We start from the raw sequence: 243793 nt of genomic DNA on the forward strand, positions 1-243793 counted from the left end.
GCACCTCATGAATAATTGGATAATAGGGTAAAATTGGGTTTTTATTACATTAAAAGTTACCAAAACAATCAACTTGGACAGTTTACATCTTCTCACAGCATGTTTAACGTAATTCTGTCGTGGTTGCAAAGAGCCACAGGCACACTTTTACAAGCTCTGCAATATAAATACTTCCCATGTCCAACAATAAAAGTATGACAAATGTAAAACATAAACATCACATTACAATAGATATGTCTGCAATATTGTATTGCATTTTATTATTAAAGGTAACCACCAGTATTCCATTTTATCCAATCAGTTTAGCCCAGATTTGACGAGATGAGACCCACTAAGCATATTTCCAAGGGACTTGTGACCAAGTAGGCAGCAGTAAAAGCTGCAGACAGTATAATATAAAATCACAAAAGATACAAAAGCAGATAATGCTAAAACAAACATGAGGGTAGGTTAGATTACAGATGTAATATATTTTTTATATGTTCAGGTTTTGTACATAAAAATACACGCTGAAACATAAAAGCATCCCACGGCTGCTTGTAATCCTATTTTACGTCCGATGGAGACTGCAGGAAATTGAAGATTTAAGCCAAAACAGCAAGATTACAATTACATCCAGATGATACGCGGTCACGAGCCGAAATGCGAAGATCTAAATTGTCACATGTCAACATCAAACTGTAAAAAAGCGAAATAAATACGAGAGCTTTAGTGTTTCTCTGATGCCCTTATTTGGCCCGGAGAATCAGTTGTTGTAGTGCAGCTGCCAAACACTTCTAAGCAGAACCCCTTAATGTACTGTGACTGCAGTTATAATGAAGGATTATCGGCGCAATTTCTGCGAATGATTCTGCATATTAACTGTGACCTGATGAAAACCTGCAGTCTGGGTGTCAGCCTGCTTCTTTTCTCGGGGCTTATTGAGCGGGATCATCGAGGGTTTGCTTATATCACCAGTTCTCAAAGTGGGGTCTGGGGACCACGACGAAAAAGATAATTTTGTAGGAATGGTAACAGAAAGGGACCATGTACCAAAAAAACGTCGCTTACCTCTGAAGTGTTTAAGGTTGAAAGTTTTTAGAATGCAAAAAGGTTAAATGGCATGTAGGAATACAAAAGCAGCACGCATTTAGAAAACAGATGTCAGGATTATGAGGGGATTTGTACATTTTACCCTCCTTGTAAGAGTCCCCATGTCCCTTTAAGTGCAATCACTGATCAATTTCTTAAAGACAAAGATGTTTTACTGACGGTCCCCAACATTATATGCTAGAAACAAAATACTTTTTATATGTCATCACATTTGGTTTCTCTGTTTATATTTCTAACTTGACCTACATTCCATAGACTCGCCCATAGGGATTATAATCCTCTAGGTCCAGTCCTTGTACAGACTATGAATATAGAAAATGAGTACAGACTATGAAAATTGAGAAAACTGAAAAAAGCAGCAGAACACCTTCACAAAAGGAGCCTGGAAAATGCTGGAATGCTGCTTTATATTTTCAAGGACTTTAACATTGCACTAACTGATAGTCTTGTTTGTAAAATGTATTGTAGGAATAAAGCCAATGCTGAAATTAATTCTTACTGATCCTGGTCATAAACCAGGCTCCTCTGTCAAATCCCACAGCATCTCCTGGGATTGTGTATCGCAGTGTGTTTTCCTGCCAAGCTGTCCTCACCTGCCCCTACCTTACTCACAGATGGCTCGGAGCCAAGCCTGACAGACTGCTGGAAGGGAAACTCGCCACCATCTGGAATATCACAGCCTGCCAGAAACAACCGCAGCCAGCTCACAGACAAAAGTTACATTTACTTACTATTGTGTGTGGACCGGTATGCATCTTTTTAAAGTAAAGCTATTTCTTTATTATTTTATCCACACGGAAGAAGTGATATTAAAATCCATTTGATGTAACATAAAGTGTTAAGTAAATGCCACATATATGTAGCATTTACTACATATATGTGGCATTTACACATAGGGAAAAAATGCAAAGCTTAAAGGGAATACCGTACATTTAAACAAGCACATATTTCTAATACCTTATGAGAGGAAATATACTTTAGGGGATCCGAAGTGCTGGTTATGATTTCTTTCTCAAGCCACAAGTTGCCGTGCGCATATTTTGTGCCTCGTTAGTATGTATAATTTTCTTTTTCAGTCCCTTTCTTGTTTGCCAGGAACTCCGGGCTTACAGTTTAAGCTATTATGCATGCTTTTATGGTGTAAACAACACTTTTTTTCTAATATAGAATATCTACTGTATAGGAGCCACCCACAGAGTGTCATATCCACGGATCTTCTTCTGCTTGTCTCTTGGGGATGAGACACTTTTTTCTTTTTACTTAAATTAGCATATTCAAGCTATTACAATTCATGTGCACTCTTTTATGTTTGCTTTTGTTTCAAAGGTGAAAGGAAGACATAAAAGCTATTATGCAGATGACATGTGAGGCTGGCTCTTGTTGCGTATCGGGATTCGTCCTAAAATCTCCAAATATCAGTGACGCTGAAATGTTTTACAGGGGCGAAAAAAGGTTCAAAAACAAAGTACAGTGCTGTGGGGGTGAATAAACAAATATTAAAATAATGCCATCCGTCCATCCATTTATTCTCTTCTGCTTATCCTTATCAGGGTTGCAGGGAGAGCTGGAGCCTATCCCAGCTACCATAGAGTAAGAAACAGGGTACACCCTGTACAGGTTGCCAGGCTGTCGCTGGGGCTTACAGTAATGCACTGTACCATAATCTGGTGCTCTACATTTCTCTGAATATGTGTAATGCAAAGCAATACAATACTGTACACACACAGACACACATGATACAAGTTTTTTTTAAATTCTTTTTCGATTTTTCTTGCTTTGAGCTGATGTAACCAGTAGATTTCCCCAGCGTGGGATCAATAACGTCTCATCTACATGTCATTATGTTTTGAGCTGACATAGATCTTTCACATTTGATGACCCACATAAGTATCAGACAGCTTGCATAAATAAAAACAAACAAACAAAAACAAAGAAAAAATAAAACGTATGAATGAAGCAGAGATAGGAATAATTATGCTCATGTCGAATTTTGACTTGATTAGAAATGCAGGATTTCAAGTGGATAGGAAAACCTTGAAAATATTTAAATGTCATGTCACAAATAAGCTGTAATATTGGAATGTTTACTCATGAATAACCCTTAAAATGCCATCATGATGACTTAATTCGTGACAAATGAAAGAAAATTGAACACTAATCCACTCAAAACATGCACGGCAGCATTTTACTTACCCCAAAAGCCTCAGTGAAGCCTCGATGAACTGCAGCCAGTAATCGCAGATAGCTCAAAGATTTTCCTGGCTTAATCCTACAGGGGGAGTTGTTACTCTGCAGGTGCTGGAGCACCTGGATGAAGGGAGGAAGAGAAAGACGAGAGAGGGAGGAGAGTGCAGCTGAGGTGAATGGCGGGATAGAAGCCACAGCCCGAAGCCTCAACACAGTCTGGAAGGGTAATCTAATCAGGTGTTTCCGAGACTCTCTTATCCCCATCTCTCACACACTTTCTGGGAAATAAGATGAGCTTATTCTTCATTTTTTAAGTGATCTTTTCCGTTTCATTATCTTCAAATACTTATGTAAAGGTATGAAAACATGCCTGGGTATCCCCTGCAGGAAGTCTAGAAATCTAGACAGGTTTCACGATATTTACTGGCATGAAAATTACAGAATTAAGGTAATTTAATTTAATGCTGATACCGAATCAGGACAATATTGTGTGTTTTAGTGTACACGTAATGATTTGGAGTTGGAGAATGGCTCATATACAAGCTTCTACCAAATAATATATCAGAGTATCTAAAAAAGTCTTTAAGAGACAGCATTTACCACAAAGGATTCAACACTTTCTCCACACTGTGTAGACAGAAAAATCCCAGTGGGAAAGACTGACCCACAGGATAAAGACATTATCTACTATTTTACACCAGAAATGCCATATGGGCTACTGAAGAGTGCGGCTGTTAAAGCTGTCATAGTTACTTCCCAGCAACATACCACTTTACTGGTCATCTAAAAGCAGTTAAAGAGCATAACACCAAAGCAGACCTCTTCATACATTTCTAAGACCCACATTTCAGTTCTCGTTGCAGAATTTGGCATCTCTCAAAGAGCTGCCAAACTGCTGCTGAGATGTGCACTGAATTTATGTGACTGACATCTTCTTACATCCTTTTTTTTCTGAAGCTGTTAAAAGGTGGAAAGGTTTTATTATAAGTTGTGTAAAAACACAAGATTATCCAGATAATTAAGATGAAGAAAAGTAGTTATAATTGTTAATAGTTAGAATTTTCTGCTATTATTTTAGCATTGCAAACAATATTACAGAAGTATAATAGTGTGTTTATTACGTGTTCTTGACAAAACATAGACTGGATCCTTGTTAACTTATACATTTGGAGTTTTTTATGCATACAACCTTGTCCTTGTTTAATGCTTTTTCTTATATAAAAACCAAACATTAAAACATTAAAAGAAATTTTAAAAAACAGTGATTAGTGTTTAATTGTGATATATCACCAGAGCTGAATTATCATCAGATTTTCTTGAGAACTGAATAGAAAATTCTTCAGAAGCCAATTTATATAATTGCTTTGTTTTCAGACCTAACTGAATAAGCACGTTCTACTTTCCTCATTTTATAGCAAAGCACGTAAAAAGAAAACATTTCAGTTAACAGTTATGCAAACAAACAGTCACCGATTAAAAGAATCCGCATTTAAAATTTATACAATCTTGTATATTGTTGTGCACTGACAAACAATTTTCTCTGATAAACACATCTCAAAGCCGTATTGGGTTGATGGATTGTTGTTTACAACATTTTGGGGGGAGAAACTGCAGGGGTAAAATCCCAGGAGAGCCACAACACTCATACTACATTCACAGTGGTGTAGATTAAGCAGTGTTTGGCCAACGCTAACTAGATTTTATTTAGCTTACACGTCTCCTGTTTTTATTTATGAGCTATATGATATTTGATTTGTTGCACTGGAGAATCTACTGTCAAGGCAGGTAGATCCACAAGTGTGCATTTTAAATGGCTCAACAGTTACATTAGTGTTTGTCCTTAAACTTGTTCAACTGCACATAGTTAAAAGTTAGCTAAGTTTATGTTCAAAGACTTTGAACACAGCAGATTTGATTCTATAATTCTAAATAGATTCTATATAAATAAACTATTGTCATTTTTAAGATATGCAGAACAACATCTCTAAATGCAGAGGATGTCAAAAACATTAAAGCAGGTGGGTTTGAGCAACAGAAGACCACACCCTGCTGGTAAGTGGGGACAAAATCACACAAAATTCAACAAAGCAAAAATGTAACATTACAAATTTTACTTGGTCTAATTTATGCTGTGGCACTCGGGTGATAGGGTCAGAATTTGGTGCAAACAACATGAAACCTTGGCTTAACCGGCAGCTGCTGGTGTTGTAAGTGCAAAGCTTTTGTGACACACTGTGAGATCCTTAGTGGCACTTGTATATTATCCAAATACCAGAGCGTGAGCATAGTAGTTAACAATGGCCATTCCTTTATGGTTTTAGTATAACAGGTGCTTTCAACAGGATAATGTGTCATGTTACCAAACTATTATGTTTCACTGATTTTTTGACCTTGAGTTAACTCAATCCAAATAAGTCAGTTATGATGGAAAACTGAGATTCGCTATTATAGTGTGTTTAACAAAGTGATTACGTCCAACAGTGGCTTTACTGTATAATCTGTTATAATAGTGACAATGTATTATGTCCTTGTATGAACGTATTCCTGAGCTCATGTAGCATAATATAAGCTGAACAAACAGGCCATTGACTTTAAGTGAATTGGAATGAGCCAGAAAAAGAAATGAATTTTTGGTATGTTTTTTTTTTCTTAATCATGAAACGTCTCATAGCGGACAGCCTAACAAATATTGTCTCTTTTTTTTACAACTTCAGCAACAGATTCAGTAATCCAGAATCCAGTACAGGCATGTTAAAGCCAAAGTATTGATCTTATCTATTTTCTATTTTTTTGACTCATTTAAGGAGACAGAACATAAAATATCCAAGTCCCAAAGTCTCAAGCAGCCACAGAACAACTTGTTAAAATGAATAACAACTATAGCCTAACAACATAACCCAAAGAAACAAACGAAAATACGACAGCTTAGCTCTCTATCTAACACGAACAGGTGAAAAACAACTCAAAATAAATGGCAGCTCGCCCCGCCACACTCCTTCAGACTGTCAAGCAAAGAACCACAGGTGTGGCCTGCTGATATGAGAGAAAGATGAATGAATCCTTCCGCAGCAACCATCTTAGCTCGTTATACAGCAGATATTCACATTCATTCACACCTAAGGCGCATCATGGAGAAATTTTCATAAAGACAAAAAAAAAAGTACAAAATACATAATGATGGCAGTTGAAACACTGTTAAAATCAAATTATTTCCATTATAAGTTACAGTCATTTTAAAATCACAGGTTGCTGAATCCCTGGGAAATTTAGCTCTACTGTAGCCTCATGTTACCTTCAAATGCCTTCCATATTGTCACATTTATCTATATTGTATATTTGTCACAACTTTTTTTTTCTTTCAAATATAAATATAAATGTATATCTGTAGCTGAATGCAGCAGTGATGGAGGGAAAAAAATACTGTCCATCTATAACTGCCTTTCTGAAATTTTTTTCTTCTTCTGCATCTACGTCTCCCACTGATTCGTCCATATGGTTAACATGTTGGACTTGCTGCACATGTTGTGTTCTCATCCCATGTCTCACACATCTCCTCCATCACTTTCCAGTCAGAGATGAAACAGAATGGTAATGGACAACATATTTGAAAGCTACTGATCAAGCCTGCTTCAATCTGTAATCATGTGAAAGCTTGCAAATTTTACAAGGCATCTGTGGCGAACATCTGAAGACATACAATGTAAATGCATACTGCTTCATGTATATGTCTTGATTACGGGAGGTTAATGGGCTGAGCTATAATTATCACGTTGATGAAAAGGTAAGCAGTTCATACTGACACTTCAGTAATGACCATGTTTGTGGAATTATATACATCCACATCCTACATGACGTGACATACGGATAATTTAGGTTTGGCTGGGGAAGCTGAAGTGAACGTCGGAGTCATTCAGTTATTTAGATGCCCTTCCATAACCTGAGGATGTGGGTTCATTTGTCTCTTTTATTAGGTGAGAAAGGGTACCATTTTCTTTTATGAGAGAAATATCCTGGAGATTTGAGTCAGATTCAAGGCACCTGATGATGGGAAGGATGAAAACTTTATTCATCTTTAACTATCTTTTTTAGTCGTGTGTATAGTTATTAGATGTCTATATTCCTCTTTGAAGAGGCGGGGGTTTAAAGGGAAAACAGCACAGATCATTCGTTTCTGTAATTGCTAGAAAGTTGGCAATAATCTCCCATATCCATAATGACAGAGAACGTATATTTCCAGTGTTTTAAAAGTTGAAATCTTGCAGCAACGCAAACATCAATGTACAGAAACCTATTATGACCACTTAACTATCACTGGAAGTTCTTTAGAAAAGAAAAAAAAGCAACATTTAACAGACAAACAAGCCTCTTGGGTGGTATACAGACTCTGAGAACACATGACAGAAAACCTGCTAAAACATAACATGTAGTCATTGGTGTTTCATATGTTTATGTCAAATTAATGAGCACAACTGCCAGTAAAGTCCCAATAAAATTCGGCTTTCTCTTCTTAGACAGATGTTGAAGATGACGGTGCAAGCCAATACCTGCATACTTATAAAGTGTCTCCTGGTGTGCTCATTTAATATCCATGCCATCATCTGGTGCAAACATTGATACCTTATGTATAAACTGCATGAAGCTGATAACAACATCAGGATTGGTTCATTATCTTAGCAGTCTTGCTGTCTATGCAGCAGCTTAGAAGAAGAAAATGTGAAGAAATTGTAGGTTTTTATGTGTTATACATTAACTCGGGTGATCACACACGCCACATACCAGCATAATCAGACCAGACATTAGCCAGTAACTTAACCTGCTACTCACAAAGTCTCTGTGATGGTGGATTGTGCTGTGTAAGAACAGATCATCTGATTTTCTGTGCACTGACCGTTAACTCGCAGGCTTCCTGTTTGCTGCCTCCTGCACGCTCCAGGCAGCTCCCACACCTAACCCACACAAAGTATTCCCAGTAGTGTGAACATGTCTAAAACAGACTACTTCCTGCTGTGTGTGCTACATGTGAGAAAGGACAACTGTGCAAAAACAACATCCTTGTTAGCTGAATCTTTATGATGGTGTGTCCGGTGGCTTTTTCCATTGTAGCGTCTCTCATTATTAAACAGAGGTGGCACACTGAGTCAGAAGTTCACATTGAGTTTGAATTTTGTGGCCAGATCATGTATTTCCGTGTTCATCTTCATGTGTGAGGGTGGCTGGGTTCAATGGCTCCCTTCAACTTAATGCTAAACACTTGCTGGTTAACTCTATTGATAAGTCGTCATCAATATGATTGAATTCTGAATTCACTTAAAGATCTATTGATTCAACATTAGACAAGAAGAATGTGTGAGTGATTCTAATGACTATTTTCTAGACATTTTGTTCTGACTATATAAACAAATTAAGGTTTTAAATTTTGACACTATTCATAGATAAGAGTTGCCTCACAAACTTTGTTTTTAACTGTCCTACTTTTAAGTATTTTGAGTAACTTGCACATCTTTTCAACAATCACTTAAATACTTTTCCAATTATTTTCATTATACCCAACCATATGGTGTCCTTATACTGTATCCTTATCATTTCTAAAACTCTGACTTATTTGAGCTTTTGTAGCACCAATCTGAGGTTATATCTTAGTGTCTGTTTTTTTGATCCCATGACTGTCATAACCGAGATAGGACACCCAAAAGTCAAAGCCTTAGACATGCAAGACTGTCCGTAAATGCTGGGTGATGTTTGGTGCTTCAGAATTTAAATCAAGTTCACAGGAGCCAAGCTGCCTCTCTACGCAGTCGAGCCATCACCCAAACAGCAGGGGTATCGAGCCGACATTCACTCTAATTATAAATCAACCTCCTGCTTAGTCTCCTCAGATTGCTCACACTGTTCTCGCTCTCTTCCTCTCTGACACTCACTCTTTTTTTTCCTCTCAGTCTCTCTCCTACACTCTGTCTCTCTTTCTCTCTCTCCCTCTCGCCCACGTCTATCTGCAGCCAAATGCTGGTTCATCCGAGGTAAATCTGCACCGGATGAACAATCACCACCACAGTGGATGCAGTTTAGACCAGGATTCTGAAAACTTCTTTTGAACCAACAGGTGTTCAGTCTGCAGATGGACCCCTCAAACATGTTTCTAACATTTAATTACAGCTGGTTGTATGAATGTCACTGACAAGTAAAGGTCGACATCTTTACATGGCATCTTAGAGGTAGCTTCCAAACCTGTAATTCTCATGTCTTCATTACCCCATCTCACAGTAACACGCAGAACTGGAGATGTACCCTGTCATTATTAGTAAATTGATGACACACTGAACCTTCCATTAGTGGGGTAACACATTGTAAAGTGTGACCTTAGGATGGCGCCAGATGAGAGGACATTTCAGATTTGACTCATTCCACGCATACCTGTCTAACTGCCTTGAGTTTATGAGTCCTTAGCCTCACAAACATCGTGATATTGTGGTTAACATATCATCACAAAACTTCACAGCAATCCCTTTCGTGGTAATTCTCTCTGAACAAAGCTGTTTGATCAAAAAGCACAACTGACTGATAATCACATCGTTGCGCAATCCCAGATGATTTCAACATTAATGTAACGTTCCAGTTACAGGGGTTATTTATCAACCTCACCACTGAATGTTTCTATTTCATCTCCTGCTGTTGTGAAGGTAATAATGGGGCACTATGTCATGTTGTTAAGGGATTCCCTGGATGCCTAGTCCACTGACCTGATCTGTAACCAGGTCACAATCCTCCTGACCCTGGTGATTTGGAAGGTAATGCCTGGTGTCGCAGTCTAATAAAATCTGCATCTCACGTTAATCTGTCCTTAATTACGGCAAACGTGAGCTTTGCAATGTGGCACAAGGTGTCAATTTTTAAGGGCAGACCCAACAAACGTCTGATGATTCAGTGTTGATACTTGTATGAGGGTTGTTCATTTGAATGCGTGCATACTTCTTATTATGATAATAAAGAACATGCAAATTTCAACCTTTTTAAGGGAAAAGAAGATCCAGAAGGGTGGTGATGAGAGTCCTACCAGTTATCAGTGACAACCAGTGCATAGATAAGTCACATGAGCCAATGATACTATGCAGCATTTAAGCCCCAGGAGTGTGTGTATAACCCAACATGACCCTTCCAAACTGGAGCTCTAGTAAACAAGCTTGACTAAACAATTAAGTCAAAACCAGTGCACCAAAACCAAACCAACCATACTTACTGGTTTTGGGACATGTGGGAAATGTCTGTCTACAAATCCGGGAGGAAATAACTGACTTGCATATCTGTTTTTCCATAACTGTCCCCTTTGCCTCTCCAGTTGTCTAAACCACACCCTGAGGTGAAACGAGTCCAGAGGAGTGTGGGGGGCCTGCATTGTGGTGGCTGAGCTTAGGAAGGATTTAAACACTACTACTTAGCGCCTCTTAACCCCACTGACCCTTTTCGAACTAATACAAATCCTGTTGTGCTAGAGAATTACATTAAGCCCTTGCTTTGAACCCAGGCTTCAGTAAGCACATGGACAGGAACATTTATGCTAGATTGTTAGCTCTTAGCATAACTTGGTAGGTTAACTATGAGTTTTCTATTTTGATGTGTGCCGCTGATGTTGCTGTGCTAGACTGCAATGAGTTGGTGGAGAGATGGACCACACAGAGTTTTGTTTCTTTGAGGTTTTGATGATGGTAATTTTTTATGTTTACTGCCGGCCCCTGATCACTGAAAAAGTGATATTAAAATGCAAGCGTGCATCAGTGGCTTACTCAAGTTGTCTGATGGTCTGTCATTTTGTTTATAACCGTATTTCTCCCTTTTACACACAATCTAAACAGAGAAGCTCAGCATTATGAAGTCATCCCATAAATTTCCTGATCTCACCTCCTTCAGCTGGGGCTGAAACAAAGTGGAGCCTGTGCAACAGGTGCTGGAAGTGATTCTTTTTTCGCTTTTTCTCACTTCTGAAATGATCCAGAGCTCGTTTTGTGAACAGAATGCAGTTTTCATACACAGACAACTGGCAGATGTAGTGGTGGGGCCTTTAACAAGTTACATGACAGCAAATGAATTGCAAAATATAATAACAGTCCTGTAGACACACACATCTTTTTGTTCCATTTTAGTTACACACTGTGGGCCTTTGCAATAAATGCACAAAACCCCTGTGACATCATCCTGCTTTGAAGCCTAGAGTTCTATTATGTTAACATCTTTTGGGGGTTTTTTTGTTTTGTTTTGCTTTTTGGGATGTTGAGAAGATCACATTTAGATTATGATTAGTTAGAAAAAGGCATCAGAAACACATATAGGTGCATTGCACAAATTAGTGCTAAGAACATACAAATAACGCACTGTTTCACTCACCAAAGCCTTCTTCAATCCTGGAGGTTGATGTGCATTTTATACATTATTTAGAATTGTCATTAAGGTGGATGCTTTCATTAATTTCATTAAGCAGGCCTAGCTGACTTGTCAACCCATATGGCATGCCCCAGGTGATTATCAATACATGTTCAGGAAGTCTAATTTTTGTCTATGGTGCACTTCTGCATATGATATAACCACGACCCTTGACTTTCATTAACATTCACATAAAGCGTGATCAAACAATTCTGGGGTGCGCCTCTTACAATGAAAAAACCTGGTCAGATTTAAATTTGGCTGATCTCCTACAATCCCATATACAGTGTGACTGCATTGTATTCAGTGCCTGCTATTTTTAGTAGTCCTGTTATGTCCCTTCATACTTGTCAGCACAGACAATTTTAGGCTTGATTTTTGTTTTCGACAGGCAATCCGGGGAAAATAGAGCAGGTGTCAACCAAAGATCGCAAACTAAAGATGGCATATGCAGTACTCTCTGTGCCTGCACACGTTAGCAATATACACGTTAGCATTCTGCTAAATATTGTCCCTCAGTTGGATCAGGACATTACAGGAAAAGTCCACATTGACAGTTTTACTGTTGTGTTTAATGTTTATGTGTTTATGTTCCTGGTCAGTCTGTCCTGATGTGATGCATAGCCTTCAGGCAATGCTGAAAATTGACAGGTTGCAGCAGTAAATCGACTCAAAAATGATTTGGTTTAAAGAGAAGCCAATGTTTGACGTTTAAGCCCTCTAGAAGTTAGCGCTCCATGTAGCCGAACTGGAAGCTGTCTGGACATAACAGAGAAGATGGCCTTGAAGGGGAGATTCAAATAAGATTTAAATAAGAGTTTTCTTGTTGTTCTTGTAAATGTTTTATTCACACCTTGTATATGACATGTGTGGGCTGAGTCTCATAGTCAGGTAAACACTTGATTGTTCTGATCTTTCTTTCTTTCTTACAAAAAGCAGTTGCAAAATCAACAAATCCACAACCTCTTTTTTTCACTAACAGCTGCCAAAATAACTTAAATCAATTTTGGAAGAATTTATGCAAATTCAGGAGTCAAAGAAAACTAATACCAGGTTGACTCTTAAGCAACCACAGCGTTATACCGGAACCAGTGTTGTTATAGCTGAACTGAGTCACTACATAACCACTTGCCGATTCTTCCAGTAACAGTATCTTTGTCTCACGTCTCTACTGGAAATGCATGACTTCTTCCACAGTGTAAGTTGAGACAACTCTGATGCAACAGCACATCACAAAAGCATGCCTGTTTTCACGAAAACCTTATCCCAGACATTGAGAACAATTAGTCACGAGCCAGACATTTAAAAGAAATTTTCCCGTAAATCCTGATGAAAGAGCCTTATGTTGCACAAGTAAACACTAAAAATGAAAGAAAAAAGTCCATCCAGGTTTTTGCACTGAAAATGATCCCTGTGACTAAGTATCTAGAGGTATTTACTTGCTCTTCCTGTCTTTTACAGCAATTAAGTTGTACAAGAAAGCCTTGAATTTGTGCAAGTAACTGTAGCTTTGCACACTGGCCATCTTGTTGTTTTTTAAACTCACCTCACAAACGCAAACCTGAACATTTTGGCTAATGTGAAAATCAACCATGGTCTCTCATTCACTCCGGCTCTTCAAGGGCAAGCTGTTGGGCTGACATTCAAAAGTTCTTTTTTTCTGGCAAGGGAAAGCTGTTTTAGGTTAACAGCCCCCCAGATTCTTGGAAAGCTTCATATTGTAGGCTATAGAAAGAGGGCCTCACTGCATAGTTTATGGAAACCTCAGGGAATAGTTCACAGTAAATGCAAGAAAAACAACAGAGTGCATAGGCCAGGACACAGAATGTGCAATTTTCTATGTCAATTTGCATCAAACTCCAACATTTAAGACAACATTAATGAGAAAATTTAGTGCTCTTTGAGCATCATCTGATAAACACAAAGAAAACTGAGAGGCTAATCTGTGGGGAGAGAGCAAGGTCTAACATAAGCAAGTTAACAAATATGCTGGCTCTCACACATGCCGAGCACGTACCCTCCACATACGCTCTGCTTCTCATTAAGCTCACTTACATGCTTCTCATTATGTTTGGGCCATCCTTTCCCTAGGCCTATAGCCTTATAGCCATTTATGTGTCAACTGAATTACCACGGAGAAGCATCTCTGTCTCAGATGAATGTCTACTTCTTCTTCAGCCCGGTCTGATGTGTAACTCAACATGTGATCCTCCCCTGATCCTCGATTAGCCTTAAATGTCCCCCTATGCTGCCTATATATTCACCGTAAACTGTTAATACATTGAGGGCTGAGACGGTCAAAAAAACATGACCCAGATTAAACAGTTGGCTTGTGCATCGTCACATAAATAGGGCAAAAAACGCCTATTTTTAGAGATAGGATTCATTTTATATGGTTGAAGTTCAGTCCTTTCTCATGTCTGCTGCCTCCAAAAAAAAAAACTGGCTAATCTCAAGGCAGCGAGTGTACGAGTCTGTCCTCATCTGAACTTTGGGGTGGATAAAACGGCGAACACACAGCTGAGTCCTGCTGCTGCGTAGCCTCTCTCTCACTCTCTCTTCCTTTCTTTCTCTCTTTCTGCTCAGCATTAGCTTTGCTTTGCTCCATTGCCACCCGCCTGCTCTCAGCATGTCAACAAGTTAGATCTGAGATGTGACTGTGTCAAGTTGGACTCATGTCAGGTCTAAATATATATAAGAAGAATGCTATTTGGAATTCAAAGGAAGAGATACTAAAAGCGCTAATCAGGAGATAAGCACACGTATGCAGATGCAGATGCACACACAGACAAACAAACACTGATGCATGCCCATGCATAAATGACATTCAAAGCTATCCAGTTATCTAATTCCTAATGAAAAGTGCAGCAATGACAAGGGTGTAGAAAAGAAAGGAGCTTTATTTCTGTGGCAACCAGGGAAACTGAAAGACGGAAAAACAAAAAATACTGCATTGCGTCGCAGTGTAAAATCTGAGTGACTGGTTCTTGCATAGCTCCAGCTTTATTATATCTTCACACTCGCTGAATAAAGTCGACCACAAGAATAACACTACAATAACAGGGTTTTTTGTTTTTTTTTACCCCATGGCTTTTTAATCTACCAGCAAAATCAAAATAATCCTTTGCACCTATAGTTACACAGAGGAAGTGTATATTTCTCATCGGTGGTTTGTAGCCTGGCTGTGTAAATATTTAGGAGTGACCTGACTGTGGTCCAGATGTTCTTTATGAACAGCATGGGATGGCAAGAAGACTGTTTCTCCACCATCTGTCCATAAACTTAAAGACTTTGATCAGAGAAGTTCTTGGATCTATCAACAAAAGGCTCGGCTGTACTGTGTAAGAATCTAAATGGTAATGTTATATCGACTGCTTTTGGCCTATGAATAAATATGTCTATATCTCAGTACCAGTAATAATTACCATCGTCCTTTAGTGACTTTATGATATTAAGTGATCTGTTACCCCAGCTGTCTCATTGCTCCTTTTTTTGTTTTGTTTTTTGCATACTCCAGTTTAGTGCATTGTTCCATTTGTCACTATGTCTGTTTATATATGCTGGAATTTGTATTGTGTTCATTTTATGGTCTGGTCTGACCACTCTTACTGATGTTAGTGCGATTGTGCCCTAAGAAGGAAATCATGTGTTTTGTTGAAATAAAATTGCAAATGGTCTGCCCTTACTGCCTGTAGCTCCTTTTACAATTAGCTAGTTCACTTTACAGCTCACCAGACACATCCTCACCAGTGGGTGCTCTCACCTGCCATAAGTTACATATTGGAGTCTGCAACCCATGCAACTTGGTGGACAGCTGTCTTCATCACCACAGCCATCAGACCCACAAAAAGCAATGACCCAGCTTTTGCTATTGTTATTTAATGAAGGCTTAACTGTTGATGTATCATAGCAAGATTAGCATGGTGTGCTACATTGTTCACTTAAGAAAAATTTGACAATTAAAGCAAATATTTAAAGCCATTTTCCAGACAATACCAACAGAGGGCCTAAAGTTACACAATGGGAGGCAGCCTGCTTTCAAAGTATTCACACTATTGCAGTTGGTCTGGATGACTGCAAAAAATCTGCAGTCTAAATATAAGAAGAAAAGTTTTCGAAGATCCAGACTATAATCAAGTGAAATAACATGAAGTGTATCCTGCGCTGTTTTCACACTGGTGTAATCGGACATCACACCAACTTTGCTCTAGGAAAGCTAGCGGATTAAAGCTCAATCAATGGCCGACTGCATCGGCCATGTGCCAGGCTTGCCAGGCCTGTCTAGGAAAGGTCAGGGTTCCAGTGCGTGTGGGAAAACACACAGAGTTACTTAGCCAAGTCTCAGAGTGATAAACTTCACACCCAGGACAGTGCTCGAAATCACGTCGAGGTTGACAGCTTTGCTAATTGAGCTATCATTTTACTGCGACACATCTTTATCAAGCTACGACAAGTGCTACATTCGCCAGTGACAAAAACACAGATGAGTATCTTATGAAAAACAGCTTTTTGAGTACTCATCGGTTATCTTGTAAGCCAAGAGTTGCTTACAAGATGTCAAACACATTAGTGGATAGTGGAATAAACAGCAATTAATAGCGCTCTCATTACGCGTCTTGGCTTTCACAACAAAGTGCGGCATGAGTGTTTCACATCCAGCAATTCAAGAAAATGGTGCTGAGATAGCATACTAAACCAAACGAAGACCGAATTAAGAGGCAAGTGGGTTTTTTTACATTTGCAATTTGTTTATAAAGACCTTAAAACACAGCTGCTGCTTTTCATTTGTTTGTGGTTTGTTACAAGCAAACTGCTTCTCAAAGAATCGTCTCATTTGTGTCAGCGTTCAGTTTGAAGTGCCAGAAATGTCTTTAACCTGCCATTTACTGTTCACCGCGCAAGTTGTCACAGAAATTCCTACATATTCCAAAAAACAATCTCCTAATGAATAGATGCCACAAAAATCCCCAAACCTTAAAATGTGTCAGTGACAATGCCCAGAGCAGAGGGGGTAAATGTAGGCCGCGCCAGTCACTACAGTTGACATTGTATAGCCTGTATTTTGTTTCAGTTTGAGGCATTAAATCTCAGGTTTTATGACTCTTTTGCAGAAGAAAAAAACAGAAACAATGAAAAGTAATTTGTTGCCACAGCTGTGTCACCATCACTGTGGGGAAAAAAAATTATGGTATATGGGGATTTTTTTTTAAAGAACACAAGCACACATGAGAATGAGTTATGACCGATCTACTTACTTACTCGGTTAAAAATGTAAGAAACACACTGAATTGCATTGCATTAAATTACACCTGGCAGACAGATCTGATCACACTGTGAGCCAAACCACCTCTGGAGGTCTGGCTGGCCTAACCACTTACCGATCACTCTTAGATGTAGACTCAAATAGTTCTTTAATACCAGGCGTGAATGTGGTCAAATCTGGTTTTTCTATTATCTTGTTCTCATCAGAAGTTTGCCAGGGCACATTTTGGGTTAATGACCTTATATTACCCACTCTGTTATTCTTTAAAACCCCATTTGAAAAGTATAGCTGTTTTGTTTTACACATATAGTCGGTGTGCTTGGGGCAAAATACTTGTAGAGCAGATGTGCTGAAATGGGATAGTGAGATCGAGACACCAGACCACAACAGCAACTCACGGTCTACTGTAGAAATATACCACGAGTGGGAATGTCTCAGACACGGATGTGCAATCAATTTTCCCAAGGGGCCACATGTTGTCGAGGGCCAGACCTGATTTAAGCTTACACATTATTTTTAAATAACTGAGCAATAAGTTCACACTGCAGGTCAGTGTAAGTAAATGTGACGCTCGTCTTACCGTTGAGCCAAAGCAGCTTCTTTTTGCCGAATCTAAGCTAAGCGGTTTAAATGCTAAAACCTCTGTTTGATTGTCAATAGAGATGAATTTGCAGAGTCTAAATTGTTCAGTAGTCTCGTTTGTTTAAAACGTCTGAGTTTGCATGTTTCCTTATGGCCTTTTCCCGTCTTCCAGACGGCTCTAACACATTGGGTGCTACGTAGGTAGGTGTTTACTCCTTGAAAAACCTCTCACTTCCCCCACAAACACATTAAATATGGAACCACAAATTGAAAGTGGACTTGGTGCGGGCTTCTTATGTAATGCCACCGTATGATGGGTATGGTGATTTGAACAAAAAGTTTCTCAGCCCCGTGTAGGAGGAAAAGGACATTAACAACAGCTTTTTCCAGATAGAAACTCATGTTTGCAAAAGTATTTTTTTTCTCTTGTGAAGTCTTGCTAAAGAGATAATTGTTATATACTTACATACAGTTGATAAAATACTGAATTTTCTATCATTTCCCTTTGGGTGTATCTTTAAAAACACGGGCTGGACGAGGATTAGGGAGAATCTACCTACTGTATACACTGTATAGTATATTGTAGCGGCGTTAGATATATTGGGAACGTAAGGCTGCATGCTTACATGAAATCAAATCCTTCTGCTTAAAAGATTAAATTCACTGTTTGAGAGAGTGGCAATCATGGCAAGGAGAAAACACACAGATTTATGTTACTGAAAAGGAGAAGACAACTTAGCCTTACTTCACCTTGCGCATCTTCACTGTAAACAGTCTCTACCAGCACTGAAAACTTGGAAAAAGCACAAGAATGCCAAGCTCTGTGTGTGTGTGTGTGTGTGTGTGTGTGTGTGTGTGTGTGTGTGTGAGAGAGAGTAACCCAGACTTATGCACTGTAGCTTACTAATGTACCGATGTGCCGTAGCTGATTGATGGACACCTGGTGCACATCAGCTACGGGCATGTGAAATTTCTTAGAAATCCTTTTCAGAATGACCTATGGCTACATTTTTTGTGAGAGCTGGTTATTTCAACAATGACAGTTCGTGCTCAGGAGAAAAACAATCTCAAAGAATCAGACTGTGGCAAGTTTTTATTTATTCTATCATGGTTACTTTTAATGGTAAAGGTTTTTCAGAGCCTCTCTAATCTGATGAAGGATGGTATTTAAAATGCACCTAAGCAGCGTGTCTATCTTTGACTCTTCATTGTATGCGACTGAACAGCATACAGGCACAGTCTTAATTAACTGTGTATAATGACACTTTCTTCGCCATGCTAATTTTCTCCGGGCTTTTTAAGCACTGTTGGCTACTTTCCCTTCAGCCTATACAGGCATCTTTTTGTGCACTCTTTGCTTGTTTCTTTCCCAGTTATCTCTACTTTCAAATCTCTTTAACCTCCACTTTATTGCTCCAAAGCCCTCAACCAAAACACCTCGCCCTTTGCATGATTAAAATCCATAATGCAAAACAAAATGATCTCCCATGTTGCCCAGAGTCTTAAACTGCATTGCTTTATTTATTTTGCATTTTGCATTTTGGCTGATACAGGCTCTGGTTATTATTCATTCTGCCCTTTTAAATATTTAGGGAGCTACCTAAGATTAGCCGAGGGCACCCTTATTCGTAAATATCCACTCTTTCACTGAGTTAAGGAAAAGTTTATTGTTTTGGTGTATTACAAAAAAAAGTATGCAGTGACGTAATCAGCATTTACCTACAAGTACAATCTTTTCCTGAGCTTAAGTAAAAGTGCATCATTCCCTAAAACCAGCCGCAGGCAGAGCTCGGGATAGAAATCCTAGAAAACTGTGTCAAACAGGCCTGAACTTTCCACTCCCTCTGTGTTACTTTTCCTGTATGTTATGCATGAATGCTCGGATGTCCCTTGCCTCTTCTTTTCTCAAGTGGTGAGTCACATACACCTGATTATGGCACAGAGTGTCCTGAGAAAACAAGGCCACTAAAGCAACACATGCACTGCAAACACAGTGCCCTCAAAAAAAAAACTGGCGTCACTTGCAGTTTATCGGTCACTACCTTGTCTCTCATACTCGCTCTAACTTAATCGCTCGGTCTCTTTCTGCGGTCTGAAATGGGACCTGAAATGACCAGCACACGTTCCCACTGGGGGGCTCAGACTGATTCATGTGGGAGCTGCTGCAGAGCTTCGCACTTCTTGTCTTAATATGTCCAGGCAGATGAAAGGGGGAGCAGAGCAAACCGATGGCACAGACCAGTGCTGCATTTTCATTCCTTTGAAATGGGAGTGTGATGCCAGGATCCACCAGGGGGTCTTACAAAGCCAAGGCAATAATAAAGAGGAGAGGAGGGTTACGGGGAAGGGAGGAGGTGTAGTTGCAGATTGGTGAGAGAGAAGGGGAAAATAAGGAAAACGAGACAGATGGAAGGGAGATGGTGTGAAAAAAGAGGAAGGGGAAAAAAAGCAGTTCAGAGCTGCGGATGACGGCAAATGAAGTAATGTGCAACAACAGTCTGTAATGTGAAAATCCTTTAAAAGACTGGCTTTATTTTATAGCCTTTAAAAAGAGCATGAAATCTTTTGAAATAAGTGGGGGAAACAGTTTCTCTCGGTCCACACCGCGCATAAATACATATGAATGAAACACCTGCGATCTGACAATTCAAACACAGCTGGACTCGGTAAATTATCCCATTTTGTTGTTGGGTTGTTGAACACACTTATTTTGATCAACTTCAGAAGAAAAACAGAGAACAGAGTCTGACAGAGAATTCCAAATATTTGTAAGACTTTAATCGCCTGTCAAACATTTGAAGCACACCTCCCCCCGATGACACACAGTCATGTTATAGCACTCTGCATTTCTGATGAAATATTATTTTTGGAACGGCCGCCAACAATTCACACAGGGCACAAAAACAATCAGGGGCATATTTCACTAAAAAATGTTTTGCCTCAGTGTGCGGAGAAGATGTTCAGAAAGTAAACTCGCATGCTTTATTTATTTATTCAATTGTATTTTGCTTACGCTTGAACTAAGATGTGCTTTTGACATTGTATTAGTCATACAGACGCGTGCTTTAGCCTCTGTTTAAATTTTTTAGCAGTGTATTTTCACACCGTGAAAAAAAATCAGCTGTGAAAATCACAGATTTTTTATGACTCGCTTTCTTTTCTTAGTACATTTGGAGAATGTAAAGCAGCAGAACATATTATTCTACTGTGAATGAAAGAAATTCATCTAAATAATGACAGTAATCTTTTAACTCACTTATGTTCTCAGATAACTCACATTTATTGTTCTTAAATTATGTTTAATTTAAACAATTTGTATTGTACAACTGGATCAATTCAGTTGTTTAATTTCTACATATACAGCCACACATCTTCCCCAATGTTGCAACAGATCTTTTTGACAAAAAGCCTACGTAGTTAAAAGAGTTTCACAAATTTAGTTTTTCTGCTTAATTTACAGCATATAATATTCACAGCCAGCCAAGAATGGCCAGCCTACAAGCTGAGACAGCAGTAAATGTGAAGTTATAAAGCATTTTATCATTAACTGAAGTCTGCTGACTTGTGTCGTGTCCACAAACTAACAAAGTGAAGTCAAAGTCTAATAAGAAAGATTCAGTTCCACTGAATGCAAGGACAACATCAAGTTAGGAAAAAAAGTTTAGCTTAGTGCTGAAAGCACTGTTTTTGGTTTGAAAGAGGCCCATTAGGAGCAAAAGAATACATGACAACGAAGTGCTTACTTAATAAAGTCAGAAACATTTGAAAAAAATAACTAAAAAACTCAAAATCTTCCATAAAGTCCCCACAGCAGGTCCTCCAGAGTGCAAAAACGCCACCCCTCTGGGACATAAAATAGCGGTATGTGTCTGGACGTGCACAAAAGAGGCAAACAGAGCCCTTTGTGGTTTAATGTAGCTTTCCTAGTTACATTTAAGTGACTAAAATTAACTTGTTTCACACTGGGGGAGAATACTTTGGAAGGAAAAAATGTCAATCTGTGAAATAATAGTTATAATAGTGATTTAAAGATGACTACCTTTAAAAGAGGGAGAAGCTGTTGTTTCATTGATTTTATGCATACGAGGAGATTCGTAAGTTTGTGGCTTGAGTTATAAAATCAAAAGGTGAATGTCTCCTAAAGTCTACAGAAAACTGATCCTGATTTGATGGAGATGAGTGAGAAAATGAACAGTTTCTTTAAAGACTTATATTTCAGATTTAACTTGATCATTAAATGACACAATTTTAACTACTAAAAATCATTTAAGAAAAGAAATTTGACTGTTTTTCATAAAACAAAATAATGTTGAGTGAAAGATTTTAAACTGTTTAAATTACCTGGGGAAAAAATAATTAAGTAAATAGGTGAAACCTCCATGCACAATCACGTTTCACAGGCCATCCCAGTTAATGTCTGCGCCTCAGTTCGTTAACCTACTCTGCCCTCAGCTTGCCTGAAAATCTCAGCCATCAGTGTTTTGCTTCACCTTCCTGTCCAGCATCTCAAATGCTGCCAGTTGATGTTTGTCCCACTGCTTTAGCGGTATCCCGCAGAGACAACTCAGGGCAGAAAACACATCCTATTAAACACTGTTGAGTGCACAATGACCTTATGAGGACAGCAGTGCTTTGATTCTCCAGGGATTTGGTTTTTGGTAAACACATAAACCTCGCATTAACCTTTTCCACTCTTCAAACGCAGCTAATTCTGGCTTATTTAAAACTGAAAGGACACCTCATTTGTGGATGGATCACTGGAAACCAGGATTCACCGTTCCCAAACTGTGAAAACTGAGTCACACTAAATGCTTTGTATTCCACCAAAATGCCGTACAAGGCTGATTGTCAAAAAATGAAACATCTGATCCCATTTCATCAAAAATAACAATTCATAAATGGACCGACATCACACAAGAGAACATAAAGAAAACTGTTTACAGCAGCTGTGAGTGCGCCTCAGGGGGTGAGAGACATCGAGAAAGAGAAAGAGAAACAGAGAGAGAGAGCGGGAGTGTATGTCAGAGGTTTTCTCACTCACCCTGTCTTGCCACCATCTGTCCTGAGGACTGGCATCAGTGTTATAGTGCACAGACGGGAACTCACTAATAAGCTCAAACAGCAGTGAAAGAAGCCACATGAGGACATCGTGCGACATGCACACCATCATCATTACTCGGAGAGTGCAAATAAGGCCAGAGAACACTAAAGACTCTAGCCTGTGTGGAGACCTGCCAGAAACCCCTCAGACTACAGATAAAATATCTGTGAGAAACAAGCAAAGTTGTTTCAAGGTTTTTTGTAAATAGTTTTAAAACTATATTAACACACAGTAAAAGGATTTTGCTCCAAATGAAAAGTAAACTGTAATAAAACCTTTGTTAAGTAGGTCAATCAGAAGCACTTTTTTCACCCTTCCCCCCAAGAAATATTGCAGGAGATAAACATGCATTTAGGCTTACTTTTTAAATGTTGTGCTGAAAGCGGACTGTTATGAGCACATGAAAATAAGTGTAGACTTGTGATGCTGCAACACAGACGCGCAGAGGTAGTGACGTAAACTGGCCAAATCTAGGCCAAGTATAGACTCATTCAACTGCAGCCGCAACTGCAGAACTACTCGAGCTGCACATGAAAAGAAAATGAAATTGGCTTTAAAATTGCAGGACTGCACCATTCAGACGTGCACCATCTATTGGTGCAGAAAGCGAAAGTTCCTGCACTACTGGCATTTGTGCCACCTGCAGGCTGTGCGCGTTACGGTGTGTTCAGACAAGCACGGAGCACGTTTTCACCTTGTTTCAGTCGAGAAGATTTGCATGCTGAACGCGCCATGCAGTCTGGCCATATTTGCCCTGAGCAGTAAATGTACGAAATGTAAATGACTGTATGTCTAGAGTGTGTTCAGCACAGGCTCCGACACTGCTGTTCTTTCTGCTATTTTGCTTCTTTATTCTTTCATCTCTGGAGCTTTAACCGCCCCCCTAGTGAGCAAAAAGCAGAAAAATAGTTCCAAATCTTGTCTTAGCCTCAGCTCGCACCACTCTGAGCAAATATGCATCAGTAAGTTCTCACCTTTTCATTGACTTTCCACTGCATTTAAATTTACGACGTCAACACAGCACCTCTAACGGCTCCTTCTTTTGTCCCGCTTCTTATATATTTTTGTCTTTTTTTTTCCTCCTCGCAGTTTAAACCCACAAGTGCAATTTCATTTGCTCAAACTAGCTGCTTTCTAATGGAGTTATCAAATTGTTTACCTGATGAAATGTTGTCCTCTATCCACAGACAATGCCCACAGCAGCTCAGGTGTCAGCACTTCTCTTGAGATCTGGCGTGGAAATGCACTGTTTTGTTTAACGCCAGACAAAGACAGACAGAAACTAATATCAGCTAAACCATCTAAACTTCAACAGGTTGTATTTTTGAAACACTAGCACAGACCCTAAAGGTATACTGCAAAGACATCACAATGCCATCAAAGTTAAAGACTGTATAGAATGACAGTATCGGTGACACCTTGACAGTCTCACAGAAGACGAGGATTTCAAAAACATCAAGCATTTCTTATTCTTTCAGAAAAGGTAAAAGTAGGTTTAGAAAAAAGAAAGAAAGAAAGAAGGTAAATTGTTAAAACGCTGTTTCTTCAAAGACTTCTTTTCTGGTGTGCTTAAACTGAAGGACTACTTGAATCGTCTCGTGAGCGATGTGACCAGCAAGATGAAACGGATTATTATAACACGTTGGTTCACTCCTCATTGGCTCGCCAGTTGCTGAGATACAAACAGCCCATGGGACAAGCAACAGCAGTTCATTCAAGTTGAGCGTGAACACTAGTTCTCTTTGATTTAGACGGGGTCAGGGAAGGTGAAGCAGAGGATGGGGAAGAGGTAGATTTTTTTAACCTCTATTCAATTCGCTGCAATGAGAGAGAGATATCAGTGACTTGAAAGAGAAGGAGCCAGCATTGAAACTTATCATAAATCTGTTTTGTGGGTTAGTCTTTATGATATTCCATCAGTTGTGGTTTCTGGAGTTTCGCCATCTCAACAAGTAAGCAGCAGAAAAAGGGCTGTTTTCCCAGATCTGCATTGTCCTCAGATGAACCTGGAACCACTGCCAAGAATCCAGCAAAGTTTATAGGAGGTAAAAGTAGGTTAGAATACATCTCTGGTTTTCAGCAGCAAGAACAAAAGAGTAATTCCTCAAAGCAAATTTAGGCACAGTAGGTGAGCCTTTTTTCCACCAGCACACTTCTGTTTTCGCGCTGTGAGAAAGTAAAGAAGGTTTAGATAATAGAGTGTTAATACAGTTTCAGCGTGGGGAGGAAGCAAAGGGGGAAGGAGTAGGAAGGTTGGCGGAGGGAAAAAACGGCTCCGAAGTGAAAGAGCTGGAGGATTAAACGACGGCAGATCTGTTAAAATGTCTCCCAAAAAAGAGAACGGCAGATTGAGGAATGGTGAGTCAGCTGCTGAATTCATTACAGTCATGTTTCTGCTTCCCAGTCTAAATGAGACGCCCAATAAAGAAACAGCCTGTCATCACATGCATCTCTTGTAACAGTGAAACATACCAGGCACATTATAAGCAAACGTCCCATTTATTCTCTTTAAGTCAAACATCAGGTCCGTGCAATATGAAGTCTGATCAGATGCCGCTCTCCACGCATAGTTGAACACTTTTAAACACATCTAACAGGATTTAATTTGTAGATGCAACACGCTATCGATAATATTACGATTACATTAACAACGCTGATGTTTGCTGTTATTCATTTTTTGAAATGTCTGCCTTTGTTCAGGTCGTTGAATTGGTTGTTTTTGCTCAGCCTATAATCAAACAAATTAAGATGCCAAAATTAAGCTGGTTATACTTAAGCTTAAAAACAATCAGTTTTAGGTGTTAGATCAAGTGGTGTTTAATATTTAAGGGAAAAGCATGATGCAGAAAATATGCAGATACAGTATTTAGTGAGTTTAAAATTTCTAAAGAAACAAAGAAAAAGGAAAAAGGAGGCCAAAACAAGACAACAAACCAAATGATATAAAATTAGTCTACAGCCTGACAGTAAATCCTGTATTCATAAAGGTTAAAATGCTTGATGTTAAAATATATTAAGATGGTATTTATTGTATTGTCAACATTAAAACAGCCTGTCTAAAATTGTGTGGGTCCCACACGTGTCTCAGAAACAACTCGGACCATTTACGCATCAAAATGAATCCTGTGCAGGGACTCTTGTGGCGTTTGGCACTGAGATATTGGCAGTGAAGCTTCTGGATCCTGCAGACTGTCGAAAGGCTTCTCTGTGGTTTAGGCTGTTCTAGTGCATCCTGCAGGTGCTCAATCGAGAACAATAACAATAATAATAAAATTTTGTGACCTGATGTGGGGTCAGGTCATGCTTCTTGTTTTTTTGTTGAGTACCTCAAACCACTGTTGGGAAGTTTTAGTATTGCGGTGGGACATGTTGCTCTGCTGCTGGTGGTCCCTGCTGTCAGGGGCTGCCATTGCCTTGGGGGTGCACATTTGATTCCCAACAATATTTAGGTGGGTGGTACCAGTAAATAACGTCCACACGGATCCCAGGATCCAAATATTCCCAGCTGAGTATTGCATTTACGAGATGCAACGTGATGATCAATGTTATTTACTTCTGCTGTCGGTGGTTTTAATTTTGTGGCTGATTGGTGTAAATAGCATCATGAAACCTCACCATCAACACCTGCCTGAAACAGTTTGAACAAAGCTAAACATTGTAATTGTCATGATAAAGTGATGACTGACTGTGGAGTCAAAACACAGATACACAATCTTAGCAAAATGGTTTGAGGATTTCTGAAAAACGCGTATGTGTCTCTGTCGGATTACATAATAACTGATATATGATCTTGAGAAAAATCCTTTTGTTAAGCTGATGAACCGCACACACACACACACACACGCAAAAATTGGACAGCGATATCAACTTACAGTTTCTCTTCCCTCCATCTGCTGTCTGACTCATCAGAATGACTGTGACCCACAGACAAATGACATCTTTACTTGTGCGGTTTACAGACGTCTTGCAGTCATATATGACACGGATTTACCGTAACAGGAGATTAGGGCTTAACCGATATACCATGTGATCTCTAGACCAGGAATGCTTTTGTTGAATAAGCACACCAGACCGGTAAATGGCATTTTAGTCTATAATGGCTAATATGTATGACCAGATGTTAAATCCCTGTGGAGCACAGAAAGATTTTAAACAGAGCACCCTTCGAAAAGCACGGTCGGTTACTGAGTCATTAACATTGATCCCACGGATTAATGGACATGGATCTGATGAGGATATATGTGCTTCCTATGTCTAATCATCTCATGTGTAATAATATCTGCTTTGTATCAGAGGGGGTGAGAATTCAGTTGCTTTTATTAAGGTGTAAGTTGGGTTCAAATCATTTTTCTTTGGCTGTCATTCCATAAAAATTCCCATGTCATTAGCAGCATACATACTAGAAGAAATGAAAGTTACTGCTTTCTTTCCGGAGTTGCTTAATTTGCACAATTGCTGTAGCGTTGATGCAACAAATGAAGCATTACTTCCCGTGAGAAGATATTTTTATTTTATTCCCAGTTGTCACATAACACATGCAAAATATAGCTACACCTTCACCTGGGATGCTTCAAATTACAGAGGAAATAAAACATATGAAGTGTGCACGACTTCTCGGTGGTTGTGATTCTGTTCCTACTCATACCTGAAGAAATTTTAAATAAGAATATGAAAACACATTCAACACATAAATGGTACAAAACAGATGGTAACTACTGTAAAAAAAAGATTATGTTTTTTATTGCCAGAAAATGAAAGAAGTTTGTACAAATTTATGAACTGATTATATTATTTGACCATGTTATGCTGCAGTTTCCTGATAATCAGACTAGACAGGATCTAAAGGAAAATACGACCCTTCTAAAACAATCTAACCAACATCTAGTGTCTTAAGTGCACTGCCTGATGTGTCAGCTCTGCTTTAGCTTAATCCACAGGCTGTGGATCCATACCATGCAACATTACTCCAAGAACCTGCCTTTAGTCGTAGTATCATCCTTCCCTCTGGAAACGAGTTGGTGTCTTTTTTTATATACATGTTGCTCCTGTGGCTGTTTATTTCGATGGGTGAAATCTCACTGGTGTTTTATTGTCCTTCCCCCGATGAGAACGGCACTTTATTAAAAGTCTTTTAAAAGTTTCCGATACCTTCTTTAAATTGTATTCTTTATAATTTGTCTCTCAATTTCTAAAGCTTCTTCTAAAGGTTTATTTTTGTGAAAGTCTCTAACAGCTGTGGTGAGAAGGTTTGGAAGGATTTTGGATGTATTGTTGAAGAAATCACCCAAAGTCTTGTTCCAGTGTTTGCTGTAATGGGGTGTTTATTGATATTCCGGTATACAGCTTAGAGACACAGACAGTGGGTCTGTGCAACACGTTGTAAGGTTGATGAGATCGCGATATCTGGCAGACAGATGACAGCAACAACAGGGTGATGAAATCAAGGAGTCAAAACACTCGAGGGTAGGAAACTGTCTCCACTGCAGTGTTAGAAACAGGATAGGTTGCAGGTTAGTAGCTGATGTAGAGAAGTAGTCACATTACATTTTTCTGTGCTGAAATTCAGTAATCACATTACAGTTACTGATCAAACAGTCACGCAGTTATTTAATTTCCATTAGTCTTTCAACTACCTGCATGATGTGTGGATAACAAAAAGAGGTGCACTTTCCCTGCAGCGTTGTGCTACTGGCAGTGAACTTAATTCCTGTGGCGGGAGAGCATCTGCAGCATTTCACTAGTAAAATTTTGAATATGACTTTTAGTTAGAAAAGGACAAAAACGTGAAGGCGATGTGCAAATTACACAAAGGCCAGAGACAAGTCTGCATTGCTGCTAACATGACATCAACGTTTTCCAAGCATCTGCAAAGACAATGTGCTAACACTAAGCTAGCAGCGAAGAACCCAAAGCTGAGTGCATGCTGAGTTCATCCAAGCAGCCAAAGGTTGATTTTCAGCAGGTAACAACCCAGTGATCAGCAGGTGAGCTTGTAGCTTTGTAGCCTCAGTTTCTACCTGTAGCTGTTTTTTAAATTTGTTTCGTGCAGGTGTGGCAGACTTAAGCTGTTTAGTGCGATGATTTGATAATCAGACAAGAGGAGATGCGAATTCCAACACCATAACTATTCATTATTTGACCCTATTGTCATATGAATTGAGTCTGTATAGACAAAATAGCTAACTGGCGCCTAACTAAGCTCTAGGCGGGACAGAAACCCTAAACCAAAGTCTGATGAGCACCTCTTCAGTAATACAACATCTGTGATTGTTCTTCTCGGGAACAGGCATTGCAAAATCAGTACACTGATTAGAATAAAACCTCTGAAACAAAATATAAGACGTAATAGGCTGTAATTGTATCTTGCCTGTTCACAAGGCTACACGAATGACAAGTGTAGACCTACGGCATTTTATCTTTCAGTAGATAACTCCAGCATGGTCCCCCTATCTTAACATGCTATTGTTGGAAGCACATGAAACTAAACACAGCCTAGCCCTAAAACGACATCAGCTGGTTGTAGAGGCCACAATCTGAGCTGTGTAAAGATTCAATAGAGTACAAATGAAGCTTAAACCATCCTATCCTCTCTGTTGCGCTCAGTGGTTTTTCCCTCTTGATGGTTGCCTACCAGCTTTGCTCACCCATGTGGTCTGACAATACAACAGGATAAATGGAATATCAATGAAATTTAGAGGTGATTGGTATAAAGGATATATGGTGTGATGTAAGAGGGCGTTGCAGGCAAAGCAGTGAATCAGTGAGTTTAATTTTCTGTAACGATGGCATTTCATTTTTTGAGTTCAGTCAGCCATGGCCATCTGATATGCAGGCTCAAAAAAAGTGTATTTTCTTTTTCAGAAATGATGTCAGTGTATGTTATCTATTTAACTAAATGACTTTTTTTTTCTAAAATGTTGTTATTTGATTATGAGTATTAAAAATTGTGATGTAGTTTAGACAGTCCGAAGTCTACATTGAACTAGGCCATTATTGGCTGTCTGCGTTTAACAGACAGTGTGCACATGGCCTGCCTAATCTTGTTTTGTGTTCTGTACAGTCCCGACAATGCCGCACAGTCTTTTTACATGTGGTAGATATTTTTGTTTTTTGTATCAGACAACTGCCACAAAAACAGTGGAGACCTCAGTCCTTACACCAGGAAAGAAAAAAATCAAAACAAACCAAAGGTGTTCCACGTTCAGATTTTTGGAGACGTCTGAGTGAGGTGAGGAGCACTGGGACCCTTTTACTTTTACTCAACAAACAGATGTGTCCACTTGTGTTGTGATGGAGGACAGAAGAAAAGGATTTGGGACGCATGAAAAATGTTTTTATGCTGAGAGTGATTTGAAATGTAAGACCTCACAATTCACAGCAGGAATGTGTTACTAGTTTGACTTTGTTTTTCTTCTGACTTTAAGTTAAGAATGATGGGAAATAGAAGCTTTTTTTAAAATTGTGTTTTTATTTTTAAAGCATTTGGATTTTTTTTTCCAGAAGTCAGACTTTTAAGCTCAGATTTTTTTATGATAAAAATTTCCTCAAATGTACCTGCTTTTTTTCCCCACGTCACATTAATGATGTTCCATATCCTTATATTTCTCCCTCAGTTTTAAATAACTTTATGCAGCCAGACTTGCTTTTAACATCTCTTTTGACATTCTGACGGTTAAAAACAAAAACAAATTATATATGAGAGACTGCCCATAACGCAGCGCTTTGGTGCACCCTATCCAGCACCGTTGGCTTTTGGCTGTGACTACAAGCTGCGGAATTGACAGAAGGTAATCCCCGCCATGTGAGGCCTCGACCCCAGTTTGGAGGCGGGGTGTGATTCATTCAAATCTGCCAGTGCTATAAAAAGAGGGGAAGTTGCAAGTAACCCAACTTCAACCCACAAGATCGTGGCATAACGCTAGACAAATCGGGTTGATAATGAATACTTTTAAAACTATTAAAAATGCAATAGTTTGTTTCGTCCTGTTGCCTCGTTTTTTGGTGGCAGCTGTCATGTTTTGGCTGCTTGACTTTTTATGCATAAGAAAAAGAGTGTTCTTCAGGATGAAGGAGCAGGAGGGCGATGCCATTGATCCTCCTCTGTGCATATCGGACTCCAATCGGCTCTTCAGCCTTGAGTCCCTTAAGGCAGTCTGGCACGGACACAAGCTGGACTTCCTGAAAGCAGCTCATCTTGGACAGGTAGCGCCCAACACCGAAGTTGTCCAGCTGGAGGATCAGCGGCGCAGCCGAATCCTCGACTACGCACAGGACAAGAGACCGCTTATCCTCAACTTTGGCAGCTGCACCTGACCACCGTTCATGGCACGTCTGAAGGCTTTCCAGGAGGTTGTGAGGGAGAATGCAGACATAGCAGACTCTTTAGTTGTATACATCGAGGAAGCACACCCCTCCGACGGCTGGATGAGCACCGACGCGCCATATCAGATCCCCAAACACCGGTGTCTGGAGGACAGGCTGAACGCTGCGCAGCTGATGCACCTGGAGGTGCCCGGTTGCCTGGTCGTGGTTGACAGCATGGAAAACTCCTCCAACGCTGCATACGGAGCTTATTTTGACAGACTTTATATCCTGCAGGAGGGAAAGATAGTTTACCAGGGTGGCAGAGGACCTGAGGGGTATCGGATCTCAGAGCTCAGAGACTGGCTGAATCGATATAGAGACGGGCTGGAAAGATCCAATAACCAAGTTATACACGTGTAGATTAATTTTCACACTTTTAGAGCTGCTACTTAAAAATAAAACAACATATGCTGCATTTTTCAGTATTGTAACTACCCTTAGATAGATTTTCATTAATGATTTAAGTGTATTTATTTTTTTCATAAGGGACTGAATTAAAGAAATGTGCAGTATAGGGTGTCCTCCTTCCTTTAATACTGGACATCTATACATCCTCTTAGGACCCACCTGCAAAAGGTTAGTTTGGACTTTGGTGCCGAACACATGCACTTTGTATATGTCTGTATACGTTCTCTTTTCTCCTCGTGGAAATGCGCCTCTATGATTTTTTTTTTCCCCCACTCGGGACTTAGAGATGTGCGCATCACTTTGCTCACCAGTATTGTTATGAAGTTCGGTTTTTAAATGGGATAAATCCAGAGAACCGATATTGATGTTTTCCATACTAGTGAGCAGAGTGAAGATGGTTCTCTCTGCCTTGCGTGGCGCAAAAAGACTTTGTAAATGTTCCGTTTTATGGATGGTATTTTATTGTATTCAATAAATTCTTTGGTTTACTCCTTCTTTCGGGCCTTTTTATTTATTTATTTGTTGTAAGCACAATACTTAAAGTGGACAAGTTACATTATTGGTGCCTGCATGCAAGCTAGGGTTATGGTATGCGCGCGCGCGTGTGTATGGCTTTTAATGTTGTTTTTACAATGAAGCATGCTGTGTATACTTTTAACTGTCATTCGGTCTCGTAGAAGAGGAAGACAAGTGCTCTTGAGAAAGATGTTTTAGATTAAATCTTTCTCAAAAGCAATAACAGAAATTTTGTTTAAATTGAATCCATTTAAATCTTTTTTTCCCCCTCTAAAATCAGCCATCTGCTGCAAGCAAGTTTAGTCTCTGCAAAAGGGGTGAAATATTGCATCTGTAATTAGTGGTCAACCACTTAAACTATATAGCGGTTATGGTGGGATGGCTCTAGGAAAAGAGAGAGAGAGAAAAACATCCATTGTTCTCCACACACCCCTTCCTAAACCTTTGACCTCTTACAATTAAATGAGGATCATCAGAGTTTATCCTATTATGCTAAGTGATACTTCCACCTGCAAGGGTCTAAATACACTAATGTTTTCAGGGCTTAGCAAACCGATCCCACAGCAGAACACAGCGAATGCAGAGTCCTTCAAAACGTCAAACGTCTGCAGCTAATGCTGAATATCAATGCCATCACCCGGTCTAAAAACATGCATAAAAGGATTTTTTGTAATGATCTAATGTGATTTAATTCAGCTGCGCAGCGTAAAAAGTATGAAATTGAAGAAAGAGCTCTTCCGATGCTTCAGACACAAGTCACGACGCAATGAAGACACAACAGCGGGCAATGGCTTGGACACAGATGACTCAGGGAACCAGATAATGACTCTGACACAACCCTTATATGGAGCAACATCTTGTCAGATGATTTGGTTCCCTGTGCGGCCATTATTCATAGTCAGCTGTGGGATATAGAGTCCTTACCTCCAGCAAGGAGGCAAAGTCACAACCAGGGCATAAATCACTGTAGACACAACACAACAAGCTTTTAGAAATTTGGATGTAGTGACGACACAAGGATGCTCTTTGTTGTCAAAGTGGGAATTTTTTTTCCTTTGTCAGAAAACGGTTCTTATGAATCACGGCTTTGAAATGAATCAGAGTTTGCTCTAAATATCACTTGCTCTTTGAGATAAGTGGATGGAGCTGATGGAAATGAAAGGAGGCTTTTGTTATGGTTCAGGAAAACTACATCACTCTGATTTCTCTTATATCCAACACACGGCAGTAAAACAGATAATGCCCTTGCAATTTAAAGTATCTGGCCACCAGGCCTTTTCAGTGTCTGTGGTCCCGGGATTAGACACCCAGCTTCTGTAGCCAATCGACGCGCTCACCCCACATTAGTCCCCCATAATAATGAAATGCACTAAAAGAATGTTGTTGAACATCAGAAGAGCATAAATATTACACAGATCAAACGTAAAGTGGAACCCACCTTGGTTGACCTGACAATAGTTTATAGCAGACATCATTTTGTTTTAGGAACTCACAAGCCCAAAACATTTGGCGCCAGAGTAACAAAGAGGAGAATTAAGTCCAGCGCCGTTAAAGAACATGTTGCTGGTTTGACTACAGGGGCTTACCAGTGACCCGACTTTACGGCTCATCTGGAACACATTTAACACACAAACACACAGTATTTATGCAGAGCTGACAGCTGACAGAGGGGTACCTGCCTGAGTGAAATATAACTTTCAGTGTATCCAGTGTGCACCCCTGAAAAGAGACCCCAACTGGAATGCTTTAGATTTGGATTCTTTCCATGTGTGATTTTCCATGGATGTTGAGTCTCATCTCTCTGCAGAGAGGCAGACGGGAACAAAGGGTTAAGGGTCTCAGGCTGAGGGGTGAGATTTAACTTTTGCTGCTCTGTTTTGTTTTATGACTTGAAGGGAGCAGAATGGGTCTGCTGAGGTGTTTTTTTCTGCTTCCCTGGTCAGCTTTGAAGGTGAGGGCCCCTCTCTCCCCAGGGTCATAACTCCACAAATGAATGTCTGGTGGTGGGGAGCCAGGGGGGCCTCAGCACACACAAAAAGGTTTCAGGGAAACTAGCGTGTTACTACTTAACCATCTTTTAAACCATCTAGTTGAAAGAAATCCAAATTCTGAAGTGAAACACACAAATAGAGGCACTATTTGGAAATAAGAAGTGTTGCATTATTAACATGAACTCGTTTTGTGTTTTATTTTTGCAGTACAGATGCTAAAAGATATTTCAATTTTCTGTTTAAGGATAGGTTTAGTGTGTGTGTGTTTGTGTGAGTGTGTGTGTCAGATGAGGGATATGCAGGAACACAGCAGGAGTCCCCGAAACATTTTCCAATGAAGCTCAGTCGGCAGTAAAAAATGGCTGGATGTAACTTGGGAAAAACACTGATTGTCACCCCAATGGTGAACTGAAATGGCCTGGCAACAAAGTGGAAAATCATCTGTTATGTGGGACAGGCAGCACTCATCCCTGAGTCTTGTGATGGCTTGCATTATTGTGCAGAAGAAGAGCAGCAGAATGGAAGCTGGAAAACATCACCTCTATATTTTTACAATCTTACCATGTATGCAATTTCCATACATTACAAATATATATTATATATAGGAAATATTTAAATGCTAATCAAGCAAAACATTTTAAAAAATAACTGTTTTGTGTAGATTTATGTGATATAGTGGCAGCTATCTTGTTTGAGATATATATAAAAACTGTGTATAACTTATAATTAACCGATGAAATCAAAATGCAGCATTCTTGGTGCATTGAAATGCTGCACTCGGTGTCCAGCTTGTGGCTATAGCCTTTCCTCTTTCTTCTTTAGATGGATGACACCCTGTGGCCATACTTGGTGACTGCATAGCTTTTTTTTAGAGCTGCATCAGACTGAAACACATTGAGTGGAACACAGCTGAACTGTTATTTCGATGTTGGAGAGCCTTAATGGAAAACACACACTTTCATTTCAAGAAAACAGAAAGTCTCCGACTATATTGTTGAACACACGTCAGTCCTACTTGAAGAACTGACGATGTGTTTATCATTCTTATATTGCAATGAACAACGCTTTAATTGAATGTTTAGTGCTGGATTCTTTAGATCTTATAATAAAGTTCTATGTGATGAGCTTTTAATGTGCAAAGGAAATTTGACATGTCTCTGGCCCACGATGGCAGGTAGAGGAAACTGTTTTAAATATTTAGATGTTAAAGCGTGTGCACAATTATTCTCCACTTACACAAGTGTTTTCACTTATGCACCTATTTTGGCCTTTTCTGGGGATAATTTAGGAATGTAGAAAAGTGTCTGATAAATATCTGCACACTCTCACCCACTCTTGGTTTTGTTGCATCTGTCAAATTCACAATTGATTCAAACTCCTTCTCCTCACCTACATAATCACGAGGAGTCGGGCCTCGTCGGGTTTCTTGTGTTAAAAATGAGTTTTTCCTTCCCACTGTCACAAAGTAGGGAGAAGTCTGATTGTTGAGTATTCTAATATTATAGGGTCTTTATCTTATAATATAAATCTCCTTGATGAGTCTTGTTGTAAATTGATGTTATATGAATAAAACAGAATTGAATTGCAGACATTAGATTAGGAAAACTTCATCCGGTTATACACTGTTTATAGTTTTATACACTGTTTATAGTTTAGAGTGTGAAATGTACACACAGTGGATCAAGTTTGAGAGGTTTTAACTTGGAAAGGGTTGTGAACATAACGAGCTTCTAGTCACTACATTCACTTCAGCCTAGCACCTTCCTGCCACTGTTCTGCTTCTATTCTTTAAAACGGTAATAAATGCAAATTGAGAGTCACACTATTATATTAAAATTAAGTCAAAATGAACTTGACATGAAACAAGAGAGGCAGGATCTACTACTCTACTACTAACTATTGAGAATAATAGTGTTTTATCATTCTCATTAGCACATAGTTTGAAGAAACTGTAATTTCACCTCAACCTAACCGGGCACCTAAACACACAAATTGACCGAAACAATTTGAAACTTTCTTCTGTTTACTGCCCTTCGCTACAGTCTCCAACATACACTGCACTTGCCATCTTTTCCAGCCATGGTCGATATTACAAAAAATAGCAAACACATGATCGAATCCAAAGATCTAACAGAGAAACAATGTATCATAAAAAAGAAATAATAAAAACATCTTTATTACTATTTGTAGACTATTTTAGGCTTTTACGAGTGGTTGAGCTGCCAGATTTGACATGGCTGTCTGGAATGGTGCCGTAGAGGAGTAATGTATAACTGTACCAGAAGATGGAGACACAGACTGTTATCTGAAACCTTTAGAGCCATTGGAGGAGTGCAGTCAGAGCCTGTATTATCATTCCACTGATAACCATCAAGACGGCCTTGGGGAGAAATTTATGAAGCATATCAGAGCAGCAGAGCAGATGTTTGCAGGATTTTTAGAACAGGTGGTGGTGGTGGTGCACTCGCAGCATGTGTATCAGTTGGACTTTGCACTGTTAAACAGCTGATGCACTGTATGAGCCTTGGGGAGGATCTGATCTTGTCTCCACCTGTCTGTTGTGTGAAGAAAACAGCAGCTAAAAGCAATAAAATCAGGACCAATGACCGACTAAGGTGGAGATCAAATCAAATACAAGACTAAAGTCACCTTTGTGTACAAGCACGTGACACTGCAAGCATTTTTGTTAGGAGGACACATTGTGACATATTTTATTAAAAGTGATAGACAACCAAACGTTTTCAAAGTACAACAGCGAATTATCTCAGAATAATACAAGTCCTAAATGACTGTAATTGCAACCTCCTGCTAGATAAACCACTTGTACATCATTATGTTTTACTTATGCATGTCAGAAAATGACTCGTAGATAACCAGCCAATTAGAGAGTTACGATAAACAATAAGGAGGAGAAAGAGACAGAATCTCCAACCTTGAAGTCCCAGTAATCCTCATATCAGGAGTTAATGGATTTAATGCTTTACACACAATACTATTCACATCTGTCTGCATATTTCCTGTGTAACAGACATGTACTTTCCATATTTTGACATATATTAGGTTTTCATGGCAATCACGTTTCCTCCATTCAGAGTGGGCGGCCATCTCATGTGTGAAGCAAACTAATAACACTTAAACAGGTGTTGCAGTATCAATTTCAGGGCTCACTGATGCATAATAACACCGACAGTAAGAAGCACTAGTGGAAAATCTTATAAAAGCTCAACGGAACACGAGTTTTAGAACGATCAGGGATTAATCATTGATATAAAGAGGTGAAAATGAGTTAGCCAAACAAATAATGTCATTATATCATACTCGACTCTATACTTACCTTTCAAATCAACATCTGATATGATACAGTGGGTAGCAGCTGTGTGGTATATGAAAAAGTAAATTACCTTTTTGGACATCAGGAATACATTTATTACATTAAAAACAACCTTTTCTGTAGAGTTCATCCCTGCAGGATTTGCACAGCTGTTTGGGTAGCATGTAACACAATCTATATGTATTTTTGCATTTATAAAGAAACTGGAAATTCAGAACATGCTGTATGAAGAAGGTTTGGGCTACAATAAACAATGATGTCTTATTTGCTTATCTTTGAAATGAGAGATTGCAGCTCTGATGATGCTCATTAGAGTACAAATTAAAAGTCAGTAGCTCAGTCACTTTGTACTAATTTTTGTGAATTCAAATATATTTTTCATTTTCTTAATTAACCCCACTTCCTAATCAGATCGACTCATGAGAAATAAGTAAATAAAAAGAGGCCACGCAATGACATATTTTTAACAACATGCTATGTGAGAGAACATGTTTCACATAATTATACATTTTAATGGCAATTTTGGATTAAAAATACATTTACAAACCAGCGTCATGTATATCCATTTGGTCCAGCGGACTTTACATTCAAACATGTACCGGGATAGCCCACCAGCTCTCGGTTATAACACTTTAAACACAACTGCACGACAGTCATAGCTTTTCATTCGCTGCTATCTTTACACATTCACATTCGACTTCTTCCAGGGGGAGTGTGGGTGAGGACGAGATGATTTTATCAGATGGAGGTGTAGTGCCTCCCAAAGCTGGTGAGTCTAATCTTCTCCGGCAGGATGATGTTTACCGAGTGTTCCGCCTCTTCCTGGCTCGTGCTGCCAGCTTCTCTCAGCAGGTGCTCCCTTTGCTGCCGGACAAGCTGGCTGTACTTGGCATTCGCCAGCCACGTCTCACAGCGGCCAAAAAACACAATGCCCGTAGTGCCTAAGATGACCAGGCAGGTGAGCAGTGCTAGCAAGCTGAAGCAGACAAGCTGACCATGCGTAACAAGGACACCGGACGAGTGAACCGTCTCCTTCAGGGTGATCTTGAGCAGATCTCTCTCAGGTGGTCTAAGCAATTTGTGGAAGGCATGAGCGGGGAGGGAGTAGTGCTGTGGAGTCAGAGCAAACACTCTGTCCACAGGCTTGGCAGCAACCGGCTTGGATCTGTTTCTTGGTCTGTGCTGCAGGGAGCATGTGGGACCTGTAAACCATTTCTGGCAAATGCACCGGAAGGTTCCATCAGGTTGACCGACACAGGTGCCCTCGTTGGCACAGGGCTGCCCGGCGCAGGGAGAGAGGCTGGTGGTGTCATTACAAGTGAAACCAGTGAAGCCGTGTGGACAGACACATGTGAAAGTAAGGCCATGGTTTGTACAGTTGCCACCGTTGAGGCAAGGGTTAGGCTGGCAGCTGTCAATGCCGATCTCACAGAAGTCTCCGGAAAATCCAGGGGGACATAAGCAGGAAGAAAAGGCTGCTGAGCCCTCAGCATCCATACATGTGCCTCCGTTCTGGCAAGGAGAGCTGGAGGACAGGACATAAGGGACATAAAGGAAAACAGAGTGTCCTGTGATTTACATACATTTAGAGCAGTACAGTGCATGCTTTAGCCTGCGGTTATAAAACAGCAATAAGCAGGGGGAAATTGGTTTAATCATGCGTATCGATTTCAAGGCAGAGATGTTAATGGCAAATTTACAGGAATAATAAAGGAATCAATATTCCTCAATGGGGAGAAAATTCCTCTAATCTTAAAGCTACAAAAAAATCTCACTGAATTACCAGAAATATGAGTTTTCACAAAGCTGGAATAAACATTTATTGTAGACACATAGTTTTCCTTTCATTTAAGGAAAAAATAGGAACCTTTAGTTGATTATTAGTGTTACTTTACTGGGCATCCGGCTGTAAGACAATAATATGAAGGTAGTTTTTGTACTAGTCTGTTAACACAGCAAAGCTGGGCATTTGAGTTTAGGGAGATCGACACGCTCGATTCAGCAATCGATGCAAAAATTACACCAGGACAATGCATTTGATGTTACATAAAATATAAAAGTTCAAGTAAAGTGTAATTAACAATGAACAAAATTAGTGTTATTGTTAAATGCAACAGCTCCTTTCGACAAACATGAAATTCAAAGTAAGGAAAATGCTGTTGTGTGCTGTGTTGCCCTTTATGTGTTAACTACATTTCTAAATAACAATACAGTTCCTTATCAAACATTTCCTTGCTTCCGTCCTGCTCTGTCGTGCACAACTGCACAACAATTGCCTGACGGATGAAAATGATAGAGTTGATCACAGCATTTCTACATATGGACATTTCTGTGGATTTAAGTGGATTTAAGACAAATATGGCAGATAAATACAGAGGTAATGTAACTAGTAGTCAAGCTAATTACTTTCTAGAGAGTAGGAAAGTCTTTCATAACTTGTTTTTGAAGTAATGAGAAATGTATAATACATTACTTTTTTGAGTAATGACTCTAACACTGTGATGAATATGAACTGCTACTAGCAATTATTTATTTATTAATCTGGGGATTATACTCCTGATTATTTTGTTGTTCTTCTGGAAAATAAAAGGGCAAAGATAAGGCTGTACTGATAAATACCCAATACACCTTTTGAAACTGCTTATTTTGACCAAGCTCCTGTCTTTTTACAAAAACAGTTTATTAGACAATTTAAACAAAAAAGCACCAGACCTTCACAAACGAAAGGCAGAAACTGAGAAACAACTGCAAAATTACTGAATCAATCGAAGTCAAAACTTGTAATTGCTACTGCACGTAATGCTTATTAATACCGTGATATTGATTTCAGTCGTTTCTCTCAGCACTAATGGCTTATTCTGTGCAAATTAAAAATCTGTCCGAGTAGCACGATGACGCCTCAGCGCTGCATCTGCTAATCTTCTCGCAGCCGTATAAGCAGCAGATCTGATCGATGTAACCATGCTTCACAAAGTGCATGATGAGAACCTGGGATAAAAAGTAATCAATATCTGTGGGAGTATTTCATGTAATTACACAAGTCTCTAACACTGTGCCTCAGTGAGTCAAAAGAATAATAGCGCCATACTTTTTTAGAAGCCTCTGGTGCCTCGCAGAGGAGCTGATTAATGAAACCTCGTGCAGGGTTTCTAATTGAGATTAATTCCCCCAGAATACAAGTCAAGGTTCAGTTCTATCACTGTTGGAACTGGGATTAAATGATTATTTTTGAACCAGAAACAAAGCCCCAAAAAAATCCTGGATATGAGGGTGACAGGAGATGAATGAGTGTTAGGGACCAAACATCACGTCTCTTGCAGTAAAAAGGGAGTTCTTCCTTCCCTCTGTCACCAAGTGCTTGCTCATAGGAAACTGCCTTACTCTGGGTGTTTCTAATACTGCAGGGTATTAGAACCTAACAACACAAAATGCCTGTAGTCAATTTTATTGTGAAATGGTGTTATATACTGGATTGGATTTATGTGTTTTAATGTGCAGACAGATATAAATAGCATCAATTAACACAGCATTATTAACCACTGAGAGAAGTCCAAGCAATGCATTTAGCTGTATGACATAAGCTGTGGAGATGGATTTGCTGCTGAGGGCAGCACAGTGATGCCTCCCAACCTGCGAGGAGCTAATCCATGTCTGGATTGGATAAGCGATTAAGAAAATGAATGGATGGGTAATTATTTTTGAAGATAAGAGGAGAGCTGACAATTCTCTATCGATGATATGTAGGCTATTGAATTTTAGGTGTATTTCAAGTCAACAACAAGGCTGCCTGACAGAGGAAAATACATGCTGCGGTTCAGAGTGTGGAGGGCTGTGTCAGACAGCTGAATCCCCAGAGAGTCTTTTATATTCATTTGACAGGCAGGAGGAAGATTCCTTCAGGGACCAATTCTGTCTGTAATCCATCTGTGTGCAGGCACAAGATGCAAGGCTGTTTTTTGTTTTAGACATTATCTCAAATGTCCAGGCAGGGTTTGGGTTTAAAAGCATCACCTACCATTGAACGAATGACCAAGTTAATATTCAAATGTTGCTCATAAGCCAGGAAAAGTGGGACATTTTAAGGAATGTGACTCTAACGGCTTAAGTAGTGGAAAATGCAAATAGATGTGATTAACCTGAGAAACTTATCTCTAAGTTCAAATTTAAGTTCTGTGTTAACATGGCAGGGCTCTGTGCAGCCCATTTTCCAATCAGAAGCTGCTGCGTAGACTATTATGAATCTTATATAGCGATAATATTGGATATTACATTAAAGATGACAAAACTCAGATTGATTTTGAGTCGGTTTAGAACAATTATTTAATAAACTATCTTTTGCAGGTAATGAGGCCCCCGACAGACATGAGTAGATGCTCTAAAATTTTCCTGGCGATGCTTTCCCAGGGCTTCAGTACAGCCAGCTGTCATGAAAGCAGTCACGGATTTCATCATTATGCAAATGATTTCCATCCTGTGCATTTTCGTGCACACCTGTTGTTATCCAACTGATTTTGGAGAACCACTGATATCTCTATGATAGATGCCTGCTTTGTTGCTGTTATCTTTTTGACCCCCGCCTCTTCGCTTTGTATATTGACATTCAACTCCACCTAAATCTAAAAGTCAACTCGCAATCAGCTGGGAGCCACGCGTGAGCTCTGTTGTGCCTGGACTAACACTGAGACAACACACACTCACAGACAGTGAAATAAAATCATAGAAATGAAAGCTCAGACTTAAGAGATTAATGAATCAGATCAGTTGTTTTATTTAAAATTTATGGTGCTGAAAAGCGCACAACAAAGGATCAAAACGTAACTATCCAAATATTTAGGCTTTTGGACCAATCATATCGATGAGTGATGACCCTTGTGCTATGGTAATATGATATTTATGAACGATCTGCCAAAGGCCTTGAAATTCATCTTTGATACAGACGGATGTTAAGTGCACACCAGTTGTGTTCTCCAGCTGCCAAAGGACGAGCGGATTACTGGTCACATTCTGAGTGATGGAGTATCTGAAATGTGACAAGCGATTATGGTGTATTTGATCTTGAAAGTTTGACTTTAAAGGATGAAGCCTCTGAAGTGGGATGCAGCTTATGATGCTGCCCCGGTACACACAGTCAGCTACTATAGGGAGGAGCACAATAAACATAGCTGCAGGGCTACAAACTTACTGAAATTCTTTCTTTATACATCCGAGCTGTCTTGGATTTGACATGAAGGGAAATTGTTTGCCCAAAGCCATATTTTGTGTTTGTTTTGGCTAAGTGAGCCTCATCATATTACACATTGCAGTGTTTTACAATTGCTGGTTGAAAGTAAAGCGTGATTCCATCATGCAAAAAAACAACAAAGATCAAATGAGTACAAAGCATGGTATGAATGTGACACTGGGGTCTTTGGCTGCATTTTACTCCATGGCTGACCGTGTTAGCAACCAACACAGTTTAAAGTTAGTTACATTTGATACAAAAGATGGGCATAGCGTCTAGACCTTGAACAAAATGCGTTATCTCTAATCTTCAAGAGGGGGCAGTTCCCCTGATTGGAAGAAGTGCTCTGATTGCATATAAGTCAAGGACTGACTTTATTCATGGCCTGAGTAAATACTTTTCTTATGGGTTCATAGTTTTAATCAATATTTTCAAGTGTTATTTCGTCCAGCACAAACTTTAAGTTGTACATTATGTTCCCATTTAAAGTGGAACTGATGATAAATCAGTGCATGTATGAGTGTGCAGTTTGTTCCACCTCTTTCTCATCACATCTGGTTTCAAAAAACAAGATGGCAATAGCCAAAAGCTCAAGGCAAGGCTTCAAAAAGGTTATGATGATCTATTATATACAGCCAGTGTTTGCAAATAAGCCACTTTTTGTCACGGTTCCTGGGTTTTGGACCTGGGCTTTTAAGTTTGGGGATTTTTAGGTTTCTCTATTTTTCTTTTCTGTTTTCCCAGTCATGTCCCCGTGTCTCTCTGGTCCCTCAGTGTTTTGTCTCTGCTGTTGTCTGGTTTCCCTGTTTGTTCTGTCAAGTTAGTCCTGGTCTTTCTGTTTATCACTTCCTGTTTTATTTCGACAGTCCTTCATCTCATGCGTGTCATGTTTTGCATCCCCTCTCTCGTCAGTCAGATTCTATTCAGCTGTGTTCCCCCAGATGTTTCCACTCTGCCTTAATTCCTTATTCTGCATATATTGTCTGCATCTCCCTCTGTTCGTTGTCACTGCCTCCCTCGTTGTCTGCCTGTCTAGCCTCAAGTCAGTTTATTCCTGCTTAGCTCAGTTTGTGTTTTTTGTTTCTTTTGCCCTTTTGTCAGCGTTAAAACAAAGCTGTGATTTTGAGTTACGACAGTCTGCTGAGTCCTGCATCTACAGCCACACTCTGTTCACCACACACCCGTTCCCATGACACTTCTGACAGATATAAAAATACTGGCGGCCGCCGGTGCTACCCCTCAGGCTCCTACTAGATGCACTTGTGGTACGAATTTGAAAATCCTACGTCGCCTCGTTCTAGAGTTGACATGTTCACGTACCCAGCCAGTGTTGTGATAATAATATCCCATCACCCTTTTACAGCTGAGGAGGTAAAAGGTGTGACTGTTATGTTATGTTTACGATTTGTTGCTCGATTGTATAGTATTGTACACTGTAGAGTAGGCCTGATATACCTACCTGCACACATGCTTAATAGCAATAGAGCAATTAGGAAAAAATAACCATAAAATATTTGAGGGATAATAGGGGATAAGACTGAAAATAAGTATTCCCCTGCTTATGAACTCAAATAAAAGATATTTGTACCCATTTGTAAGACAAAGTCCTCTCCTCAGGTGGCAGTTTTCTCCAGAGAAGCCAGGGGGGCAGACACACAGGTATCGTCCCTCTCCGGTCTCTATACAAGTGGCATTAATAGCACAAGGCCTGGATGAGCACAAGCGAATATCTGTGGTAAAAAGAGAAAGGAAAAAAAATACTAATAAGCATGCTGTTTTTAGATCTTGTGGGTCCTCTCTCTCTCTCTCTCCCCCTGTGTCTCTGTGGCTGATTTTTCCTCTCGTCTTTGTTTCCACTCTCACACTACACTCCCCACCACAGCATCTTGTCACCAAGAACAAAACTGAGAACATAACCAACTGCGTTACACAGGCAAGTGGCTCATATGCTCCAACGGAATAAAAGATGCACTATGCGTGCTGATAAAGAGGTCACACTGAGCTAGAAGCCAGAAAAAAATCTTTCTTCTTCTTCTTCTTCTTCCTTTGTTTCTTCCTTTGCTCCAGGGTCTCCAAGTCCCTTTGTGTAATAATGGCCACTATAGATACTATGATTATAATCAAAATCCTTAAACTGAAATAGGGCATCTAATTAAATGTTAATGTGACTTTAACAATAACATTTTCATGGGGGTATTTTGATGAATTAATAATGCATGCGTTATTCAATGGCACAAGTGGAGGGGATGGTAGTTTATAATGAGGACGTTGGCAGTTTTATTAAGTGATTTCAGCTTTCCTTGTTGGCAGATTTCCATAGTCAGATTATTTATGCTCTGACTATGCTCTTGGAAAAATACAGTTAACTATATTATAGAGACCAGCCTGATCTCTGTGGACCCATGTATCCCTAGAGCTCTGTGACTCACCCTGACCTCTGGTATATCAGTATTGGGGGCAGATTGAGATAGGAGTGCCTGGGGAGCCTAATGACACTTACCTTGGTCACACAGGCTGCCCACCCAGCCCTCCTCGCAGATACACTGCCATGCCTTCTCACATGTGCCGTGCAGACAGCCAGGGAAGGGCACACAGTGGTCACAGTTGTCTCCTTGCCACCCTGGTTTGCACCTGAATGAGGTTAAATAAAGGCATAAATCTGAACTATTAATACACCACCCAACGAGCTTCGCAGTCCTGCTCTTGTTCTGATAATATCTGCATGTTTTTACAATTAAAGTGACATCAAATGCTGTGATTTACGATTGCTGTAATTGGTTAATCTTTCTAAATACCCACAGCAACAGGGTACAGTCATTTTGGCTAAAGAGTAGATTCAGAAGGTTTTGCCAGAAACAAAAACATGAGGAAACCTTTTAAATTATCTGTCAGGATAACAATGCTTTTTACTGTTTAAACAAAGAACAGACTTGGCAGCTGACTTCACATAATACAAGCGCCAAAAAACAGAGATTCACTTGGCTGGATTGTTATTGTATTTCTCCAAAAGCCATTCGCTTCTCCTGAGGTAAAATAGAATCTACACAGAAATCTGAGGTCGTTCAGTACCTGCACTTCCCTGGCTTCTCACAAAACCCATTTTCTGTGCTGCACCCTGCGCTGCATTCCCAACCTTTGAGAAAGGAAGAAAGGGACATCAGCATGTTGGCATCACAAAATAAAAAATAAAAAACACACACGAAAGATTCACAACAATCAAATATTAAACCCTGGTACTTTGTGTCCACGCAGGGAGAAAAAGAGTTGAGGTTGTTTTTTTTTTTCCTTTTTCATGAACTGACTCAAATCTCTTTGTGTCGCTGTCAGCTGTCTCGGCCGACTGATCGAAATCTAAGATTACCTTTGACGATGCTTGTCACGGAGAGAATTAAGACCACCGCTGTGAGATGCATCGTAATTTCGAGGAAGACCCCTTTTGTCCTGCAAAATACAAAGCAGCTGATATAAAGAGCTCTCGCTTCGTCGAGAAGCGATATCTTCCATCTAGAAAAAGGGACACTAGTTAAAAGTTGATTTTTGAAAAAAGAAAACCACATTAAGATTCGTTCACAATTAACACACAAAAACACAAAAAGACCTACATAGCGCTTTTAGATTTTTAGTTTTAAAAATATATCTGTACGAGATTTTTTTTTAAAAAAAATACACCGAGCTTGACTTTAAATATAAATATAAATGCATATGCATATATATATATTTGGGGGTGATTTACTGTTTTCCTGTTTATTTTTGGAAACTGACGCACCTGAACCGTATGCGTCGTCTCCCAAAGGTATCCATTACGCACGAGCACGCAGAAAATGAGAAAAGACATTCATTTAAACACAATCTTCATATTTTTTTTAAATTAAAAAAAAAACCTCCGACTTAAATGAACTGTCTTACCTATGTCGCCCAGTCGTTCTGCTCCCAAGTGACTTCGACCATATTTCACTGGTTTGCTTTTTCCGCTTTCTTTCTTTCCTTTAATCCAAGCAACGTGCTAATGGAAGTGATACCACAGGTGTACTCGTGGTCTGGCTGCTGAAGGTGGACCTGAAGGTTTTGACGGGACTGCTGCATCGTGCAGCGTCCCAGTGCTGCACGCTCCTCCCACCTTCTGAGGGAGAATGCGTGCACCAATCTGACCCCGTGGGAGAGAAGTGCAATAGTTGTACAGTAGTCAAATTAGCTGGCTGACTTTAGTTTGCAAATGCATAACTTTATGTCAAGCGATGAGGTCTCTGCAAGTCATTTAAAACAAAGGAAGAAAACAAGAAAGAAAACAAACGAACCGATGTCTACGGATTTCTCGTTTTTTTTCACGCAATAATAAATTATTCAAGGGTGATGGAGACACATGATTCTTGTACACATGATTCTTCATCTTTATTTTTGGAAATTGGACACACCTGAACTATATACGTCTGCTCTCAAAGGTATCCATTACGCACGAACACACAGACAAGGAAAAAATGATAACAGTTAAGGCTTAGGTGCATAACTAGACGGTGTATTTGAAATATTAAAAGTAAGGGCATATCTGAAATGTCCAATTTTAGTGTTAATTATTATTTTTATTATAGTAGACTGGTTTAATATTAATACTCGTGTTAACCACAGATGTATTTTGCTAAATATAATAAAGCATTTATTGCAAGAGCTTTTATACAAACTCCTTATGACTTTTGGGCTGAACATTACTTTTAGCCAAATAATATGAAGGAACAATGCAATGTGAAATTTCTACTGCACAGAAGAAGAAAAAATTGTAAGAACAAGAATAAATGTTGTTATTTTCATTTCACCAGGTCTGAATATCAGCCTCACATACAAAGAAAAACACACAATGCAAACAAGATAAAAAGCAAACAATCACTCACTACGTATTTTGAAAGCAAGCCAGAGGACACTGATGGAAGAATATTGCACTCTGCTTTATCCAAATGTCAGAAAAATTGCACTGTAGAAAGAACAGAAGTTCAATGTCATAAATTTTCACATATCTTAAAGAAATATGGAAATAATATGGATAGATAGATAGATAGATAGATAGATAGATAGATAGATAGATAGATAGATAGATAGATAGATAGATAGATAGATAGAGGTGTGTGTGTGTGTGTGTGTGTATCAATCATTATCCCTATGAGAACTTGGGATATGCAGTAAAAGAGAAATATTCACCAAAGTACTTCAAATTTGTAGTTAAGTGCTGTATTGAGAAAATGTGCTTCGTTATTCCCCTCCTTTTATGCTGCATAAGGGAGGAACCCTTTCCCCATTTTCAAATTATATTGATTGACTTTCCATACACAGCGCCTACCTGTCATACATAATAATGTGCCGTTCTATTCTTAGTCCACTTATTGCTGTCCATAATCTTCCCTTATCCTTCCCAAGGGCAGGGAATGGTATTTTCCTTCCCGTGCAGTATATGACTTAGTCTGAGGGCCTAATTATGAGTTTCACCTCTCTCAGAGATTATTACATAAGCAATAAAAGTCTTGAAAATGGTGACCAAGGAAGCATCAGGGGTATTCTACAGCTCTGTCTTTCTAATTATCTTCAGTGTTTATCTCTTTACATGCACAAGTAGGCTATGAGATGCAACCAGTATCCTGTTCAGTATAAAATGAAGAAAAAGAAACCAAAAATGACTAACAACAAGGGGAAAGCCACCTTCTTTTTTTTATCTTGAGCAGATGTTTCTGGTTTCAAATAGGTGTGTGGGTTTGTGTCTAGACGATGAAAGCACAAGAGATACATGCATGCATGCAAATAAGCAAGAAGTCTATGTTTCATAATTGGATGATGTTAATCTGCCTTTTCTTCTTACACCCAATCAATCCTGAAACAAGGACATAATCATACTGCAAACAGCACTCTGACATGGGTAAGTGTGATGAAGAAATTGATAACTCTCCTCACATCTGATAGAATCTGTGAGAGGTCTCCAGCCTCATATGCAGCGCTTCAGTTCAGATGCTGTGTTTATTTTCAAACCTCCAACGAAGCCAGGTTAACATTACAGCGGAGGTGCGATTTCCTTCAAAACATCTACCAACCAGATTCACATCAGTTACTGCTTCTAATGAAATGTCTCGGGCTTGTACGTGCTTTATTAAAGTGAAGGAGTTTTCCATTGATTTTGAGGGTTTTTTCCCCCCAACCCTGATCTCATCTGGTATCTGATCTGCTCCTGGGTGCTCTTAGACATTATGGATGTGAGGATGCGAATGTGTGCTCCGTGATTTAGACGTTTGCAGGATGGTGTTTTCTGTTTTATGCTAACATTAGCATGCTAACATCCTCATACAAAAATATGTCAAAGGTATTTTTAAAAAGTTAATATTTTCCAGTTTTTATAGCTCCTGTCTTTAATAATTCATCCTGATATCCGAAGTGTAGTGCTAGTCTGTGTTTGGACAGGGAAAGTTTGAATTTCACTGCAGTCAAGTCTTAATTCTAATAATTATGCATCTACAGGGAAAAGAGTATTTTTCATGAGCCACGTAATATGAGGGTCTTATTTCTAATCTCCGTGAAGTTTAGTCCCACACTGAGAGCTTTCCCCTCTCCACACCACATAGATGAGGAATTATTACATGTCACAGCAGCACAGTTTAGAGCCGCGTATTACGAGTGTAGATCATTTAATTTAAAATCCACTCAAGGCCGAAATGATTTAATCTGAATTCTCAGCACGCAGACACAAAATGAAGAAAAGTCCATCAACAGAGTCTAAAATCTGATTAAAGAAGTCCTCGTCCAGGTTTTGATACAGATCTTTTCATTCAAACTCTCAGATGGCACACTTTGAAAGAAATGAATGTTGAATTATAAACTCTAAACACGGTTGCCTGGGTAATAACACACGTTGTGGATGCCCACTTCTTTCTTGTCTGATGTCTTTCAGGTGGCTCTTTTGACATAATGGATCATTAGGCTGGAGATCCAACCAGGTGGGAGTCAAGTGAGCTCAATTACAAACCTGTTGCACTGCAATATACCTGCCATCCTACATAGTATATATTGATATTATACATATAGCATATAGTGCATACACATACATAGTTGTTCTTAACATGTAAATTATATAATATTACTTCTTAATATAACATCTGGTCCCCTGATGGATTACAGCCTGTAAGCGATGGTGTAAACATACAACAAGTACCAATGAAAACTGAGTGGAGGAAATGCGAGGATGTACATTTTTACTTAGAAACTACAAATAAATGACACCATAATGGTGCTATATGCTTGGTAATAGTGAGATAAAAATAATGGGGGAATAACTATGTAATAACAATTAATTACTATATTATTAACAAACCAATAACCAAGTAATAGCCAACTGTGGTTTCTGGTTTTGTGATATTAGACTGAAAATTTACAAACCAGTTAGGAGTATATGGTAACCCTTGTGCAATTAAATGGTCATTTCTGTGTATTATTTGGAAATAAACATTTCTAACCTAGTCACACTGATGTGTTAGTAACATCGCAATAATAAGGTAATGTAAGTTTAGTTGTTTTTGCATATTAACACACTATTACCATAGTATAATGCTGAAATTAATCACAGCTTATATGCTAAAACATATCCTTTGTTTGAGTATAAAAATGCAGTATTCTGTGTTAGGAGCAGGAGCTTTAGCTTATCGGAAATATCTGTGCTGTTTTATATGTAATATTTATGAATCAGAGGTCAAAAATGCAAAATTAAATGTTTCCATGTAGTTTCTTTGTATTGATTAGACCAAACACCTAAAGGTATAATGAACAAGTGCTATTCTTGTTCCGATATTACTGCAAAATGACAATTTTACTAATATTACAGATGCTCTAATTAAATTTTCCATAATATCATACCGTCTATATTGCCGCTAAAGTAACTCTGTGTACACGATGAACCGATTGAACTGCAGATTATGCAGCACCTTGTCACATCAGGAAATTAGAGTGCAAGTATTTGATACATGATGTGTTTTCATTTCAAGTCAGATTCTGGTTTTCACTGTTATGTTTTTTGTGTTTTTTTTAATGCTCCATGTTTGCTGGACTCTGTCATTATGACAGCTTCAGCCAACTTGTCACTGTATGGCAGGCTGGCGGGGGAGTGATTAGATATGTGTGTGATAACTTGGCTAATTCTCTTCTCTGCCTTCCCAACTTCCCCATATACCACAGTAATGACTCACAAAGGAGCGACCTGCATCTGTCTCTAGGGATGAGTGGCTTATTTAATTGGATTGGCAAGGCAAAAGGTGAAAGATAAAAATCAGACGCTCACCTCAGTGGCTTGGCTCCTCATTCCTTTTCTTCTCTTTTCTGCATGGGTGCAGCTAGATAAACTTGGGAATCTTGTATCTCCCTCAATGAAGCCCTTAGGTAGCTCAGCAAGTGCTGGGGTACTCATGGGTTCAAAACACTGCAGCTCCATAAAACTGCTTATACCACCAATTGACATTCAGTGTGTCCTTTTGCATTTGCATGGTTTTAGACGCCATATATCATTTTCAGTAACCCAAATAAGACTCCAAGTTACTGTTGCTTTTGTGCACTTTAAAGAAGTTAAATGCTGCCAACTACCTGTGCAGGTGTGGCTTCAGCTGAATGAGATCCGATGTTTATTTTGTCAGATAAGTATCAAATTAATTTAAGGTGTCTTGTAGTTTTAGGAACAACAGTTGTATCTGAAAATGTCCCGGCAACCTGTGCAATTAGTGTGGAGAAAATAAAAAGCTTTGATATATACAATGCATAGATTTCCCCTTCGTACCTATGTATTATATTGTCAAAACTTGCACAAGCCTCACAACTCGCAACACTGTACATTTTAACACACCATGGTTCAGTTGTACTTCCTTGCTTTATTTTTCTCAGCGAACCAAGGAGGAAAAAATATACTTTCTGCAGAGTGCCCCTGCAGGAATCTGAGGTAGCTGGTGGAAATGGAGAGTGCATTTCTCTTTTTCAAATATACCAATTACATGAAAGGTGGTGTAGAGACGATCTGTCTCCCGCTGACTGGCAGCACACCGTGCATTTTCCTGGCACTACACGGGCTAACTGCTCTATAGCCTCGCCCTTGGGAGTGTTGGCAGAACTTCAAACACTTTCAGTTTTTGCTTTTAAGCATGTGCAAAACCTACCCCAGAATTTCAAATAGGAAAAAGGTTACAGAAACCATCTAGCTTTAATAGGAGTTTCATAAATCAGATATTAAAGAGTCAAGCGATAGCAAACTGATAGAGTTGATGATATTGAAAACCATCCAAAAACTGTTCTCTGGTAAATCAATGGTTGTTTAAAGGCAGGGGGTCATTTACCTGTTATATATTAGTTGCAAGGATCCTACAGGATGGCTTAAAAGATATTCCTTCCTTCTTCCTAACTCCCCTTTAAGCTAGACTCATTAATCGTCATCTTAATGGTTAAGCCGTCTCCATCTTACTCAATCGTCCACTATTCCTGAGGGACATAATGTGCATTCTTCATAAAACTGTCTTGCACCAGTGTTACATCAACTTTCCTCTCTGCAGAAAGAGTGTGATTAGACTTTTTTTTGTACATGTATATAAAGTGAAAGCTTTTCTCATTTCTCTTTCAGCCTCTCTTATCACACTGTTCATTCAACCCCAACTGGAAAGCCAACTATCTTGAATTTTTTGCAATATTTCCCTTAGTTTCCAGTCTTTTTCTTAAAGAACCCTCATACATTTCAGATATACCATGTACACTTAACTCAGTCCATCAAGAGATTCCAATGCATGAGATGCAACAAAGTAGCAAGCTGCATTATTTAACTTCCAGCCACATAAGCCAGAACGAGAACCTTTAGCACTGGTAGTCTACGTATTTCTTGCATGCTAGAATTACGTAACAGCATCCCTGTATTGATGCATCGATGCAACAAATTGTTGTGGCTACATAAACAGCAGTTATCTGACATATAAACCCATAAAAACCAACTGTGGTCTGCAGGAGGCCGAAACTTAGCGAGGATATTTTTGGAATTTGCCATCTGCTCAGAAGTGAGCCAGTGTGTAGAGATGTTAACTAAATTAATTAGTGATACCATTATCTCCATAGCAACAGAAGCCTCTCATTATCAAACATTAAGGCTGTGGAAGATCCTGATGGACCAGAAGGATGAGTTTACAAGAAGAGGGAGCAGCAGAGGATGAAGATTGAGGCACCAGAGAGGAGCAAGAGAATGAGGGGAAAACAGCAATTGGAGAGGAATGACTTGTTGCCACCTGCTCCTGGTACTAGTTATTGCCGTCTTGTTACCATGGTAACGGGAGAATGATGCTATCTTTCGAGGCGTGTCGCACCTTGCCGTGGCCTTGCATCATCAAGATATAACAAGTATAACACCTTTCTAGCCTGAAAGAAAACTAATGTGCGACAACCAAATATGGCCCAGTCACAGAGGGGTTATTAAAGTGCAAATCTTTAATGAAGAAAGCTGCTGATGTACTGCTCCGCTTGAGCTCTGAAGTAAAAAGTGAACGCACTGAGCCACAACACAAACCGATGTTCTGTTAGCGGTGATTTAATGCTTCACTGGCTCCAAGTTAACAAACTGATTCCCTGAGCATGCTCGAGCACAGAGAGTCAGTTCTTTCATCACTTTCAGCTTCGCTGCTAATTGGTCCGTCTGGTTTAAATCCTCAGTAACTCTGCAATGAGTTTGCTACATGATGTGTTTAAAAAGCTACTCTGACATTTTTTTTTAGACAGGTGAAAGCTCACATTCGCTCATTTATTTCTTAAGCCTGTGTTTCTAAAAGCCTAAAACTCTCTCCATATCGAGGTGCTCGTCACAAGGTGATTGAAGGTTAAACATTCCCTGTATGAATGTATTGGAAGACCAATCTGTGACACGAGGCAGGAAGCAAAATTGTGCAGGTGCTGATGAGAGTTGATAGCCGCAGGCACCGGGGTAAACAAATACCAGAACTGACAGACAGAATAGTTAAATAGCCCACAATGCTCACTGACTGAAACCATCATTTCTATTTGCCACAGATGCAGGTGACACCCAACTCTTCACTGCAAATATTCACTCATCCTCCATTTTACTATTCATGCATGGCGGCTGGTCAACATCGCTTTCTTTATTGGTGAATATATTAAAGCTTTTTATGCCTCTTGATGCAATAACTCAGCTCCTTCTAGCTGGAAAGCCCCTAGTTGTGCTTTTGGTTTAGAAAAGTGAAGTCTATTCACGTGCCACATATAGAGATTAATGTGGTTGTTATAGCACACACACACACACACACACACACACACACACACACACACACACACACACACACACCTCATCTTCTGCTTCTATCCATTAGCAACCAGCATCCTTTTCTTCAGCACACATAAAGAGTGGAGTGGGAGGAAAGCAGGCAGACAGAGGAAAAGATCTGAGCTAACACAACAATAGTCTCCTATGATACCTAAAGAGCAGCACCTATTGAATCTCTTCAGCCTTTCCCCTGTGTGACTCATCTCAAATAATCTGACACATTTTCTAACACAGACTATTAAATAAAGATTTTCTTCCTGACAAAATCCATAATGCTGGCAGAAGAAGCCTCGGGCATATGAAGCTGTGTATATTTAAAGGCACAATGATTTATAGTGGTTCTTATTTTGCCTTGCAAAAAGAAATGTACAGCAATGTGTTTGCTGCACTGCTCACTGTTACCTGATCAAGTTCAAGGCCAAGCAGCTGCCACTCATCCTGATCCCTCCTGGGTAACAGCCTCGATAAAGTCACCAGGAGGGATGCTGAAGAAAAAACATAAAATAAAATGAAGGCAATCTGGAATAAGATGTTCATTCAGAGCTTTTCATGACTCTAAAATCACGAGCAGTGGCAAAAAACTGAGTTCAACCACTGAGGCAAATTTCAACCCTTCTTATGGGTCTCATTAGGCCTGAAACAACTGAAACAAAGAAAATCTGAAAGACTGGCATCTAATCTGAGCAAATAGGACCCAAACCTTTCTATTGAAACCACAATACATACACAACAGAGGACACAAAACAACCCAGTCTTTATGTCCCTTCAGTCTGAAGTCTAATTATGGGTGCCTAAAAGTGCAATCAGTAATCAGTAAGGTACCACGTTTTACTTGCTCTTGGCACAAATTGATCGTAATTGATCAGCAGGAGTCCAAAAGGGTTTCTCATCAATGCCTGTCACTTCTCTGTTACCCAAGTCTCTCCTGAGATCTAAGCTTTCCTCAGACTAAGTCTCACACTGTGGTTTTACTGGGGGAAAACTTCTAATTACTTTTCAGTCTGTAGTTTTATATTTTAACCTTTAATTCTTAAGGTGAACGGGGTATATTACTTTTAGTAAGATGGCATATAACCACATCTCCCAAAATTATAAGAACAAATTAAAGAATATGAACAAGAACTGAATAAAGGAGATGAAAAATGCCCCGAGGTTGTCAAAATCCTTAATATTTATCGGACTGTTAAATTCATTCTGCCTTTTGAAACATTACATTTTTTAAAGTGCTGTGCAAAAGTCTTAAGCCAGGTAATTGATAACATACATTAAAAAACATTATATAAGAAAAAGACTGTTTCTTCAATTTGAATGAGCTTGAAAGTCAATATTTAGTTCGACCACCGTTAGTCTTCTAAGCTCCTGTATCAGGTCTTTCTGGGTTCTTTCCTATTTCTCTAGAACATGACTTTCAGACTGTCACTGTTCATCTGTATAGATAGTTTGTGTAAACCGGCCACTTCATCTTTCGTTCTCCATTTGTCAAGTTTCCTAAGATTTCTTAATGGCACACTGCACATTATGTTGTCATATCCCCAGGTGTTGGCTAATAGCTCTTTGGGAATCACCTTGTTGGTGCAAATGTTGGGGTTGTTTCCCTAGATAAACTGGAGAAATGGGAAATTATGTGTTTTTGCAACAGTGCCTGAAGATAATTTAAAATTGGTTCTTTGCTAAGTTGTCTGTTATGTGTAGACACATCACTGGTTCATCCCTTGAATTTGGTGCATTTTTATGCTTGAATGATTTATAAATTCAAAATAAATGAATTCCTCTGAAAATAGTCAGGTAAGCAGACTGGACTGAAAATGAGTGGAAAAGCAACCAATCTCCAAAGAAAAACTTTGAAAGACCTTCAGAAAGCAAAAAAAAAAAAAAAAAGTATTGCTCAAGACCACTTTTTAAAAATTACAAGAAGTTTTAAATCCTAAATTTGACCAAAATGTAATTTTGAAATAGTAATAATTTTTGCCTGAGGCTAAGAAGCACATTTTTTTTCTTTCATTTTTCTTCTGCGCTAATCATTGTATGGAAGAATTCACATATTTCACTCTAGTCAGAATGATAATTAACACTATTTTTAATAATATAGCAAAGCCTGCGGTTAAATCAATCATACTGTAAATTATCTACACTAGTCCACATTTACATGTCGCTTTTAATAATGTAATGATTTTCTAAACTTCCTCATTATATATTATCAAGCATTTGCCAGTTCTATGAACCACTTTAGCTTTCTGTGCTCCAGCGAGCTGCAGTGAGGAGGAAATAAAGTGAAGGATAAGACACTACTCTCCTCGTCTAATTGAATCTCACCTGAACAGAAACCTGTGGCTGGCAGCCCAAGGTTAAGACAGTGTTGATATTGCCTCTCTGCGCGCTCTCACTCACTAGAGTCCCTCACTATGAATTATTCACAGGCACAGTCACTGCTGAAAAGAGGCCAGGGCAAGGGGAGAAACTCAACCTCCCAGATCAAGCCACCATATATAAAACATTTTTTTTCAGAAAAGGACTTTTGCCTGAAGCATTTTGGCTTTTATTGGTTGTAGTTCATGCTTTAGGAGCTTACGCTACCAAAGCCACAGCAGACATGTGAATGAGATAATTTCCTGTTCAGGCAGTTTTACACCAAAAAGGCTCCGGTTCACTGACATCTAAAGATCGCTGTCGTGACCTTCCTGAAATTATCCCATCATTTTCTTCCGTACACAGGCTGGACCAAGACAATGCACATGTCAGTGCTCCTCCAGCTGTGACCGACATGATGAGCCTAAATTTACTGGTTGATCTCCTGTGATGCAGCAGGAAATTATCTGTGTGAGACAAAGGAGGTGTTATCTTTTAAAGGAAAAGGAAGGAAAAGGATTGCATGCAGCTTCAACGCCATTCATCACTGTACAGAAAATACCACATAACACACAGGAGCTAGAACGCTGTAATTAAGAAGGGTTTGTGCAGGTTTACACAAGAGGGGTAAAAAGCAGAGTGAATCTCAGGCTCATACATACATTTCAAACCCAGTGTTACTCAGTTTCAAACTCAATGTAAAAACAAGACTGAATTGAAAAGAACAGATAAAGAGGAAGAGATTCTTAACAGCAACGGTACAGTCTGACCTTGCTCAGCTTGTTCTGTTTTTGTTACTGGCTGTCTCTCTCTCCGGTTTTCTTTCACTCAACATTTTTTTCCACTTCTGCTCAAAATAAAAGGAGCGATAGAAGGCCAAAAATGGACCTGATGAAAAGACGGAAACTGAAAGGGAGGTGAGAATTAGCTAGACGAGGACGCGGATGTTCCAAAAACACTGCAAAGGGAAGTGATGTTGATGGAGAGATGAGGGTGATGAAAAGAAAGGCATGAATTGGGACAGGCAGCGGCGAGGAAACAGAGCGGTTGCTGTTAAAGCATAAAGCTTGTTTAGTGCTGTTTGGTCAGACCCTATGAACTGATGTGACAAATCCCCTGGCTAAAACTCCACAATCGGGGGCAACAGTGCAGAGAAGGAAAACTAACTTTCAGTGTGGCAATACTGTGTGACAGGGAAAACAAGGTGTGAACAGAATAAACAAGTACACCTCTCCCTGTAAATGTGTTCTTTAAATTTTCCTGAACATTGAATGTAAAATTATAAATATATATTGTATTTATTATTTATTCTTATAATGCTGCTCCTCTTATGACAATACATGACATTTCTAAATCCACAGTAGGGCTGCAGCATGAGTCATTTTTCATTCATGCATTCTGACAGTTATTTTATTAATAAAAAGAAGCCAAAGCCTCAAAAATCTTGAAGTTCTTATGAGACATGGATTGCACACCTTATGGTTGGATCAGTCGAGCCTCAGTTTACCTCTGCGGCTGTCTAGACTTGTATAACAGATGTTATGATGACTTTAAAGTCTTCTTTTTGCTCCTCTCATTAGGGGTCGCCACACCAAATCATCTGCCTCCATCCCACCCTATTCTTTGCATCCTCTTCCGTAGTATCAACCCCTTGATGTCCTCCTTCACTACATTATCTGTGGTTTTCCTTTTTTCTTTTTGACAGCAGCTTCAACATCCTTCATCAAATATATCCACCATGTCTCCAAAGTCATGTAATAAAAAAGTATTGTGTATTTATGTTTCACGAGTAACACTGTATCTTACTTGGCTGATTCATGTTTGCTGTAAGCAGGCAGAGATCTATAAAATCATTGCAGATTCAAGGTGAACACCTGAGGTCAGAGCCAGGAATTTAGTATCCAACTAAATGGGGAAAAGGGCCACAATCTCTCCTTCTGTTCCTGAGGTAGGGTGCTGAATAATCACCAGAAAGATATTTTTTGTTGACCATTTTGATGCCACATGGAAGATGACCTTTGGCCTTTTCCATCTGAAATATAATCACTTTAGCTTTTATTCCTATCAGGCTTTCTTTTTTACATAATTACCACATGAATAAGTAATGTCCTCTTTGCTGTCCCTACTGAATGCTGATCTCCAGGCTTCAAGGCAGGACTCAGAAACCCATGCATGATGTCGCAATAGCTACATCCGTTTTTTATACTGTGTAAGGCTCCAACGTTTGCTATGAAGGTGAACATTCTCAGTTTCCAGTTTGTGACACACTTGTCATTGTTTCTCTACTGCTTGACAAGTGTGCAATTGTCTGCAGAAAAGTTCATGTCTTCCATGCAAACTAGAGGTGACCACGGCAATCTGTTGGCAAACAGTGCAATTCAGAGAAGGTTTTCAGGGCTGCATACCTCTTTGCAACCAGTTTGATGTTAGCGCCTTCAACCGCCAGCAACCTTCAGCAACCACTCCCCAACCAGTTTCAGAATAAACACTTTCCCCTAGTGAGTGCTGGTTACCAAGGGGTCACTGACCAGTATCTAGGCCTTGTGTAAGTGGGGCTCTAGCCATCGACTTCACAGCGACTGCCAGCAATCAGGCAGGTTTTTTTGGGACACCTACATATGTCACTGATCACACTTTTTATCATCATGTTTAAAAAAAGACTTTGCAGTTGTTCATTCCTATATTTTTTGTTGCCCATTATGTCATATGTCCACTTCAGTTTTCATGGCCTTTGTGCTCTACAGGCAAAAAACTAAGATTGATTGATTTATAATGTTGGCAGTTGCTTCAGCTAGGTTTTATGTTCATGTCAGCAGTGATCTTGGAATGAAGAAGCCCTCTTTTCCAAATGTCTTATTTTGGAAAGCAAAAAAGGCACTTTTATAAACCCAAATGTTCTCTTCATTTTCTCATCATTGTAGCATCCACTCCAGCACGGTCTCATCGGTACTGAAGGAGCGGATTTGTGATTCACACAAATGCACAAAAAGGAAAAAAAAATGCATCAGGTGAACAATGAGCTTGCCGATCTTTGTTTTTTACTCTGAAATCGTGTTTTCCTCACAGCAAGCAGTGCATATCTATGGCAGTACATCCCGCTGAGCGGCCTTTGAATGTTTCCTCAGTACTGGTATTATAAAGCAAGAGAATCACACACACACTGTCGTATTTTTAATATATCTGTATCATATCAAACGTGGGATGAAAAGCACATTACGTTGTTTGCAGTTTGCCTTGTTTGCAACTTAAGGGAACAAAACTCTTGTAACAGTGATAGCTAGTTTTTATTTTAAAGCATTTCTTAATCCTTTACAGCAGGAGTTCTCAAGATTTTCATGTGCAAAGTTAAGAACTGGAACATTTTTAACTAGTGTTAGTTATGTTTCCACTCATAGGTTGGGGGGTTATATTTATAATGATTCTTCTTGAACTAGTTTACAAGTTTTTTAATCATTAGTGAAGTTGTTGTTGCATTCTTTGAGACCAGATGTACTTGCCAGTAATGAGAAGTCTGCTTTGATGGATAGAACAAAACATCTGAGAACAAATCATTGTGCAATTTTGTGCTGCTATTAAATAGTATGACCTGAACAGTTTGACAACCAAGGCAACCAAGGCCGATTACTTTAATCAATCTTATTCTACTGTGGAAAAGTCTTTATTCGATTTCTTCATATTTTGCAAGAAAAAAGGGATATACATAGAAAGACAGTATATAAGGCAACAAAAGTTTATACGGCTCTAATGAGACTGAAAGTCAATATTTAATATGACTACCTTTATTCTTCTTATAATTTCTTTAATCGGTCTTCAGGAACAGTTTTCCAGGTATGTTTCAGAGCTCTTCTTTGGATGTTGGCTCCCTTATATTCGGCTCTCTGCCAAGATGATCCCACACTGCTTCAATAATGTTGAGGTCTGGGCTTTTGGGAAACCAATCCATGATGTGTTTTTCTGTCCAGGTATACGTTTAGTTCACGGTCAGTGTGTTTGGGATCCCGCCATGCTAAAAAATAAAGGCGTTGCCAATCAGATGCTTTGAATGGTGGATCAAAATCTGACTTTTTTTTCTTTCATTTTTCTCTCCGTTCATAATTTCATTAATTTTGAGAAGATCCTCAACACCACTGGCCGAAATAAAGCCCCAAATCAGAATAGAGAGTTGTAGACACTTTACTGTTGTACCATAGATTAAACTGTGTGTTTTTCCACAAGATGCCTGGATGTCATTTTATTCTATTTTTTATTACGTTGCCTTATGTGTGGACACAACACTGGTTAATCTCTTGGGTCAGGTGCCTTTTTATGCTTGATTCAGTGTTAAATGGATTTCTGTTTAGACTCTGCAGTGCTAAGTGGCTTTACAAACAACTGAAAACGAGAGACAAAGCAGCCAACATCCAAAGAAAAACTTAGACTTAGAATGCCTTGAGTACTATTGCTCGAGACTCATTTAAAAATTACAAGAAAATCTGTATCCTTGGAAGGAAAAATATAAAGGAATAAGAGATGGTTTAAGACTTGTGTTTATTACTATAGAATAAAAGCAGGAAAAACAGTAGTAACACAGGTAACTTCCTGCCTGAAGCCCCGTGCTACTTTAAACTGGAATCCTACAATTATGGCATAATTATATACTATACTACATGTGATGCGATTGTCTTTTTATGCATCACAATCAGAGATGAAAGACGGAGAGTTTAGTGCCAAAGTAGAAAATGATAATGATCTCCACTGAGCATGTCATTTCCTTTGTCATCTTGACTGGTTGTGTTGTGACTAGACTGAAAAGATGGTTTGATTGACAGGGTATCTAATTATAATCCCTGTAAAGTTTAAACCGTTTCACTCTGTTGCTTAGAAACAGCCATCTTTATGTGCCAAGAACTTCTTGTCAGCCCCAACAACTGTATACAGAACCAAAGATAATCAAGCCTGTGTGAAGGGAAAAGGTGTTAAAACTTTAGGGACCAAAATTACAACTCTTAGGTTTAAATATACATTGCTGTGTGATATCTTTCTAACTAAATAGTGACAGTCAAAACCAGATCATAGATTAGTGAAATCATAAATATTCTTGGAGGTTAACCTACAAAATGTTTACTAAGCAGTTACACATCTGTCCAGTGTGAAACAGTGTGATGACAAGGGATGTGATGCTCATTATAACTTGCCCACACACAAGCCCTATCTCCTCAGGGCAAAAATGCCATTCTGTATGCCCTTGCTTCATTTGCTCCATCCCTTAAAATCCTCTGTGTTTGTACAATAAGCTGGTGATTGTGTGGAAACTACTAGAAAAAGCAATAAAGCAGAAGTAGGGATGGTTTGGTTCCCAATAGGTCAATTTCTTGCACTACAATCAGCTCATGTCAGTTCATGTGTTGCAGGAGGAAGTGGCGCAGTCTAAATCATGGATATCGACATTACTTTTTAAATTGCACAAAAGAATGGAAGAGCAAACTAAATCCAGACAGAAACAACCACATAATGCTGCTAACACAACTTCAGCTCTTTGCAAGCATCTGCACAGATAGCATGCTAACGCTAAGCTAGCCAAGAACACAGAATGCTGACCCCAGCCCAGCAGCCAGACCCTGAACTTTAACAGGCAACAAACTGATGAGCAGTCAGGTTGCACCCCTGGTTTATACTTGATAATGTCTCTAAAGTAGGATCACTGTGGTGGTTGCTTTGAAGTGTCTTTGTGCCGGTTTTCACATTTGCTTTGTGTTGTCAGCTGTTTTTATACCTAAATACTAAGAGAAAGCTCATACATGTGTTCTCATTAGGATGGGGATTTGTGTTGGTATGTGGGACTGTAGCCCATAGGTTTGTAATGTTAAATGGTAATTATCATTTTAGGTCATTGTACAGAGAAACTTAAATGTAATTAAGTACTGTACTGCATTACTTTTAAGAAGTGTCCTGTGTAATATATGTAATACATTACTTTTTTGGAGTAATTACCCCAAGACTGATCACAATAAAAAGAATGAAATACCTAAAAATACCTAAAAACATTTGACCACACAGCATACAATTAATTTACATGGATTTAATGTCTTTGAAATTTGCTAAAGTTTTATGAATTCACATCCCTGTAGGTAGAAGCCTTGTGAATCATCTCATGCTCAGACTTTGATCATCCAAAAAAGAGTGATTTGTTAGAGCAGTCACATGTGATGTAGTTCTGAGTGTTAACTTGACCTGGAAAGTCAAGAAATTGTTAAAATTACTTATTTTAGCCATCAGTGAATACCTCTCTTAGATACCATATTCAAGGACTTGAAAGCACTCCTGAAAGCAATGCATTGCAAATATCTACAGTCGCAGTCTAAATGTATTCATAGGTAACTTTTGCTAAAGCTGCATTTTCAGCCAACGTGTTCAGAACTGTTAGTCCCGAGAGCTTACCTCAAGGAACATAAAGCTTCCCTCCATCCACTGTGTGTCTGCATTTTCTCTGTAGTAAAGACCTGTGAAGATGAGACAAATTAGTCCACTAACCTGTGGAAAAGCCAGGGCTGTCCTTACATAGCACGATCAACTGACTACATCTTTCTTCTCTTCTGAGATGAAGGACTGTGTCTCTGTTCGACAAGCTGGGCTGAGCTACAGTACAGACACACAAACACACACAGAGCAGAGACGCCACAGTGAAAAGGATGAAGCATGCAATTCTGTTCTGTTCACAGAAGATCCAACAATGCATTAGCTTTCTGCAATGTTGTATCTTTGGAAAAACAGTCATGAAAAAAAGCTTTTGGCTTTCAAGTAGCAAAAAACTACTTGTCTCACTGACTTTCTTCTCTCGCTCTCTTCTTTGCTCGCTTGCTGAATCGGGCCAGGTTTGCAGACGTGAAATAGAAAGAAAGAACAAACAATATAGTGGAGAATCATCTCATCCTGAGATGACCTGACAGAAATGCTGTGAGTACCGATCCAACCACAAAAATTTCCCACTACTTTCCCACCTCCTTCCCCTTTTTGAACTACCCCCCATCCACAAACACAGGTACGTTGCAGGGGATAAAAAGGGTTCTCTGGAATTCAGTTTTGACTCTGCAGTGGAAATATACCGACTCCTTCCAAAGATTCCTACTCCCTGAGGAAACTTGCTGCAGCTGAAACACGGCTTCCAATTATTTCCACACGCAGCACCTCACTGCTGGTGTTTTATTTTGTGTGATTGTCACTGAGACGATGTGATTGCTTTGCAGCTGTAGCACCTCATGCGAACTTTAATCCACAGGGAGTGCGGAGAAATATATGTCTTCAATCTTCACTGATGTTCCTCCCTTTTCGGTGCTTTGATCTAGAATATGGCTATAAGATAGCTCATGAAAGCTCTTCTCCAAAGAGTTCAAGCTTTAGTGGAGCAGCTTAGCTTTATCCATGCAGAAGGGAGGGTTGCATACTTAAAAAGGCTGTGCTTAACACACCACACCATTAATTAAGGCGATCTTAGATTGTAGCAGATATTTCTACAAAGGGATGGGAGAAAAATTGGTAGAAAACTTCTTGGTCACTGTACACTTGACATTTTACCACCTGTCCACAGAGGTGACAGCCTTTTTGTTGTTGTAGCAGAATGGCTGCTGCTATTCATCCTTTCTTTTTTGAGGTAGTATCATTGTTACCAGTTTCTGTGGCTATTGGCAAATGGCTCCCACTTCCTGCCTCTCTGTGCAGGATTTCCTACCTGTAAAAGGGGCCTTACAAATGTTCTTCCTTTCTTTACTCTTTAAAGCCTCAGTTTGTGTGATGGTAGGGTGTCTTAGTACCTTTTCAAACAAAGGTTAGAGTTCTCCATTTCATCAAAGTTAAGGGAAAGACCTTCAAATGCAGTAAATTCCTGGTTCCACAAACTAGTCTTTGAGCAAGAAACACTCCCATCTGATGGTCAGGTTCAAGAAGAGCCTACCGGCAAGCACCATACAGTGTTTTACAGAACATTAACTCTGTTCTCTGTGTTTCTGTTAATATCAAATGCAGGGGAGAATCTGCAGGGGGTTAACCCAACTGCCATGAGCTGTGTCAGGGCTATGGTGCTTGTATTTATCTGGCTCATCTAGCCCTCAACATTCCCTTTAATATAACAGTAAGAAAGGGTTTCCTGGGTGTTCCATTGACTCCTAACAGACTCTCATCCCTCCCATTGCTGCTGTCAAAAAGAAGGCAGGGAACGGTGGGGGCTGTAGAGGGAAATCATGGCAGCTTCTTCCCCTGGCTTTCAGAAAGGCTTGACAGCAGCTCAGCCAAGTGAGCCTGCACCCTCTCTATCAACGCATCCTTAAGCTCAACCATCAAAGCTCAGCTGGGGGCCGCGGTCTGATGAGCTCATATGCAGTGTTTCCCACCTTTTAATCCTCTGATGTTGACCTGTTCCACATCATACATCTAGGCTGTCAGTTTCACAGCAGGAGATGCAGTTCTCAGCCGTTACAAACCAAGCCTGAACACACAAATGTGGAAAGTGTGGAAACATTGAAGATTTGCCATGAAATGAAATTGCTTCACCTTCCATTTAAAATGTAAATGCCAAAAGCAAGACAGACTAAACATAATGGGACGAAGTGAAATTAAATCATTTAGATGTTGGTTAACATTTAGATGCTGTTTAGCTTTTATTTTAGTGTATTTCATGGCTGTTATATGATCCAGTTTGAAATCTTTTACACATATTCATTTATTCTCCTGAGGTAGACTTTTACTTTGAACTTCTGTGATCTCCTGAGTCCTTTTTTTTTACAACCACCATGACTTTGACATTTTTATCTTTTTCTAAAGTGTCTCAATAACTATAGAAACAGTTGTTTGATATGCGTTCATGTCTCCTTCAGGTCACAGATTTCATTTATTCTGCACTCTGGCTTATACAAGCACATAAACTGAGGAAATCGCCATCAGCCTGGGTGCTCAGATCAACAAAGGTCAAAGTGCTGGTCAACAGGCTGTTTTTGCGCTGTTGCATCAAAACAAATTATCATAACTATTATTAGCTTAATACTAATACTGCCAAAAATCATCCTGCCTTCTTCATGTTAACATTTCTGAATATAACTGACACATGCAATGCAGACGTGCGTGGGTGTGAGGGCGCACACAGGATGAAGCTCACACGTTTTCACTCTTTAAATTTAATGTGTGCGGCTGATCCATCACCCTCAAAATGTGAGAAAGCAGAAGGATCGAGTTTTTGTCTGCGGGTCTGATTTTAAAATGAAGCTTAAAATAAATGTATCCCCTTTCCTTTATGCTCACTGTGATTTTTGGTTTAATGTTTTTTGGTGTAGAATGAGGAGACAGGTGAGACACTTTCACACATATACAGTGCAGAAATCTTTCTTTATATTTTTGTTCCGAAGAGCCAGACTTTCCTGTGATTTTATAAAAGTGGTCTTGGGCAATAGTTTTTTAGACTTTTCAATGTCCAAAGAAGACAGTTCTTCTTTTCACATCGGCTGCTTTTTCACTTATCTTTAGTCTAGTTCTTGTACTCATTTTAGAGGACAGTTTAAACAATAACTATCTACCACATATGTACAGCAGTATCTGAAAGTCATGTCCTTAAGAAACAGGGAAAATCTAGCAAAGACCTGACATAGGACCTGAGAGATGCATCTGGCCCTTCGGTTAATCCATCTACTGTCTGCCAAAGCTTCTTGAACAAATGGTCTTAATCGAAGAAGTCATTTTTATGGGAAACAGGGCGAAAGGGCTGGACTGGAACTGGACTGAAAATCTGTGGCAACACGTCTTATGTAGTCATGAATCTAAAGTTGAAATATTTGTTTCAAGACACAGTGAGTGTCTACAGCCGTCTGTAAAATTCAGTGGAGGCTCTCTCATGGTTTGGAGCATTTCCACCAGTGGTGTTAAAGTTGATGGAAATACGAACACAGAAAAGTATCATCAGATTTTGATCTACGAAAGCTTTGATTGGGACACAGCTTCATCGTTCAGCATGACGATGATGCCCAGCACACCGCCAATGCAGTAAAAGCCTATCAAGATAGAAAAACACACAGTGGCACACAAATACTCGTGGACTGGCCTCCCCAGAGCTCAAAAATCAACATTATGAAAGCAATGTGGGATCATCTTGACAGATAAGGCAATAAAAAGCAGCCAAGAGCCAAAGAAAAGCTTTGAATGTCCTTCAAGATACAACCTTCAAGAAATAGTGATGGATTTAACACCCTGGGAAGGTTTTCCACGTCTGATTTTTTTCTGTTTTTGTTCATATATGAGAATAATTTTTTTTTATTTATTTATTCATGCAAATTCACATGAATAAACTTAACTGTAGGCCGAAAAAAAGATTTAGAAAGCAGCTAGAGATAGGCGATGACTTTCCGCGACGATTTGCTGTTCAGCTGATATCCATCGATTTCATTATTACTAACTATAATAGACTGAATCATTTTTTCTCCTCATGCTGGGTGTGGGAAATACATTCCGTTGTGTGTTTTGGTTTTTGTGCCTTGGCCACACAGCATGAATGAGTGCACGCTAACCCTTAAGACGATAATATCAGTTATTAGTGATTTTATAGAAGAACGATTGGACTACTTTACTCCAAATGGGATCGTAATTTATAAAATGAACATCATGTCGTTTCAAAGAAGACTTGGAAAAGCAATTCAAGAGAAAAAATGTTTACCGAGGCAATAAATCAAGTAAGAAACAGGGTAATTTTCTTCCCCTAGCACAGACGTCTGTACAGTACAATATAGTTTCTTTTTGGAGCCAGTCAAGCTGGCACTACTACCCATAATAAAGGATGCCAGTTTGAGGCAATTTTACATTAGATTCTATTTTCAGACCTTCACCTTCACTTCTCTTATGCAGTCTTTGCATGTTACATTAGCATTCAGCTCAAAGTACAGCTGTCCTCTGAGGATGATCCTTGCAATGCATATTTACTGCTCAGACTGAAAACTGCAAAGATTTCTGGCTTTGCCAATGCATTAATATGCAGTCAATTAAAAAAAACTACGCATGCAGTTATACAGTCACAATTCTCTTGGAGCTCATTTTAATTGAATTTGAATAAAGATTTGCTTTTATTATTTCTACAGCAGTTTAATTGTTAATAAAGGAACCAAGTTTCTCAGCATCATACACTGAGCAACAGAAAAGAAGAGTTTAAATTGGGCAACTAAACTAAAGCTGCATGCTTTTTTCATTTTCAGATATTCTAGCACTTCTTTTCTTGTCCTAAGGGGTACAAACATGCAGGCAAATGTCCACGATCTGTGGAAATTTTCCTGAAAGAGACACTGAAACCGCTCTTCTAAATTAGCCTCATGGTTCCAGCTGCTTTTTATAGCCCAGCTGCCTCAACAAGACATGTAATTTCAATAAAATGCCCATCGAGATAATTACACAGACATCCCTATGACTCCTTCAGTTTGTTCTGCATTATGTTGCACCACGCAGTGTTTAAAAAGCATTGATGAAGGTTGATTTTCTCAATAGGAACTTTGTTCTGTGGGGGTTTTTTGGGTGGGGGGGATCTCTTTAATGTGTTTTTGACCTACCTTACAAAATGATTGCAGTACTGGTATGGTATAGTCCAGTACATAACACTTAGCATAATATGTGTGGTTTAGCATAAATTGAAACATCGATGATGAAATGAGTACATGACTTTAACCCTTTAATACCATTTTGTGTCAAATTTGACCTATTTTGACATTCAATGGCAGTAAAAAAAAAAAAAATACGTTAAATTCTTTTTGGCTTTTATTTGATAACTTGACAAAAGGTGACACAAAATACAAAACAAAAAAAACGAAAAAGAAATCTGAGTTTTTAAAAAATACTATATTGTTGTACAGGTGCTACAATTTTTGGAGTTCAAGGGTGATCTAGACAATGTAACACGAACTGTCTGTGGTCCGACCACGTTTACCCAGGTTAGTCTAGAGAGACAGACACCTGCTGGTCTTTAAAGGACCATGGGGGGAATCTCCAAAGAGTGACGTAATGATAAGGCATGGATGCATGCTTAAAATGTGACTTGTAGTTAAAAGTACTCACAGTAGTCAGTAAGATAAGAAAAGCTTTACATAAATGCAAGTACATGACACTTGCAACATTTCCAATCATTGCTATGAGTGCACATATTAGATTGATTGGTAGTTATGATCATTTTTATGATGAAGCAGTGTTGTCCTAATTTAAACTATTATTAAACTATGGTTTAATAATCCATTTATTCATGTCAGCTTTGCTAATTATAAATTCTAAGTAGTTCTGTATTTCATAGTTTGGCTTTCTTGGCCTGGACCATATTGTGAGGGCATGAAATGTCAACAGTATGTATTTGGTTAAGATATATTTCATGTTATAAACAATTTTCCAAGAAGTTATGTAAATGAAAATCCAGAACAACTTGACCGATAATGAGTTCCTCACATATTTAACCTCATCAGACAAACTTTAATAATAACCGGAACAATTAACATACTATTCAAGCTGTAATGAGGGAGAGTGACTCAAACCTTCTTTCTCAAATTATTATCCATGTATTATTCCTGGCATTATCATTCCAGAAATGTTCTCCTAATCTGGACAATTACAACTTAGGAACTTCAATTTAGGTGTATCCCCCCGCATAGGAGAGCGTTCAGGGTTCGCTAATTCAGACAGAGATAATTGGTCCCTCCGTGGCCGCACATCAGTCGTCATTCTTTATATGAACAGAGAGGCTCTGCTGTAGTCATGGTAACTGAGAGATGCATTGATACCCCAATTGTAGTTGCGAAAACATACACTTCATCAGAAAAACCATAAAGCCACCAGATTCCTCCATCTCCCTCTGTCTGCCTGCCCCCCACCCCCCAACACCCACCCACCTGCTCCCTTCAAAGCGTGCCTGCTCATTAAGTCCATCTGCTTTCTTCTCTTCCATCTGTGAAACTTACTCCTGTACATAGTAACAGATTCACGCGTGAACAAAGATGGCTTCCAAGCTTCCAGACACAATTTCAACATGTAGGCTTAAGGCTAATAATTGGTTATTAGTTATTTGAATGGAACTGCTCAGACTGAGCTGAAGGTCACTGCTGAGGAAAATTCTCTGCTGAAGTCCGTTTGACCTCAGTACGATGTGTTTGAAGGTACTGCACGCCATATTTTTAAGAAAATATGGAGTCAGAATACCAATGTACTTCTTAATGGTGATAAAGATGTGCAAATAATAACAATGAAAATAAAACAATATTTTAGTTTATGTTTCACATCAGTCTAACATACTGTTTCTGTTTGTAATCAAAGCTGCTAAATCTATTACAATACATATTTTAAACCCTTATTTTGAGATCAACTACATAAATGTAGTTCAACTACATAAATGTAGTTGACCTAACATACATTTCCTTCTAAAATGTATTGATATACCTATACAAGGTAGTCCAAAGCACAACATCATTGACCAGTTGTTACCAAACCATCCCATACTATAATATTGTATATATTTTTAGGCCCCTTTATGTGTAGTCAGGATTGCATCCTTAAATTATTCACTTATATCTCATAATCTTTCACTTCAGAAAATTGCTTTTCATCACCATGTACCACAGGGTAACTTCAACCAGATCAAAAGACCATTAAAAACCACAAAAAAGCAGCAAAGAGCAAAATAACAACTAACAAACAAACAAAAGAGAAGCTGCACCCTGAGGAACTTTTAATGTCAACATTTCATCAGATATAATGCAAGAAGATTCTTGTATCTTTGCCAAAGAAAAGGCTTTGACATATTCTGAACTTCCACTTTTACACTGTTATTCTTTTAATAAATAAATCTCTGTGAAGCCAGGGCCCAAAAAGTGTAAGATTTGTGGTAATATTTATTTATTCGTTTATCTAAGGAGTATTTCATTACATTGATTAGGTTTAAGTAGAAATGTTAGTTCTTTGTTATATTTTTAGATTTGTAGGAACTCTCAGGTTCATTACAGCACCAGAACTAACTTTACAGCATTTCCCCATTTTGATTTTTCTTATTAAGAAGCAGCAGATCATTTGTAGCAGCAGCTATCTTACAACTAGCTGCTTCTTATACACATATTGAAAGGGTTTTTTTGTTTTGGCTACATCCTAAAAAAAATCTGCTGTAAATATCCAAAAAGGTAAAAAGTGAATTGCAGCCAGTTTCGGTTCACTAGAAATAATTATCAGTGAGCAGGCTATCGTAGCTCAGAATTGGCAGTCACTTTCAATAAATATTTGGCAAGATGGACCATTTTATGTGTCATTGCAAATGAAAATAGACTCTGTGTTGGATCTTCATTGGCCAGGAGCTCATCATAGAATCAGGACTGGTTCAAAACAGTGGTTTGACTATATACATGTATAGCTTGAGTGCTAGTCATTATGCTAACATGTTTGCTTATTGTCCTCATTTTATCAAATTTAAGCTCCTAAAGATGAAAAATGCAAGAGGTATGCGAGACACATAATCAGAAGATAACTATTGGTTCCATAATGCGAGTTATTAATTACTTTAATTACTTGGCAAAGGCATTTCTAAATTTAGCATCACCCATGTTCTTCCAGAAACCTTCTGCCTTCTTGTTTTCTTGAGGTGCAAATAACGGATTGGAAGATACTCCAGGATGGCAGATGGGTAATGATTTCCAGGTGCTGGGAATAGAGAGGTAGGGAAAATCGTAGAGGTTACCATAATGAAAACCACCCCTTAAAACCTGAATCCTTTTTCCTGATCTGCACATCTCGAGAGAAGGAAATTGTATTATTGCAAACGTATTCATGCTGAACATTACATAAAGGTAGTCATGTTTAAAATATTTAGTAGATTTTTAAAAGTTTAAAGGTTATATCTTTTTATTATTTGTTTTAATTATACATTTCTAATTAGTTCAAATCAAATAATTTCTAATCTGATTTGTATCTATTTATATTTTTATATATAGGAAAATGGTCTTATCTGTAGGGTGACCCAGGAAACTAAATGTGGGGCAAACACTGTGTTTGTGTGGGACTAAGTGGGACACATCAACAATGCTGAGAGGTAGTTTGAAATTTTCATACCAAACTTAAAAATACAATAAATAGTTCATATTACTGGATTGTCATTTAGCATGTACATACCAAATGCATTATGTGTCCAATTCTGTTACAAAGTAAATACAATAAGGATAAAAAGAAGCTTAAGACTGTTTTCATGGCCTCATCAATAGGCTTTGATTTCATCTGCTCTCCTATTTTAATTTGGATGCATCTCTAAATTGCCAAATCTTTTTTTTAATTATAGCTTTTATCACATCTCACAATTTTAATCATTTTATCCAGTGATGACAGACACATACTGTGTCACTTCACACCACATTTTGCCCCTGTGCAAAACTGAAAAACAACTAGCAAAAAAGACAAAAACTGTGAATATACGTTTCTTTCTGGTACTTCTATAAATCATATTCAGTAAAATTTGTAAAACATTCTTTTACAAATTTTTGTTGGATTTCTCTGATGAGCATGGCATTAGACAGGCTTTCTTTCTTCAGACTAATAAAAAAGCATCTCTTTGTACACATTGGGTAAAATTCAGACTTTAGAAAGTGCTTGTCCTATAAAACGAGACAAAATGTGAGGCCTGGGGAATGGAAATGCTGTAGTCCCACATAAAGAGGGACATCTGTTCACCTGTGTCAAACAAGCTAAATTTATGTTGGCTGTGATGAACCATTCTTCACTGGTGGAAGACTTCCAATACGCCACACTGAAAACAGTAAAAGTCACAGCTGCTTTACTATTATTTATCCATTTTTTTCTCTCTATTTCATATAAAATAAAACAGTCCCTTGGAGGTGGCCGTTGCATTTTAATAGTTACTTGGAGATAAACACTGTCTAGCGTTTGTTTTCCTCTGTGTGTATTTCCCTCTTTGTAGTTGTGCCAGATGATTCCAGATGCCTTGGGGCCAGTTTTACAAAATGGGCTTTGCGTTGCATTTAAATCCACCGAACTGTCATCTCAAACTGTGAGATTTACTGATAAAATGTTTAATCTATCTTTGGAGTATTAGAGTTAATCTTCTGATCTTCAAACACTGAAAAATATTGCCTTTGGACACCTGTTTTGAGTATGGTTTGATTTACCTGATATGTACAGTACCTTTACTACACAGTATGTTCATGAGAAACATACTGAATGTGCTTCTGTCAGTTTTATTTTTGTTTATATACATTGTTTAAGGGAAAAACCAAAACTTTTCCTGGTATTGTGTATGCATGCACGGGTTTGTGCACTCAAAGTTTTGTTTTGTTTTTCTTTTTTTTTATAAACGAGGTCTCTGTGCATTTGATAGTTTGTGCAGACTAATGCAAACATCCTTAATGTCAGCGCTTCCATATGGATTCGTGCTGAACGCTGTTGCTGTGGAAAAAGAAACAATCTGTCTTATTTATATTCTCACCACAGCATTTTCATTTCCATCACTGTCACTCTTATTTCCCTCGTGTGAATATGCTGCATGTGATTTCCTTCCTGATAATCATAAATCCTGCACAGACTTATAAATTGACCATTACCAGCTGCACAAGGCAGTACTAGAAACTGATGGCAGCCCTATTCCCCCATTTATACATTCATCTCACAGGTTGCATTAGTTAGTAGATCATTTTAGTGTTTTTCATGGTTTGACACTTGGCATAAAATTACCATGGATCTGCTTAATTTCAGATGAATGTATTTTATTATTATCATGCATGCTGCAAACCACTAATTAACACGGAAGGGATAAAGGACTCTGAGACCATAAATGAAGTGAGAGACACAGGTGTCTGTGCACTCACGCACGTGTGCTTTCACTGTATAAGAATAAATGTTGTATATTTACATAATCTAAGCCTGTACTGTGCTGCTTTCTACAATAGCTGCAATACACAGATCATGTGTGTGTCATTGTTCCTGGCAACCAAATACAGAATAAAGTCAAATGAATAACCATCATTTTAAAGAAACTTGGTAATCCTGTTGTTATCACTGGAAATACTGCACAATGTCATAAAATATGCCAGAAAACTTTTTTAAAATTCCCACAAACTCAAAAACAACAACACCGACTGTGTCTTGAAAAGAGATCGAGGGAGAGACAGCAGTAACATTTCACAACTGAGGTCAGTACAACATCATTATCAACACCCAGTTTCATTTTGTAACCCTCTCGAGCTCACACATGAGTATATGATCAAACAGCAGTTGTCTGTGTCAACAATCGGTTTTATATGGGTGAACAAGCAGACGCTTCAATCTGGAAAAGATGTGAAAAAAATATATATAACTAAAATTTAGCTTTTACTAGAAGTGACCACTGGAGAGCGCTGTTGCATACATAAACAATAGAAGTAATGCAAATCGGCGAGGGTACAGTGCACGTGCACACAGAGTGCGAGTGCGGGCACGTGAGTGTGCATGTGTCTGGGCACATGTCACTGAGCGTGCGCATTTATACAAATGTGTGCAAGAGCTGGTGAGTTTCAATTATGTTAATCTGACCTGTAGCCTCAAATCCAAAGCTTTCATTTACAGCAGTACCATTCATTTCAATTTGCTGCTCTTTAATGGAGTTTTTTCTCCTCTCAAAAGAAAAGGATGCACCATAGCTGTGCTCCCCTTGACAGGAAAATGAGAAATATTGCTTGTCTTGGCTGTCAGATTTCATTGGTCAGGCTGTGCGGCTGACATTTCCTATAGGTGTCTTTTTTTATTGCCTTGGCATTTAGAGTGAAAGCTATAGCGGATTGCTGTAGCACAAAGCTGGGGAAAGAGAGAGAGAGGGAGAGAGATTGATTCAGATCACTGTTTCCATGACAACGTTGATGTTGACAACAGGGAAATGGGGGGTCTGGCATTTGTTTGAGTGCTCATTAATAAAAAGGGAAAAGATAACATCATGTGGCTACTGAATGGAAGTGGCTGAAATTATGTTAAAGTTGAATGACTGAGCGCTGGTTTACTCGCTGCTGGCTTTGGTTTTCTTCAGTAGCAAATGGGAAATTGGCTCACGCTGAGTTGAGCCATGTAATAATATGTACAGGCTTAAATGTGTTTGCCAACAGGAGTGCTTACTGTGGGTCCTAATGCACAGTGAAACCACAGTAAATATCCATCCGGTGATTTTAGCTGAAAAATACACAGCCTTGTCTGTATTGAGAACAAACAGCTCCTGCTAGAAGCACTTGACCAAACATGTATATCGGTTACATGTTTATTTTAATAGAGCTGAGTGATTGGTCAAAAATACCCTGAAGGTAATTTGTCTTAAGTCAATACATTTATGGTAGTGCTATCAACGAAGCTCAAGTTTGGAGAAAAATGCCAAATACAGAGCAACACTTCTCTATTTGTGTAAACTTAGAAAGATGTCAAAGCATCTCTCTGAAGAGTTCATCAGGCAGATGCTTGAAGGGATTAAATGAGGCATCTGATCTTTTTGTTTCAGTTATGGAAGCTTTGGGGAATCGTGATGTGCTCAGTGGATATGATGAGTCGGCAGAGATCTTATTAGCAAAACCGTTGTGTATTATTCAAAGAGCTAGGGGGTGCTTCTGTTGCTGCATCTGATTAAATTATTATTATCCTTTGGGTTTGATTTGAGTTTTGACAGGCAGAGCTTCTCTTCAAAAACTGGTGCTAAAAAACAGGACACAATGAAATAGCTGAATTACAACCTTTTTGGCACATCTCTCTCAGCACACTAGTTTACCCACAAAGGTCCTGCTGAAGATAGCAACGATTTCCCCATTTCAATTTATTTGGAAAACTTTGGGGTGCCCTAGAAATATCGGGATAGCTTCACAACAGTGAAGAAAATGTAGAAAAACAAGAGTCTGGAGTGCTACTAACTATCTTTTTGATGTAAAAAGTTCCTTGTTTCATCCTGGATTGTGAGTCTGACTATCTTTAATCCTTGACCCCTGACCTTCTTGCATCTTCATCTTGGTTCCTGTTATTTTGTGTGATACCCGGGTGCTTGTGGCTGTGCAGTATGCCCACTGTCTTACCTTCTGCCAGCTATTTCGGTCAAGATAACCTGCCCTCTCTTTGCAACCACTGAGCCACACTTATCTTGTGCGAATTTCTATGATGTTCAGGTGAGGCGGATCAGTGAGTTTATCTCTGACTTGCTCCTGGTGTACAGCTTGATGTCGTCCATGTACAGGAAGTGGCTAATAGCTACTTCATTCCTGAATCTCTATCCATATGTGCTCTTTGGTGTGGTAGCAGAGGCTGTTGAGGCCTATACAAAATAGGGACAGTATGTTACCTTGGTATACTCCACACATGATACTGACTTGTGCCTTTGAGGTTGTCTTTAGTTTTGTCTTGCACAGTCCAATTGGTGTTATCACTGCACCATTAGCCTTGTATATGCCAAGCGCTTCAGTATCCATATGTGGGGTATTGAGTTCTAGGCTTTCACGTAGTCAGTCCAGGGCGGCTCAGGTTAATCTGCCGGGTTTTGGAGTCGTGGTGTACTGCAGTTGGTGCTTTGACCCTCTGGTGTTGTTTCCACCCTGTCCTGTTGCCCTTCTGAGCTGCACTCATGTGTTGACTTATGTTCATACTCAGATTGGTTGCTATGATACTCCTGTGAGGAGTTTACATATTGTGGAAAGGCAAGCAATCACCCTGTCATGATCACGATTGTTCTGTCCTGTGTTATCTAGTCTGGGTGAGTAACTGTTTTTAGCAGCCTACTTATTGTGCTATCAGAGCCTGTCAGAGTCCTGATGCTGTACAGCTCCACATGTCTCAGACTCGTTGTTGGATGTCTACTTTAGTGATGTCAACTAGATCTTGTTCTGGGATGTTGCTGTGGTCTGCGTTTAGGTCCACCGGCCACTTGGTATTGGTGTTGTGTGATGCCTGTTTCTCCCCAATGTTCTTATAATATTTATCAGTCTCAGCTCTAGGTGGGTCTAATGATGTGTCAGGTGGTCTTTATCCTATCGATCCCTTGCAGCTAGGAGTACACTCTTGAAGGCACCTACATCTCAACTAACACCCTTGCTTGATTTAACTGCATAGGGAACAGTCTCTGCACATATTCTGGATCTCATGTTCAGGTGTTTCTAAGTGACAGTGTCATATAGAAGCTTATTGATTCCTTTTGCCACAATTGCCACAATGTTCATCCTCAGCTCAGTGGATTCATCTGTCATCTGTCAGGTGTCTGGACATCATTTAGTTCTTTAACACTATTCTCTTCTACCAAGTTTGGCTCATTATAGTGCAACCTTCCTAATTATTTCATTCAAATTTTACAAATGTGTCACATTTAAATGTTTCAGATCATCAAACAAATATTAATATTTGTCAGAATAGTGTGAGTAAATACAAAATGTAGGGAAATGTCAGGGAAAAAGGTGTGAAAAAGTATTTGTTACCTAAACCTCATAACTGGCTATACCAGCCTTGGACGCAAAAACTGTAATCAGGCTTTTGTAATGACTGACAGTCACTGTTTTACATTACTGTGGAGAAATTCTGGCCCACACTTGGGCCACACTTGTTCTGCTGCACAACCTAAATATGCTTGTGGACATGAGATTATCGCCAGACATTTGCTTTTTCTGGATTTCTGCATTTTCTGAGCAGAATCCATGGTTACATCAATTACAGCAAGTCGTCCCAGTCCTGAAGCAGCAAAAGTCCATGACATTACCACCACCATGTTTCACTGTTGGTATGATGTTCGTTATATATATGCTATTGACAAACAGTGTGGTGTTGGAAACTGTGTTACTGTCAGCTGAAGACAAATGAAGAGAAGAAGGAGAAAGTGTAATAAGGGGCAGCAAGAGAGAAGTCTGGAGGTGAGAGTAGGGACTCTAAATGTAGGGACTATGACTATGAGTTGGCTGATATGATAGAGAGAAGTAATCAAATCAAATCACTTTTATTGTCACATCACATGTGCAGGTACACTGGTACAGTACATGCGAGTGAAATTCTTGTGTGCGAGCTTCACAAGCAACAGAGTTGTGCAAAATACAATAACGTAAAACAAGCAAAATATAAGAATGGCTAAATCTGAAAGTAATAAATATATGTACAATATATAAGAGTATATGCATTACTGGATGTGTTTACTAAATATGTTTTTCTACGTGTGTGTGTGTGTGTGTGTGTGTGTGTATATACATATTTTACAAATTAAATAGAGTAAACAATAAAATAAAATATATAAAATATACAGAGGTTGGTAGTTGGTAGTAAGGTAAATATATTGTGTGTGCAGAAGATCAGGTGCAAGGGAAGCAAAGCCAGGAGCACTGGGAGTGGATTCAAGCTATTTTAGGTCATTCAAGTTTCTTAAATGGAAAAATATGCAGATTCTTTTTATACTAAATTTGCACAGGCTTTAAATTTTTTACCTTAGGTATATTACCTTAATTTATGGCAAAGTACCACTGTCTCAGCAAAGCTGCAGCAGCAATTTTAGTTTCTATAAGGTGTGAGGATGAATAAAGATAAATTGTATCACAGAAGAGCTGCTATGCATGCTGGGGATGATCCTCTTGGCCTTTAAACAAATTATAATTATACCTTCTGTCAGAAAAATTTAAAATCTAATTACTGTGAAACATGTAAAACCCCCTCAGAGGTAGGGAGCCTTATAAAAACAAAGGTATCCTTTGGATTTCCATTACTTGGTGTTCCCTTTGCTGTTTCCTCTATCAAGTACCCTTATTTTTAACATTTTATTAGAGAGGGTACAGCTGTTGGAAGGGATGTTTATTTTCATAGTTCCACCATCTGCCTCTTTAGCTTCACACTCTTCATTCGCAATGAGGCAGCCCTTTTCCTGCTTGGTTGAGCACCCTGTGTGCCATAATAATTCATGCACAGGAGGAAAAACATACCAAGGGGCACTTAGAAACAATATAAAGCAGAAGAGAAAAAATAAGGCAATGTTTTTTTTACTGGTGTTGTCCTCTTGGACTTTAAAAAACATTTTAGGAAGAGATGTTTTGGTCAAGATTCAAACTATGTATCAGCCCACCAGTAACAAGGCCCTAGGATAGCGACATGTTAATGTTCATCTTGGGAATTCATGATTGAGACCAAACAACAAGTCCTGCTAATGAATTGGAATTGAACTGATGTGAATCAATGAAATTGATTTAGTGTTGCAAGGTTTTGCTTCTAATGTTACATTAATGAATGCTTTATTTGTTTGTTTGTAAAGCCATCACTTTCAGTAGTTTTATTCTATATAACAAAAGGCTTTTCTATTCAGAGAGCTCTTACCTGAAGTCTCAAAATCACTTGTCTAAACTTAAACTTACTTTTGATTGACCTACATGGTCTCTGATGTGGTTCCCTTTATTTACCATAGATTAATTAGGTTGGATCTTAATGCTGAATTCTCTTTCATGTGTCAGTTTATAGGGGCAAGGTTTCACTTGTGCAGCAACAATGCTCTTACTATCCCAATCAACACTTAGGATAACACGGATGTTCTACATCACATCATGGTCCCTGGTTTTCTTCATTGTTTTGAATTCTTAGCTAATGTTATTGGGTTTTCTATTCTAGTGTTGGAAGTTTTGAAGTCAGTTTTTGTAGTTTTAGTTTCTCTTTACGCTGTACTGCTTTTGTTATCAGCTTAAAATAAAGCTCGCTTTTCATTACACTCCATGTGGTGTCTGCATTTAGGTCCAGCTTACACGTCAAGCCTGTATGTGGTCACGTTATACACATTTTATCAGAGTCATATAGATCAGAGACTAAGAATTTCTTTCTATTTGTTATTGTATGTATTTAGTTCTGTCTCCTTTCTTTCCTGTCTTGCCCATATGTGGTCATACTGGTTTGCAGATTTAGGTTCAACACAAGATATGTCAAATTATTTATATGATTTTGCTGTGTTCCAAGATGTTTTGTACAAGATAAATATACACTAAAGACATCTACTCTTTGTTTGAATGTCTAAAACCAGGCAAAACGAAACTGGAGTAGAAGAATAGAAGTAGTACTTTTAAGTCATTCTAACTAGGTTTTGCTTTCAGATGGACAACTGATGCTGCTGATCACAACTTTAAAAGCCTAATTTCTGACAGGACAGGTTCCCTCTAATCAAACCTAGAGGCAACAGATGTTCCCACAGAGATGCTCTGTCCTGTGGGACTGACAAAATTAATAATTCCAAGTGTGTCTTTAGCAATGTGTAGCAGTTAATGAACCATGAACTTGTACATTCATCTGTACATCACACCATAACAAACACAACAACAATGTGTGACAAATTGATCTGTGTCTGTTTTCCTTGCCTGCTGCACAGAAAGCAGATTTCACGTGGTCACTGTGGTCAATATCACTGGCCTGGATATCCAGCTGCTTTCCAACATCATCCATGTCAATACACAAATTCATTATACATGCCCACATACAAACCACTGGTCGCCTGTTGATCTATAATGCTATTTTAAAAAAGAAAAAAATAGAATTGATGGAGTTACCATATGGTAATGATTTGGTTGGCATCCAAATGACTATCAGGCCTCTTTGGGATCTCGTTGAATACTGAGCTGGATCAGTGAAAAGTGTGTCACACTGCAACAGCTTGGGTGCACTGTTGGAAGTCAGGACAACTAGGGCAGACAGTTGAAACTGGGCAAAGCCAGAGGACAGAAACCAATAGGACTGAGCCTGACATGGTTCATTTATGCGTTTCCATTTCAGATGATGGTCCCAGACTTGAGTCTGTACAGAAAGGATTACCAAAGTCTGTGCAAATTAGAGGAAGAAAGGCAAATCACATGGCTACTTTACGGCGACAGCGTTCCAGAGCAACCTCAACTCGGCAAGATCGTGGTTCCTGCTCTTCTACGGCATCTTGCCCCGTCTTCTCTGGACCCTACAGTGACCATGAAGAAGAGCCTCAGCTGCGTCGCCAATCCTCTCCCTTACTCAAAGGTTCCTTTTCCAGCCTGCAGGGGTCTGTTCCATGCATGCAAGGATCTTTGTCAAGTCTTGACGAACCTTTGACTAACTTTCCGAACTCTTTACCCAATCTCAGAGCTTCAGTCTCTCGGATAAAGAGGAGATCACTTGGAAGCCTGGACAACTCCATCCCCAGTCCTATTGAGAGAAGTAAAAGCCCCAGTCTACAGAGTGGCAACGGCAGCTCTAGTGATGATGATGGAAGTTGGGATACAAATAGCTGGAGCTCAGTGGCCACCTGCTTACTACGGACTCCTATTAAGCAAGACAGCAACGAACAGTCTTGCAACACTGATAAGGTGTCTTCTGCTGCTGAGGGTGAGGATGAAATCATTTACCAAAATCTTATCATTTCACGTCCTCCTGCTAAATCTGAAAGCAAAAGAGACTATGATCATGAGAATACTTGCACAACACAAAGGAAAGATGCCGGACTGCAGAATATGTCATCATCTTGCAAAAATGCTTCTTCGGTCTTATTCCATCAGTGTGATGAGAAATCAGAGGACATGCGCAAGTTCTCACAGTTTCTAAATGAAGTGACTTGCAGGGTGTTAAAATCAAATGGTGGTCCTCTTCAGCAACCGTTCGTTTTACGACATTGCGATCTAACTCCTCCACCACCTCCACCAACTCCATCTCACACACCACTGCACTCTGCCTTAACAAATCCACCGCCACCATTGACATCAACAACAAACATGTGGTACAGTCCAACCAGCTCGAACCTTCAGCCGATTAAGGAGTGTGACTCCAAAGATATCACAAGTTCCATCCACCAGTGGAGCAAGACATTACCAAGCTGTAGGATCATAGAGCCGAGGGAAGTCCTAAGGAAAGTAAAAGAGGAGACTCACTCACACCCAGAGCCCAACCAAGAGCTATGTGCAAAGATCCAAGCACAAGCCCCTACTGGGAGACATTATCTAGAGACAGACATTGACAGAGTGAGGCGGCTGGATGAACTGGTAGCTAATGGCACCCTTGGGAAAGAGAGAAATGAAAAAGTGCTTGAAGAAGGTATAGGGAGAGCAAAGGAAAGGGAAAACAGGACTCTGTGGGAGAGAAATGGAGGCTTGGGGATGGAAAAAGAGAAGGAGAGGGAGAAGAGAAAAGAAGCCTCCTGGGAGAGAGACAGAGGAGGTGAGAAAAGGAGGGAAAAGGACAGAAAAAGAGAAAAGCCTTGCTGGGAAAAAGTTAGATGGTCAGAAAGAGGGCGGGAGAAGGAGAAAAAAGTTATTCCTACCAGTTATGAGTCACCTTATCCTCATCTGGCTGCCAGTGGACGGAACAACCCCTGCCCTGTCTTCAGCTGGCCGGAGCAGCAGTTTCCTAGAATGTCCTACAGGTCTACCTCATTGCCCAGACCTCTAAATGTCGCTGTGAGTACATTACACTACACTTAATTGTTCGTTTGGTTGTTTGGTTTAAAAATATTTGAAAAATGTAATAATTCAAAACTTCAAATCCAGTTCAGTTTATTGAAAATCTATCTACAAGGGTCAATTTTCATACCATTACAAAGTGGGATTAATGAAATATATAATCCACTGAAAATATCCCTATAACCAGACAGGAAGGATAACTTATTACTGGGTAATTTGAATGTAAACCTTTAGTGGTAGTTTATTTATTTATGACCTTTGAATACCTTAATTAGAGTCAGAACTACATAAATGAGAAAAGTAGGGCCAGAAGACATAGGAGTGACATGCAAGAAGGATCCCATGCTGCAAACTGCAATTTAGTATCAGCACCTTCAGTGTTCTAAAGATATGCATGTGTAACGCAACTATGTTTGTTATTGCTTTTAAGATAAAAGAAGTATTATGGTCAGGGTTAGACATCATCTAATGCATGTGTTGGGCTTGAAGTTATTTCCTGAATTAATCAGATTTGATTTCCAACATGTTCCTCAACACCTCTGTTGGCCATGTCTGCAAACCACCATCTGCTTTTATTAATATGCAATAATGTTCCAGCTGCTGTTTTTAACATGGTATGGAACAGGGTTGCTTTAGCCAAGAATTTATCACCATTTCAAGAGGTGTAGTCCAGCAGGAAGTAATTAGCATTATGTCGGTTATGAATAACTACTTCCTGGAAAGCCTGCGTTCTTTAAACTGTGAACAGCTTATGTGAAAACTGCAGAGGATTTTTGCAGTTTGATTTTCAACACAGTGGATCAAAATGAGGACTGCAGATACACATCCCACATACTTTGGATTTTATTATATGATAGACAGTTATTACATCATGCACAGTAACTTTATTTTGCGCTATTGTGAAGATAATTGCCGTGATCATTCTAAGAAATGATCAGTTTGTGTCATGTTTCCTCCACATGCAGTAAAAGTAAATGCAGATTGCTGGAAATGAGAAGCCAAATGAATAAGATTACACAAGCCTCTGATGATTTCACTCAGTCTTTATTCAAGGCTTTGATATAGTGTATTGCATCACATTCGTCTTTGTTAGCTGAATATTACTCTTCTCAGACTTATTATGTAGATGTGACTCATTTATGTTTGCTGTTTTGCTTAATTGCATCTGACACATCACCCACTTGCCATACAAAACTAAATCTGAAAACATGATTATTCATTAACGAGAATCTGAATTATTCTGTGCTGTACATGCACAGGAATGCATGCACATAACATACCGATAGCTCCATAACTATTTGGACATTTGCTATCCCTCTTTTGAATGTTTGGAGGGCAAAAAGACGTTGATGCATTTAAATGAAAAGTAATATAGACCACAGCAATGCTTTGAGAATACCCTAACCATTAAAAATGTGCATTTACCGAGAAAAGATTTGTTCAAACTGCAGCTCATGTTGTGATTTTCAGTCTATGATTGAAAAGAATAGGTACAGAAGTTACAGTCAGGTCAATAAGCATTTGAACAATTACACAAATTCTGTAGTTTTTGCCTCCATACTCCATCACAGGGGATTTAAAGTCGCTGGGGATATGAAGAGCTTTATCAAAAGTATTGCATCAACAGTCTAAGAGTTACAGTGCCCTATTTTCAGAGGCTTAAAAATAATTGGTCAGTTGAGAAGGTAGTTTTAAGGCCACGTGAGGCCTATTTTCTTGTTGCTCTGTGACACATTAAGCAGACAAAATATCTGGAATCAATTTCAAGTGTTGAATTTGTATTTTCCAGCTTTTTACTGAAATTCTCAAAATGAGGTCCAAAAAGTTGTTGATGCAAGTGAAGGAGGCCATCATTAGGCTGTAAAAAACAAGATAAACCTATCAGAAAGATAGCAAAAACTTCAGGTGTGATCAAACTAACACCAAAAGGCCAGAAAGACTACAGAAAACAGCTGAAGTGGATGAAAAGGTCCAGTAAAGAACATTTTAAACAGACAGGCATATCTGTCGTAGTATAAGCTAAACATGTAGTATACCCCCTTCTTTGCTATACTATGGGTTTTACTTGGATGTTTCTACCTTTTCTGGTCCCTAAAGTCTACATGAAGAGATGTCTTCATGAATGAAAGGTGCAAACCACTGGTTACACACAAGAGCAAGCAGGTCAGATTACACTTTGGCAAAAGCATCTGAAAGGGCCTCAACAGTCCTAATAAAAATAATTTGGAACAGATGAAACCAAGATGAAACTGCACCAAAATGATGAGAAGAAAAAAGAAGGGAAAAGAAGAGAAACAGCTTGTGATTCGAAGCATACACCATCATCTGTGAAAGGCAATGTTATAGCATGGGCATGTAGGTCAGTGGAGCCAGGTCACTAGTGTTTATTGATGATGTGACTGCTGGTAGAGGTAGCAGGATGAATTCTGAAGTGTTGGGCTGTGCTCTGCTTAGATTTAGCCAAATGCCGTAAAACTGATCAGACAGACCTTCGCACTACAAATGGATAATAACCCAAAGCATACTGCAAAAGCAACCCAAAAGTATCTCAAGGTAAAGAATTGAGATATTCTTCAATGGCCAAGTCATTCAGCTGATCTCAGAACATCCTTTTCACTTACTGAAGACCGAATTGAATGCAGAGTGACCTACGAAAAAGCAGCAGCTGAAGATGGCTGCAGAAATTCTAGGTGGGAAATACAGTTGGTGTACAAAAGCAAAATTACCAAAAGTGCGTAACTGTTCAAATACTAATGGACCTAACTGTATTCTTGCTCATGCTTCTTTTAAATATAGACTCAAAATCACAGCACGACCTACTAGATGAGCATTTTCAGTGGCCGGGATGTTCTCAGAGTGCTGTATTACTTTTTATTTAAATGCATTAGCATCTCCCTGCCCTCCAAACATTCAACAGAGGGCTAGCAATGGGAACTACTGGTCCCTTTGGAATATAATATTAAGAAATACATCTGCCTTATTTGCTGCTTTTTTACTAAAATAGAGAAAGACTGCTTGAATCTAAAACAAATTCCAGTGTGAAGGTAGCTGATACATAAAATATTTAAACACTTTCCCCCCTTCTGTTTTTGTTGTGCTTTTGAGCCTCAGGCATAGAAATGCCATCCAGTAATATGGCCTCTCACAACCTGATGCACTGTTGTACTAATACCCTGCTGCTAAATGGGTGAACTTTGACCAACGTCCAACAGTAAGGAGGAAGAGAAATGTTTGGGATGTCGCTTCCTGACTAGAACTTATTCACTGGATGTCAGCTCCCTAGCAATTGTTCAGCCGATGAGTGGGTGTCTGTATTAAAAGGAATACATTTGGCAAAAAGAGAGAAAACTGCTGTATGGCAGCTTTTCACAGTTAGTGGCTTGCAAGTGCAGAGATGAGGTGGGTGCTTCTTTCAAGGTAGGAGAAAAAGAAGGAGAAGTGTCCTCTGCAGTCTGGAGGGCAAGGCTGAAATACATGGATTACAAAATATGTGACGAGCTGAGATAAACTGAGAACTTGTAATTGATACATAGTGAAGTTATGAATTATCAGTCAGCAGCGGAACGCATCCTAACAATACAAGAGTATCCCTGTGAAATACAGCAGTAATTAAACATGAAGCATGTGGGCTAATGTGTGTGTTTCGATAAAATCATCACCTAGTAAATGCAGTGAATGACCTTTATATTGGGATGAGAATAGCAGATTTACTTTTAAATGCTGTGGGAGCAGAGTTTCAAAAAATGTAATGAAAATAATGCTGAAAATTATCCACAGTGGTATCAGAAATAATTCTAAGAAGAAATCCTAACGATTAGAAAGTTATTAAAAATACTAATTAATATTTTTTTATGATAAAAGTTTTATCAAATGGTAATGTAAATGCAAGATGGCTTCAAATCCAGGGGGCCTTCTGCGTGGAGTCTGCATGTTCCCCCTGTGTCTGGGTACTCTGGCATCCTCCTACAGTCCAAAGACGTGTGGTTTTGGGATAGGTTAACTGGTAATTCTAAATTGCCCATAGGTGTAAATGTAAGAGTGAATGGTTGTTTGGCTCTATGTGTGAGCCATACGATGGACTGGCGACATGTCCAGTGTGTACCTGTCTCTCACACTATGACAACTGGGATAAGCTCCAGACACCCCTGATGATGAATTGGAAATCAGAAGAAAATGGATGGATGGATGTTTAGCTGCCCAAGCTAAGTACAAAATAAATGACAAATAGTGTTTGTCAAGTCAATATTTTTAATATATGTGTGCTTATTGTCTCCTTTCTATCATCATTTAGCAAAAGCGAGTTAAAGGTTAATATTTTACCTTTTCCACTGAATGAAAGTAAATCCATGTGAGCTGATTATCATTCAGTGACGCCTTCCAGGAATGCCAATTCTATCCTCCTCCCCCTCTCTCTAGGCTTGCCCTCTCCACACAGAGGGATGCTGGGATGGAAGGATGGACGTGGAGGTGGGGGGGGTTGGGGGATTACTGAGCGTTGTCTCATTCAGTAGCTGTATGAGTCATCCTGCTGTATCATTCGCACTGTTTGTAACACCCACACAACTGCGTGAAGCCTGGCATCCACACACTCACCAATACGCACTGCAATCTTGTAGCCCGTATGTTGGAGCTGTGCACCTGTGACATTTAATATACCTTGCTGAATCCTCACCAATGAGACTGACGCGAGTTGCATGCAACATGCGAACACACAAACACCTGAAAACATACCAACCTACTGCAGCACCAGTGACTTCGTGGCCACTGTAAAGTTCATTATGGCCGTGCATGTAACTTGCATTAAAAAATTCAATGTAAATTCTTGTGAAATCCTTATTATTTACAATCTATATGCAAGCAATGACCAGTCTATTTATTTGCGTTCATGTGTAGATATGACAGAGCAGCACTGAGTATGCTCCGAGTACTGAGTATAATATAGCTAGCCATCAGTTAGCTTATGTTATAAACACTAAACAGCGTTAGCAACCTGAAGCGACTAACTTCCACATAACTTTTGCAAAGCGTGGTCCTTTTTTCCACAGATTGTTGCATATCGAAATAAAATTCGAAGCGCTCAGCAGTGAGCTTCATGTTAGGCAGATTTTTGTGTTCCCTAAGGTAGCTATATCTTCATTCACCTTCAAAACAAGAGAGTGGTATCAAGAAAGAAATCTAAGAAGAGTACTTCTGAAAATGTCAAATCATTCTTTTAGACTTAATTTGCAACATTTTTAGTTTTGTTTACCGTTTTACTTTTTTGTACTTTCCTCGTAACTATAGTCTGCAAGTCTGCCTCTCACCCTTGGGCACTTTCTCTCCATTTCTGCAGCACACAGCATTTTTCTTTTGCACTGTTAATCTGTCATTTCTTGCTCTGCCTCCCTCCTCCTTTCACTTAATGTTCTCAGAACTGATACAGTGTGTGTTTTCAGAGTGAGGAAATAATGGATATATTTGTTTGCCGAGACACAGCCTCTCTGAGAGCTCGTTAAACACCAGATAAGAGGTACTCCACGGCGTGCAGTGGCAGCGGCGGCGCCAGATAAATCTGCTTGATAAATATATCTAATCATTTCACCCGCTTCTCTTCCTACCAGGAATCTGATGGCGAGGCGCAGCATGACACAAGGTTGGCCACTTTCACTTTTACTTCCTCTCCTCCCAGCAGTTACACCTTCAGCCACACCTCTCCCCTCTCTCTCTTCGCTCTTCTCTCCATCACTCCCCTAACCCCTCCTCTTCCAGAACACCTCCTCCTGCTCCATTCAATTCTCAGCTCCCTCTCTCATTTTCTCTCTCTCCCCCCTCTCTCTATCTCTCTCTCTCTGCCTACCAGCCCTGTCTCCAGTCAGAATTAGAGGAGTCTTTTTCTAAATGCATGCAGCTCTGAGGGGATGCACAGGCACATGAATGTAGTGATTTTATCTGCTGAAAATGAGGCAAATGGCATATAAACGGTAAGGCAAGGAAGCGAAGAAGTGCATGCCTGGTTTCATTAGTGACGCTGAGATAAGTGTGTGTAGTTGCTTTGCTGCACTTGTGAAAGTAATGATTGTTGTGAGGGCTCTTCTGTAGCTGTTGTGCCTCTCTGTTCATGTGTTGCATATTCTGAGCGCTTTGAGAAAAAGGGCTGGGTAGACTGCTCTGCATTCAACAGTACACTATGTTTGGAGAATGTGACTACATGTTGTGCAGCATACTGGAGTAAAATCTGAAGGTTTTCTTTTACTGGAAGTCACTGCATTAAGTTAGGTTGATCATGATCATTTGGTCAAGTTGAACTAAACTGGTATTGTTCTTTAGGGGTTATTATTGTTGTCTGTATTTTAGTGGTATGAGAATAATGAGTTACCACGTTTTTTTTCACAGCCCTCAATTTACTCTCATAATATTTCACTAGGCAAGAAGATACCACAGAGAGGCTATTACAGCCCAACAAGCCCATCATGAGAAAGAAAGTTGCTCTCGTTAAGCCAAACTTCTCACTTTGTACAGATCAAGAGTAAGACAGAACACACGATGGGAGACTCCATAATTGCACAGTTGATGAGTTGAGAAAAGACGTGATGGATGGGTGTGATCACTTTGAATTTCAGTGAGGAAATCCTAAAGCCTTTGGTGATACATTGCCTTTAGGTGGCTCTATAATCAGCATGTCAGCATAACATGATCATAACATCTAGAAGTTAATTGCTTTCACCTCCGGTCTTAACCTCCAGCTAGTGAGGAACCATTGATTTTGGAGATGATCCCTGCTTCCTGTTACATAATTAAAGCAAACAGAACCTTGGATAAAGTGCAGTCTAGGGGGAAACTTTGAGTCTTTGAAGTGAATTTCAAACCTGCTGTACAGTGGAGAGAGCTTTAATTAATCTGGTGGAAAAACAAAGGAAGAGTGAACAATGTGCGCTAACCTTCTGCCACTTTAAGCTATATTAACTCGTAATTAGTTGGAAGATGGCACTTTGTATTTGCAAATGGTATGCCCATGGAATGGTGCTGTACAGTTATCCAATATTCCTTGTCAATATGCAATGTATGTCAATCACACTGATGCAATTTACACACTTTTGCATATCCTAAATGTCTTTTTTGATTGTGTTTAATACTGAATGTGTACGCGCCATTTAACTTCAGTATTTACTATAAAATATTCTCAAAATGCAGTAACACAGTATGCTGGCAGACAAATAAATGAATTAACCAGGCAGCTAGGTATCTTTCTACTTTGAAAACTGGGGAAAAAAGTCTGGTTTCCCCTTTTCTCTGAGGATCCTATAAAATATCATAACATGCTCCTTTCAGTCCTTTTCACTGTATTTAACTAACTATAGTTTTTGCACACAGATACCCTGCTGGTGCTTTGGGACTGAAATTATTTCATTGCATTTCTTTTAAATTATTAATTATCTTAAGAAACTACTCAGTTGGATTTAGAAAAAAGATCATTCACTAGCTGACACTTTTTTTCAGAGCTCAGTTATCTTGGTTGCCAGGATGGTGTGTCCCCTCTATGTGCTCCAGGCATAAAATATCCTTGCTAATATACTTACCACTAATTTTCAAAGTCGTGCTTACTGTGACACAAATGTGCGAATTTGTGTCCAGGAAAAATGAACATGATTAGATTTTCTTTGCTATTTTGCCATGTGATAGGCTGGTATGACCAGAGATGGGGAAATGTCCCTTGTCCATGCAAGCAAATTATGCTAATCCTCATATATATGGCCAGAGGTTTCAAATAATAATGTATGGATATGTGCAGGTAATCCCTGTTAATCAAAACCTCAGGCTTCAGACTGCTCCAAGAGCTCAGTTTCCAACTATTGATTTTCTACTCTTGGCTCTGAATACTGTGAAAAAGAGATGAAATCTTGAATATGGTCATCTCGGGCTGAAGCTCTGACTGTGAATAAACAGTCCCATACACATGCTGTTGGTGAGGGGACACCAGTCAGTAGAAAGTTAAAGGGAGAGAATATAAAAATGATTGTTTCAAATATAGTATGAACTAATGGGCTCGGCGTAAGATAAATACGTTTTTGTTTTTAACTGCCAATCATGCAAAGCTACTCTAAATCTAGTGCAGTACAAGAATAAAAATTTGCAGCTGGAAATGAACATAATAGGTCCACTTTAAATGAGTCCAAAGATGAAAATTAATAAGTGTTGAAGTCTGTCCAAACAAACCATCAGCTCCACCAACCCCCTGCAGCACAACGAGCTCTGCTCCTCCTCAGTTTTCTGAAATGATTCTTGTCATAGATAATAAGCCAAAGCTTATCACCAAAGGCTGTTTTGTACTTCACATGTAAGCTGAGTTAAATCAATGCCAATGAAATTGAGATCATTATGCACCGACAAACCCTTTCAAAGTTACTGTCTCCATATGAAAGAGTGCACTACTAGCCAATTAAAAGCCAGTTTTTATGAGATTTACGAGTTTTGGATTAAAGTAGATAATTGAAACCTTGTGAAAAGTCTTGTATTTTGCATGTTGTACTAATTTTCCACTTTACAGTTATGTGCATAGTAGATTGCTAGCACTGCTATTATCTGATTTTCAGATTTTTCATAAGCTCTTTACAAAGTGATTAGAAGAAGCCACGAAATCTGAATTTTCCTACTTTCTGACTGTAATACAAATATCACTTTCAAACTGAAATTGAAAGCTGAAAATAGTGAAGCCCAATAGAGCACATTGCATACTGTAAAAGAGACTGTGTGCCAGTTAAGTCAAAAAATAACTGCTTACTGACAGATGAAAAGGTTACAGCTTTATAACTTTTTTTCCTCTCTTTTCTGGTCTCAAAATAACAAAATTCTTGTCCCCGTTCAATCTTTCAAAGAATTCAGTGAGTTTTCATTAATCCGAGGGTAACAGAAGTATCTTTGTGAACATAAAATTGCAGTCAGAGCTTGCTGAGATTGGATAAAGCAAGGACAGGAAAGTGATTGAAAAGCAGCCAAAGAATAGAGGGCAACTGCTGCATTGGTCCAACTCCTACTTTAGTTTTCCACTAATGTTTCATCTTCCCTTTATCAGATACATCCATCCATGATCCACTTTTCCACCAGCATCAGCTTCTCAGAGACATCAGTTGCCTGCTCTGCTTCACTTAGACTTTTAGGAATATGCCTAAAGAAGCTTTGTTTGTTCATCTCTCATCTCTTCCTAAGCTTGGCACGTAGCTTCCAAAAGCAGATGCTATACAAAGTCTCCCTTCAGGTTAGCCTGGAGCAGTTTACCACCTCTCTGCTCTCTCATTCTTCTGTCTAATTATTTCCAAGACCATGAGCTCTGGGATTCATGCAGGAGCCGTTTGTTAGGGTGCACTACTGTAGCGTGTGGAGCTGGCCGATGTGGAATCTACTTTGGAGCATTCTCAAGGGGTTGGCTCTGTCTTCGAGCGTGCACATGTACCCATATTCTCTGATTTAGACCGCTGTGCATCACATGTCCAAGTCTTAAGATGCCTTCTCCCTTTGACGTCCCACCTCACCACCCTCATCACTCCCTGGGCATCTGGAGATATGCCTGTCTGCTGCCGGCTTTTATGCAGCTCCGTAAAAGCCAACAGGACAGGGTCAGCTGAGCAACATAAGCCTCTGGAGCACATACACATAGAGTAGACCTCAAGTCCCTCAAAAGCACAAAGTCCATGTACTGTATGTCAAAAGAGTGGGATGCTTGGCATTTTAATGTGACCGATAAAATACAGAAGATAAAGGTCTTCAACTCAGAGTTTTTAACTCGAGCTCACTGCCCCCACTTGCTTGTGTGTTCTCATTAATGCATTAGCTTCAGTCCTGATCTTTCTGGTTCAGTGTCGTGGTTCTGACACTCTTGCTGTATAAACAATAATTTGTTGACACGTTCTTGGCAGTCTGTTGAGCTTAATAATAGAAGCGGCTTTTTCCTCTTAAGAGAGGCTTTTTGTCAAACATATATACAACTCTGTTTCTAGCCACATGTTGAACAAACTGCGCACCTATTGCACCCATTACACCTCAGTAAATACTTCATTGCACCCTGGAGGGCTGTGCACATGCTGCTGTATGTTCGGCCCACATGCGCATAATCACTCTGAGCCCTGGTGGCCTCCTGTGGTTTAATGCATGGTGGATTTCCAGATGTCCAATCTGGGCGGTGATGATAAAAAAGAAAAGGCTTTAAGGTGAAAAGAACAGGATTCTTTTTTCAAAGACAAAATGTGGCCGTCGTGGCCCTTGTAGAGCTTTGTGGTCTGCAGTGCTGAGCTGTCCTACAGTACGACATTATGCTGTACTCTACAGAAGTGAATGTAGGGCTTTAGTCAGAGATTAGAGTTAGACCTATAAAGTCAGTTATCACTGGATTCATATCAGTAAGTTTGGTAAACCTGATGTCTGTGGAAAAAGCAATTGATGGTTTCCTCTATTAACTATAATATTGTGGATTTATATAGTTATAAATGCCAACAAAAAACATATATATGCGCTCTTAAAGTGGTTATAATTAATATTGCATTAACAATGGATGACATGACTCATATGTCAATGAACCTGCAGAGAATTGTGCACTTCCTCCTCTGTGCAGTTTTACTGTGTGCTTAAGTTTATTGTTTCCATTTTATGGCTTGCTTGTAGTTACAGCAGACAGTTTTTTATATGAAAAAATACATTAAGATAAAATAACACATGAGAGGAGTGTTTAAAAGCTACAGTACACTGCAAAATATTACCATCAGCTGTCAGCTGGTAGAAACCAAAAACAGCAAAAAGAGAGATCGTCACATTTACATTTGGTAGGTGTAAATTTATGCTAATGTTGCTAACACAGCAGCTTTAAATGGAATAATATGTCAGTGTGTTGAATGAATATTGAAGTCACACTGTATTTTGTATGAAGCCACATACGGGGAAAACACAAACAAGAGCAGAAGCTTAACAGAAACAAACAATTAACAGCAACCGTAGCAACACAGCGAGGCTTCACTTAGGCACAGTAAAAAGCTGCTAGTGTGCTAACATTCCCACGATGCCAAAATGCAGATGTTTCTCAGAAATAATGTTTACCTTGTTTACTACTTGGTGTGTTAGCATTCTGATGGATATCTTACGCAGTAACTGCAGGAAGTTCAACATCAGTGAAGAGGAAGATGGCTGCACCTGCTGACATGACATATTTTCACAAAGAAATGACTGCTGTGTCCTAACAGGGTGTATATATATCAGAATCATAATGCGGGGAAAGTGGCACTCACTTAGTATAAGTAAAGATAGAAAATATAAACTTTGTGAACTATAAGTAAAATTAAGTTGCTTAAAGTCCTATGTTAAGTTAAAATGAAATATTCCAAGGAATGTTATAAACAGAATAGAGAAGGAGTTATAAAGTTTGACAGGTAGGAAGGAGTTCCTGTGACGTTCTTTGGCGGACAAGCTGGAAAGGGTTTGAAGGACTGTCGAATACTGATCGTACATCGAATGCCAGACGCTACCACATATCTACATATTCTCCAAATACCCTATTCTTCTCCATCTAGATAAGCTCTGTCGCCCTTAGAATATTTTTACGAGGTCTGTTTGCCTATAATTTGGTAAAAGACGCTTCTCTCAGTCCTTGGGGCTTCTGCAGACACAGAATCATTACAGACTTGCAAGAAACTCAACTCTTAATTACCTTTGAGATATGAGGCCTAGTGGCAGGAGGCCTGCTTAAGACAGAAATATCTCTTGCAAGCGAGTTTGTGAAAGAGTAGTAGTAATAATAATAGTGGTATTTGTAAAACATGTTTTATTTGTTACTTAACGCCTTAAAGCCTTGGTAGCCTAAAAGAACTTGACTCTCTGTTGCACTAAAATACATAGTAAAGGGGTTTAATGTATTAATTACAGCTCACCTGAGGAGAACAATGATGTTCATAATTTTGTGGGATTTGCTCTAATCCTGGTTGAGATGTTATAGTCTTCATTTTCATATTACACTTGACTACTTAACTACTACAGTTTAATCATTTACAAAAAAACAGAATTAGGCATGAAAAAACAAAAAATTTAAATTCCCAAGTAGTAAAGAAAACACGAATAGTACAGTATATATTAGAGCTTTAAAATGCTTCTTATTATACTTCTTGTCCTCTGCCAGGCTGGGAGCACAGGTATGTCACGACTGGGTTGTCGTGGCAACCTCAGCAAAGACTGAACTCCTCTTTCACATAATTTTAACAATGGAGATCAATTGAATCGGTCTATAGACGAAACAGACAAACATAGCGTATGGATTGTATTAATCTTCCTCTTATTATACTACTGACTCTTGTTGCTTGCTTTAAGGGTTATGAAGGGGTGAAGAGCACACTGAGCTATTGGCCTACAGCAATGAGTAGTTGTAGAGCTTTGTATTGTATATTTATTGCAGGAAACACATAAACAGACACAGAGGGGAGACTTTGTAGATACATACAGATAAAACAATATAAATCATTAAATGTTCATAAACTAGATTCATGTCACCACTATTTTTATCCTATTTTTCCTATTGTTTTTTTTCTGTCAGACAGTTCCTGAAAAAAACATTTTAAAGAGCTCTCACAATTCTGCTGGGGGCTTGAAAGGAAATTAAATTTAGAAGAGCTCGAGTTGTTTTTCCCAATGAGAGTAAACATCATTGGAATTATAGGTGACTTGAACTTCATTTGACCTGATGGATCTGGATTCTATTACTTTGTCCGGGTTGCTGCCCAGAAGCTTTTGTAGCAAATAGGTTTTTTGTTGGTCTTGCTATATTCTTTGGTCAAGGTCTATATTAATGTCTTATTAATCTTGAGCAGACATTGAAAATCTTTTCATCCTTTGCCCAGAAGAAAAACCTCACACATCTTGAAAGTATTCTTTTCAATGCAGTGTGTTATACTGTGCCTACCTCTGTGTTACTGCAAGTGCCTCTGCTCTCCCTTTTGCACATTGTCCAGGCTTCAAATCCTCTCTGTTGTATGTAAATCTATTCTCATTTTCAGTCTTCACAGATTAAACCAGGAGAAAAGTAGCACTCAGATGAATTCATGAAAGCCGGTGAATAGAGGAGGAATTTTGATTTAAAGCCTCTCTGGGGCTTTAAATCAAGAAAACTTCTCCCTTAGACTGTATTTTTGGCTTTGATATTAATTGTTGAGCTTTAATAGAACTGTTGAGTTTATGAAACTGGTGGTCGATATGAGAAAGACTTGGATCTGTTCAAAACATGACTGGAAAAAAAGGCACAATATATGTAACAATACCTGAAAGTTGGGCTTGAAACAGCTGCTGTGAATTTAATTGGAAATGAGATTTTTTGATTGTTGGAGTTTTCTATGTATTATTATAGGGCCTCCTGCTTTAGTACATCAGCCTTGATGATAATGGAGAGTGGATGTCATTTTCTGCTATGTCCAGTTTAATAAAACAGGCAATATGAAAAGGTGCAAACTCCAACAGAATAACATCTCTGAAAAAAATCACTCGATTGACCAAACAATGTTTAAACAAAGTTGCTAAGAGATCATCTTTATTTTTCATTCATCTTTTTATCGTCTATGTACATGTTGACAGGTAAATATGTCACACAGTGCACAAGCTTTTTATGTCAGCTGTGATTTTATTTATACAATATTATTTAATATCTAAACTTGTTTTGTAAATTAAGGTATACGCCTGTTTTTCTAAACTCATTTAACAGCTGTTTTTTTCAGGAATGGGGTCCTCACTCCTCACATTTTTTTAGAATATGTAATATTACTTTAAATTAAAGAGAATACAAATTATTTAAAATGATCCCAACTTAAATATCTACAGCAGTAATTTTAATCCCTTTAACACTGATGGGGAACATTTGTGTTTTATTATGGCCTAATTTATCTTTCTAACCATCATCGTCTCTACTCGCCTTTCTGTAAAAGTCTCTACATGCCACTCGTGGTGACATAAGACAAAGCTGAAAAATAATCCCTCTCAAAATGCCGTTTCTGTTGTCAAAGGAGTGAAAGTCAGTTTCTAATTTTACTGTTGTTAGACTATATCAAGATATTAAACTGAAAATCAGAAGGGAGATATATTTTTATCACAACCCTAACCCACTCAACCTTTTTCTTACCTTAACCTTTAGTGAAGACACTCCCCAGCTTACAAAGTTCTTTATTAATCATCTTGGGGTCAAATAGCAAAAAGAAACAATTAGAGAAGCAATTTAATATCACCATAAACTTATATAAGCTGCAGGAGATCCCAGTGCAACTCTAGCTATACTGTCTCTTTAACCTTGTAATATCAAATTTTGCTGTCTGTAAACTGACCCTAACCTGCTGCTTAGCTCTGCTCAGGTTAGACCAGTCATGCTTTCCTGTGTGCCAGGTGGTGGTTCAGGTAATAAAAAGTTATATTGCACTATAACAAAGTAAATGTAGATTGGAATATGAGGAGTGTAGTTTGGCAGGAGCAAATTAAAAGTGGGGTTGTAAATAACTCTCTGAAATCTCTCTGATGCATGATGATCCTACACTGAGGCAAAATGGCTTTTGTGTCACTTAGTCTAAAGACACTGAGTGGTTCAGTGAGTTGGTATTGACATATTTATTGGGAAACTAAGAAAATGAAAGCACTAATCATGTGACGATAATTGAACGATCATTCATGTAATCTTAACCACAAATACACTAAAGAACAGTTTCCCACACCAGCACTGAACTACACAACACACACAAACACACCAGTTATGTGGGAATGAATGTCTCCAGTTACTCATGCTGTGGCCCCCTGATGTGATCAGATCAGGGATAATGTGAAATCTCCCTTCAAATAGTCAGAATCGAAAGCCTGCTTCCTCTGAAGCTCGTTAGGTGTACATTCACAAACTTTGACTCCCGCAAATAAAACTTTATTGGTATGACTGATATACCATTTAAAGGGCCAAGGACCTGTAAAGGAGCTTGAGAAAATTTGATGAGTCATAACACAGCAAGGGAACCTATTTGTTATCAGTTAATTTATCCTCAGGAGCTTGTACTATAGAAAAAAGGTATTAGCTCTGCAGCCTTGACATTACTTCCAACTGCAATATCAGATGTTTGTACTTTTAACAGGTCCTGGATTATACTGCAGTCAAAAGTGCAATTAATTAGTGTGCTCCCATAATTTAGTTCACCTCTTAGATTTTAGTTGCCTAAATGAATCTGTAACTGAAAGCTTTTATCAAAGTTGTTACCCACTTAAGGTTAAGTCACTTTTGATATGTAGATAGAAATTAAGAGGCGATAAACAGTGTGTGGATTACTCCTCAGCTGCAGTTCTTGTCTTCAGGCAGCAAATTATGTTGACTAGTCATCATCAAGATTGCTCCGGTGGCTTAATCCACAGAGCTGTTTTTCTGGCCGCTGGTAGTGGAGCATGCACAAGAGACTGCCATATTTCTGGAGTCTTGCATCAGAGGAAATGCACAACTTGTGCTTGTCGAGTTAAGCCTCAACCGATGTGGTACGTAATACCAGTGGGAAAAAATACTTTAAGAAAGGTTTCTAATTATCAACACTTCATCTTCTGTTTGGTCACTTTTTGCTCGCAGTCTGTTTGAATCTAATACCTCTGAGCTAAGCAGTTGTTGGTTAGACAATTTTTTATTTTTTACAGCTTGTGTTTTATTGGAAGCTTCCTACCAGAATTCTTAACCATATATTTATGTAAGACATTTTTAAGCAAGAAAAGCAATATTAATAAAATTATTATCCATAAGAATGTGGTGCAGTTGTAACCACTGGAAAAAACAGCAGCACAGTTAACAGCATACACCATTTACCTAACACTGGCCCGTCGAGCACAGACGTGGAACCTCTTGGGGAGAGCTGTTGTGTCCTGTGGCAATGGATCCCTTGGGGGCTCATGTGCATCCAGCAGAAGCTGAGATAAATTGCCGTCTCAGTAATTTGGAGGCCATTCCTGACCAGTTTTGTGTTGCATTTTCCATAAAACTGAACGGGGGAATCTCCAGTGCAATGGGAGCATCCTTGATTTGCAACAGTATTTCTAAACAGTATTTGAGGATTCCAAATTTTCCAATCATTACATAGCAATGACATGATCAGTGGCATTCAAGTCAGCCTAGTTTTAATGTTTAGGATGATCGATTTATGTAATATCCTACCAAAAGTCTTATTTTTATTAACATAATAGGGAAAGCTTTTTAATAGATGAATCTGCCATTTCAGTAAATTCTTATCCATAGATTATGTACTATACAATCATTCTTCAAATATGATGTCCCTAAGCATGACTAGCAAATTAATGAAGAAAAATATAGACAGTCTTTCTTTTTTTTAACCAGTATGTGATAATAAACAATTATTTCTGCAGCTGTTACTAAATCAGTGACATTTTTTTCTGATTCTAGAAAGCAGTGACAAAAAAACTGTTCTGTTATTAGGAGGACTTCATTAAAAGGTTTAATATAGCTAAGCTGTTTGCCTGGTGTCATCATTGAGCAACAAAACTAACAGCAAAGACACATTTCAAGCTATAAAATGAAGGGTTAGATTTAACAGTAGACTTCAGGAGAGATGGCACTGTGACCATGAAAGTTTAATGTCTTTATTTGCTCCCTGTGAATAGTATATGTGGCAGGCAGTAGCTCTACCTCACTCAACTCCTGTGGCTCATTACAAGTAAATCAACCCGCAAGCATTATTAGGCCTCTCTGTTGTGAATCCAAGATGGATGCTGGCCGGTTGTGACCTTTTACTGGTCTTGCATTAGGTTGTTTTTTTGAATTAAACTGCTAGCCGAGCCATTCTCATTAAGGAGAAAAAGTAGAGTCAGAGTAGGTGGAAGATGTCTGCCTGAAGTAGGTTATAGTCTGCAGCATTACAACAACCATTTGTTGTACTCCCTGTAGTGTGCATTGTTTGATGATTGTGACAAGTTGCAGCAGTCTGGGAAAGTATTTCAGGTAAACAGGGTTTACTTGTGTTTCCATCCACACTATAGAGCTCACTTAATACTTATGTGGCAAGGCTGGAAAAAAAGTAGACTGTTTGATTTACATATCAGTGCTTTTTGGAGTTTTGGCCGTGTGAAAACAGCAGTAAGCCTATGACAAGGTACTCTGAGGACTTGTGTTGTTTAGCTTACCAAACAACACCAGAGGCACCAAGATCTGCTGCTTATCCCCATGGGGGACGTGATACGATACAGTAAGGGTACAGTACCTTGTACACACTTCAGGGAGGAGCATGTGTAGGTGCATTTGTGTATGTCAGGACAGATTCTATAGCCACACTTACTTACAAATTCAGCAACTCTTTCTGTCTTCTGTCTCGCTCTCTCCCTCTGTGAGTTGCAGATAAGAAAATGGCTGTAGCAGCCGTATTAACAGTGTTTCCAGAAACCACCATTGTTTCCTGAGCCAATGCTAAACAGAGATTAAAATTAATAGCTTAAGTCATGGTGCCATTAGAATTGGTGACAAAACATTCACTCCAGTTTGTTGTAAGAGTGCTACCTTTCCATTTTGTGTGTACTGAAATAAGTTGTGCTGGTGTCATTATTTATGTCTTTATTCATACATGACTCTTAAGCATGGGACATTTTTGGTTTAAAAGGGAAATATATGGACTCATTGAGAGGTTGGCACTCTGGTTACAGATGGTGATATTAATTATATAAATTATTATAATTATGGTAGGACATCGTTAAGGGGCTATAAGTCATTCAAACATAACAAAGGGCTCGAACACAAGAGAAGAATCAAGGTTGTGTCACGTGTGACACGTGAAAGACAACAAAGAACCCATTTCAAATTGTATCTTAAAGCACTTTGTTCACAGCAGTCTGTTGCAGAAACACATAATTTGTTCCAAATTTCTTCAGTTGAATCTAGATTAAGATCACAACAAACAACAAAGTGATTCAAAGGCCTATTAGCTGAAAAAATTCCATATCTCAGCATGGTGTGCACTGTGTCCTTAAAAAAGTTGAGGAAACTTCAGGAAACATGTTGAATAAAAGAAGTGCCAGGCCTAAAAAACTGTCTGACCTGACCAGACAAGGACCTGAGAAATGCATCTGGCCCTTCAGCTCATCCTCGTACTGTTCGTTGAATTCAGAAATTGTCCTTTATTTAAAAAGCGGTTATTTAAAAAGGGAAACAGCGAGGAAAGGCTGAGTTATGCAAAATTACTCAAGAACTGGACGGAAAATCCGTCAATCCAAATTATTGTCTGAATGTTTTGAGGAGGTCAGGAGAGAACTTACAACAGTGAGTCCCTACAGCCATTTGTACAACACTGCAGAGGCTCTGTCATGGTTTGGGGCTGCATTTCAGCCAGTGGTGTTTGCCGCTCTGCACATGTTTCAGTAAATTCCTGCACCCATTTCCCTAGCAAAATATAAAGAAATGATGCGTGGCTAAAGACTTTTGCACACTGCTGTAGATAGGTAAGAAAAGCTACAGTTAAATGCCAGTTTGTTTGTTTACTAAATTCATTTTAGAATTTAAAAATGGCTTGTAGATCACTGCAGGTGTTATGGGGAAAAAGAGACATCAGCATCATAATGTTATTGTGCATTGCATAATAATGTGTTAAATCTGATTATATTTTAGACTGCCAGTTATTTCTCCTACATTGTTTCTCTTTTCAAACATTTCTTTTATAAAATCACAAGAAAAAACATAATAAAAAATGAAGAAATTTAAAGATGTGGACTAAGTGATTTGTTGAATCTTGAAAAGCAAGCAGGGTTGCTGTTGCTGCTTCTGACCAGAGCACCGAAAGCTATGCATAACTAAATAATCTGCTTTAGAAAATAGCCTGTGGTTTACTTTTAATGGAGCTTCCTTTAGTAGCAGCATTTTTATATTTTGTTATTGTGTATGTGCAGCTGGAGTAATATCAGCAGGTCTCACCAAACACAGCTGCATAAAGAGAGATATGCTCACACCTTGAAAGGTTTATTTTGACATTTCATGCTTGCCAGTGGCAGGTTATTAAGTTCTTACAGCGCAGCAGACTCGAGTTCAAGCCCCAGCAACGCAGAGCGATGATGAGTGATGGAAGCAGAAACACACACGCATTCATCATAACCCTGATTTATTGGGGAATAACCTTTTGCGTTCAACTAGTCAATAACTTAGCGTCTCTTTGTATTGGCTGCATTTAATTGTTGACAACAAGAGCGAGAAGGAAGCAAAGGACGAACACGCGGCTAAAACGATGTAATTCAGTGTTGCAGTTTTCTTTAACTAGTGTTGGTTTTAGTATTATTTTTAGAAATTCACCTGGTGCTTATATGTTTTTTGGCTTGTGAAATGATAGAATACATCACAAAGAGCTTTGTGCGCTGATTGTGTAATGAAAGTTAAACTGGAGGTGCAATAAATCACACTTCTCAATACTTTTCAAGTTTCCTTGCTATTGAACTTATCTCATTGATCCGTCAGCTCTGCTCTCTCTCGTACCAAACAAGCTCATTTTCTGAACACGCATAAAATCTCTGTTTCTCTCTGGAGTTAACGCAACTAAATGTGCTGCTAAATCTGTGGGACTTCAAAGCTGTTTTTCTCTGCTCTTTTGCCAGGGTCATCACAGATAGCCAACTCCTATCTGCCTCCCCAGGCAAGACTTAAAGCTTTGACTGTCGGTTTGCGGTTATAGTTCAAACTTGGCTTCAGCATTCAGACGACCAGGAGCAGCAGAAGCAGCACCAACTACACACACATGAGAGCCGGAGCACAGAGAAAAATATGAAAAAGATATATATTGGCAAAACTGCTCTCAAAACCCAGAGAAACGGTTGCAAACATCAAAAAAGGAGGTAAGACGAGTCAGTCAGCAGAGTGATTCAGAATCTAAACATCGACCGCATCATTGCTGAATCCATTTCATTCATTTTAACTCATGGAAATGGATTCTCATTGGGAGGTTATAACCATTAAAAAGCCATTAAAAACATAGCGTTGTATCTATTCATTGCCATCACTCATCATCACATCCCTTCATGTGTCGGCTGACATTTAAATCTAGTTTAATGGCGCTCTGCTTTGGACCAAAAACAGAGGACACTGGCAATAGGTTTTGGGCTCCTTGCCATGTATTTTTTTAACAACATTACCTGAAGCTGGTGTAAAGATTGTGTTGTAAAATCAATTAGGAGGTCAAACCTGCATCGGGATATTGAACAGATAAAATAAACTATCCAGCGATCGCCTGTTTCTCTCTTTGTAAGGGTTAAACAAGCAAGAAGTGTTTAGCTGCTGGAGGTGCAGGCGAACTGTTTGACCGTTCCTCCAGTGTTTATAAGCTAAAAGCATTCTGGCTCTGATTCCATACTTGAAGGGCTAGCCTGTTTACGTCCCTACACAGAGTAAGCCTACAGGCACTGTGTCTGAGGATTAAAACTGCAGGGGGGAAAAAAGAAAAAACTAGAGAGCAGTTTTACATCTCTACTCGCTTTCTTCTACCACAGCATGACCAGAAGTGAGTGCTGACATTGTATTCAAACCACACTGTCCCAGGTGAAAGTCTTGTATTTTGCCAAATGCGTGTACAGAAATTAAAGAGAAGTGTGATTGGCCTTTCCATCATGGGCTCAATATCATGAAGACAAAGTACCCAGGAGGTCTTAGACCAGTTCCTTTAAAATGTGCTGAAAGATTTTAAACTGGTTTTAAACATGTTATTAACTCCAGCTCAAAATGCAATTCTCAGACCTTTGCTGATCTCGGGTTAGCATATGATCAAGACTGGAAAAGAAAAAAAACGTTCACAGTACCTAGCATGAGGTCTCATGCATATAAGATTACCTCTTATGACTTTATAAAGGCTTAATTAGTGCAGATTCCCAACTTAGGACACAGACGTGAAGGCTAGCCTATTGCACCACCCATTTACATGGCATAGCCTGTAAGTCTTACTATGGACACTCCAACTTTAGTGACAGATTAGCTCGAGGCTTAGGACCGAGGTGAACTTGGAAGATGCAGTCATTGCGCCTGCTGGATTGTTAGGCCGAGCCATCAAACCTCTCCATGAGCCAAGTATCCATCAGTTTGGCACAATGCTAAATCCCCCAGAGTGCACATGGCTCCTGCTCCCAATCTTTATAGCCTTCCACTACCATATCCATTCCCACAGTCAGTCCTGTCGGTGTGTTTTCATCGTTAATGCGCAAAACTGCATCAAACACACAACCAAAGTATTTCTTCCTGCCTGGTGTTGTTGGCAGGTATGGTGTTGAAACAGTGCTCCTTTGGCCTCTCATTCTCTCTCATGCTGTCTTTCTTTTAAAGCCTTCTCGTACACAAAGTTGTGTTTCATTCTGTATTTTTTGCCCCTTCTTCTATGAATCACCAGTGGTCCAAGTCCAGGGGCAAAAATCTTTTTCTATTCTTTCACATATTTGATGGGGGAAGGGGGTGGAGGGTGTAATAAAAATTCACCATTACACCGATGGGAGCTCCTTTCCCAGTTCTACTCCTTTTTTGTGAATGGGAAATGATTAGTAGTCCTCCTCCATCCATCTCCTCCTCCCAATCGGCCTCCCTGCTATCCCCCTGCCTGGGACCTCTCTGACCCCAAACTGAATTACACTCCAGCTACACTTCACCCTTTTCCCTCCCTCTCACACTAACACATAATGCCTTTTCAGCTTGTCTCTGTTTTCTCTAGCATTCTGTGCTTGGCTTGTGGAATCTGATAAACTGACAGAAATAAAAGTGCACCACTATTGTGCGACTTTATCTTCTTCGTTCCTTTTCTCTAAACGCTCTCTGCTATCTGTTCAGCTCATTTCACGACCACAAGGATGACCTACGTAAGCGCCTGTCGTACACCACCCACAAACTAGAGATGGTGGAAACTGAGTTTGACTCCACTCGGCAGTACCTCGAGACAGAGCTACGCCGGGCCCAGGAGGAACTGGAGAAATTTACAGAGAAGCTGCGCAGGTGTGTGTGCTCATGTGCATGGCTTAATGAGATGGCTGCCTTTTTATTTATGCATTTTGTGGCACAACTTTCATTTCCTGCTTTTAGCTTAAGAAGGGCAATTTTTAGGACTTAGGAAGCATCCTAAGACAGCTGACTGAAATTAACGGTGTCTTTAAACAGTACTAAGTTTTATTGAGAAAATGAATACAGTTTAGATAAGTCCTATTGAGCCTACATATTTACAGTTTTCACTTTTATACATTTTTGTTGCTTTTTAATTCTATGACAGTCAATTATCTGTGTCTTCCAGTATTTTAAAAGACTTCTCACAGGTGGTTTGAATACCACCCAGTCATCCTCTTCTGCTTTTTAGTCAGGTGGTGGTGGCAACAGGCTAAGCAGGGTATTCAGAACATCTGCCAGAAGTCTGAATGAAATGGCCAAATAGCTTTGAGCTGATAGGAAAGCAACGGTAACTCAAATAACCACTAGTAACAACCAAGGTATGCAGATGAAAAGCTCTGAATGCAAAAAATGTTAAAGACTGAAGCGGATTGGCTACAGCAGCATAAGACCACACTACTCAAGGCGCCATTCCTATCAGGCAACAACAGGAAACTGAGACTGCAATTCACCCTGCTCACCAAAACTGGACAAGAGAAGATTGGAAAAGTGTTGCGTAGTCTGATGAGTCTTGAGTACCGCAACATTCAAATAGTGGGTTAGAATTTGGGATAAACAGCATAAACACATGGATCCATCCTGCCTTGTGTCAACAGCTCATGCTGATGGTGGGGTAATGGTGCCTGGAATATTTTCCTGGCACACTTTGGGCCCCTGCAGTATTCTCATAACCATTATTTAAACACCACAGCTTTATGACCACCACTTTATGACCACAGTGTATCCATCTTCTGATGGCTGCTTCCAGCAGGATAATATGCAATTTCACAAAGCTCAGATTATCTCAAATTGGTTTCTTGAGCATGACAGTGAGTTCATCTAAATGCCTCTAAATGCATCTAAATGACCTGCACAGTCACCAGATCTCAGTCCAATAGAGTACCTTTGGGATGCTGTGGAATGGGAGTTCTTCAGCAGGTATGGGAGAACCTGGAAAACCTCCAAACAAATACCCTGACAACACGAATAGGGACTTTACTCCAGGATTATCCAGTTCCTTACCATATTTCTAAGACCGAACTCAGCCACCATACAGAGGGAAATCATCTTGACTTGCTTTATGATTGCATTCTTTTGGTTGTTACCAAGGGCTCATGACCATAGGTGAAGGTAAGCTCTCTCTTAACTACAACATTCCAGTACAATGCCCACAGTGCTGTTGATGTTGCAGCAATCTGCCAGTACATCCTCACTTGGGGCAGCAGTTGGAGCAATCTACCCTTTTCTAGCACAGAACCACAGATTTAGAGATGCTGACTCTCACCTGGCCACTTCACACTAAACTGCAAACAGCTCCAGTGGATGCCAGAGGCACATAAATGAAGCCAGAAGAACTACATCATCAAAAATCAAGGATGCAACTCTGAGTTTCCCAAAACAGATTACAGAATACATGCCCCCAAAATGTATTTTGTAACGTATTCCATTACGTTACTCAATGAGAGTAAAGTAAAGGAATACTTTGGATTACTTAATATATTATCATGCTTTTTACAACTACATGAATTTACTATTGTTGTGTGATTTATTCCTATTACTGAAGGTTACTCACCATACCAATACCAACTAGATTTTTAAATCTTAATATAAAATGAGTAACAGTAGGGTGGACATTAGGTAAGGCTGCACTTTTTGCAGCAATCTCGTATAGAAAACTAGTCCGTGCGTATATAAAACAGGTCCGTGGCTCCGAACCGTAGTAAAGGGACTTCTGGCTAATTCGTTGGGCTCCGTGTCAGGCTCTATTCTGCCCCTGGGTTGTTGCTTTATTGGGTTTCTTTGGCTGGGGCATTTCTCATTTTCCCACCAGTGGGCAGTATTACCCCTTGAGTTTTGTGGCTTCTTCTTTGGTTGGTTAGTGTGCGCTACACTGCCCCCTTTGGTGATGTGTTGTAAGCAGCAGAAAAAGTTCGCACAGGCAGTGGGAGAAAACGCATGGAGCAGAAAACAAGCGGCACAACTTTAAGCCCAGTTTACATCGTTGGGGAGCTTGTTGAACCATAATCTGTAAGTAAGCACTGTCTAGCTTTATTTTCTGTAAGATTTGTTACTTTCATGTTACTTAAAAGGGTATTTGAACGTGTAAAGTAAGATGTATATGGTGAATGCAAAGCATAAGAAAAGCTATGTTGCTAACTTCTGTTTTTGGGTGCTAATATGTCGATACTGATGCTTACATATTATTTTACTGTATGTTCACAGTCTTACAAATTAAAAGAGGAAAAAACGGTCTTCAGTGAAAGACAAAAGGCAAAGCGATGTGTCCTGTCGTTCCTGGAACCATCTCCTCTTATGTTAAGCTCGCTGCATAGGGTGAATAGCCATACATTCACCTGAGGGCAGCAGAGGCTCGTATCCGAAAAATAGCTTTACTTTGTTGTCTGGGTCAACTTTGCTAGCAAGAGACAGAGAGAGGCGTTGAAAGGCTGCTCCAATGGAACTTATTGTTTCGGAGGAAAACACGAACACAGTGTACAGTCGAGTCTTAATAGCTTACTTACAACTGGGCTCGTCAGGCACTCTTTTTGGCTGCAGTGGTTATTATTATATTTACATGCTTCCAGCTCCCGTTTCTGCTCGGTGACAGCTCGGACTTTTCGACTCTCCTTTTTTTCCCCTCCCTCGCGTTCACAGACACATAACGGGTATGGCAGTCTATTCTCCCTGCAGCACGGACTACACCGCCCACGAGGCTACGTTCTTCAGGGCTATGCGTGTAACACTCTGCCTATTGCCTTCATATTAAATAATTTTCTGAATAATACTTTTTAAAAATATTTTTTACGTCATTATGCGGGCAGCAAGTAGAGGTGACATGGGCCGCGAGATTGAGACACAGGCATTAGAGCCTCTTAATGCGTGTTTTGTTTGGGTTTCCACCGCCGTGGAATTACCAAAAATAGAGAGGGCATAGCCTAATATATGAAACAGGAAAAGACCGCCCTGTAATCCATTTATTTCAACAAAGTAACTGTATTCTGAATACCACCATTTTAAACGGTAACTGTAACGGAATACAGTTACTCATATTTTGTATTTTAAATACTTAACGCCGGTACATGTATTCCGTTACTCCCAACAATGCCTATCCATCATTATAGTAATTAAGTCTATATTGGACGAGTCCAAACCTTTATGACATGACTTCATGACATAGACACAGACATAGACACAGACTTTATTTAATGCCACACTGGGGAAATTCACTTGTTACAGCAGCACAAGGGACGGGAAGAAAAATGTGAAGTAGAGCTATATTAGAAAACAATAAAAATAAAAAAATACATTAGAGAATTAGTGTACAAAAACCAGTATTGATTCAGAATGAGCCTGTTGTAAAGCATGTGATATAAGGTTATTGTATTTAACGGAAATTAAACTAAAAACTAAAACTTGATATGTAAAAAAATATTTTAATTAAACAACTAATTAAAAATGTAAACAAGACTTTTGAAAAAACTAACGATTTTGTGAACTGCGAAAATTAACTCAAATTAAATAAGAACCGCAGAGGAAATAAAAACCTTAGTTTTAGTGTTTGTTAGTTTAATAAACATTTTATTACAGTGTACCTGATGAGGTGTTGATGGACATGTTTATTGAAGATTCTTCAGTTCAGTAAACGTGAACCTATAAAAGTGAGTAAAATGCAGCTGAAATATAAAAAAAATCAAAGGTTTACTTATTCAAATAATGAATATTAATCATTAAATTAAAGTGAATGTGTAATGATCTGAGGAGTTGGCGTATCATATGTGTGTCGGGATTCAAGGAATGTGGAAATCCAAGTGCAGACATGCGTAGGCAAATAGAAGTTAAGTAAAGATGAGCCGTTTATTTAGGAAACAGGAAGAGAATTAAGTAAACAGAACAATAACATACACATGAATTGACTAAATTCAATGGAATTGACACATGAGGAAGGGGGCACAGCGTGTGTCAGAAACTTAGCACAAGAAATACAAGACGAGGCAAGCTCCAGGGCAGATGTCAACGTAGGCAAATCATTTCTGGGAACCAGTCGCAGGGCCAGAGCTCTGGCAGTCAGCCATGGAGGAGCACGAAGGCGACACTGATGATCCCCCCAGTGACTTAGGTGGTACTTTGATAAACTTAAATGTCTTGATAAACTGTGCCTAGGTGGCCTGAAGTCCTTCAACACACCTGATACAATGCATGGCAGTCATATTTCGCAAGTTACACAATTTTACTTCATAACAAAGCTCAGTTTGTTCATGCACCTTTAATATGAGTAACAGTGCTCAGTGTTCCCTCATTATGGCAGGTTTTACTACAGTTATTTATTCACTATGGTGTGAGCCACTCTCTGTCAGCTCTACTCAGTCATTCCCATTATGCTCCCTCTTTAGCTTGTCAAATCTCTTTCAGACCTTTGTTTTATGATCTGTCTTTGCTTCTGATCTCTACTGCCCACAGTCTCCAAATCTGTCTGCTTAATGGAGCCATAAATGCTAGTTTATCAACACTCTCTTTGGCCTGAGAGCTAATGGGAAAATGTAATACAGAGCTGAGAGGTGACACGATAAAATAAGAGGAATAAGTTAACAAATATAAAGTCAGGGGCATGTTCCATTAAGCATTAAGCTAATGCACTGGTCTACTAAAGAGCAAAACCGATAACAAATATTAATATTATCAGTAAGGGAAAAGAACAAAATGATAAAAACTACACAAAATGAAGAAACAGAATTTAAAAAGGAGGAAAAAACTTATGTGGTATTTAACTATAAAGTCATAGTCATGCTTCCTTATTCTTTTCATATAATATTTATAGATGTAAAAGTTTTTTGTGCCCACTTTTCATGTGTTAGATTCCCCTGGTGTTGCACTTAAACATATCATCAGCCGTTTTTGTGGTGTTTTAGTTCAGCAGATTTATAACCACAGTGATCCTTAAGTCTGAGTAAGAACTTAAAATATCCCACAAATCCCATCTGAGACTTTCTGTCAGCGCACTGATGTTGTAAATTTTTTATTTCTCTAAATTTATGTGCAGATCGCCTCTGCTTGTTTTGGTTTACGAACAGTAAAACACTCTTTACTCGTCATATTGTGCAATTTGCATTTTTAAGTGCGTTAACTTCTCTGTTCGTTTTTTTGCAGGATCCAGAGTAGCTATGCAGCTCTTCAGAGGATCAACCAGGATTTGGAGGACAAGATGCACAGGGCGGTAAGAATCCCCTGCTGAAGTTTTTGCAAGTCTTTTTTAAAACCTTGCGTAACTGGATCTTTCATTGACACTGAAACGTCCAGTTACGTGAGGTTACGTGTAGTACAAGCGCCACTAAAATCGTATTTTGTTTTGCAAATCATGGTGGAAGGTATTTGTTATTGTGTTGGAAAACATCACAGTGTTCTTGATGTTTTCCATATGGACATTAAAACTATGTCATTTCACAGTCTGTATAGTTATGAAAAGTTATTTGGTAAGTCAAACACGTCAAATTCATTTTACATCATAGGCCACATACAGCTCGCTTTGATCTCAAGTGGGCCGAACAAGCGAAACATTTAATAACATTTAATCCCATTTGGTATGAGAAAAACAAGTGCTGGTTCAACAGCACGTCTCCGTTTTTTCTACATGATAAAGAAATGTTGCTGTAATGATACACAAACAAAGTGCAAATAAATAAATGTTTAAAAACAGAAAATGTATCCAAATAGAAAAACAGGTAATAAATAGAAATTAACAATAAATTGTGAAAAAACGGGAACTTTTCTATGTTTGGCTATGTCAGAGTTGCTTTGTAATATGCTTTATGCTTTCACCACAATCAAATTCCTCTGGATTTCATTTAGAACTGGACCGAGGCCATATCCTCCAAATGATCTAGGTATGATTACTTAGGTTATAAAAATAGTTTCTACCTAATCTCAAATCTAATTCGCCAGTTAGGATTAGATGTACCTTTATGTGCAAAAGACTTCGGTAAATAATACAAAATGTGAAAACATAGGAACACTTTCATTTTTAAGACCAAAGTGATTTGTTGATATTACTCAGAAACTTGGGTTTAAATCATGACAGTTCAGTTTAATGAGATTCTGAGACCCACTGCATCTGTGCTTAGACTGGAATTCATTGATACCATTGGTTTTGCTATCGTTGTTTATACTGACGTTAAAAAAGCAAGCTGTAATATTCTGCATGTATATTACAGGAAATTATGATGTACAGATGTAACAAATACAGATTACTTTAAATAGACAAAATTTGGGGTTATTATCTCAAAATTTGAAGTTATGTATGTTGAAATGTTTTAACTTAAAATGCTGAGAAAATAAGTAGAAGTGGACAAAAACACAGTAGAGCAGAGCAGTGGCAGAAAGTAGCTCCAGACAAATATATTTAGATATTATCTTGTGATAAGTTCTACCTTTAGTTTATCTATGATTCATATCCAACATTAAACAGTGGCTTATACATTACTTATACATTACTCCTGTAGACAGATTATGTTTAGCTGTCCAATTAAAAAATAAAATAAAAAAACTCATGTACATGCCCATTGTGCACTGACACATTTGCAGTGGCAGCTCTTTCCTTCCCTGCCCTTCACAACCCTTCTCACCCTAATATTTTCAAGGGCCTGCATCATGTTTTCAAAAACTTATTTTGGTAACTTCAGTGTTTATGTAAAATATTTGCTCACCTATAAAAAAGAAAGTTGGAGTAAAGGTTTAAATATGGTTATCCATTCATAAAATAACGACACTCTGTTAAAGATCAAGAGTATATTTGTTTTTTCCATCAACCAGCAACATGTAAAGACCGCTGACATATTAATGCATCAGTAATTACTGTGTAATAATAATAATGGATTGCATTTATATAGCGCTTTTCAAGGCACCCAAAGCGCGTAATCCACCAAATGAAATGCAATAACAAAACATTAACTTGCAGCAGATAAATGTCAATTTTCTGGTATTTCTACTGTGACTTAAGTAAAGGATGTGCAGATTTTTTCGAGCTATAAATATAAATGGGGTTGTTCGACCTTCAGGCTGCATAACTACATTTTCAGCCTCTCTCTTTCTCTCCCTCTGAGCTTTCACATTTCCTGACCGCTGTGCCTGTTTGTATTGATATTAGCACGAAGTGCAGAATCCTAATGGTGTATGTAAGTACCACAGCGTTCTCCCTAAGACTCTCATAAAAGATGTATGACAGTGATGGGGATTTGTGAGCTCAACCACATACTTGTATACACACATGCACACAGTAAGCAGGTTTTGACCCAAAGCTTGACCTGGAATCTTCTCCTTGAGAGCATCAAGTCCTGTTACCAGGAGACCATTACTTATAGTTTGGGGTTTTTCCAGAATTTCCTCTTCCTGTCATAGATTAGAGTTGTAGAAAGACAGCAGCAGAGATGTATTTACCAGTATCTGTTTCCTGAGGCTTCAGCTTTGTATCCTTAACAATTTCTTGTCTTTTCAGTTAGATCAGTCCAAATATTATAATGTTATCTAACAACACACAAGGTCACAATTGGGCTGCTGGTTTGTTTGTTTGTTTGTTTTTTGTCTAGTGCAACTCCTGTTAGATTTGTTTCTTTTAATTTCATTATATTAGTCCTCGGTGTAGAAATGCCACAATATATTTGACAATATAACATTATTGCTGCTTTATGATAATCAGTTTCATTTCTTCTTTATTTTATTTTCTGAGAAATTGCCTTTTTCATCAGTTTGGCACAGCAGAAGATTTATGCAAAATTAATTCAGCCTGAGAAAAACACACTCAGAGTCACAGTTCTGTGAAGTGTAGACCACAAGATTTAGTCATTAGGTTCACGAGCCACATAAAGTCATGTTATCTCACATCATCTGAATCAGTTAAAGTATATTTTAACTCAAAACTGTTCCCTTTCATTCAGTGTTAAGTGTACGTTCTGAAAAAACACACATATATTAAACCATCTCTCAAATAATAGCTTAAGAAAAACAAGCAGAATGTCAACAACATGTCTCCGATCTTTGACATTCAGTCAGTCTACTGTCATTACAAAGAAATGCAAATGGCTCAGTCAAAAGCACAGCTCCTTGACTTAACCATCTTACTTTTGTGTGACATGGCAGGCTGTGGGTGATGTCTTTACTTTTGTCAGTTCAAGGGCTGTAAAACAGATGATGATTCAGACCTCTGGTTTGTCCGTCCGTACGATTTTTATACTGTGCAAAGATGCATGGAAATACAGCAGGTATAGCAAAAGGTTTGTACAGTTCTAATGAAGTTCAAAGTCAATATTTAGTCTGAAAACCCTTATTTTTCTACATAGCCTAAACCCCCATAGATAAGATTTTTTTATATATATAATTTCTTTAAGTAGTCTTCGGGAATAGATCTATAGGCTTCTTGAAGGACATTTTAAGTTCTTCTTTAGATTTTTTTCCCCCATTCTCTGTCAAGATGATCCCACACTGCTTTAATAATGTTGAGGTCAGGGATCTTAAGAAGGCCAGTCCATGACTGATATTGTTCTATTTATGTGTTTTCTTATCCAGGTATGCTATTACTGAATTGGCAGCGTGTTTGGAATCATTGTCATGTTCGAAAATTGAGTGAATGCTTTCCAGATGGTGTTGCATGGTGGATCCAAATTTGGCAGCACTTTTCTGAATTCATAATTCCACCAACTTGGACAAAATCCCCAACACCACTGGCTGAAATGTAGCCAGAAACCATGATAGAGTCTTCATCGTCTTTCACAGATAGCTCTCTCCTAAACTAACATATTATTTTAGGTCTGTGAAACTGTGATGATCGTAGATCAGTGATTTAACACACAAATAACTATTGTTTGAATATGGTCAGGTACAAGGACTGGACTGAAAATGAGTGATATTAAAGTAGCCAATGTCCGAAAAAAATTCTGAAAGACCTTTAGAAATCCTGGGGAACTACTCCTCCACCACTGTTAAATATTACAAGAAAGTCTGACTCTTTGGAAGCGAAATGTAAAGAAATGAGGGGGTGGTTCAAGACTTTTGTTTCAGCTCCAAATATAATTTAAAGTTTCCAGGTAATTTTTCAAGAAACCTGATAAAGGTATTGTCTGACGTTGTTTTTGATGTTTCCCGACTGCCAGTCAACAGAAAGTATGAATGCAAATGCAATTTCATCTCAACATATGCATCCAGCCTTGCAGATTTTTGGTGGCTGTAGCTATACAGTCTAATATAAGTGTAATATTATCCACACCCATGTGTTCAAATGTAGATCAATGACGTGTTTGGAGTCATGATCACGAGCCTCTATAGAAACACAAGATGCAAGGACTTCAGATCTTCAAATGCAGTGATCATAATAAATAGCAACAATAAACTACAGTGTGATCTTATACAACCAGATAATTTATGAATGATGATGACATTTACGCTCTCCATTCTGTGTCTCTCGTCTAAGAAATGAGAAATCTGCTGTAATCGATTTCAACACACCTGTTCAGCAGCAGAACCACTCTCATCTCGCTCAAAGCAATTACATGATCAAAGACAGGGAGAGCAATCAATGTCCAAAGTAATTGGTCTTAGCTGCCTTGCAACCCTGTTAGAAAACTATTACAGCTAACTGCTGTTCTAGTCACCTCAGCAGCAGCTGTCCAATCACATCAGGTTGAGAGGTTTCCCAAGTATTTTCCCAGCCTCAGCTTTAGGACTTAAAAGCCCGAATCAATGAAAAAGATGAGCCAGCTCTACAGCAAGGCCTGTCTTATGACAGACTTACAGTATCTTGATTAGCCTGGATTGTTATCTCATCAAAGGTTTGATCCATTTGGCTTGTCTGTCCAGCACACTCACTGATAGAAGAAGATTCTGTGAAGTTATTAGAGAAGTAGCAACAAGGTTATCAAACCTCGGCGGATGAAATGGGGAGATAAAAATCTATTTCTATAGTCAGCTGCTTTTCATCTCGCACTTAACTTGTCAGTTTCCTTTCAGTTGTTATGAGGTTGTTGGAGTCTCATTGTAAGATCAACTTGCTTTGATGCTTTTGATCATGTAACAGATTCTTCAATTACATATGAAGTAATGTCATCCAGTTGTGTTGGATTTGGAAATGTTCAAATTTTCACATTTGCTGAGATTTTTAAAGAGTTGGCATTCCTGACATGATGAACTTGAAAGTTCATTTTATACACCTTGGAAACATCAGAAGAAAAAAATATTCTAACTTACTTCAGTAGCTGGTTAACAACAAACAAACTGTCACTTTTTGCTGTCAGCATCTGGAAATGATTTCGACTTGTTTTCATTCATCAAGAGATTATTTCTTCCATGGCAATAAAGCACTTCATAAAAGCCACTAGAAATCCCCCGAGTCTATCTAGATTTCCTTGATCTAGCTAACTGTAAAAGACACAGTGACTTGAAGAGACTCATTAGCTTAATTAGCTCTATAAAATCTCTGTGATCTATGTTTGACCAGGACTTTTTATGCTAAATGTCATTACACTCGCTTTTCTTCAAGTGAACAGTAATGTGAAAGTTTTGAGCCACACCTCTATTCTTTCTGTTTTGCTTCCAAGGAGCCAAAAGTGGTCTGCAGCAATAGTTTTCCAGGCTTTCTGAAGGGCATTCAAAGTTTTTCTTTGAATATTGGCTGCACATAAACACTGAATTTGTTTCCATTTTAATATTTGAATCTACAAAAAGGATACATCAATAAACTGATGCTTTTTCCACCAACAAGGTGATTCCCAAACAGGCACACCGACAACATGGCGTGCTGTGTACTTCATGGTGTACTTTAAAAATTTGAAGTAACTTTAGCAAACATAAAGGACAAGAGAAGAAGCTGTCAAAATAACAATTATCTCCTACAGATGAACAGTATCTAAAAGTCAAGTCCTGGATTCACCTTCAGGTGATCCACCTTCTATTCACCAAAGCCTCATTAGAAATGGTCTCAGTGGAAGGATGGCTGTAAAGAAGCCATTCTTAAGGAAGGGAAACGTGGATAAAATGTTGAGTTATGCAAAATTACAGAAAAAAAACTGGACTGAAAATCTGAAAATTATGAATCCTATTTTTTTGGTCAAATGGTTGTCAATATGTATTTTCGAGTGTTTACAGCCATCTGTAAAACAAGGTGAGGACTATTTCATGGTTTGGGTCTGCATTTCAGTCAGTGGTTCTTGGTGTGTTGTCAAAAGTGATGGAATTATGAGGCTGTATTTCAATGTTGTATTTCAATATGTTTCAATGAATCACTGCATTTATTTTCCATTTCCTCAGCAAACATTAAAGAAATGAGAGGTGGAGCAAGACTTTTGCACAGTATTGTAATTTCCAGAAAAAAAAAGCATCTCGTGTTTACGCCTATTTAATATCTGGTCAGTGGTATGTTAGTAGATATGCAGAAATAGCCAAACAACAATATATTTGTTTTTAATAATTATAATAAGCAGAAGCTACAGTGGATGGTATTGGTTGTGGCAGATAAAGGAGGTTTAGTCATGCGTGGTGGTGGACCAGTGAGATGTGAAAACTGTAATAAATCAGAGCAATCATGAAATACAGTGCTGTATATTCAGTAGATAGCCACTTACACCAACATCTGTCCCACGCCATATGCAGTCTATTACTGCTGATGTTTGGATCTAATAGTTATTGCTTTGTCACACTTCTACCATGAACAGCATAAATGCCTTCAATGTGTTTCCATCATGGATCATTCGTCTCATACAGTCACACACATCAATGCATTCTGCTCATGTGAAACTCTTTTCAAAGGGATTGTCTTTCAAGCAGAGAGCCTTGGTGTAGCAAATCGGTCTTCATGGCAGGAGACAGTATTGGGATTTTTTTTTTTTTTTGAGACAGGGCCTATTGGGATTGCTATTTCTTTTGATGTCATGTCATGCAATGGCATTTCAAGGGGGGAATATATTCCTTTGTAGAAGACAGACCAGGCAGGCAGTGACAAAAGCAGTTCCAATCAAATCAGACACGTAATTAAAAGTTCTGAGAAGCCTGAAATGGCAAGGTCAACTGAAAAACAATGACGACTAAAACTAATTCATAAAGAGCAAAGCAAGTGATTAACACCTGGAAGAACTGGCAAGATGTAGGCTGTGATGACATTGGTATAGCTGTGTTCAGTAGTTGTAGCCAGCGTGGATCAAGAAGGACATTGCTGAAATATAGCTTTGACAGTCCCAGCGTTGGATGAGTTATAGCTTGGTGCTGTTAGGCTGTTTAGTAAGAATTCAAATTAATCTTTGAGGCTCTCCCAGACAGTGCTGGTGCAAGCAGAAAATACATATTTGCATACAATTGTTAGTCAAGTAAGCTTTTGCCTGTGTTACCCAAAATATCCCTCAGACTTCAGAACAGAGGAAAGTTTTAAAATTCAGACTAAATACTGAATAAACAATAACTACAAGAAATGTAGACCTCAAAATACTGCCAGTACTTATAACTGGATAATAGGCTTTTATATAGGTTTTTATATTATTTAAGTAGAGTACTTTTTCTTTTGTTTATTTGTTTGGATGATCCTGCATTATAGTGCTGGAAGGAGCTGTCCATAGTGCTGAAAGTCTTGTTTCTCTTTTCTCCGTTGACAAACTGACAGGAAATTGAGGTCTTACTCCTAACAGAGATTACATCTTCTTCATCTGTAACTGTCATCCCAAAACAAAAAGGTCTGTTGTAGTTTGACTTAAATAAATAAATACTTACATAAAAAAGCCACCGTTTACTATATTCACATTCTATTATGATCAGTTAACAACCAGAGCATTAAACCTTCAGTTTTACAGGAAGCAAAAGCAACTAAAATAATAAGTAATGTAAAGGTAAAAACATTAAACCATGAATGCTTTCTATCAGTGCGTTGCTTATCACCTCAGTCTTGATTTTTCTCACTGCAGGATGTAAATATTTCTACTTCATTACATCTCAGAGGCAAATATTGCAAAATGCACTTTATAACCACAGTGTACCTTTCATCTGATGGCTGCTTCCAAGAAGATAACGTGCCATGTCACAAAGCTTGAATAATCTCAGACTGGTTTCTTGAACATGACAATGAGTTCACAGTCATCTGTCATCTCTGTCATCTGAACGGGATGCGGTGGAACGAGAGGTTCACATCACAGGTTATGATGCTGTCATGTCACTGTGGACCAATATCTCTGATGAATGTTTCCATCACCTTGTTGACTCTATGCCATGAAGAAGAAAAAGCTAATCTGAAGGCAAACAGGATCCAAGGTGTACTTAATAAAGGGGCCAGTGGGGAACACAATTTTATCAGTCTTGAGTGGAAAATGAGCAGCTATTAAGATAATTACAGTGTAACATTAAAACAAAATAGGTGGTAATGCTTATGGGTCCTTCTACTTTTGGTACTTAAAACAATATATTTTGATGCCACTAGTTTAATACTTGTACTTCAGTAGTTCTCTCACCACTCCACCTTTTGAGCTCTCAGTTTATCACTCAGTCCAGCCCAGTTTATGTGACTCTGTATAGCACTTCACAATCTGCACCCCAACTTATTTGCTGACAAACGGTTTCTTGCTCTTTTGGGATCTCCACAGGCAGCACATTCTACTTTATCAGCGCTGACTTTTAAATTATTCTCCTTGCAGTTTTTTTTCCCTACAATAAAACTTTGTGCTACATGCCATAACTAATCAACATCATGACAAAGAAGTTAGCAGAAATCTGCTGGAGGAAACATGACTGTGAGGTGTCACGTAGTTGATAGTCAGTCAGCTAACGATTACAGTTTTTAAGGTTGGTTATTTTCTGTGCTTCATGGTGTAAATTGAGTCACACTTTTCAAAAAGGTGTTTAGTGTGATCTCTTTTAAGATCAGTGCATACAGATGCCTATTTAGAGAGATTTCTTTCTATTATTGTTATTATTTTATTACATTTCACCATGTAAAGGAAGCAGATGAATAATAGTCCTGGTGGTTTAGAAAGCCTGTCACATCTGAGTGCTATACCTGTCTGTATGGGTTACTCTGTGCCCTACTGGGAGCAGAGCCATGCTCTGTCTGCAGTGCACTAATTAGTGCCATTAACACCACAGCCATTAATCATAACTCTTGAATAAAATGTGCAAATTACATGTAGGAGAGCAGCATCAAAGTGGAACCAGACAGTTTTGATGCATTTCACCATTTACTACTGATTCTGGAGGAGAAAAGCACAGAATGGACAGTAAAATAAACTGATAAGAATAAGACTCATTCATCCTAGCAATAAAGCTCCTTTGTTCTAAAACACATCTATTTTTCAGCAGACACAGTTTAGGGATACAGGTCCTGAATTTTTGAAGTATTTTCAGCACATTTTTATTACTTATTGGGCGGCACAGTGGTTTCTTCAGAGCAAGAATCCGCTGGGTTCGACTCCACCGGCTGGCTGGAGCCTACCCCTGTATGGAGTTTTATATGTTTTCTCTGGGTATTCCAGCTTTCTCCCACGGTCCAAAGACATGCACAATGCACATTAATTAATTGGTGATACTAAATTGGCTGTAGGTACGAATGTGAGCATGACTGGTTGTCTCTGGGCTCCAGCCCCACGTAACCCTGAATTGGATAAGTGGAAGAAATTGCATGGAGGGATTTTTAGTTTTTCCATGTACATTGTATTTTCTTATAATAGGTAAGGTTTGATTTCCCAGCAGTGTAGCCCACAAATCCCCCTCCACATCACCTGGAACACTTCCAAAATATAGTCAAGTAAATTTGTATCATGATGGATTACCCACATACGCCAAGCCAGGTGGTTTTTCAGTTCTACAGGAAACAATTTAAAAATAACTCCTTGTCTTTGAAATGCTGAATGAAACTGAGGCTTATTTCCTCCTATAAATATTGTTTGTTTCACATGGCAAGTTCATCTTAACATAATCAATTTGGATCACCCAGATATTTACTTCTGCTTTAATTGTATCCATTGAACAACTTCTTAGATCTCCTTCTTCCTGATAAGTGTTTGCTACATTGAGAAACTGCTTTTAGCAGGGTGGTGGTTATCTTTGGTGTCTTGATTTCAAAATCCTCTTTAATGAGGTTAGAAATCTACTTTGTTTCTTTCCTTTTCCCTCTTAAAATAAGGATGTATTTAAAATGGAGCAGAGTTTTCTGCTCTCCTCTGTGAACCGAAGTCCTCAGTAATTGCATCTCATGGGACTCAGGCTTCATTTGTTGCCCAGCGAAGAGACAGAATCTCCAGCAGAATACATAAAACAAACTGGGGTGTCTTAGAAAAACACTTTTTCCTCATTTTATACACTGTGCACTCAATTCACCTGATCAATAATTGAAGCGTGCCCTGTGAGTTTAGTTTTTGATTTGTTCCATTACGTATCCGACTGGGAGAGTAGATAACTTTGTTAGAGGAGTCATTTAAGATGACATCTGAACAAACCCTTAAACTTGACCACTAATGGTCAACAATTCTTGTGAGTGATTAGAAGAAACTTGCTCATCTTTAAAATCAAAAGACAAAAAGAGATGCTTTAATTCTGTGCAATGCATTAGGGGGGGAAACAATATCTTCCCTACTCCTCTGGGTCAATCTCCTTAAGATAAGATTGTCAGAATATGCATATTAATTCTCCTTGATGCGGTTTCCTTGTTTGTGTGGTGCCAATAGATAAGAACGTCATGTGTATCCAACACAAAGTGACTGCTGGAGATAGCAAAAATCAGCGTGCACAGCTGAGATTCTGCTGGCTAGAATTCTGTAAATAAAGACCCATTTTCCTCTTCTCTCTAAAATACAGCACAAGATCAATGCTGATTATATCAGCACAGTTAAGAATGTCCTCTGTCTCTTTTGTCTCTAACCAGACTCTGTGCCCAGTTTTCCTATAATTTTCAGCAAAAATGCAATAGAAGACCCAAGGATCATTTAGAAGAATCGTAAATTAAAGATGCCTTTTAATGCCCATGATAGCGACTGTGTTCCTGTTCTATTGGGTTATATGAAGTAAATGAAACAGGCTTGAATTCTAACTAACATTAAAGCTGCGCTGATTCATTTTTTCTACTCTTTATTACAACATTTATCACAGTGCAGATACACTCGAGCCTCCGGTCGATCGATTAGACGGGTTTGAAAGATGCACTAATCAATATTTCTGTACTAACACTGAATCAAATAACTGATGTACAAGGGTCATTCAAGTGATAAACACGCACACACAGAATTATCACTTAACTATACAGCTTCCCACAGTGTGCCTGTTGCCTTTTATCTCTACTTTGCCGCTCCAGTCGTCATAATTTACAAATGCATTAGGCAGCTGTATTCAATGAAAAGGCCTTCTGATAAACACCTTCTATTCTACATGCCCAAAGCGCAACATTACAGGGAGCACAGATGGAGTCAGGCACTAGTAGCTGATGGGGTCTAAACCAAACTTATAGCGCAGCAAATGCCAGACCTTTCACTGAGGGTGCACAAACACAACTCCAGCTGATTACAAAAGTTGCTTGCAGCTTGTTGCACAGCTGGAAAACAGCAAAAAAAAAAGTTGCATTAAAAAGTCACGTATTGCTAAATGAGTCCGATTGTGCAGTTTTTAAAGTCCAGAGTCACTCTTAAAAGGAAAAATAAAAAGTAGCCATATGTAAAACCACAACACTAATCATATTAACGTCTGAGCTGGAGATTGTCTTTGAGCCAACACAACATCAGGTTAACAAAGAAAGGAAAGCGACAAATTAAATATCTGAGCTTAAAAATGTACCTAATGTGGTCATCCACATAGTGAGAAGGAGCTGGAGGCAGGAGTAATGAGCTGGAGAAAGAACAGCGGGGAGGCGCATGTCTCGACAGCTGATTAATGAGACCGTAACAGAATTGGATTTGAATATCAATGCTGCTCTATTGCTTAAACTGACATTAATTGCCACCTATTAGATTGGCGCTGCACCTCTGTATTTCAAAACAATCACCACCATTGAGAGATTAGAAGGGGGGAGGGAAAAAAGGGTGGGAGGCCAAGTGAGTGTATCATTTGACAGCTGGTGCTGTGTGACAGGTTTCACAGTTACAACTTTGTGTATGTGCGTATGCCAGTGTGACACATGTGAATAAGAAAAACAAAACATAATTTCTAAGCCAACAGAACCCTACACTGCCCCCTGGAGGCTGAAGTGTTAATTGCATGCCAGAATCATTGTTCGTTATGAGATGCATTTAGTTACAGTTGGTGGAGATAAAGAACCTGATTCCACGATACCCTCACGCAGGTTATAATATGTATAAAATGTCATGGCGTTGTTACGACTGGCCTGTAGGCTGAGAATGAAGTCACGCGCCAATTTAACAAGAAGGAATTATTTCAATTTTGATTATATTAGATGAGCGATCAGGCCACCAAAATCATTAGGGGTGATATCTGTGGCAAACTGGTGGATTAAGTGGTCAACAGCTGCTGAGCTGAGTGGACAGACAGAGAGAGAGAGAGACGTAGAAGCCATCATTAAACTCGCCTGTATGGTTCAAATGTCACTACAACAGGGTCATTTTGCACTTCTTTGACAGTAATCACTGGAAATGGAGTGTTTCATTTGTCTTTCTTGCGCCCCCTTTATTTTTCTCGTCTTTCTTTCGCTTCCCCTCCATGCTTCTTTCTCTTACTCCCAGAGTAATTGATATGATATGAGCTCTGGCAAGTGTAATCTTCTTTTAATTAAGTCCTGGTGCTAGCACCAGCTTCATGCTGATAGTGACTTATGACTTTCCTCTTTTCATTTTTCTTGTGCTCCTTTATAATCTTGTTTTACCTCTGTTGCTCCTCCAACTTTGGCTCTCTCATCTCTTTCGTTATCTCTTTTCTCTAACCCTTACTTCCTGCCCCTCATCTTATCATCCACTCTGTCATCCTTGGGGTTTTTGTTCCTTCTCTTTTTCTCCAGTTTCTCTTTTAACTTGTCCATTCTTTCTCTTACACCATAGTCACAGCACCACGAGGAGGAAAAGAGAGCCCTCAGCCGGGAAATCATTGTTCTCAACAATCATCTCATGGAGGCGAAGATCACCATTAATAAACTCAGAGAGGACAATGTGAGTACTTAAAGCTGTACCATCTATATAATATAAGCTCCCCATAACACCTCTTGTCAGCAGTGGGAATATACCTGAAGCAAGGTTATTTGGACAGTATCTGAACTTTTTTGTATGATCGCTTGCCCAAATTATATTTTGCCTGCAGGCACAGTAGCCCAGGAAATCCAGAGCACAAAGACCTGATGCCCTGGGGCAGCTGCCTTCGTTCCTTCCTTACTTGGTGCCTTGTTAGCACCAAAACAACAGTTGGTTTTGGAAGCTAAAAATCAACTCTTTCTGAGGAGAGCACTTCCTCATGTCAAACTGGAAGTCACACTCACTGTATTTCTGCAACATCCTCAATATTTGTGCTTCAAGGTGTCACAGCAGATAGAGGAATTAACTCTAAGCCACTGGATGTTTTATAGCGATAGAACTGAAATCAATGGGCATCCTCGGGGCTGGCAGAGGTTGAATCCGCGGCTGCATAGACCTGAGCTCAACGGCATGTGGAAATTTGGTGCCTCACTTTTCTTTGAAGTGATTTTACTGGTTTTCCTTGTGGAGGGGCTCTAGGCTGAGTTAGATTTTCTCTTACCGCTCTATGGCAATTTTTTAGCACTTCTGAGCTATAGAGCCCTCTTACAATCCTCCCCTCCAACATCCAGTGGAGGTGATTAGAGACAAGGTTCATTTTGAGTAGGTTTCAGAATTCGTCCCATCAGTGCCAGCCGTGAGGCAGACATTTCCTCTGGAGATCAACCGTCAAATTTTCTGCTCAAAACACAAAGAAATGAAATAAAACCTCTCAGTTGTGTCATGCCTGAGACCCACTGCCACAAAACACACTACAAATGAATTGTGTGTTTGCTTTACACTTAACTGATGAAGCCATTTAATCTACATCAGTAGCAATTGTCCTGAATTACCCCTCATGTCTTGATATTTTGCAAGGAGAATGAGAAACAGGTCCAGCAGTTTATTGAAAAATGTGCAAACATACATGGAAATACAGTATATAAGGCAAAAACTTGAGTTTTCACAATTAATGGTACATACACGAGCATGGTAAATACGTGGTATTTAAGGACATGATCCTGTTCATCTGCTGTGGATAGGGTTTTTGGTTGGTGGTTGGTGTAAAAATATCATTTATGTGTCAAGCTGTGTTATCTCTTGGCATTTTTGAAAGATTCAACAACAGAAATAGAAACAAATTATGTGTTTTTGCAACAGGCTGCTAGTAAAGTGTCCAAACACACTAAGCTGTCTGTTATGTGCAAACAATGCTGGTTTGTCCCTTGAATTAGAAATTAGGAATGGAGGTCTTAGGGTATTTTATGCTTGAATGCTTCATAGGTCAGTGTCAAGTGACTTAAAAAACAAAAAACATTCTTCTAAAATTGAAAGACCTTCAGGAAACCTGGAGAAGTACATCTCAGGACCACTTTAAACATTACAAAAAGGTGTGTCTATTAAGAAGCAAAGCATAAAGAAATAAGGCAGGGCTCAAGACTTTTGCACAGTACTGTAGAATAGGTAGTTACATATCCCACATATTGACAGGCAAAAGAGGTCATCAAGACGTTGATGATCCCCAGAGACTGTTCAAATGTAATAAATGACCTACAAAGATAATGACCGTGACAGTAAATGGCTCTAATTTCACAGCAACTCGAAGGAAAGAATCTACTCAATTCACACATTCAGAGATTTTTAAAAAAAATACAGTGTACATAAAGAACTGATCATAAGACATCACAAAGTCTGTCTCACAACCAGCTGGAGCAACAAAGCTGTCAGCTGGCATTCCCAGGAGAGACACACCACACAGTTCATATTAACTAAGACATCACCAAAGGTCTCAAAGGTCTATTTGAACTGTCCCGAAAAACCACAGGGACTTCAAATGTCTCTTTTCACCACAACAGGAAAAAAAAAAGATTCAAAAAGCAGCCACTGTTAACTGGTGGGGGAGTTGAGACTGTCAAAGAGAGAGCTTTGATGTTATGGGGGGGAAAATGTCAGGGTTGTGCTATTAAAGAGAAACAGGAAAGCTACAGTGCAGCGTGAACTGACCTTTATAAGTGGACAGGTTTAACAGAGGAGGGAGAGGAAAAGAAAACCTTCTAAAACCGGTTAACCGCCCACACTAACACATGCACGCACAGTAAACGAAGAAAACAATGAAACCAGGCATCTGTTGTGCCAGTAGACCACCCTCATGGTGCTGTGAAATTTAAGTAAAAATCTAATAACCATTCTTTTCAGAAAGAAAGCATGGTAAAGAGATAAATAATGCTGCACTTGCTTCCTTGGCTGGAAGGTGCAGATAAGTTAATGTGCTGTTTCAGACAACTCTAATAAAATTAGCAGTCTGCACAGGGCAGATATGTCTAAAGAAAAGTTTGCTGGTATTGTTAAGATCCTGCGAACTACCCTGTGAAATTATATAACCAAGAAGCATATATATATATATATATATATTAACCTCCTAATTATATACATATATTTTTATGTTCTGCTGTATTGTTGCACAGTCTCCTGATTCCCCCCTCAGACATCTCCCATAATTATGAAGCACAATTAGAAGGCTGTAATCTAACGTGTTAAAGGTTTTACTCGGGGATGGTTTAAGCTCATAACACTCCTCACTCACAGCATGCTTTAATTTTCAAGATGCCAAAGAAAACCCAGTATCTGTGTGTGCGTGTGTGTGTTTTAAGTGAATGGGAATAATCTTTCTGCTTTTTTTTCAGGACCTGTACAGGAAAGACTGCAATCTGGCAGCCCAGCTGCTGCAGTGCTCCAAGTCTCACTACAGAGCACATAAGATGTCTGAGGTGAGCTCACCAGCACTGCCTGCTGCAGCTACATCAGTGCGGGTATAGGTTTGTGCTGCAGTAAAAAAAAAAAAAGTTCAGCTTTAAAATTCAGGATCGACCATTTAAGCAAAGATGTTTTGTTTATTTAAATTACCCTCCAAACAAGGTTAGTCTAGACGAGCGGCAGGAAATTGCAGTGTTTAAATTTGAGAACCTTATAAAGTGTATTAATAAAATAACATAGCTGGGTATATTTATTATTGAATGTGGTTTGAGTTTTAATTTTTCATTCAAGCAGCTTTATTCAAGCAAATGTTTTGCTTGAATAAAGTCTTTTAGAAAGTTCTATATTTGAATTCAGTATACAAGGACACACTAGTCAAGCATTTGAAACGTACTGCTGATGCTGCTCTAGTGTATTCTACTTAACACTATGGACACACTTTGGTAACTCCTCCCATGTCAGGATTTCTCCACCAAAATTTACTTTGGGGAATTCTTTCAAACAGCATTAGCTCCTTTCTTCCACAAATATTATTGCCAAAATCTAATAATAGTTTAAAGCATTAAAACATTTCCAAGCATTGTGTGAACCCTTGACTCATCAGCTTAAATCCAACACACAGCTCTGAGGCTGACGGGCATAACTACATCAGCCACGAGTAAGCTTGAGATGGATACGCTTACGTGTGCTAATAAAGAGGAAATAAAATGTATTTATCTTCTAATGAAGCAAAGTTTATGATATTGTGTTGGTGTACCATTAAAAGCCTTCTTGAGTGGTTTTCACAATAAGAAGGAGCCACAGCGCTCATGGCCTCTCCTCTCAGACTGATGAAGGTCTGCTGTCTGAAGTACCATCTGTGTGCATCTTAGCTGTGCATAATAAATGAATGAAAGGCTGGCTTGTGATGACACCTGAGGCACAAAAGAAAGGAAAAAAATCTCTAGACCTGGGCTGATAATTAAGTGAAGCACTACATACAGACACATTTGACTACTTGCATCACTAAAAAACCCATTGATATAAATGAAATAGAGCAATAATGAATTCAGCTTGTTAAAACTCTGAAGAGGGGATGTTTTATGCTTTTCTTTAAACAAACACATTTAGGACTTTAGGGCAGGAAATTGAGGTAAAGTGCACTGGCTAATAGGGAGCTCATCTAATCTTTGCTGAACAGCAGCACTGTAGCCACAATGCAATAACACTAATTGCATAGCTGCCAGAAACTGATTCAGATATGGCTGTTAAACTTAAATATGCATGCCAAGTATGTTTTTCTATAGAAAACATATGAATCATATAGGAATTATCTTTCACAGAAGTACATTAGTATTGCATGCATTAACACAGGCAATACTGTACTGCATTAGTGAGGCTAATTAGTGCTACACTTCAGTCCACAAACATTGCCTTCTCTTTCATTTGCACTCTTCTAAATGTCATCAGCTGGGGAATATGTTTGTGACTGGAGCATGTAGTATTAGCCTCAGTTTTGAACCACTGTAGCTGCTGTGCATATTTAGGGTATCATTTAGACATTTATTTTTTTTTTAGCTGACTGGAAACAGTAAAAATTCTGCTTGGGGGGATTTTGTCAGCCAAGAGATTCTTCTAGAAATAAGAGACCTAAGGGCTAAGTTTGCAAAGTGAAACTAAAGAACTACTCTAAAAAATCTGTCGCTGTCACTTGACCATTTTCAACTATATGCAGTGGGGGAAATAATTACCTGGTCCCCTGCTAAATATAAACAAAATAAATAATAAAATTGTTTTGTGTGTTTTTTATTCTAATAGAGAAAACCGGAATATCCACTAAAGAACACATTTAAAATCATTTAAATGTTCACTGGCAAACTTAGGAAAGGTCTGTGCATGTGTTTCCTGAGCAGGCGGACCTTACAGGTGTGTAGTTAAAATAGTAAAAATAGTCATTAACAAGCTCACCCAGTAGAGTTTTGGGCTGATCTACCACCTTTCCCATGACCAAGACCTTTCCAAGATCTTGCATGGCTCTCCAGACCAAGGTAGATCAATGGTCATTTTATATTTTTTCCATTTGTGAATAATGCACAAACAGCAGTCAGCTTCTCATCAAGCATCTTGCTGGTGATCTTGTAGCCCATTCCAGCGCTTTGGTCTAGCTAGGTGGTGGAGAGAATGGCATGGAAGAAATTGATTCTGTGGACAAATGTGCCGTATACACACACGTTTAGATCCGGAGTATCTGTATTTGATTAACTGATTGTAATCTGTGTGCCACACAGGCACACGGCCAGTCTGTGGTAGCCAGAATGCTGGATGGGTTTAAGGGAATCAAATACTTTACTCGGTGATATACAAATCAATTTATAATTTTTATACAATGATTTTTGGTTGACATTCTCTCTCGCTCCATTAAAATGAAATTACCATCATAATAGTGACTGTTCGTTTATTTGTAAGTGAGCAAACTTACAAAATCAGCAGGAAGTCAAATAAACTTAAGTACAAAAGTAGGGAAATTTGTTTTTTGGTGATTTCTTTGTTGCTTCTTGGCAACAAATTTTACTGTTGTGTATGTGGGTTGCATTCATAAAAAAAACGAGCCAATGTAAAGCAGCTTTTAACTGCTACTGACTTTTGTTTGGCGTCACTTATTGGATTGGAGGACTGTCAATTTAATAGTTTATTAATTTAATAAATAGGGACCTCAGTAGCTTGTGGAAGAATCATACACATACACAACAGCTTGGCACAACCTTCTCATACTCATTACCAGCGTCGGCACACACTGCTGTGGGACGCCCACTTTGCAGTTGGTCTCTGACACTCCCTGTTATATGGACCCTGACCTTCAATTTGGTGGTGGTACTAGGACTCACTCCTAACAAATCTGAAAACAACTGACCGCTGTAGTTCACAGGTGACACTAATCAGGCACCTGATTGTCAGCACCTGGGGTACCACAAGCTCAAAACAAGAGTCAATAGTGGAATAAGCTGTTGGCCGGAGAAGCTTATTTTTAAGTCTGCATTTTTCTTACATTTTTCTTGGCACCATTTAAGGGAAAATAAATAGGATTTCCAACAGTGTGAGATTTATTGCCAAGAAGCATTGTTACAACAAAGAAATAATTGACCAAACACAAATGTACTTTTTTTGGTGCTAAGTTTAACTATTTCCCCCACTTTAGATACGTAACAGATTTACCAAGATTAACTAAAGAGGCTATGGAGTGTGTCTTATTGCTAGTAAAACTAACATTTCATTTGAAATTTTTTATCTCCATTGTGAAGCAGGAAATATGGAGTTTAGGAACAAGGGGTGAATTTCTAGTCTTTTAACTAACCAGCTCCACGATATGCTATTAATCCACTTATTGTAATAAAAGAAGACCTGCAGATGTGTGCGCTGTCACATTGCTTAACACTGCACAACTATGTGACTGTTAATTAAGATCTGCCTCAGATAGCAACTAATGCTGAGCTGACTTACTTGGAGCACACACTGTATATTATCTTGCACTCTCCCCCCCACAGCCTCACCTACTTTCCATCTCTATTCCCTCTGGGAGAGGCAACAGCTGCTAAAAATAGCCCTGACTTAAAAGATGCAGGTTATTTTATGCCGAGGCGAGCTTCTATTTCTTAACAAAGCCAAGTCAGAATTTTATCTATTTTTTCCTATACCCAGCTGGAGACCCAGAGAACTGGTTTAATTTGAATCGAAGCCATTCCCTGTGGAACCAATATTGTTTGATGGTAGAAAGAGAAATAAAAAGACACACTAAAAGAAAAAAAAGAGATATGGGGGGAATGAGAGTCTTTTGGTTAAGAAGGCAGTGGTGCAAGAGGAGAAAGATGAAAGGATAAAGAAAGGCATGAGTAGAAAGAGAGCTCAGTGTGTCGGGAACAGTTCCTGCTGACCCTGACCAGCTTTAATAGGCACAAAGAGCCAGTCTGTAATTGACAGGAACATTTTTCTCAAACTGGAGCCAATCAAAGAGATTATGTGTCTGTCTGTGTGTGAGAGAGAGAGAGACAGCAAGAAAAGGAGAAAGACGACAGGCTGAGAAACAGATGGAAGAAAGCAGGACGAGGAACATTAAGAAAGAAGAAATATTTATCTACGTCTGTATAATTAAGTTGCGAACTCTGTAACACATAACTAAATAAAGGTTGTTTAGAAAGTTATTAAAGGTAGCACAGTTTCTTTGTGTTATCAGGAGAGGAATTCAGGTCAGACAGGGCATCTACCTCCAACTGGACTTCTTTAGGTTCATGAAGACATTCACCTCTCATTTAAGAGGTTTCTTCATTTATAAAACGGCTGGCGGAGAGCACCAGGTTTTACTTCATAAGCCTTTCTTCACACCTTATTTCATGTGATGACTTTTATGACTAATAGTTGGTCACCGACCCTCAGGGCCACTTTCAAGGGGACAGCCCCCACTAGTGGTTAAATACCTTGGATCCTCCACTAGTTGTTATAGAACTGAAGAAGCCTCTTGGATGAGAGGCAAAAGTCTTCAGGAACCTAAAAAAGACCAGTTGCCCTCAATACTGCCATGTTCTGGATGAATGAGAATGTAAACATTTCCTCCTGAGATACATATACTGGTCTAAATCAAAGGAAAATTTTTCCACCCAGACCTACAGAAAAGTAAGAAATGGCATTTAAAAATACATTCAGTATTCAGCTTAAAAGGCTCTTGAAGAACTTATTCATTTTTAAAGAGCTTTGCTGAATACCAGCTCAGCAACTGTCACAACTTTTCAAAAACATTTGTTTTGCTGTTTTGGGTTGTAGTTTCCTGTCTTTATCCAGCTTCTTTTGTCTCTCTTTGTATTTGTCTTCCATGCCTCAGCTGCCACTGGATTTCCAGGAACGCATCAGTTCCCTCATGGAAAAACATAATCAGAGTAGTGGCGTCACCATGGCAATGTGTCACTCAAATTATCCCGACGCTGTGCCCACAGCCATAATTGCCAAGGTCCTGGAAAAGCCTGAGCCTGGAAGCAGTTGCCCTGTAACGCGTTCACCCAGCCCGCAGGCACAGGATGGAGACTTTCTGACAGGAACAGGAAGCACTGATCATCTGAACCGGCGCCTTTCTTATAAGACATCTGACCTGTACTGCAGCGACACGGCGCTCTACTGTCCTGAACGATGGCAGGACACCGAGCGCAGACAAAGTGTCGACCTTCACGGCACCGGCCTGCTTCAGCTTCACGCTCAGAACTCTGTTGACAGCAACCCCGATGAAGATGCTTTCCACTCTGGAAGTTTTTCCCACCATGAACCCCCATCCTCCTTCCGTCACCACGATGAGTTCGGCACTGGGAGTCTCCCAGTGTCCAGTTCCTACTCCAGTTTTAGTCTTGCATCAGATGAAAAGGGAGGAGTTAGTGGAGGATGTGGGCGCACTGGCAGCAGCACCTTATCTTCTTCCCACCAGGGTCTCTACATGGACTGGCGAGAAGGTAGCAGTGGAGACTATGAGCGCAAAAGTATTTCCTCCTATGATAAAGACAGATCAAGCTTCCCCAAGTCCCACAGCATCCAGCACATGGCAACCCAAAGGAGCCCCCAGAAGGGCCCCTCACCAGCCTACACAAGGACAGCGTCATGTTTCAGTGAACCGTTCCACTCCAGCACTCCTCGTCTAGCCTCCTCTCACAGCATGGGGTCCACAATTGGACTGGGCCAGGCTCATGGAGGGACCCTGGACAGCCAGGGTGATGTCCAGGTCTCCGAGGACGACCTGAGCAGCCGCTGGAGACAGCTCAGCGTGGAAGACATCAACACCTTCTCGTCTTCTTATCGCAACATTACAGGGCGGGTTTCTCCGTACAGTTTCTCTGAACGCCACTTTGCCATGGGCCCCTCCAGTAAAGTCAAAGGTTCTCTCTACAGCAGCTTCCAAGAAGGAGATGACGTCTTCCACGGTCGGGTGCTGGAGCAGTGCTTTCCCATGAGTTCCTCCTCTCCCAGCCGCAGTCCCAAGCCTAAAGAGCATCGCAAGCAGGAGAAAACGTCTGTGCTGTATAGAGCCAAGGATGACAGTCAGGACTCTGAGTGCAGTTTGTTCCTCTCAGGGAGCTCTAAAGACAAGGAGAGCAGCGGGGGAGCGACAGCGGCAAGCAGCGCAAAGAAGGACTACGTGAATCTGAGTGCAGACAGCTCGGCTGATTCCTTACACCAAAGCTCACTTGAAGCCTCAAGTCTTCAACACTACCCCACCCCCAGGCCGAGTGTCCGGCCCCGCCCGAGCTCCAGCTCTGCTCTCAGCATCGGCCCCGCGCTCCCAAAGAAGACTTCTGCAAGATACCAAAAGTTTGGCAGTACGGGACTGACGAGAAAGGACAGTTTGACCAAGGCACAGCTTTACGGTACGCTGCTGAACTGAGTGGAGAAAGCGATTTTTATTTTATGCATGATGACGACGATGATAACGAGTCCTAACTTTCTGTACTGTTCTGTATGTCTCCCTGCAGCAAACACATACTTGGTGTGATGGGATGTTCCGATGTTGTTTTATGTATCTTAGCCACGGCACGTTTCACGCAGTCTGCAACCTTTTTCTCTATTGTACGTCAGTATATTTATTGAAATGAGACATGCTACTCAGTATGGTTTTGTTTAAGTGATGGCGATATTTAGAGGCACCAGGATAAAACCACATTCTCTCTACAACACACAGATACTGTGCTATTCACTCTTTTTTTAAGTACTGTTAGTAAAACCAGCAAAAGATCATTAATTCTTGCTCTAATATATACGAGTACTGAAAATGGACTAAAATGTGTTTAATGAGGTGACTTAATTCTGCATGTTTGGGAGAGGTTATCCATTATGTTTAGCGGGCCACGCTGACTGCAAACTGTTAAAACGATTTACCCATCCTCTACTTTCACTCACAGAAATGCATGTTGTGTAATGCACATGAAAAAGGTGGAAAAAACATTTCCAGCTAAACTGTTTTTCAAAGAGACATTATCTGTAGGCACCCCTTACCAGAAGGAAATATTCTCCAACTGGCTAAATAAGAGATTTAAATAATATATATTTATTTCAAGGCCATATGATATTTCATATCAAGATTTATATAGCTAATAGAGTAATCCCACACTTCTTAATAAGAACCCTAAATTACCTACATTTCTCAGCTATAAGATATACAAATATATTTTTAAATAATATAATTATCATTAGAGGAAATAAACAAATATAACCAGGTACCCATTCAGTAAAACCTATTACACAGACATACAGTATTGTGCAAAAGTCTCCAGCCACCTTTTTTTAATGTTTTGTCTCTTTCTTGTTATTTTTTAAATGTTGTTTTGAGCAATATTTTTCTAGGTTTTCTGAAGGTCTTCCAAAGTTTTTCTTTGGACATTTAGTTGCTTTTCATTCATTTTCAGTCCAGTTATTTTACCTCACTGAATCATTCAATGATAATAAAACGGCATCTCACAAAAGGGATGAAGCAGTGTTTTGTCGACACAGACAACTTAGCAAAGAACCCATTTTAAATTGTATCTGCAGGCACTTTGTTACTAGAGGCCTGTTGCAAAAAACAGATCATTTGTTCCCATTTTTTCAGGTAAGTCTATAAAAAATGCTAACGATAACAGAGTCTGACAGATTAAAAAAAATAGTATTTTGGCACCAGTGAGATGATTCCCAAAGACAGCAAGTGAACCAAGTTCGCAAAAAAAAAAAAAAAAAATCCAAAGACCTTACATGGGACCTGGGAGATGCATCTGGGCTTTACGCTGACCCATCTACCAGGAACTGAAGCCTAATCAGAAATGGTGTCAGAAGAAGGATGGCTCATGTCTTTTGCACAGTACTATAACTTAAACAAAGCAGCAGGTATAAGTTGCAGGTATAAGTCATTCATTTTACCCAACTGGAATTTTTCATATATTTGTACAAAAATAAGACAATGACATCAGCAGTCATACTGCACAGCAGTTAACGTAAAAACCAAGACACTTGTGAAATTGCCTTAATCCTGTCCAGTGGACAGAAAGGTCTCCTTTACAGCATCTAACAACTGTGTACATACTGTATATCTGCTGTATTGTCACTGTATGTATGCACTACTGTTACAGCGTATGCTCTTCCTGTCAGATAATATATATAGATACACAGAGCAGGTTTTAGGAGACAGATTATGTCTGTTCCCATATGAGACACGTTTTTCGATGTTCATCGTCACTGGAATTTGCTGACATGAAATTCTGTAAAATTTCTACTGATGTGCCAACTTTTAACACTTTTGGCACTAAATACACAAAAGCAAAACAACACTGTTGGTTCTACTACTTTAAGTAGAGACTTAATTGGAAAATTGTCCAGGCCTTGGTGGAAGTTCTGCAACGTATGCACAAAAAAGGTGGATAGGTAAGTGCACTGAAAAGGTAGTAAAGAGTGACTAAACACAAACATGTACAGTCAGTGTGTTGTTTTCAACCAGCATGCTCAGTAAACACTGTGAAATGGACAAAGCTTGTGTATATACAGACATAGAAAGTGTCAAAGACCTTATTATAAAATACTGCCTTATGTTAAATGAACAGCTGCAGAGAGATTGTCCTGCTGCCCAACAATCATACTACCATTTGCTATTCCAGTATAGAAGAGTACAAAATGACAATGTTCCAACATCTATGCACGCCAGGATTTCTTACTGTCTGTGTAGCTCTGCAGAGCCGAGAGGAACAGCGCTAGAGAGAAGGTAATTTACGGAAGCTCAACTTTGCCCTCAAATCATCACGGACAGATTTTATTTTCGAAAGCTATGCGTCTCTCACTCCCGCACATCTGAGAACTGGCTTAAGGCTGTTTAAAATATTCTGACATTGTCATATTTGTGAAGCTAAAACTGCACCATACAGGTCACTGACATTTTTTGACTCTTATTTGGTAGACTGTATAGGTCTTAGCAGTGAAAAAGGTTTGGAATTACATTTAACCACTGTACAGAGGAAATGAGAATATAAATGGTATTTTTGTTGTGGGCGCGATGTAGAAAAGGAGATACTTCATACACCGTTGTTACAATATGAATATTTTTATCTAGTTTAAGTTGTTGTTATATTTATAATATGTTTTGACCCTGAATGACGAGGCTGAAGTGGTTCTGTCCTGTCCTACCTCCAGCCCTGTTCCAGGAATAACAGGCCTGTTGTTTAAATGTCACATTTGTCTGTCTGATGCATGGTTCTATATTTTTTGCTGTATGTTTATTTACTTAATAAAGATGTGTGTTGGGAAATTGATTACAGACTTCAAGGCATATTATTTTAGGCAATTTATTCTACCACCATCTGGTGGTTCACAGTAGGGGACCGTTTTAAATTTTTATAACAAATCCTTAACCGGCTTAATTATCACATTTAGTTGCAGAACCGCTTTTAGCACCAACAAGTTGAAATAACAGTTTTCTGTGTGACTTTATCAGTCTCTCATGTCATTGTTAGGGACTGATACATTAATACTGCTTCTGCTCATTAAGGTCCTACTGCAGCCTTTCAATCTTTGACTGGGCCATTGCAACAACTTGATTCTTTTCTTTTTCAGCCATTCTGGTGCTGGTATGCTTGGGATCATTGTTGCATGGCCTGTCTGTCATCTGACAAAGATGGCTTCTTGTTTGACTCTAGAATACTGGTCGACTCATTGACTGTAAGCTCCTCAGGTTCAGTGGCTGCAAAGCGAGCCCAAATCATTACGCCTCCACCACCATGCTAATATGCTGTCTTTAGTTTTCACCAAACATGGCGCTCTGCAACATAGCCAAACTTCTCCACTTTAGTCCCATCTTTCTAGAGGGTATTGTTCCAGATGTCATCCTGCCATGTCATTTTTAGAGTAGCTCTTGGGCTTTTACTGAGGTGGTCGCACTTCCTGATCATTAACTCATCGGATTAACAGCACCTGGCTTCTACTTTATTTCCTATGAAAGTAGTAAGGGATAGTATGTTTTTCACAGGATGGTATTCTTCCTTCTTATTCTTACGGTGGACTATATATGTAGATGCAGATTAATTAAAAAAAACTGCTTTAAAAATCATTTAGGGGCCTTTTAAAGACAACTACAATGGCGCTTTCTGTATCATTAACTGAGGTAAAATAAGCATAGGCGTTACAAAACAGGGAAAACTATTTACACATTAGATTTTTCCCTATAAACAAGGATAAGGATGTTTCTACTATATATACTGAATGAAGATCACAAGCATCTGCACTTCAATGCTCTGCTGTTGACTGGCAGGACTCTGGGAGAACTTGGCAATGCTTTGACAGATGATGGCATATTTTTTTAGTTCTCTGGTTGTCTTTCTTTGATGCAGTGTGAAAGGAAATGTCATATCAGAGCCAGAGAGAAGAAAAGGGAATAAGAAAAGTGATGTGTATGCAGAATGTGGAATGAAAAACACTTCTGATTAAAAACCACCCAGAGAGATGTTTTTCTTTTTATTTTGACAAAACCTTGAAGACTACCGTGATGATGAAATCCCTTGCTGTATTTGGGGTGAAAGGCAGGACTATAAAAGCACTGGGGTGTTTTTGTGGGCATATGTGCAGCTAGACTACTTTTCCACCGCCTACGAATTTAGATAAAACCCATAACAATAGTTCACTCTTTGAACTCCTAACTGTAAAGAAGCTTCCTTTGATCTCATACAGTGTAACTTCAACTGATTTCATCTCAACCACCAAGATTACAGGATGTGAACAGATGGGATAAATATGAATAAAACGCTTAAAGTGAGATTTACACCATAGCGACTGAAATCAAGTTAGGTTTTTTTTTATTATGATATGAAAGCTTTGCAAGATAGTCAGTGTAAAAAATGTTTTCCAAAGGAATCAGTAGATAGTAGATTTGCTGACTTTCAGCATTTTTTGCCAAGTTCTTCTTATCTTTTGCCAAGAGATTATGAAAGCTATAGTCTTGAAGATAAATGTGCACATGACGTTTCTGTTTAATACAGTCTTCCATCTCATGGCCAACCTGCTACATTTTAAGTTTATAATCTCTTTGTTCATAGTCGGTTGTCAGTGCCAGACCTTGATCTCACCGCCCCAGTCACAAGTAGCCACAGTCGTAGGTAAGATGGGATGCTGAGACACACAAAGGCAGGGCTGGCTATGGGCACGGAGGGTGTGCAGCATGTGAGCTGTGTGATAGTCGTAGAAGTGAGCGGAGCCAGTGGAGCTCCCTGAGGCCAGGATAGTTCCATCCAGAGAAAAGCCACACTTTATTGCATATCCCTCCACCTAGAACAAAAAATATGTTACAATCCATTTATAGCGGCTCAGAGGAGATTTTAGAGAACTCATCAGAATCGTGTTGGCTCAACCTTCAGAACGAAAAGCAATTGTGACAGGGAAATCAAAGAACAGCTCTCATCCTCCTTTACCTGCATACAGTTAATGTCACAAATAACTGGGGAAAATCTACAGACAGAGTGCAGGCCCCCTGTGACTGCATACTGTTGATTTACACCTACAAACACTTGATTTGTGTAGACAGTTTAAGTGTAGTCTTGTTTTTGATGGACTGAACACTGACAAAGGATTACAGAAGGAAGCAGAATAACACTCTAACCTTTTAACTTTAAGTTGGGCTCATCTTCTTACTTAGCGATTTTCTTGTTTAAATTTTGAATGAAGTGTGAGTCTGTATCCACACCAACCCACTTTGGGTCGTCACTTTGCATAAGGAACCCCCAGAAATACTATCTCGTCAGGTGCTGTGGAATAGACAGAAAGTATTCGCAGCGCTACACTTGTTCCACATTTTGTCATGTTAAAACCTTGTTGAAATTCAACACACAATACCCCATAGTAACAATCAATTGACTCTACCATAGGTGGACTCCAGTGAAGTTATAGAAACATCTGACAGATAATCAGTGGAAACGGAACCCACCTGAGCTCAATTTTTCTTTTCATGTACATGTTATATTTTTTAAAATATGCAATAATTCCAAGCAATTATATTTCACTTTGTCATTATGGGGTAATTATTTGTAGAATTTGAGGTGAATATGAATTTCCGATCCCTGCTAAGTTGCCTTAGTTTTCAGGTATTGTACTTTATTTAGCTTGTGTCCCTAATCCTAGTTTATTGTCCTTCCTCCCTCTGTCCTTGCTTATGTCCTACAGTGTTCCCTTGTTTAGTTTGACTCCTATACCCATGTTCAGCAGGCATTTTTGGGTTGTTTCCTGATTTACTGCGATAGCTCTGTTTCTTTGGTGTCCTTTTTTGGATTTTACTTCCACTCTGTCCGATTGGCTTGATTACTTTCACCTGTCTCTCATTTCCCTCCTGTTTCCAATCCCCAATTAGTCCTTGTTCTATAAACAGTCCTGTCTCTGCCCCGTGTTTTTGTGAGATCCTGCTGTTGTTTTCTGCATTGGATGATTCCTAGACCCCTGCTTTGTGTATTTTTTGTCAATTTTGGACTTTGTGTTTTAAGCTGAATAAAAGCTCATTATTTCTTCATCTAAACTTTACTGTAATACAACTGGTTATTTCTTATGGCACAAAGCCCAGACTCAAGTGTGCATATTTTTACATAACAAGTGGTTTCAAATTATAGACTGCACCTGTGGAAAATAATGGGTTGCTACAGTTCATGCTCATTGTATTAAACTTCTTGTTGGAGTATGTAATGCTTCTGTTAAGACTAGATTAAAACATTGTCATCAATGATGTAGTACAGCAACTGGCTCACAATCCATCATAATTCACAGGTTATTGGCTGTAAAACGACAAATGTGAGCTTAACCTTGTGCACCATTTGAATGAAGACCCATTAAGTGATCATTGTGTCCTACCAATATGGTAGGAGGAGCAGATAAATTATGGATACGTCTGTTTTTTAGTCATCATAGCAACTAATTAGCAATTGGCTAATTACCAATGCTTTCAGTAATATAATCACAATAATGCAAAGGTTATTATAAGGTAATTATAAGAAACATCTGTCTCATTGTAGTATATAGTAAATAAAATACAAAATGCTTGTGAAACAAAAATCTCTAGGTCTTTTCTGCCACGTTGTTTCTTTTTTTGTTGATTTTTAGTGCTGTACCAGAAAGGGAAAAGCAAAAATGGACCTGGAATGTGTGATACCCATTTGTTTCCTGTCAATTATTGTAAACAACAGTCCAAATGCCACTCTAGCAGCGCTGCATTTTTCAGTGATATTTCAAATGTGCTGCCATATGCTGCTCCTGTTGCCTCCCTCAGTGGAACTGTTGTATTGTATTTGGTGGGTTTGTTTTTTGGGGAGGAAACACTGCTATGGATCTTGGTAAAGACAATAAAGCATGTAGGTTGCAATTAAAGATGTGTGGGGTGGGATGTTGCTGAAGTTGTATCTGTGTGTGTGTGTGTGTGTGTGTGTGTGTGTGTCTGTGTACATCTGACTGCAGTGCTATTCAGTATGGATTACGCCTGCGTAACCCCCAGTCGATACTGACCTTGTGTCCTTCGAACCGCCGCCTTTTGTTCATTCTATACGGCTGCTGGGAGGAGAAGACTGCTATGTAGTTCCCATTGGTCTGGGCAACAAAGGAGTCCTCCAGCGGGTGGAGAGCCAGGCTCGGGCACGTGTAACGCTCCTGGTGGCCAAATGAGCAGAAGAATGAGAAGGGAAATTAATTCACTATTTGACCTTTTCTTGTTATTACTTATGGTAAAGTCAGCTCCATGTTAACTAGTTCATTAAAAATAAAAAAAGTTTGGACAGAGGTATAAAGGTTTATGATCAATCCACTGTGTATATGTAGAAATATCCTTTTTATTTTGACCAATATGTTCAATCTATTCCAATGAGTACAGAGAATATACACTACAGTCACTTAATATATTGTCAAATAAATATATCATGAACTGCTGAAAAACTGTTTAGAATGAGAAATTATCCTGTACAAAAAAGCACAAAGGTTATTAAACATATTTTTTTAAAATAATCAGCTTAACAGAGCACAAAATTCCTCTAGCAGCATGTAACTGTCAAAATATGCCAGTTTTATATGCCTCATTAACAGCTTGTTTTTCACCGGAAGGTTAAACCAGTTGTGACAATCTACCTTAAATGTAATTTAACTGTTTAAATAAAAAAGTAGTCTCTTAAGATTATAAATTTAATTTCATATACCAGCCAAACCTCATGTAGTTAGACCTACTTTTTTTTTCTTTTTCACATACACAGATATCTTACATGGTAGATCTGGTTGGAGACTTTGGCTGTGGTCTCATAGTCCCAGGTAATGAGGGTGCGGTCTGCAGAGTCTCGGCTCACACAGTCAGAGCTTGTTATAAAAGTCACACCGCCTCTCAGAAAGAGTATGTCCAAGGTCTGCTGGATGCCGGCTTTGTAAACTTTCACCACCTGGTAACACACATACATATACACGGATGACCCGTAGAAGCACTCAGCATAGAAGAGAAATAAACAGGGGAGAGGAACATCTAGACCTCTGTCATTAAGGGGGAAAGGCAAGATAACAGCTCCATGTGTCCTTATTGCTGTAAAGACTTGCTGTCAAATGATGACAGAGTGCTCAGCAATGGAGAACATATATTTTGTGGTTTCAATCTGCAATAAAGCACCCTGAAGCATCAATTTATTGATGATTAATTACATTTTTAAAAAAGCTACACAGTGGATGGCTACCGGCTGTTCTGCACTGAGAAATTAACCTTTAACCCTTTACCTGCTATTAAAGCATCCTCTAACTTCATTTTTGGTATTTCAGTAATTATAAATCCATGTATATAGGTACATATATATATATATATATATATATATATATATACACATTAATGTAACAAGCACCTGTATATTAGACAAGCATATTTATTATAGCATATATGTATGAGCTAGATAGGGATAGGAATTAATTAGCATTTGCTTCCTCCTGCTTGTTTTTAAATGGGAAATAGTCAACTTTTTTTTCAATATGATATATTATTTGGCACTTATATGTTCAAAATAAAGATTTAATTGGCTGATTGAGTGACCTGCAACATAATGTGGCAGATCAGTCTCACAAATCCTTTCTGCTTCTTGAATCCATTTGGATATCAGCAAAATTATGACATAGGTGGCTGATTTAAATTTTTTATCCAATCCTGAATGGAACAGCTAACGGTTAAGAGTCACAGGCAGCCATAACGATACAGCCTTAACAACATATTTTCTAAGAATTGCTCTCTGTCTGCAACTTATACTAACACCTGCTAGCAGAAACATCTTCAGTGCATTAAGTCTAACCATGCAGGGGAACGATTCAGTTCGCCAAGTGAACATTCATGTAAGCATTCAGATTCTGAGGAAGTGAATAGGATTATCATATAAAACAGTCCATTAAGCTTAATAGCAATATTAGGTTGCAGCTTCACAGGAACAATTTATGCAGCCAGGATTGAATTAAAATTTGCTTTGAACAATTAGTGATATAACCTGCATTCTTCCTATGCATGCTGAAGCATTATCTAGAGGGTCATTGCACAAAGTGAAATATAGACTCGTATGTTTGTACTCATGTGAAACCGAGCGCGTAGCAGTGTTGAACTAAGAGGATGTGTTTTAACTGTATTCATTTAGATTTCTAAAGGTAAAAAAAACCCACGGAAAATTAAAATAATAAATCTACCGTAAGGAGGGTAATAAATTTGACCTTGCAGCTGCGAGAGTCCCACGCCTTGACTGCTGAACTGTAACCTCCACACAGGAAAACCTCCGGGTTGCTGGGATGCACGGCCGCACACATCACCTTAAACTCGTTGTCCACTTTCACTGTCGGCTGCCCTACAGACCGAAAAAAGAAAGACTGATTTAAAAAAACATGACAGAATTCTTGTGTTTGTGTATGCGTGTGTATGTTTACTATGAATAATTTACAACATCATGCTGCTAATGAGTGAATGCAGAAGTGTCAAGTTTGTCAAGATTGATTATAAACTACATTTCTTTAACTGAATGAATCATTATAGTTATTGTTATATTATTATTTTTATATTTGTGTCCACATTTATAAATGTCAAGATCTATACTTCAACTAAAAACTGAAAATTGCTGAATTATTGCTTAATTGATTCATTATCATTAAAATGCCACACACATAAAGACCAACTGATAAACTGAGAAGATGGCTGGACGATTAATCACTAATCATTAATCTGGTATCAAAAACACACATAAATAAAGGCTCAACAATAAATCTGAGTAAATACAGACTATTTACTTTCTGCTTGATTGTCCCAAAACAAGCAAAAAGTAAAGAGACTATATGAATTAAGGTAAATGGCAGGAATTTTCTTTCTCAGCTGTCAAAGCCAAACTAAACACAGCATACATTTTAGCTGCATTACCCCACACATGCAACATTTCCAGATACTTCTCTTTGGTTTATTAATTGAGCACATTTTGAGGATCCAGTTTCAGTTCCAGTGACACATGCATTACATTTGTGAGCATTAAACTCTGAGTGTAATGTAGGGCCAGGGGAATGATGGGAGAGTAAAGGAAAGAAAAGATTTCCAGGCAGGGACAAGTTTAATACAAACTCACACAAGAGCGTGGAGAGTGTGTTTCAAAATGATTAACCCTAATTCTCCTGAACCAAGAATCTTCATTTTGCCACTGCTACAAAAAATGCATTATGGTCAGAACTACCCAATTATGATAATGCATTGTTAATAGTATAAGTATAGTATTAACAGAAACAACAGAATCCTAGCTTTCCATAGGGTGGGGGCACCAAATAGCCCAAAGCTGTTGGGTGTCTGTAATCAAGCATGAGCCTAATAGTGAGCTACAACTGACTGTGAGGTGAGGCGTCCACAGAGCTACATTAAAAACTATTCATTTTGCAATGTGGACAGGGGACTGAAAAAGCCATCTTTCAATTCCATTTATTCAGCTTTTATTTTGGCAGTCTGTCAGGCTGTTTGAACTGAAAGACAAATAATATCAGAAGATGTTTTTGATTTCAGTTATTTTATAATGGGATCCTAAAGATTTCAGTTGCTTTCATGATATAAATGTAACACACAGGTTTAGTAAAAATAAATGACAACTAGAATCAAAGACTGATTAAAGAAACATTCTAAATAAATGAGAATAAATGCAGAAATTGAAGATGATAAGCCTGGTGGTTGTGGAAATCCTATAAGCCTTCCTCATCACTTCACACTGTCAAAAATTACACATGCTATGTATGTACTTTAATTTTAGATATGCTTGCTGCCACATGTAAATACTTGTACAGATGTGTAGATTTCATATATTTTAAAATTAAAGATGGACTAAGCCAACAAGATGTTCCCCATTGATTAGTGGATTCCTGGTTTGAAGGCTCCAGATCAGCTTTTTGCATTGATAAAACCTAGTGTCACGAGCAGGGGCGACGATCTGGCTAAGAAACCGAGGACGCTTCACACTCAGGCAGGAGCCTTTTTTCAATCACAGGGTAGGCATGCCTAAATTATACCCTGCTCTATAGTTTACTCTGAAGTAGAACCTAACTTACAACATGAACATCATGTTGCATTAAGCAAGACTTAAAATTACCAATTGAGACCATAAACTCAAGTTTTTTACTAAGGTCATAAATCTAGTGAGCAGTGGGATCATTTTCTCACAAACTTACATAAAGTCAGTTTACTTCTATTAACTACTCAAGAATCCACTTTCAAGGCATTTCTATATTGTTTTCATCTAGACATGGAGACTTGGTCTGTCTTTTATATACAGCCTGTATATAAAGAAAGATTTGTTTACAGTGTATCCTTTCACTGTGTCTAGACTCTGTCCATGTGACCTGAACATTGTGAATGTAGCATCAGCGCCGTGTGTGTTCTTCCTGTCTGCTGAAGAGCAGTGGTAATCCTCAGGATAGCACACTTTTTTTGTTGTAAATATCAAATGTAAATCAGAGTACTGTACCATGCAAGCTGTTTATTTCTTGCAGCATTGTTTGCTCATTTTCAGCCAACCTGCACTGTTGTTCAGTACAAAATCCTGCTAGTTTCTACCGATCAAAAACGTTGCAAAAGTGCACAACTTTCCTAAGTGATAGTTTTATATCTCTATTTCCAGACAGCGGCATTGTACACATGAGTTTCTGAGAGGATTTAAGCATCACTCGAGACAAAAAGATAAAACTGACAAAGATGTGATGTAGAGAAAAGAAACCCGAGTATAAAGTACTGTTTTGGCTAGAGGCTGCTTTATCTCAGTCAATTAAAAAATGTCATACTTAAACATAAAACAAAAACACCGAAGGGCTAAAATATAATTAAGCCTGACAGGGTGCAACCAAAAATTAGTTTCCTGGGAAAACGATGAAACAAGACTATGAGCCAGCAACTCTGTCAAAGGCTATGCAAAGTGGAGCACCTCAGGGCTCAATGGCTTCTCATTAATTCATCGAACAAACAACAAAGGCCACATCTAAAACAGTCTTAGGCAGTTAGCCCACAACAAAAACATACTTCATTATAGACTTGTTCCACAATATTCCCACCAAGACTTTTTAGAAGTGGGGAATGAGTCACAGCTAATAAACTGCACCAAAAATGGACCTTCTTTCCTTTTAATGGGGGACAAGTTCACTCACTCACGACTGCACTGGTCTGATCCAAAGTTTTAACAGGCAGTTTCATCAGGCTCACACTTCCTGCTTAATTGGCTTACCAACAGCGATATGCAGAAGATCTGTCATCGAGATTTAAACTCGTGTTTAGCAAGACAATGAGAAAACATTCTCCTCATAATAAATAGGGCCTCATCATGTTTTAATTAAGCAAGATTAATTAGCTCGCATGCGAGAGGTGATACGGGAGGACAGCAGTGATCTGTCCCTCCCTCGCAATAGTTTATTCTGTTGAAAGAACTGTGATCGCGCTGTAGTGCTGACAAACAGTGGATGACTTGGAGCAGAGGACATTAGGGATGACTGGGATAGCAGGGATGAGCCCTTCAGAGCAGAGAGAAGCAGCGAGTCTGCCTCATTATGGGACTCACCAAAGCCGGTGCTGTCTTTGCACTTATGCAGAGGTTAGGAAACACATTATTCAGTCTGACACGCCACATCCCAAAAAATGTTTTGGATGTAGACTTAATAAGCTGTATTTTTGACTGTTTTATTTTTATATTTTTCATTTCAACCATGCCCTCAGACTTGATAGAAAAGGTAGCAAAATCCTTAAATAACTGTGCATGATTTATTAATTTAATCCTAATTTAAAAAAATTAATGTACTTCCTTCAACACTGCATTGTAGGTTTCATTAACCAAGACAGCTTTAGCTAAAGTGAGCCAATGCTTAGTTAATCATTGTGACGTAGTACTGGAAGCAATGACAAAAACTAAACTTAAACCTAGTGTTTAAATGAAAATAGGAAAAACTGTTCTCACAAATTTCGTGTCATAGCTGACATACTATGCTTACTCTCTGCACCACGTTTTTTCTACCTACACTGCTTTTCAGGTCAAAATAATCCTTATTTTTCTTAATGGGCCTTGAAACAGCTCCTCAGCTCATCTTCTGAATCAAGCAAGTTGTTTTAAGCCAAGGTTGCAAAGACGAAGAATGAAGACCTTTCAACTTCAGCGCTAAGCTTCAACTTCACTAACACCATGCACATATGAACAAAAGATTAAAATTTGGCAACAATTTGACAATCTTTCCCTCGATATTTTAACTCTGGATATGTTTCTGTGATCTTGTTTTTAATTAATACTATGTCTATGCTTTATCCTCTTTTTTAGCTGTCAGGTTATGTTGGTGACAAGTTAATTGACTAAACGCTGTAGTTAAAAGCAGAACATCTCGAATGGCAGGAAAGAAGCTCAAAAATAGAAAGAAATGAAGTAATGAGAAACAGCAAAATACTGCACACTAAACGCTGGGAACGCTCCCCTCTCCGTGTTGGCTGCTTTTGAATGCCACCACCACGGAAGCTCATACAAAGCCTCCAAGTCCTTTACTTTTCTTGACTAGTGCATGGGCGTTAATGTAAGTTAGAAATGCTGTGATGTGGGTTTTATTCTTTGTTTTTTGAAGGAAAGCTCTTTTGTTTTATTTTCTTTGGGGGGGGGGACTATATAAAGCCTGTGTTGACCTAGCAGGTTGCTACTCTAAAATGAAGCTTTCAAAGTAGGTCAAAATACTGGTGGCATTTAGAGGAAATAATACTGCGGGTGTGTGCTTTTGCATTCATTGCCTCTTGGTGTGCAACGCTTGAGGCTCCTGTGATTATACAGTAACGCGGTGGTGGTTAATTCTTGGTACGTGCAAATGAAGTCTAATGAACTGAAAATGTTGAAGAAAATATTCCAGTGGAATAAAAATGTGTGAAAGAATGCTGAAAGATGGGGTTTTTTGTACTGTAATACTGTAAAAGTCTCTCTATTTATTTATTTATATATGATGAAAGAAATAAGAGCACTGACTGCAAAATCAGACTTTTTGTTAACCTGTGTGCAAGCTACTACTTCTTCCCTTTCTTTCCTTATTCATGAAAATGTGCATTTATTCATTGATCTAACTTTTTCAAATGTACCCAGCGTGACAGTGTGGGTTACATGGATTGCATGGCTGGAGAAGAAATTTCAGCATCTAAGCTGTGTTTTGAAAACCAGAAAGATTTTCTGTTGCATGACCCCCAGACTCCAATCCCCAGTGTGACTCAATAATTTAGTTTTGCACTATTGGCCCTTGTAATTCAGTCTGGAGAAAAAAAAAGCCTGCCCGTGGCACTAATGTGAAACTCCATCTCACAACCAACCTATTACTGAAGCTTCCACCTGGGTTTATCAAATAAGGTAATGCAAACCCAAACTGAGCTGGAAGGGCACTACAAAAGACAACTATTTAGTATTATTGCTTTTCTCTGATCTAATTTTGTTTCTTTTTTCTTGCATGAAATGACACAGCAACTTGTGGGAGAATGTAGATAGGTGAACATCACCGTCATCAGACGATCGGCTTTTCTGAAGACGGTCGTTAGAGTGCGTACAACAGCTGCGGCTTCACACTAATGCCATCCATACTTAATTAACTTATTCCACTATTCAGCATCTCTGACTTTAAAAAGTCCTCTTTATCTTACATTCCTCTCCTCAGTTTCTCTTTTAGCATTATGCCACTTAACCTACTCTCCTTCCCTATATCGTTTTCACCCCAAGCTATTGCTATTCAGCTGTGACAGCTTGCCTTGGCCCGCTGGGAGTGGGTATAAGGTTCTACAAATTAAATTGGACACAGAAACAACTGCAAAGGTTTGCAAGGAAAAATGGGTCCACATACTATTCTGAACACACAGGCATGGGAAATTACTTTTCTTTGCAAACATAATGATTAGTGCAGCACTGAGGGTAGATATGCAGTGGTGAAATGATGAGTCAGATGTCCATGAAGACTCTCGCTGTTTATTCAAGGACGAGTACACCTCTGCAAAGAGAGCTCAATTGAACACAAAAGCTCCAACTGCTTTTCCTGTTACGGCTAAGAGGATCTGCATTACCGTGAAGAGCATAAAGATCACATTTATCATGATTAGAGTATGCCATCACAAACACTCAAGCTTTCTGAGTATCCCATCAGCCAGTCTAGTATTGATATATAGGCTGCATGAATGGCGACGGGGGTGCTGGTAGAATAACTAAGCTAAAACCTCGGTGAGTTGTGAGTGCCATATATTTCAGAAAACCATTTGATGTGAAGAGAACTCAAACCCCGTATGTTGGAGTCTGTTTAACATATTATGAGGGAAATTATGCATGTAGCTTAATCCATGTGCTCTTTTCACTGCCAGAATATGATTTGCTTTAAAGTGTTCGTGACTTGGTCTGAGCTCCACCACATCTGTAGTGCAGGAACTGGTCTGGAATTCCCAACTCTCACATTAATATTCAGCTAAACTGAATTTTCTTCATCACACGCTGCAATGGGAATGCAGCCTTATTGCGCTCTCACGCAGATCTTCATCCTTAAAATCGATATGTTTTTTTTCCATCTTCAAATTAATAAATAATACTAATTGCAGGAATGAGAAGAAGAATAAATAAAATGCTATTTTGGCTGCTGCAGGACTCATTCGTGAGGGCTCTGTGGAAGTCTGACATTACTACAAAGCTATTAGTTAGATGACAGTGCCAATCAAGCTATTGGCTGCATATGACCAAAAGCATTTGTTTGTTTATGGTTTTGGTTAGAGACGATCCAGTATAAGGTCATGGTAGCTGCTCCTGTGGTGATGTATCCATTATTGATCCACTTCCTGGAGCTGTCTGTGTGTTTAATGGGCTGCCCAAGCTATTATCCGTAGGCTTTATTGACAGTATTGACAGACAAGCTTAGAGGGGAAGTGAAAACGGCAGCAAGTCATCATTGCCATGTGTTGACCCTAGGGACGCAGATGCCATGGGGGCTTCAAAGAAATTTTTTCTCTCTCTCTCTCTCTGGACAGATACAAGGAATTTGAGAACATTCATGGTAACTATTCTTATTGTTCAATAAGCAGTCTTACTGTGGCAGACTGTTTATATGACTTACTATCATCTTTACTGCCATGCTTGTATCGATAGATAAAAAGATAGACGGATATAATTCTATTTTAGATTTTCATTTGAGACATCTGCCTCCCACCTGAATGAAACAGTCTACAGGCATTCAATATACAGTCACGTCCACTTTATTAGGTACACTTTGCTGAACTGCATTAATTCTTCATGGCATAGATTGAGCAAGGTGCTGTAAACAGTCCTCGGGGATTTTGGTTCATCCTGACAAGATAGTATCAAACAGTTGACATATCCATGATGTGAATCTCCCATTCCACCACATAACAAAGGTGCTCTGTTGGATTGAGATCAGGTGACCGCGGAGGCTATTTGAGTACAATGACCTTGCAGTTACGCTCAAGAACATAGTTTCAGATGATTTGAGCTTTGTGACATGGCACAATATCATTATCAGAAAATGGGTACACTGTGATCACAAGTACTCAGGCAGACTGTGGCGCGTTCAATTACTACAAAGTGGCTCAAAGTGCAAAAAAATCACAAAGCAGTATGGCCATTCTCATCTGAACTCTGGCATCAACAAAGCATTTTCAACCTGCCGCTTACTGGTTATTTTCTCTTTTTGGATCATTCTCTGTAACCTGTAGAGATGGCTGTATGGGAGAATCCCAGTAGATCAGCCATTTCTAAAATGCTCAGAGCAGCATGATGTTCAATTTAGATTTCAGCATGTCATCTTGCTGTTTACATGCTTAAATGCACTGAGTCACTGCAATGTAATTTGCTGATTATGTATTTTGTTTTAAAGCAATTGAACAGGTATACCTAATGTAGTGGGCTGAGAATATAGTCCCACTGTAGATTTTTAGGCTGATTTGCAGCAAACCAACTAAAGTAAATGTATTATTCTTGCAAATTATTCACAACTTTGTTTTTAATATGTATCACTTCTACTATACCATAGCACTCAAAGCGCTTTATACAATGTACCTCATTCACCCATTCACACCCATTCATACAAGCACTTTCATCTATGTCTAATGCTTCTGACATTCACACACATTCATAGTCCGATGGATGCATCGCAACTTAAGGGTTAGTGTCTTGCCCAAGGCATGCAGATGGCGCAGCCAGCGATCGAACCACCAACAACCAAAGTTCCAACTAGTAGATGCTAGCAAGCTCCTGAGCTACAGCCAAATTCTGTGTTAAAGTCCCAAATGTGTAACTTAATGAGCTGACATGAATTAAAGTGGATTTTGGTAAATCATAATAGTTATCGGCAGCACTGACCAACATGTAGTTGCATTTCTGAGGGTGTGCAGGTCAGGTTATGTTGTAGAGTTCAGAGGGGTTTGTGGTTACGTCGTAAGTTATGACGTAGATTTCCAGCTAAAGCATAAATTGGGCATTAAAACGAAATACCTGTTATTTTATTTTGATATTAAAAGGCAAGAAAGCAGCATTTCTTGGCTGTGCTTGGAGACATCTTTGCAGAGACATTTGCTCGAGGAATTCAGATTTCAAAGGTTGTCCCTGAAATGAGTCACAACTATAGAGAGAGAGTCAGAGACAGAGAGAGAAGTAGCTCTGCAATTCATACAATGGGCTCATAACAGATTCTGGAGGCTCAAGGCAATTTAAATTTACTCCACACATAAATTACTACACTGACTTTAAATCAGAGTTTGAGAAACAATAAATGTGCATGAAGTGAAATTGCACAGGCGTTTTGTTGTCCCACAACATCAGCAATGTGGTTGGAGAAAAATATCTAATCAAAAAAAGGCTCACACTTTAAGCCAATTAAGTAAATGTAATATACACACCACAGTCGTTCTGCCTGTGTATGGGAACATCCAAAATTATAGCTCGTGTTGAGTTTGGTTCAGGGGAAAAATCACAGTGATATACTTGAAAAAGTAAATCCAGTGGTTTGTTATTTGACATTTGGTTCTTCAGAACTACAGAAAGAAATGCTGCTGCTGCTCACCCGTCTCCACGTCAGTGATCACAGCCGTGTTGTCAAATGAGCCGGTGAGAAAGTGTCGCCCGCAGGGGGTCCAACAGGCGTCGCGCACAGCTCCCGAATGGCAGGTGTAAACCCTGAGGCATCGCCCGCTCTCTGCTGCATCCCACACCTGCCAGACATGGGCACATCGCATCACGCCAAAGTCACAAATTTATCCAGACTGCAGTCTTTTTTGTTGGTTTTTCACCGACTGTGCACAAGATTAAGACAGTTCAGGAATAAAGACTCAAAGGCCAAGAACTGACTGCATGAATTTCTAAGAGTTCAAAATCCATAATCAATAGGTTGTGCTCAGTCTTTAGGGGTTGTTTTAAATGATCACATATATAGAGATATACATATACATATACATATACATAAAGAACAAGGAAATACATCAGAGGTTTTGGCATGCAGTGCTTTCCCTCCACATCAAGGAGATGGAAGCCTAGGTCATCAGATCTAATTGACATTCAAAGAAAACTTTAGACAAATATTCAGTTAACTTCCTGTCAATTTATCATTCTAGAGAGGTTTAGCTCAGTTATGAAATTCAAAACCAAGCTATGTATTATGTGACAAAACAATCTATTAGTTACGTTTAATAGTAATGAAGGTGAAAAATGTTATTACTGTTATTGAAAATGATAAAATAAGCCAAAAGTTGTTTTTTTACTTTTCTTTTTTATGTGTGTATATAACAAATATTAAATAAGTATGGAACTGTGAGCACATAACTACAAATGGATACATGGAATATATGTAGCATGGGTTTATGGTATATGTACATCAATGCTCAAGTGTTTCTTTTTTCTTTTTTAACTGACTGCACTTGTTTGACTTTTGTCTGATTTGGACAAAGCCTTAAAGCAGCTTTAAAGCTGCAGGTTTTGAGGAATTTTACAAACCTAAAATATTCTGTGTGTCCTTTGGAACTCAAACTCTTTTTCTGTGTGAAGTCTCCTCAAACCTGAGAAAGATTTAATATAAGCCACTCTCACCTCACTTCCATTGTAATGAAATGAAATGATCAGCTGGAAAAACTAGGAAAAACGTCCATACAAATCGGGTCTGTCTGTAGGATTTTAAGGGAGAAACAGCCTTTCTAATGAATTAATCAAACTAATTACCTCTGAGTGGGCCTATAAATCAATTCCCACTGGGCTGTAATGGCTTTAATGCTTTGGTATTGTCAGAGTTTACTCTGATAAAAAACAGAGCAGGAGAGAAAAGCTCCCAGCTGCCTCCTGTTTGTCATGGCGGTCATGACTACACACCGTGACACCTTGTGGGTTTGAAATACGATATCATGGTGAAAATGTGGCGTGTAAATAAAGGAGGTGGTAATTACCCACACTGCTCAAGCGATGTCTTCAGTCAAAGTGATGGCTTTCAAAAAGTTCACTTGGCAAAATCACTATTATAAAATGTCTTTCATAAAAGTTCCAGATGATAAAGTATGATTTTCTCCTAGACATGCTGAAAGAAAAACGGTTCTCACTGAAGCCCAGCTTGAAATCCAATGGGTGGTCTGGACTGGTGCCCACTGAGGTGAGATGCTGTACTAGTGATGAAGTATTTTTTGGGCTCCCGAGCATTGCCAGGGCCACAGAGGAAATTTTAAGATCTATGGAGCACTGCAGATCCCTCTGTGCTTCTCTCTGTGTTTCATTATTAAATACGACTCTTCTATGCAGCACATGAAACACAGTAAAAACTACTGTACCACAGCTCCCACAGGACACAAAGAAGACAGATGGACAGAGAAGAGCGACATCTGAATCCAGCAGACAGAAGTCTGACAAACAGAATGCTAGAGATGCCTCCAGGGTGGGGAAAAAAGTAGCAGAGAGAGAGAAACAGAGGCATGTTTTTAATTGAAATAAACTAAATATCGACATGATGCATCTGTTAGGAATTACTCCCATTCACTGTGCAACACTATAAGCCTCTTCTCTGTATGATCTTCCGCTTAGGGAAACACTGCCATCTGAAGGTAGCATGGAAATCTAAGAGAAAAACAACTGATAACAACATAAACTGACCAAAAAGCTGAAGAGTATTAAACCAAACATACTTCTACATAACAACAGCTTCAGCTCTGTGAATGACAGCAGTGATGATATACAGCATAACAAAACAATTCATTGCACACAGCTGCATTAATCCAATACCGAGCGAGACTTGTGCATCAGTGAAAACGAGTGCTTGTTTATTTGCATCCCCTTTAATTTCACCGGCCACTTAACAGACATGCAGAGCGGATCCCTGCAAATGACTCATTGGGGTAATCTGCTTCCTAAATGACTCTTGGTAATTAAAACTAAATTGGTATTCGTGTTATCAACATAAAACGGCTGCTTTACACCTGCCGTAGCCATGGTGACATCAGCTCCAAACCAGCTGGGATAATAATAATAGTAGTCTGACAGACAGGACTGAACAACACAAGTCAGGAACCAAAAGCATGTCAGTGAAGGAACTTGAGTACAGAGAGGTGAATGTTAGGATTTCATTCATTATGTCCTTCCTCTGAATTAAGCCAGACTAGTAAACAATAGCTGTGGTCAAAGTGCTGAAAGCCATAAAAGATATTAAATTATGTCAATTAATAATAATGTGCAATAAGAAAATAGATACCGCATTAGCAACGTGTCATTTTCAACAGTTTTCCTGTTACTTTCAACACCAGGACACCCCAGAGAGTGTTACTGTTTCTCTGGCAGTTAACACTTCCCAAACAAAAAAAGCAGGTTTTTCTAATCTGAAGTTGTCCGTAGACAAAATACGCCATTTTTTGTTTGGCAGTATGTACTGTCCCCTGCTGTGATCTGCTACACCCCCGTCCCCTAATACACTTGCACTACTTTATAGGTTGATTTGTTTCATATACTTGTGTCTTGTGCTGTGTTGTGTGTTGTTGGATGTGTTTTGTGTGATAATGTTGCCACTGATTGTGTAAACGGTGGTTTCACTTGCATTTTGAGTTGAATTTGTCAAAAAAGACAACGCACAGTAAACAAAGATACAGATTAATCAAACTAATCAATTTTGTATAATTGTGATTACTGTTTTCTGTTTTTCTATATATGTCTTGATTTGATTTTTTTAATATGACAATCGTAAAGTGAAAATCTGGAAAGGTTACAGCCCTAAACCAAATGATTGCCAGATCAATCGAGGAAATCCTGACAACTACTTTCTTTACTGATCAATTGAAATATTAAGTATTGAATATTCAATTAAGCATGTAGTGAGCAGTGAAATAATCAGTTCTATCTTGTAGTTATCTCAAACTACAGATAATTTTACCAAATAAAAAACATTTCTTTGAAGATTCACTGATTCATAGATTTTTGCAGAACTTGAAATTCAGACAGTTTGGTTTGATATGGAGCAGTGGAGCTCTGCACCATCACCACCATATCACAACAACTGCTTTGGAAAAGACCTGAATCTTAGTCCATCAATCTGTATATTTCAGAAGTGGTTACACAGGATACAGTTAGATAGCCATAGAGTGGGATTACTAAATTTTTATCAGTTGTATTGAAAAAATCTAAAAAATCTAAATATAAAATAACCCTATTTTTAAATGGGAGTAATGGAAGCTCCGGTATTGTTGCTATGCAAAACTGTATTTTCTATTAGAATTTTTTTAAGTACAGATACTTTTTTATTGATCATTCTTCTTTTCACTGAGTTTTTAAAATTATATTAAATGTAATTTAATTTAATTTAATATAATTCAAATATTTTTGGGAAAAAGACTTTTCTTCTCTACATAAAAAAATCAAATTACTATAAAAAAAATAGTTATCCTGGAAGTACCTGAATTTGTCAACAAATCTAAGGAAATATAATGAAATACTTATTTCATTTCATTATCTGATGTTGAAATTCCACATTTCAAAATGCTGTCACAGTCCTCGCCGATAAGTATGAGAACTTATTCTTCTATTTACTGGTTTCACAGAAAACGCCTGGTTAGACAGCCTGAGAGAAGAAGAGATAATCCATGCATACAAACAAACGGGTCTTCTCCTCCCCTCCTCTGCTAGTCTCCACCATCTGTTCCAAACAACCCTCTCCAGGTGCCAGAAGAGGTGGCTACCATACCGCTGCACTTGTAAGATTATGCAAATATAGTCATTCATATTTAAATCATTAATTATTCAAAATCCTCACAGGATATTGGGGCAGTATTTGATTTCATGATGTGACAGACATATTTAGTCGATAGCAGGCAGTTAGCTGCATTGCTTGACCTTTACAACAGGGAAATGACGGATTGTTTTCCTGGTGTGAACCAGAGAAAAGGAGGGGGAGGTAGAATACAAACAGTGAGATAAATCGGGAAGGAGAGACAGGAAGTCCCATGGGCCCTGACATATATTCAACACACAGTGACAGATATGATTCTAAAGAAAGTGATACATTGTACATTTATAAATTGAGGCAGTAGGGCAGACACTGTATCTCTTCCAATTACACTACATGTCAGGTAAGCAAGTATCCTCTTAGCTCTCGCAGCTTCAGCTTGCACGCTGGGTAAGTTCTGCTGTAGAGGTATGGACACAGTATACCCTCGTGGCAGATTAAACAACTTTTTTTGGATGAGTGATATATAGCCACATGAAAGCTGAAACCTGTCAACATAGCATTTTTCTCCAGTGGGCCACCAGGCCAGCAGATCGGACTTTTTATGGTGCCCACAAACAAAAGCCAATTTTTGATTCACTTATATACTGCTAGCTGAATCTATAAGCATATCGCATAATGTATTAGTAGATTTGTGTTTTTAGATTATAAATTTATATCAGAAAAAAATATATAACCTAAGCCTGAAATAGCACTTGCATGCCGCAGGTTTTGTTGCTTCAAAGAGAGATGGTGGATGGCTGCTGCTGCTCCCCTGACAAATTTAAATATCAGTTTATCTGCATAAATTTTAGCTTCTGCTTAATGCAGCTGTGGTTAGGAGCAGGTCACCTTTCTCACATGTAAGCTATCCACACAGATTGTGATTTTTATTGCCTCTTTAATGTGATAATATTGATGGTAAGAAAAAAACGCTCGTCAGTGAGGGTCCATTTCAGCCAGTTCACAGGTAAATCGATTGGTGGAAACAACATTACTGGTCCAAATGGGCCAGCAGCTAGCCAATCAACTTGACCGACATACTTTTTTACTGGCCCCAGGCTGTGGGGTTATTTGTTATGTTGAACCCTGCATAGTTTCTACGTTTCAATGTTTATGAAGCAGTTAGCTATAACTGGACCTGGAGCATCCCGAGAGTAAATAGCATATTTTATTCTATTTCTACTGAAATTCTATTCTGCTACAGACAGATAAGTGGGGAAATATAATGATTAATTTAATTGTATGAGACAGTTTAAATAAAAGAAAACAACACATCAGGTCTACATTATTTAAAGCATAGCACTACTGAAGTATTTCCACAGCTTCACTATTGTACATCATTTCTTAAACAAATGTAGCTTTCTTTACCTTGAAAGTCTTGTCTATGGAGGCAGACAGCAACAGATGGCTGACATGGGGCAAAGGACACCACTGCACTGTGTTGACTGGGCCCTCGTGGCCTCCCAGGCTCATCAGAAGCCTCCTGGGTATCCCTGCTGTGCTGGGCGTTTGAGCAAGATATGGCTTCAGTCTTGCTGACACATCTGAGAGAATCTGACTTTCTCTGGCCTGATTCCCTAGGACTTGCTCTGCTGGGTGCTTTAGCTCCACTCCTTCTGAAGTGGCAAGTCTCTTCCTCTTAGGGATATACGGTCTGACACCAGATGGGACAGTTTGCTGTCTTTTTGCCGAGTTCGCAGCATTGCCTAAACTTTGTGGCATGCATGGAAGAGCCTGCGGGGATGCCATCTCCCTCTGACTATCAGGCAAATTCAAAGAAATTTCAGTATTTCTAAAGTCTGCTGCACCTCCACATCTTCTTTTCGAGTTAGTAAAGCTCTGTGGCTGGGAGTGAGGATGGGGTGAAGACCTGCTTGTTTCTGCCATATTTTTATGATATTCCCACACTGTCTGGTCAGACACAAATCTTCCAGGGTAAGGTATAACCTTGACAATATTAGTATCTTGGTTTTCTTCTGTTTGAGCAGAATCTGTTGCTCCTTCTACTCTCTGATTCAAAGAATCATCCTCTGACTCTGAATCTTCATAGTCCACTAATGAAGACATCTTCACATGAAAATCTGAAAACAGAGGCACGAGTTGTTTCATTAGAGGCCCGACGGTGACATCTAGTGGCTACATGGAGTCCTGCACCTAAAGGTGGTAAACATACTTGTCACTCTTTAAAGGTTTGAACCTGCAACAGCAGCTTTTGGTTTTAAAATAATTTAACCTGGAATTTTAACAACAAATCTTAACATTTGTTTTGCTTTACCGACTATTTCTAAAATAACACCCCAGAGACCAGCTAAGGATACTAGTGGGGAACTATTCAGGTAAACAAGTTGCTGACCATTTTATTAATAACAAAAACGGACATGAAACGATGTTTCGGGAGATTCAGAATCATATGCGATGCTTTTTTAAAACCTAGCTGTTAGCATTACGTTTTAATTAAAGGTGATTACACAGGTGGACTGTCCAAAACAGAGACAGCAAAAGGCAGGTTTGTCAACTTCCCACCTTAGGATACCGTACAGTTACGGTCACGGCCACGCATGTATTGCTAATTGGAGGCATTTGACGTAAGAATTTTGTATTAATAACATCTAAATGACAAGCACTGGTCGTACCTTCCACCAAGTATAGCAAAAGTAGCTAACTATGATCGTTTGCCTCTATGTTTGGAAACTTAACAGAGACTATAAACACAGAAAGCTACCATTTGATTGTTGTTTGTATTCTTAATTATTGTACCTGTACTCTGCTGAAATAATCACTTTATCCGGCACAGAGCATGAATACAGTCACTCTTTAGGTTCAGCATCCCGCAAAACAATTCGAGTAAATGTAGCATTTCAGCATAAAAGTACTGTTACCATTTGCCAATTGAAATGAGACGCTCTCTTAATTTAAAAGCTCTTATTTTGAAAAAAGCCGGATCTGAAGTGACTGCCTCTCTCTTCCGACGTATTATATTTCTGTGCATTTAGTTAAACTCATGGGTTTCGTAGGAAATCGAACTGAAAATTATATATCAAAACTTATATGTGTAATATTCACGTAAGCGACTTCCCAAAGTAGTACTTTTTTCGCGTGGGTTAATTCACCGCGGAACCAATTAATAAGTTCGTTTGCCTGGGAAGACTTTCACCCAAACACTACATCACATAGGCTGATGCAAGTTGAATGAGTGAGCTGTCCACTGCGTGTGAAGAATACTGACGGTATACCGACTTGTCGCTATATTTAATCAGAAATAAAATGAGCTGGATATATGATACATGACTATATAAATTATTAAACATGACAGAATGAGTTAAGTGTAGTTTGTCTTTAGTATAGGACGATTCGCTAGCACTACCGGCTCTGCTGTTATTTTCGCATATGGCAGTTAACTCAGGTGCTGTTTAAGTATATACACAAATTCTGTAGAAGATAATTGGATTAGGTATAAAACTGATCCTTGTCTGAACATGTAACATTCCTTTATGACATGTATATTTGGATATGAACTATTTTTCACTTCATATTTTGCTGTGAAGAAGATGACAGACTGTCAAGGCGATGGCGAAGGAACCATGAGTCCCATGGAGCTTTTCGAGAAACTGAATGCTCAAGGAGAAAAAGTCAGATCCTTGAAATCGGCTAAAGCAGAGAAAGTGAGTGACACGTTTTTCCAGATTTACATTTCTATCACTGTGCAAATGCAAATTGTAATTCCAGGTTCACAGAAGGGGTGAACAGATGATTTTCCCGAACACTGTTTTCTATCATGACACACACTGATCATCAACAATATTAAAGTTACTCGCCACACTGGTCATCATTGATCAAAAATTTTGACTGGTATTCATGTGGAATGGATGTTACTTTGACATGTGCCACCGTTACACCACTATGGCAATATGGCAATGGCACTATTTGACCACTCCAATGAGCATTGGGGGGCCCATTCAAAAATATTATGATAGACAGCACATTAAATCCTCAGAGGTCTGGTGTCCATGCCTGTTTTGGCAGTAAAGGGAGGACCTCCTCCTGATGGGTGTATTGTAATTACATGTACTGTAATTCTGGCATTGCTCCTCATTTGCTAACAGTGGATATGTACAAATCTGTGCATAAATCATGAATATGAATGAACATTTCACAAACAAATCAGTGACTTACCCAATATTTTTATACCTGAAGTTGTCCACACTTACAGAAGAAATCCACTCACTTCACGAACACACAAATGGAAACCTGGTCTTTAAAATGACTACTGCCACTAATAATAATAATCATAGTTAATAATAATAATAATGATAATAATAATGTATTGTTATTATTAATATTATTGTTGTTGGTGTTGTTGCCTGTCGACCATTGTTTACAGTTTTCCAAAGCAACATGAGCCACACAATACACAGAATTATTATTGCATTTTTTTTTAACTCAATGTAAAGAAAACTAAATAGTTATGGAAAGCTGTAAGCTTTAACCTTTTAAACTTTTCCATTTCCCAATAATTTTATCTTTCATTAAAAAAACAACTTATATCAATGCTGGATGTCATCAATTATATCCTAATTTCTTGGCATCCCATGGATGCTGGAGAATCAGGAGAGTTTGTTTTTATGGGGGTTTTTTTGTTTGTTTGTTTTTTTGTTTTTTTATTGCAATGAATTTCTCATCTAGGGCCGAAAGATCACATGCTCCTTGTCCTCCACCTGTTTTCTTCTTTTTGTTGTAGTCTGTTTTCATATTAACTTTGAGTCCAAACTTTCTTTTTAATAACTTGAGCGTCTGGCTTTCTCCTCGGACTTCGGAAACCGTTTTTTATAGTCTGACTTTGTCCTTCTTTTTGCTTTAGTATTGCAGGCATCTTTCTCTCACTCTCTCCACTTCACCTTCAGGTATACATGCTTCCTTAGATAGAGAAATCAGGTGTGGCTGCATGCAGATTGCAGGCAGTGAACATGAGACAGTTGATTTAGAAGGATTCTTATTTACTGACTTACGCAGAGCAGTAAGAAAAAAATTGGCCAGTGTGTACAAGCCATAAATTCAACACTGATTTTGACGTCCAAACAGAATAAGAAGGGGTCCCACACACAAATATTAATTAAAAAAGCTATTGTTTCCACAACAGTTTGTCACTGTGTGTGTCATTGAGATATCTATCATCTAATATGATTGTTTTGGTTCCCCAGGCTGAAATCGATGCTGCTGTCCAGCTGCTGCTAAAGTTGAAAGTAGACTATAAACAGATGACGGGCCAAGATTATAAAGCAGGATGTCCACCATCAGAAAACCTGATTGTGTCAAACAATGGGCCTGCAGCAGATGACTGTGATGGAGAAGACTTAGTTGACCCGTGGAATGTTTCTGCCTCCAGCACCAAAGGAGTAGATTATGATAAACTCATAGGTGGGTTTTTCAATAAGCTTTAATTCTTCACTTCAAAAACTGTACTTCACTAATACAGTAATATGAGGTAATTTAAGCTGAATAATGGGCGAATGTGTGATGTCACTCCCTAGTGAGGTTTGGCAGCAGTAAAATTGATAAGGAGCTGTTGGAAAGAATAGAAAAAGTCTCGGGACAGAGAGCCCATCACTTCCTAAGAAGAGGAATCTTCTTCTCACACAGGTCAGCTTTCCATGGGTTTTGTTGTTTCTAATTTACCAACTTTTGTTGAAAAGATGGTCTTGCAAATGATTATATGGCACATCATCAGTAATGTTGAATCAGGGTTAATGTTTACTTGCTATTCCAAATGAAAACATAAAGATGGGAGTGTATGGAGAACACACATTGATAATTCCTTCCTATTACTGTTTCTGCCAGAGATATGCATCAGATCTTAGATGCGTATGAAAAGCACAAGTCCTTCTACCTTTACACCGGCAGAGGTCCGTCCTCAGAGGCCATGCACGTTGGTCACCTCATCCCTTTCATCTTTACCAAGTGAGTTCTACCTCTTAATTCTGTGATGTCAATGAAATGTAAAGCATTAAGTGGCTCTGTGACATCTCTCAGCCTGATCTCAATATTGTGTTCAATATCTAAAATTATTGATTCCAGGCTCAGTGAATTTTACATTTAGACTTTTAGACTAAGTTAAAACTGAAGGTAGCGTCCTCATTCCAGATGGCTTCAGGATGTGTTTGACATCCCCCTCGTGATCCAGATGACCGATGACGAGAAATACCTGTGGAAAGATCTCACACTTGAGGAATGCCATCGCTTCACTGTGGAAAATGCCAAGGACATCATCGCCTGTGGCTTTGATGTCAACAAGACCTTCATCTTCTCAGACCTTGACTACATGGGGTAAAATATGCCAAGAGACTATCTTTATATGTTTATCTGGTAGACCTTGGTGTTGACATTACTGTTTCAAAACAACTAAAAAAATAAAGAACTGTGTGTATATACCCATATTTTTTTTTTCCAATTCAGATGAATAGAAATGTTTTGATTGTCATTTCAATGTATTATTTACTGCAGTGCATCGCCTCAGTTCTACAGAAATGTGGTAAAGGTCCAGAAGCATGTGACATTTAACCAGGTTAAAGGCATCTTTGGCTTCACAGACAGCGACTGCATTGGTAAAATGACTGAAATGATGTCATCTAATCATTTATTTTACTTATAAGTGTGATTGTGTGATAACTTCTTGGTATCTAAGGGTATGTTTTGGGTTTTTTTAATATGTCCAGGAAAGATCAGTTTTCCAGCCATCCAGGCAGCTCCGTCCTTCAGTAGCTCGTTCCCGCAGATATTCGGCGGCAAAAAAGATGTACCGTGTCTCATTCCCTGTGCCATAGACCAGGTTAGGACGCCATTAAATCAATACGTAGCAACCCTAAATGTACAGGGGTGTTCACAGTATGCAGTTATTTATGTTCTTATCCGTCCTCTCACGTTCTCAGGACCCCTACTTCAGGATGACCCGTGATGTCGCTCCAAGGATCGGCCTCCTCAAACCAGCCCTGCTGCACTCCACTTTCTTCCCTGCCCTGCAGGGGGCGCAGACTAAGATGAGCGCCAGCGACCCCAACTCATCTATCTTCCTCACTGACACACCCAAGCAGATCAAAAACAAGGTGCTGCTCTTTACTCCTATTCAGATTCAAAATATCTGCGTTTGCTGTCTGATTTACTCTGACCTGTAATCATTTGTCGCAGGTTAACAAACATGCATTTTCGGGAGGAAAAGACACAGTGGAAGAGCACAGAAAGTATGGTGGCAACACAGAGGTGGATGTCTCTTTCTTGTACCTGACCTTCTTCCTGGAGGATGATGAAAAGCTGGAGAAGATAAAAGAGGTGAGGAAGTAGAATCTGAACTGTTTGTCAGTCCCTCCTTCCCTCATCCTCTTATTTGCCCTCTGCACACCCCTCTCATCTGCCTGTACTCATTCAATCCCTTCTTTTGCAGGACTACACAAGTGGGGCTCTATTAACAGGAGAACTGAAGAAGATTTTGATTGAGACTCTGCAGCCAATGATTGCCCAGCATCAAGAGAGGCGAAAACAAGTCACAGATGAGATGGTGCAGCAGTTCATGACACCTAGGCCTTTAAATTTTAAGTTCTAGCTTGCTTGGGCATGAGCAGTCAGGGTTCACCATGTGGTTAAGCTCAGTATAAGAACAAAAAAAGAATCCCGCTTTTTTTCCATTTGATGTCTTTTTAATGGGAAAGAAGGACAATTTCTCTTACAGTTTACAACCAAACTGGAGGTAAAAAAGAAAAAAAAAGAAAAATCGTAAATAGTAAATATAAATCACTGGAGTGATGAAATGCCTCTCTGTGTCAAACTAAGCATGGCATTGCCTGCACCTTCATGCTAATTCCCATTTGATTATTGACTTCCAGCACTACCAAATGTACCCATTTATTTTCACAATGTGTTACAGCTCTCTCAGGACTGGAAGACGATAAAAACAGAGTACTAACACATATCTCTAAAAACCGAACTACTATCATCAGTTAAGATATACATCCACTTTGTCTTTATTTACTTAAAAACAGCCTTCTGAACAATAATTGTAACTGTGTGATTATCAAAAGCGGTTGTGTTGTAACTTGTAATCAGGATCAGGCAGCATGTGAGGTGTATTATAAAAAGTCCATCTTATGAATAAACCTCAGTTTAAACATACATCACAAGTAGGATGTAAGTGTCTCAGTCATGGGAACCGAAGCAAATGTTTGTTGTTATCAGCAAGAGGGACGTCAGTCAAGGATGGTAGAAAATCTTCATCCAGCTTATTCTCACACAAAAATATTAAACGTCTTTAACAACAGCATCTTTTGAAATAATTTTTTATTTGAAAATGTTTTAATTAGAAGTAAAGCCATGATTTTTGCTTTTGTTTACTGAATTACACTCACCGCCTACTTCATTAGGTATGCCTCTTCGCAATTTCCTAATAACACAAATACCCAATCAGCCAATCGCATGGCAGCAACTCAATTCATTTAGAAATACATACATGGTCAAGAAGACCTGCTGAAGTTCAAACTGAGCATAAGCAAGAGGGGGAAAGGTAATTCGAGTGACTTTGAACGTGACTTAGTTGTTGGTGCCAAGTGGGCTGATCTGCGTATCTCAGCAACTGTTGATCTGTTGGTATTTTCCCCCTCAACTATCCAAGGTTTACAGGGAATTATACCCCGAGTGCCAATGCCTTGTTGATGCAAGAGGTCAAAGGAGAATGGCCAGGCTGCTATGGGTTGATAGGAAGGCAACAGTAATTCAAATAATCACTAGTTACAATCAAGGTATGCAGAAGAATATCTCCGAATGCACCAAGCAGACAGGCTACAACAGCTACAGCATTTGTGTCAAACTAACAGGAACTGAGGCTACTATTCACACAGGCTCACCGGTATTGGACAATAGAAGACTGGAAAAACATCTGTTCTGAATCTCGATTTCTGCTGTTTCACTCGGATGGTAGATTGAGAACTTGTGAAAGCATGGATTCATCCTGCCTTTTATCAGTGGTTCAGGCTGCTAGTTGTGGTGTAATGATGTGGGGGTTCTTTTAATGGCACATTTTGGGCCCCTTAGTACCAGCTAAGCCACAGCCTACCTAGTATTGTTCCCGTCCATCCCTGAACCCGTCAGATGTACAGATGCCTGTACCCATCTTCTGATGACTGCTTCCAGCAAGCGAATGTACCATGTCACACATGTCGCAAAGCTTGAACATGACAAGAAGGTTACTATTCAAATTGGCTCTGGAGTCATCAGATCTAAATCGAACAGAGCACTTTTGGGATGTAATGGATTGAGAGAGTCGTATCATAGATGTTAAGTGTACCTGATAAAGTGGCTAGTGAGTATACATAATGTGCTGTGTTTTAAATGTTTCTGTAGTAACACAGACAAAGTCATTTTTTCCCCACAATGTCTTAAAACATGTTAAGAGAATTTTACATTTACTTACTTTGATAACTTTTATTTTGCTTAAGTATAATTTCTTGTGAGAACATGATGTGCCTGCAACCTACAGATTAAGGAACAGAAGCATGCGTGAGGAAGTTACAAAGTAACACACTCTCAGGCAGAGACAGTTCCAACCTGAAGCTGATATGACAAAAGATACTAGTTCCTCTTGTCTTATGGATAACGGCCACTCATGCGATAACCATATCTAGAGATGTTTTTCTATTACGTATGCTCCACCTAGAGATGCTGTGTAATCTATTCTCTGCTATAAAGTAAAGAACAGACTGAGGCTCTGCGCGACTTGCCTGTGTCTTGCCACGCAGTAAGCCTCGCCCATGTACATGCCATAAATTGAGTTTGTTTCTTGCTTCTCTAAGGTTTTTTCCTTTGACATATTTCTTGATCCTTCGAGCTGGATGGGAAATAACAGCTGATTGGCTGTGACTCCTAACCAGAGACCCTCAGTGCATCCTGACGCCGTGAGAAGCCGACCCTGAAGTCTGTCGACAGCCCTCTCTAGGTAGAGGTGAGAGCCCCAGAACGTGAATTCGAGTCTAGGCCAGGGTGATTTAGAACGGTCCACGGCGCTGGGGTGCAGTGAGGAGATCTCCGTCCTAACTACAGATCCTTTGGAGAGGTGAGAAACAAACTCTTTGTTTAAAAAAAAAAAGCGCATAGGTCTTATCCGCCGCAAGGATTAATAGCGCATTAGGCTGACCCACTGCACGGGTGCACAAAGAGAGTAATCCGCTGTAAGGATTTAAGACGTCTAAAACTTAACTTGAAAAAGTTAAAACTGGCCTGGTCCGCCGCAAGGACCCACGCGCGTAAAGAAACGAGTGAATATATGTGTTTTGTGTATGTCATTTTTCTGTCTGTTGGAAGTAAACTAATTTTACAGCACAATACGCTGCTGAGTTGCTTCCAGTTGTTATTGTTATTTTATTTGCTGTAAGACGCTGAAGTACTGGTGACAAAGGAGAGAAGTAGGTTGGGGTCCGTCCCGTAAAACTGACACCGCTCCGCGAGTAGCTCGGAGTTGGAGGCCGTGTCAGCAACCACTCAGTCTCATACCAGAGAAAGCTCTGCAGTTGTGTTGTAACAATGGGTAATCAGCCCACCAAAACTCACTGCTGACGAGCAGTGGTTAGAAAAAAAATGTCCAGGCGCCGGACAAATTAGTGCTTGTAGATGGAGAAAGCCTAAGAAAACAAAACATCCCACTATACATTCACCCATATCAGGAAGAACATAGTAATCCCTCGTCAAGTAAAAGATTAGAGATCAAAGTTTAAAAAGGGCTGGATACAGACCCAACTGAATACACATAAATACAAGAGGAATGCATAGTGGAATAAACAAAGGGTTAAATTAAATTAGAGCTTATGTATTCAAACTAATAATAGGAAAGATAACAACCTGTAAATTGGTACTAACAAATGAAACAAAATTGGGAAGACAACCAAGCTGAACGAATAGAATAAATGAAAGCAGATAATTCACACAAAACATATTAAATAAAATAGAGAAATGCATAAGGTATATTAAGGCTGTGTCATTGTTCAGCCAGGGAAAGAGTGTGGAAAAGCAAATGTCTCCAGCTTGGGAAGGTGTGAAACTGCAGGTCACATCAGCCTTTGATGGATACATAATGAAATATAAAATAATAAACTATTGTATATTAGTAGTAAAGTAGTGTATTGTAATATACTATTGCTGTTATAAAAAAGGAAAAACAAAACAATAATAACATTAATAGTGACATAATATTAATAAGAAGAGGCACCTCAGTCAGTTATGATGTGAGGTGGATAATTGTTAAAAGTAGTCTGATTCAAGCTTAAGGTTTGCTCAAACTCAGTATAATAATATATGAGATGAAGAAAATAAGGAAAATACCTAAACTAATCAAGTGCATAGAGACACTTGACCTGGTTGTAAACCTGTCATCCTAGATGAGACTTTGTTGAGATGAAGAGCAATCTTATACTAACAACTAATAAGCCAAACCCTGTATACAACAGCTAAAGCTACAGGTTTGAGAAGCTGAAGAAAATGAATTAAATATGTGGACACTACCAAGCTGATGAGCAAGTTACACATTTTTTATTTTTATTTGTTTTTTAGAGCAGAAGCTGCATATTAAAGGTCACACATGCAGCTGTTTGTGAGCTCAGTTTTTTTTCCTCACACTTCTGCTTTGTTTCTGGCAGCAGCTTTTTCTTTTTGTGTCCTGACTCATGTGTGTAAAGCCTTCATGCCATCGGCAATTTGTTTTTTGTTGGTTTGTTTTGTTGGTTTGAAAAACAAGTTTGTGATCATACTTGTGGATCACAGTGACATATAATGATTAGGCATATGATTTATTAATGCCTAGTTTTAGAGCTGTGAGCTATGAGCTGTAAGCAATGCAAAGTTTTTTTCCTAACTTAAAAGTTTGAAATATGTAAGATGTGTGAATTCTTTGAAAAAAGGAATTGCCTAAAATGCCCTAAGTCAAAATATAGTGTTGCATCTACAAAGAAGAAAGCAGAAGAAGCATTCAGTAACTTGAAACTGGCATTACAGACAAATACAGTTTTGGCTTTGCCTGATTATGATAAGCCTTTCTACTCGCATGTAGATGGAGGTGCAGGTTATATGAAGGCTGTTCTAACACAGGCCTTTTGGGGAAAAACAACGCCCACTTGCATTTTATTCGTGTAAATTAGACTCCGTTGCACTGGGTCTGCCTACGTGCGTGCAGGCTTGTGCAGCCGCAGCAGAGGCAGTTAAAAAGTCCGCTGATATTGTTTTAGGACACACATTGATCATTCAAGTCCCACATGCTGTGACCTCCATCTTACTGCAAGCAAATCTATCATACCTCACACATGCACGACAACTTTCCTATGTAGACATTTTACTCTCACAGTCACACATCAGAATTCCGAAGTGTGGACAGCTAAACCCTAGCACACTTCTTCCCACTCTGGAAGATGGCGACTCACATTGCTGCATAAGAAAGCTAGATGAAGAAACCAAACCACGAGTTGACATTTACAGTACACCATTTTGCAAAAATCTGGCAAAATAGAGGCATGGTTACCTCCACAGGACATCCAGTACAACACAGAAATCTTCTAAAAACACTTTTAGAAGTAATAACTCTGCCAAGATAGCTAGCAATATGTAAATGTGCAGCACACCAAAGAAACAACTCAAGCATAACAAAAGGCAATAACTTCGCAGATCAAGCTGCAAAATCAGCGGCACAACAAACTGTAGACACACTAATGTCAACATCACCCTCACAAATACCGCTTGATGTTTTAAAGGATGAACAAAAAGCAGCTCCCACAGCTGAGCAAAGGAAATGGCTGAAATGCGGAGCGCAACTAAAAGATGACTTGATGGTTTGTGAAGGAAAACCAATACTTCCAAAATCTCTACACAAAACAGCAGCCTTAGTGACACATGGAGTTACTCTCTATGTGTCAACAGGAGGGATAGTAGATATAATCTCCAAAACACTTTTACACTCTAAATTTCGAAACTTCAGCAAAAGAATTTGTCAGAACATGCATGATTTGCCAAAAAAAACACAATGCACAAGGGAATCTCAGACCAAAAAGAGGTCATTTTCCCACACCACCTCATCCTTTCCACACAATCCACATGGATTTTATTGAATTAAATGAATGCCAAGGCTCAAAATACGCTCTAGTGATCATAGACGTATTCTCAAAATGGCCAGAAGTCTACCCAGTAAAGAAAGCAGATGCCATTTCAGTAGCAAAATGCTTATGTAACCATTTTATTCCAACATATGGCATCCCCACTCTGATAAGATCAGATAATGGGACACACTTTGTCAATGAGGTAATCAGCAAAGTCTCTGAAGCACTAGGATTCAGCATCAAAAATCACTGTGCTTATCACCCGCAAAGTGCAGGATTAGCGGAAAGAACTAACGGCACAATAAAACAGAGACTTAGAAAATGTATGGAAGAAACAGGGAGACCATGGCCTGAGTGTATAGGCCTAGTAAAAATGTGGATGAGACTAACACAGGGTTCTCAGAAACTCACACCTTTTGAAATCATTCATGGCAGACCATTTCCACTGCCAATCACAAGTGAGCCTTTAGATAAGATAAGATAATTCTTTATTGTCATTGCACAGTCATACATAGTACAGTAGTACAATGAAATTGGAAAAACTGTCCTACGTCGGCACTACATATAACACAACACGACACGATATGACACATCACAACGCAACACAAACAACACAACACAGTATATTAACTTAGAAATAAAAAAGAAGAATAAGTGTATGTGTATTGCACACTGTTATTATTGCACATTAATTATTATTGCACCTTGTTATAAATATAAATATTATTATTGTTATTGTTTTAAACATTGTTACCTCCCCCTAAAAAAAGTCCAGGCAGGTAGCCAATCAGGTCAGCTATTTGCATTGATTAGGGCTATTGCCCTATTGTAAAAGCTGTCCTTGAGTCTGTTTGTTCGGGACCTCAGCAGCCTGAACCTCCTGCCAGACGGCAGCAGCTTAAACACCCGATGTCCTGGGTGTGTACAGTCTCGTAGGATGCTGCGTGCCCTCTTGAGACAGCGAGTGCTGTACAGGTCCTTCAGGGAGGGAAGAGGATGTCCAATGATTTTTTGGGCCATATTGATGACCCTCTGGAGTGCCTTTCTGTGTGCTGTGGTGCAGCTGGAGAACCATACACCGATGCAATATGTCAGCACACTTTCAATGGAGCAGCGGTAGAAGACGGTCAGCAGCTCCTTCTTCAGGTCCATTTTTCTGAGGATTCTCAGAAAGTGGAGACGCTGTTGGGCCTTCTTTGATAAATCAATCAGAGAGACCACACTAGCAGAATGGATGTCGAAGCTACTAGAAAACAAAGATATTGTTTTGAACAATAAACTGCCTTCTGAATCTTCTCCAGTATCTTGCAGGTTGAAGCCAGGTGATCGGGTCCTGATTCGAGTTCTCCATAGAGAGAATTGGAGCTCGCCCCGCTGGGAAGGTCCCTACCAAGTGCTCATCACCACACCAACCGCCTGTAAGATAGCAGAGAGACCATCTTGGATTCACCAAAGCCACTGCAAGAAAGTGAGTGACAGCCCAGACTCATAGACTCCAGCACCCCTACCTTCTGGTGATCTACCTGGTGAAGAGAGGGCTGATTGGGTATATCCCGCCCTCTACTTCTCACCAGTAGTCTACTCACCCGAGGATCTAGGTGTGTTTGGCTGTCATGAAGACACTCGCCATCCTAGCAGCTGTCCTCCTGCTCCTAGCAGGACTCCTCGCACTTTTCGAGGACAATAAAGAACAAAACACAAGCCAAACGTGCCGCCAGCTTTTCGGGCGTTGGCTATCAGCATAATAAAATCATCATCAACGAGACAAGCTCATCTACTATCTACTCGCTTAACTTCCTTAGTATCTTTCAGGGACCACCCCAACACGAGATAATCACCATTGAAGACGCTGGACTTGACAATGGAACGTGTGACCAACTTTTCTGGATCAACTTCAACGTGACAAACCGGAACACATCCATTCACTTCCCAGTGTTCTTGGACCAAACCCCAGGGAAGAACCACTCCATGTGCTACCAGCAAAACAACGGTAACAGACCGCTTGGAAACACCACTAACTGTAATCAGACCGCTGGAAGTGGAGAAGGTGCCCCTGTGAACATGACCGGCCCCTCAAATGGCACTTACTGGGTCCAAGGAATGGCCTGGCTATGTGGACAACGTGCTTATTTCATACTACCCCCAGGCTGGACCGGAGTTTGTGCCCCCATCTTCATATCAGACCACACCTTCAGGATGACCGCTGTAAACACCACCCCAACCACACGACGGAAAGGAAGATCAACATCTCCAGGTATCCAACCACACGACCCCGTGTACGGCAGTGATGTGCCCGAGGAATTCAAACTATGGACCACTGGACTGAAGGTCCTCCACTCACTGTTTCCGTGGGTTGGAACCGGAAAAAACATGTTAAGGATTGAAACATTGGATTATCGCTTTGGACTCTTTCTGAACGCATCATGTAAAATCAACGACGAACAAAACCAAGAAATCGACGCTCTGCGCATTGCAGTAATGCAACACAGAGTAGCATTGGATATGATTCTCGCCCAGAAAGGAGGACTATGTGTCCTCTTCGACAACACCTGCTGTACCTACATCCCGGACAATGTGCGTTCCTCAAACATGACTGATGCTCTGAATGCCTTGAGGCAACTGAAGGAAGCCCAAAGTCAGGACTATGTGAAAAACACCACTGATTGGTTCACCTGGCTTTTCAACGGCTCATGGCTACAAGTACTGAAGAGACTACTCATTGGAGTTGGAGTGTTTTTAATTTTGTTCTGCTTCTTTGCCACATGTGTTATCCCATGTCTAAAAGCCATAATCAAACGAATGATTAACACCTCACTTGCAGCATACGTCAGTATTCCACTTGATTTAGAACCTAATGATGAGAGTGAAGATGAAAATGATGAAAATGCCACTGTTTAAAATTATAATGTGAATATAACCATGTTTGATTAAAATCACATACACAATGACGAGCTACTTGAAAATGCAGACAGCAAGAGACTTTGATGTTTTAAGCATGTCTTATGAAGAAATTAAATCAGCAAAAACAGGAGGGAATGTTAAGAGATTTTTACATTTACTTACTTTGATAACTTTTATTTTGCTTAAGTATAATTTCTTGTGAGAACATGATGTGCCTGCAACCTACAGATTAAGGAACAGAAGCATGCGTGAGGAAGTTACAAAGTAACACACTCTCAGGCAGAGACAGTTCCAACCTGAAGCTGATATGACAAAAGATACTAGTTCCTCTTGTCTTATGGATAACAGCCACTCATGCGATAACCATATCTAGAGATGTTTTTCTATTACGTATGCTCCACCTAGAGATGCTGTGTAATCTATTCTCTGCTATAAAATAAAGAACGGACTGAGGCTCTGTGCGACTTGCCTGTGTCTTGCCACGCAGTAAGCCTCGCCCATGTACATGCCATAAATTGAGTTTGTGTTTCTTGCTTCTCTAAGGTTTTTTCCTTTGACAAAACACAAGAGCATTAGCATTTAGTATTGCTGACAGAACCACAGACTCATGTAACACATTTACATACAACAGTAGGAAATGCACGGGATATTGTTTAAGACTATATGAACACAGGTTACCATATATAATATAGAAAATAGTGCATTGTATGCAGTTAATTTAAAGATTTTGATCTAAATGTAATTTAAATTGATTGGTATTTTAAGATAAAATGATGAGTGACGGCCTCTTTTTAAATGTCCAGTGCTCAATGTTAAATGTGGGAATGTGCAAATTAAACTGTAACGGTAATAAAGATAACTCTAATTTTCATAAAGATAGTCTTAAAAGTAGTAAGGAGAAATCATTATACTGCTATCTACTGCCTGGCTTGAAAGCAAGAGAATATAACATCTAGTTCTGTTGCTGTCTGCATTTATGTGCATTTATATGCACAAAGCAAAGGTGGTATGGTGCATGTATAGATATATTCTTTGTACAAGTGCTCCTGGAAACAAATAGACTCATCTGCCATCTGCATTCTTATCCTGCTGCAGAAACCATACTCCTAAGAGAAAACATACTTATGCATGGCAGATCAAAGAGTAAATCGGTGTACCATACCTCCCTGCAGCTCCTCTAGATTCACATGGGTTTTGCTTCTTCATTTTTTTTTCTTGCCCTTGCTGATGGTCTCTCCTCTTCCACAACTCCCCATAAACAGGTGTTAGCCTAAAGTATATACTTACACCAGTATGTCAAATACATGGTCAACAGTGGTGTTGTCTTACTGTTGGCATTTTCTGCTTCACAATGAGAGCTGCCAGCAGAACGTGCAGTTATATTACTCATGTCAAGTCAAAGTCAAGTACCTGTTGTTTATGCAGCATTCTGAAAACAACAGGGAAATACGTGAAGTATTTTCCAGACATGCACATTTATATTATTGGGCATAAAACACCTGCTTCCAAAAGTCACAAGGCCACACAACGTGACTAAGCAAAAATAAATAAAATCACATTGAAAAATACAATTATGATAAAGCCAAAAATGTTATAAACATAACGTTTAAGCTATAAACCATGCCTGGATGATTTATTGTTACGTCAGTCTATGTATTCAAACTACATTATAACTACACAAATTGCCACACTGGAAATTCACAAGGCTGATGAGGACCACAGTTGATGTGACGGTAGAGGAAAGATCGCTTCAGACATTTGGTGTGTAGGTGATGTGCCCACTGCAGCAGCCAATGGGCGTGAGGGGCGGACAGTACCAACTAGGGGAGGGCTCTGGGGGAGTTGTCCGCTTCTAAATAATCCGATTGGGCCGTCTTAAAAAGGGCGAACGCTTCTTTTCTACTTTGAAAACCCGCCTTCTGCTGCGGTACAGAAATAGAAATAGAAAGGTTTGCCTGAAAGAGCAAGAGAGGGAGAGGAAGGAACGTCAGTGAGAAGAAAACTTCTTTATCTCAATTTCGCGTCCGAGCGATTAGCCAGAGATCTTTATCTTCCGTTTGCTGAGCATCAGCAACGTAAAGGAGGCTATTACCTAGCTAACCAGCCTGGCTGAACACCAAGCCGGGGGGTCGTAAATAGCCAAGTTTACACAGATACCGAGAAAGCATTTCCCACTTACGCCTCTTTAATTACGTTTATCAGCCCTTAAGTTAGCCTGACACCTTCCAGTCGTTGCATTTTTTGAGGGAATGGCACTGGACTTCGCTGCTGGATGTGTAGGAGGTAAGTAGCAGCTAGCCACGTTAACAGGTTGACGCTAGCATTAGCATTAGCCACCTTTCTGTTTTTTTCCATCGTCAAGCTGTTGTTGCGGTGTAATTTGTGCCGTGCCGTGCCGTGCCGTGATTTCTCGATTTACACCCAGCTAGTTTACCTGAGAACATTATAAACCCAGATGAATGACAGGTTGAATACTGAAAACACGGGAGCTGGGTGCTTTTTAACCCCCCAGCTCAACGTTATGTTGCAATGCTAATGTGAAGTTATTCCCAAATCCGCAGCACCCACATAGAGATTGCTGTTTATAGTCGACATTCATCATATATCTACGTGTCAATTAAACTTGCACAAGTCCAGGAAACCCCAGAAATGTCAAATGATCGTGATCTCAGCTTCTCTTTAGTGATTATCGGGCAATTTCCCCCCCAAATGTCTGCACTGTGGGAAATCCTTTAATCATTCCACTAACCCATTCCATAGTAGGGAGTTACCATGATGAGAGGCGGCGGTCCGCAGAAAGTCGAGCTCATGCATTCATCTTTGCCTCACCCATAACCCTTGTGGGAATTTTGCAAGCTGTTTTGTCAGTGTTCAAGGACAGGTCTTCCCACAGTCTGTTGGATCCCAGGTAGAGTTACTGTACTGTAGCTTAGTCTTAGAAAACACCTTCATCGAGAGAGTCAGTAGTGCGGTGTAGAATGACTGTCCTGTAGTACTACTATCACTCTTGAACAGCTTTACATGTAGCTGATTACAAGATTCAAAGAAATGGTACCAGATTTGGACTAACATTAAACTATTTATATAGAATAGTCTGAGAAATGATTTTTTTTTAAGGGAATAAAAAAGTTCAGATATTGCTTTATCAGTGCATATTAGTTACACATGCAGTATGTAAGTTACTGCAAGAGTAAAATAATGAAGTTGCTTTTTTTAACCTTCCCCTAATGGCTTTACATCAGTTTCCCAACCTAGTTGACAACTTGGCATGAACACATGGCAGATTTAAATCAACCCAAGTGTTTTAAGCTGTATGATTGTTTACAAAGAGGCTTTTTATTTGCATAACATATTTATCTTTAGAAAATCAGTGGTGTTATTTCTGGTGCCTTATCCTCATGTTGGTATGCAGTCTTTGAAAACCTCTGATATGAAGACAGTGTTGTATAATGATTTTCTGGCATATTGACACAAGTCAAGGACAGGCCAGTGCTGAGCTTTCGTCAGTGTTAAGCTTTCGTCACTTCGTGCAGTGCAGTGACCACCTGATGACGGCTCCATCTCATGATGGACAGGTGTCTGTTGCAACTACTGGACCAAAAGCCATCGTCTTTTTCCAAACTCAACCCCTCAGTGCATTTGTACCTTTATAACTCTATTATTATATTGTGGTTCTTTTCTTAAGAGAAGAAGACAATGGGATATATGATGACCTTCTGTGCACTGAGATTACTTCTGTATGACATATTTTCCACCCACTGTCTCTGCTCTAACGCAACAACTTGATGCATGTTGTGGTCAGATGATCATCTCTTGAGTTTTTAATAAGAATTGTTCAGTGAAATGGTCAGTTGTTCATTCCTGTCTCTTTTTTTGTTTTTGTTTTTTAGGTGCTGCCGGTGTTTTGGTTGGGCATCCGTTTGATACTGTAAAGGTGGGTGTCTGCTGCATCCTCTTTGCTGTTTGCTCATTAGTCACAAAAAAAAATAAATAAATAAAATGCAGTACTATGCTGACAGCCTGAATTTAAATCCAGATAAGCTGAGAGTACACAATGAGCCCAAGAGAGGAATGGGATGACTGAGCAAGAGGAATAAATCTTCTGATTAGTTAGAGTTCAGAACGGGACAGTGCGTTCACTTCTTTACAGATTTCAATGAAACCATTATTTATCAAAGGATTTGTAGGGATGGTTAATTAGCTGAATAACTAGTAGTCACATAGCCTATATGATCATCACTATGTACCTGCAGAGTCCCACATGATTTTATATGCATTAAAGTTAGTTGTAGTTGTTATGGTTGAAATCCAATTCATTTTTATCACAACTTTTACATGATCTGTGGTTGAGGCATAGGATTTATGTGAGTGAACCTAAAAACATAATTTTTCTTTACTTGATGCCATTCGCGTATTAATGTTGCATAGACTGGATTAAGCAGTGGCGAAGTGAGAGACTTGTGTGAATGTGGAGCATCCGCTTTAGAGGCAAGCAGTGAGAGAATGGTTTGGTTATAGTTCTTTTACACCCTTGCTTTCAATGTCATTTCTCCCTGAGCCGGTGTCTGCTTGGGGCTCGGAGGCTGTCTTTAACAGCAACAGTGTCACTGTGTTGTAGATGAGAGAGAGAAATAAACAACCTCTCCACGGAAATGTGACCTAGTAAGTATGGTCCAGGTCTTTCTTTCTCTCACCCACTGTTCTGTCTTGAGATATTAAAATATAAAACACCGAAGACATTTTGTTCTTTTTACAGCTTCATACTCGGTTAATGTTTTTCTTATTCTCCCACATGTTGCACCCCCCCTTTATCATCCTTTGTTTTTCTTCCTGTTGACTGCTTGTTTCCCTGAAAACCTGTATTACGCAGATCTTGGTTTGTAGTTACTGTGGTCCTCTTTGGCCTTTTTCCAGTTTTTACTCCAACGTTTACACGAGTTCTGTCATCCACAGGTGCGGCTTCAGGTTCAAAATGTGAACAAACCTATGTACCGTGGGACGTTCCACTGCTTCCAATCAATCATACGCCAGGAGTCGGTGAGTTTGAATTTGTTAGCACGGCGCTTGCTTTAAATCAAATAGGTTACATTTAAATACGTCCTTGGTGTTAAGCTGGAGTTGTTTATTATCTGGAGAATGTCCTGTGCACTGATTAAAGTATTTAGTTGCTGTCCCGTCTCTCAGTAAAGGTATTAGGCAACGTGGGTGACGTGGGAAAGGTGGGGGTCTCTGTTAGCTGGGGTCAGTGAGGAGCTTATTCCTGGACGAGCTAAATAAAGCTTTGGACATTATGCTATTTTTGCTAAGAGGGGGCATGGCATGACCTGATGGCTGTTTCACATGGATGTCCTTTATTCCCAGTAATATTCAATCGTTAGGTGGTTTCTCAGCTGTTTATGTACTTGTAAAATAAATGATGAGGATGTATTTGAGAAGTAGCTTTATTAGCAAATGGAGATATTAGACGATATGCGACCCATTATTATTTGCTTTAGCCATATTAGTAATCCATTGCTGATAACACCTGGAAACAAGTGCACTGCTTCCTGTAGCCTCCTTACTTTCTTTTTTTTATAGTGTTGATTTGACTCAGTAACATCTGTGTTTGCAGGCGCTGGGTCTGTACAAAGGTATCGGGTCTCCAATGATGGGTTTGACTTTCATCAATGCTATAGTTTTTGGTGTCCAGGGAAACACAATGCGCATGCTTGGCCGCGATACACCTCTCAACCAGTTCTTGGCTGGAGCCTCTGCTGGAGCTATCCAGTGTGTCATTTGCTGTCCAATGGAGCTGGCCAAGACACGTATGCAAATGCAAGGAACTGGAGAGAAGAAGTCTAAGAGGAAAATGTACAAGAACTCCCTGGACTGTCTGGTGAGAATCTACAATAAGGAAGGGATCAGAGGGATCAATCGTGGTATGGTTACCACCCTGGTGCGCGAGACGCCGGGTTTTGGGGTGTACTTCCTTGCGTATGATGTGCTGACACGTTCACTGGGTTGTGAGCCAGAAGACCCCTACATGATCCCCAAGCTGCTGTTTGCTGGTGGCATGTCAGGCATAGCTTCCTGGCTGTCCACCTATCCTGTGGATGTGATCAAGTCACGCCTGCAAGCGGACGGGGTCGGCGGCGTTTACCAGTATAATGGTATCATGGACTGTGTCAGGCAGAGCATACAAAAGGAGGGGTGGAGAGTGTTCACTCGTGGACTGACGTCTACTTTGCTCCGTGCATTCCCAGTGAATGCCACCACATTTGCCACTGTGACTTTGTTCTTAATGTACATGCGCGAGGGTGGAGAGTGTAGCATTCCAGACTCTGAGCCGCCGTCTGTCCAGCTGCAGCCTCTGCAGACGCAGACACAGCCGACCAGCATGTAAGCTGGGGTGCAACAGTGAGTGTTATTAATTTTTCAGCAAACCTATCTGTAGACAGTTTTTACACAGGTCAAGGATCTGTTAATTAGTGTCCACAATCACAGAGGAGAGCTACGTTTTGGGTAAGCATCTGTCCATAAAGCTTAAACCAAGTGGTCTCACATAGTATTTAAATAATATATATTTTAAGAGAAAAGCTGCACTTGTAAATATGTTCTCTTTGCTTTTGTACATATTTTGCTTTTTTTAAGCAAATTTAAATAAACTTGACAGTTACAAGAGTTACTGTAACATACAGTGACGGTTACAGATGTCCCGAAAATGTTGAACACTTTGATCCTAATGATGCCGTTTTCATCCTATAATATTACACAAGCCTAAACACACAGCACGGCGTTTGGTATATTTGTGAATCGGTGCTGTTTATCCTGTTACTTTCTACCATTAGTAAAATGAAGATGATTTTCAGGGTAATTTTTAATAGTGAAAAATTATCCTGTTTAGCATCATGTGAACACTGTTTTGTAGCATTTTGTGTAAACGGTTACATGCAAATTTTCAGTAATGCTTCATGTAGCTTGAACTGGATTAGTCAGAAATTTTAAAAGGTAAATAAAATAAAAAAATCACAATGCAGTTTTTTCACCTAAAGATGTCCCCTCTCTGCCCCAAGTCGCTAGACAAACACTGGCTCGCACACATGCCTTGAAATGTGCACAGAAGACAAGCTGTGATTTCGGGCTCTAGCTACTACGACTACTGAGCTACTGGTAATCGCTAATAGAGGGTTAAACTGTCGCTTGTACTGAATGACCTTTGCTATAATGTTCAATCAAGAAAAACTGTTACGAAAGCTAGGTTTCAAGGCCAGTCGCTTTTCTTTCCAGGAAAGAGGGTGAAATTTTAGAAGCGATTGTCTACATTGCTGCTGGGGATCAGACTTGTGACTTCTTAACATCCCCTTAGAAATAGCCACCGCAGTCATGTGTTGGAAGAGTAAAGGGAGGATCAGAACAAAATTCATCAGTCCTCGGCTGGAATGGAAACTGGGGGGAAAAAAAAAAAAGTGTCTTGACTTTTTTCATTTCAGTCAGGCTTTTCACCATCGTAATCTCAGCATCTCACTGAAAAGATGCGATTGGCTAAAGTCTCTGATGCTAGATTTTGTTTTGGGTTTTTTGGCAGAAAATTCAAATTTTTGGACAATGGAGTGTTGAACCTTCTGGTGAAATTTAAAAAAAAAAAAAAAAATACTAATTTGCATATATGATACACTTGGCTTTAAAGTTTTTTTTTGTTTTTTTTTGTTATTTAAAGCCCTATGATGCCAAAAAATTTCTGCCTACACCAGCTTTAACTCAGCTACGAGGGAGGTAATTCTGGCTGCTGTATAAAGTTTCAAGTTTGCAGTTACCACAAACTTTTTATACCACTTCTTTGACTATAATATCTGTACAGAGAGAAAGTTTGTAATGAAAAATATTGGAGGCTCTGATGGTGGTCTGTTGCAGTACGACATAAGAATTTATGATGGTCAGAAAAAATAACAGTGTAATATTTTCTTTGTTTGAGGCGGTCATTGTAAAACCAAATCAGATGCAATGTAATCATGTTGTGGACATTGTAGTGTGTCCAAAGAAAGCACCTTACGATACGACATTAAGCATGTGTATGGTTAAAAATATTTTGGCAATCACAATTCCTCCAAATGGATTTTACAATTCCTACAAAGGGAAGATTCTCTTGCAGTTTGCCTAGACCAGTCAAGTACACTAATTTCTGCCACCTAGAGGCAGAGAAGGTAATGGCTCCTGTATTTTTAACCTTTGTATATTTAATTACAAAACAAACCTGTTTTTCTGCATAGTTAACAATTGACATTCTTCAGGATTAAAATGAGCATTGTACCCAGCCAGCCTGCAGCAAGCGCATTCACACACACCTCTATTAGATATTCACAAGAAAGGTGTCCTAAATACAGAAGCCATTACTTTCCCTTTATGTAAATGATCTACATCTTCACAGCTCACTGACCTCCAGGTGTAGCTTAGCCCAGAGTGCCGGCTCAGATGTGGAGGTCTTAAAAACTGCTTTGGATTTGTCCAAAGAGAATGTACATATTGAATGTGGCAGTTTTCTTTGTCTTTTTTTTTGTTTGTTTTTTTGCTTTGTGAGAACTCTAGACTTCAGATTTTACTTTAATGCATCCATGTGTTGTTATTGCTTTTTTTCCGCAATGTTTTTGCCTGTGGGTTTATTTTTATTGGCAAGTAATTCCTGATATCTCTGTAAAAGAAAATGCTGCTGTAAATATCTGATGTTGCTATTGTGTTTGTACTGTTAACAGCTTGTACAATACCTTTCACCAAAGTAGAACATGTCATTTAAAACCCCAAAGGAGAATAGTGAAATAAAACTTTTTCTTTTTTTTTTGGGCTGGGCATTTTTAAGTTTGAACATTTGGAAACCCTACAAATTATTAGGCTTCTAACAAACCCCCAACAATAAAGTTTTAAGTGAATGAAAGAATGAGCTGTCTTAATTCAGTAAAAAATATGATGTAATAAACATCACGTTTTTGCTTGCATGGTCTGTTAGAAGGAAACGGGCTGACCTCTAGAGGAAGAAAGCTGATATCAAAGAAGCTCAATGCAGGTATTGGAAAAGATTTCCTTCTCAAAATGTGGCACAAAACTACTTTAATAAACATATATAAAAATATAGTTTATTAAAGAAAACACATCCATTATTATGTTATTCAAGTTTCAATTATTGAACTCTTACCAATGCTGCTTAATACTACCTTACAGGTCAACTGTACACTTTGAAGAAACCCAATGTGTTGTTTAACATAAATATAAAGTTGAGTGTTGTGCCCCTTCAACTTGTTGTGCAAAAAGGATGAACTAAGATCCTGAAGCTCTTCTCTCATTGAGAGATCGTATTAAATGCATTCAACATAATATTCTAGCTGCTGTCTTCCTGAGACAAAGACAGAAAGAAGCAGAAGAATGTATGAAGTAAAAAGAAATACACATAATAAGGATAAATGAAAAAAGATGTATTTCAGTTTGTAGAGTCCCAGCAGTGTTTTTTCCAGCAGCATGCTAGCTGTTCTTTCCTGATTTTGACATATTCATGAGGAAGGAGTCACAGGAGTAGCGCAGGAAGCGATAGATCTCCTCTGCTTTGGGTCGACTCATACACCCTCCCTTCTGTATGGCTTCTATCGGGCTGGAGGGAGGAAGCAGGTAAAGAGGAGATGACGTACTGAAGAAGAAGAAAGTGTTCATAATTTGATACAACACAACATCCATCACCTGTTTATTAGCTGGGCGATCGATGTGAAGTTGTGGCTCATGTTGAGAGCTTGAACGTAGTTAACTGAAGGCAAGCTCAAGTACAGCTGCAGCGCTTGCTGCCTGTGCTGCCCTTTGACTTCCACTGGTACGCCGATGCCATGACCCTTGCGGTGCTCCAAACGTGCCGCATCTGCCAGCAGCCCGGCACTCTCTTCAGCACCATCGCTCCACAGCAGGCGAACCCCTGATCGCACTAGCGCTGCCAAAGTGCTGTCAAAGTAGCGAGTTCGCTGAAAGGGACGAGATGCCTCACCTGGGACAATGACGGTTAACATAAAGATCAGAAAGACATTGTCTCATGCAGCAATCAGTCAGTCTAATCCTCTGTTAATTCAGCTAACATTCAGCTTGGATCATATTTATAGGCACTGGTTGAGTTAGATGGTTTTCCATCTTTAATCTACTGCTGTAACTACTTCAAAGACAAGTTACCGGACTGAACTCCTTTAATGCACATCTTAAAAGAGTGTAATATGTTTAGCTGCATTTAGGTTTTAGCCTTTTTATTTTTAAAGAAAATGTTCATATTTCTGTAAATATTCTTATTTACCACAAGGGCTGCAAAATTACAAAGTAAATGAGCCACACTTTGAAAACGTACCAGTCTTGGTTCGGTCTTTCTCCACTATCATGCACACGCGCTCAAACAACCCCTGCAAGCTGTTCACTCTTTCCGCCAGTCGTTTCCGGTTCTGTGCCGCAGCCAGATCTGATTGGCTCTGCCTTTCCACCGCCATGCGGTTGCTGACAATGAAGTAGCTGCTGTCCAAAGAGCAGACGTGGACGGTGGCTGCGTGTCGCTGACGCAGGCTGGTCAGCAACTCCACCCCGCTACTGATGCAGCGACTGTCCACCAGGATGCAAACAGACCCAGATGGAGCGGAGGTTTCACTCACTATTAAATCCTCAGCTGTGGTCTTTTGAGGAGCCAATGAAGTGGCTGGGACTGCCTGTGGAAATGAAAGGAAAAATCCCTTATACTTGATTTAAACCTGTGGTGATAACAGGTTAAATAACTCAATATAACATGCTCCTTGGTCCCAGAAGAAAAAACAGTTACATAATTTTTTTTCCTCATAATTATTTAATGTTTATCTTCTGTCCCTCATAGTGGACATAGAGTCTTGTTTGATAACAGAAGATATGATGTAACGTAGTGATATTGTTTCTATTTTTGTGTGGATTTCTGGTATGAATGAAACAGTTAGGAAACATATCTGAACACTAAAACATTATTTTAACAAGAAACCTCTCATAGTTGACCTTTTTTTCCTTTTTCTTTTCTTTTAAAAATTAAATGCTATTTTGTGCACTTACTCACGTTCATGTTGGCCTACAAAGGACAAATGTGAACTGCTGGGTCTCACAAGGATGTTCACTGTATGATTCTAGGGATACGTGTATATGTCTCTTGTTGTCTGCTCGTACCTGCGATTGCTTCTTTGAGGAAACTTGCGGTTGCGACTCCGCAAAGTCTAGCTCGTCAGAGAGGAGATGCTGATTTTCTATCCTCTGGCGACACCTTCAGGAGAGAGAAAGAAAGACAACCTCAGAATTGTTACTAAGTACACACTCATCCTTCCATTCTCTTCTGCTTACGGCCCCTCATACTTATACAAATTCACGGCCGTGAGGGGGATGGCACTCGCTCTTTATTACTTTATTATAGCTTCACCTCTCATTTTGCTGTTCTTCGCTCACAGAGCTCCTTTGTGCTTTGCTCAACAGTGAAACCTTAGAAGATAACGACACAGCTTTCTTTCTTTCTTTCCCACAAGGCTCTGGCGGTACCATCTTTGGCGATGAAGGCAACACACCATCTCCTGCTTTGAGAGCCCTCTCTTTACTAACTTCATCTGTCTCCTCCTCACTAGAATCATTCATTTGTATGACCCGGGTGCGTTTAGTTTTCATCTCGGCTCTCTGTTCTGGTGGAGGCTGAGCTCTGGTTTTTGTGCTGCCTCTTGCTCTGGCGTTGTGCAGGAAAACGCGGTGCCTGGTGGCATACTGCTTTCTCCCGTCCACAAACGAGGCCTCGGGCAGAAGGTCAACATCTTCAGCATCTTCCTCACTGGTGCCCACCTCCTCCTCATCACTGCCCACTACAAAGCTGTCCTCTTCATACGTCTCATCCATCTCAGGCACCTGTTTCCACACATTAAGAATGTGGCATCCTTAATTAGACTACCAATCATCAAAGCCACTTAGTACTTTGTTGCTTTGTGTATTTTTTAAACTGTATTTATTTGTTAGTATACCTGGGAAAAGATGTCCATGTTGTGATGTCTTCTGTTGGAAATTTTGAATTTGCCCTGGACTGCAGGGCTTCTCACTGACTTCAGGTACACTCCATGCATCTCTGAGTCTGACAAAGAGGAGAACAGACAGAGAGCCAAAGTGTAAATATCACAGCATGACTCACTCAGCCTCCTATCACACTGAAAACCATAGAGGGAGAGAATTCAGTTTAAAAAAAAAAAAAAAGAAAAGAAAAAAATGTGTTTCACCATTCAGGCCCTGAGAGAACTGTGTGTTGTCGACCACAAAACCGTTGAGAGACTGATTCTGTTCTTCATCCTCCTCATCAGACGAGACCTCTACCCCTTCCTCGACCTCTGACAGCTGTGCTTCTTCATCCAAGAACTGACGCCCTTTTCGGCATTTGCCGCGCTGACAGAGGAAGGATGGAAAATGTCAGGGATGACAGATGCTGAAGGTGCCAGTCGCAGATTTTTAATGACTTGACTTTTTTATGAAAGGAGAAATGGATCATGATGTCGGGCAACGATCTTTAAAAAGAGACAGCAGTATGTTTTTGTCATATAATTGATCTTTTTAAAAATTTTGGATGTAGTGTAACCATTAAAATGAAAACACTGAACACTAATAAACTAATAAAAAATGTGAATTTTGAGCTTCCTTTAATTTTGCAGAGGTTTATTGTGAGTTTCAGCTCGCTCATCACTCTCACTGCTTTCAGGACACAGCAGGCAGCTGTTTTAAGAAGCTTTAAGACCCTCTCAGCTTTAAAACCTCAGCACCAAACTACAGACAGGCACATGCAGAGGTAAGAATGGCAGAACACCTAAAGAGCCACATATCTACCTAAGGAGCTGGTAGTGAACCGCAGAAATGATGATGAGTGTACACTACTGTGCTCATTTCATTATATTTGCTAAGGAAATGGGAAACAGGTGCAGCAAACACACACGGAAATGCAGTATATAAGGCTAAAACAGAGTTTGTACAATTCTAATGAGGTTGATCGTCCATATTTGGTGTGACCACCTTTTTCTTCAACACAGCTTAAACTCTGTTGGCAAGTTTTTTGATAATTTCTTTAAGTAGCCTTCAGGAATAGATCTCCAGGCTTCTTGAACAACATTGAACGACAAAGTTCCCAGCTAAAAGCTCCTTAGGAATCACCTTGTTGGTGCAAAAATACTATTTCATAACTGTCAACTAAAGAATTATGGAACACATTATCTGTTTTGTCATAGGCTGCTAGTAACAAAAAGCTTAAAGATATAGTGCCCCCCCACAAAAAAACATGCTCTGAAAATGGTCAGGTAAAAGCTGTGGACTGAAAATGAGTGAAAAAATAGCCTTTTAAGACCATCACAAAGTCTGGAGAACCATCCGTCCATCCATGAATGGCTTTCTGGGGAAAAACGCAGAAAACCAAACGCACTCTGTCCAGAGCTGAGATGGATGGATGGATGAGGACTTTTCCATAACACTGCAGTCATTTCAAAAAGGCATTCCCCACTCACATTAGAAACATTAGACCCAAACCTAAATACGAGCCATGTTTATATTGTGTTTACATGAAAACACGGATCTCAGATCACAGCATCCGGCTGAGCCATCTGTTGCTGTACAAACCTTGGCTGTGGCCCCTTTCCTTTCAGCTCTCTGCACTGTGGCTCTGCACACAGAAACAGATTCATTCTGGAAATCATCATCAGAAACAGATTCGCCTCCCGTTTCATCAGACTGGAACACAGAGAACAAATTGGTGAAATACTGAAAACTGTTAGTAGTTTATGACATATTATTAGATAATGAGCACTTGTAGAAACATCTTTAAGTGATATATGGAGCAGTAATTAAATCACATCATCTGTGTTGAATAGACTGAACCATGTGCTATGCATTACTGTTAGTCATGAAGAGCTTACAATATTGAGTGCAGCAGCATGTTTTCTTTTCACTACCAGCGGGGAGTCCACATCACTGTTGATCTTAGACTAGCAAAAACAAGACATGCTACATGTTAGATACAGCATAGAGTAAAAAAAGTGCAGCCTGAGGCCTAAAGAAGCTTCTCCCCCTGAATACAAGCTGAATATCTTAAGCCTGGAAATGAATGATAGAAGCAAATTGTCTGAATCAGATACCTCCTCATATCTCTTTTTTTTGTCATATATGCCTTGTTTATTGCAAAGTGAGCAGCAACTATTTGTTTACTACTGGTTAAAACCTCTGTAAAGGGGGCTTAAAATGCTTCTCCTTATCTTTTGTATTAGTTATACTTCAATAATATTGGATGTTCATATTAAACACGGCCAAAGTGTCAAACAACCTGAGGCCACTGAACCCCCCCCCATCTATATGCTGTTCAGATTTTGTTTGTGATCTGCAGCCAATCAGAAGAAAGCTGTCCTAAAGGGGGAAGGGAGCGAAAACTGTTTGTGACATACAGTGGGTGAACTTAGATGCTTCACCCACTGTCCAGCACAAGATTAAATAAGGATTATTCATGAATCACGCAATGCTACTCTAGGTCAGTATGAACTATGTAGCTGGAGCATAAAAGCTCCCCATTAATACAAAAATGTAGCTAGACTAAAAACAAAATTGCTCCACTGTTGTGTATGTAAATGTTTTCCTGTTTAAAGCAATTCCTCTGGATTTTGGGCTACCTTGTACAACAACACCTTCGAAAATTCAAAATGAAAAACACTAAACAAAAAACAGCCCATTTGAAGAGAGGATGCTGAAAACTAAATGACTTTCAGACAGAAATGTTTTACATTTTTTGTTACAGCCACTGCGAATGCTTCTGAAATGTATGGCATTTTAAAAATTAAAAGATCATCAGATTCCTGAAATATTCAGCACTTTCTCACCACTTCGGGGGATGATAAGGGGTTGACTTTGTTCGGATGTCTTCTTTTATGAAGCACAACTTCATCCTCACTGTCACTGTTGCCCTCCACTAAGTAAGAAGGTGAGAGAAACAAGCAGGTAGATACAAATACGACTGGTTGAACCAACTAAAAATAAAAATGCTGTTTCTTTCTTTGAGATTAAACAAACCTGCATGAGGAGAAGAGTCAGAAACATGGCATGAGCCGTTTTCCTCATTAGGCCCTCTCTCTGCTACAGTGACGCCACATTGTGCTCGTCTGCGTTTCAAGCTGGAGGGCAGACCGGGCATTAAGGTTTGCTTTGCTCCCGGGGACATGATCGGAGACGGGAGAGCACCACTTTTAGACGTCCTACATTCTGACAGCATTTGTGGTGTGGAATGCTTGGATTCGCTGCAAACTGGAGGTATTCTCTGTTTAGCAAAGCTGTTACAGGGAGTAGAAGAGTTAGAGACAGCTGCCGAAAGTGTGGTGGAGTCAATCTGCTTTTTAGGCTGTGAAGACCCAGGCATACAAGAGGGAGGAAAGCCCTCTGCTTCATCTTCTTCCTCCGAGTCTTCCAGTGAATAGCCAAGCTCAAAATTGACTGAAAAGAAGTCATGCATGCTGTTAAATGACTCAGGAGATTTAAAATGGGGTGTAACTGCACTGCCCATGACCGAATTATCTGTTATAAGTTTAGTTTGTGCTGGTGTGTGCATATTAAGTTTTGTCACTGTAGTGTTATGGGTGTTTGTGTTCTGGATTATCAGCTTGGCATTTACAGTATGAGTCAAACCCTTGCTGAATGCCACTCCTTTTGATTCCACTGTCCTCAATCTGTGGGTGCCATCTGCTGACTGTGTAGTGTTACATGGGTTAATTGGGGTATGTACATGCACTGTTTCAGACTTCTTCTCCGTCGGGGATGTCGCGGGTGTGACGCCATCCAAAGGAGTGGGGATATCGGGAATGGTCATCTGCAGGAAGGCGTCATCATCCTCGAACAGATCGATGCTCTCATCCATCTCCGAGCTGCACTTGGAGGCTTTGTCGTCTTTCAAAACACCATCTGTCAAGTGTGGTATTTCTTCATCCCTCACATCATCCCAGCTCTGTTTTTCCTCACTTACACTATCAGCTTCTACGTGAACCTGATACTCCTTGAAGCCATTGCACTTTTCATCATCATCTGACTCCTTGCTGTCATCCCTGATATTATTAATATCATTTACGTCCTCCCCAAAAACCTCATCCCAAGTTGGGCTGTTGGCTGCTACACTGGCAGGGTGCTTCTCCTGATCGGGAAAGTCAGGAGAGATTTTACCACAGTCTGTACCATTTGGAAGCTCATCTGGAAGCTTCTCAACTTCTCTCATTATCATCTCATCATCATCATCATCATCATCGTCGTCGTCGTCCACATCCAAGGTAAAGCTGACAAGGAAGGGCTGAGGAGGCTGTTGAGGAGAAGGACAAAGTGATGGAGGGGGCTCTAAGTCATCCATGAGTGATGGTGGAGATCGGGACAGGAGTTCCGCCACATTGGCCAGGATGACCTTAAGACTCTCATCTCTCCCTGGGAGGAGCTTATCACAGCAGGGCAGTGGGGCTGCATCCCATTTAGGAAAGTAGAACATTGCCTGAAGTTGAACATCTTCATCACTTTTAGCAGGCAGCTGTGACAGATTGTCTAATTTCACAGGTTCTCCATCTGATTTGATAAGGTCCTCAGTGACAGTTTCACATTTATCAATATCAGTAATCTGATCTTCTGCCTCGAGTTTTAAGTGGTCTATGCTGTCATCATAAGGTATCTCATTATTATCTTCAGCAGGAGGGCTTTGTTTCATCACGGCCAATGGGGTTAATAACCCAGCTATTCGTGTCTCGCTCCCCTCAAATTCCTCATCGATATATTCCAGTTCAGACCAAGAGGAATGGGATGGTTTAGGTTTGTCGTTGGCGGTTTTGGTGCAGGTCTTTGTGCCCTTCTGCTTTTTCCGTCTGCTCTTCACAGTGTCCTCTTTGTGGAGGTAAGGAAGAAGTTCCCGTTCGTAACAACATTCCCCCTGAACACAAACACACACACACACAAACAAAAAGTTGAATAAGAAGCAATCTCGCTCCAAGAAAACTAAGGACACAGAGATCTAATTGATTTTTTTGGACCTGCTTGCACTTTTACACTGATGCTGCTTCAACAAGTAAACAGCATGTCTGTTCATTTAGTGCCCTACCAAGAGATGTACAGCTCTAAAAAGTCCAATGTAACTTTTGAGATAAAAAACCAAACAAACAAAAATCTGAATAATAATTTTAAGGGCACTACTCAAAATAATTAAAAGAAAATTAAACCCCCCAAATCCCATTTTGCATCTTTTCTTTAAGCACAAGTACACGCACATCATCTAGCACATGTCATCTTGGCAAACCACATGACCTGGAAGTGATTCATCTAAAGTGGTTTCCTGCTTGGGTCAACAGGGTGCCGTTGAGCCTGCAATCAGCAGGAGGACGACTTTTAGTGAACCAAAAGAAAAAGAAAGACACCTAACAAAAGTGGAGAGAAAAGTACCGTTTTTGTCTAGATAGAAGTCAATAACACTGAAAGCAAGGACAACTTATCCACCGCATTACCAAAAGCTGATCTGATAAAAGGAAGTCTTGGTTATTTAGCACCAAAACCCCATAGCCTGAACCACATGAAAAGAACAAATTACTTCAGTTTTAATCACTATAAGGCACTATATGGATTGACTGTGAGTTAAGTCCCGAGCGTGTTTGTGCATTTGCTTTCCTGACCCATGACGTGCAGAATAAATTGCAGTTACACATCAGAGAAAAACAACAAACAAAATGTCCTGGACAAGATAAAAGCTACATCAAGAACATTTCATCCTGAGTAAAATATGAACAATTTTAGTAACGGTAATCCACCTATTAATGAAGATATTTAGTTAAAAAAAAACAAAAAAAAAAAAAAAAAACATGAACTCCATAATCGTGCTAGAGGAAAGTCATGGGATAACCCAAGTGACTGGAGTCACAATGAATGTCTGTAGCAAATTTCATGGTAAATCATTTAGTGAGTATCAAGGTATTTGTGCAAGGTATTTTTTTTAAGGAAAGAGGAAATTTAGTGTGACAGGAAAATGTCACAAAATCAGCAAAGACATTATTATTCATCCTGTGGAAATGAATGATTGTGAAACTTGTAACAATCCATGTTACAGGTATTTCACTGGATTTGAATTAAACATTATGTTGCTGGTATGACAAAAACTGACATTTTTTTAGGGAAAAAAAGAAATCATTTTCACTAATAACCTCCTCATTTTTTCCCCTTTTCATTCACTTTTATTTTCTCTTGCTCAAATGTGCAGCTAGTGGTCAGTTGGTTTCAGAGTATTCCTCCAAAATTACAGGGAAAGTCAACCTTGTTTAATTTATGAGTATTGAACCAAAGCACTCTGATTCTTGATCAGCAGGTTTCTAGTGTAAGACCTGGAGTCAGTATGGCGCCTGTTACGTAAGTGAATGCGCGCGTGCGTGTGCGTGTGTGTGTGTGTGTGTGTGTGTGTGAGACATTTATCTTGGGAAAAACACACAGCCTCCACAAATTACACGTCCTTCTTGATAATGCCTTAAAAACACTGTCACTTCACTTTAAAACATCTTTTGCATTTCAGAGTGATTTCTTGCCTTTAATGACTCCAACTAAGTCAAATGTCTTCAAAGTTAAGCTGAAGACATATTTTTCATTGAACATTTGGAATCTCTGGGAAGTGTGGTTGGAGGATAAGGCGGTAATGTATTCATTTATGTAAATAGTGTGAATGTGTGCAACATGAATTTTAGGAACCCTTTCAGTTTTATTCTTTTTGTTGTAGAACACTTTGTTTTTAAGTGTGCTAAACACAAAATGTACTTACTTGACAACTCTGTGGTGACTTGAATTTTTTTATTATTTTTTTCTACACGCCTTATACCGCCTCCTTCAATCCTTTAACAAAGCAAACTAACTTGCGGGCAAAGACTGAGCTGCTTGCAGTTGTCACACAGTGTAATTATCATTTCAGCACTTCACACCTGTGATTAAGAGCCAAATACTTTTCAGAGGTGAGGCTTTCCCTAGAAATATATATAAAAAAACTGGACTATCTCTTTTAAATTCACAGCCAAGAAATGTGTTTTAAATTACCATAAGTAAACATAAAACTAAAACTATGTGTTACAAAAATAAAAATGACTAATACCAAGTGAAACGATACTATTAACTTACAAAACGAATCCCAAGAAATTGAGTTTTTTTGTCAAAACGGTCAAATTTGTAAACACAAAAAGCACAGGGTGGATTTGATGGTTATGTTTATTAAGAATGGGATTAAGACTGTTCATATTATCGTGAGTCGGCTGCTTTCATAAAGTTCTGTAATATCATATGTTTGTATTATAGAACCCTTCTCAGAACATCTTAAATCTTGCCCATAGGTACACACTAATAAAGGCATCCAGATATTTGGATACTGCAGAAGAAACAGAGACTCATCAAGAGCAGTCTGCCCACCGTCCTATGACCTCTGGCATCAACAAAGTATCTCCACCCAGAGAACTGCTAATTACTGGATATGTTCTCATCGTTAGAACCATCTGGCACCAACATCCATGCCATTTTCAGAGTCACTTAGATCATCTTTGCTTGATTCAAACTTGAGCAAGGTTGTTTTGACCATATCTACATCCCTAATTTCTAGTTGCTACCATGTGATTACTGCTCTTTGACGTTGTTTATTGTCGCTGTTTTGTTTTTTGTTTTTTGACCTCTGTAAGAGACTGATGAGCTTCTATTTACTACACCTTATCTTCTAGCATCTGGTTTTCGATTAACAATCGCCTCCCTTGTAGAAAAAAAGATGGATTTTCTAATAATATTTGATGCCATTTATGGATATTCTTGCTAAAATTAATGGATTGGGCTTCACTCATATAGGATTAACCCCAACCCCTGGCAGTCAATTAATTAATGATCAGATTAAGTCGCCACATCTAGAAATGTTGCAGACAGAAATAACCTTGATGACGAGAACAGAGCGAGATAAAGAGAGCACTGTGTAGGCTAAAAGGGTCAGACGGTTCATATCGTTTCAGACTGCATGATGAGGGGAGCAGCAAAGTGGAAACTCCTCTCAGCTGATTATCTCATTGCACTACAACAACATGAATTTGATGCTCATGAGCTCAGGATAAGAAATCTTCAAATGTCTTTGTCCTCAGCTTGTTGTACACCATTTGACTATGAACAACTGAAAATGCTGATTTACAAGACTATATTTCAACGTATTTGGCTGTGACATCACAACTCAAAATAATGAAGGATGATCTAAAGACAGTTTCTGGGGTTTTTTTAAAGCTAATTGTGACATCAGCCACTGGTAGGCAAGTTTCAACAGGACCACATGAAGGAAGAATGACTTATGACAAACTTACAAAAATAAACCAATGCTGGTTGTTTGTCCAAAATAATTGTATGATAATAATCCCAGAGATACTGTATTTGTTTACATCAAAGCAAAATCCATCTATGTATTTTTTTATTGCTTATTCAGCTTTAAGTGGATATATAAATAACAATAACATAATTATAAGGATAGTTTCTCTCCTTATATGTCTGTTTCCTACAATTCTTGTCAAAGATTTAGAAAGAAAAAAAAAGGGCATGCTTACCACTGTGGTGTATCATCTCCTGTTTGCCTGTGTTGGGGAACAGACACTTCTATTCATCCTTTAGCCCTAAATGTTTTGAATGGTTTAAGGGTGTGAGCTACATGAAGGTCACCTGAGCTACAGAGACTACTTCTACTAATAACCATGAATTAAGCAAGGCCTTTACTGAGAAAGAAGTATATGCTGCAGGGTGGATATACTGCCCATACTGTCCAATTCAAATCATTTCACTTCTATTTACATGGTGCCAAATCACAACAACAGTCTCGTCAAGGTGGGTGCTTTATATTGCAAGGTAAAGACCCTACAATAACAAAGAGAAATGCCCAACAATCAGATGCCCCCCCCCCCCTGATCAAGCACTTGGCAATGGTGGGAAGGAAGATCTCCCGCTTAACAGGAAGAAACCTCAGGCAGAATTAGGAACAGGGAGGGGCGGCCACCTGCTACGACCGGTTGGAGGTGAGGGAGTTACAAACAACCTTGCTATAGCTTGTACTTAGCTGGATCAGTAGATTAGAAAATAAATGGATGAATGAAGATAATGATGCTATACTATTTTCATATTAATATAGGGCTTTTTTATGATTTACAGATCATACCATCCCGCACCATCTATCTTTATTACATTTCAACAGTATTCTAGAATATCTATTTTAGAATAGAAATGGGAAACTGGAATGGAAAATTCAGATTTAGATATCTTTTTAACATTTAAATTATCTTCAAACTGTGTCTAATTTATCTTTTTAAAAATCTTTTCTGCATCTATTTTCTGATCTACAACTCTATCCTCCTCAGTCTAGTACACTATACATCTAGGTCATCACAGCCTGACCTACTTCCAGCCTTCTGGCCTTACATAACAGTTCTCTGAACCATTACATAATATCAGGAGAAGGGGCCTGCTGCTTGGGTATCTTCATTGTAAAAAGACAGAAACAGTGAGATGAAAAACAGATTTTTCTTTTTTATTTAGGGTGGGTTTTTTCTTGTGTGTTTTTGTTTTGTTGTCTCATGAGCACATGATTTCCAGAGTGGGGATATTTAGTGGAGGAGAATAATAGGAAAAATAATGTTTGACCTTTGATTCAAGTACTTTTTGTTTGTTTGTTTTAAACTGTGATGCCAAGAGACATAGAGAAAAAAGCAAAGGGTCAAAAGCACTCTTCAAATTCAGGCCAAGCAAGTAATCCATGGCTCACATTATCCCTGACAGCGAGAGTAAAGGAGGTGAGTGCTGAGGGAGAGTCCGCTTATGAGTTAATGCCTGAAAGGTGAACACATGTCTTTGTGCGTGAGCTGCAAAAACGAAAAAGACTTCACCATCACCTCTATATTGCGAGTTAATCCTTAACTTTATGTGTTTAAAACGATGAACAAAAACAAGAACAAAATGAACAAACATGTTTTGTGGACTTTAAAATACATTTGTACTGCTGTAGTTTGTTTACTGGTTGTGTAGATTTAAAAAAGAGATTTGCTCTTTCTGGAAATAAATAAATTCAAAACTAATTACAGATTTGAAAGAGGTTTTGTTCTCAGTCGCTGAAGATGGAGACGCTGAAGACAGCTTCTAATTTAATTTTGTGACGGACAGATCAGTCTGGTGTCGAGCCAGAACCTTTCAGGAATCTTTTATTAACTTTTTCTAGGTATTTGGTGTGTATACAATTCTGGTTATTTCCATCCAGCTAGAACTTAAAGGACCAAAAAGGTTATGTACATGAACATGAAAATATGTTTTAACAAGTACTTGCTCTGCATTCAAGTTTAGGTGATGATGCCCTCGGCTGGTCTAGGAAAACACTTGAATTTTTCCTTGAAGATGGTTTTTACCTACTGAAGTACACTGAAGATAAGTGAGGGTAGAGAAGGCCTACAAGAAAGGAACAACTGAGGGTTCCAACAAACTAAAATAAACTGAAAAATATTGGTTAATTTTCAATTTGATGGCAGCAACACATCTTTAAATAAGTCGGGACGGGGCAATAAAAAGCTGTAAACATAAGTGATATTAAAAAGAAACAGCTGAAGGAAGATTTTGCAAGTAATTAGGATAATTGGCAAAAGGTCAGTAATGTGATTCAGCATCTTAGCAAGGCCAGGTTTCTCAGGAGATGTTTTAACAGATAATCAACAAAAAACTACAAAGAACTTCACAATAATGTTCCTCAAAATAAGACTTTTTATCTTTTGATGATATCATGTGTTGTAGATGATGATGATGTGAATTCAGAGGATGTGGAGACATGTGTGTGTGAAAGGTACATGGATCTTCCAGACATCACTGTCTATGAACACAGTTCTCCATGCCATCCACAAATGCAGGTTAAGCTCTCTCATACAAAGAAGAACATGAACATAGATGAACGTGAGCTTCTCTGGGTCAAAGTTCACTTAAAATGGACTGAAGCCAAGTGGAAAACTGTTCTGTGGTTAGAAAGGTCAAAATTTGAAATTTGTTTTGGAAAACATGGACAGATTAAAGGACAAACTAGGAAGCGGAATCACCCAGCTTGTTATCAGGGCTCAGTTCAAAAGCCTACGCCTCTGATGTTATGGGGGTTCATTAGTGCCCATCAGTTTGGCCACTTACACATCTGAAAAGGCACCATCAATGCTGAAAAGTATATACAGGTCCTAGAGAAACGCATGCTCCCATCCAGATGGGATCTTTTCCCTTACATATTTTATCTATTACAACAATGTGACTTTCTAGTAGAAGAGTCCAGGTGCTGAACTGGCCTACCTGCAGTGCAAACCTCTCACCAACTGAAAAGATTTGGCACTAAATAAATAAATAAATATTTTACAGAGGACCCTGCACTGTTGAGCAGCTAGAATTCTTTATCAGAGAAAAATGGGACTCCCAAAAGTCCAGCAGCTGGTGGCCTTGGTTCCCAGGAGAGACCAGACTATTTGCAGGCTGTTGTTAAAAGAAGAAGTGATTCTACACAGTGGTAAACATGGCATCTTGTTCATCTGCTCAAATGTTTCTGAGTTTCAATTAAATTCAAAATGACCCTACTTTTTTCATAAAATGGTAAATTTTCTTAATTTAAACATTTTTTTCCATATTCAATTGTTAATAAAATGTGTTTTTATGACATTTGCAAATTATTGCATTCTGTTTCTACTTACATTTTACACAGCATTCCAACTCGTTTTAGAGTGTCCAATTGGTTTTCAGGCTGCAAAACTGGAGGAACTCAAAAATGATTGTTCTTATACGGTTAATGCAATACTTTTGTTAAGCTGGTCGATTTCAAGCTGAAAGTCTAGACCACAATCACACCTTTATCATCTCACTTCAACTCTATTGTAGCATGTAGAGAAGCAAAATTATGAAAAATGTGCCAACTTCCAAATACTAATTGTTCATTGGCTGACTTGTGACCTGAATTCAACCACCATGGAAACATGTGACATATAAGCTGCCATCTTGCCCTGTAATCCTGTTTTGTTTTCACAGGTGGAATAATTTTCTCCTTCACGAGTACGGTCAAGATCCGTACTGGGAAGAAAAATGGCAATAACAGCCCATTTGTTAGTTTAGCCAACAGTCAGTTTTACCATAATCTCTGACCTAATTTCAAGGATTTGGATAAATTGGGGTCTTATCGACGGCACAATCTTGTGAAATGGCAGATGGCGAGACGAGGAGGCCTGTAGCGGGCTATAACAGATATCGGGCGATAAGGTGTGTATCGGGGATTTACTAGCTGAACACAAAAAACAAGGTCAGGAAGAAAGTAATTGGAAAAACCATGTGATTAAATTACCTTTCTCATACACTGGTTATTAAATAACACCAAAGCAATACTTGAGTTGGTTCCATCTTCCATTCTTGAGATGCAAATTCAACGGAGCAACAGTTGTTGTGACAGTAGTGATGTGATAACCATACTGATTTGGTTACTCTCAATTAGCAGCTAAAGCATGAGCGAAGCTGCTGCTGGGTCAGCAAACTGTGACGAGAGATGAGCTAGAACACTTTGAGATGGTAAACCCTTCAATTTCCTCTATGAGAAAAAAATAGCTAAGTTCTCTTTAAAGATAACTAAAACCCACTGATAACAAATTTGGCTTCAATTGCACCGAGAGACAAATTAAAATAGTGTTTGAAGTGTTGTTTTTAAAAGAGAATCTTTTCATTCAGTCCCTTTTTCTTTAAATAGCAACTGGAAAGAAAAAAGAAAGGAGAAACAGCCTGGAAAGACCCAGCTGAATATAAATCAAATATTTATCTCCTTACTAACGCCACAATTACGCCATGGAAACTGTTTATTATGCAAGGAATTTGCCTTCAAGGTCAAAAAGATGAATTTAGTAACTCAACACAAACCACAATTGTGTGTTCACATGCAACTCAGCTGACTCCTTTCAGCCTAGTAAGTTTATGAAGTTTGGTTTTCCCATGGGTAAATGCTCACTACTGTCTCCCTTTTATGAAACTAAGCAAGATTTACGCAAGATGTCTAAGGTCATTTTATAAAACCAGTTTCCTATCACCAAGAGCTTTTCTATTAGTGGTGTATGCTTTGAATTAGTGGTTAGGCTTTCCACTGATTTATTAGTAAGCTGTCAACGCATTCGAGGCTATAGCTAAGCTCCCGTACGACACAAAGAAGTACTACATTTGCTATATCTGAATGCCATATTATTTATAAAACAACAAAATGATGACTAACCAAACATTTGCCTCACCTCATTTTCCTCTCTCATGCAGTCTATGAGCTCCATCACCTTAATAAAGTGGCTGCAGCGGAGGGAATGATCAACAACATGAGAAGGGAGCGCTTTGTGTTGCCAGTGTCTCCATTCCCACAAAGACAGCTCCCTGGATGGTTGTTTGCCTTTGGAAACCTCCTCCTTAGGGACATGAAATAACATAATTAAAAAGTAAGGTTGAAGTAGAAATAATATCATTACATTCAAGTCAATAATATATGACACACACTGGTTTTACCATGCATAGCTTTCCAGCTGTAGGTGGGAGATTATTCCACCTGAAATCATGGCAACTGAACTTTCCGTGCCCCATGCAAATGTGGAAGTGCACTGAACTGCCAGAAATCCATAGATCCACTCAAAATATCTTCATTTCTATTTTTTCCCCATTTCTGGTCTCAGCTGTTATTGTTACATATGAAGTGGTTCAAGGGGGTACTTCTATTCAAAACTCCTGTCAATGGATAGTAGCATATCCTGTATGTATGGCTCATGGCACGGCTGTCAAGGTTAAACTTAAAATGAGCCAATAATCAGTGTACCCTTGTTTAGCTGTTTTTCAGACCTGCAGTAGAATGAGAGAAACAAAACAATAATACTAAAGAAACCTGAGGAAGTGGGTCACTGGGTATTGACAGGAAGTGTGACTGCTTCAGGGATGGATGGGGCTCAGTATCCTCCAGCTTCATGGTTGACTCCCATAGGGAATATTCTGTACTGCTCAGAAAACCATTGGATGTTGAGCTGCCCTGTTGAACTACCAAGAGATACACAGATGTGCTCAGTCAATATCAGAAAACTATCCCACAAAGGAAAACTTTATCAATCTTACAAAAAGACTGGAATTACTTAGGTTTTGAGGGTGGATGAGTGAGGCCCGACTCTGGGCGTGAGACCGCCGACCCCTGACAGACCGCCTGCTGTTCTCCTGGTGGTCAAACTGCCCACAGGTAATGTGCATCTTATGGAGTTTGGGGTACAGCCCTTCAGGCAGCATACGGGGACTGTTGGGGTACATGTGGAACCCATTTTTGTTGCCAGTGATGGACTTGTAGACGCTGCGCTTGTTGCTCTGGCTCTGATTGTAAGTCTGGAGAAAACAAAGACTGAACTTTTTAGGTGGTTTTGTGGAGCCACATTTGCGTTATCATTTCTCATTTTGCCTAGAAATTACTAGAATTACTATACAACACCCACCCGCTCTTCCCGCCCCTCAGCCAGGATGACAACAATGCGTCCCCGACGCTTACGTCCGGTACGCCCCATTCGCTGTACCAAACGAATAGGATTCTTCTGTGCATCGAAGCAAACAATGAGGTCTACCTCTCCGATATCCAGGCCCTCTTCCCCCACACAGGTTGACACCAGTGTGTTGAAGCCTCCCTGTCTGAACTTGTGTACCACCTGCAACAAAAAAGTAGGAAAAAGTCATACAAAGAATAAAGTATTTTAATCTTTCCAGCTTATACTGTCCTCCTAAACTCTTTAGTGCAACCATATAGCAAAAGTATTATAGAAATACAAATCTGTGCTAACTACATACTAATGGAAAACTGAAGTAATTGTTTGCTTGTTCCAAATTAGAGTCCCTTTTTATGACATTTTACAGATTAAGATCTGCTCTATTTATAGTCCATCACCAGACCAGCCAATGGGATGGTCAGTGCATTTGCATGTTAGTTCGATTCCTGTATTATTTGCTTATAGGAAATGGAACACGCAGTCTGCAGAGAGGAATTATATTTCTATGGAACCGGCAGTGAAATTAATACATGGGTATTACACTGACTGCTGTACACAGCTTCTTTGTTGGTTTTATAACACTATACCCTACAACGATCTGGTTATTACACAGCGCTTTTCTACTCTACTTGAGCATTTAAAACACTTTATACAACATGCCTCATTTAACCATTCACACACATTCACACAAGCTTGTTTCTACAGCTAAGTGATTTCTATCCAGCTTTTATATAGATTCACATTGGCGATGGATGCACTGGGAGAAACTTGTGGACCAGTATTTTGTCAAACGATATTTTGTCAGACTGGAGCAGCCAGAATTTAAACTACCAACTTTCCAATCAGTAGATGCCCTAAGCACGGCCACCCCATGAGGTGCTTATAAAGTGCACTTTTATACTACAACCATACCAAATGTAAACAAGGCAGGTCAAACTCAAACATGGAGTTCACTGTCATTAAAAGGAAAAGTTACACATGAATTCTGCTGAATTTTAAAACAATACTGCATATTTGAATACATTTTTTATGTGGGATATGAGTCTGTTTTTTATCATGTGATCACAAGTCTTTGAATATTGTTGGTCATTGCTTTCTGTGTTTTTTTCTCTTTTAAGATTGCATAGTCAATTTTAGCTTGCCAAAAAGGAGTTTAGCCTTGGACACTGTCCTCTTAATCTTTCCTCTGCTCCCTTTATGGATCACCTCCACCTTACGCTATCCCTACCATCCTTCTCTGTCACACCAACCCTCTTTGTGTACTCCTTCAGTCTTTTACATAAATTAATCTTCTCCTGGCTTTTCCTTCTGCCTAGCAGTTGTCTGTGCCTCAAAACATTAATAACACTTGTCTTACTGTTTAAAAAAAGGGTCTACCTCCAGTTGCTCCTTTTGGGTAAAGCCTTTGACCCCCTTCCCAGCTGAAGCTTGGCCCATAAATGTCATGACCCTGATCAGCGGAGCATGGCGGTTCAACATGGCTGCGATCTCCTGTACACTCTCCCGAAATGATGAAAAGATCATCACACGCGTGCTTACCTCCTGAGGACCTGAGCCTGGACATTGAGGAGACAGAAGAGAAACAGACTGAATAAAAAATGCCTTCAATAATCCTGAGCTGAATTCTTGCTGTACTTTTATGACAGTCTAATTCAGACAGAGGAATGCTTTGTTCTGTGATCTTCTTGAAATTAAATACGCTCAGGTCAACACTACCTCAAGAAAATGTATTTTGGTTTTCAGTTCCAAGTTAATGAAACTATACTGTACCAAGCACTGTTATTTAAATCTCCTTTGTTAATAGATATAATCAATGTATGGATGCTACTGTTGTGGTTTAAGTTTACCACAAATTTAATGAACATCACATCCTGAGCTTCCAAAATTATTTGTTTTCTATAAACATAGCAAGAAGGATAATCAACCAAAACATGATGTAGTTAGAAGAGAATGTCACATTTCTGCTTGAACCTATGTGTGAGTCACAGCATAGCAGTGCTATATTAAGTAGATCACCATTATTGTTTGCTGAGCTCTCAGCCCACAGTCTGAAATGGCGCAGCACAACCTCCTCCAGTTTCTCCAGTTTGGGGTGGCTGTAAATGAATGGCTCATCTGGACCTACAAAAACAGTGAAACCAAAGCAGTGGATCCTTTGCTGTATTTTAAAGCAGGTATTTTTGTGATAATAGAAAATATCACTGATCAGAGTAAATTAAGATATCAAAACTCTTCTTCTGGCTACATAACAGGCTCAAATATGTGAGCTATGTGAATTGAATAAAAACTTAAATACCAGCAGATGGCTTCATAAACATAGTTTCCATTTCCTTGTAGAAATCCATGAACGTGGGAGTTCTCTGCAGTTCGTTCTTGGCCCTGGACATCTCTGAGCCAAACAAAGCAAGGAGAGTCCTGATGTTAAAAACGTGTTTCCACCCGTGGATAATGTGGCGTTCGAAAGGGTACTGTTCTCTGACTCAACATATTGTTTGGATAAAGGGCTAAGAAATGTACTGCAAAAGTTAGAGGTGAGGTGACTGACCTCTGGATCCGTCCATGATTCCTTGGATGTAAAAGAAGAGAGATCGGAGGCCCATCTGCATTAGCAGCTCGTAGCCATGGTACAGGCTGATGCAAAGGGCAAAGTCGCCCTCCAGCATTCCCTGCTGTGGACCCTGCTGAGTGAAAGAGGCTGTGTGACTTCAGGAGACCAATGTGGGATCAGAGTGACAGTGGAAGAAAATAAATATAATATTTGGCCATTAAGTGTGGAAAAATAGTACGAAAAATAGAACCGTACATAACTTCTTCAACTGCAGCAATAACATTTTTTAAACAAAAATTGAGTATATAAAATGTTCCACTAACAAAGAGAATAATAGGTTTCTTTCTCCACTGAACCAAAGACTATCGTCCAGCACACCTCAGCCCCGGCTTATTCTAAATAACCGTAAGCAACTGGAAGTATATATGCTGAACCTTATTTACATATGCAACACAACAGCACTTAATTTCATCTGGAGTTGTGTTTCTGTTCGTTTTGCAAATAAAAGCCAAAGCTCACTATCTTTTGAAATCTGTTTTTAGTGTTTACTAGTTTCCAAGGGAAACATCTGTCTCTTAGCATCTGCTAAGTGCTTAATTTTTTTTTCTTTGGTACTGCCCCCGTATGCCTGCTTTGGTACAGTGTTTTAACTGGAAACAGCTGCCTACTGTAGCATTATGAAAAGGAGATGACAGTAAATCAAAGTAGCATTAAAGTTGCAAGCCAGACAGATGAACACAAAGTCCTGCACAAAGTCATGATAAAGCTCTGTAGAGACAAGAGGGATAATTCTCTGTAAATGCATCACCACAGGCTACCCTCTTTCCATATCTTTGTAAATGAAGATTAGCGACTTGATTATTAAATAATATTCAGAACAACCGATGCATTCACAGTTAAATCATTGAATAGCTGGCTACATGTCTCGAGTTTCAAGGCGCCACATTTTCTTAAAATGGGTCTTAGTAGATGTAAAAACCTGTGTATCATATCATGTAAAATTACATATTACAGCAGACAGTAAATACCACAATGGGACACAGTCATTACATGCCTTGAGGTGTGGTGGTGGATTCTTTCTGAACTGATCCCTGGCAAGAATGAGCTGGTATTTGGTAAGAGTCCGCAGATCCTTGTGGCCCATCACTCGGTTCTGGACCAGACGAGACATGAATTTCTCCAGCACCTGGCACAAACGGAGGCAAACACATATATAGGTCATCAATTGTAGGCCACTTCCTGTTCTTTGATGGGGGCATTATGCATAACACTGACTAGTTGCATCCTAGTGACCCAGAGCTGGAAGGTACATCCAGGAACATACAGATGTTTGTTCTACTGATAAACAATCTCACACACAGACTGAATGAAAGTCTGACTTCTTAACACTAAATTGCGTTGAAGTGTTTCTCATCTCCCCTGTCCTTGTTTTCTTATAATGGGAAAACAGATTGAAGTGGTTTTTCCGAGAGACAATTTTACCAACATCTATTCATCCTCATGACCACGGATAATGGGAGGCTGGGCATTACATTTTCAATTTCAGCTGGGTGGAAAAGCAACTCTGCAAAGTGAATGGAACAAAATTACCCTGGAAAAAAAAGTAGGTTAGCCGTTGGAGTCAACTAGTGTCTAAAAAACGAGATTATATAACACATGGCAAGCAATTTTTCTTGTTTTTAGGGCATTCAAGCATCAAAATTAACAAAGTAAATAAAAGGTATTGTAAGGTGAAAATGTTATTAACAACCAGTTCAGATTTCTACTACATGCCAGTTTCATAACATCTTTTAGAGCTCGGCACATAGTTTAACAACACAAATCAAACAGCAGATGGCAAACATTCAGAATCCAGGAAGAGATAACGAACCAGAAATAATATTTCCCGTTTATGAGTGAACTGAGCTGAGGCCTTGCCCCATATCTCCTTAACGACAACCTGTTTCTCTGAGATTAATATGCATCATAGAGCTTATGAAGACAAAAGCAAAGGGTTGAATAACAACCTTTCAGAAAACATCAAGAGCAATATCAGCTGACCTAAGCATTATTTTATGAGAGTCCATCTGGGTAGGTTCATGCTTCCTCACTCACATCAGGTGTAGTTGCCAAAACCAGCTTAACTGGAAAGATGGAGGAACCAGCTAAAGCCCAGTCAAATAACTTTTTCACAAACTCTGCATAAATCATACCATAAATATATTACACAGAGTAAACAGTCAGATGGAATTTAACATTTACCTTTATGAAATAGGTACTAAAAAATGTTTAGAATACGGTACAGAAGAAAAGGTGATTTCAGTGATAATTACAGTTTGTTTAAACTCACACTTAATCCAGAATTACAGAAATAAAATGGTTACAATTTTTGTTCTGTAATGTAAATCATTCCTTAACTGAATTGTTTACATTTTAGAAACATAGGAATCTTCATTTCAACTTCACCTGTCAAACAGGGATCACATGTTCTGTTTTCTCACAGTTACCATGACTTTTTGTGCATAGATATATATATATATATGCACAAAAAGTCATGGTAACTGTGAGAAAACAGAACATGTGATCTATATGTATATATCTATATATTTATATATCTTTATCTCTCTATATATATCTATATATCTATAACTATATATATATATAGTTTCACAAACTGTATGTCACACAGGACTTTTTTCTTATTAAGCTCAATTAACCACCTCAATTAGGTGAGTTGGTTACAGCTAAATCAAAATTCAAAAATGGGTGCTGGATGGAGACATAATTGCACAGTTCATGTAGTACTCAATGTTCAATGTAGTACTGAGTACAGATGGGCAGCAAAAATGCTGTAGGCATTTCTATTAATGGTTACAATGAAATCTACCTGCAATATGACAAGGATGGAGCCAATGATGGATTTGCTTGTTTAAATGAACAAACACTCTGGAGATAAAATAGTTTTACAGCCGTTTCCCTTTATTTCATTTACTGTGATATATTAGTATATCATCTGCAAAATGACAGAACACAAAACATGGGGTTTCAGACACTGCAGGCTTAATGTCAGAAGCTAAAAGCTCAGATGTTTTTCTCAGAACTTTTTAGAATCACTAGAAGGTATGATAATTTTCTTACTTCATCTATGCATCCACCATAGATGCTTGAACAACTTATTGATTGCAATTAAATTTAGTGTCAACAACAATCCGAGTCATTTATGACATTCCACTGATTTTCCACTGAACAAAGTTGTGTCTGCTGTAGCTGCTGTGTGTCCCTTAATCATGTTCATCTATTTCTTACTTACACGAAAATTATTTATTATTTTACATGCCAAGAGACAGGACCGCTTGCAGCAACCAGCTTGTAGGCTGACAGGTGGAGCTCAGTGTGGAAATGTGTACACAGCGGTCAGGTCCAGATTATGAGATTACTCAGAACCAGATTAGTGAGGTCACTGTTTTAGGCTGCCTGGAATGTGAAGTGAAATAACAGAATGTGCTGAAAGAAAAGTGTCTACTCTGAAAGTAATATGTCTGATTATTTATACCTCCTCTTGTGTAGAAATCAATGCAAACCCTGCCCTCAGTTTATAATTAGTGTCAGCACTAGTTTGTTTCCAAAGGTATCCAGTGATTTACTTTGCCGAAAGAATTACTTTGGAGGTAAAGGTTAAGGTGTTGATTTGCATTTTCTGATTTAAATGTGGAAACTGGGAATGCAAACTTAAAATATATTTTCATGTGTACATTTAGCACCTTGATCATAAGGCAAATGCTATCTGAAATAAATGTTTTCTAAAGGATAGTAATATAAAGATGGTGTAGACATTGCACTTTGATTTATCTAGTGCTAGCAAAAAAGAGCTTGGCCCAAATGACAATAATGTAGTTGACAGTCTCAATGAGCATGCGCTGTGGGTTCCAGCAGCTGATTGGTTGAGAGCCATGGAGCTAAGTGACGTGAGGAATCGGTCAAAAAGTCTGTCTGTAGGCAGCTATTAATAACATAACCTACACTAAACTGAACTCTCACTTTGTCATGTAAACAACGAGGAGGTCTTCATGGTGTGTCTGTGTGTCAAGAGTTCTGTGTCTGTATTTTTGTGTGCATAGTAAAGCTGCCTTAGTATCACTGACACTTTTGAATAAGTCTAAAGAGAAAAGAACCAACTGCTAAATGAAGAGTACACGCTCCAGTATGGTTAACCACGTGACAGCTGATGAGGCGACTGCTGCTACAAGGCTGCTGTTGTGAATCCATATCTGTCTGTGATGGCTTATAATGGAGAGACTTAAGGGAAAAGACAAAACTAGTGATTGTGTAGGTGGAAAGGCACAGCCATGGAGGGGCCACGGGTCCCCCCCACTCCCTCCTTGTAGAGCATTGTAGGTGTGTCTTTCAGTGTATTTACACAGACCCTCCCACACCAACTATAGTAGATTATATAATATCCTCTCTACGTGCCTGTTGAAGGGTGCAGCATGGTGGCTGGCTGTTGCAGTGACACAGATCAGAGGAAATCCTGCCTAGTCAGTCCCCTAGCGCACAAGTTCGCATGTGCTTATAATCCACTGTCTGGGAATAAAAAAAATCTGTAGAAAGACTACAGATTAAAAATAATTATTAAAAAGATCTAGCGAAGAAAAGAACTGATTACTACTTAAAAGACATTTTTATCACTCTTTTATAGGTTTTATAGCTTGCTTTAAATAAACGGGCAAAGATGTAAATGCAGGCCGAAAAATTGTGTTGTTAAGGTCAAGGATGTCATTAACTTCTTTAAGCATTTGGATGCAAAAAATTACACACAATAATGAAATGTAAAGCTGTTACTGTGACAGAAAAATACATTAAAATATATGATCCTTTAAGCTGACAGTGAATGGAAGTTTATTATACAAGTAGAACAGTTTAAATACCAATCTAGAAAGCATTTTTCTGATTGATTAATAGAAAAGGGGAGACAAAGGTTTTAAACTAAAAACTGTATATGTACATAAAAAAAATAACCAAAATGTAACCAAATCAAGATGTAACTGAAATAAGAGAACATGTATAATTTAAAGTGAAAGGAATACATTTTATAAAAAAAAATTAAAAGAACAACAGTATACTAGAAATGCATCTTCTCTTCCTAAAAGGTCAGTTAAAATGTCAGCTTCTCAAATGAAAAAATTCCTGGCTTTGCTCTGTATTAATACAATTTCTGTAATTAAAATTATTGATGTCATGGTCAGTCACAATCAAGCTACATGCTGTCACCATGTCCTTAGGGGGACTACAAGATAAATTATAGAAAGAACTATGTAATTAAGCAAGAAAACAATTTTAGAATTAACTGAAAATGGGGGAAAAAAAAATTGCTTGCAGCTTATTTGACAAGCAAACAACAAATACATAGCCTAATTGCAGGTTAATTATTTAATAAGTAAATAATAGCTACAAACGGACTTGAAAATTACTATAAAAACGCTGTTCAAGGGTCAAAAAGCATTTTTTTTTTAATGCTGCCATTAGCTAAACCTTTCTGGGTAAACTGCTGGGTGAGATATGTAAGGGTAGGGGGGTCTTGGTGGGTGTGAGGAGAGGAGGTGGGGGTTGTGGGAGCCCACAGATCACGTGGTTTTACGGCCCGCCCTCATCTCTATAAACATAGCGCTGACCTCCGGCGACGACAAGGGAAGCGTCACGCTGTTGCGCACGAGCGAAAGAGACGTTTACTTTTTTGTTTTCAGCGGCTCCAAAGTGCTCCCGGTGAAAGAAGATGCGTCGTTTAAGTCGTATATAAGTCAGCTATGCAAACATGGCTATGTGCATCGGGTGAAGCTTAGCAGCGCCTGGTTTGTCGACCATAAAGTAAAGGTTGTCCTAATCTGGACAAGCAAAAACACCGCGGTGCGTAGAAGGAAGAAGACTAGCGCTTGAGCAAATCGTCGTTTCGGACGATTTTTAAGCATTTATTCTTTTGCCCATTAATTTGAGACAGTTTTCTCATTAGGTACTAGACAATTTACAACGAAAAAAATGGACCGAGGTGGCTGCCAGATGAGTGGCGGCGGTCCTAGTAGTGGAGACGGTAGCGGCCCCGACCGACACGGGATGATCACACTGGAGGACCTGGAGTCTTTCTCGGAGGACCAGCTCTCAGACTCTGGCAACGGGAGTCTCGAAGAAGAAGGCGAGACCATGGAGGAAGACGAAAATCCAGACCGCCTGCTACATTACTGGCAGGAGGTAGCGAGGGGACATCAAGTGGAAGTTTCTCAAGGTAAAAATATACATATCTATATCTATATACAGAAATTATATTGGGGGAATTGTTAAAAACAAAAAAGGTACATGCCAACGTAGCTGACATACACCTTGGCTTTTAGCCGCGTAGTTTTTGTGGCCTACTCTTCCTGTTTCGTTTATAAACTTTAATGTGAGGGATAGAAAGAGGGGGAAACAAGTCAAAAGAACAACTAACGGGATGTTTAATTTTGGCACTCAATTTTTTTTGAAGGATCCACGTACACTGACCTAGATTCCAGTTAGGGACATAGACAAACCTGTTCCAGCCAGGACATTTCTTAATTTCAGACAACCATGTGCTTAGTTCGTAAAAACAAAAACAAAAAAAACCTTGTAAATTTTTTTAATTATTTTAAAAATGTGAACGTAATAAATGCATGCTAAAACTAAAAACACTTGCGTGCAGAAGGGTTGTAATTAAACGGGAAAAACAATAGGACGCACACAGAGTTGTGGTTCCTATTGTGTGCGCCCCTGGGGCCTCCAGGATCCCTAGTAAGAGCTTTAGTGTATAGAGCTTAAAAATGTGTTTTAATGGCTACTACGTTTTATGTATGAATATTTGCAGATTTATGCCTTTGGCCCACTTGAGTAAATAGTCCATCTGTCACAATAATAAAGCCACACTTAACTCTTACACAGAATAGGGGTGGGGGGCACAGTATAGTGAGTTATTGGATTCACATCAAATAAATGGTGTGTAAGGCTCAGCTATTGCTACAAAATCATGGTGCATGTATGGCACATAAAAACATTCCAGCATATACATCTGTCTGCTTACACCTCAAAATATTCATAATATTGGTTTGCAACATTATAGACACTGTGATATTATGATAGAGGTATTAGGTCAGGGCAACAAATCTAATATTTATGTAGTAATAGCCTGCTTGATCTAATAGTAAATATAGTAATATTAGAGTTTGTGCTAAGATGAATAGAGATGCCTTGGCTTCCTTTTTTTGTTGGTCATCAAACAAAAACAAATTGTGTGGTTGATGGCAGATGACAGTCTGTTTTGTTTTGATGGGGAATACAAAGTGTACGCTCGCAAATTAGACAGACACATTAGCCACTCACACTGTTAGATGTGCCTAACAGGGCCTTTTTTCTCCAATATTTGCTTGATTCAGCACTATATCCCTGATAGAGGAATAACTCGGTAAGGTTACAGAAGTATAAAAACAAAGACTCTTAACATGTGCTTGACTGTATTTGTGATTTCACAATGGACCTTTTTTTTTTAACCTCACGATAACCACATGTGTGGTATGTCTGACATAGAATTCATGAAATAAAGCTAACAGATTAGCACTTTGTTAACCCACAATGATCAACTCTGTTTACAGTCACTAGTATTTCCTTAACAATGTTTTGTTTCTTTGTTCCCTGTTCAGCCACAGGCTGTGATAGGTACAATTTTTACTTGTGCATTGTTACACCTACATTGCTTTATCAACACAAATAAAATTTTTCAGTCGTACCTGGACCTGATAGAAAAAAACATCTTTTTTTTCCTGAAATTTGGGAAGGAGAGAACACCGAAAAACCATTTGTTAAAAGGTGATGCACACACATAACCAGCTATATATGTACAATGATTTTTGAAATCATACAAAACAATGTAGGTGTAGGACTCTTATTTCCTTGTTCATTTACTCGCTCAGTTAGACGAGCAGAAGGATGAGAGATGAACTAAGCAGTGTTCTCTATATTCACGACCACAACACAGTTGTTGGTCCATATGGCAATGTGTTTTTATGTGTGCATGATGTATTTACGAAGCATTTATAATGTAATCAGGGTTGCTCAAGAATGCCATGTTCATGGTTTTAGGTTATAAGCAACAACTGAGATGCTGAGTCTGATTTGAATGTGCTATTAAACTGTTCCTCACATAGCATGTCTGGCACAAAACACACAAACACACATGCCTCATACAGACTTTAGATGTAATTTTAAGTTGCAACATTGCTTTGTGATTAACTTAAAAGTATTAACCACTGAGACTATTAATTCTGACACCAAATTGGCAAAAGAGGGTCGGTTTATTTTAGTCACTGATTCAATCAGGTCCTCTCGATTCTATTAGCATTCCATTATTTTATTTGGAAAACCATTGGATTGCCTGGTTTTTCCTGGCTCGGAATGCAGGATGACTAAGTAAGTTAAAATGGTTTGTCCACATACAGTAAAGGCAACAAGTCTGTGGAACTTTAGTTGACAGAAATCCATGAATTTTCCTGTTTGTGCTTTGACCACTTTGTAATTAAATGCAATTAATATTGAATATACAAAACCCTAATTAATAACAGAGTAAAAAGAATTTGGCAGCGGCACAAATGAAGAACAATCACAAGGATTTCACGAGTTTCAAAACCTTGTATGCAGATAAATTAAAAATTAATTCTGGCAGTGGTCCCATTGCCAAAATCTTTAGCCATGACTACAGTCTTCATCATTATCCTTTGGATCTGGTTAAAACATAAAAAGGTAAGATTACATTTGGTTGTGGGTTTTTTGCAGGCGTGCTCAGAATTGCTTTATGCAAAAAAAAAAAAAAAAACACAACCAAATGTAATCTTACCTTTTTCAGTTCATTCTGCTTTGCTGATTACTGACAAATGTTGCAAACTTGTAGTTTTGTAAGTTTGATTTTAGCATGTGAATTCAGACGTTGTGCTCGGCAGGAGCCAACAACAAAAACAGTAATCTTGTACTCAGGAGTCTTTCAAGTCACTGGTAATCGCAGATCTTGGAGACAGAGACCTGAACAATAAGCCTATTGAGATAAGGTGAACTTTAGCATTTTAATTCCTGCTTGACAGCAATAAAACGCTATTTTCAAAACACACTTCAGATATGTAACCCTGCCCTATGGGGCACTAAACCAAATCACAGGCTTCTTATTAGTTCAGCCTCTGTATGTCAGAATAGATGGATTCTTTTAGGCTAAATACAGTTTACATGTAACCTCTTGTCTATGCTTCAGTATATGTGTAACTCAAATTATTTAACAAAAGTAATTGTTTGTATTAAATATTATGTGGTGGCAAGGAACTTAAGAAAATTAGATGTACTTAGGAAAACTACTTTTATAACAATTAAAATAATTTAATTATCTGCTATCACCTTTAGATACCCAATCATTTAGTTTCTAACCATCTGCTATTTGTCTCTTTGGCTGCCCTTAGGGAATCCAGTAACAGACTGGCACATCCTCTTCCCTCTGTTCCCTGACCGCAGCACTAATTGAGGACAAAATCACTTGCTGGGCCTTTCTGACTCAGAGGGGATTAAATACCTTGCCTATGCTGGTACTGAGGTTGTGGCCTCGCTGTAGTACTAAGGAGACAAGCCTAGTAAACTGCTTTGCTGTAATTGGGACCGAGACCAGTGCTGCTGCTTTAAAATAGTAATAATTTGACCAGTACGTGATTATTAAAATGGCCGATGCTGATAACAGACCTGATGTTTTTGATATTTCAGGGGGGGTGTTGTTGTTGTTGTTCACTTACCTTCCAGCCAGCTGACCACAAGTTCAGCGATAGTGATTTCTGAAGATATGACATCAAAAGCAATGCCTCATAGTGGATAAACCTTGGCCAATGGCACCATTTAATCACTTCTTATTTTCCAGTAGGCCAGTGGCCAATGTTCAACTGGTGAATGAACACATCCCTGATCAATATATTGTAACTGGTATCCATAGCAACCAGTTTCATTAGAGGTTTTGTTTGTTTGTTTTATCATTGACTCTTTCAGTATACCCTGCTGGCACTACAGGAAAGTCGTTTAGACTGTATTTTTCATGCTGGAGACAAAGATGATCATTTCTAGTGATTGACTCACTGAAGAGTAAAATGAGGTCAAGAGAGCAGATATAACCAGCTGTGATGGAGGGATGAAGGGTTTCTAGCATGTAAACAAGTTGAATGTTCATGCCACTTTGAGTTCACTCAACACCCACTCCATGGTGTGTTTAACTTTACATCAGTGACTATCCAATGAACCAAGCTGATCGCTGACATCCCATAGTGTCCCTTAAGATTGACAGTATCACAGAAATTTAAATGAAATTTAAAAAAAAAAACAAACAACAAATTCAGTAGTTAAGCTTGGAAGAAAAACAGACATATCTAATATGACAATGAAGGATTTGTGACTTCTGTTACAACAGCTTTAGTTAGTATTAACTAACTAATACTTTAGTTAGTAGTTAGTTTTTGAAGTTAATACTAACTTCAGTTGCTGAAACTATTTTTGTGCAGTGTTTTTGTTTCTCTGTGATCTTTACTAAAGGCAAAAATGCGTCAAAAGAACAGACAAGGCAGTTTTATTTGGCCCAAGCTGCTTGAGTTGCCCAGCCCACTCAGGGTTTTCGTTTTCCTCCATGAGGTTTCCATGTCACAGACTGGACAAGGGTCCAGCAACACATACAGTACATAATAGGGGGACATATTAACAGAATTTAAAACCAAAATAACTAAAACAACAATGACATGGGCACGATTACATCGATTAGAGGTTCTTGTCGGCTTTGATTCATTTTTGATTAATTGCTCAGACCTGCTTCCAGCCAAACAGCCTCATTTGAGTCCAGCTTGATGCTTTATAACAAATGTTTAAGTGATGAAATAGTTTTGATTAACAAGTTGCAATTTGTTATGTATGTACAATTGGCAACTACAAGGAGAGTGAAACGGAGGTTAGTGGAACAGGAGGCACACTGAAAGTGGGACGTGACTACAGCTCTGTATTGATTAGAAAGCTCAGGTACAAAAACAAGCATTTGTGTTGACTGATCTGCGTCAGCACTGAGAAGCTTTGGAAGTCCTGCCATTGAAACTGATGACTTTGCTTGATTGTGCAAGCAGTACATGCCTGCATGTGTGTTGGTGGGGGTGGGGGCGAGGCTGTCGTAGATAAAATTTTAGAAATTAAAACATTTTATTGTTCATTCTGGGTCCCTGCTCCTAAATCTGGTTAACTATTTAATGAGGAAACTGCAAAACAACAAACAAACAGCAAAAAATATACATATGTTGAAAAATGGCATATTTACTTTGATTACAATCTGGTGACTGACTACCAAAGAAGTTTTGTTCCCTGGATGCAGGTGCATTCAGTAATGTTTGTAAATAATAAACGTGTCTGTACAGTTGCTGTTTTGGCTGCAGCACAAAGTTTGTTTTTTGTTTTTTTTTTTAAATCCACTTTGCCACTTCATTTTGCATAACTAGTGAAAAACAAGGATTTCATAAGCTACAAAAACTTTTATTGGCAATTAATTAGAAATTTAGTGATGCTAATGCCAAAACCTTTTTGCCAGGACTGCACAGCGTAGCCTTTCATGAGATCCTAGTAAATGTTTAGACACTCTTTGTCTGTTACGCGCACCAGTCTGTTTTCTCTGTGGCCAAGTAATTGATCCCCTAAATAACACACATCTCTCTGACCTTGTTGCCCTCGTGATATTGAGTGATAAAATGTAATTGAATTGGATTCACCTTAAGTGCCTGGTGTTTGATGGTTCATTGCTGTAGTGATGTTAAGTTTGAGGATGAGTAGCCCTTTGGTAGTTGTAATCAGCGGAATTTACACTACAGTCTTTTTTTTGCAATAAATTATTTGTATGTTTAATAAATTAACTAAATGAAATGAATGAGCATAAAATACTGCAGAGTGCTGTAAAAGAGCAGGTGAATAAGGTTTCAAAACCATTGGCCAGTGCTGTAGTCTCTCTCAGTTAATACCAGTCTATACCTGGCCTTGGGCAGCTTTAGTCAATGTTCCCTTCCATCAGCTCTAATAAACATTACTCTCTTCAACATCCTGGCACAATGCTCTTCCCAGCTGGCAGCACTTTCTCCCTCAAACTAACAACACTGCCAGCCAACAGATTACTGGAACTGAGGACATTTCGCAGAGATAAGAGGGCACACTGCACATTTCTATACAATGCAAGAGATAATATGTACTATTTGGACATCATAGTAGGGAGTTGCGTGACTATACACATTTGTATTAATACATTTTAATTTCCTTAGCATGGAAGGACGAATATGGTATCAAGAAAAAGCCTGTTACTGAATTCCCAGTACACAGGTTCAGTTGGGTGTATCTAACTGCCACGAACATGCTACAAACTATCTTATAGACATGTTTTCTCGCGTGTAACGTGTTATGTTTGTCTGTTTGACAGATATGGCAGAACCCATTCAACAGCTAAGCACCAATAACCAAGGACGCAGTCACAGAGAGCAGGTCCCGTTTACCCTCCTTGGACGCAAAGAGAAGGTATCACTGACTTTTACTACTTTGTCAAGGGAAATGGATATAATCACCATCTTCCTATACATTTTAATGTTCTGCATAAATGACAAAAGAGAGCAGCTGCCAAATAGGTCACCCAGTTTAAAGGACTGGAAAATATCTACACTGAGAAATAGACTTGAATATTTACACCCTCCAAGTATTTGAAGGGTCCATCAAAAAGTTAAGTCTATTCTACATAAGAACAAATACTGTAAACTACTTAATACAGTGGAGCCATGTTTTTGTCAATAAACCTAAACATGATTAAGCTCATAGCAAGTTTATGTAAATATAATTATATATTTAAGTCTGACATTATTATTATTATTATTATTATTATTATTGTTGTTATTACACCTGAATAACACCCCCCCCCAAAAATGTACTACAACACACGTAGGATTTGTCCAAATAAATGAGTCTTCTCTACAGATATCCAATAAAAAACAAAAACACAAATGTCAATCTACAGTCACGTACATGTTTTCTCTGTGTGTGGGTCAGATCTTTATTTCTGTCAAAGTGATCGTGTCACCCAATACAATAAGCTGTTTAAAGTCCTTTGTGGACTGTATAAATAAAATGGGCTAATTGGTTTAACTTGAGTTAATTAGTTCATTAAAACTTGGCCTGAGACTCCAGTTAAACAAAGGGCAGTCACGGCACGCTATTCTTAGAGCAGTTTTGGGCACCTTGTAAATCACAGGTTGACAGCAAACTACAAACATTTTGCAAACATCCAGAGTCCAGTTTCTTTCCTGAATCCTGGCATAAAACATGCTGTCATTTTAAGTTGATTTTAGATTTACAGATCGCACAACCGTAAGTGAAGAAAAATAAGGTTATTGTACCTGCTTAAGAAAAGTTTCCTATGCATTTAAGAACAAGCGTTAAAAAAAAACAAAAAAACAAGTGAATAGAACTGAGGGAGTTTTGTAGTAAATAAGAGGTTAATTTTATTTGGAAGGCTTAGTGAAGACTCAATTAAAAAAGAAACAAAACTGAGTGCATAATTTGCCTTTGTAAAACCTGTAACCTTATTTAAAAAAAGGAAAAAAATGTGGCTAAAACAAATAATTTTGATTTGAAGCATTTAATATCCACAAGACGTGCTACTTTTATGTACGCTTAAAAGGCCAAACACTGTACTTGGTTTCTTGAAATATGCAGATCTGCAGACATTGGTGTCCACAGCAGTCAAAACCTTTGCTCCGTCTAACAGAGTATTCTTAGCATGTTTATGTTTTTGTCTCTGCGTTTTCTTTGTCAGTGTGGTGAGATCCTGTATGAGAAACGCCACTATGAAAAGGGTCACTGGGCTTGTATAACAATGCGTGAGGAGACGTATGAACAGAGCATTTGCTATGGCTTTATGAGGATAATGAGATACATCTGCCAAGACAACTCCTTAGGTGAGTCCGGAAGCAAGAGACTGTTTCACACATACGATTAGTGGCTGGCAAGCTGACTTAAGCTATTCCTTATATCAGCCTGACAGCTATATTTTGCTTTTTTCTACATGTAGGTGACTATCTGGGCATGACGCTGCCTATTGTAACAGTGGTGCGCACAGATGAGAACCATTCTGTAATGTCCCCTGATGTCACTGTGGCTTACTTCCTTCCCACTGAGCACCAGGCCCAGCCCCCCCAACCTCATGACAGCGACATTGTCATTGAGATCTGGCCTGCCACTGTTGTATATACGAGGTTAGTAGCTTAAAAAATCTTTTCTAAATGAGCTCCCTCCTTTTGTTACTGACTTCACAGTAAGTGATCATTAAGGTTAGAATTTGTGCTTGGTTTTACACTTATAGATCACTCCTTCCCTCTTCCAGGGCCTTTAGCGGTCCCACCAATGAAGTGACCATCATAAACCAGATAAACACCTTGGCCGAGCTGCTGGAGTCTCCAGGAGTGTGTGTCAACGACTCATTCATCGTGGCCGGCTACACCAACCCTGCTCACAGCAACCGTCAGAATGAGATGTGGTTTTTAGAGCGGCGCTGAGGGAAAGCGGGATTACGTGGCATCCTACCTGTGACCCTTAAGCCTCATAAAGACTCCCTTAACACTGCCCCAGCTTAGCTACAGCCTCAGGTGCAACATCGTCGTCAGTCACCACCACTACTACCTGAAATGACCACCAGCCTAGCAACACTCCTGAACCGTCTGGTTTCATCTTCAAATGACAACAAGCTCAACCTTTACTCTAACCTCAGTCAGTTTTCCTTTCTGTTCATTTTAGTTAGATCATTTGGCACACAAGAACTGAACTTGACCACTGCCACAGTCTTGTGAACACTACTCAGATAATAGGGTGAAGCGTAGCATTCATCTCCTGCTTAAAGATGGCTAACAACCTTTTCCTAAGCACAGTGCCCACTAAGTGGTGTCAGAAACCTGCAACAGCCTGCTCATCTGCAGAGGAGTCAGGCTTCGTGGTGGACATGCAGCCTTATTATGCTCCCTTCTTGTTTGTTGCGCAGCCACAATGTCTTGTTATGGAATGACGCTGTGATTCTCTTGCTTATTGAGGCATTTCCAGCTCTGCCACAGTTGATCCACTGTTACTTTACCTCTGGATTACATACTTCATTACAGGTTATAGGTCTGTGACAACAGTCACACTGCATATTCTGTTTCAGCAAAAAGTGCAATATTTATTAGATAACCATAACAACATGGCAGTACCTGGGCCACTAACCTAACCCAATCTAGGTGCATTCAGTTGATGAAAGTTTAGGAAGGGATTCTGCAGCATCCATCTTGACCTGAACTAGTGGCTTTAACCATAAATAAGCTCGACACAAACGATGACGTTAATTTAGAAAACAAGCACTTTTGAACGCAACTTTTTCATGTGTGTTTGCACTTGAATGTAAATCTACAGGACAAGGGGGTAACACGCAGATCACTTCTACAAACCAAATGCTGAAACACTCACTGATATATTTTTTTTTATTCGCTAAATGACAATCATACAGTACTTATAGATTATACACATCCTTTTCTCTTAAGAAAATAATGCAGTGTAACGCATTCCTCATGTTTCAGGTCTTGTACACACACAAGTAGTTACCCAAGTACCTCTTTTTTGTGCTTTAAAAAAAAAACGCTACTTGTTAGTATTAGTCATCATTCACTAACGATTGCAAATACTACTGCTGCTGAGTAGAGACGATGCAAACTCGTTGAGAGATACGCAACAGAGAATATAACTGTGATAAAAATAGAAGGTGAAATTCTGATTCAGTTAAACTCATCTTCTATCAAAAGAGGAGTCTATAAAGAGATGGATGGTTTTCTTCATTATATTTTAATATAAAATCATTAAACAAATTATTTGAGAACTCCAGCTAACCCTGCAGTTTTCAATAACAGGGATTTTTCTCTTCTGGAAATAAGAGAATCTCTCTTCCAGTGAGATAAACCTGGTAAAGAATTAGCCAAATTATCACAGTGTGAGGATTTTTACCAGAACATTTGTAACTTTTTTCTTTCTTTCTTTTTTTTTTTTTAATGTAGGAAAATACAAGGTAAAAATGATCATTATGTGAAACGGAGAGCATTACAATTAAGAAAGTTGGTATTGGGTTGGGGAGGTCGCCCAGTCTTAATCTCAAGAAGAACCGGTTAACATCAGTGCATCCAAATCCAAAGAATTTATTCTGCATTAAATGATTGTAGCGTTGATATGATACTCTGTGACATCTGTAGGGTGTAAACTCTTGCAAAGCCATGTTACGTGTAGGTCGGTATTCCCTCTGAGAGCCTAGTTATATAGCAACTGCAAGTGTCTGGATTTAATTTGTTTTTGCTTTTTGTTTTGTTTTCTAGTGTTCTACAAAAGTGTTATGTAATGTGAAAATTCAAGTGCACCAACATGAGCTACTGTAGTTTTCTTTGTTTAATAAAAATGTGCTTGTCTCCTGTCTTTTCAAATCTACTCTGGTGAAGTTTTTACAAGGTTGACATACACGGAGCTTGAGCTCTGCGCAGCTCTTGGCATATTCATGAAGAATTTAGTTTTATTAAATAACGCCCAGTCTTATGAGTCAGATGAGCTGATGATAAAGCTCCAGATTTACTACGTAAACTGTTTGGATACAAAGAAGCTGCAGACAAAATTATTCTACTCCTTGCCAAGTACAGTCTAAATAAACAGTCTGAGAAAGGGCAAAAGTCAGATCACTTCATATGCTACCAATTAACCCCACCACACACACGCGCATTATGAATTACAAATACAACAAATGAGAGGTTTAATTATTACAATAATAATAAAAAAAGGCAGTCAGCAGGCCAGCAGAGACAAAACATGAGGAATAGATTGTGTTATCTGTTGGTGTGCCAAGAAAAAACTAAGACTGCAAAGCAAATAGCTTCCAGGACCCATTACACTTTATTTTACCTCCAGGGGACTATTCTCTCGTTTTTGTGGTGTCAAGTGTATTAAATAAAAGGTGTCACACACTGCTTAGGTCTGAAATGTAGGACATAATCTATTTCAAAACATGGTGTTGAGTTACTGGAGCAAAGTAATTACACGCTCCAAAAATAAGGACACAGGCAGTATACAGTAGTCTATCATAGTGCTGCTCACGGGACAATACAGCACTCTGTGTAATGCCTAAAAGAAATAAAGCCAGCTGATTGGAATTACATGAAGGCTTAAAGAGTTTTTAGTTTGCAGATGAGACCGAGTAATAATACTGTAATAGATAGTTTTAGTCATAAATATAACCTCATTTAGGTTAATTCATTCTTGTTGGGCAAATTGTTCTTTAATGCATACCTAAAACTTAAATAAACTACATCAGCTCCCATAACAAGAACCGTAAAAGGTGTAAGCTTTAAGCCAAATATCTTCTGAGCTCAGTGGCCTTTACATGTGCCGTCATTAAATCCGCACTTAATCGAACCAAAAGAGAAACGCGACTCTAGTCGATATATGGGCAAGCACTGGCCTTTCTAATGTCCGAGCCAAAAACTGGAGCAAAAAACAGAAAAAGCACCTGTATGCATGACTGCTTCATTTTTCTGATTTGTTTAACAGTTACTAAATTGTGCCTGCATGACTCCAGTAATGAATACAGAATAACCCAATGTTTTGGCAGTGGAAAATGGATTTCAGCAGGTTACAAACATCATCCAGTCAGAGGGTAATATGAAGAGAAAGACATAAACTAAAAGATAAAAAAAGAACTCTGCCCTGATAACAATAAAGAGAGAATTAGAAGGAAAAGACTAAAAAGAAAGAAAGTGCAACACAGTAAAGAAAAAAATACAACGAGTCTAAAATTTCAAATGCAGGTGTCACATTCCTGTTGTCCAGCCAGCTGAGACAAATGAAGTGGAGCTGCACACTTAAAGCGCAGAAGACACAAACAGTGAACTAACCCGTGATGAGGAGAGAGCAGGTAGGGTCCGTTAATAATCCCGAACCAATCAGTCTACCAGCACTAAAAGGTAGACCACTGAGTGTAACAGGATGTGGCTTTCAGGACAAATCAATCAATTTAATATGAACTGACCCAGAAAGAACCTCACAGGAAGGAGAAAGAGGTGAAGCTGAAAAAGGGTTTACAGCTGAGGAGTTTTTTTTTTAATAACAGAAGAAAGCCAAAAATTACCACAAGGTGGCAGTAAAGCACCAAAGAAAAAATCTTAGCTGCTCTACAGAATGATGAAAGCAAGCACAGGCAGACAAAAAGCAAAGAAAGAGTTTGTATTAAACTAACTTTCAAAAATATAATAAAGTAATGGACTGGATTGTTTCAAACACTGTGCATACAGAAACGCACCATTTAGCAACTACTGAGGGTGACTGTGGATCTTTCTTTGACACTTCATCATTTACCTATCACATCACATAGAAACAGCAACGGCCTTCCTCCGGAAGATATTGTATCTGCCACTCCGTAAAAGCTGCTCCAAGACCGCTTGAAAAACACAATAAAGAACCTAAGGTATTGAACCTAGCATCCAAACATCCTTGGGACCAGAAGGATGTATTGGGACCAGAATCAACCCCATCTGTGCAACAACCCAAACAATCCAACACCTATGTCCTCATGCCAGACACCACAACATAACACACCCTGCCTAAAATCCATCAATGCACTCCATGTTTTGACAGCAGAAAACAACCATACATAATATTTGGCAGATTTTTTTAAAAATATACCCCTGGTCAGTGCATGTTGGTTGTGGAAACAATAAGCAGCTTATGTGTTTTGCACAAAATAAAAAAACTGACATTTTTTATTCCTTCTAGAAGTACATTTTTAAAAAGTATAAACACTGTCCTGATCAGAGCAGAGATGAAAAACATGACAAATCACTTGCTGCCCCTACCTGCAGGTAGTGTGTCTGGTAAGCTGAAAGGGCCTCACCCAGAGGAACCACAACTTTCTCCACATTGCGCTGGTGGGAGTGAGCCCGGATGTCTGGGCTGTCTTCTGAACGTAGCTCGATATGGGAGATGAGCAAATTGGAGATCACAGATTGCACCGACTGGAAGGATGAAGTGAGGCAGATTGCAGATTAAAGTCTACTCACTTTTAGGTCACATCGCTGAAAAAAAAATGCATCTTTCTCACCTTTGTATCTCCTCCTGGGGTGGCGCTAAGAGCCAGTATGCGGAACTGCAAAGTCTGGCTGCCGAGTAGTTTGATGACCTAATGAAGAAGACCAAGCATTAGACATCATCTCCACTAAATCTGGACAGTCTACAAAACTTTTACTGCAAAAAACCCAAAACTAAGCATTAAGATTTATTTCTTTATCTGTCACACTTATACAACTTCATGAGGTCAAGCTTTGATTATTTCTCCAAAGTGTGTGTACCTGGCAGTAAGCATGGTTGCCCAGCGCTTTGTGTGCTTCATCGATCACCACGCACTTGACCTGCTGGGCTGGGCAGGTGTCTCTGGACAGATCATTAACCATGACCTGAGGCGTGAGGAAGAAGACCCGCTTGGACCTCCAAACCTCTTGTCTCTGCTTTGCTGCTGTGCTACCTATGAAGCGGTAGACGCAGAATTTGAAAAGGGGGAAGATGGGTGTTGTGCATCAGATTTTGTGTGATTTTTTTTTTTTTTTTTTTACCTGTCAGCTCAGCCATGTGTGCTTGTGGGATCCCCATCACTTTATAACAGGCCTCAATCTGTTGGGCCACTAGAGGCTTGGTGGGAGCCATGAAAACAATCTTGCCTGATGGATACCAGCGATAGAAGTTGTACATAACCACAGAAGCTATAAAGGTCTTTCCCAGACCAGTGGGAAGACATACCAGAGTGTTCTGAAAGAGGGCAGCCTCTGATATCTTCAGCTGGTACTCCCTGATAGGATAGTTGGTCGGGTAGATCCATACCTTAGCTGAGGAACTGTCAAAGCCAGGGAAGTCAGGGTATGTCTGCCCACCTGAGGGGGTTAGAGAGAAGGTGGGCTCTTCTGTTCTGGCAGGGTTGTCATGCTGGAAAAATTTAGCATTATCAAGCTGTAGGCTTCTTTCGGCTTCATACACGGCGACCACCATCAGATCATCGTCTTCATCTTCATACGCAGGCATGGGGTCCTCTGTCCCCACTGGGTTAGCTAATGTATATCCTGACCCCTGACCATTTTCAGACCAGAGGGGATGAGAAGGAAGATGTGCTGTAGCTACCTGGGGACAGTTGCCTGGAGTTGTTCTGGGGCGCCCAGCAGCATTTTTGCCATCTTTTATCGGGTTAACAACTTTGTTGTGGGAGACGGAGACACCCCAAGTCTGAAATAAAGTCTTCTGGTTTGAACCGCCACTCATTTTCATTACCGGCGGCGAAAAACTTTAAGGGAAAAACGCCATGTGACGAGCAGCAACATTGCAAGAAGATTGCCTGGAACACAAACACATGGTCATTTCCGCCGACGTTTTCCAAAATAAATCACTTCACGTTGAGAAAAATAGTTTAACATAACTATTTATGGTTCATATATTTGTATACTGTACAAAATATTACATTTATAACCATATATGAAAGGTTAATCTGAAAATATGTACATATATTGTTATATCTTACAAGGGCACCCTTTTATTTTTTAGATTTGGCACAGGAAGTAAATAAAAGCTTTGAGTTACGCTCCCGCTCTCCGTAGCGGCATAAACATGTTACCATAGCAATGGAGAGAAGCAAATGGGAGAAAACAATCGTAAATTTACAGGTAATTAATCTGCTGTCAATACATGTTTATACACAGAGTAATTTCTCAACAGTGTATCTTTTTTGTGCTACGTTTAGCTTCCTAGCAAATCTTGCTTTCTCAGGAAAACAGGTGCTAAAGTCTGCTATAGTTAGCATTCATATGATAGTGAGACTCCTTTCCTCGTTACAGGCATGTGCGCGTGGATATCTGGTGAGGAAAGAAGTCTGTAAAGCACGAGAAGACTTTGAAGACATCGTGAAGGAGATTGACGGGCGCCTGACTCATTTAAAGTGGACGGACACGCTCATCTCTATTCCCCAGTTCATAGACACGGTTAGTGGCATTTATGCGAATAAGAGTGATGTTTAATAACCCACATACAAAATGTTCTCATGCATTTGCTTTTTGCTTTTTCAGGGCAGCCTACGTCCAGCACCCAGCAGCCCTGCCACTAAGCCTCTAGATCCAGAGACAGATGTCAGTGCTACTCCCCAGATCCCTGCACCCTCACCAGAGAACAGAGATCATCACTGTGCCCTGCTAGAGAAGACAGAAGCAGAGAGAGATGATTCACTGACCTGTTTACCCAGCAGCAGCTCTATTAGAGGGGAAGGAGAGGGCCAGAGACAAAGCGGTGTGGTGGAGTGCACAGCGGGGTCGTCATCTGTCTGGAGCAGTGTTGAGTTAGATATGAACTATGCTCAGTCTCATAAAGGTATATTAATGCTGCACACAAAGTGGAGCCATGTTGTGTGTGTGTAGAAGGTGTTTTAAAAAAATATTGCCTCTTGTTCAGTCTTTAAGAAATTTACAGTCACAATTTTCAAGATTCAAAGAAGATGCATTCACACAGTCCTTAATTTAGTTATAAGGGCTGGTAACTTCCAAAAGGATTAACAAATCTCTTTGGGATTCCTTCTGCCAAATCAAACGTGTAGTTACCTGCTGTGGTGACCCCTTGTGAATAAAAGAGAAGCCCAATGTAGCTTTTGCCTCTAAAAATAGAATCACAGAAGCTTAAAAAGTAGAATCCAATCAGTGTTCACCTGCATAAATTACACAGTTTGTCTTGCCTCAGATGTGTTACGGTAATCCAAAACTGAATTTGGTGAAACCTTTTGAGCTGTTTCGAATTCGCCATCCCTCCATCAGGTTCTCGTCAGTACTGCTTGACTCAGGAGGTGCCCCGTACCCCAGAGGCCCTGCGTCTCCATAGAAACACCCTGACCATGGAGCTGCTCTGGCTTCAGCAGGCCATTGACAGCAGGAAAAAGGTAAGGCGAAGAAAGAGAGAGATGTAGTGCTTCCCTATGTTTATTCAGCAGTGACAGTCTCCCGCTGTAATAAAATTGCTTCTGCTCCATAGTGGAATTTATTTACTTGTTCCCAAAATAAGTTCATCCAGCAGATCTGAGAAGCAGCCTTTGTTCTAGAGCCTACATCCAACAATCAGATAACAAATGTTAATTTTGCAGTAAGTGTTAACAGTGACTTATTACAGACAGTCCAGACCCCCCAGCTACAAACATGCACGCTGGATGGTTCGGCCCATTTTCTCCCATGTATTAAGCGTGTAAGTCAGGTGGAAGCATGTTTAGCTGTCGGCACCCTTTACCCTCACACTGAGCACTGATTTAAATCCTTTAATTTATCTTTAACACATTTCGTTGCTTCCGTGAGGCGCCCTTCAGCACCAGAGTGTGTAAATTTGCCAAGATGTGGAACAACACTTTTTATAGATGTGTTGTCATGCCCTGAGAATGCACTCATCCAGACATGCAGAAGAACGTGTTACTTTTAGTGACTGTTTTCTTTCTTTTTTCCTACAGTACTTGTCGCTGAAGGATAAACTTAGCGCATCCTGACGGCACCGTTACCATGAACTGGACTTAAACATGTGGGAGTGATGCCTTCATGTACACGGGAACCTGCAGCACTGAGTACCTTCTTCGTGTTTGGCATAAGTTAATAAACCTGTATATTGTGTATTTTCATGTATATAAAAAAAATAATAAATGTTATTTTTCTACAACGTTTTCTTTGTGGTGCTGTCTACTGCTTGGGCTTCACTTGGAGCATTAACTGTGCCAGTTTTAGATGGTTTACAATTGTGCATGGAGAAGTTTTGTTCACTAAAGTCCAGGTGAGCATGCTTCCCAGGAGCTCATATTTCTAAGCTATCACTATCACTCATCTCATTAGGAAATTATCCTTCAAATGTTCACAGCAATCTCCTATTAAACACCTGTTGTCCTCTGGTATTTATGTCCTTATAGAGAACCCACGGAAAGAAAAATATTTACAAGTTAAAGCTGAACTTTTCCTCGTTACTCACTTGAGAGATCTTCTGTTGTGCTTGCATATTTAATATTTTACGATAAAGAGAATCACCTGGCTGTTGCACTTGCTCTCACTTCTATGCTTGATGGATTTGGCCTTTTTTTTCCTTTTTTTTTTAACCTGCCTGTAGAGGTTATCTTATTGATTCAGCTTACAGTGCAGGAGACCCACCCGTTCTCCCCTCCTCTTGCCTGTCTCTTTTGTTGTGGTTTCTGCTGATGGTTTGGCCCACAAAGCCAGTCATTGCTGGCCACGCTGCTATGGCAACCAGGAAATACTCACCGCCATCAGTGGAGTAGTGTCCGTGTGAGAGTGTTTGAATGTGAAGGGGATAGAGAGGAGCAGAACGTGGTGAGGGGGAGTCCAGACAGACCACCACCACAACAACAGCAGAGACTGATCTTCACCTTTGGCTTTTCTGCATTTTTCCCTCTTAATCCTTCACCGAGCATGTGAGTGACTGAGCATTGCTTTGCACTTTGGAGTGGTAGCTGGATCATTTGTTTGTGTTAATGTGTGACTTTTGGAAATGTGTGAACCCAAAGAATGTGGTGTGTGTGTGTATGAAAAGGGTAAGTAAATGTAATTATTAGGTGCAATGAATGAAAATGCACGCATGGAGAGAATTATGTGATGTCTCTCTGTGTGTGTTTGTGTAAACTCAAAAACACATTTTAAATATATATGCACTCAGAAATGGCTGCCAGCTCTGCAGCTACATCTCTGCTGCCTCCAGTGAAGAGCGTGGTGGTGTATAGGAATGGAGACCCCTTCTACAGTGGACGCAGGTTTGTGGTCAACCAGCGACAGGTGGTCACCATGGAGGCCTTTCTGAATGAAGTGACCCAGAGCATCGGCGCCCCTCTTGCCGTCAGGACTCTGTACACCCCCAGGCAGGGCCACCAAGTCGCAGACCTGCAGGATCTACGGACAGGAGCCCAGTATGTTGCTGCTGGCTTTGAGAGATTCAAGAAACTCGAGTGGGTACAACAAAATGAAGTTATTTATACTTAGAGGAAGGTCCTTGATGTCTGGAAAACAGATCAAGTACTGTGTTAGGGTTTTCTTTGTTATATCTCTTGTCTTTATGCACAGTTACCTGAACGTGAGAACAAAAAAGCAACCCACTGCTCGTGAGGAAATCCAGGTAGGCTTTCATTTCATTTCAATCCTTTTAAGGAATCTGTCACTGATTAATCCTAGCCTAACCAAGAGGAATGCACCACCAGGCTACAGTCATATCAAGCTGATCATTTCAACTCCTTCCAAGTCAAATTTAAAAAGAGTGCAGGATTTTTTGTTTATTGACGCAACCTTATTTGCCTTTAAAAGTGACGACCCATTCTTATGAGCAAGCATTAGCTGTGCATGTCCCCTATTATCCTCCTATTGAAGTCACAGGCTGTTAGGTAGATTAGCGGATATAATGGGCTAATGACTGCACTGTCCATCAAACACTCAGTCACTCAGAACTTGCAGGGTACTCTCATGTGACAGCTTCATTAATTTCAGCGGGATATTGCAACGTCAAACGATTTCATCAAGAAAATTATCCTTTCTCTTTGGCTGAACTCAACCTTTTCAGTATAATGAAAGGCAGGCAGTGCGCAGTGATGAGGATGCTAGGATTAGGCATAATGAAGCTCCCTTAGCATTCACACTAAATTGATTTCAAAGCCACACACACTTAAGAGCCACTCACGACAAGTACTTGTTTTATATTCTGACCTGCTGGCAGGACTGACCTCTTAGTGTTTCAGATGCAGAGCGATCTATTAGTCTTACTTTTATGAACAAAAAACATACATGAGTATAGAATAAGCGTGCATAGATGCTATTTTGAATAAGTGGTTTTTTAGGTGGAGCCTTTGGCTTTAAAGTCTTACATGTCTGTATTGTGGTTGCTGTGGAGATACACAAGAAGTGTGCCCGTATGTTGAGTGTTTGTGTTTGAAGTTTTTATGCTTCCACACAGTGTAATCAGGGCTGTGTACATGTTCAGGCAGGCCTAATACTCAAATTCTAAGCCCTCCTTCTGGACTCAGACACATTGTAAATAATTAAATGTCTGCCACTTTAAGGAAGGAAAAAAAAAAAAACAATAACGGGGAGATTATCAGAGCCCGCTGATTTAGCTCAGCTAGAGGCAGACATGGATATTGGCTCCAGATTTCATTACTATGAGACGATATGGGTGAGGGCCCTCAGATAAGACACGGCGTGTCTAAATGCACCATCTGAGGAGTCTTGGAGTGACGTCAGTTTCCATGGCTGCAGCACTTGAGCTGACATGAGCTGAATGGTTAGCCAGTGATTACACTTTTGGGATAATGATTTTCTTGGTGATACTCATGCAGTGCAATTTATGTGCAGGACAGGAATGATGTAAATCTGTTGAAAGAATTTTGAAAGTTGATGAAAAATTGACAGCATTTGATGTTCAGCAGTGGCAAGCATCTGATTTTCTGTTGGTCCCCTCTAGGTCAAAGCAATCCAGAGGCCGAATGTGTCAGCTAAATGGAGGAAGTATATACCTGTGCCTTGCATTATACAGTGAGTTGGACGAACTGCTTATCGGAGGCATATATACATAGTATCAGAAATTTATTTATTTATTTTTTACAATCAGTTTGCTGGCAGTACCATTGCTTTCATTTCGGATTAAACTATCTCTGCACCTACTGGATGTCCTTAAGATCTCCAGAGAATAAACTGCTACTACTGGCTTCCCCTGATGTTTCCTTTAGCAACACTTTTGGGAGTTAATCTTTGCCCTGAAACGTATCCACATATCCACGTTTCCCAGACTTATACTGGAATCAATTTCACATTAAAATAATGCAACTGTTGGAAGATTTAAAGTATCTTTGCTGTGGCTAATTAAACTATCATTCATTGTTTCTTAACTGCTAATTAATTGTTCCTAGTCTGCCATTTAAGGAACCATCTTTTCACAACCAGCTTAGACCAGTAGTAACAATTACCAGTTCTTAACTCTTTCATCACATATCTGCATACAAGAATTAAGATGTTTCTTGTCCTGTTCAGCGTTTTTCGAAATGGAGACCTCCTGTGTCCACCGTTCCGATTCATCATTCCTCGGAGCATGCAGCAGGACCTGGATCAGATCTTGAGTCTAATCACAGAGAAGGTCAGCCTAAGGACCGGTGCGGTGCGCAGGTCAGTGACACCATCACACAGAAGGTCAAAAACATTCCCAACAGCTCTGTGAAATACAAACAGAAAGATCTAGTAAAGTAAATATCGAACCCCTGTACGTTTTTTAGGTTGTGTTCTCTAGAAGGAGTGTCCGTGTCCTCAGCTGGGGAGCTGGAGACTGGCCGCTGCTACGTTGCCGTGGGAACCGAGAGGTTCAAGAAACTCCCATATGTGGAGCTAATAGTCTCCAAAACTACAGAGAGGTACAATCATGGAAGTTCCTCTGTAAAAAACAAAACAAAACAAAAAAAACCCCGTGCTTGTTTCAACCTGTGCTAACACATGAATAATAATCAGACAACTGGAAACAAGAAGAGAACAATATCCCACACATTCCCCTCTCCCATTTTTTTTAATAACTATGTTTCTTCATTTTGTAGATATTTCCCTGGGAAGAGAAGGATGTTAAGGAGAGCTGAGGTAATCCTCCTCCTCTCTCTGCATTCAGTTACTCGCTTTATTTTCATGTCTTAAAATACAGTTTTAGGATCGTTATTTTCCAGCCTACATGTCAGGTCTGATTGGCAGCTGTCAGAAGAAAACACTAACAGGCTATGAACATCTGTTTTTTCTCCATTAGAACAGGAAAGCAGGAAGCGGGCCTGAAGACCAATGCAGTGACTCAGCTCTCCTTGACTCCCCAGAGGTAAAACAAACAAACAAGTCTCCACTGACTTATATTCACACTATCTGATGCTATATTATGAGTATTTATATAATTTGGTGTGTTTTATGTAACATATTCAATGTGACTCATGAATTTCAGTCAGACGGTCGGAGGGTGAAATCAACAGGAGATGAAGCTGCAGCCCCACAAGCCTCCCAGCAAAGGAGCAGGAGAGAGGGAGCAGATGAGACCTCTGTGTTTTTTGCCAGGCCGGTCAAGATCCGGAAGAACCGAATGCAAACGAGACCACCGCTCAGCAATGGATCTGGTGAGGATTTCATGAAATCCAATCAGTCTTAAGGAGTATCTCCACTTTTTGGTGGTAAAAAACTTTTGATATCTACCCATGACAGGCCAGCCCAGTGTATTTAAAAGCGGAGCACAGAAAAGGAGAGAAGAGGTACGAGGGGCAGAGGAGGTGCAGGAGGATGAAAATACAGCTACAGAGCTTCCTGTTGATCAGGTTAGCTTCAGGCACCTCTGCGTCATTTCAGACTCATAACTGAATAGAAGATAATTAAATGCTAAAATATGACTGAGGTGGGCACGTTTGTCTGCCCTTAATATTATAGAAGTGAGATTAAATCTAAATTTTAATCATATTTCCTTTCCAAAGAGAGCTGCAGAAATAGTGGAGGAGGAGGAATTAACCAGCCCAGACGATCCTCTGCAGAACAAACAGATGGTAGGCATTTTTTATGCCATATCTAACATGTTTTGTTAGATATGAGAAATAACACTCATCACTCACTCCTGTACAAGCAAAACCAAAAATACCACTGAATAATAGTTGTCCTGCATGCATGTGGAGTAATTATTAATTCACTGTCACAAGGACAGTACATGCATGCTGCACATTTTGAACAAAAGCATTAAAAAAACCTATTTATTTCTCTCAAGAGACAAGCACAAATTATCAAGAGTGAGCAGCACGACGACGAGGAGCACCCACACAAGTACAGTGGAAAGCAGGTACGGTTCGTGTGGGTGGGTTGTTTACATTTAATCGTAATTCACGTGTTCGCATTAAAAGGGTTAACCATTTTTGTTCTTGTGCCGTTAAAAGGCATTACTATCTGAAGAGGAGCAGGAGTCCAAAGCTGAAATACTGGTACACACACACACACACACACCCACACACACGAGTAGCTAATTAATCAATTGAACAAATACAGAACTTCAGCACGTGGAGGCAAAATCTTTGTGACTTTCATTTCAAAAGGAGCTGAAGCAGACGTCTTCGAAGTCGAGGCCTTCATCGTCTAGCAGTCACGCAGAGCACAGAAAAGAAAAGGCAAGTTTACCAACCTCACACCCTACAACACCATCACGTTTTACCGGCATCAATATAACCAAGGCAGTAAACTCGTCTTGCTGATAGCTTTTGCCTTTACACTGATTTAGTGTTGTTGCTGTGACAGGAGATCCTGCAGGATGCGCCGTCGGTTGCAACAGAACAAAACCACCATCATCAGGAGGAGGTCACGGCGTCCTAACAGTTTCACACCGCATGAACGTTTGATTAAATTAGTAGTACTTTAACTGTGTTAATGAGCCAAATAACAACATTAATGTATGTTGTTTTATTGTAGAAAATGTAAGCGTGAGAAGTGCAAGGAGAACAAACACTACAACAGGTGGATACACTATCAGAAGCTCTATAAGCTTCAGCTCAAACTGATTGAAGTTTATTGTATCGTACACCCGTTTATGAGGTTCTGTCCATTCAGTTTTACAGGCATGATTCTTATGCTGATACTGTGTAGATGTTCAATATATTCACTATGTGTACAGAAAAAAAAAAGCATTTTTTAGGGTAAATCTTAAACCTATACTGAAAAATGAGTGACTACTAAATGAGTGTTGGGGAACAGTAGTGTTGCCAAGAATTTATTGATTAAATATCAGCAACAACACAGGAACAGAGCACAATATTAACAGTCATCTGTACAGTGTCTTGTATCAATTAAATGTGACAATAAACATATGTATTACTGTACATGTGACCAATTTCTGAACTCTTTACACAGTTCAAGTCTTTTTCTTTCAAAAGTAGTTTGGAAAATAAAAGCAGTATATTCCTTCATAGTATATCACGAGTAAACAGTAAAAGGAAAGGCGAAAGATGAAAAAAATTAAAATAAACAAATCAGATTTTATCCTCAAGCTATACAACAACATTGTCCCCTCATGCCTTGCTCTTACTCTACAGCAGGCTAAAGGCAGCCGCCACAAAATAACCCCATTAAACCAGAAGCTGACATCTACCCCGGGCTTATTTATATGTGGTCTCTGCAGCATCTATGCAGATGCCAGTCACATGGCAGGAGCAGCGGAGCGTTTAAAAGTAAAAGTTAACAACCACCGCTTTTCTATGCGAGCGTCATAAATCGAGTCAAGCTCTGTGGTGAACTCTCCATGAACCCGCTTCCCCCCTCAACATGGTGTGAGAGTTTTCTGGACAGGCCTTTTGAAGCTTGAGTTAGTTTAGACACAATTCTCCCATCAGCATCGCTGCTCTCAGGAGCTGCTCTCTGAATCTAAATTATCCTCTTCAATCCTGCTCCAACTTCATCGCCCTTCTTTCCATTTACGGCGAAGGATTTATTTGAGGGCGCAGAGGAAATGGCTTTAATCCTGATCTCCTTCAGTACACGGGTTGGGTCATATTCTGATTCCCAGTATCTCTGCCAGTATCATCAATGGAGCTTATAATACACAGAGTGATGCCAGCCATGGTGAGGAACATTCCTACGACAGCCTCTGCAGACAGATGTGTGGGCAAGGATATCAAAATAGTTAAAGTTAAAGTAAAATTGCAAATGTTAAAGTTCAGAACACCACCAGTACAGTATTTTTTAAGTACAGGAGGAATTGTATTGCTAGTATAATTTACAAGGCAAAAATGACTTGTCTTGCTCATGTATTTATTAATTAGCTACGGTCATGGTACAAAGAAATGTCACCCTCTTTCAGTTCAGTTAGCATGTCTTAGCACAACTTCAGATGAACAACAACATATTAAACTGTCATTATTAATTAAACAAAAACTAAACCAAAATACAGATGAAGTGTGTAAAAAAAAATTAAGTACGCCTCATTATTCAATAGCTTGCAGAACAATTTTTAACAACAATAACTTGAAGTAATCGTTTTCTGTATGATTCAATCTCTCACATCATTCTGGCCCAATCACCTTTACAATGTTGCTTCAGTTCATTGAGGTTAGTGGGGATTTGTTTAAGCACAGCATTTCAGTCAGGTTGACGTCTGGACTTTGACTGGGTCATTGCAACACCTCTATTCTTTTCTTTTGCAGCGATTCTGTTGTAGCTGTGGTGTTTCAAGGGTTAGGATCAAGTCCCGCTTTAGCTGTCAGACACACATGTAGCCTCTCATTTGACTAGAACACCTTGGCTTACAGATGCTGACACAGTGACTGCAAGGTGCAGTCACTGGTCCTGTGAATGAAAAACAAGTCCAAATCACCACCCCTCCATCACTGTGCTGACCGTTGGTATGAGGTGTCTGTGCTGATTCGCCATGTTTGACTTTTGCCAAATGTTTGGTGCATTATCACCAAATATTTCTAATCTGACATTGTTCCAGGAGACTTGCGGTTTGTTCAGCTGCAGCTTTGCAAACCACAGCTCTGCTGCCATGTTCTTTTTAGGAAGCTGAGGCTTTGACCTGGTAACCCTTCGAAACAAGCCATACTTGTTCAGTCTTTTTCTAACTGAACTGTCATAAACTTTAAAATTTAACATGCTAACTGAGGCTCGTAGAGTCTGAGATGTAGCTCTTGGTTTTCTTTTTTTTTGGTAAAGTTTCTCTGAGAATTGTACACTCTGACCTTGGCGTGAATTTCCTGGGATGTCCACTCTCTGGAAGTTTGGCAATTGACCTAAATGATTTTCCACTGAATAATCATATCTGTAATCTACTAATCTGGCTCCTAAATACCCTATTAATTCCTGTAGAAGAAGAAGTAAGGTTGTATTTAGCGTTTCACATAATCCTTCTGCATTTGGCTTAGTTTATGTTACATAAGTAATGACAGCGTGTAATATGCTATGTTCTGTAGTACAACCGATACTGTATTTCCTAAATTCAAGAACTGCAAAGCATCAGATGATTTTTTATGTAAAACCTTTGAATTAGAGGGTGGTTAATTTTCTTTTTAATCATGACTTTAAACAGCTTCAAAATCAGCATCTGAATTTTTCCTTTTCTAGATAAATACCACCAGTTGTGTGACTGGCCTCATTATTTTAAAAAAAGCACACAAATGTAGTGTTATCACATGAGTGACTTACGTTTGCCTCCAATCTCTTCCCCTAGAAACTTGCCAGTCAGCAGAGTGCAAAGAAGGGTGAGGGAGTTGGCTACAGGAACAGCAAACGATAACTCTGGATGAGAAGAAAGTTAAAAAAATAAAATAAAAATGAATTTCTAGCCTACGAAGAAGGTATACAGTGACAGTCTGTGTCAGATAAACCAATAAAAGTAATTTCTCAAACATGTTCCATTAAGTATGAGGATTTTCTGCCTTTTTAATTCAAGATTACTTCAAATTAAAGACTGAAAATGAGATTTTAAAAGGTCAACATTGGCTCAGTTGTGACATTTTTATACTATTTAACATTAAGAAGATGAAAATCTGTAAAATATGCATTATAAAAGGAACCAAAGTTGCAATTCTAGATTATGATACTTGTGAAATTATAATAGTAGTGTTGAAAAGAAATTACATTTAACATTTATCCAGAAAGCCATGTGAAAAACTAATCTACGGTGGCTTATTGGCATTTGATACAGGAAATTCTGGTATGATCTGATATGAAGTAAATATAGGGTCAGTATTACTGATACTAAACCAATACCGATACTTTTAGCCTATAAATATAGCTTATATAGGTATATCAGTGTGTCATGATTTATGGGGTGAATCATTTGAAATTTTGAACACATTTTAATGACCATTAAAACTTCGTGATTTAGACTACTTTTCATAATAATAACACAATAAAACACTTATAAGGTTTTCATGTATTCAGAAACTGGGTTTTTTGGAGACCTGGAATGTGAATGTGCCTGGCTCTAAAGCACTTTGGGTCAATTTCTGTTGTTTAAATATGCTGTAGGCTATAAATAAACAGACAGATAGTCAACACAAAAAGGTTCAGCCATTCTTCATAGTGCATGTTTGAGATATATTTCCAAAAAAACCCCAAACATTTTATTTAACACAGAAACAAAATATCGATCTGATCCAATACCACCGTTGGTATCGATACACTCAATATTTGGCCCGATCCGCACAACTCTATAGGTAAGTTCTCATTAGTGTTTCAGGGTACATCTGTGCTAGGTCTCACCTGTGGTTGAAAGTGTGTAATAGTAGACCACTGAACCACTCTGGTTTAATAGAAATGGGACCAGGTACTGTAAACACAAGGGAGAGGGAGCAACTGAGACAGTTACAATAACATACAGTAAACGTTAAAATGCGCGAATCTGCTGTCTCAAAACCTACCTTGATGTTAAGAAAGAGAAACCTGAGCTCCGCCAGCAGCTGTGCCACTTTGCTGGTTTTTGTCACATTTTCTATCCCCTCAGTCCCTCTCTTTAGGAAAGGATTGGTGCAGCCCCACAGCACCGACACCAACAGGAGACTCAGCAGCTCGACTGCAACACATTAAAACACATTAAAACGAGCTTACTTCCTTAGCATAGGTAGTAAGATGCTAACTACTCCTGGCTTAGCTTTGCGTTGTTAGTTCTGGTGAGGAGGCGGAAACTCGGAAATATATATTTAAAATGAAAATACAGACGAAATATATTGACAACTAATATGATTTTTAAGGGAAACAATAGCTTATTGCCAACTCACCTACGGTCACCATCGTCCTGGTTGTCAATGGTCGCTATAAGTCGCGTTCAAGATTGTTTTTCAGTTGTTAGCGAACATTATTCAAACGAATAAATTCATAGTACAAGGATTTACAGTGCAAATCCTTAAACTTGTCCAAGAAATGTGCAAAAATAAATTGGTGAGGACTGTTTTTCTCATTTGCAGCTTCTGATCGTTGGAGTTTGCGAACAGTTCTTGCTCTCTTGAACGCAGCTTTAAGGCTGTCCAGTCATTGCTTTTCCAGAGACTACCAGCAGAGGGCGCAGGGACTCACACTTCTGCTTCCAAATATTATTTTTTACTCCTACTATTATTATTATTCTCTGTGCTAATTACCTCATTGTAATAAGCAGACAATCCACTACTAGAAATATTAGTTTTTATTTTCACTTCATTTCATTTAGTGAACATCTACAAACAATACAAATACAGGGACCAAAGAGAATAAAGTGCAAAATACTTTAGTGTCAAATTAAAAATGATTCACATCAGGAAGTAAGGCTGACAGGTTGTTTTACATAGGTCTCTTCATTCTGCGTGGTAAAAAAAAAAAGTAAGAAAGAAAGAAAGAAAGAAAGAAAAATGGACGTAATGATATATATTTTAGAGATTTTTAAAAACACAAAATGAATGTGCGACTTCTCACAAGTACAGAATGATGTAAAGTTAACCAGATCAGTTAGGAATAGAACTCAAAATAAATCTGGAACATTAACATATTTCCTCAGTCATAAAGGGTGTCCATTACACAACTACAAAAAGAGTTATCATCTTCCATGCCTTCAATTAGATGAATTCTACGTTTATTCAAAAACCTCTTGAAAACAGAAATGTGCATCGCTGAGACCAGCATTATACAGCCATAGGCCCATAGCAGTCTACACTACACATTACTTCATTACTTCATTTGCAGTAATGCTAATAAAGAGCACAAACAGCAATGACTATTCTCTGAACACTGAGTTTAGCCAAAGTTCTTCAAAAGGAAGTTTCCGTTTTCAGATCCTTCATATCCCTTGTGTCTGTTTCCAGTGCTGCTTTGATCATCTTTGAATTGTACACCCAAAAGACCTCGTGATATCCTTGTAGTCTCTAGCAGTGGCCCAGTTGGTGGAGATTTAACAGTGACAAGGTCACAGATTGAGTTTCCACAGGATTCAGTCAGCACAATATGCAACAACACATCAGTCAGTGCCTGTTTTGAGACTAAACCGCAGTCTTGATGCTATGTGTTTTCTATTGATGGATTTTCATGTATGGTGACCACGGTGGACTCGCTGTTGGTGCTGAACTGCTCAACTTGATTCCCCTCCGCACTGGTGAGCTCTGCTCTGGGCAGCCGGAAGCTGCTCTCTGAGGCCGGGTTTGAGTTGGTGATGCTGCCTGACACAGAGCTGATTCCCATGGGCGTCAGCGGCAAGTTGCTTTGAACTGTGGATTGGGACATCTTCGGACGAGGTTTTGAGCTTCTACTGGTTCCCAGGAGTCTGGATTCACGTGTCCGCCTGAACAAAAAACAAACAAAGACATTGTGAAGACAAATTTATAGATTATTTTTTTTACTTTGTGATTCCTGTAATAATTCCATAATAATAGCAGTTTTTTAATTGGCAGTCTTTTGTCTTTTTACTGTAGTAGTTATATGAATAATATAAAAATCTCATTTACATTACATATATTAGCACTTACATCAGATAAGAAACTACTTTAAATCACCACTTGCAGACTGGGAACAGCTCTCACAGATATGCATGTTATCCTATTAGTGGCATCCCGTTTTTATCAGGATCGTCAAAGGGTCATGAATCCTTCTCAGGTGCTGGAATGTTTTTATTGAAGTTAAACAATCTAAGAAGGGAATGCTCCAGTGTGGTTGTAGCTGCCGGTTGCAAATCAGATATATAGCTATACAGATGTGACCCGTACGTCAGGTTGTGCCACTTTATAGGGGAAAAGTCCCACGTCAAAATGCCAGGGAACCACTGGCAGAGAGTAAATAAGAATCTGATATAGAAGATGGTATTATGGTATCTCTCAAACGGAATGTGATAAAAAAAGAAAGCTGAAAAGCTGAAGCAGCTCTCTAGTCTTCCACGAAGTGAATACAACGGTGCTTTACAGCTTGAAACATTCGGTATGCAGGAATCGCCTTGTGTCCGAGGAATGTCGTCTCACCTGTTGTACGTCTTCAGAATGATGAGTAAAATGGCGAGAATGATAATAATGCCAATGACAATGACAGCAATCATAGCCCCAGAACCTGAGAGACACAGAAGAGAGGAAAGATGAGCAATGAACTCTCTGACAGGTCTGTTTATGAGTTATGAGGTCTTATACACAATCCGCCTTCTTGTGATGGTGCAACTTATTTTGTGTGTCCTCCAGAAATAATGATTTGTGGCCTAGCAACCATATCACTAAAAGGTAAACAGACGCCGGTAAATATTTTCTACCAAATACTTGTCTGCCAAGCCCATAAGAAATGTGCAGATTAGACTCCATGACGCAGCGGGTTTTTATTTCTGAGGACTGGCTCTTCTGATTATTTCTTATCTAACTCAAAGCACTATCATGGTGTCGACAAAAAAACAAAACCTTGCTGACAAGGATGCGTTTCACTGATGTCTGGTTCAAGATGACACTGCAGTTTGGAGCTCACACACAGATGATATTCTTACTTTGAATGAGTATTTGTTCTTTGGACTTGGTGACAGCGGTTGTGTTCGAAGTTACGGTAGTGTTGGTCACTGGTGAGACGGTTGAAGCTTGCATCTTCAGGAATAACCTGCCAAGAACAAAAAGTATCACGTCAGCCACAGACTAAAACAGCACTACATTCATTCGAGAGAAATATTGTAAGGTTTACATTGTTTCTGCCATAGATTTATAACACATTTAGAAAATAAGAGGAATGTAGAAGAACAGATGGGGGATAAAAATAGCAGATGGATCGCTCAGTGGAGGGAAAGTTGGTAATGACTGAATGTTTTATGGCAACTACAAGAATGGCAAGCCTCACCAGAACACTACAATAAAAAGTATGAGTGAATACAAAGCTTTGTGGTACCACAAGATTCCAGCAATCATAAAGCTTTTCTGTTCAGTTTTATTTATATATATTCACAACAGCCGTCCTTTATTAAAGGCTAAAAAACAAGCAAACAAAAATCAGACTGCCCCCTATGAGCAAGCACCTGGCGAAACTGGGAAAGAAAAACTCCCTTTTAACAGGATGAAACCTCTTTCAGAACCAGATTTGGGGGTAAGGGGAAGACAAGAGAGCAAAATACACACTTTTTTTTTTCATTTTAAAAATCTTTGATGTATTTCACGACACAGTCTACAGAAGCAGTCAAAGCAGAAACTATGTTGCCAGCCACATAACTCGTCTCTGACCAGATTTCTCACACAAACAAATGGTATTAAACTGACTGACAGGATGTGATTGTTGGGTTCTCATGCTTTTGATTGACTGGCTGGTAATGCCAGGCTTTGTCATGTCTGCCGGAGCCTTTGTTGTTTCAGGGATGTATATTCATCAGGCCAATTGATGGCAGTCAGAACAAAGCTGAAAAGACAGAGCACAAATATGTCCCAGTACTGCGTTCCTGTATTCCTGTCCTATAGTTCTTGTTTTGGGGTACTTAACATTTATTTATTTCATATACCCTGCACCTCCTGTGCATAAACACCTCCTTAAAAAACGTTATCACATTTTGTAACATTTTGACTTTTTTAAACACAAGGGAAGCAAATATGGGCAGCAGTCCGCCATTTCACATTTTAGGAATGTTTACCAACGTGAAAATGCAAATCATCATCTTCAGTAGATAATATCATTACAAGATTCAGAACATCCAGAGAAACGAGGCCAAAAACCAACAGAGAATAGCCAGGATCATCATCATCATTAGAGATTACCTCAACCAAAATCCCAAACCTCTGTCCCCCCTCTCCTTCCTTTCCTCCTAACTATATTCTTCAAATGATCCTGTTCATTCATATCAACTCCCCCCCCCCCCCCACCCCCCTTTCCCTTTATCCTCTTTCCACTCCTTTAAAGAAAAGTTCCCTTTTATGTTGTTTTCTTTTTTCTTAAACCCTAAATCCCAACTTTTCATCTCTTCTTCCTCCTTCCACTGGACTAACCTCAACATTACCCCTTCTTCATTTTCTTCATTTCCTGAAGCCTAACCTTCCCCTCCTCTTCTTTTGTCTTTCCTCCATTTCCAAAAATCTAATCTTCCCTTACTTCCTATTAATTCCCTTTTACTAAATTTCGTCCTCCTTCTCTCCCTTTTCCTTTCCTATCCTCAGTTATATTAATTCAGGGATAATGATTAATTATCCCATTCCCTGACATTGACCTTTCCCTTTCCCCCTCTTTTTTCATCATTCCCTTCTCTTGTCAATCAGGGAACAGAGAAAATAATCTTCCCAACTGACACGCATCAAAATCCATTTTCAGTATTTCCATAAAAATCAGTCTTTCCCTTTTCCAAAATGTTGGGTTAGGGTTATCTTTAATGACTTAGACCTCAGTTAAAATGGACTGAACTGAGGTGGAAAACTATGTTGTGGTGTGAGGAATCACATCCTTGGCACTAAAGAGAACAAGGACTATTGTGGAAGCTGGATGCTTTCATGGTGATAAGGTGACATTAGTCAACATCTGTGAAGACACCATTAATGCTAAATGAGATCTACTTTTAAGAGCAACATACCCTGCCAATCAGACAGATGACACTTTTTTCTTATTTCAGCAGGACAAATCGATTTTCCACATTTTCCGCATACATAAAGCAGCATGGCACTGTGGTAAAAGAGCCCGGGTGCTAAGATGAACTATCTGCAATCTAGACCTGTCAGCTTACATAAACACTTGGCATATAATAAATCAAAATTACCACAATGGAGGCTCTGTACTTATAAGCAGGTAACATTTTAGATAAAGCAAGAATGGGGAAACATTTTACTTTCCAAGTCCAGCATTTGTTTTTCTAGTTTCAGCTGTTAAACATGGTGGTAATCCTGCCACATTCCTAACGTTTTCAACACTCAAAGTTCCCAAAATAACCATGAATAAAATTTATTGTTCTTACCCATGAATTATATATATATATATAAGGACATTATCATTTTTTGATGAAGATGCCAAATGAATGGAAAATTTTAGAGGTAAAATGTTATACGTAAATGGATTAATTTCTGGCTTCTGGTTTAAACTATGTGTAATGTCGATTTCTAAAATTTCAGTCTTTTCTTTAATTACAGATGGTCTAATAAATGTGTTAAGTACATGTTCAACCATTTTCACTGAATTAAAAATAGCACCTAAATTATGTGCTTTCAGTTTATTCCTACAAACGAGGTTCTAGAAATGAAGAGGTATAGATTAGCGCTCTCTCAGCCATGACTCCTAGAGTCACCCTCAGATATTATTTTACTGCCAGCCGACAACCAGGGCACCTGTGTGATTTTGTTATTGTACTCAGCACACTGTGATCTCAATCTAATCTACTGTTTTGCAAGCATATCACGAAGAGATCCTCTGTCAAGTGGGAGGATCCCAGATGCTCCAGGAAACAATCTGATCACAGCTGTAGGTCAGGGGTGTCCCTGTCACTGATCTCTCTCCTGACACTGATTAGGACAGCGACACCATCTCGCAACCAAAGCAAACTTGACACGAACAAACTTTTTAACTTCCATAAAATGGATGTCCTTATAGATTTACATAAAGACATCCTCTAAATGTCACTTCTACTTTTGTTTCCACTTGTAGCACGCTGGCGTCATCACGGGACTTCCTCATCCTCTTTTCACGCAGTGCAACGTAAACCAAAGGATACACACTGAGCTCAGTGAGTCATTCGAGCGTGACTCAATGAGGCAGTGATTAAGTGGAAGATTTAATGTGCCGTCATTACGATAGCATTTATTTGTGTGTGTGTGTGTGTGTGTGTGTGTGTGTGGTTTTTTATTTTTTAATGAGTTGACATTTTTTGACCTAATCACTTCCACCACTCATTTAACTAATCTTAAAATTACCAGGCTGAAATCACAGCATTATTTAGATTACTTTAACAAGAGCGTGTTTACCGGCACAGCGGCACAATCAGAGCAGGTGGTACAAACGGATAAAAATTTGCATCAGCTATAAAAAGCTGAAAATCTTGGCACACGGAAGATCATCCCACGCACACATCCTGACACATATCATATCAATTATAGTCACAGTAAAGTACAGAAAATATCACCCCAGCACTGCGTATACACTGGACATGTCATTTCTGATTCATTCTTTTACCTACAGAGATTATGAGATTTTAGATTATTGTTTCCCCCATGAAGTATATGGATAAGTGCAGTCTTTTGTGCTCAGTCTTAAACATCAGTGGCATGCTCGAGTTTACATTTCACCTACAACCCATTGTGCATATCCTGGAAGCATTGCACAAGGTCTTTTTACAGACCATATACTGTATACGAAACCTCAAGGACACGAATGCACAGACACTTAAAGTCACAAATACCAAAAAACGGTCAGAGCTTAAACTGTGATTTAATTGTTTTCACTGCAGTAAAATCAGAACTGTAGTCACACTCTAAGAATAGAGTAACGAAACTAGTACTCGATATGTGTGTGTGTGCTTTACGTCTTATCCACCAGGCAAATATTGCATAAATGACTCTCCAGGTGTTGACATACTATCAGGCAAAGAGATTAATAATGGCATACATCATATTAGCTGTTTGCTGTGTTGACAGCTTCTGATAAGTAGCTAACTAATCGTGTGATGTGTAAGGTCAGTTACACCATTGCTTTGGAAACAGTAGGGAATACACTATGGGGATGACGTGGTTATGTAACCAGTTGAGTCATTTTTGTTCCTATAGGCAAAAAGTTCAAATAACGTATGTGTGTGTTTAAAAAGTACCTTATTGCTATAGTATTTTTCTTTACAGTACTGTATTTTCAACAGCTAGTTTTAAACTATATCTTCCTTTGAAGTATTATTACTGTATTTGTTCATTTATTGGCCCACTATGTAAAGAGAATAGTGTACATTTTCCAGATGGTGGCAAATAACACATTTACAGTGCTTTTCTTTAAAGTACTTGTGCTGTATTTTTAGCTTCTAATCCTTTATTATATCTTTGTCATTAGTTGTTTACAGCAAATTAACAGACCATGACAATATAACGAGTCTGGATTAATTTACTGGAAAAAAGAATAAAAAATTAATTTGGTTAACTGGCTTAAATGGGAAGCAGCTAGGTCTACTAATAAATAAATTTGTTAAAAGTGCCTTTATCATAGCTGAGTCTTTGGTGATTATAGAATAAGTTACCTCGAGAGAAAGGACAAGCTCTTTCTTTAAGGTTCAAATGTAGAGCTACAGGCATTTGTTGTGCTACAAAGCTGTCGTGTCTGCAGAGGCAATCAACGCTGTCCAAAAAATGGCTTTACCAGCGCAGCACGATGTGTACCAGCTTTTATCAAAAAGAGGTGATCAGATTAAGCAAAGATAGATCATATTTATCGTCCCAGGAGGGAGATTTAATGTCGTCTTTTGTACAGTTGTAACATAATCTGTCCATTTTCTTAACTTCTTATCCAGTTCTAGGCCGTTTTGAGACTGGAGCCCAAACCAACTGTCATAGGTTACACCCTGGGACAGCTCCCTAATAGCTGTACTGTAATTTTAAACTAGATGTTTCACTCCTTAACCACCCTTTTTACTTGGTTTCTTCATAGTACAGAGGCATCTCTTTACATAACTGCATATGCTTGTGATTCAGTAGGTGGTGGGTGTGACGCCTCTCACGGAATAGGTGTGTTGACACACGTAAGTAATACCTCACAGGAGCTGCAGTTTAGGTTTAGGATTGGTGCAATGTGGCAGAGGTTGGGAGAGCCCTCAGCCCAGGAAAAAAAACGCCTAATGCTAACACACCTTGACTAATTCACGTGCAGACATCGTCATCCCACACCCACTCCTTGACTTCAACTGAACTGCCCAGAAGACAAAACTCGAGTTTGATGGCAAATGAATCATGGCGCTATTTCCCTGAGTAGAACAAATTGCCAAAGATATGTTATCCTAAGCCATGATTGAAAGCTTGTGATAAAAGATAATGACCTCATTTAATTGTCCAAGTGTATTTTTATATGTATAATATCTCTTTTCTGGCTTGATTTTGATTGTAAATCTTAGAGAATATGTTCTCTCCAGGGTTAGATAAATAAGATATAACAGGTGCCAGCAGATGTATTTTTGGCTTGAACCCGGATCGTTTTTTATTTACAGTAAACATTTTAAAGCGACACCGGTCCTGTCATAGCTTGGTCACTGGCTACTACATTCCTGGTGTACAAACCAAACAGTGTAATCAGCTGATCAACTTAGCCACATATTGGAAATGCCATAAGCCATAAACATACATCCTTTATTGTCAAGATAACAGAGGGGAAATCAGTCAAGCTAATTCAAACACGAGTGGCAGTAAAGGCCGGTGGATTGGCCAGGATTCTGCAGGATGGAGAAAACCCCCCATTTCAACAAGATTTAAACCCAAGAACCAACCGAGCGCATAAAATTTATGATCTGTTACGACATTGTCAATATAAGTGTTTTTATAAGTGTCAGTTTTCAGCAAGAGTCCAGCCAGTACCGGATTTTGAGCTATTTTTATGATGTAATACTGAAAAGTAAAAATTATGCAGCCATTGTTTATTGACTTTTCAGCAATACATTTCTGCCTGCTCAGCTATGATGTAAAATATGTGATAACACTGTTTCCAAGTATGTTTTCCTTCATCGTGTCCCTGCATCAGGACACAATGAACAACCTATTTGTCAGTAGTAGCTGCGATATTGCCAATCTATATACTATATTGGCTGAACTCGAAATACTTAATTCACATTTCAGAAAAGTGCCTGATCCAACGTATCCATGTTAAGTCGTTTATTGCAATCCCCAGAGCATGGAAGGCCTGTTTTTTTCCCACAGGGAAACTATATTACAGTTAATATACACAAGCAGGATAATCACTTAAAAGACATACGACATAGGTAGCAAGAGACCCTCTGATTTTTTTTTTACTCTGGTTTCTTAAAAGTAAAGGAATCTGAAACTAAATCTCAACAGACCACTGAGTCTGACGTCAGCATCCGTGTCCTCGTCTGTCAATCTTCTCCGTTCTGTAATAAGAGTTTGTTTGCTGTTCCACAAACTGCAGCTATTCACTAACACTGCAAATTCAATATCCTTTCTTCCACCCTGAGTAAACAAGCCGGTTATTGGTCTGTCCAGAAAGTGGACTCGTTGCAGAACGGGAACAATTTAGTTTCCTTTTTTTTTTAATATTATTTTTTTATGAGGGAATGAACAGACAAAGCTGTTGACTCGTTCCACCTCTGCAGATGCTCATCCAGACGTTAAAAACAACACAGTCTCCCGCACGACCCACGTTCACAAGTACATTCAAAGTACAATCTTCAAACGGCTGTCGGAGTCAATATTTGAGCAGTCACTTTGAAGCAAGCTAACAAGACATAGATGGCCCCAATTGTTTCCTTAGAAAAGCGGGCATGTGGCCTAAAGTCACAGCAGAGAGCTCGCCTGGATCATCTCTGATGTAAACCTCTCATATCTTTGGTTATTCAGATGTCGCAGCAAAGAGGGATTTTACTGTGACTTTTATTGAGCCCAGTCAGTGAGCAGGGAGATTTGCAACAGAGAACAGTTGCTGTTATTCATGTAAAGCTGAAGTGATCGTACCATGAAAGTAAAGGTGTGGAGATAACTGCAGGACACTTGTTTAGTCATTGGACAGACCCCGAAGAGGGTAAAAATGTAGATCCATGTGTGGATAAATTCGAATGCCAAATCCCAAACAAGCGCAGATAATCTGGTATTTATAGTGAGAATCACACTAAACTGGTTTCAGATGGAGGCCATAAATCACTTCAGCAATGAGTCTACGAAAGTTTGCACGACAGCTTCTTAGCGTGAAGTGTAGTCTACACTGCCACGAAAAGCATGACAAATCAAGACAGTGTGTGAGGGCATTAACAAGCCATTTCTCAAGTGTGAACTTAAAAAATTTAAGCCCAATAAAATTCCCCAAATTTTCGTAAGTTGCACAGACTGAATGCTGAAATCAGTGTCTCTCTTTTTTTTTGTTTGTTTGTTCACAAATGTGAAAGCCTTAAAAAATTGCCAATCACTTGAAGGAGTGTTAAAGCATCATTCACACATTCTCTGGGAGTATTTACACTAATTAGGAACACATTTTCTAATTAAAATCTGTCAGTCAGAATTATTATCAGGAGAGAAACCTACACAAACTGTCTGAGATGAAGTGCTGATTACTCATTCAGGATTCCCCAGAAATATTACGATCTAATAATAAGATGAATAATTTTCCTAAATGACAAACATAATGCTGCTCAGAATAGAGTTTAGCGTTGTATAACACACTTTTCCTTCTAACTGGATACACGACATAGAATTAATCTATCATTGCCCTGATGAAAATCCCATCGTTTCTAATTGGTCTTTAATAGATTTCTATTTAAGTTCATTTTCTGTCATAGTGTTGCTTTGCTGGTACGTACGGTGTGACTTTCCAATGCTGTATTAACAAAGCACATTATCAGACAATGCTCATCAAAGTTAAATGTGACAACACAAGAAAGTCCATATAATAGAAGTTAACCTACTGAGCCACAGAGTTAATTTGTGAATATGTCATTTTAATTTCATTTTAACCTCTTTTGTACTTCAATCATAGATTCGCAATCTTCTAATTAAACAAAGAAAATCACAGAAGGCAAATTAAAATCAAACCACATCACACTGTATAACTTGAATAACAGGCAACATTTCGAGCGACGTTTCAAAGTGATTAAAACTCGAATATCTACTTTAGCTGGGTAGATTTACACAGGCATTAAACACTTACAAGAAGCTTAAAGTAAAATGCACTTGAGGAACAGGCAACCTTTCTGTTCTTAGAAGTCTCCTTGTCAAGAAACTAAAAATGAGAGTTCCACAACACAGCGACAAATCTTAAATCAATATACCGTCATCATCTGAATCGGTACAGCAGGACTACACACCGTGCGATCGCATTTACCTGCAATTATATTGGCAGCTGATGGGAAGATAAGTGCAGCTGCTCCATCAAACAGTCACTTATCGATAGGAGATATGCAGCCTGATACTAATGACTCTTTTTTAAAATTCCAATTCAAACTTGTCCACTTCTTCAGCACTAAAAGCAGATTTCTATACATGAGAGTTCTTCGGTATGTGAGCTATTTTTTTGTCCCCTCACCTGAGAATCACCTATGTTCTCGTTATGTCTGAGAGAACCGCCGCTCCATAACAGGAAACACTCAACAGGAAAGGGATTTCTGACTCTTTGAGTTTACATCAAAACAAAAAAATTAATGTGCCAAGAAAACCGCAGCGGTTAGTGTGACCTACCCGATCGTCTCCTCTTTGATTTCAGCCCAAGCCTTCTCCGGATGAGAGCCTGAGCAGTGCAAGAGCCCCCTCCCTCAGCTGACTGAGGGGGGCATAGTCCAGAATCGCAGCAGGCCTGGGGAGGGAGACACCAGGGAGTCGAAGAGCCGCGTGAGCAACTCCCGGAGGGAGAATAAATCCCAAATGTAGCTAAAGTGGCGGCGGCACAGGTACAAGCATACAGGTCAGATGTACTGAGAGAGAGAGAGTTCAGAAACAATCATGGATATCTGTGTGTGTGTGTGAGAGAGAGAGTGTGTGTGTGGTTTCTCTGTGAATCACAGTGTTTATGTGAAGAAGGGGAGGAGAGTGTGGAGGAGGAGGAGGAGGAGGCTCCACGTTGCTTCTCGCTGAAAGTAATAATGTCAGGCAACTGGTTTTTCAGGTCCCTCCGCCCGTCCCTTAGGCGTGCTGGGGCTGCTGATCAAAAAGCAAGAATCCTCTCCAAAGCTGCCAGCTCTCCCCATGACCACCGCTTCTCAAAATCAGTCTCCAGTGGGCGTCTCGGGACACTTTGTCCACATAGTCAGCATATAGTGGACACATTTCTATTCCTCTAGTTAAGATTTATGTCTCTTAGTGTCAAAGCCATTAAACAGTCCCAAATCACTTCCTCTCCTTTACAGAACAAATGGCCCTACTCGTGTGTACTCGTGTGAGTATTGGCAAAGTTTGTCGTTTCAGTTTTATCAGATACCCATTCATCTCTGGTCAAACACATTTCATGTATGTAGCTAAAAATTGACAATGTGCCTGTTCAAAGGGTATTGGGTGTGTATATACCAGCCTTCTATTGTTGGACTGTAAGATCCATTCAAACAGCTGGAAACAAGGGAAACATTTGTACATGCAATAATTTAACAGCTTGGCTAGACTTGTCCCGAACCTGCCAAGAACACTTCAGGATCCAGCCTCATGTTACCCCCAGGGACCACGAGGTTCCTATGACAATAAAGCAAGTTGGAGCTATTCTTTT

General features: G+C 39.2%; 13 protein-coding genes across 25 annotated transcripts; 8 read left to right on the forward strand and 5 right to left on the reverse strand.

Moving 5' to 3' along the window:
• The first annotated feature begins 30486 nt into the window (after positions 1-30486).
• Positions 30487-31897, forward strand: dio3a (iodothyronine deiodinase 3a). Its single transcript, NM_001365879.1, has one exon. It carries the CDS (start codon positions 30576-30578, stop codon positions 31359-31361), a length of 786 nt encoding a protein of 261 aa, NP_001352808.1. The 5' UTR covers positions 30487-30575; the 3' UTR covers positions 31362-31897.
• Positions 31898-36596: 4699 nt separating this feature from the next.
• On the reverse strand, positions 36597-46578 carry dlk1 (delta like non-canonical Notch ligand 1). Of its 2 annotated transcripts, XM_025901130.1 has the most exons (7): positions 46375-46578; positions 46235-46252; positions 45830-45909; positions 45538-45601; positions 44969-45099; positions 44057-44198; positions 36597-38772 (listed from the first exon to the last, which is right to left on the reverse strand). In XM_025901130.1, the coding sequence occupies exons 3-7, from the start codon at positions 45879-45881 to the stop codon at positions 37986-37988; spliced, it is 1176 nt and encodes a 391-aa protein (XP_025756915.1). In that variant the 5' UTR covers positions 45882-45909; positions 46235-46252; positions 46375-46578; the 3' UTR covers positions 36597-37985. The 2 variants fall into 2 exon arrangements, with proteins under 2 accessions (XP_025756915.1, XP_025756916.1); XM_025901131.1 differs by lacking the exon at positions 46235-46252.
• Positions 46579-75699: 29121 nt separating this feature from the next.
• Positions 75700-81493, forward strand: LOC112843162 (uncharacterized). The gene is made up of 3 exons (XM_025901153.1): positions 75700-75842; positions 79859-81139; positions 81402-81493. Exons 2-3 carry the CDS (start codon positions 79936-79938, stop codon positions 81491-81493), a joined length of 1296 nt encoding a protein of 431 aa, XP_025756938.1. The 5' UTR covers positions 75700-75842; positions 79859-79935.
• A 5545-nt stretch (positions 81494-87038) lies between these two features.
• On the forward strand, positions 87039-133781 carry LOC100693987 (brain-enriched guanylate kinase-associated protein). Of its 3 annotated transcripts, none has more exons than XM_025900990.1 (7): positions 87039-87136; positions 101089-101325; positions 103295-103456; positions 108746-108812; positions 121588-121695; positions 124437-124520; positions 129356-133781. In XM_025900990.1, exons 2-7 carry the CDS (start codon positions 101255-101257, stop codon positions 130895-130897), a joined length of 2034 nt encoding a protein of 677 aa, XP_025756775.1. In that variant the 5' UTR covers positions 87039-87136; positions 101089-101254; the 3' UTR covers positions 130898-133781. The 3 variants fall into 3 exon arrangements, with proteins under 3 accessions (XP_025756775.1, XP_005477192.1, XP_025756776.1); XM_005477135.3 differs by lacking the exon at positions 87039-87136 and adding an exon at positions 87324-87464; XM_025900991.1 differs by lacking the exons at positions 87039-87136; positions 101089-101325; positions 103295-103456 and adding an exon at positions 105376-105628.
• Positions 133782-135300: 1519 nt separating this feature from the next.
• wdr25 (WD repeat domain 25) lies at positions 135301-156111 on the reverse strand. Of its 2 annotated transcripts, none has more exons than XM_003453250.5 (7): positions 155971-156111; positions 154582-155294; positions 149053-149200; positions 140206-140336; positions 138744-138914; positions 138001-138141; positions 135301-135786 (listed from the first exon to the last, which is right to left on the reverse strand). In XM_003453250.5, the coding sequence occupies exons 2-7, from the start codon at positions 155278-155280 to the stop codon at positions 135565-135567; spliced, it is 1512 nt and encodes a 503-aa protein (XP_003453298.2). In that variant the 5' UTR covers positions 155281-155294; positions 155971-156111; the 3' UTR covers positions 135301-135564. The 2 variants fall into 2 exon arrangements, with proteins under 2 accessions (XP_003453298.2, XP_019204670.1); XM_019349125.2 differs by having other exon boundaries at positions 154582-155367; positions 155971-156088.
• Positions 156112-156280: 169 nt separating this feature from the next.
• wars1 (tryptophanyl-tRNA synthetase 1) lies at positions 156281-161778 on the forward strand. Of its 2 annotated transcripts, none has more exons than XM_003453218.4 (11): positions 156281-156440; positions 156759-156875; positions 158412-158628; positions 158742-158850; positions 159049-159168; positions 159352-159534; positions 159712-159812; positions 159924-160036; positions 160137-160310; positions 160393-160533; positions 160646-161778. In XM_003453218.4, the coding sequence occupies exons 2-11, from the start codon at positions 156762-156764 to the stop codon at positions 160802-160804; spliced, it is 1431 nt and encodes a 476-aa protein (XP_003453266.1). In that variant the 5' UTR covers positions 156281-156440; positions 156759-156761; the 3' UTR covers positions 160805-161778. The 2 variants fall into 2 exon arrangements, with proteins under 2 accessions (XP_003453266.1, XP_019204648.1); XM_019349103.2 differs by having other exon boundaries at positions 156288-156440; positions 156762-156875; positions 160646-161515.
• A 9281-nt stretch (positions 161779-171059) lies between these two features.
• Positions 171060-176856, forward strand: slc25a29l (solute carrier family 25 member 29-like). 3 transcript variants are annotated; one of them, XM_003460379.5, is made up of 4 exons: positions 171060-171509; positions 173117-173160; positions 174180-174263; positions 174838-176856. In XM_003460379.5, exons 1-4 carry the CDS (start codon positions 171476-171478, stop codon positions 175606-175608), a joined length of 933 nt encoding a protein of 310 aa, XP_003460427.1. In that variant the 5' UTR covers positions 171060-171475; the 3' UTR covers positions 175609-176856. The 3 variants fall into 3 exon arrangements, with proteins under 3 accessions (XP_003460427.1, XP_019204386.1, XP_005466552.1); XM_019348841.2 differs by having other exon boundaries at positions 171062-171509; positions 173117-173888; XM_005466495.4 differs by lacking the exon at positions 171060-171509 and adding an exon at positions 173845-173888.
• A 623-nt stretch (positions 176857-177479) lies between these two features.
• fancm (FA complementation group M) lies at positions 177480-218851 on the reverse strand. The gene is made up of 24 exons (XM_005477144.3): positions 218060-218851; positions 217799-217971; positions 217552-217629; positions 217307-217465; positions 199405-199536; positions 198348-198480; positions 198099-198191; positions 197819-197923; positions 197180-197358; positions 195758-195964; positions 195410-195650; positions 195169-195317; positions 194537-194701; positions 184290-186171; positions 184100-184188; positions 183149-183217; positions 182853-182963; positions 181475-181637; positions 181226-181332; positions 180643-181112; positions 180396-180489; positions 179569-179917; positions 178926-179220; positions 177480-178839 (listed from the first exon to the last, which is right to left on the reverse strand). Exons 1-24 carry the CDS (start codon positions 218760-218762, stop codon positions 178713-178715), a joined length of 6273 nt encoding a protein of 2090 aa, XP_005477201.1. The 5' UTR covers positions 218763-218851; the 3' UTR covers positions 177480-178712.
• soul3 (heme-binding protein soul3) lies at positions 203985-214891 on the forward strand. 4 transcript variants are annotated; one of them, XM_005477141.3, is made up of 6 exons: positions 203985-204230; positions 204334-204603; positions 210835-210929; positions 212218-212359; positions 212473-212656; positions 212737-214891. In XM_005477141.3, exons 2-6 carry the CDS (start codon positions 204360-204362, stop codon positions 212954-212956), a joined length of 885 nt encoding a protein of 294 aa, XP_005477198.1. In that variant the 5' UTR covers positions 203985-204230; positions 204334-204359; the 3' UTR covers positions 212957-214891. The 4 variants fall into 4 exon arrangements, with proteins under 4 accessions (XP_005477198.1, XP_005477197.1, XP_005477199.1 ...); XM_005477140.3 differs by having other exon boundaries at positions 203985-204603; XM_005477142.3 differs by having other exon boundaries at positions 203985-204603; positions 212764-214891.
• Positions 218852-219043: 192 nt separating the features above from the next.
• On the forward strand, positions 219044-221172 carry iqcc (IQ motif containing C). Its single transcript, XM_005477145.4, has 5 exons — positions 219044-219154; positions 219326-219469; positions 219554-219851; positions 220289-220410; positions 220966-221172. The coding sequence occupies exons 1-5, from the start codon at positions 219113-219115 to the stop codon at positions 220999-221001; spliced, it is 642 nt and encodes a 213-aa protein (XP_005477202.1). The 5' UTR covers positions 219044-219112; the 3' UTR covers positions 221002-221172.
• A 378-nt stretch (positions 221173-221550) lies between these two features.
• dcdc2b (doublecortin domain containing 2B) lies at positions 221551-227688 on the forward strand. Its single transcript, XM_003453248.5, has 15 exons — positions 221551-221928; positions 222171-222456; positions 222572-222623; positions 223959-224029; positions 224525-224656; positions 224764-224898; positions 225076-225115; positions 225276-225341; positions 225462-225630; positions 225716-225825; positions 225979-226047; positions 226263-226334; positions 226429-226473; positions 226585-226656; positions 226784-227688. Exons 2-15 carry the CDS (start codon positions 222173-222175, stop codon positions 226856-226858), a joined length of 1392 nt encoding a protein of 463 aa, XP_003453296.2. The 5' UTR covers positions 221551-221928; positions 222171-222172; the 3' UTR covers positions 226859-227688.
• On the reverse strand, positions 224564-231520 carry tmem234 (transmembrane protein 234). 2 transcript variants are annotated; one of them, XM_005477146.4, is made up of 5 exons: positions 231256-231520; positions 230899-231050; positions 230741-230807; positions 229679-229771; positions 224564-224702 (listed from the first exon to the last, which is right to left on the reverse strand). In XM_005477146.4, exons 1-5 carry the CDS (start codon positions 231266-231268, stop codon positions 224629-224631), a joined length of 399 nt encoding a protein of 132 aa, XP_005477203.1. In that variant the 5' UTR covers positions 231269-231520; the 3' UTR covers positions 224564-224628. The 2 variants fall into 2 exon arrangements, with proteins under 2 accessions (XP_005477203.1, XP_003453264.1); XM_003453216.5 differs by lacking the exon at positions 224564-224702 and adding an exon at positions 227638-228125 and having other exon boundaries at positions 231256-231510.
• A 118-nt stretch (positions 231521-231638) lies between these two features.
• ncmap (non-compact myelin associated protein) lies at positions 231639-243552 on the reverse strand. Of its 2 annotated transcripts, none has more exons than XM_013276372.3 (4): positions 242779-243552; positions 233955-234061; positions 233452-233536; positions 231639-232781 (listed from the first exon to the last, which is right to left on the reverse strand). In XM_013276372.3, the coding sequence occupies exons 2-4, from the start codon at positions 234046-234048 to the stop codon at positions 232502-232504; spliced, it is 459 nt and encodes a 152-aa protein (XP_013131826.1). In that variant the 5' UTR covers positions 234049-234061; positions 242779-243552; the 3' UTR covers positions 231639-232501. The 2 variants fall into 2 exon arrangements, with proteins under 2 accessions (XP_013131826.1, XP_019204671.1); XM_019349126.2 differs by lacking the exon at positions 242779-243552 and adding an exon at positions 242426-242749.
• Positions 243553-243793: the final 241 nt, after the last annotated feature.

The sequence above is a fragment of the Oreochromis niloticus genome, linkage group LG19, assembly GCF_001858045.2.
Source record: "Oreochromis niloticus isolate F11D_XX linkage group LG19, O_niloticus_UMD_NMBU, whole genome shotgun sequence".
NCBI lineage: Eukaryota > Metazoa > Chordata > Actinopteri > Cichliformes > Cichlidae > Oreochromis > Oreochromis niloticus.

Bases quoted from the DNA above. Each gene is read 5' to 3' on its own strand.
- wars1 (XM_003453218.4), top strand. From the start codon at position 156,762: ATGACAGACTGTCAAGGCGATGGCGAAGGAACCATGAGTCCCATGGAG. The intron at 158,629-158,741 runs GTGGGTTTTTCA...GTCACTCCCTAG, and splicing joins AGATTATGATAAACTCATAG to TGAGGTTTGGCAGCAGTAAA. The intron at 159,535-159,711 runs GTAAAATATGCC...TATTTACTGCAG, and splicing joins TCAGACCTTGACTACATGGG to TGCATCGCCTCAGTTCTACA.
- dlk1 (XM_025901131.1), bottom strand. From the start codon at position 45,881: ATGCATCTCACAGCGGTGGTCTTAATTCTCTCCGTGACAAGCATCGTC. The intron at 45,100-45,537 runs GTACTGAACGAC...AACCTCATTCAG, and splicing joins GAGAAGCCAGGGAAGTGCAG to GTGCAAACCAGGGTGGCAAG. The intron at 44,199-44,968 runs GTAAGTGTCATT...TTTTTACCACAG, and splicing joins GGGCAGCCTGTGTGACCAAG to ATATTCGCTTGTGCTCATCC.
- fancm (XM_005477144.3), bottom strand. From the start codon at position 218,762: ATGAAAATGAGTGGCGGTTCAAACCAGAAGACTTTATTTCAGACTTGG. The intron at 194,702-195,168 runs GTTTCTTTAGTA...CATGTCCCTAAG, and splicing joins CCAGTGACCCACTTCCTCAG to GAGGAGGTTTCCAAAGGCAA. The intron at 183,218-184,099 runs GTGAGAAAGTGC...TGTTTTTGCTAG, and splicing joins CCTTATCATCCCCCGAAGTG to TCTAAGATCAACAGTGATGT.
- slc25a29l (XM_003460379.5), top strand. From the start codon at position 171,476: ATGGCACTGGACTTCGCTGCTGGATGTGTAGGAG. The intron at 173,161-174,179 runs GTGGGTGTCTGC...TGTCATCCACAG, and splicing joins ATCCGTTTGATACTGTAAAG to GTGCGGCTTCAGGTTCAAAA. The intron at 174,264-174,837 runs GTGAGTTTGAAT...CTGTGTTTGCAG, and splicing joins CAATCATACGCCAGGAGTCG to GCGCTGGGTCTGTACAAAGG.
- soul3 (XM_005477140.3), top strand. From the start codon at position 204,360: ATGGACCGAGGTGGCTGCCAGATGAGTGGCGGCGGTCCTAGTAGTGGA. The intron at 212,360-212,472 runs GTGAGTCCGGAA...TTCTACATGTAG, and splicing joins CTGCCAAGACAACTCCTTAG to GTGACTATCTGGGCATGACG. The intron at 212,657-212,736 runs GTTAGTAGCTTA...CATTAAGGTTAG, and splicing joins GCCACTGTTGTATATACGAG to AATTTGTGCTTGGTTTTACA.
- LOC100693987 (XM_025900990.1), top strand. From the start codon at position 101,255: ATGAAAAAGATATATATTGGCAAAACTGCTCTCAAAACCCAGAGAAAC. The intron at 101,326-103,294 runs GTAAGACGAGTC...CTATCTGTTCAG, and splicing joins TGCAAACATCAAAAAAGGAG to CTCATTTCACGACCACAAGG. The intron at 124,521-129,355 runs GTGAGCTCACCA...TCCATGCCTCAG, and splicing joins GAGCACATAAGATGTCTGAG to CTGCCACTGGATTTCCAGGA.
- tmem234 (XM_003453216.5), bottom strand. The intron at 229,772-230,740 runs GTGAGACCTAGC...CTTCTCATCCAG, and splicing joins TTACACACTTTCAACCACAG to AGTTATCGTTTGCTGTTCCT. The intron at 228,126-229,678 runs GTAAGTCACTCA...ATCTGTCTGCAG, and splicing joins GGAAGAGATTGGAGGCAAAC to AGGCTGTCGTAGGAATGTTC.
- ncmap (XM_013276372.3), bottom strand. From the start codon at position 234,048: ATGCAAGCTTCAACCGTCTCACCAGTGACCAACACTACCGTAACTTCG. The intron at 233,537-233,954 runs GTAAGAATATCA...TGTGTCTCTCAG, and splicing joins AGAACAAATACTCATTCAAA to GTTCTGGGGCTATGATTGCT. The intron at 232,782-233,451 runs GTGAGACGACAT...TTTTTTGTTCAG, and splicing joins ATTCTGAAGACGTACAACAG to GCGGACACGTGAATCCAGAC.
- LOC112843162 (XM_025901153.1), top strand. From the start codon at position 79,936: ATGGCTACTTTACGGCGACAGCGTTCCAGAGCAACCTCAACTCGGCAA. The intron at 81,140-81,401 runs GTATAGGGAGAG...TCTGGCTGCCAG, and splicing joins TGAAAAAGTGCTTGAAGAAG to TGGACGGAACAACCCCTGCC.
- dcdc2b (XM_003453248.5), top strand. From the start codon at position 222,173: ATGGCTGCCAGCTCTGCAGCTACATCTCTGCTGCCTCCAGTGAAGAGC. The intron at 222,624-223,958 runs GTAGGCTTTCAT...GGTCCCCTCTAG, and splicing joins CTGCTCGTGAGGAAATCCAG to GTCAAAGCAATCCAGAGGCC. The intron at 226,048-226,262 runs GTAGGCATTTTT...ATTTCTCTCAAG, and splicing joins CTCTGCAGAACAAACAGATG to AGACAAGCACAAATTATCAA.
- iqcc (XM_005477145.4), top strand. From the start codon at position 219,113: ATGGAGAGAAGCAAATGGGAGAAAACAATCGTAAATTTACAG. The intron at 219,155-219,325 runs GTAATTAATCTG...TCCTCGTTACAG, and splicing joins AAACAATCGTAAATTTACAG to GCATGTGCGCGTGGATATCT. The intron at 219,852-220,288 runs GTATATTAATGC...TCCCTCCATCAG, and splicing joins CTATGCTCAGTCTCATAAAG to GTTCTCGTCAGTACTGCTTG.
- wdr25 (XM_019349125.2), bottom strand. From the start codon at position 155,322: ATGAAACAACTCGTGCCTCTGTTTTCAGATTTTCATGTGAAGATGTCT. The intron at 140,337-149,052 runs GTGAGCAGCAGC...TTCGGTCTGTAG, and splicing joins GATCACTGACGTGGAGACGG to GGCAGCCGACAGTGAAAGTG. The intron at 138,915-140,205 runs GTCAAATTTATT...GTGTGTTACCAG, and splicing joins GGGACTCTCGCAGCTGCAAG to GTGGTGAAAGTTTACAAAGC.